Source organism: Megascapheus bottae, chromosome 2 (genome assembly GCF_031878675.1).
Source record: "Megascapheus bottae isolate mThoBot1 chromosome 2, mThoBot2.hap1, whole genome shotgun sequence".
Taxonomy (NCBI): Eukaryota; Metazoa; Chordata; class Mammalia; order Rodentia; family Geomyidae; genus Megascapheus; species Megascapheus bottae.
The window spans coordinates 57,574,111-57,846,412 of record NC_143510.1 but is presented as its reverse complement, the minus strand read 5'-3'; the positions used below and the strand labels follow the sequence as shown (position 1 = coordinate 57,846,412).

The window sequence follows — 272,302 nt, the reverse complement described above, 5'->3', positions numbered from 1 at the left end:
CTTTTTCTTTGTTTGAAACTTTTCAGTAGCTTTTCTCTTGGAAGTAGTTTGAAATCCTTGATGGGTACCACATATATTGCTGTTTGCACATACCTCACTTCATTCAAGTCACTCTTAGTCTTTTTTCAAGTTTCCCACCACTTTGGACTCTCTCTCAAGCATGCCAGCCTCTGCACATACTCTGATCCCTGCCTGCCTCATTCACCCCAAATTCACTACATATTTTTCCACTTGCACTCACTCAAAACCTCAAATGTCACTTTCTCAGTGAAACCATCTCTGATTTTACTATATTATACACTTCATTATTATACAATCATTTATACTATTTATTTGGTGAACGCTTCCTTCATTAGATCAAGAGGACCATGAAGCAGGATTATGCATTGTTAGATCTCAATAGATGTCTTGAAAAAGATCAACTGGATAAAACTAAGAAATTACCTTAAAAAGTCCTAATAAATATTATATTAATTCAAATAAAAATAATGATGAGGAATATAAGCTGAGTGGGAAGAAGGGTAGAGTGACAGAGACAGAGAAGGAATTACAAAATCTCAACTATCTTGCAAGAAGAGGATGAAGAAAAGAAAAATAAAGGGCTGGGAGCATACCCTAGTGGTAGAGTGCTCACTTAGCATGCCTGAGTTTGATTCCTTGGAACCATATACTCAGAAAAAAGGCAGAAGTGGCACTGTGGCACTAGCCTTGAGTAAAAAGTGTCCAAGGACAGTGAAGGCCCTGAGTTCAAGCCCCAGAACTAGGGGGGGAAAAAAAGGAGAGATGGTTAGTGTCCTCATTGTCAGGATGAGGGTATTTCTAGAAATATATGTTCACTGTTATGTAGAAAGCACAACCCCAGTGGCACAGACAGACCTTTATACCACACACAATGGGTAGATGAATGGAAATGTATTTTTAATAAGGCAGGAAAGAATGGCGAGGTGAATTTCAGAGATTGGGAATTTAATCATACATTCATACCTAAGAAAAACCTGCAGAATTAATTGGGAAGAAAAAACTGACAAGTTTGTTTCTAACCCATTTCTGGAATTTAAGTAATGACTACATTTAAGAATGACACTTAGACTTTAAAAAGGATGATAAAACCCTGAACATCATAACCAAAGTTATGATAAGGACACCTGCTCAGCTATGTTTATCTCTGTACTATTAACAATAGCCAGGCAATGGAAACAATCCAGATGCCCTACTGCAGATGAATGGATACAAAAAATGTAGTGTATATATACAATGGAATTCTACATAGTCAACAGACAAGATAAAATAATGGCATTTGCAGGGAAGTGGATGAATCTAGAGCGAATCATGTTGAGTGACGTCAAGACCAAAGGAACAAAAGGCGCACAGTATCCTTAATATGTGGCTATTAGATCCAAACAGTACAAGAGCGAGGACTCATTATTCATGTACCCAATGCTATGGACATGGCATTGGAAATATAAACACAACTACATAGACATAAAAACTTATGACTCTATAGACATAATGTTTTATTACATAGATTAATATGTATCTATGACATATAAACCCTCAGCCTAATTTTGATTATGTTCTAAAATCTTAAGTGCCAGTAATTATATATATAGATTCCCTTCTTGAATAGTTGTTAAATACATCATTTGAAATATGATGTAAAAATCAATGTTAATAAATTCTTTAATTTAAAAAAATTAAAAAGGATGATAAAAATGAGTGTATTTCACTAGAAATATGTGGAAATTTCCATATAATGAATAACAAGAGTACCTTAGACATTACTTTTAAATGTTTGAAGATAAATATTATTACTGAAATGATACCCTGTACTTTCTAATAAGTAAAATTAAAAGCCAATAGATCAGGAACTAAACACACTATAAATGTTATTCAAAATCTCTAGAAACAGAAAAAACAAACAACTTTTTTAAAGATGTTAATATCAGCACATTTCTTCCATTCTAATTTTTCTCTATTGCTAAATAGTTATTCTCTAGCAATTATTTGAAGAGTTTTTGTAAGAAACATGCTAGAATTGAGAATGCAATGCATTAATTATCTGTGTTTTTTCCTTTTTTTCTAAGCATAAGAATATTTTGCTCATATTTAAAAATAAGAAAATAAGACAGGTGTGGTAGCTCACACCTGTGATCCTAGCTACTCAGGAGACTGAGATCTGAGGATTGTGGTTCAAAGCCAACCAGGCACTAAAGTGGTGAGACTCTTTTTTATTTATTTTTTTCTGATCCAACTGTCTCTTTTTTTCCATATATTTTTATTGTAATTAATAGAAGGGTTACATTATATTCACCAGATAGAAGGTGCATTACTTCACATACATTGATACCCTTTCTCATGTGTTGGTCCCCATTTCCCTCCCCCTCCCCCCCCACCCCTTATGTTGTTTTCCCCCCTTCCCTATCCAATTTCAAATAACCAAATACAAATATATCCAATATATCAGATAACAAAGTGAGATACTGTAACAATATGAGATAACCAAGGGACAGCAAAAGAGATGAGAGCTAACATAGTACATTAAGGACAACAATCACTCATTATATGGCTTTTGTTTCTATATCCTAGAGGTTCTTTCATTTAGCGTCATCCTATATGGCCTTATGTATCTAGGTTTTGCTCTATTGCAAATTTCTGCTAGGAAAGCCCAAGGTTTCTTCTGATTATGACAAATGAGGGAAACCATTGAGCCTATGTTCCTTTGAGTCTGGCTTACTTCACTTAACATGATTTTTTCTAAGTCTTTCCATTTCCTAACAAATGGGGTGATGTCAGTCTTTCTGACAGCAGCATAGAATTCCATTGTGTACAAATACCACATCTTGTTGATCCATTCATCAATTGAGGGACATCTGGGTTGGTTCCATATCTTTGCTATGGTAAATGTGCTGCAATGAACATGGTTGTGCTAGTGGATTTGGTGTGTCCTTGTTTCTGGATAATTGGGTAAATGCCTACTAGTGGAATTGCTGGGTCATAGGGAAGCTCTATGTTTAGTCTTTTGAGGAACTGCCATACTGCTTTCCCTAGTGGTTGAACGAGTTTGCACTCCCACCTGGTGAGACTCTTATCTCCAATTAACCACCAGAAAACTGGAAGTGATGCTGTGGCTCAAGAGGTAGGGCAGTAGCCTTGAGCTGAAGAGCTTAGGGACAAAGTTTAGGACCAGAGTTCAAGTCCCACGACTGACAAAAAATAAGTTAAAAAAACCAAATTACTGAATGACATTTTAAAAAATGAGTGTATTTGCTGGGACTCAGCACTGGCAAAACAAGAATGCTGTAATTATTTCAATGGCCAATTATGGTACTGTGTGTTACAAACTATAAAGCTCAGTAAGCCTCAGTGTCTGTTTCAATAAGGTTACATTGTAGTCAGGGGAATAAGTTAATCACAAAATAACTATAACACTATAAGGTAGTTGCTGAAAAATTACAGATTCAAAGTTTCATGAGACTTGAGGCTTAGAACTTATTCAGAAAATCAGATACATTCTCTTCTTTTTAAAAAATTATTTTCTTGTCAGAGTGATGTACAGAGAGGGGTTAGTTACATATATAAGATAGCGAGCACATTTCTTGTGGAACATTGTTACTCCCTCCCCAGATACGTTTTTATAATGGAGGTAACATTAGAGTAACACATTCATAGTCTGGTAGATGAGAGGAAGCCTCAGGGTAGCCACAGCAAAGGCACAGAAGTGGGAAAGCTGGAGAGAATTGTAAAAAGCAAGTTATTTTGTCAGAGTGTAGATTATATGTGCTTTGGACAAAAGGCAGTAGGAGCCAAAAGTGGAATGGTAGGCCAGTGCCAGACTAGCTATTTATTAAAATAAAGTGTGTCTAAATTTAAGTGCTTTTAAAAAGAAATGTAAAGAGGGGTGCCAGGCTCACACCTGTAATTCTAGATACTCAGAAATCTGAGTTCTGAGGACCAAGGTTAGAGACCAGATGGGTAGAAAAGCCTCAAAATTCTATCTCCATTTAAAAGACTGGAGACCTGGCTCAATTACCAATGAGAATAGGAATCTCTCTCTCTCTCTCTCTCTCTCTCTCTCTCTCTCTCTCTCTCTCTCTCTCTCTCTCTCTCTCTCTCTCTCTCTCTCTCTCTCTCTTTCTCTCTCTCTCTCTCTCTCTCTCTCTCTCTCTCTCTCTCTCTCTCTCTTTCTCTCTCTCTCTCTCTCTCTTTCACACACACTCACACACACTCACACACACACACACTCATAGAAATGCAAAATAAAATGTAATGTAACTGGAATATAGAACAATTATATGGTCAACAACTGAAATGTAAGAATACATTAGGGAAAATAAGAATACATTAGGGAGAGGGAGAGGGAGAGCGAGAGGGAGAGAAGGAAATAAAAGAACTAGCTTAAGAACATGGCCTGCATGTCCTCCATGGTCCTACAAAGTTTGGGGGTTTCCTGCTGTCAAGGCACCAGGTTTTTGCCCTTCATGTTTATTTGTAAAATATGACATGATACACAACAACAACAACAACAACAAAAACTGGCTGTCTCTAGAAAAGTCCCTATGGAAGATATCTTCCATGTCTACCTACCAGCTCCCTTTTACAAGCTCTTGAAACCTCTCTGGGCATTCCGTTACAGGAATGGCACTGCCCTGCTTTAGTAATACAAATCTATCTGTGATGACAGCCACAGGTTATGAGTGCTGCTTTCTCTGCTGCATCCTTCATTATGTTTGAATGTTGTCCCCAGAGAAAGGTAACGTATGACAGTATGGTGGTTCACAGCACAGCTTCTCTCTCTCTCTGTTTCTTTTTTATTGTCAGTCATGGGGCTTGGACTCTGGGACTTGGTGCTGTCCCCGAGCTCTTCAGCTCAAGGTTACCGCCGTACCCCTTGAGCCTCAGTACCACTTCCTGTTTTCTAGTGGTTAATTGGAGATGAATCTTAGTTCTTTAGTGCCCAGGCTGACTTTGAACCACGATCCTCAGATCCCAGCCTCCTGAGTAGCTAGGATTATAGATGTGAGCCACTGAACCCAGCTGCTGCTTCTTTTTCTTTCCCCGAGCTGGCCAATTCTAGGGCTTGAACTCAGGGCCCGAGTTCTGTCTTTCGACTTTTTCAAGCACTACTAGTTGAGCCATAGCACCATTTTTTGGCCTTTTCAGTGTATGTGGAACTGAGGAATTGAACCCAGGTCTTCATGCATGCCAGGCAAGCATTCTACCACTAGACCAAACTCCTGGCCCCACAGCACAGCTTCTTATGAGGAAGGGTATGTCTTCTGGACAGATATCAACCTGTATTATTATAATTACATATTCATCTTTTTATAGATAACTATGTACTATACATAGCACAGGACTAAGTACTATGAAAATTGCAAGAAAGCTATAAGCAAAACCCAGATATGCTAGGAGCTTATAATTCGTTTATGGAGTGTTGAAATTTTACAATAATATTTTAAGCGTTGTTCTCTGTTTTACAGAGCAGAAATCTGAAGTGCATGGGGATTATAAGTTTATCTGAAGGGCCGGAAGCAGAGCCTAGTGGCAGAGTGCTTGCCTAACATGCACAAAGCCCTGGGTTTGATTCCTTGGTACTATATACACAGAAAAAGCTGAAAGTGGTGCAGTGGCTGAAGTGGTACGATGTTAGCCTGGAGAAAAATCAAGGACAGTGCCCAGCCCCTGAGTTCAAGCCCCAGGACTGGCAAAAAAAAAAAAAAAAAAAAATATATATATATATATATATATATATATATAATGTGAGGGGTAAGGAGTTTTGGCCTAGTGGAAGAGTGCTTGTCTAGCATGTACGAAGAACCAGGTTCAATGCCTCAGTATCACATACATAGAAAAAGCCAAAGTGGTGCTGTGGCTTAAGTGGTAGAACTCTAGCTTTGGGAAAGCCCAAGGACAGTGCTCAGGCCCTGAGCTTAATCCTCAGGACTGGCACACACACAAAAAATTATCTGAGATTGCTAATAAGTGAATTTGTAACAGAGTCTACATAGATCACAAGTACTAAGAGCTGAGACTAGTAATCCCAGCACTTAGGAGGCCAAGGCTCCTAACCAACCTGGACTACGTGAGAAAAACAAGCAAACCCAGGCCGCGAGTTTGGCCTAGTGCTAGAGTGCTTGCCTAGCATGCACAAAGAACTGGGTTCAATTCCTTGGTACCACATACTTAGAAAAAAGCCAAAAATGGTGCTGTGGCTCAACTGGTAGAATCCTAGCCTTGAGAAAGCCCAAAGGACAGTGCCCAGGCCCTGAGTTCAAGGCCCAAGACTGGGGGAAAAAAAAGAAAAAACAAAACAAAACTCAAGCAAGCCCCAAACTGTGTCTGTTACTTGTAAGCATCAGATTTTTTGTGTTGTTTTTTTTTTTTTTTTTGTGGGTCATGGGACTTGAACTCTGGGCCTGGATATTGTCCCTGAGCTCTTTAGCTCAAGGGTTGAGCCACAGCCCTATTTCCCCCTTTTTTAGTGATTAATTGGAGATAAGAGTCTCTTCATCAGTCAATCTTTAGTTCTTGGGCTGGCTTAGAACCTTGATCCTCAGATCTCAGCATCCTGAGTAGCCAGGATTAAATGCATGAGCCACCACACTTGGCTTTGTAAGAAAATAAAGAGCTAGAGACACACACGCAAGTACTTATCACATGTTTGGTATAATTACCACTACCATTATCATTATCATCATCATCATCATCATCATCATCACTATAATGATTAAAAGTACAGAATTTGGTGATAGCTCGTTTTGTTTTTTTGTAACTGAAGCTAGGTTGTTAACCTTCTCTAAGGCTTAGCTTCTCCATGTATAAAACACACAAATACCTATTTTTAGGATATGTGTATTAAATGTGATGTATTTAATATATGAGATAGCATACTGAAATTGTTTAAATGTTCTTTACCATAATATATATTAAATCTATAGTGGTATAGAGTTAAACAAAGACAGATACAAATAGAGTGCTAATATAACTTTTGCCTTGTGAAAAAGAAAATTAGACCTTTTAGTGTACATGGCTATCAGCATGCAATAGTATGAAAAGCTATTTGGCATTTTAAAATATGGGAACTATTTATTGGTCCCAGGAAATATACATTGATTACCTACACAACGATGAGTAAAATTGATGGTCTCTGCTTTCAAGAGCTAGTTCAGTGGAACAAGCTGCAGGAAACTAGATTATCATAGTAGGGATTAAGCATACTCAAGAGCTAAGGCTTAGAGCTATGGAAGCTCAACAAAGAGCATCCAATCTGTAAGGGCTGGAGGCAGGGAATGTCAGGGATGCTGTCTCAACTAAAAGAATAGGAAGTTGACCAAGATGTAGAGTTGAAGAGCACCTAAATCCATACACCAGATGTGCCAAGTACTCCCAACTGGCTCACAGCATCCATTCTAATCTCCTAGTGCGCTTTCTTACATTGCAGAGACTAAAAAGAAATCTATACTTCCCTCAGCTCCATTGGCTAGAGTTCTGCTCTGCCAATGAGATGCACATAGAAGGCAGACTAAAACTGCAGCCATCTGCTCAGTTTTGGCTCAAAGACTCAGTTGTGGACACACTGGGATTTTCTGAAGCATTATTTCAGAGTCTAGGTTCTAACTCTAAGGGTGTGGAAAGAGCAGCTGGGCATCACTGGCTCCCTTGAGTCACTGCTACAGTCTTATGTCCTTGAACTCAACATCTAGTTGGTGGATGCCCCTGATTTTCTGTCTAATTATTGCAGAAGTAGCAACTTACACAATGGACTATCCAGCAATCGTATTGTAGTTGTTCCCAGAGGCTTGCTAAAGACCATTTCTTTAGACTTTCCAATAATTTTGTAAGCTTCTGATACCTGCATTCAATCTATTTTTGCTTAAGATGGCTTGAGTGGTTCTTATTATACCTATTACACTAGCAGAATAAAAATTCAAAAACGTGTTATGAATAACACAATTTGCAGGTGTCAGAAAAATAGCATTGTGGGTTCCTATATAAAGTCTTCTCTTTTCTTCCTTTCTGCTTCTTTAGAAGAATTATTTAAAAAAAAACAAACAGAAAGCATTTTTGAACCCTGCAGAACATTGTTGACTCGATGTACAGAGTTGGAAGCATGAAGAAATGAAGAAATGCCATTTTTTTAAAAATATCAAAGGAAAACATCCATTTTCAAAGACTAAATGTAAGTGATGCGGGTGTTTTGTTTTTTGTGGATCATGGAGCTTGAACTTGGCCTGGGCACTGTCCCTGAGCTCCTCAGCTCAAGGCTACCACTCTACCCTTAAGCCAAGCCTCACTTCCCATTTTCTAGGAGTTAATTGGAGATAAGAGTCTCAAGTCCTTCTGTGTCGGGCTGGCTTTGAACCTTGATCCTCAAATCTCAGCCTCCAGAGTAGCTAGGATTACAGGCGTGAGCCACTGCACCTGGCTTAGTTTCTGTTTTTATGTAACTAGTTTACTCACTTAGCATAATATTCTCAGGTTTTAGCATGAGACTGGATTTCTTTTTTTTCCCCTTTTCTGCCAGTCTTGGGGCTTGAACTTAGGGTCTGGGCACTGTCCTTGAGCTTTCTCATGGCTAGCACTATACCACTTGAGCCATAGCACTACTTCTGGCTTTTTCTGTGTACATGGTATCGAGGAATTGAACAAAGAGCTTCATGCATTGCTAGGCAAGCACTCTATAGACCCACTCTTGGCCCCTTTCCTTCATTTTTTTTTAATTAAAAGATTTTATTTAACATTGATTTTTTACATCATATTTCAAATGTCAAGTTTAACATATAAGTATTCAAGAATGCAATCTCTATATGCAATTACTGGCACATAACTTTTAGAACAAAGTTAAAATTAAGCTGAGAGTTTGTCATAGATACATATCAATTTATAGACTGTCTATAAAATATATATCCCATCATATTTATATGACTATATAGTTATATCTCCAAGTTCATGTCAATGACCTTGAGTATGGAGTCATAGCTCTTCTACTGATTGGATCCAATATCTGCATATCAAGACCATGTGCCTTTTGTTCTTTTGGTTTTGGCTTATCTCACTCAACATGATTTAATCTAGTTTCACCCACTTCCCAGCAAATGCCATTATTTTATCTTCTCTGGTGGCCCTGTAGAATTCCATTGTGTGTGTATACATACATACATACATATATATATATATACACACACACACACATACCAACCAATTTTTTTGTATCCATTCATCTGTAGTGGAGCATCTGGGCTGTTTCCATTGCTTGGCTATTGTGAATAGTATAGAGATGAACATGGCTGAGCAGGTGTCCTTATTTCCTGGGTTATGATGCTCAGGGCAGATGTCTAGGAGTAGTAATGGCTAGGTCATAGGGAAGGTCTATTCTTAGTTTTTTTGGGAACCTTCAAACTGCTTTCCAGAGTAGCTGTACTAGTTTACATTCCCACCAGCAGTGCAGTAGGGTTCCTCTTTCTCTACATCCTCACCAGCATTTGTTGTTGTCTGAGTTCAGAATATTGGCCATTTTGATTGGGGTAAGGTGGTATCTTACTGTTGTTTTTCCTTCCCTTCATTTTTAAGGCTAAGTAATATTTCAATGCATGTACAGCTCACTTTCTTTATCTCTTGACACATTTTTGGGTTGCTACCATCTCTTGGATACTGAATAATGGTGTCATGAATATAATTATACAAACAGCTTTGGGAGATTTTGCTTTTAATTCTTCTGGATAGATATTCAGAATTGGAATTGCTAGCTTACGTGATAGTTTTTTTTTTTTTTTAACCATTTTGAGGTTAGACTGAAGGAATCTGTACTGTTTTCCTTAACACTTGTACCATTTAACATTCCCATTACTAGTGCACAAAGACTCCGATTTCTCTCCATAAAACACATTTTTAAAAACACGATGCTTTTAAAATAGCTATTTTAATAAATGAAATATGAGTGTAGTTTGAATTTGTAGTTATCTAACAATCAGTGATGTTGAGTATATTTTCATAGCTTTGGAAATTTGCATATATTCTTTAGAGACATTTCTATTCAAGTCCTTTACCCATTCATCAGGTGAATAGTATAATATCCTGATGCATCTTTACAAGATGATTTATATGTATTTTCGTCCACTTGCAGCTTGTCTCTTTCTCCCCACCCCCCCTTTTTTTTTCTGCCAGTTCTGGGGCTGGAACTCAGGGCCTGAGCACTGTCTTTGGTCACTTTTTGATCAAGCTAGCACTCTGCCAGTTAAGCCACATCACTTCTAGCCTTTTCCGAGTATGTGGTACCATGGAATCGAACCTGGGGCTTTGTGCATGCTAGGTGAACACTCTAGCACTAGGCTATGCTCTGGGCCCTCCTCCCCTTCTTCTTCTTTTTTTTGTTGTTGGTTGTGAGACTTGAACTCTGAGCCTAGAGCTGTCCCTGGGCTTTTCTGCTCAAGGCTAGCACTCTACTACTTTGAGCCACAGCTTCACTTCCAGTTTTCTGGTGATTAACTGGAGATGAGTCTTATAGACTTTCTTGCCCAGGCTGGCTTTGAGCTGCAATCCTAAACTAGTTTCCTGAGTAGCTGGGAGCCACCAGCACCCGATTCCCTTCCACTTTTTCTTCTCCTTCTCTTGGTGGTTCTGAAGATCACAGCCTTGTGCATGCCAGGCAGGTGCTCTACCACTGAGGTAAAACCCAGAACCCAGGCTACTTTTCCATTTGGGCCAGTCCAGTTTTAATCCGTGCCCATGAGTTGAAGTTCAAATACTTCCCAAATAACCATGATTTCCTACAACCCCCCAAATCATCCTCATGCATTTGTTTTGGGCCAGAATCAACTAATCCAACATTTTGAGGACTGAAACACTAAAATCAGCCTCAAGACTACATAAATGAGGTAGCCTTACTAGATTGATTTTGCATTGCCAAGTGACCACCCATACGAAGCTGAAATCAACACACGTTCAGCATGTTTTTTAGATATACTGCTTCTTTTTATTTAAATGATAGCTCAGTTCAGATTCCATGTTTACCCTAAGGAAATAAAATGTTGTAACTCTGGAGACCTTACTAATTCCCTGTTCTCTAGGATACATCCCTAATGATCTTTGCTTCCCAGCATCTGTGCTCTTCACTAGTCTCCTGCTCAAATTCAATTAAGGCTGACCTTGAATATGGCAAAGATGATCTATGAATTCTAAGAATAAATCATAAAAATGTGTTGCAGCTCCTCATTTGGCCTATTAGATTAAGCACTTGTCCTAGGATAAGCCAACTACCATGCTGTGAGGGCACTCAAGTAGCTCTGTGGCCAACAGTCTGTGCCAAGCCAACAAGCCTGTGAAAGTCACTTTGGAGATGGATTCTCCAGTTCCAGTCACCTTCACACGACTGCTGCTCTCACCAACATCTGATTGCAATCTGTAAGAGAACTACCTGACTGTGCCACAACTCAATTCTTGGCTCACTGAAATCCTGATTATCAGTGTTTTAATCACTAAGTTTTGAGGTGATTTGTTATGCAGCAATAGATATCTAACATATTACCAATAGTATAAACATATTGCTACTATACAAACTATCCTGTTTATGGCTGAAAGTGTGATCAAAGTAATTTCTTAACTTAAACTTTGATCTTACAGCTTAACATGTCAACTCTGTATCTTTTCCTAAAGAATTCTCACAAAACAGTGGGAGTTGGCTAGTGGTAAGTGTTTGCCCAGCAGGCATGAAGACCCAGGTTCAATTCCTTTGTACCACATACATAGTAAAAGCCTGAAGTGCTGCTGTGGCTCAAGTGGTAGAGCTCTCCTCTTGAGAAAGCACAAGGCTTAGGCCCTGAGTTCAAGTCCTGGGACTGGCAAAAAAAAAAAAAGAATTCTCACAAAACAAAAAGAATAAATTGAATATTTAATGAATATCCATTAAGTTGAAGGTCATCTTCTATCCCTTCCCTTACCCTCTTCTTTCTCTCACTCCTTTCCTTTTTTTCTTCCTTTCTTGAGACAGGTCTTTGCTATGTAGTAAAGGCTGACATTGAACTCAGTCCTTCTGACTTAGCCTTCTGAGTGCTGGTATCTAATTCTAATTCCTGGAAATATATAACTTTACAAGTCAGAATTTTGAAGAAATAGAAAATCTATGTAGACCATTAATAAGAAGATCGAAGAACTAACCATAAACCTCCCTACAAAGAAAAGCCCAGGACCAGATGCTTTCAAAGTTAATTCTATCGTGGATGCAAAGAATAGTTAACACAAATTCTCCTCATACGCTTTCAAAAAAAAAAATCTAAAGAGGGAGTGAACACATTTAATCTCATGTTATACAGTGAATATCAGAATACCAAAGATAGATGAAGATATTTAAGAAAATAAAATTTGAAGTAAATATCTGTGAACAAAGTCTGAATTTGACAAAACTTTGTATATTCTTCCATTACAAAACAAAAATCCTTCCAGAAATTAGGTATGCAAAGAACAATCCAGGAAAAAATAAAAAAAGTCCATATCAGCAAAGGAAGAAGTTAAATGTTCTTTACAAATAATGTCAAGTGTGCAGAAAACTCTACACATTCCCACGAAAAGCTATGAGAATAAACTGATCTGTAAAACGAATAAGTGAAGTCAGTAAAGGACAGAGGACCAGGGTGATGCTCAAGCCCAACAAGTGTTAAGGCCTACCGTTCAAATCTCAGTACCTCCTCCCTCTCCCCCCCAAAAAACACCCCACAAAAATCAACGTACAAAACTGGGCGGGGATTCTGAATAAGAAACGACTAACCATCTGGGAAAGACACAAAGCAAACTCCGGGGTGGGAGGGTGGGGCGCTGGTGGCTCTAGCTTCCAATCCAGATCCCCAGGACCGCAGCTGGTCTCCAGGCCCTAGGTTGACGCAACAATGACGTCACGTCACACGACGTCACCGGCCGCTGGCACAGGCTCGCCCGGCAGGGGCCCCCTCGGCTCACCTCCGGACGCCGACGGCTGCGGGCCTTGCGACTGACCCGCTCCGGTTCTAAGCCCAGGAGGCTTAGATGCGACCGCGGAAGGGCCCGTAGAGCTCGGGAGCGGCTGCCTCCCTCCTCCTTCCGCCCTTCCTCGGGAGGACTCCAGCAGTCCCTCGGGCCGCGCGCTCGCGAGGCCCGTCCGTCCTCCGCTGGCGACGACCACGCGCACGCACGTCGCCGCCGCCGCCGCCGCGCACGCCCGTTCCCCCCCCCCCCAGAACCCGGAAGTGCGAGGGAGCTGAACCACGTGGGTCGAGCTGGAGCGCGGCTCGAATGGGGGAGTCTATCCCGCTGGCTGCCCCGGTCCCCGTGGAACAGGCGGTGCTGGAGACGTTCTTCTCTCATCTGGGTATCTTCTCTTACGACAAGGCCAAGGACAATGTGGAGAAGGAACGAGAGGCCAACAAGAGCGCGGGGGGCAGCTGGCTGTCGCTGCTGGCGGCCTTGGCTCACCTGGCCGCGGCCGAGAAGGTCTATCACAGCCTCACCTACCTGGGGCAGAAACTAGGTACCTCCGCCCCGCCCCCCGGGCCCCCGGAGGAGGAAGGAAAGGGGGTGCGTTGCCCGTTCGTCAGTGCCTTGCGGTCCCCGTCTCGGTCCCTCGCAGCGCAGCGGCATTGCCGGGTCTCTTCCTCCCACGGTTCCTTCCCCCCCCCCCCCCCTCCCGGCTTCCGCAAGCCCCGCCCATCAGGCCCGCGTCGCCGCCTGATTGGCGGGCTGGGCGCAGGCTCCTTGCCTGGCCGAGTCTCCCACCCCGCGGGTTTCCCCGGTTTTAAGTCTCCTGCATGGATTGGTCCGTATGGGAAATTAACACATCTCCGTGTCCTCCCCGCTAACTAGTGACGCCACGCTTAGAGGAGGAAAGAGAACCCATAAAAAACAACCCCCAAACCGTGACAGTGCAACCTAATTGTCGTCTCCCCTGTTTGGGGAGAGGATCCGTGGTGAAAAGTATGCCAACTCAATGCCGATAGAGGATTTTTAATAGGTCGTCCAGCCCTCCCCTTTGATTCACTTCTGGAAGGTCTCCTTCCTCACGTTTGATTGCTCAAGTATGGCACCGCGGATCAAGCCAACCCAAGTGGCTCACGCCTGTAATTGTAGCTATTCAGGAGGCTGAGATCTAGAGGACTGTGGTTTGAAGCTAGCCGAGCGTTAAAAAAAAAAGCTGTGAGACTCCATCTCCAGAATAATGGCATGGCTCAGGGTGTGAGACCCTGAGTTCAAAAGTCTGGTACTGCAGAGAGAGCGAGCAAGAGAGAGAGGACTTGATTTTAAAAAAATTATTCATTAGCTATTATAGAGTAAAATGACACGTTTTACATTTTTTAAAAGTATGCTTAACATTTCATGATGTGAGAGAAACTGTTGAAATCTTGAAAAATAATGAGTGTAATTAGAACCTACGGGGAATAATTCAGACTAACAATTTTGTAAATTGAAATTATTGCAAAGACACATATGTGCGGTGTTTCTGATTTCTTGTTTCTAAGCATGAAGGAGAGCCAGTCCCTATGTGATATTCCAAGACAGGGTAATCAGCAGGTAGGACTGTGTTCCTGATGACTTTGAAAAAAAGAGACTTGTTTAAAAGAAATGTGTTGATCTCTTTGTTCTTTTGTGTAGTTTCATATGCTGATGTAAAAACAATTGTAGTGTTTCCATTCCCACACGGAAAGGTAATCTAAGAATTGGATTCCTTTTTTTTTTTGTCATGCTGCTTGAACTCTGAGCCTGGTCACTGTCCCTGAGCTCTTCATCTTGAGGCTATCTCTCTACCACTTTAGCCACAGCACCACTTGCAGGTTTTGGTGGTTGAGTGGAGGTAAGTGTCTCATGGACTTTCATGCCTGGGATGGCTTTGAACCACAATCCTCAAATCTCAGCCTTCTGACTAGCTAGGATAACAGGTGTGATTCACCAGTGCCCATCTGGATCCTTTTTTGATGTAAGGCTAAAGTTAAAATTTTTGATAAGACCACTTCCCCCCTTGGTTTTTGTTTTCTTCCAGGATGATTTTAGCCTGTGGAGAGGGGAGGTTCTGTGTATGGCAGGAGAGCATGGAGGAGTAAGCTGTTCACCTCATAGCAACTAGCAAGCATAAAAAGAGAGACACAGGAAGAAGGGACCAGGGTCCCAATATCCCCTTTAAGGAAAATCTACTCTTCTGTCTTTTTGTCAGTACTGAGAATTGAACTCAAGACCTCAAAGCAGCCATGCTCCCAGTTTTTTCAGTTTTCATGCTTTAAAATCAGACAATCTAGTGTTTTTGCTCAAGTGAACTCACAGGGAGACCCTCCTGTTTCTGTCTCTGGAATAACTGAGATTATAGGTGTGAATCACCACACTCAGCCAAAGGCCATCTTTCCAGTGGAAGGTGAGGTGGTCACCTAGTTACTGTCAGTAGATAGAAATTTTTCCATGAAATTTTATTGGGAGTTCTTATATTGTTTATAAAGGAAAGGGGGTAACTATTGAATTTAATTATTTGAATTTAATTTATTTAATTTTTAGTAATCTCATTAACTTCCTCACCTAGGAGATTTTGTCCTAGATAAAGAAGCCCCTTATTCTGTTCCATCACTGCAAAATTAGAGTGAATGTGGAAATGGGAGGAAGGCAGACTCTCCAGGGAACAGTCCTGCCTGAAATGCTGGCATCATAAGGGGCTACCCATACTTAGGGGTTTTGTATTAGTAAAAATATAATGTGGATGTGACTTTGTTTAGACAGTATATTGTAGCTTCTTAAATAGTGGTGGATTGCCAGTTAGTGTTTGGTAGGATGACTAGCCATTTAAGTTTGTCTTGCACCAAGAGTTTCTAGATCTGTAACTGGGATCAGCTGGGTTTGGGGAGTTTGATATAGTCCCAGTTTCTCAAACAGCTAAAGTAGGAGGATATTGTTTTGAGCCCACAGGTTCAAGACTAGGCTTGGTAACAGAGTGAGACCCGATCTCAAAAGAATAAATAAATAAAAAATAGAAAACAGGTCCAGGAGTTCGGCCTAATGGTAGAGTGCTTGCCTAGCATGCACGAAGGCCTGGGTTTGATTCCTTGGTACCAGGTATATAGAAAAAAGCCAGAAGTGGTGCTGAGGCTAAAGTGGTAGAGCTCTAGTCTTGAGAAAGTCCAAGGACAGTGCTCAGGCCTGAGCTCAAGCCCAGGACTGGCAAAAAAAAAAAAAAGGAAACAAAGCCAAAAAAATCTGGACTAAATGTTCCCACGAAAACAGTGTTAAGTGGGAAGTCTGTGGAAGCCAGGACAGATAGTTCCCCCAGTAGTAAGAGATGTAAATTTCATTTCTTTAAACCTCTTAAACTGCACATTTGAAAGAATATTTGTGTGTGTGTGTGTGTGTGTGTGTGTGTGTGTGTGTGTGTGTGTATGAATGAGTGACTTGGGCACCAGTGGCTTATGTACTTTAGATTCTGAAATCTGAGGATCATGGCTCAGAGCTAGTTGGGGCAGGAAATTCTGTGATCTGTGAGGCTCTTGTCTCTAATTTATCACCAAAAAGCTGAATTGGAGCTCAAGTGGTTGAATAAAAAGCTTAAAAAGTATAAAAAGCCTAAAAAGCAAAGGGATAGCACCCAAGGCCCTGATTTCAAGCCCATGTACCAGAACACACACACACACACACACACACACACACACACACACACACACACACACACACACACACAGAGTCTGTCTCTCTTTCTCTACAGTTCATTAGATGACTATTTTATAAATATATTGATAAGCAATTTCAACCCTAAGAAATATGTTTAGTAAGAGATACATTCAATAATGCATTTTGAATCTATCAATAGAAGAGTTAAAATTGCTACCCATCTCAGAGAATTTTGTATATTCCTGTAAATCAGTGATTTAACTGTCCTATTTCTTCATTCTTTTGATAAGTTATCCTTTGGTGGAATGTCTGATAGCTTTAGAAAAGATCAATGCAACTAGCTGTATAATGAGAAATAAGTTTGATCATGTTAAAACAAATAACTGAGTAAATGATAGCTTGCTATTCACTTTTGACTGTCCTAAAAAATGTATGTAATTCAAATTTTGATCATTTTCTTTGGAACCTCTGAAGTAGAGCAGAAGTTGCTTATAATTGGAGCCTGGTCTTAATAATTCATAATATGATGCTTATATTGTAACTTGTCAAGAATGCTACAATTTTCTTTTTTCTCTTGAAGTCTTATTATATGTTCATGCATAAAAGGTTTTTGTGTGTGTTCCATTTTGTGGTGTGACCTAGACACTATGATTCAAAGGAAAATGCCCTTCTAAAGCAGAAACAAAATATCCCGATTTACCAGGAACAAAAACATTTTGATTATGTGTTCTGTTTTTGTTAAGAATACATTTTAAACCCCATTTTGTTGTTGTTGGTGGTGGTTTTTAGTCCAGCTGGATGTTATTTGCTTGGCTAATAATACTCTAAGATAAATCTGAATGCTCATTGAAGTTCAGTGGGAGAAAATTGGTCCTTGAATAAGACAAATTCTGTGTAGGCCCATTGCTATACTAATGAATTGTAACAGGTATCTATTTGACATAGTCCTCTGTGAAATTAGCAACATAGTCATAGGCTCAGAGAATATGTTTGTTGCTAACTCAATGAGTTCCATGAGTTCTGGTTCTTTCCTTTGGGATGTTGGCAGGTATTTGGTTCTTCTGGTTTCTCTTGCTTACCTGTCATAATAGTTACTTCATTTGCCTACCAGGGGGCCAGTCTTTCTTCAGCCGGAAGGATTCCATCCGTACCATCTACAGCTCCCTGCATAATGAGCTGAAGAAGGTGGTGACTGGCCGAGGTACCCTGGATGGGACTGCACCTCACATGGAGGAGCTCCTTTCTCACCTGTCAGAGCAGCTCTGCTTCTTTGTTCAGGCTCGAATGGAGATTGCAGATTTCTATGAGAAGATGTATACCCTCAGCACCCAGAAGTTCATCAATGCTGAAGAGCTTGTTGGCATTTTGGAAACCATCCTCAAGAAATACAGCTCCAGGTCAGAACAGAGTGACAAGTTGGGTTTTCCCCTCACTTTTATGAAGCTCTGTGGTGAAAATAACTGATGGTAATGTCTATTCCATTTTATACATACGAATTCACCAACAGGTGAACCTTTGGGTTTAGTTAGTATTATGCTGAATGATTCTCCAAGCAATAGTGAAAGACAGAATGAATTAATCCTTCAAGGTGACTTTGTTTGTTTTGTTTTTAATTTTTTTTAATTTTTTTTTGCCAGTCCTGGGCTTGAGCTCAGGGCCTGAACACTGTCCTTGGACTTTCTCAAGGCTAGAGCTCTACCACTTGAGCCTCAGCACCACTTCTGGCTTTTTTTTCTATGTATGTGGTACCAAGGAATCGAACCTGGGTCTTCATGCATGCTAGGCAAGCACTTTAACCACTAGGCCAAACTCCCGGCCCTTGTTTTGTTTTTTAATGTCGGACCTGAGGGCTTGGGTACTGTTCCTGAGCTGTTTTGCTCAAGGCTAGCATTCTACCACTTAAGCACTTAAGCCACAGTTCTACCTCTGTTTTTTTTTTTTTGGCCTGTCCTGGGGCTTGAACTCAGAGCCTGAGCACTGTCCTTGGGCTTTCTCAAGGCTAGAACTCTACCGTGTGAGCCACAGTACCACTTCCGGCTTTTTCTATGTATATGCTACTGAAGAATCAAACTCGGGTCTTCATGTATGCTAGATACTCTAGCACTAGGCCAAACTCCCGCTCCCCCCACTTTTTTTTTTTTTTGATAGCGAATTGGAGATTACAGCGTCACAGACTTCCTGCCCTGGATGGCTTCAAACCACAATCCCAGCCTCTTGAGTAGCTAGAATTACAGGTATGAGCCACTAGCACCAGTTTTCAAGGTTGTATTTTAATGGGTTGTGCTTCTGCTTATGAAATAGTTCATTCAGCAAAATAATTGTATATAGAAGAATGTGACTTTTTCAAATCAGTGCCCCTTTTATTTTGGCTTTTTGGTGGTTAGTTGGAGATGTGTGTTATGGGTTTATCTGCTGCAGCTGGCATTGAACCTGGATCCTCAGATCTCAACCTGCTGTATAGTGAGGATTATAAGTATGGGACACCAGGCCTGGCTAGGCATCTGCTTTTGAGGAGAGTGTCTTTTAAGTTTTGTGGAATATCCAGAAAGTAAGTTGGAGGAGAATCTAACTTTTAATGATGATATTCGGGTAGAAATTTTTCATTTGAAGGAAGTTGCTACTTAGGAGGAAATGAGACTGCTGCCTCATATGTTGCTGCTGCCAGATCGCAAAAGCAATACCGAAAGAATTTCAGAAGCATTGTGGATATCATCAGGAGTTTTACTTTTGTTTCCTTGGAGCCTACCACAGTGTCTTGCCCATGGTAGATCCTTTATAGTTGGATGTTAAACTGGTTGGAAAGTAAAATCTTTGAAGGATACAACTGCATATGAATTTTGATTTTGTTTTAAAAAAGAAGTTATATTTAGTGGCCTGTACCTTAAGCCCTAGCCTTTTAGAAGGCAGGGTGACAACAGTTTGAAGTTATCTAGACAATTTAGTGAGACTTTTTGTCAAAATACATAAACAAAAAGGCTTTTAGACTGGTGGTAGAACATAAGCTGGGAACAATAACTACAAAAACCCCCAACCCTCTCCCCCCACCAAAAACAGAGAATTCCAGCTCTGACTACAAGCCTTAGTACCAACAAACACATCAGTAAATGAAGTGAAAGGATTCTGAATGTAGCTTAGTTCAGAGCACTGGCCTAACCTAGATGAGGCTCTGTGTTTGATTCTCAGTACTGTAAAGAGGAAATGGGGAGATAACATGTCTAAATGAAAGATTCTACCCATTTGATTAGTAGAATGATAGGGTGGGAGCAAAAGGAGGAAGCTAAAAGTGACTTTATAGAGGAGGTGGAATCTCAGATGAGCTTAAAGGGCAGGTAGGCTTTTGACAGCAAAGACAGAAGAGATGAGAAGGTAGTTGAAGAATATAATCCTTGAGTCTTGGGTACTTGTTCTCTCTTTTCCTGGGATGCTACTTCTGTCTTATCTTTAACTCTTGTTCACTGTCCAAGAAGCTTTCTTCTTGTGTCCTACTAAAGTTATCTTTCTTTTAGTCACCATCTTCTTCTGATGCTATGATTTATTATTTTGTTACTATTCTTATTTGCAAAACTAGAGTTTGAACTCAGGGTCTTATGCTTGCTAGGTAGTTATTCTACCACTTGAGTCATGCCCCTAGCCCTTTTTGCTTTAGTTATTTTTTATGCTTTGTGCTTGGGGCTGGCCTGGGAATTTGATCCTCGTACTATACCAATCATGTAGCTGAGAATAAAGATATACTTGGCTTGTTTTTAAAATAGAATCTTTTCCCCCAGGCTTAGTCTCAAAATACAGTCCTCCCAATCCTTGCCTCTTGAGTAGCTGGGATAACAGGCCTGTACCTTGGCTTCATTAGTGCTTCGGTTACAGATGTGAACCAGTATATCTGACTACAGATGTAATTGTGCTTTTGACTTCACAGGAGAATAGCACACTTTTGGAAGAACTGCATGAGGTAGATTATTGGTGGAGAAAGATTGTGTTTTTGAAGGAGTTTTGTATCTCATTAGACTATCACACAAAACATTTATTTTTTGTTTTATGTGATTCTGTGGAGCTTGCCTGCAGATCCTCTCTTTTTCCCTTTCTTCCTTTCTTTAGAGCAGATGTTCTCTGCAAATAGTTATCAGTGTATTTTGTGTGCAGACTCTTGCTGCCATAGCTTAGGTGTATATTTTTGGATTACAACTATTTAGCAGATCTCTCTACGATACAAGTTGTGAGTAACCATGAGGAACACAGCGGGGTGGAAAGAAAGAAATGATACAGCATAATGTGAATCTTTTTTTGTAAGCAGACTTAATATTAACAGATTTTTTCCATTCAACACATTCTTTTTTGATAAATGCTAAGCAGTTAGACATTTTTACTATGTCATAAAAGGCTTGTTCAGAATTCCTTCTGATGGTTTGTGCAGTTAATTCATGTCCTTTGTGTATAAATGCTGGTGTCCAATAGAAAGCAGTAGAAAATGAAGAGATGCCTCTAGTTATGTAGGTGCTCCCTGACTTATAGTGGTTTCATTTACTACTTTTAAAAGTGGTAAAATACACATTCTATAGAAACTATGTGGGGTTTGATGATTTTTCTGAGATAGCAATATATAGAGCAGTTACCCCCTCCACCCCCCAAGACCTATAAAGTTTATTATTAAAAACTAGGATTACAGGCATGAACCACCACGCCCGGCCTCAAAGATCCCTTGTTTTAATGATAATGTTGCTTATATACAATTCCCAAATAATAGTAGGAAGAATTATAGCTAATTTAATTTGTGTATTTGTTTGGTTTTGGTGGTATTTGTATTTTGAACTCCACCTCATGCTTGCTAGCCACTGGAGCCACATGCCCTGTTTTTCAGATAGGGTCTTATGCTTTTACCAAGATCCACCTCAGACTGTGATTCTGCTCTGTGCACCTCTTGTATAGTTGAGATCACAAATAGGAAGTATTGTACCTGGCTGGTTGGTGGAAATGGGCTAATTTTTTGTCATGGTGGCATTCAACCACAGTCCTGATTTCTGCCCTCTGACTAGCTGGGGTTACAGATATGAGCCATTTTTCCCTGTTCAGCTTTTCTCTCTCTCTCTCTCTCTCTCTCTCTCTCTCTCTCTCTCTCTCTCTCTCTCTCTCTCTCTCTCTCTCTCTCTCTCTCTCTCTCCCTCTCTCCCCTTTCTTTCTTTGTCTTTCTTTCTTTCTCTCTCTTTCTCTCATTCTTTTTTTTTTTGCCAGTCCTGGGACTTAAACTCAGAGCCTGGGCACTGTCCCTGAGCCTCTTTGTGCTCAAGGCTAGCGCTCTACCACTTGAACCACACTGCCCCTTCTGGCTTTTTCTGTGTATATGGTATTGGGGAGTCAAACCTAGGGCTTCATGAATGCGAGGTAAGCACTCTATTACTGAGCCACCTTCTCAGTCCCTTAGTTTTTCTGTATTTGAATAGAAAGTCATCATTATTCTGTTGTTTAATATGCCACACTATTTCCATAGGCAAATATGATATTGACAAAATTCTGAAATATTGAAATTATATCAGTGTTTTAAAATAACATTTTTTCTTCCACCTTCCCATTTCCTGCTCTCACATGTATAATTATTCTGGCCATATTTGACTCAGGTTAGAAATTGTTAACGTCAAATGACATTTCCATTCATTTTCTCCAATTTCCCGCCTCCATTTAGATTTCACCATCCAATCCTCAGTCCATTGGAAAGCAGTTTCCAGCTGGAAGTCGATGTCTTGAGTCACCTCCTGAAGGCCCAGGCCCAGATCTCAGAGTGGAAATTCCTCCCATCTCTGGTTAATTTGCACAGTGCTCACACCAAACTACAGACCTGGGGCCAGATCTTTGAAAAGCAGAGGGAAACCAAGAAACATCTGTTCGGAGGGCAGTCTCAGAAGGCTGTTCAGCCCCCACATCTTTTCCTTTGGCTAGTGAAACTCAAAAACATGCTCTTGGCCAAGTTTAGCTTTTACTTTCATGAGGCACTCAGCCGACAAACGACTGCTTCAGACATGAAAGCATTGACTGCGAAAGCTAATCCAGACCTTTTTGGAAAGATTTCCAGCTTCATCAGGAAATATGATGCTGCCAATGTGTCCTTAATCTTTGACAACCGAGGATCAGAGACCTTCCAGGGTCATGGCTACCACCACCCGCATTCCTATAGAGAAGCCCCTAAGGGTGTGGATCAGTATCCTGCTGTGGTGTCTCTGCCCAGTGACAGGCCGGTCATGCACTGGCCCAATGTCATCATGATCATGACCGACCGCACATCTGACCTGAACAGCTTGGAGAAGGTGGTACACTTCTACGATGACAAGGTCCAGAGCACTTACTTCCTGACACGCCCAGAACCCCACTTTACCATTGTTGTCATATTTGAGTCAAAAAAATCTGAGAGAGACTCCCATTTTATTTCCTTCCTCAATGAGCTCTCACTTGCTCTTAAGAATCCCAAAGTTTTTGCAAATCTGAAACCTGGATCCAAAGGTTAGCAGGTGATTTGAATGAAAGATTTTTCAAGACTGGAAATTGTGTTCTTAATTACTCTGGTGATCAACAGTGGAATTTACTTCTACTCACGCTTCTTGGAGAGCCGAAGACAGACCCTCCCTAATCGTGCTGGACACTTTATAAGCAATTAACGTCAATCAAATGAAATATCCAAAGAGTAATCTAGGAACGGATCTTGGGCGACTGTGTATCCATAGTACAGCGAAGTAATTTCAGTATTGTATTTTGTGTCTAATGAATATTTATTGCCCTTTGATTTTTCTTGCCATACTTATTATAAACATTGTATTCTAATGCACTTCTCCCTACCCTCTTTCCTATCCTTCTTTATGGAAAAATAATTGGGATAAACACTATAGATGGGTATTATAATATGGAACTTCTTGTTTTATAAATCTGGCCAGAAAATTCATATTTTTGTTGCCCAAGTGGGATTGGTAAGAGGTTTTAAGTGGAGGGTGAGTCATATTTGTAGCATAATATCAGCTTTACCAGTTCAGAAGACTTGCAGTAAGTGTAGTAACCTTGGTTCTTTCTGTGTTACATGAATGCCTATCTGACCTGATTTTTCCCTTCATAAAGTTTGAATTTTTCATTGGTCTAAAGTCAGCATAAGGTATCTTGCTCTTCAGCATATTCTGTACTTGACTTTTATCACTTTAATGCTGAAACATTCATATTTGACTCCATACTCCACTTTTTTTTTTTTCGTCATGGGGTTTGAACTCAGGGCCTAAACACAATACCACTTCTGGTTTTCTAGTGGTTGATTGGAGATAAGAGTCTCATGACTTCCCTGCCTGGGCTGACTTTGAACTCTGATCCTCAGATCTCAGCCTTCTTAGTAGCTAGGATTACAGGCACCCAGTTACAGTCATCTTTTTTTAGCCACAGATTCTCATCTAACATAAGCTATTTTCATAAAATGGAAATGAAAGTCTTATTAGCCTTATATGTCCTAAAAATCAGTTTTACTCAGTTACAAAGGGTTCATCATAGAATAATCAACTCAGTCCTGAAGTATACCTAAACTTGGCTGTCTTGCCTGCCTCCTACAAACTATGTTTAGAGGCAGTGCTGTATCCTACTATATGCTGGTTTATGGTATTTCTTCAGCAGAGGTGCATGGGCAAAGGGCACATCAGTGAAGCCATAGTGGGCAGTGGTAACCTTTATACTAGGTTATACATCCAGAGTAAAAAGATGCCACAAAGAGTATCTGAGCTGCTAGCACTTGATAGTTCCTTCAAAGTGTTGTAAAATATAATAGCAGTCTTGTTTCTCATAATTATGTGGAGTCACTGTTTTATTGGGTATTCACAGCAATCATACCAGCACCATCAGCTGAGTTGGTGGAGAGCCACTTTGAGTCTTCCTGGAAGGCCTGCTTTCTATTCTGCACTGCCCTCTTGAAGAACTAACTAGCCTGTTTTCTGGAGAGTACACATGTTTTCTTTACTTTTCTCTCTTCAGTCACCTCTTCTTCCAAACCCTCCATTATGATTTTCAAGATTTTAGTTTGATTTAAATAGAAAGCAATGATTTCACTTTGCATTTCATTCACTCAGGTTTTATTAAAATATGAACAGATTTTTACAATATCAGCCTACTCTAAGAAGGTGAAACAAAGTTGTATGTTGCCAAGCACTTGAAAAAATGGTCTGTGATATGCATGCATCTTTTTCCTAGATAAAACCACTATTAATGGTATGACCAGCCTTAATGACATGGTTCCCATGTATCTAAAAGAACAGATGTTTCAGTTGGTCACAGAGAGATGTAAATAAAACATATATAATACTTCAATAAGTGACCAAATATATATACACACAAAAATTATATGTATATGACTCATACTCAAAGTATATTTTTAAAGCATAAGCACATAAAGAATTTATGAAGAACAAAAAGCAGATTTTGTGAATATTAAGAAAATCTAAGACCAGTTCATAAATCACTGTATCTGCCATGGACTAGAGAAGAAATCTTTGAAGAGTAAATATTGATACTTCAATCATTTCTTAAAATTATCAATAAAGTTTTCTTCAGACATACACCAGCTGGTTGGCTCAAGGCAAGAAAAAATATTTTTATTCCTAAGATTTAAATCCCTAAGTACATTGATGAGATGATCTGCCATGTCTGTTTTGCTAACTAGAAGAGTAAAACTCTGTATTTCCTGTGGACTGTCTACTTTGAAATTTGTTTCTAAACCATGACCTTATTTTTTTAAGGGTAACTGGGAGTGTGGTCAACTTTTATAGCTTTGTGCTCTTTAGTCTGACCTGATATCTGACAATGTCATTTTGGGGAGTATACAAATAAAATCTAATTCTTAACCGAGAAGCCAGTGACCTTTTTAAATTACCTGCATGCTTGGACATACTGGGAAAGATTTGCCTTCCAGAAAAACTAGGCAGTGCTTTACTATTATCCCAGTGGGTTCACGTGAATGATACTTGACATATGTCCTACCCTTTTAATGTAGCCAACTTGAGGTGTACTGTTTCTTTGGTAAGTCAGCCTCTGCACTCATCTCTTCTGGATAATGGAAATGAAAATAAAGTAGATTGCCTTTTTCAGAAGATATTATAAGGCTATGCAAACTTCCTGGAGTTTGAAAGATGTGTAAATGAAAGATGAGCCACTCTTCCCTTAACTTGACACTTCTGTTCTTTCTCTTCAAGTCTGTGACAAATCTATGATTAGTCATTGGAGTTTGCAGAGTACTTAAAGAACTAGTTTAGGAGGGAGAGAAGGCAGATAAATGCCTAGCCAACATATCTACGCTTGCTATTTTAGGATTATTGTGGGTTTTTTCCCCCCATTTTCATGGAGCTTGAACTCAGGACATTGTTCTTGGATTTTTTTTATTTTTATTTTTTTTGTGGATCATGGGGCTTGAACTCAGCCTGGGCACTGTCCCTGGGCTCTTCAGCTCAAGGCTACCACCCAAACTCTGGGCCTGGGCATTGTCCCTGAGCTCTTTAGCTCAAGGCTACTACCCTACCCTTGAGCCAAGCCCACTTCCCTGTTTTCTAGAGGTTAATTGGAGATAAGAGTCTCAGGTCCTTTTGTGCCTGAGCTGGCTTTGAACCTTGATCCTCAGATCTCAGCTTCCTGAGTAGCTGGGGTTACAGGTGTGAGCCACCCTGCCCGCCCTTGAACACTTTTTTGCTCAAGGCTAGCATTTTGCCACTTGAGCTACAGTGCCACTTCCACCTTTGTGCATACGAGGCGAGCACTCTACCACTAGGCCAAACTCCTGACCCCTTTTTCCAAATGTTTATGGTTGTATGATAACATAATTTCAGTTTTTCTGTCACTGATTTTTTTTTTTGGTCAGATCGCTCTGTGAATAACAGGTGTGTAAAATAGCTATAACTTATAGCTATAGATATTACCTATAGATATTACCTAGACAGATTATATCAGAGATTACAGAATGGTGGTATCCTAATACATTTTTTTTCTATTTTTGACTGGGTCACTCTTGCTGACCACATGGTCTACTACTTGAACCATGCTTCTAGCCACTTCCTTTTTTTCTTTTATCTACTCTCTCTATCCATTTATGCATAGCTGAGGATTGCAGGTACCTGTCACTATGCCTAGCCATTGGTTAGGATGTTGCATGTACTTACTTTTGCCCAGGCTGACCTCAAGTCAAAAATTTCTCCATTTCTACGTACCAAGTAGCTAGGGTTACAAGCTTGAGCCAAAATACCTGGCTTCCTTTTTTTTTTTTTAATTAACATGTATCTATAAAGGGAAATATCACCTCCAACAATTTGATTACTGTGAAGTAGAATTTATATAGCACTGGTCAGATCTTTAAGTATTTTGCCTTTATATGCCAGATTTCTTCCTCCCCTCCTCCTATGCTGAAGACTGTACCCAGGGCCTCACACATTCCTAAAGAATGTTCTACCACCGAGTGAAATCTCCAAACCTTAAACCAATGAGTTCCTTAGCAGCTTTCACAGGCAGAGAACTGTTAAAAAAAATATACACGAATTTAAAAGGATTTGGGGTCCAGTGGTCTCTTAACTTTTGTGAAGTAACACACAGAATTGAGATTTGTTTTACAGTCAGTTAAGTTTTTGTTTTGTTTTTTTTTTTTTGTTTTTTTCTGAAAGGAATACATATAGGAGAACCATTTGACATAGAGGCTAATGAGGTGCAACCCATCTCTTTCTTGAACACACATGACTTTTAGCTAATTACAGCCAAGAGGAGGGTTTATATCAGATATTTGACAGAAATTACTGAAAACCAAAAATTTGGGGGGTTTGTTTTATTTTTTACTGTATGGAGTTCTCTTTGGTAAGTAAAATAATGGTTACTAGTTTATTTGTTCTAATTAGTGTGTAAAAGTATTCATCTCAGAATTTTTTCTCTAAAAGTTTCAGAAAGATTTTCCTGGGCATTTTTGGCTCATGCCTATGCCCCTAGCTACTCTGGAAGCTGCACTCTGAGTGAGGTTTGAAGCCAGCTGGGACAGGAAAGTCCTTGAGACTCCTATTTCTACCCAGAATTGTTGACAGTTGGCATAGTGGTAAAGTACTAGCCTTGAGCAAAAGGAAGCTCTGGGGCAACACCTGGGCCCTGTGTTCAGGCCCCAGTTCTGGCACTAAGGCAAAAAAGTAAAACTCCCTTCCTCTCACCCCCTTTCTAAATGAGAAAGGAAAAGAAAGCCATATGACTCTAAGAAAATCCTTTCGGTGGAGCTTAATTTAGCAAGTCCCTCTCCTGCTTTTCCATCAGATTCCTTTTACCAATGCAATTATTTCATGGCATTTTGCCTGAATTATTCTAAACAGCTTCTCCAGAGGAAATGAGTCAGAATAGGTTTGATATGCACTTCTACCTTTGAAGACTCCTCCTGGTATAGTGTAAATCCATAGGGCTTTATTAATGTATTTCTATGGATTGGAATATTTTCTCAATCTGATTTTGGTGGCAAGATCTGTTTATGAAGTACTTTAAAAACCATATGGTATGTGTAAAATATGAAGGCTAGAAAATGCACAAATGGCTACCCCTTTGTAGAGCCTCACATCAGAAGATTCCTCCCATTGGTATCTGGGGAGGGGGTCTGAGCAACAGGAGTTACTTGATAGCTTCCTAGGAGCAGGAGCTAATCATTGAGACTTGCTAATCTAATCTTTTCCCAAGTGTTTATTTTTTTTTTACTGGCCTGGAGACTATGGAATACAGTTAAATGTAAAAATCTGGTGTCTGATTCAATCTGAGATTTATAATGATTCAACGGATTGACTTTCCAGCTTTTTTTTTTTTTTTCTGTGTATGTGGTACCCAGGAATTGAACCCAAGGCTTCGCACATGCTAAGTAAGTACCATTAGGCCATACTCTCGGCCCCTCAGCGGACTGATTTTCTAGGTTAGATCTGTGCTCTTTTTAGTTTTGGTGGGACATCATACAACAGTGAAGGATACCCAAATTGAGGCACAAAGAAGATATGACTCTACTACTGAACATTCATTCATTTAAGCAGAAGCTATTCTAAGGATGGCGATCTGTGCTAACCAAGGCCTTGCTCAGTGCTGGTAGTAATATGAGCTTGCTCCAACCACCGAGGCAGGCAGGAGCTAAGAGGGCTGAAGGTAATAAACAGATTTTAAATTTATTATACTTGCATACAACTTTTGGCAAAAGCGATACTCTAATGTTGAAAACCTTAAATGTGGATAATGATTTTTTTCTTGACTATGTATCAGAATCACCTGGATGCCAAACATAATTCATTTCCAACATAGCAGGTCAATTCTAGAATTTGTGTTTCTAGTAAGGTTCTCTGCCGTGCAGATGGTATAGCCTGAGGATGTACTTTGAAAACCTTCTGATTTATATAATAGGTCATATTTCCTCATGCCATCTTTACCTGCCAACATAAAAAACCCCCAAAACTTTAGTGAACATCTGTAATATACTGTATTAGTTGATATTATAGTTTCCTAATAACATCACTGACACTTTAGTGTTATTTTATTTTGGTTTTAGATCTGGTGGGCTTCTGTTTTATTTTTATGCGACTCTGGGAGTTTGAAGGGAGGTTCTGTATCAAAAACCAGCTTTACAAACAAAAGGACAAATTGCAACACCTGGCAAGACTGGGAACAAAAGTACATTGGAAGTAGCCAGCAGAGGGCAATACAAAAACAACACAAAGCTCCTGCCTGGGCTGCGGCTTCCTTTCCAGGCAGTGTCACTTGGCTTCTTTGGCCAGTGCAAAGCTGAGCTGTTCAGGAACAATGAGGTAAAAAAAAAATAAAAAATAAAAAAAAGTGACCAATTTTAGTGTTTCTAGCTGAGGCTTTCTTAACTGCTCTTGTAAAGGCAGGTATTCAGGCTATTGATACAAGAAATGAGTGAGTAGCTGCGGTCATTCCACATGCTTTTCCTCATCTGGTGACTATACAGTGAATTTATTTTACTCAGAACCATCAGGAATCTGTAATCTGCCTGCCATCCTATTTCTGAGAGTTTATGGTATGTGATGAGATTCATGCTCATGTTTCCAGATGAGAGCTTATGTTATGGTTTAGATCTTAAATGTTTCCCCAAAGTCTGTATGTCAAATGCTCGGTTGCCAGACCATGATAGAAAGGTTATGAATAGAAGCCTAGTGGAAGGAAGTTATGTCCCTGGGGAACCCTGACTCCCTTCCTCTCTCCTTGCCTGGACTAAAAACTCAGACTCTGTAAAGAAATCCACAGTAAAACATTTTCCCTGGTGGTATTGGTTCCTCTGCTTTGAATCTTGTTTATTTGGCAGAAACTATACTTCCATGAAGTAACAACATGCTCTGAGGTTTTGGTTCAGGTGTTATGTCTCTATCTTGCTGTGCTCAGATCAATGATGAATTCTATAAACCTATTATGCCTATATAATGAATATAAGAGCAAAATAGTAATAGTAACTGTGATAATAATAAATATTCTCATGTCATACCTTTTATTTTCAAATGTTTTGGAGGATATCAATGACTATTATTCTGCCTATAGGATTCTTTGTCTTTCATGGCATTTTCTTTGGAGGAAAAGTTATTTCTACTGAAATGACTGCTATGTAAGTCTCCTATGTAAGAAAGACATAATCCTAACATTTCTATACATGTCTTGGATGCATCAGTTCTTTTTTTTCTTTGTCTTTTTTCCCATATTTTTTATTGTAATTAGTAGAAGGGTTACATTATATTCACCAGAAAGAAGGTGCATTACTTCACAAACATTGATACCCTTTCTCATGTCTTGGTCCCCATTTCCCTCCTCCTACCCCTGCCCCTCATCTTATTTTCTCTCTTCCCTATCTGATTTCAAATACCCAAATATGCATATATACAATATATCAGATAACCAGGAGAAAGACTGTAACAATATGAGATAACCAAGGGACAGCAAAAGAGATAAGAGATAACAATACATTAAGGACAACAATCACTCATTACAGTTCTTTTTTTCTTTATTATTATTATGTTTTTGGTCATTGGACTTGAATTCAGGGGCTGGGCACTGACCTGAACTCTTTTTGCTCAAGGCTAGAGCTCTACCACTTTGAGCCAGAGCACCACTTACTTTTATTTTATTTATTTATTTTTTGCGATGGTTTATTGGGGACAAGAATCTCATGGACTTTCCTACCTGGGCTGGCTTTGAGCCACAATCCTTAGATCTCAACCTCCTAAATAGCTAGGATTACAGGTGTGTGCCACTGGTGTCCGGGTGCATCAGTTCTTGTGATGATAGCTGTTCATCAGTTCTCATGATATACATTTAACTTGAGTCAATCCAGCTATTGCAGTTGTGTAAGAGACTACAATTATAAGCTTCTTTCTCAGGAGGGAGAACAGACCTGCCAATAAAATCCTTGATCTTGGGCCAGGAGTTTGGCCTAGTGGTTAGAGTGCTTGCCTAGCATGCACGAAGACCCAGGTTCGATTCCTTGGTACCACATATGTAGAAAAAAGCCGAAGTGGTGCTGAGGCTCAAGTGGTAGAGCTCTAGCCTTGAGAAAGTCCAAGGACAGTGTTCAGGCCCTGAGCTCAAGCCCAGGACTGGCAAAAAAAAAAAAATCCTTGATCTTCACAGTGGCACGGATTAGGTAATTTAGTAGCTACTTTGAAGCCTAATTCCTCAAGGCAGTGAACTAACAATAGTAGATAATATTTCTCTAGTAGCAGCTGCTCAGATAAAAGTTGGGTCATGTAATACCATTCTGTGATTATTGTACATGGATTTGTATATAGTTCTGTGTGTATGACTAGACCATCAGGTACTAGGTCTTACATAAGAATCAAATATTGGGTCTTATATCTCCTTTCTCCTATTAGATGACATATAATTGGTATTCAAGTATTACTTGTTGAGTGGCAATCCTCTTATTCTAATCCCAAACTACTCCTTTTAATATAATCTCAGCCAAAACCCAAAATTATTTTTCCACATAGAGATTTAAAGTAAGATGATATTTAATTAGGGATTATCATATGACTTAATGATCTAAGGTTGTATATTACAATAGACACTACAGTATCTTATTACAGGTCTGTGTTGCCCTATCCTGTCCCCCAGATTTCTCCAGTGCATTCTTCTCTGGCTCTCTCGGTTGGCATGGGTTGCTTCCCTGTTTTGAATACTTTTAATATTATATGACACATCCCTTATACTTGTATCCTTTATTCTTCATTGCAACAATCACTTCATTAAGAAGCCCCAACCCTCTACTGAGCAGCTTTCAGAGCCTTGACTATATTTGTAAGTGGATAGCCATCGACTCCTAAGCAATTCTCTCTTTCCCCGAGGCCAGTGCTGGAGCCTGGTTTTTTTCTTTTATCCATCAAAATTCCTGCGTTTAGCACAGGGTGGGGCGTAAGACACACCCGTGGCCATGCCAAAGAATACTATTAAAAGTTGGAGCTCCCCCATAATTTTCATTGTCTTATAAAAGATATGATCATTCTTAGATAAGATATGTGAATCGAATCTCCCTAACAGAAGGACTGTCATCAAAGCATTAGAAGAGTGCCTGCTATGTTGCAGGTACTATGAAATGTTTGCTGAATTCATAGAGGCATCTGGAAAAAAGCTTAATCATCATTGATCTGTAAGATGTCTTATAAACACACTATCAAGGCAAGTTCTCCCATTTTCTTTCTTTTTTTCTTTTGTTGTTGATCATGGGACTTGAACTCAGGGCGTGAGCACTGTCTCTGAGCTCTTTTGCTCAAGGCTAGTTCTCTATCACTTAGTGCCATAGCATCACTTCTGGTTTTCCTTCTCTCTTTCTCTTCCCCCCCCCCCACTCTCTCTCTCTTTCTTTCTCTTTCTTTTTGTTGGTTGTCAGGCTTGAACTCTGGGCCTGGGCCCTGTCTCTGAGCTCTTCAGCTCAAGGCTACCACCCTACCCCGGAGCCACAGCGCCACTCTGGTTTTCTAGTGGTTAATTGGAGATGAGAGTCTCTTGGGCTTTAGTGCCCAGGCTGGCTTTGAACCTTGATTCTCAGCTCTCAGCCTCCCGAGTAGCTAGGATTACAGGCGTGAACCTCCAGCGCCTGGCTCCCTCACTTCTTTTTCCCCCAACCCCTCACCTTCTTCCTGGATTGCACTTTCAAGCCCATGGTCTTGGCAATTCTCATGCTTTCACTGGTTAGTTCTCAATGTATATCTTATGAGATCCCACAGACAGAGAGACATTTTAAAGGAAATTTCCCAACTAGAGGAAGAAAGTAGGAAATATCTCCCAAGATATCCCTACTTTCAAGAGAAATTTAGGGATGTTTATGAACAATTCGTTTTGGACAAGCACCAACAAGACTATCAATTGTATATTTAATTAATTAATTAATTAATTAATTTTTTGTGCCAGTACTGGGCTTGAACTCAGAGTCATATATTCTCCCTTGGCTATTTTTCTCAAGGCTGATGCTCTATCACTCGGTCCTACATCTACTCCTAGCCTTTTGCTGACTAATTAGAGATGAGTCACCTGGACTTTCCTGCCCAGGCTGACTTTGAACTGCAATCCTCAGATCTCAGCCTTCTGAGTAACTAGGATTACATGTGCAAGTTGCTATTTTTTTTTGTAAATACTAGTTGTGTGTATGTACAAGAGTGTTGCCACATGCACGAATCCCACTTCCTCCCCATTATTTTTCTTTCTTTTTTTGCCAGTCCTGGGCTTGAGCTCAGGTCCTGAGCACTGTCCTTGGACTTTCTCAAGGATAGAGGTCTACCACTTGAGCCTCAGCACCACTTGTGACTTTTTTCTATGTATGTGGTACCAAGGAATCGAACCCGGGTCTTCGTGCATGCTAGACAAGCACTCTACCACTAGGCCAAACTCCTGGCCCCTACTCTCCATTATTTTTCAGTAATGTCGTTCCTGACCCTCAGAGTTTCTCTGCCATTCAGCGGTGAATGCCCCCAAAAGATAGCAGCTGTTGCCACTAGCAACCAACATCTGGTTGGTGATGTGGCTAGTGGGCCCTGGTTTGGCAGCAGATGTTAGAATGACATTGCAAGGCATGGTGGAGGGTGTGGCCCTCATACATCCCAACACTTCCAGGGTATTAGACAACAAGTTGGCATGAATGTCGTGGTGGATTGTTGGAGTAAAATTATATACTTTCATAGATCAATTGACTCCCCAAACATTTCATTTTAAGGAAGGAAACTGGAGAGTTGAAGTACCCTGGAAAGTAGAAATAGGTCAATGTGATTGCAGAACAGTCTTTTTCAGCACTGTTGTGCAGCTGCTAATGGTTTCTGTTGGTCACCCAATCAGAGAACTTGTCTTTAGGCTAATGTTATTCAGCTTGTTACTATGGCAATGATGGAGGACTAGTTGTCATGGTGATGAAATGGAAATTTTGGGGACCAGTCTTTATTTTATTTTATTTTTTTTAGAAGAGGTGGCTTCCTTAAAGCCTGTCTTTCTTTCCTTAAAATTTGACTGTGTTATATTATGTTTTTAAAGAGGATCCATTTTCATAGTATCTGCATACATCTCAGAATTTATAAACTCTTTTCCTAGTTTTTGGACCTTCTGGCTGGAGTCCTTTCAACTCTGTGATGTGAATAGGCACTCCCTACCCCTACTGTCTTTTATGGCTCATATTAAAGAATGACGCTGCAGTAACTAGATTTCTTTTTTATGCCCCTGAAATGTTTTCTGCTAAACTCTACTGGATTCCTCCCAAGTTATTCAGATGTGAAATAGAATAGCTCAGAATAAATACTATAAATATAAATTATATAGGAGACTTGCAATAGTGCTATACAATTGCCTATTCCTCGCTGAGGTGTTTTGGAATCATTCTCGGTGGCAGATTCTTTCAAGAAGCAGCAGAAGCTTACTTCCTTCTCAGGGCTAATGGAGCTATGTTTCCTCTTTGCTGAGGCTGGTCCATGGGGAATGCATGTGCTTCATGTGTTATGCAGCCCTGGTTGACCTTCTTGGCTGCTCCTGAGACATTCAACTGCTCATTTTGGGGTCTGGAGAAGGAATGTGTGATGATGTTAACAGTTGGACTAGATCTGAGCCTCATTAGAGAATGAAGAGAAAATACATTGGCACAAACTTGAATTCATGGACCTCTCGATTTTTCTGAAACTGCTTTTGGTGCATTGATAGCAGCATTTGTGGGGAAGATATTTTTGATGCAACTTCATGTTGAGAGTTGGTTACTATGAAATTTTTCTCTGATATTTTATGCCAGTAGTTTTTTTGGGGGGATGGGAAGAACTAGAAAATTCCCGGGGGATTTGGAAGAAACCTCCAAATGAGTCCCTGTCATTTGTAATTCCTATGATACAGGTACCCTACTTCCATGAGATCCACTAAAGAGTCTCCAAAGAGTCTTTCTGGATGAATTCCCGTCTACATCTCTGTGTGATGACCTTAAAGGTTGCCATCCTGCATAAAGCCGGGGCTGGGCTTTTTGTCTGAGAGTTTCCCCATGTCTAATTTTTATTGCTTTCTTTTCTTCCTTTTATGCAGGGCCTGTGCCTTCTTTTCAGTCTATTAGACTGTCACTGCAAGTTCCACAGACTGGGGTTTGCAACTACAGATATTTATTTTCTCTCAGTTCTGAGGCTTTAGAAGTCCAACATCAAGGTGTCAGCAGATATTCTTTGCCCCAGGGCTTTTCTCCTTGCCCTGCAAAAGGCTGCTATTTCTCTCTGTCCTCGAGAGGCTTTTTCTCTGTGCATGCTTATCCTGGGTAACTTGTGTGTTTCCAAATTTCTCCTTATGGGGATACGTGTCAGATTGGATTACAGCTCACCTTAATGGCCTCATTTTTAACTCAGTCACTTCTATAAAGACTCCATTTCAAGCAGTCATATTCTGAGGAGCTGGAGGTTAGGACTTGAACAGATGAATGGAGGGAGACATGTTTTGGGCCATAAAAGCTGGCCTCAATTTATTAGTTTCATCACTGGTCATTTCTAGTAACTTTCTGGACAAAACTTAAATTGTAACAATGACTCCATGAAATCAGACCAAAAGACCTACCAGAGAGCATACCAACAGTCAAGGAGGGTGGGAAGCAATATATGAATGTGTTTGAGTACCTAGATGGGTTTCTTTGGCCACCCAAGATAGATTTATGAATAGAATGTTGTTGAAGACATTGAGAGCAAATAGAAGGAAATAGACATTGAAGACCTTCTTTGTGGCATAAGAGTTCAGTGTGTAGGTTTGGAATAATTTGAAAATTTACATACGTGACTGGATTTCTAGTTCCTCTTAGAAGCTCTGACAACCAAGCTCATATACTTTTTTTTTTTTTTTGCCAGTCCTGGGCTTGAGCTCAGGGCCTGAGCACTGTCCTTGGACTTTCTCAAGGCTAGAGCTCTACCACTTGAGCCTCAGCACCACTTCCAGCTTTTTTCTATATATGTGGTACCAAGGAATCGAACCTGGGTCTTCGTGCATGCTAGGCAAGCACTTTAACCACTAGGCCAAAGTCTCGGCCCTAAGCTCATATTCTTGAACAAAACAAAACCCTTGCTAGTTTCCTTAGGCTTTCTTAAAATGGCTTTGTTGTTGTTTTCAAAGAAGCTATGTAGGACCGGGTTTTAGTCAAAGGAGGTGTCAGTGACCAGTGTATTACTCCATGCTACCAGGGCCTTGCAGGAAACAAAATTAATCCCATGAGTTAAAAACTACTCGTGTTGGTTATAGTAGTCTTGGTGGGTGCAGGGTTCCCAACATCCCAGAACCATAGATACATCAGAAAAACGTGCTGCTGCAAGAGCTGTGCTGGTGCACACATATAATTCTATCAGGAGGCTGAGGTTCAGATCCTCAGATGGATCTAAACCTGGATCTTCAAAATGATCCAGGTTTAAAGCCAGTGAGGGCCAGGAAATTCTGCATGACTCATTTCCACTTAGCAAAAAAGCAAGAAGTGGTAGATCACCAGTCTTGAGAGAAAAAGCTGAGAGACAGAGCCCACTCCCTGAGTTCAAGCCCTACTACTCTCACATAAAGGAGAGAGACAGAGGCTGGGAGTTTGGCCTAGTGATAGAGTGCTTGCCTAGCATGTGCAAAGACCTGGGTTCGATTCCTCCGTACCACATACATAGAAAAACGCCAGAAGTGGTGCTGAGGCTCAAGTGGTAGAGCTCTAACCTTGAGAAAGTCCAAGGACAGTGCTCAGGCCCTCAGCTCAATCAAGCCCCAGGACTGACTAAATAAATAAACAAACAAACAAACAAATAAATAAATAAATGGAGAGAAACAGAGACACAGAGATAGAGGAGAAAGGGGAGAGACAAGGAGAGGGGAGAGAGAGAGGGAAAGAGAGGAGGGGCTACAGGAAAGGGAAGAAAGCCGAGCTGGTTAGCATGTTCTTTTCCTCCCTTCCACGAAGCAATGCCAGGTGATGGCAAGTGTGGGAGCAGAAGAGAGAGCAGGGTCTTCTAACCATCTCTGTGGTTTAACTCTGAAGGAAGGAGCTCCTAGTTAGGAGAGCTGCATGTCCTTTTCTTCCACTTTCCTGGGGTTTTTCCAAGTAAGCTATTCGTCCACGAATACATTTACCTTTTTTTCCCATTATCCAAAGCTTATAATCTTGAACACTACTGGATACCGTTGGTACTCTGCTCTGCACAGAGCAAAGGGGAGAGTCACATGTACATCTTGCTGAAGAACAAGACATCATTTTGCAATGATTGTGTTCTTCAGAATTCGGGAGAATTCTTCCCAGCCAGTCTATATCTTGTTCTGACAAGGAGCTACTGCTTCAATATTCAGGGTTGTGTTTTATCCTTAAGGATAGTTCCTTTACCTTTATTAGGATGGGAATTTTGAGTGTTTGCATCAGGCTGGACTTCTGGTTGCCAGGAACAGAAATCCATCTGTCACAATAGGCAGAAAGGATTTTGTTAAAGGACAACATGAGGAGCTTTTATTTAAAGATGGTGATTTGAAAAACAGGCATTGCATTATCTTGGCTACCTCCTGACTTCTCTTTCAAATGCAATGAAAGATATTTCTTAAAAAAGGACAGAAAAAAAGTCTTGGACTGCAGGTGTGGCTCAAGGTTAGAAGAGTTTTTCACACACATGTATATACATACACACAGACATAAATGATACAGATTAAAGACAATAAGTGAACAACATTCACTAGGCCCTGGAAGCTAGTAGATATATAAAATATATTGGACATCAGCTGGGAGTTTGGCCTAGTGGTAAGAGTGCTTGCCTAGTATGCACGAAGACCTGGGTTTGATTCCTCTGTACCACATATATAGAAAAAGGCTGGAAAGGGTGCTGTGGCTCCAGTAGTAGAGCGCTATCCTTGAGAAAGTCCAAGGACAATGCTCAGGCCCTGAATTCAAGCCCAGGACTGGCAAAAAAAAAAATATATATATATATATATATATATTAGACATCAAGTATACATATGTGTATGTGATAACTTATGATTATATAAATCTGACATACCTGAGCTACTCAAAGTAACTGATTTACTATGTAGGAAAAAAAAACTAGTCATAAATTGGAAAACTAAGGAAGTATCCTAAAGGCTCAGAAATTAATTTCAATTGCTGTCCAATGATGTGAACTGAAATGTGAAGGTTTGGAGGTATAAAAAGCAATTAAGTTTCATTATTTTCTCTAACCTTACAAGGTTAAACAAATGTGTATTTCCTTGCTCTGGCAGAAAACTGGATATTTATTCTCTTCAGGGAGCAAATCAGAATATACAAGTAAGAGGAAAAATTTGGACTGATACTAAAAGAAAGCCTACAGCAATCTAGGGCTTCAAGTTTATTTCTTAAGTAGCAAGGTTTTTAATCAGAATTTTTTTGATATCAGCTTTAGTAACAATTTCCATATTATACCATTTGCTACTTTAATAGATACATTAAATGTTATTTAGTATATTCATACTCTGCAACCGCTCCACACATTTTTTTTGTTTTCAAGGTCATCCATGTTATAGCATGTGACAGAATTTCCTTCTTTAAGGGGTGAATAATTTTCTATTGTGTGTAGACATCACATATTCATCCACTGATAGAAAGTTTTGCATCTCATAGTTGTAATGAATACTCTCCTCTAGATCATGTAATGATATCTCCTCCATATCAGCTTAAAAAAAATCCAGAAGTGAGATAGTTAGATCATTGGGTTAACATTTTTAAAACAGTGGCTGTAGTATTTTATATTTCCACCAACAGTGTCCTAAATTTCCAATTTTTTCACATCCTTGCTCAAATTTTACTATTTTTTTTCAAGGTCTTATGCTTTTTGCTCAGTTTGCTTGGTCATGGCTAAATACTTTTGTCACTTGAGCCATGTCCCCAGCCTAGCTTTTAGCTTTTTTTTTTGTTTTTTTTTTTGAGCTCAGGGCCTGAGCACTGTCCTTGGGCATTCTCAAGGCTACAGCTCTACCACTTGAGCCAAGTAACACTTCCGGCTTTTTCTATGTATGTGGTACTGAATAATTGAACCTTGGTCTTTGTGCATGCTGGCAAGCACTTTACCACTAGGCTAAACTCCTTGCCTTCAAGCTTCTGTCCTCAGATCTCAGTCACTTAAGTAGCTAGATTACAGGTGTGAACCACCAGCACCCTGCACTTCAAACTTATGCTTTTCTAGGGTTGGTTTGTTCAAGAATGGCCATCCAAGAAGTTATGACATGATACTTATTTCTGATCTTGAAGAGTGACCTTTAAAACACACAGTTGGCGTCACATTCCTGTTTGGAATGATGTGACCCTTACTTAAGCCTGCAAGCCTGTGTGGTCTGTGTTTACGCCCTAGCCTTCCTCTTCACTTTGCCTTTAGTGTTTCTTAGCTGCTCCGATCTCATACTGTATTTAGACACACCGTACAGCAGTCTGGCTGAGCCTTTCTCTGATTTTTTTTCACATAATTGTTTCTTCTCATTATTCAGATCTTAGCTCAAATTCGGCCAAATCAGAAGCGACTCTTGGCTTGTCCCATCTAAAGTCCTCTTTCTAGACACTACATTGTATCGCCATGCGGTTTCACTTTTGCTTTTTCTAGCAGTGAGGGACATCTGAACTAGTCTGCCCATTAAGCTGCTGATTTGTTTAGTGCTGGCTTATTCAGTATTTCTTATCTAACTGTACAACACAGGAGATCGAGAACCCTGGGTCTTGTTTACAGCTATCTCCTCAGAGGAGAGGCTGACTACAAGAAACTGAGGCACAAAGGAACTGTGGAGGAGGGAGCAATTAAGGCCAGCTGTGAAAGGGGAGGATTCGTGGATGACAACATTTTAGTTGGGTTTTCAAGGCTAATTATTAGATCACTAGTCATAGCAGGGAGAGAAGAGGCATCTAAGACTGGGGAATAGGTATTTTGTGGCCCTAAATATTCAGTGCTTATAACCTGGAGGGCTGAAATGAAACATTTGAAAAGGTAGTGGTGAAGAAGGCCAACCTGGCAGGTAAAGGTGTGTGTATCATTTTGTCCCACTGTTTCATTACTTACTGCTGTGTTCACATTGAGGACAAAAAGATGAAGCCACAGTGCTTGTCCTGCCCCAGCAGTGTTCTGGATATGACTTTGAGCAGAGAAATGACAAGGGCACTTCACAGGGACAGAATGCAGCAATGATTTCAAGCACAGACTTTCAGAACTTGGCATCAAGTCCTGACTCAACCGCTGATGGGCTCCTTGATCACAGCAAATCTTGCCCCATAGGGAAAACTACTTATAGTTCTCGCTTGGCTTTCTTGTGAAGATGAAATCAATCAACATTTGTTCATGCTTCTGGCATGTTAACTGTAGTTAACATGGTTTTTTTTTTTTTTGTGGGTCCTGGGGCTTGAACTCCACCTGGGTGCTGTCCCTGAGCTCTTCAGCTCAAGGCTACTGCCCTACCCCTAGGCCTGGGCTTTGTCCCTGAGCTCTTCAGCTTAAGGCTACCCACCCTACCCTTGACCCAAGCCCGACTTCCCATTTTCTAGAGGTGAATTGGAGATAAGAGTCTCAAGTCCTTTTGTGCCTGGGCTGGCTTTGAACTTTGATCCTCAGATCTCAGCCTCTTGAGTAGCTAGGATTACAGGTGTGAGCCACTGCACCCGGCAGAAAGACCATATTTTTGAATGATACCATCTTTTCTGGGGGATAGAAGATAGTGATAAGAAAAATGAAAGGAACAAAGACACCACAGAGAATCACACCAAAGTATAAGCAGACGGAGGTGACCAGAACTATCTTATTTATTATAAAGATACACCATGAAGAACAAACCTGACTGTATACTGAAGCCTGTAATGATACATGCCAAAATGTACAGTACTATACATAAAAGTGCATTGTCACGACAGGTTAACGAAACATTTTTCCCCCCAGGACTGTAAAATCATCCCCCTTTCTCTTTGCCTCAGAGAGGAGGGATGGGATGGTCAGAGGCAGTGTAGCGCTTGGGGAACGTGATGGAGGTCAGCAGTGCCTAGTGGGGTGTGGATGGGTATGGGATGGGAGATTGAGGGGGAGCCACTGCCAGGTGAGAAAGGCACAGTCACGTCTACGAGGATAAAACGAGACAGTCTGATGATAACAGGCTAGGATGCAAGACACAGGAGACTGAGCACCAAGGCCCAGGAAGGCGGGAACAGAGAAGAGGCTGGGAGAATTGAAGACGTTTCAGAACACTCAGGTGGGCAACAGGAATGAGGAGAAAGAGGCCGTGGGTGGGGCATAGAGTGGGTAACAGTACAAGAGCAATACTAAACTCCTCTAAAATCGAAAGGCACTTTCACATGTACATACTACAGATGTACATTGACACTAGGTAACAGTCACAAGCGGGAAGCCACCAGTACTGCAACTGATCAAACGACAGGAAAGGACAATACTGATTTAATTATGTGGGCAAGGAGTTACCCTTAGGTACGCAGGTAAATATAGCGGTCTCTCCTGTTACAGTCACTTACTCTACTTAATATCTATAATAGCCATCACACTACACATTGAACTTGCGCGAATGCTCTAAGGCGGGCATTCACATATGCACGGTTTATATAGTTTTCTTTTACTAAACAGTTTCTAAGATAAGCATTATGGAACCCAGTACAATTATTTAAACATACAAAAATCCCTACATAATTTAAAGATATGGGTACCCATCTCAATTATACCACATAGACTATTGTGTTTTTCCAGGAAGTATACTAGGGTGAGTGAGAGCTCAAATTCAGGCTTATTTTTAATGTATTTGTGTCAAAGTCACCCCACAAGAAACCTTTGATGCTCCAGCCCAGCTGGAGCTTGGGGTATCGGCCCAGAGATGGCTTAGGGTTTCTATTTACACATGGATAGAGCCTTCAGTGCTAAGCTGCTCTGTGCCCCAGGGTCTCCGTGGTGGAGAACTGAAAGCAAGACGAGTCTATAATGCATTTTCTGCATAACTGGCTTCTTACTGCTGTGGTTAGGAAGAAGTATCAGCCCAAATGCCAAGTCTTCTAATGCCCCTCAATAGTCTCATAGGCTCTTCCCCTGCCCTTGCTAGTACTAGACTTTGACTTCAAGATCTTCAACTTGTGCTACAACCTCAGCCCTTTTAGCTTTAGTTTGCTTTTAGATCAGTCTCATGCTTTTGCCAGGGCCAACCTTGGACTATGATCCTCCTACTTCTACTCTCTAGAGTAGCTGAGATTACAGGCTTGAACTACCATGCCTGATCCAAACCATAAACTTTATAATTATAATTTCAGAGACTCTAGTGAATAGACTATGGTTTCTTCAGTTCATAGATTTAAGAAGGTATGTTGTTCCTAAATGCTAAGGATAGCACTACCAACCTATCACTTCTTTCTTATAATTACACATCCATTTTAGGAGTGGCAAAAAGTACACAGAAAACTCCTGAAGGATACAATTTGACCTCTGGGACTCTATATCCATGGATAGTTGTTTATTCTCTAGGGAAGGTTAAGTTGGACTCTGATAAATTTTTCTATGGATGTCTTCAGAGGCACAAACATTTCTCGAAGACATGTAAAGCTGTGGAACAGTGGTGTTGACACAGAAGAACATGGGGTTCTAAAAAGTGCCACTCCCTTGTAGAACTAGCAATATTAAATATATAACTTTAAAAAGTTCCCCTTCATAGTCAGAAAAAGTTATAAAACACTCCAGGAAATGTGCATTGATTACCTTTCTATCCTAACAATCCACTCCTCAAGCCCCTCAACCCAAACCAAAGGCTGATCTGGTAATCTATGTCAGCGATAGGGGTGATCATACATCTCCATCAGATATGAACACATACGCCAGTGGAGGGGGAGTCAGGGAATCTTTCTAGAACCACAGTTCAGCATCATTAAAATGGTCTCCCTAACCACCAAGAACACCGTACAGATCCTCGAATCAGGAAGGAGTAACATTTCCAGAGCTCGTTCTTTCTCCTCACTCTCTTCCCTGTTCTTTTCTTCTTCCTGCTGCACTTGTGGTCCTAAAAATGGTCATGTGCCAGACGGACCCAGCTTAGCTGCTGCAGCTTGGAGCAAGCTTAGCGGGTTGTCTAGATCATTGGTGAAGTGGCCACCTCACCTCTGTAAACTCAATGGATGTTGGCTAAACAATGCAAGAGTAGGTAGGGATTCACTTGAAGGTCTTAGCTTCCATTTGCAATTGAGAGGTGGGTGGGGAAAGGTTGGAGGTAATAATAGTACAGGGAGAAATAATGGAGACAGGTAGAAAATCCAGTAGGAGTTGCTTCCTGAAAGAAGACACAGCTGTGGAGGCTCCAGTAGCATATCCTCCATCATCCAAAGGTAGCAGAGCCCTGATGTATGGGGCAGAGAGGCACAGATAGACATACCAAAGAGGAGACACCCTGAGGATTGCCAGAGAAACGTCTGGTGGAATAAACTTGCCAACATAAGTGCTGAAAAAGTTAATGTGGAAGCGGGTGCAGTCATTCAAAAATAAATTCGAAACACCTTTGTTCTCCTTGGGCCTTCTCTTAACATCTGGTGTACCCATGAAAAAGGAATCCTCATTATTATCATTAGTATTACTTTTAACAACCTGGGGGATTATTTGGGAAAGTTTAAACTTCCATGGAACCTTGAAGAGGATTATTTAAAAGCCTCAGTGCTATTCAATGCTCAGTCCTGATGGAGTTTCCATGGCTTCTTTTTCACAAATACTCAAGAATGGGTCTGAAAACTTTACTATACGTGAATGGACATGGGGGAGGGAGTGAAATTGAAACCACTATTCAATCCAATTTTGAAATTAGGCTGACCAAGAAACCAGCAGTATGACTTTAGGATGAAATATTATTTCATTAATCTCTTTCTTCAGTAGACTGTCTAGACTGGCCAACTGAGGTAGAGACCAAAGTAAGAATCTTGATTGCAGTATATATCCTGGTTCTTTTCTGCATGGTGTATTCACCAATGGGCTGAAAACTTAAAGCCCACAGGGCACTAGCTCTTAGGTAGACTGCCGGTGTAAAGCCAGAAGGTAGCCACAGTGGTCAAAGGGATTTGTTCTGAGGCGTCCGTTTTTCTTCCACGGGAAGTTCAGTGATAGTGTAGCTGGACCACAGATCTACAGATATCAGATACACTGGTAGTTTGTACCTTAGTGAAAACAACTGCATTCAACTTAATTTTTGGAGAGGTGGGTGTACAGCTCAATGGTGGAGTGTGTGCTTAGCATACAAGAGGCCTACTTTTAATCCCCAGCACCAAAACAAAAAACAAAAGGAAACACAAAAAAAATCCACATTTTGTTTGCGGAGTAATAAATACAGCAAAAATATGGACTAAAAACCAAAAACCAAACTTGTCTATGTGCTAAGAGGGTAGAAAAAGAAGGTCCCTAACTGAATTCAACTGATTCTGTGAGATAAACAGAGACTACAGTAAAAAAGAAACACCAACAAACAACAGCAAAACAGCCAAAACAAAACCTAAAAACAAACAGGAAAAGATAAATGATGGTTCTGAGGTATGACACTGAGAGGGACTGCCTGGGACCACGAAGTTTTCTTCCCGTGATGGCCTGGCATGCTCTTATTCAAGTACCATAGCCAGGGTGGACTGGCTCAATGAGAGGAAAAGAGAGTTGGGATTTCAAATTTAGTATCATCAGGCCTTTGTGGCATATTTGAAGGGAGCAAGATAGTTTTGCTAGAGAAGAATACAGTGGTTCTAGGATTCATATCCTGTTTGTTTCCTCTAGTGCCATAGAGGAGTGCCCAGGGACTTAGGAATATTGGCCTCTCCCCACCTGTCAGCTTTCAAAGGCAATTTTTATTCACTATTTTGATGATTATAAATAAGTGTTTCCAGTATGGAAAATGAAGTTAGCACAGTACATGATGGGGGAAGGAATTTTCAGAAGTTATCTTCAATAGGGTAAAAAACTTAGGGGGAAAAACAAACACCGTGGATATTGTTTTTTTCTAGGCAGTTATTGAAGGCCAGATCTTCATAGGAGTTTGTGATGTAAGCAGAAGATCTTTGCGGTTGGACTATTCTAGTTCTTTGCAAATGCAATGGGTTTGGAAACAACAAGGGCCCAACTATCCTCATGAAGAGGGTAACATCGATAGCTTAGGAGACAGTGCCTTCCTCTTTGTTCCCAAGTTCATTCAAGCCACAGCTGTGAGTTTCTAACCCTTCCCGATGGGTTTAACCTGGACCCAGGGAAATGACTGCCAGGGAGGAGGTGGTCTTTCAATTCATCCAAACATTGGTCCCATTGGAATATCCCCTCTTTGCTAATGGCAAGTCTAGCAGGAGCTGGACCCTGGCTTGCGTGGAAGCAGGTACTCACTGTCAGCTATCAAAGGATGCAGCATCACCTTCCAGCTGTTTCCCCACAGGTTACCAATCCCGGAGCTTGGATTCTCCTGCTTTCAGGAGACTCACTTGGACTACACTAAACATGAAGCAGTGTAGAATGCAGGGAGCGAGCGGTGTTACCTTCATGACAAGTGGTGCAGCATTGGAGTTTTCAAGTAAGTCTAAGTGATTCTAGTTGTCTTTAAAATGACATATGTCCAGTTACTTAAAAAAAAATTACAAAATGCCCGTGTTAATTTTAGCTAATCTCAGACATTACATTCGACAACATAGAAAAGCCAAAAGATCTCCAGTTATTGTCAGCACAAAACTAAGGAAAGTTACGGATCACTGGCATTTGTCACTAATCCATTTTCTCTTTTAAGCCACCTCCCTTCTGACCTTGCTCATCAGGTGTTTACATGGTGCAAGACTTGTCTGTTGGAGCCTGGGAAGGTGGAGTCGGTCCTATGGTAGGGTTTGTTTTTGGAAGCACAGCAGGTTTCGGCCTAAGGGCTGGGGGCTTCAGCTGCACTCCCATTCTAGGTGCCACCATGGGCTTGAAAGTACTCATGGTGTCACTGGAGGAGCTGGTGCTACGGCGAATCTGAGGCTCTGAGCTCCTGAGGGCAACACTGTGCAAAGGGCTGAGAGATTCTGTGGAACTGGCAGGGGTGGGAGAGTTTTTCACTTGTTCCAAGGTATCCAGCACCACGTCAGGAGCATGCTTGGCTGTACTCTGTCTCTCTAGTTCACGGAGTTCATTCAAAGCAGTGTTCATCGTCTCTTCAATATCCTATTGAAGAATAATCAGAAAGTTGAGCAGACTGATAAGACCGGTGGATAGGAATCTATATATTTCATTTCAGAGCAAATAGGCCCACCAAGATATATGAATATTTTAACTTAATAGTCTATAGAGGTACAGAAAAACATAATGCCGGCTTGGGCAATTAGCTTGACTCCAAATGGTCTCGAGCTCAAGATGCCATGGCTCATAGAACCATAGAGAAATGTTAAGATACTAAGTCAACTTCTGGTAGCTTCTACTTGGTATGCTGATTTATTCATGTAAGATTCCATTTCAACCTATAGTAAAGGCTAACTTAAATTTAGATCCTTCAGTGCTGGGAGTGGTAGTGCCTTACTATAATTCCAGTACAAGGTAGGAGAATTTGAGCTACAACATAACTGGGCTATGTAGTGAGACCTTGTCTCAACAGGTCAAAATAAGTAAGCAAATAAAACTAACTTTAAAAATTAGAATAAGTAATATTTATTCAAATAACACATCCTAATAATAATGTATTTATTCAAGGAATAACTATAAATAGGAATGAAAAATGAGGCTTCATTTACTCAACAAATAATTTTAGAGTGCTAACTAGCATTTGAAGAAGTCTTAGGAGTTCTCTAAAGTTCCACTCTCAGGGAAATGACTGTATAGAAGAGGCAGTCATTCAATCTGTGAACGCATGATATGAACACATTCATTCTCATGGGAAAATCTGAAGAGCAGAGATGGAAAGATAAAGAAAGAACAAAGTACATTTTGTGAGGGTGACATCATTTTTCAACTGATTACTTTCATATGTGACTAAAAAATGAAAAAAAATGAAATTTTCAAGACGGTTCATCCCAGAATATGTAGAATAAGTTGAGATTTTCTTTTCTTTCCTTTTTTTTTTTTTGGCCAGTCCTGAGCTTGGGCTCAGGGCTTGAGCACTGTCCTTGGACTTTCTCAAGGCTAGAGCTCTACCACTTGAGCCTCAGTACCACTTCCAGCTTTTTTGTATGTATGTGGTACCAAGGAATCGAACCTGGGTCTTTGTGCATGCTAGGCAAGCACTTTAACCACTAGGCCAAACTCCTGGCCCTCTTCTTTTTTTTTTTTTTAAGTGCTAGTACTGTGATATTTAAACTCAGAGCCCTGTTTATGTTTGCTAGGCAAATACTCTACTTCTTGAGTCATGACAGTCCCAGCCTCTGGCTTTTAAGGTTATTTTTTTAGATAAGGTGTTAAAAATCTTTGCTCAGGGATGGCCTTGTACCATGATCCTTCTACTAAATATCTGAGATGAAAGGTGTGAGCTACCATACTTATTTGTTGAGATCAAGTCTTACTAACATTTTGCTTGGGCTAGAACCATGATCCTCTCAATCTCATCCTCTTGAGTAGCTAGGAGTACAGGAATACACTAACCATGCTTGGACTTTTATAAGAAAAAGATTAAACAAGGCTTTTTTTTTTTTTGGTCGATCATGGGACTGGAACTCTGGGCATGGGTGTTGTCCCTGAGCTCTTCAGCTCAAGGCTACTGCCTTACCTGTAGTGCCACTTCTGGTTTTCTGGTAGTGAATTGGAGATGAGTCTCACAGACTTTAGTAGTGCCTGGGCTGGCTTTGAACCTTGATCCTCAGATCTCAGCCTCCTGAGTAGCTAGGATTATAGGCGTGAGCCACCAAGCTTGGCTTCTTATGTCTTCTTACTCTGGTGCTCTTAATTTATGTTATGGATTCTTTCAATCATTAAATTTATCTATAATCAAATATCACTGGTTCTAAATATGTCTCAAAGGGCCTTGCATAGCACTTTGAATAGAAATAACTCAAAAGGTCAAAAGGCTTATTATTATTTTTTTACTTAGAAACTGTCCTACACTTAAAATTCATTTATTTCTTAAAAAAGACATCACAGAGTCTAATTTACCCTCAAAAAATTCTCTTTCATTAGAACACTCAAGATAGCTTGAAAAACTGTCATATCACAATAGATTTCCTTGGGTATTTTATTTATTTATTTATTTGTCATGGGGTTTGGACTCTGGGCCTGGGTGCTGCTCCTGAGATCTTCAGCTCAAGGCTACTGCCCTACCTCTTGAGCTACAGTGCTACTTCCCATTTTTTAGTGGTTAATTGGAGATAAGAGTCTCATGGTCTCTAGTAACCCTGGCTGGCTTTGAACCGAGATCCTCAGATCTTAGCCTCCTGAGTAGACAGGATTACAAGTATAGCCACTGTGCCCAGCATTCCTTGTTTTTATTTATTTTTTATTAAGAGGAATACAGATTTAATATTTTCCTTAATTTCTCATTCACTCTCTTTTTAAGTTTATTTAGGTAGTTTTTTAAGTTTCAGTGCTGAAAAATGGAAAAAAAAATTGTGTATTGGTATTGGATTTGAACTTAGCTCCTGGCTTTTTGGTAGCAATTTGGGATTAAAGTCTCATAAACTTTCCTGTCTGGATGGCTTCAAACTGCTATCCTCAGATCTCAGCCTCCTGAGTATTTAGGATTACAAGCATGAGTCACCAGCTCCTGGTGTGAAGGATATGTTAGATGATTGTCAAACCCTTAAATCTATATACTGCCTCTGTCACTATTTATTTATGTATTTTCTGATATTGTGTGCTATAAAAAAGGAAACCCATAAGGCAAACTGGTATCCACCACAGGCAAATTCATTCATAGTTTTAAATTACTTTGTCAATTTAAGTCATTAGAAACGAATGACATAGTCCTCTCTTCCAGCTTGTGGAAGATGCCTGTTTAGCTATAGGATCCAATTCTGCTCTTCTTCAAGTGGCTTACTTACTATTATTAATGGTCACATTATCTATTATTGATCATTGATCTTTTATTTCCTAAGTTGCAAGTGTCCTGTTAATCATATTGGGAAGTATTTCTGTTTCTGGGCTCTTCATCCTATACTATCCATTTGCCTACCTTGCTAACTTTAAAATATATTTAGGATCTACTAAGGTTAGTTTTCTCTTCTTTTCCAATATTTTCCTGCCTTTTCACCAGTGCCAGGTTTGCATATTATACCTGTTGTCTTTCTGCCATATTGCTGTTTAAATCAATATTGGCCTCTTCCATGAATAAACAGATGAGACAGCCAGGTCTTAAAGACTTAGTTATTTTTGAATTTGAGGCATGGCTCAAGTGGAAGTGAATCTGCATAGCAAGTACTCAACACTGACTTCAAGACCCAGTATCTCCAAAAAGAAACGAGCCATTTCTTCTCCATCTTCTTAGGTTGATTATATTAAAAGACATAGCTATGGAACAAACCTTCCACTTTTCCATCACCATATCCAGGTACTTAAATGCACTATTCCAATAAAAGCATGATACCTGAGCAATTGACTCGGGGTCCAAAGGCTTGTGGTCATTGAAGCCTGAGTACTGTCCTGATGAAGTGGACCTTCGGATGGGAGGGCTGTCAGTCTTCTTGAGGGAGTCATGGCGGCTGATGTTGGTCAGGCTGCCGTGGCCAGGCCGCCGCCTCCTCTCAGGGCTATCATTGTTGAGGCCACGGTTCTGCAGCAGGCCTCGGGGGTGACTGGCTAGGTTTGGGGACCCCAGATCAACTGAAGAGTTAGAGAGAGCATGTGGGGGATGCAGGGGACAATGACCGTCGCTGGTCCTGCCAGGACGCCTTCCTGGAGGGGGTGGTTCTCCTCTTTTTCTTTGTCTAGACATCCACAGGAAAGAGAAAACAGGAGAGCTTATCACCTGGGGTGACAGCACAAGGCTGAGGGTCTGGTGGCTTCTCAGAGTTCCTGGAAAAGAGCAGGAGGAGGCGCCTGATTGCAGACTTCACTTACCTGGCTAGATAACTATCGGAATGGCGATCTGTGGGGGAGTTCATGTCCTTTGATGAAGACTTGTCCTCAGTGACTGCCCCACTACTGGCCTCACTGTCAGCTTTTTGGCTCAGAGTGTCTGAAAATGTATCATCCCTAAAAAAAAAAAAAAAAAAAAAAAAGGTGACTAGAGCATCAAGGCCTATGTGCTGGGTGAGTAGAGACAGGAAATAAGGCATGTCATTTATGAATATAAGGCTTTCTATTATAAACACAATGCAGTTTTGGTGAGGGCAACTGAAAATGTCAGATATAAAAAAAGAGTGAAATAAGAATGACTTATTAAATATGCAGAGACTTTTAGGATTAGAGTCTTAGGAGGAAATATGTCTCTCTGTTGTCTCTTATTTCCATCTGTGAATGCATGCATCTGAATCTACATTATTTATGTCTCATAGATACCTACATGGTGACTTCTTTTTTTTTGCCAGTCCTGGGCTTGAGCTCAGGGCCTGAGCCCTGTCCTTGGTCTTTCTCAAGGCTAGAGCTCTACCACTTGAGCCTCAGCACCACTTCCGGCTTTTTTCTATGTATGTGGTACCGAGGAATTGAACCCGGGTCTTCGTGCATGCTAGGCAAGCACTCTACCACTAGGCCAAACTCCCGGCCCCATACTACATGGTGACTTTATGTATAGCTCTATGTCTACTCGTAGACACAGTAGTTTTTGGATATTCATCTATATAATTTTTAACATTTCTAAAATTATGCTAAATCATACTCATTTTATATATTTTATGTAGCATAGTCAATTCCCTCTGAAAAGCATTGCTTCCCCTGGTTTTGGCATATTATACTCAGAAAACAGGGATACTGACCATATTACTGACTATATTACTTTATAGCTATTTTAGTCACTTATTGCTCCCTTGCAGCAACCATCACCCAGAGGTGATTTCACTTAGACTGAAAGTCCCTTACTCTCTCTCTTGGGAATCTGGGATTGCAAAAAGTAGCAGACATCAAGAGACAGCACAGTGGTTTTGGGAATCACCAATGTCACTTCAGCTCTTTAGGTCCCTTCTCTGCAGAAGTTATTTTTCTAAGATCTGGAAAATTTCAAAACATGTCTTCCACTAATGGTGGCTCCGAGCCACTATGTCAAGGATGGGACATGAATGACTGTGGGCTGGGACCTGAAGTCCTGTTTTAGCAGAGTCACTAGGAAGGTGAATGGTTTTCTCTGTGTTCCTTCTTCTCTCTCTCTCTCTCTCTCTCTCTCTCTCTCTCTCTCTCTCTCTCTCTCTCTCTCTCTCTCTCTCTCCCTCCCTCCCTCCCTCCCTCCCTCCCTCTCTCTCTCTCTCTCTCTCTCTCTCTCTCTCTCTCTCTCTCTCTCTCTCTCTCTTTCTTCTCTAAAACCTAAGTCAGGATCACGAGCTGGCATTCTCAGGTAATGGAAGCAGGAACTACTCACATATCCTGTACTACTATGTACTGGTGAGGCACCAGCCCATCAATGCCGTTGTGCCTGCCTTCCCACCAGTCTTCTGATGCCCGGTGGTATAGCAGCAGTGAGGCTCCCTTCTTGAAGGACAGTTCTCTGGCAGACCGCCCGACATAGTCAAACTTGGCTATTGCTTCAATTGGCTCACACTCTACAAAGAACACACATGGACAAGAAGAGGGACAATGCTGTTAGGAAGACATCATACACTCTTGGAAAGGTTGACATGAGGCTTAAGAACTAAAATGGCCAGTTTATCTATTTATTTTTTGGTGCTAGTACTGGTGCTTGGACTTAGGACTGAGGAACACTGACCCTTAGCTTTTTCACCCAAGGCTATAGTGCTTTGTTGCTTAAGCTCTACTTCTGGCTTTTTGCTGGTTAATCAGGGATACATATCTCAGGGACTTTCCTATTTAGGAGCTATGATTTGAACAGTGATTCCCAGATCTCAGCATTCTGAGTAGCTAGGATTATAGGTATGAGTTACCAATTCCTGGCTTATATAGGCCATTTTCATATGTAGACTGGAGAGACAAAAAAAAAATCAAATATCAAAGCAAGAGGGAACAGAGGCTACTGAGAGAGATATGCGACAGTGATCTGTTTTCCAGAAACCAGGGAAGTCAGACATGGGATCTGTATTTCCACAACTCATTACTGGAGCAATATTCTGTCTAACAAAAAAAAAATGAATCATCTAATATAATGTTTAAAATCACTTCTCCACAGTTGCCCAATATTATTATGTTTACCTTGATGTAAACATTGTCTCCTTGCAACATATTATAGTCAAATTGTATGAAGAGTTTTAGGTTTTGATGCTTGAAATGTTGGTGATCAACCCCCCCGGGCCTTGTACATGCCAGGCTAGAACTCTATCACTGGGCTACATCTCCAGATCTTCTCATAACATGTTAATATCATTGCTGACATAGAAAAATCATCATTCTAAAAAACCCTAGGAAGGTTATGATATACGTGTGTGCACGCGCGTACACACACACACACACACACACACACACACACACACACATCCCCCCAGCCCTTATTTTGGGGCCTAAACTCAGGGATTGGGTGTTATTCTTGAGCGTTTTTGTTCAAGGCCAGAACTCTACCACTTAAGCCAAAGCGCCACTTCTGGTGCTGTATTGTTTTGGTTTGGTTTTGTTGTTAGTTAATTGGAGATAAGAGCATGATGAACTTTCCAGCTCAAGTTGGCTTTGAATTATGATTTTTAAATCTCATCTCTTGAATAGTTACATGTGAGCCATTAGGGCTCAACTATATTAAAGTCAAGTAAAGTCAGAACTATAAATATTATTTGACTACTTCTAATTTCCTCATAAGCTTTTGTGGTATTATCCGATCTTCAAACTACCAACAAAAGTAATAACTTTTTCTCTCACATCAGTAACAGTTTTAGATCTTCATGATTGACAGATGAGGTTCAAAAATTCTATTTTCTAGAGATGAAAGGATATTGCACTAACATGTTGAACTGAAAGTCCTTTGTACAACTACTTAAAGGTAATAAAAATAATGGAAAATAAACAGATAAAAATGTTAAAAGGAGAAAAGATATTGAGTGAAAAAAATGTCTTAAAAGGTTGCATGCTATATATAATTCCATCTACGTAGATGGCCTAATTAGAGACATGAGAATAGGTAAGTGATTATCAGTGGGGTGGATGGGAGGCAATGGAGGGAGTGGCTATAGCTACAAAGACAACACAGGGACCCTTGTATCGTGACTAGGATGGTGGTCACAGAAATCTCTCCACATGACAAAAGTGTAGAGAACAATACACACACACACACACACACACACACACACACACACACACACGAATGCATGTAAAACTGGTGAAATGTGAATATGGTAGATGGACTGTGTGAGCATCAATTTCCTGGTTGTGATACAGCACAGTGATTATGATTACCCACTGATAGAAAGAGGGAGAGAGAGTAGACAAGATCTCTGCATTCTTACAACTGCAAGTAAGTCTACCATGACCTTACAATAAAAACATAAAAAAAAAAAAAGACCCGGGTTCAATTCCTCTGTACCACATGCATAGAAAAAAGCCAGAAGTGGTGCTGTGGCTTAAGTGGTAGAGTTCTAGCCTTGAGAAAGCCCAAGGACAGTGCTCAGGCCCTGAGTTCAAGCCCCAGGACTGGCAAAAAAAAAAGCCCTGAACTCTTGACCTAAAACGGAATTGGGCTGATATGCAATCAAATATTGAAGGACAACAAGAGGAAAGGCTAAATCACTATGGGACTGACTTTTCATCATCCAGTTTGTTGCAAAAATATCCTTAGATCAGGGCTATGATCTTTCTTTTCTCTTTCTTTCTTTCTTTCTTTCTTTTTTTTTACCAGTCCTGGGCCTTGAACTCAGGGCCCAAGAGCTGTCCTTGGGAGTTCTCAAGACTAGAGCTCTACCACTTGAGCCACAGCACTATCTCCGCCTTTTTTTCTATACACATGGTGCCGAGGAATCGAACCCCCGTCTTCGTGCATGCTAGGCAAGCACTCTACCACTAGGCCAAACTCCTGGCCCAGGGTTATGATCTTTCATCTCATCTTTATCCCTGACATCAATACAGGGGAGTAAACTTCAAATCAGTAATGAACAGAAATAAAAAGAGCAATGGGAAAGCAGGCACCTGTGACTCATGACTAGAATCCTAATTACTTAGGAGGCTAAGATCTGAGGATTATGGTTCAAAGACCAGCCTGGGAGGAAAGTTGGTGAGGCCCTTATCTTCAATTAACCACTGAAAGAAAAAAATAAAAGCCAAAAGTGTGGCTATCATGATAGAGCAGTAGCCTTAAGCACAAAAAGCTCAGTGACAGGGGCTGAGAGGGTAGCCTAGTGGTAGAGTGTTTGATAATCTGAGAGGGTTGATATCAAAATTTGTACTTCAGTTTTCCCTGAAGGACAGAAGTAAATATCAACAGGGGCATGACATGCTAATTTATTAAAAATAAATCCATGATGTGTGATGTACAAATTCCTGTGTGCACATACCCACACATTTTTGGTTTTACTAAAAATCATAAAAGATCCTGGTACATACGAGGATCTACAGTCTCTATGTGTTATGCCAAGGAGAAATGAGATAACTGATGATGGTCTTTAGTAATATTCCATGATACATTGTGGATGCTGGTCAAGGTCTATTTAAGATTATTGAACAGACATATACCTCTTTCATCATGATTTCATAATCATGACCTCAGATCATCTCTTCTTTTCATGACTACTTTTCAAAACAATGAAGCAATAGGAGGGCCAGAGTCTCTTATTTTATGGAAATGTGGATAAGTTATGAAAAAACAACCAGATGAATCAGAAAACTATTTTATAGGTAATTCTATCATATCAATCAGTAATTCTGAGCAGTTTTATTAGTTTGACTCTTTTACTCCTCTGAGACCCATTTTGTAATCAAGTGTCAATCAATAAGCTATTTATACACATCCTAGTCTAGGCATTGCATGGCAAAACAATCCTAGGGCATGGTGAACAGAGCTCTTTCACAGACAGAGCCTCATGTTGTCCTTTAAGGTCCTACAGAGACTTCACAGAATGCTGTAACTGCAGGTATTTATTGCAGCAGAGGAAAGGTGATCACTTAGTTTCCCTACCTGGCTATTACAATTTTGTACAAAGGGGAACAAAAATTCATCAAAACTGATAACCAGGCTGCTTGGTACTATCAAGTCCTGTGGTTTTACTGTAATAGACTAACCTAATTCAATTCTTTTCTTCCTTCCTTCTTTTCTTTCTTGTCTATCTGTCATGGAACTTGAACTCTAGACCTGGGTGCTGTCCCTGAGCAATTCAGCTCAAGGCTACTGCCTTACCCCTTGAGCCACAGCACCACTTCTGGTTTTCTGGTAGTGAATTAGAGATAAGCGTCTCAAGGACTTTAGGGCCTGGGTTGGCTTTGAATCTTGATCCTCAGATCTCAGCCTCCTGAGTAGCTATGATTACAGGCATGAGCCACCATCCCCAGATCCAATTTTCTTTACAGAGAATGATGTTCTATGACAGTCTATCTTGAAGACAAAGGCCACTCTCAAGTGATAGTCTGTCAGAGGAAATGAAAATAAAACAAAAGAACTACTAGTCCCTATCTATCAAAATGTATTGAATATTCTAGTTAATTAGACTAGTTTAAATTCTAGTTAACCTAGGATTTGGGAGGTTGGCAATGGGTGAGAATATTTGTCCTTTTCTTCCTTGCAAAATCAGGTGAACATGGTCAAAATGATCACTAGGGCCCAGAGTTTGGCCTAGTGGAAGAGTGCTTGCCTCAGTCCCTTAGTACCACATACGTAGAAAACAAAAATCTGGAAGTGGTGCTGTGGCTCAAGCTTTAGCCTTGAGAAAAGTCCAAGTGCCTGGGCCGGCTTTGGACCACCATATTCAGCTCTCAGCCTCCTGAGTAGCTAGGATTACAGGCATGAGCCACTGCACTCGGCTCCATGAGACTTTCCAACTAGCCAGCAAATGGCCAGGAGTAGAAGTATGGTTCAAGTGGTACAGCATCAGCCTTGAGCACAAAAGTTAAGCCCATGTCTTGGGTTCAAGACCCACCTTCCCCTCCCCCCACAATAACAATCAAAAATAAAATAAGCAGAAAATCTAAGCTTCATTTGCAAACTGTATATCAAATAAAGGACCAAAGAATTCTTATAATGTGAATGTAGACTCACAAACAAATAAAAACAGAAAACTAAAACCAATCCAAACCCAACTAAGAAGCCCTAGGATCTTCATTGTTAAGGAAGAAATGATAGAAGACAGGGCTTCCAGCAGTACAGCTGAGGCCTTACCGTCCTCACTGGTGTGGGGTTCTGTGCCAGCATCCTGATCCACTTCTTCCAGTGTACCATGCTCGCTGTAAGGGCTGTCACTGTGAAACACAAATGGAAATTCAGATGAAACCGAAGCAGAAGAAGATCTCAGGATCCATTACTTGAGCCACACCTGAAATCTCATTTTCTTTTTTTAATGAATGAATAATTGCTACCGTGAGGAAAAAAAAAATACGAGACTTCAATGGTGAAAATACTATTTGTTAGACTGCCAATGGAATATATGTTAGAGCAACCATTGATTATATGGTTCCACAAAAATATCTTTCTTTTCCTTTCTTCTTTTAGTTTTATTCATTTACTTTTCCAGAGCCAACCTTCAATCAGGACCTTGCACATATTAAGTGCTCAAGTGTATATTTTACAATTGAGTATGATTTGTATATCTTCAGTTTATATGCATGTCTGTATGTATTTAAAAATGTCTACATATATGCATCTGTCTTTGACTAAGTTATTTTACAATTCTATGAAGACAAAAGTTAACAGAAAATGAATAGAATTATAAATAATTGTTATCCAAAGTAATGTAAATTTGTTGAACTCAGCTAGAAGATATGTGTTCATTGCCCTACAGAAAGACCAGTTTCTGCAAATGCTATTCGCTGTTCATGTTTTTGCATAGAAATAGGTGGTTCTTTGGCCTCTGAGAAGTGGTGGTAGCATCCTCTGATTCATTTCTTGACATGCACTCACTTTGTATCTGCAGAGGAATCCTTTTTTTTTTAAAAAAAGAACAGATCATTCACAGATACCATACCTCTCCTCAAACGTATGCTGACAAATAAATACAAACATGATATCACTGTTAAAGTCCATTTACATTTGCAGGGTCGGTGGGCCAGGACAGGGACAAAGACAGTTACTATTTTAGTGATTTTTCTGTTTAAAACAAGTGATTTCCATAGAAAACACTCTCCATGAGTAGATGGATAAACTCAACGTTCTATTATTGGCTGCAAGACTATTGCACAGGCTTTTACCTTGTTTGGAAAAAGCAGTAACCACAAAATGTCCCAGAATACAACATATCAACTAGACATCCACACACTTGATCTTTATTTTGGGTTGCGGGGCTTGGACTCTGGGCCTGGGTGCTGTCCCTGAGCCCTTCAGCTCAAGGCTACGGCCCTACTCCTTGAGCCAAAGTGCCACAGCCTGTTTTCTGGTGGTTAACTGGGGATGAGTCTCACAGTCTTTAGTGCCCGGGCTGGCTTTGGACCATGATCCTCAGATCGCAGCATTGGTGGCTTATAAGCAAATCAGTTTCCAAATCTTGCTGAAAGCTTCACTTCCATCGTATTTTTTTTGGCAAGGGGAGGACTCACCAGTAGTCATCTCCAGCCATACATTTCTCATAAACAGGACCATCCAGTTCTTTAGCATCTGGGAATATAGTCTCATGGTGGATGATGATGGTCTTGATAATTTCATTCACATGAGCCTGGCAAGACACTTGATCCTGGATTTCTGGGACAGGCATCAACGTTGGGCCAAAGCAAATGGCCAAGTTGTAAGGGTCCATCATGTTCTCATCGCTGTACTGTGAAAGACTAGGAAAGGAAACAAAGAAGTTGTACAAGAACCAGGGGAGAAAGAAAATAAGTGCTCAGTAATTATTGTGAAACATGGATCCAAAATATGTTATCTGACATTTAGTCTTACAACAAACTGATATTCCGTTCCATTTACAATTGACACCAGGCCAATGGAGGAAAAATAAACTTAGGACTTCAACTTTGTAGGAACTTCGTTTTATGAAATGTTATTTTCAAGAGAGTTTAATATAATATCCATGATGATGGAGACCCAGAACAAGAAGATGAATTCCATTTGTCAATATTATGGCAGGCTCGCAGTGATAGTCGTAATGTTGAAAGGAGCAATACAATTTCCATAAAGTTGTATGGATGGTTTTCAATTTCAAAAATATCTCCCGTTTCACTATTTTCCCCTGTAAATTTTGAGAAAACCTAGGAGAAAACAAAGCATCTTTTCTTTCTAACTACTGAAAGGAAGCAAATAACTGAAGGCTTTATCATCTGCTTTTAGGTAAGTCTGTCAACACTAGAAGGCAACTTGTGTTATCCAAGACATTCAAGGGCAAGAGAAGGAGAAGAGAATCTTTCAATTAAAAATTCCATTTAAGGAGAGAAAACCTTGTAGATGATTTCTGGTTGTCTCGTGCTAATTTTATACATGCAATGTAATAGATATTTGCAAAATATTTTCACAGGCAACATGGAAAGACCTGACTCTTTATTTGATGTCTCTAATATACATGAGCAAGTTTCTTTCATGGGAGAGTGGGGAGACGTTATCTCTGAAGTATATAGAATGTCAGTCTTGAAAGGAAATGTACAATCCAGGTGAACAGATGACAAGTGAAGGAGAAAAAGGAGACTTAGTGACAGTCACAAAGGAGATAATGAGACACAAAGGAACTGAGATACCCCTCAACATGATCTTTTATCCTTTTTGGTTCAGAAATAAGATATTCTAGAAAGTGGAAAGTGCAGAGCATCATTTCCACAGCTAGCATATGTGCTTCCCTTCTGCCGGGTCTCAGAGATGCAGTCTTATGAAAAGCAGTTACAGCAACGATCACATTACAGATTGCTTTGAAAATGGGAGCATCGGGGAGAAGAGTCAGAGTAAGAATGGTCTAATTGTCAAAAGACATGCTGGAGAAGTGAAGCTGTGGCTTAAGTGGTAGAGTGCAAAACAACAACAAAAAACAACAAAGAAACAAACAAACAAACAAGGCAGAGTGCCAAAGTCTTGAGTTCAAGCCTTGGTACCTGAACAAATAAATAAAAACAGACAGACCAACAAACTAATGATACACTCGAGAAGAATCACACTCTGTTTCCAGGGTTTTATTTTAATCCTGGCCAAAGCTTGATGTAAAATGTTATTTCCAAGGGGGAGAGGGGAAGAGGGAATATGTTATAGGAGTGATTATGATCAAGAAGCATTTTATACATAAACAGATTTGTTGCAGGAAAATTCCTTTGTATAACTAACTGATAGCAATAAAGGGAAAAATTAGTATTTTCAAGTTTTGAGTTTTACACTAGAAAAGAATAGTTAATCTTTTGTTGCCAACTCCTTTTAAGCATCCTGAGCTAAAGGCTGGTCCCTGATCTCTGGATGAAAGCAGATGCCTGGGCGGGGGGGGGGGGGGGGGGGGGCATCTCCGGCAGAACCATGAGAAGCAAAGCCAATTATCTGACTCATGGTGTATTTTCCATTCTCATGATGAGTTAGATTCAGGCCTTGAGAACTTCCTTAATTAACAGATGGTTTCCCTAGTCAGTTGTGGTTCATTTTGCTCAGATATGTCAGAAAAAATTATTTAGAAAGCAAGGAGAGGACCAGCAAGAACTGCTACTGGTTGGGTGGGGAGAAATATGCAGCTAAAAAAATGAAGCAAGACTTCAAAACCAATAGCTTCTATCCTTTGGGAATGTTTTAGGCATCACAGGGTAAGCAGATGAGTCCCAATTTGTTTGGGTCCCTGTCAGCATTTCCCTATTGCCCAATGTTTGGCTCCTGGAGCCATGCACCTGTAGTGGGTTTGATTTCAGGCATAGCCAACAGGTTATAATAAATCTTCATGGCTTTGATAATGCAAAACCTCAAGTGAAACAAGAGTTGAGAAAACAGCATAGGAAGGATATTTTACAAAGGGGAAATCATGCCAGACTGAGGAGAGCATTTCCCCAAGCTTACTCCACAGTTGACTCGTGTTCTTTTATTTCCAACCATTTAACTGAGCTGTTTGTATAACATGAGAACTTGGATATGACTTGGGCAAGATGTTCCTGTATACCAGGAGGTAATATGACTAAAAGGTTGCTTAAATTAAAAGAGTAAAGTTTCTATGAAAAGAATGTGAGGTTTTGTTTTGATTTTATTGGCCGTGTTGTCTCTTTTTTTGTTGTTTTTTTCTTATATTAGTTTTGGGGTTTGAACTCAGGATCTGGATGTTGTCCCTGAGTTTTTTTTTTTTTTTTTCCTCTAGAGTAGTGGTCTACCAGTTGAGTCACACACTACTTTCAACTTTCTGGTGGTTAATTAGAGATAAGAGTCTCATGGTCTTTCCTGCCTAGGCTGGCTTTGAACCATGATCTCAAGCCTCCTGAATATCCAGGATTATAGGCATGAGCTACCAGCAGCTAGCTAATGTGATACCTTATTGATAGTTCTGTGACATGGGTTTAGAAATATTTCCTTCTTGACAAGGTCTCACTTTGGGGGCTATGCAGCCATTCATTTTTTGAATCTTTACATGTTACACCTCCAATTTCACTTCATCTCTATGACATTAAAATGTACAGAAATTTTTCTGCCATGAGCAGGTGTTTTTCATCACGTTGACAAAAGATTTATGACATTAGCTTTGGATGGAAGTTGAAAAAAAGTCACACATTTCACTGGAAAGCATTATTTTTAGTAACATTGGATCTACCTCCCCCCACCCCCCACTTCCCAACCAGTCACAGTTTTTGCATGTGGGACACAGATTTCACATACCAGGTCAGGGCCCTTATCTGGGGGGAAGCAATGTACCTTCAGACTATTGTCACCATCCCTTTCTCTCTGATTCTGCTGCTAAATATTTTATAGGATCCAAGCACACAGGCAGCACACAGGCAGACATTTCGGCAGAGCATGAGGGCACATTAGGGTACTTACTGATTGAGGAACGCGAACAGGTACCTCATCACAATCAGGACTGACCGAGGCAGGGTGAGGAGGAGTTTGTGGATGTGAAGCGCCCTCTCATAGAGATTATCTATTCCTAAAGAGAGCACATTTATCACATGTCTATTTCGTCACAATAATTAAAAAAAAAAGAAAGAATTGAAGAGCCTGTGGGAAGTCAATAAAAGACAGAGGAGTGAAAAGCAACAGAGATATCAAAGAATGACTTAACTATAAGGAAGTCCAAGAGGGAGGCACAGAGTCTCTCGAGTTATGCTAAATATAAATCAATGTCAAACAGCACCGCTGGCACCCCTGGGGCAGAGGCACGTCTATGTGTCCCGAAGGCCTCACTCATGGGAGCAAAAGGAGCCTTTTACCTGGCTGGCTGCTAGGCAGGCTTGCAGCTGGCATACTACACATGCCTTTTCTCTGGTACAATTGACTCATTTACTTTCCAGAGTCCGGTGAGCAGTTCAAAATTTATAGTTGCTTACTGACACTCTGATTAATGTGAATTTCTTGCTGGCAGTTAATTCATGGACCTTCAATTTCATGTTGGATGGAAAGATGGATCTTTTCTTTCCCTCATCAGCATTATCAGGAAAATCAGTACTGTATTTCGTTTTCTTTTAAGCTGGTCTTTGTTCCCACAATTCAGGATCTCATGTAATTAAGTAAAAGTGGCATTCAGCCAATCTTGGTAAAATGCCCAAAACTCCCAAGGCTAATTTATGTTCATTTCCCAGCAAGACAAGGTTCTTCCTATCTGCATAACACTGGGCTGTGACAGTGTTATGAAAATATGTGTGCAGAATTCACCACAAATCTCATGTTAGAAGTGGGTCCTGGCAGCTCATTTCTGTAATTCTGGCTAGTTAGGAGGCTGAGATCTGAGGATTACAGTTCAAAGTCAGTCAGGGCAGAAAAGTCTGTGAAATTTTTATCTTCAATGAACCACACAGAAAGTCAGAAGTGAAGCTGTGGCTCAAGTAGTAGAGAACTAGTTTTAGGAGAAAAAGTTGACAGTGCCCAGGTCCTGAGAACAAGCTTCAGTATTGTCACAAAACAAAATTTGTAAGTTGTTCAGAAAACAACATCTCCAGTGCCAGTTTTCCTGTGGCATTAGTTGTATTCATGTGCCAGAAAATATGAAAATGTATCCCTATATATTAAAAAAGTATTTCTCCTCACCCTCCACCCTGCCACCCGTGTCCTGGGGCTTGAACTTGGCTTGGGTGCTGTCCCTGAGCCTCTTTCTGCTCAAGGCTAGTGCTTTACCATGTGACCCACTGCACCATTTCTGGCTTTTTCTAAGTAGTTTATTGGAGATGAGTCTCATGGACTTTACTACCCAGGCTGGCTTTGAACTGCAATCTTCAGACCTCAGCCTCCTGAGTAGCTAGGATTATAGATGTGAACCATGAGTACTTAGCTGAAGAAAGTCTTTGATACTCACCAAGACAATCTCTTTATTTAACAGGTACATAAATGTTTCTGATTTCTGTAGCCCAAATATGAGCATTCAAGGCAAAGTGACCAGTCCCAGGGAATGTTTAGATGTTAAAGGAGAGTGATCGATGTATGCAAATAAAAGAGAAAAGAGATAACAGGGATATTCTAGTACTTTTGGTTGGACTATATCCTTGCTTTGATAAGGAGTTACCAGTTGTTCTCTTAGGTATGAAAAAAATACTTGGAAATCTTTGTATTAACTGTGAACAGATTAATTGCTGTGAACTAAACTGTTCTGTGAGAGAAACAAATGTGTAAATGTTATGTCCTGTTCTGCTGAATTATCTTGAGGTCAGTAGAGAAATCTTAGCACAGAGAGCTTTACTTATCCAGATACTCAACTGGTTAGAAATAATTTTTAGGAATAACGTAAAGTCAGGGGTAGTGACCGAAGCCTGTAATTCTAGCTACTTGAGGAGATTGGGGATCATCATTTGAGCCTAGTTTGGGGAAAAAAATTGGTTAAGGCTCCATCCTGACTAGTGGTTGAGTGTGGTGGCTTGTATCTATTGTTCTAGTGACACAGGGAAGCATAAAATGGGCCATCAAAGTCCTTATTTTGAAAAGAAAAAATAAAAAGAACCAACCCTGAAGGGGAATGGTGGAGTGACTGATAGGGAACAGTCTGCCTAGTAAATTCAAGGGCCTAATTTAAATCCCAGTACTGTCAGAAAAAAAATTATAGATAGAAAGATAAAAAGAAAAAAATCCTAAAAACAGTTTTATGTGAAATCAAACAGAAATTTAGAATTCATAGAGAAAGCCAAAGTGGACACACCTCTTAACATAATAATACATAGTACCAGGAAAAGAGCTTACTCTTTCTTTCTCTCTTTCTTTCACTTTCCCTCTTTCTTTCTTTCACTTTCCCTCTTTCTTTCTTTCACTTTCCCTCTTTCTTTCTTTCACTTTCCCTCTTTCTTTCTTTCTTTCTTTCTTTCTTTCTTTCTTTCTTTCTTTCTTTCTTTCTTTCCTTCTTTCTTGTGAAACCACCAGATATGAGCAAATAGAAACATATGTAGTGAGAGGCATGTCAGAATATCTGGTATGATCAAATCTCTAAAACAATGTGAATGTCTAAAATTAGGGGATTTGTTCTAGTATGGCTTGTATAATCTTATTTAAAACAGCTTTATTCAAATATGATCCACATACCATACAAGTTGTCTATTTATGTTATATAGTGTATTTGTTTTTAATATACTCAAAGTTATATAATATCACCTCAATCCATTTTAGAATATTTTCATTACCTCAGAAAGAAACCCCAGTGGAGGCTCTGTGTGATGCAAATAGCTTGTGGTTCCAGCTACTCTGGAGAAGAGGTAGGAGGATTATGATCTGAAACCAGCTAGGGCTAAAACAGGACACCTGATTGGCAAAACAAGTAAAAAAGGGACTAGAGGTATAGCTCAAGTATAACAATGAGTGCAAAGCAGAAACAAAGGCCACAGACTATAGGTTTCCATTTGTATGAAATTGCCAGACTGCACAAACCCACAAAGACAGTAAAGAATCAGTGGCTGGGCTGGTGGGACTAGCAGTTATAGCTAAATGGAAAGTGATTGCTCAGGTCTGATAATTGGGTTTCTTTTGGGATAATGAAAATGCTCTAAAATTGATTATGGTAATGGCTGCACAATCCTGTGAGTAGACAAAAACCTTTGAGTTACACACTTCAATGGATAGATTATATAGTATGAGAATCACATCTCATGAAAGCTGCTTTTGAAAGCATAGGTATTATACACAGATACTAAAATGGTAATATTATCTCTGGATAAAGGATGATTTATTCTTTATTGTATAATTTCTGCATTGATCACATATGAATTGTATAATAGTACAATATTTTTTAAAAGCATTGCTTATTTGATGATTTTAGGAAACTGAATTTTCTAGAGTATAATAGGGGTATTAAGGTTGTGTTATATACTAATATATAACTTAATAGGTTTTATAGTTTATGTGTTTGCATGCACACATACATGTGACAATATCAGGACTTGAACTCAGGGTTTTGTGCTCTTCCTTAGCTCCTTCACTCAAGCCTGGAACACTATACCCCTTGAGCCAGACCCCCACTCTGTTTTGCTGATTAATTGGAAGTAAGAGTCTTACATACTTTCTTCCTGGACTGAACCTTGATCTTCAGATCTCAGCCTCCTGAGCAGCGAGGATTATAGGCATGAACCCCTGGGTCTGATATTGTTTTGTGATAAGAAACATAATAGGAAAGAAGGAAGCATCTCTCATTTTCCAGAGATACACACTCAGATAGTTGATATGCTATCACAGAGGTCCTGCTAGTGCCTCAAGTTTTGTGAAAGCTGGTGAACTCTGTTGGAGTTAGTTCTATTTTATACTTTCCTTTTGAAGATGTGTAAAATGTTCGATAATATAAAACTTCAAAGAAATAGATGACATGTTATAATCTATTTAGCTCCAAAAAGTGCTGGGGTGAGGAGACCTGACCTAAGTGACAGAGTGCCTGCTTAGCAAGTGGGGGTCCCTGAGTTCAAACACTAGTACTACCAAAAAATAAATAAATAACTAAAATGTATTCTGTACACATGAATATAAAAAAAAATCCTAGAAGGAAATGTAGCAAAGTTTGAGCATATCACTGGTTCTCTTTAGAGTAGCATTATGGAGAGTAGTATTTGCCCTACATGTTTCTGTGGAGGTTTCAAGTACACTGCCATAGCTAACTGGAGAACACTGTTGGTTCTGTAATAGTAAAAAAAAAAAAAAAAAAAAAAAAAAAAAACAGACACACACACACACATTTTTTTCATGTCCAAGTAGTCACCTACATAAGAACACATTATCCAGAATGAAGTGCAAATGTTTCATCTGGGCTCGGAGCTCTAAGGAAGCCAGGAAAAACTATGAATTACTTGAGTAATGACTTGGATGAGTGCCCCAGGATTCCGGAGCCCTGCTCCACAGACGGGTGTGCTGGAAGCGGCCCAGACTCTGTGGCTATGACCTGGAACACTCACAAAACCATTCAGAAAGTCAATGGTTTCAAAAGTGAAAAGCAAAAACCAAAACAACCTTTGGGTGCAAAACTGAGAAACTATGAAATTTATCATTTCCAGTTTACATTGCATTTGATTTTTAGGATGCCTTTTTTTAGATAAGTAATTTCTTTTTTCTTTTATTTGTGGGTCATAGGGCTTGGACTCTGGGCCTGGGTGCTGTCCCTGAGCTCTTCAGCTCAAGGCTACTGACCTACCCTAGAGCCAAGCCCCACTTCCTGTTTTCTAGAGGTTAACTGGAGATAAGAGTCTCAAGTCCTTTTGTGCCCGGGCTGGCTTTGAACCTTGATCCTCAGATCTCAGGCTCTTGAGTAGCTAAGATTACAGGCATGAGCCACTGTGCTCAGTTTAGATAAGTAATTTCTTTTTGTGTATGCTAGTACTGAGGCTTGCACCTGGAGACTCAAGCTTGATTGGTTGTTTTGCTCATGGCCCAGTGCTCTACTACTTGAGCCATACTTCCAGTTCTGACTTTTTGCTAACTAGCTCAAGATAATAATCTCACATATAGATTATTTCCTTTATTCTTCATAAAGACTATGCAGTTATTTAACAAGAATATGAAATATTTGTCTCCTTGCAAGTTCACAAAACTGGTAAAGCTAGATTTGGACCTAGATCTTATTGCACATGTGGTCTCAGTTATGAATAACCACAGTGAAACAGTATTGTAGACATAAAAGTGGAAAACAATTCTACAATGTTAACTTACAACACAGCCTCACACCTTTTGTCCAACCTGGTACAACTAAACATTAAGAGTGGGCAAGATCTATGTACACTGACAAGTATTTGCTATTGTTCCTGACATATCTTTCTTGTTAGACACCAGAGAAATCTGTCAATACGGCTAAAGAATTCCTGCTAATTGCAGACACTGCATCGAGTACACTCTGCACTGAATATTTTTGGGGGTATTTTGACTTTTGTTAAAGCGTAATGTTCTCACATCGTTATGACGTGGGGGCTAATGTTGTGCCTGGTTTATGGTCAGAAAACTGAGGGTTCAAGCTTAAGAAAGAAACTTGTGTATGGCCACACAGTTGGTAAGTAAGTGGTAGGCTATGATTCAAAACAAAGATGTTTGGAGTCCAGACTGTGAATGCTGGATCTCAGTAGTTTCTCTCATGGAAGGTGAGAGAGAATCAAGACATTATAATGTGGGACAAAAGGAAAATTATATGTATATTTAGTAGAATATTAGTCAAGGGTCTAGGTGATGACTTCCTTTTAGTGTTGTGGGGAGGATGGTCTACTGGAAGGAGGTTAGTTCAGCAAAGCAGATATGCATTATCTAGCAGGAAGAACACAGGAAACAGCCTGGGTGAAGGCAAGGAGGGAAGGGCCTCCCTCCCTCCCTTCTTTCCTCCTCCCCTACCTTCCTTTATTTTTCAGTTATTGGGACAGAATCTCACTACGCAGTCAGGCTAGCCTTGAACTGGCTATGTAGCTCAGCGTTCCTTCAACTTGTGATCCTTCTGTCTCCATCTCCATTGTGCTGGGCTTATAGACATGTACAAACACATCTGGCTCTAAAGCTTATAAAAGCTTGGCAGATAAAGTCAGATTTAGACTCCTGAGAATTTATAGCATTCTTAGAGGCACAGACATAATTAATACCTAAAAGTCTTGATGACTTTCTTGTCCAGGTATTGAATTGACTTTCTTACTTTATTAGCTTATTTGTCTGAATACTCTTTAAAGTCATTTTAAAAATTAGACTTGTGAATTCTTTGGCAAGCATTTCCACCATTTGAGTGTCTTTGGATTCCATTATTGAGCTGGGATTTTTTTTTTTTTTTGCCATACTCCCCAGTTGTTCTTGTTGTTTTCCCTTCCCCTTCCCCTTTTCTTTTTCTTTAGCTTAGATTCAGGTCTTTGTTTTTGTTTTTTTTTTGCTCAGGTTTTCTTGCTCATGGTTGGTGCTCTACCATTTAAGCCATGCCTTTAGTCTGACATCTTGTTGATTAATTGGAAATGGAGCTTCTCTGACCTTTTTTTCCCTGGCTGGCTTCAAACCTTCATCCTCCAGGCCCCTTAAACTGTGAGTAGCTAGGATTACATGTACAAACATGCAGGTGTCCAGCTTTGGTTAGCATCATGCTTTATTCCCAGGCTGGCCTGGACTTTGATTTTCCTCAATGTGCCTCTTAGTGGCACTGTGATGGCACATTTATGCCACTGTGCCCCAGTCACTGTACTTCCCCTGGAGCTGTGATAATAGACATGCAGCATTATTCGCAGTCATTAATTGAGAATGCAGTCTTGTGAACTCCCCCACCTCCCCTGGCTGGCCTGGAACTGCAGTCTTTTAGTCTTTGCCTCCTAAGTAGCTAGGATTACAGTTTGAGCCACTGAGAGTGGCTTATCTTAAACTTCTTTTCTACAATACCTTCATTATTTTCACTTTCCTTGGAGTAGTTTCAAAAGCTCCCACTGAAGAAAATAATCATAATTTACCTTGTTGAAAATTACCAGTTCTGTTACATATACAGTCCCAGAGCAACTTTGTCTATGAGCTTGGGATACCAATGATAGATTACTACCTGGTATTCTTGAACTGTAGTAATACCTTATCTCATCTCGTTCTATTTATTGAGGAACTATTCAAAGATAGGTAATTTTTCCCACTCCCCAAATTGGTGGAAAAATCCAAGAACCAAAAGCAGCCGAAATGGTTCCATTTCCATGCTTACAACTTCCTTCTCTCCCTCCAGGAGCCAGAACCCACTTTTCTCCTTTATTCTAGCAACGAAATGGCCAGTTCCTGGTTCTGTGGAACTTGGGATGGGCAGTAGGAAAGCCCACTCAGCTAAGGGTGAGGCCACAGCTGGGAATATGACTCATGAGAGACCAAGAAAGGAAAGGAAAGGAATGGCTTTAGAAAGCTGGTGATCCCGGGATTACAGGAGGTCTGCAGGGGAAGGTGGATTGGGAAATAATTCTTGGTGAGTGAAATGATTCTATGAGAGTGAGATAATTCTTTTGGAAAAGACTTGTGCACTTACTGATACAAGAAATCAGATCATTAAATCTTTCCTTAGGAAAGAGGGGATTTTCCAGCCCACGGAAATAGAGCTTCAGAACACCAGCCACTGAATTAATGTCGTGGTTACTCTGATCATCAGACAAAGGGTTTTCACCTAGAAAGAAAAAAATTCATCTCATTCACAGTCCTTTTTTTTCTTCTCTCACCAAGAACATTTCTGTACACACATGTGCACACAACATTGCTATATATACAAGGATCTTTTAATTATGCTTTATGAGAGATTATATGGTACTAAAATTAAAATAATTGGTTGAGATATGCTACCCCATGATTAACCCAAAAATAGCGGACTAAAACAAAGTTTTTAAAAAAAATCCTGTGCTGCCAAACACTCCCTTACAAGTTACCCAAATCTTAAAATAAAATATTGTGGTATTTTTATAATTTTACCCAACATTCTTTAAAGCTAAATTCAGTAATCTTGGTTAGACATCAATTCTGAGACTACATTCTGGGTTTGTTTGAAAGTTGGAAAAAGTATCAGGTGGAGGTCTTTCTGGCTATGGTCAGCAAATTTTATCAGAAAAATCAAATAGTAGCTGAGAATACCTCAAATTAAATAAACCAATAGTTTGCAAAGTGTCACAATGGTGTTTTTCAGTACATGTAAAAGTCGCCAAGGACAGGAAGGGATTCTGAATTCAGGCAAAGTAATTGGAACGTGTACCCTTAAGACTACGTAGGAGTTTGCATGGAAAATAAGTTGATTAAAAAACCCCATACAAAAAGAAAATTACAGTTTTTATTATGATAAACAATTTTGAGATGTTAGGTAACTGACATGGCTAATCTCACTGAGAATAAAACAGAGATAAAAATCCTTAAGAAGGTTAATACAACGTCCAGTCTTAAAATCAAATTTCATTACTTTTTTTTGGTGACAGTCCTGTGGCTTGAACTCAAACTGGGCACTGTCCCTTAGCTTTCTTGCTCAATGCTAGTGCTCTACTACTTGAGCCACAGCTTTACTTTTGGGGTTTTGGTAGTTAATTGGAGATAAGATTTTCCTCCCTGGGCTGGCTTTGAACTTGATCCTCAGATCTCAGCCTCTTATACAGTTAGGACTACAGGCATGAGCCACTAGCACCTGGATAAACTATACTCTTTTCACAGGTATACTCTGTTGCTTTCAAAAGTTCACAGCCGGGATTTGGCCTAATGGTAGAGTGCTTGCCTACCATGCATGAAGACCTGGGTTTCATTCTTTGGTACCACATACATAGAAAAAAGCCAGAAGCAGTGTTGTGGCTCAAGTGGTAGAGCTCTAGCCTTGAGAAAGTCCAAGGACAGTGCTCAGGCCCTGAGCTCAAGCCCAGGACTGGCAAAAAAAGATAAGCAGGGGGAGGGTGGGAGGGAAATGGGACCATGTCATAAGAAAGGGTATCAATGTTTGTGAAGTTATGCACCTTCTATCTGGTGAATATAATGTAACCCTTCTATTAATCACAATAAAAAAAAGTTCACAAAAAGTGTTCATTGTTTCTACAACAGGGGTTTGAACTCAGGTTTTCAAGTTCTTGTGCTCAACTTTTTCACTTGTAGCTAGTGCTCTACCATATTAGCACATCCCCAGTTCTGGCTTTGTGCTGATTAATTGGAGATAAAGAGTCCAGAGAATTTGTCTATGCCTTCTTCACTACCTCTCCCCGCCAGGCAAGGGGTAATTTATTTTCAGGATCTCTGTCCCCATTTCTCAAGGCAGGAAATCCCTAAATGTGGACTTGCTAATAATATTATTATATTTCCTCATTATGATAAAAACTTTCCCTAAACAAATCACAAACAAGTTAAAAATTGAGAAAACTTTCAAAAAATAAAGATAGCAGAGTGTTGGTAGTATAGAGTGTTGGCGAGTATAGATCCACATTCCCATCTGTCCTCCTGAAAGGGACTAGAGTCAGAGACACCCTTAGTTGCTGCTCTGCTCTACATATCATTTTGGACAGGGAATTTAGAATAGGATTAAAACAATGTGGTCTCCGTGTTTTACAAAGAAGGATTCAAACTAAAGGCTCTATACCAAATCTGGGCCAGATGGATAGAAAGAAAGAGAGGAGTGGGAGAGGACAGAGGGAGAGAGGAAAGGGGGGGAGGGGTAGGTTCTTCTCCTTGCCACAATCATTCTGCATCTACGCTTTGATCAAGAAGTAGGAGAAGGCACAGGTGTATTGAGAAGTAGATACAATAGACCACTAAAAGTGGAGAGCATTAATAATGAACAGCAAGCAATAAAGGGTTAGTGTTTTCACAGATTATAATCTCATAATTTTGTGGATGAAGATATGGGTTACAGGAGTGATCCAAATTCTGTGGCTAGTAAATCAAAGTCTGATTTGATTCTAAGGTGTGGTATTGCTAACTGTAATGTGTTAATTAATAGTACTGTAGAATTTATATGACCGCCAATATGAACATGAGGTATTAACTAATGTCACAGAAAAGGAGCTTGGGATGGTAACAAGAAGGAAAGAGTTCCTGACAAAGGAAACACCACCATCGATATATGTCATCCTAAAGTAGGATGGGAGTGTGTGTTTTTCTACTTAAAGCTTATGATTTGGGCCTCATTTCTCAGCTGTTCTGAATACATTCTTATCTCAGCATCCTCAATGAAGTAAAAGCAAAGATTTAGGGTTTTACAGAATGAGTATGCTAGCAGAAAATGATAATATTTTAACATGTTTTGTTCATAGGTAGACACACCAAATTACCTCTCTCAAATGAATTTTTAATATCGTTGACTTCCACCTGGGAACCAGATACTCTGAAAATCCCCTGGTGCTGAAGACCTAAAAGAAATAACAGGGGAAAAGTGTGAGCAACCCCGTCATATTATTTTTGTGATTACAAGTTTTATTAGCATACATTAGTTCCAACACTTTCATGCTTGCAGATGATACCCATCAACCTCACTTCCTTCTCTCCTTAACAGAATCTCATTGTTGTACTTGTATATAAAGTACTGCAATTAAATTTTCCCTCATTGGCCCTCTTTATTTACTGTCCCCTGCTGACACTTGCCTTCAGTAGATCCAGTTTAACCTCCTATCATCCATTTTTAAAAGCGTATGTATTGATTATATTGAAGATGAAAACTTACTAAATTCTTTGTCTTTTTTTGCAATAGTTAAATGTTAAATAATGAAGATATATTTATATAACACTCTTGGTGAATTTGTGTGTGTGTGTGTGTGTGTGTGTGTGTGTCTGTGTGTGTGTGTGTGTGTGCGCGCTTGCTAGTCCTGGGGATTGAACTCAGGGCCTGGGTGCTGTTTCCGAGCTTTCATGCTCAAGACCAGTGCTCTACCACTTCAGTTACAACTTTCCTTTGGAGATAAGAGTCTCATAGACTTCCCAGCCTGGGCTGGCTTTGAATGGTGATCTTGAGATCTCAGCCTCCTGAATTGCTAGCCACAGCAATGGGTGTGATGAATATTTTATAGAAGAATTCTATAGCTGATGGCTTACCATAGAGATTAATAAACCGAATACAGCTTTCCACAATGAGGGGTATAATCTGTCCTGAATCCTGAGGAAAGAGGTGGAAATCAGTTAAATTCCAAGGAGAGCTGTGAAATACTTACAGTAACAGAGGCACTTAGTTCAGTAGTGATTACAATGTTTTTCGCTCTTTTAGATAATTATTTTGAAATCAACTTCCCAAATCCAAAATCTTCTACAAGGCCAAAAAATGATCACACAATTTATAGTTAAACAAAGATATAGTTTAGTTCTGGAGCAAACCAAATTAAATATATTTCACACAAGGAAGCAATGCTGTTTTGACTTACCCTGCGCCCAGTGATGTTAAAATCTCTTCTCTCCCCTGTCCCTTTTTTCTTTGGTCCCCTCCTCCCTCCCCACTTCCTCTTTTTTTGTTTCAAGACTTGAACTCAGTGTCTGCACATTGTCCAAGAACTTCTTTGCTCAAGGCTGACCCTTTACCACTTAAGCTATAGCTTCACTTCCAGCTTTTTGGTAGTTAATTGGAGATGAGTCTCATAGACTTTCCCTTCTGGGTTGATTTTGAACTATGATCCCCAGATCTCAGCCTCTTGAGTAGCTAGGATTACAGGCCTCAGCCACTGGCTCCTGGCTCAAAATCTTTTACTTAATATTTAGGTAACCAAACAACAATACCTCAATCTTTGATATAAAAATAACATTTATGAATTATAGCCATAATACGTTAGGACTGAGAAGTCATTTAAGACAACCTTCCAGCAGTCTTGGGATCCTCCAACCACAGCCTGAGAGGTGTGACATCATGTAATGGTTATAGATGTGTGACATGAGAATTGCTTCAAAGGTAATGAAAACGTGTCATATATTTACTTGGTTTGTACCAGATTGTTCATGCTTCGAGGACTGAGAAAGAATCACTCAGATATGCATCCTATTATAATTCATTTTCTTAGGCAAGAAGATTTTTTTTTGGCCTTCTTTCTCCACATCGTTTAAAATAGTGACTGCTCTTTACAGAACCAATGTAAATTGTGGGAATGCTTTAAACACATGTCTAGGATGACAGATGAAGTTGCTGCTGCAGCCAGTTTAATAATATGAATGCCATGCATTACACTGAGGTAAAGGGAGTTACTGCGAATTGAGTTGTTTTTCATGTGCTTTTAAGACTCTTATCTTTCAGGAATTAGATCTTTGAAGGGAACATGAGATTCAAAATGATTAGGCTAACATCAGTTATATATTCATGATGAATTTTATTTTGAAACACAAGAACTTGTTTGTCTTAATATATTAGGACATCCAGAATCCACTAACCTTTCCAATTAAGCTCTACAGGAAAGGCTGGGAATAAGGCAGTTGAATAATTTGTTTTTTCTATTTCTATAGTAGGTAACCACTTCTTAAGAAATATTTTCAGTTTTAAAACAATATATAAACCAGCCCATGGTTCTGTTACTTCTGAAGTCTATATTGTTTCTCTAATTAGTCAATTTAGGAACATACATTTTCTTAATTCCTTAAAGATGAGCCATAAGAGTAAAAAAAACAAACAAACACATTTTGGTATGAAATAGTTCACTTACAAACAGTTACATTAAAGTTTACTGAATGTGTGGAGGAATCTTCTTTAAGACACAAGAATGTTCAGTAATTATTATATGAAAAAATTCATGTAACACTGAAATTTAAAGAGTGACAAGTACTTAAATGTAGCTGGTGAAAGGAGAAGATTAGTTTATGCCTTGATTTTGCTTAGTATTAAAACAAAAACAAAGAATGAAAGATTTATTAAAAGAAAAATGTTTGCATGAAGAAATTCCTAAAAAGTTTAAGCTTTCATACTATTTACATTTTTTTGTCTTTATGTTCACTCACATGAGTGTTTATCTTTTAGCTGTGATTGGTGTTCCAGATATAAATGTAATGAATGTGTGTATGTGTCTGTGTATGTGCGTGCATGTATATGTATGTGTTTTAATTTAATTTCATGGATGCCAGGTGCTTGGATAGACAATATTTTACCGGGAGTGAAACAATGGGCTCCAGCTGCCATTCAAACAAATCTCAGTTCCCCTAAAGAAAATTGTGATATGCAATTACAGGCTCACAGTGGCAGAAGGCAGATTTCAAAAGCCCTTTGGAGATGCAGAGACAGTGAGAGATGTCTGCACTTCCCGTGTGTTACTGCTGCTATAAACATTCTCCTTGCCATCTAGGATGGGGAAGAATGCAGGGGAGTGGGCTGCTCTAACTGTTCTTAAAGATGATCTTTAAAAATAAACATGCTCTTCTTCAGCAGCCATTCTCAAACTTCGTGAGCAAATAGAATGGGATCATTTCTGTGCCTTCTTGTATTTGCTTTCTTTCCAAGCCATTGGCTGCATTTCTCTTTGCTTTTGTTTATTGTTTTCCTTTCTTTTTTCCTCTTCCTTATCCTCCCTGCTTCTCGGCTCTTCCTGTCTTTCCTTTCCCCTTCCCCCTCTTCCTTCTTCTCCTCTCCTATCTCCATCTCTTCTTCTCTCCACTCCCTCCCCACCCCCAACTCATTTGCCCCTGCTTATAATAGGCCAGGAATTGGAAACTAGGTAATCAAATTTGACAATAATTTTACATTGAATTAGAGCCAACAAAGCTCTTCTGTTTTAAAGCTCAAGGCAATGGATGTGTGATCACCATGTAGACTGCTCACTTAATTCCAGGGGTAAGGCTCATTTTTAAGGCTGGTAAAGGTTTCTGATCTCTCATCCTCATTATTCATGTATGTAGGTATGCATATGTGCTTGTGTATTTTGTATTTTATGTGTGTTTGTCAATCTGTTCCTATACATGTATATATATATATATATGTGTGTGTGTGTGTGTGGATTTTAAAAATAATTAGGGTGAGTGTTCAATAAATGCACCTATCTTTAAAAGAGTTGGGATGTCTATAACACATCAATGAAGGTTTCACACGTAAATTTAGTCTTTTTAAAAACACTGTAGCTGCTACATTAAATAACTGTGAAGGAGAAAGAAAGCACCTTTCCTTTGTGTTTAATTTACATCAGATGCCAAAATCCAGTACTAACTATGCACTTGATGTTTAACACTGATGATCCATAACCAAAGCTACTAACTAAAAGTTCCTATCTTTTCCCAAAATCTGTCATGTAACAGCCGAGTTTAATCTATCTACATTCACTAGAGAGGACTATTTCCCTGAAGTCAGTGTCTGATTCCTATGGATCTTTTCTAAGTAAAGCCTATTATATAAGCCTGTCTGATTCCAACTGCAAACGCTTTTCTTTTAAAGATGTTAGACACAATTGAATCAAAGCCAGGCACAAGAATGAGCAGAAGAAGAGGCCAGCCATGCGCTCACTTCCCTTCTGAGTGATACCTGATGTCTTGCGTGCGAGTTCCTTCGTCCCCGGCTAGAAGCATTATCAGAAATACAGGATGAAAAAGAAGACAGACAGTAAACACAGCAGAGATAAGATAAAGGCTACAGGGCCTTACAATTTATCCAATATAATGAATTCCTCAAGTCAAGGGAAATCAAGACTTGCTATGCTTCTGAGTGAGTCTAATGAATGGATTTAACAGTGTATATTTTGTGTTATCGCATTTGCACAAGCAAACCCCAAATCTTTTATCTCTTCTTCTTTTTTTTTTTTTATAGATTATGGCTTTAAAAAAATAAAAGAAGAAGGATTTTTCTTATGCCCACACCATAACATACATCTTCATCTGTTTCCTCTTTTGAAGACACTCAACCCAAATATTCTTTCTTCTCTGACTTCAGGAAATATTATATTGATTATCTGGGAAAGCAAAGCGCCCCAGGACAGACTTGGACAATAATGGCCTGCCTCCTTTTATGAGAGGCTAAGGCCATTATAGTGAGAAGTGTAGAGGTCAACCACCTAGGTGGCTGGTGCCAGTACCTTGATGAATGTTGCCAAATCCCCATTAAACAACTTAGCATTATATTGTGAGCGGGGTCTGGACTTCCTGTGTTTCTGGGGCTTAGGGGGAACATTTGGAGGCCTAAGGGAAGGGAATATAATTACTGAGCATGGTAGAAATCAAACAATAAATGAAACACACATAGGTCACATCAAGATGACAAAAATCTGGGGTCTTGTGTTCAATACCAATTAAGTCTCCATGGGAGAATAGAACCCCACCTCTCCTCATATATTAATTTTTACTTATATTTTACAACCCATACAAGCTGCTTATTTCGACTGCTGTTGTCTTCGATGTTGCAGCTGTTGTCTTCTATGTTGTAGCTGGCACTTGTTTGTTGGCTAGCTTGTTTGAAAGTGATTAAGTATTACCAACTGCAAATGTGAGCCAGCTGGCCCAATGTCAAAGGCAGGGTTCTTGTTATTGGATTTATAAGTCACACAGTTAAGACACAATTAGTAAAAACAGAAACAAAAACAAAACTGGGGCTTTATCAGATCCTCAAATGGGAAGCTAAATAGTATGTTTTAATTATAATTCTTTAGTGTAAGTAACATCAGCTCCATCTCGTAGCCCTTAGGTATTAGTGTGCTTTCATTTTTAAGCAAAAGTAACCACTGGTGGGTCACAAATGGGGCAAAAAATAGTATCTAGAGTAAATGGTCTTTCTGATTAGACAGCATGGTCTCTGGTGAAATATTCCTGTACAGAAAACTATGCTGCTGCCTACATACTTGGGTGTTAGAATGCTCTCATTTATGCTGTTCTGGACAGTTTCCATGGCCAATCTGTTTGCTTTGGGGATAAGCCAGTCTCTCTGACCTATGCAACACCTCATGCAGGAAACCCTGCATCATCTTGCATTATAGTTGAAGTCTGTGTCCCTTACCAGAAGGAGGGCTGGGATGGCTAGACTCAGCTTTCTACATCTGTACTAGGGGAATTCATGGAAGGGGAGCCTGAGACCTGTCTCCAGATGTTCCACTTTAAACTCCTGAACTGTAAGGCCCAAAGGAGAATGCACACCACATGTGGAAATTAAGGAAAGCCTTTTGTTAAGCTGTAAGACTCTCTAGCAAGAAAAAAAAAATAATACTCCCGTGCTCATTTTGATCAAGTTCCTGAAGCCCTGGTTTGGGGCTAATAGAAAGATGTCTTTGGGAACTTGTATCAAAGTCCTGAAAATTTCCTGTATCAAAGGTTGTAAAGTGTGAGGTGAATATAAAGAAACTACAGTTTCGAGAGGGATTTGGGATTTCAATGCGCTGCTGGGAATATTTATTAAACTTGCTTTCGTGGTGGATCTGGGTGTGAGTTTGTGTCCCCTGGTGTTCTGCTTGTCATGGAAATTGTCTTCCATGTTCATTCAGAAAATTTTTGAAGTATTTAAATACGCTGTCAGTATGAAAAGATAGAGCACCTTACCTTGTAGTCATATATTCAGCTCTATGACCTGCAAGAGGAAAAAAAATGAAAGTAAATTGAATGGAATTGAGGGATGTTTTTGGAATGCTTTTGTATCACTATTTTCACTCATTCATTTATTTGCTTGTTTGTTTTTGTGTGGGTAATGGAACTTTAACTCAGGGCTCTAGTGCTATTCTTTAGTGATATCCTTTAGCGTCTCCTACTCAAAGAAGGCTCTCTACCACTTGAGCCAGACCTTTACTTCTGGCTTTTGTGTGTGTGGGTGTGTGGTTAATTGCAGATAAAAGTTCCATTGACTGTTCCTTCTTTTTGTTGGTCATGGGGCTTGAACTCTGGGTCTGGGCATTGTCCCTGAGCTCTTCAGCTCTAGGCTTGGTACTCTCCCACTTGATTTCACCGCAACACTTCTGGTTTGTTGGTTGTTAATTGGAGATAAGAGTCTCACAGACATTTTGTGCCTGGGCTGGCTTTGAACCATGATCCTCAGATCCCAGCCTCCAGAGTAGCTAGGATTACAGGTGTGAGTCATTGGCGCCAAGTCTCCAATTGACCTTTCTGCCTAGGCTAACTTCAGTGATGTTTGGATCTTCAGCCCTCTTTGCAGCCAAAATTACAGATGAAAGCCTTTGGCTTTGCCTCTTATTATAAGATGCTGAGTTTATAATAACTTACACAATCCATAATGGAAAAGATGAGAAAAGCAGATAATGTCAGACCAGCAATGCAAAGTTAATATTTCATAAAATCTATGCATAAATTTAATATGCTCTATAGATTAGAGAAATATGTTTCATTTGGTAGTTCAAAGTAGGGTTCATTTATTTTTTCAGGCTAATAAGTAATAATTTCTTGGTCATAACTGTTAAGTTCAAATCCAAACTATAATGTTATTTGCTCTGCTTTTTTATTAAAGAATTTATTAACATTGATTTTTACATCATATTTCTAATGACATGTTTAACAAATGAGTGTTCAAGAAGGGAATCTATATACAATCGCTGGCACTTAGTTTTTAGAACATAATCAAAATTAGGCTAAGGGTTAGTATATCACAGATACATATTAATTTATGAAATAAAATGTCATAGGTTTTTATGTCTATGTAGTTATGTTTATTTGCTCTGTTTGATTGATAGTTGGGGAAAAGAAGTAGGAAATAAAATAGGGTCAGGAGGACTCATTTTCCCTTAGACTAACCTGGTATTCCTTCTGTGACATGAAATCAGGGGACTGAGTGAAGAATTGTATTCTACAATAAGAAATGATTCTTGTAGATAATAAGGTACAAGGACATGGAATTATACTACACTGTACCAATTTGTAAGCTAAAACAAAAAAGCCCCTTCAGAGTTCTATCATTGTAAACATGAGCTGCTTTTATACTTTGATCTTCTTGACTTGTTTTAAATGACAGGGCTAAATTTTTCTAACATTCTCAGAACCCACATCCATCTCTTGCTTAGCTTCAGGGTGAAGCCATGATAAGAGACCCATTCATCTGGCTGATTGCAGCATGATGGGATGGTCCTGAAACAGACTGGAAATATAGGTGCTAGAGAAAGGATATGCTGCTTCAGACAGGCGAGTCCGGCTCTCTGTATCATAATACAGAGATTCAGACTTCACAGGGACAAAGCTGTCGTACCAACTGTGAAGAAAATTTGGTGGTGGGCACAGTGAATGATCAGTCAGTGCTAGGCAGAAACAGAGCTTTGTATTCAATTAGTAATTCTCTGTTCTTGAATGACAAGTTGGCTTGGCAGGAAAGGGCTAGGTCCTGACTTCAAACCTCAGCAACACTCTGTGTGTGTGTGTGTGTGTGTGTGTGTGTGTGTGTGTGTGTGTGTGTGTGTGATCCCAGAGGCAATGGATAGTACCAGAGAGAATAGCTTTCTCAACATAGATTCAGACATTGCAAGTGATGGCAGAATCAATTGTTGGCCAGACTTGGAGTGGAGAGAAGAAAAAGAATCTGATGCTCTTACCTGTTACCCAGTTTTAATTCTCTTCTCTTACTTTTTTTTTTTAAGAGAGTGCAAGTTTATTGGATAGAGAAAGGACTGCAGCAAAACAGACACTCCATAGAGAGAGGCCCCAGGCCTGGCAATGGGAGGGCAAACAATATAATATTGAGGTTCGTCCCCTATTTGCTCCCCTGGCTTTGTGTAGATGCCTGATTGCTCCAGCTCTTCTCAGTAGCTGATTCAAGGCATTATGGGAAGAAAAGGTGTCATGATGGGCCCCAAGTTATCTGTTATATATCATGTCCACCACTTTAAATCTCTATCTAACTATAATCAAATAAGCTTAATTCATTCTCCCTTATTCCCCGATCCTGGTTGATAACCCTTCACTTCCATTAGGGGATGAAGGCAACAATCACTCTTTGCTGATTCTTACTAAGAGTGGGGTGGTTCTCTTCCACTTACTTCACTATAAGTCTATTCTTTTGGCCAGTGGTCATCAACTCTAAAGAAAACTAAGGGAAGTTGTATATAGAATTCTAGGAAAAAAATGTGTGTTTTTTTTATGAATGAAGCGAATGTGTATTGGAAGGTAAGCAGAAAACTGAGTTGAGGGTAGGTGTTAGGGGGGAATCCTGGTAGAAATGTGCACAGGAAGCTGGCTAGACAGGCTTCAGGCATGAAGAGGACAGGGCAGAAGGCCACTATTGCTTAGTATGTGCTGGCTGACATAGATAGCCCTGGGCGTGTTTCAGGCTCTATTCTGACATGAAAGTATGATATAATATGATTGTAGCAATGCTTTAAACAGCAACAATGTCTAATATCTATTTGATACCACTTTAACAAATTCTAAACATCAATGAAGCAACAGATTTTCTGAAGTTTGCTGTTTCTCCTCCCTCCTTTCCTTCCTTCTCCATTCCATTCTTTTCTTCTTCAACATGTTTACTTTCTACCTTCCTGCCTTAGCCTCCAGAGGGCTGGGATTATAGGTACATGTCATCACATCACATATTTTAAACTCACAACATTTACAAAGACTTTCATGAGGTAGCTTGCATTCTATTTCTTATTTTCCAAGGGAGACTGACAAATAGGAAAACAGCATGACCCAGGCCATGCAATTAATATGGAGTAGAGCTGGCACTGGAGCCCAGGTATGTTTTGATTCTAGACATGAGACCCCAAGAACTAGCCTGTACTGTTTTGAAAACTGAAAATCTTGGCCTGCTTAGTTTAGTGGTAAAAGTGCTTGTTTAGCATGCACAAGGCACTAGGTTCAATCCTTAGCACCACATTTCCTGGAAAACACTTAGAATAATCATGGAAGAGAGGCAGGAATCATGGTTTATATTGTTTTTTACTCCCCCCACTGGAGTTTGAATTCAGGGACTCTCATATGATAGGCTGGTGCTTTACCACATGAATCAGTCTCCTGCCCTAAATTCTTCCTAATTATTATTATTTTTTAAACTTCTTTTTTTGGGGGGGGCAGTCTTGGGCTTGAGCTTAGGGCCTGAGCACTGTCTTTGAGTTTTTTCAAGGCTAGAACCCTACCACTTGAGTCACAGCACCACATCTGGCTTTTTCTACGTATGTGGAACTGAGGACTCAAACCCAGGTCTTCATGCATGCTAGGCAGGCACTCTACCATAAGGCAAAACTCCTGGCCCTTCCTGATTATTTTGAAGATAGAATCTAGTAACTCTTTTCCCCAGGCTGGTCTTTAATTGCCAATATCCAGATCTTAGCTCCTGAATACCTAGGATTGCAGGCCTGAGCCACTGGTGCCTGGGATAGCTTATACTTCTGTCTGTCCCATATAGCTAAAACCAAATACAAATGGTGAGGAATTCAATGCAAATTTAAAATCATATAACTATGTAAGTTAGTAAATATATACTTAAATTGAGTAACATAGTATAATGACTTTCATGTGGTTGAGTGCTAAGATGCTGAAAATAACTCTTAGAAATAAAATGTTTTATAACTTGAAAGTTTTTTGCTATTTTTAAAAAAGCTATCCCAACCAATTATTTCCTAGATTTAGGAAAAGATGATAGAGAAAGCAGCTTGTATCATTTTGCTCTATTCATCTATGGTTAATTGTATGTGATAAAAAATTAAAAACCTATAAAAGATACACTTTGAATAATGAGCCAAGAGCAAGCTTCGCAAGAACCATCGTTCTCAACACAACCAAACCACTGCATCCATCGTTTATGCAGCTAATAGTCCTGAGTGTGTCTCCACTGATGAATGAGGCTTTATTTTTTAATCAGTATCATCATTAATAGATCAATAAGACACAAATGCAGAAGCCCATTCCCAGAGAAACGCAAAAGCTTCCAGTAGTCTGAAAATGAGCTTTCAAATGTTGCCTTTGGAGGTTTGTTTAATTATTAAAAACAACAGACCATCCCTGCCCCATACAAGCCATTTGGAGGAAAGAAACTGAACTGGGATGAACTTATTTGTGGCACAAACACCTCCTCTGACTGCTCTTACATTCACTTGGGAACTGTAAGGGAATTATTTTTCACACCTAAATGCATTGTATCTCTATATAGTAAAAGGGAAAACCAAAATGTAATTAGGTGGCAAAAAAAAGTTTGGAGAAAAATACTTGAAATATGCATAGCTTTAACTGGTCAGAGACACCCTAGATTTGTTCTCTAATGAATGATCAATGGAGTCTCAGGATATTACTTTCCAGCTCCCCTTTTCCCCTTAAGAATAGCAGCTACAGTGGTGCTTTTCTAAAAGATGTAATCATTCACAATCAGCTTTTCTCTCTCTCTTTTTTATTGTCAGGATAATGTATAGAGGGGTTACAGTTACATTTGTAAGGCATAGGTGCATTTACTTTCAGCTTCTCTTTTGCAAGTACATTTGTACTCTCCTCAAAGACAGGCAATGGTTTAAGGGAAGAGAATACATTGAATTCCTTTGTCAGAACCCTTATGCTCAGGGCAAGAAATAATATTATGTAGAATTAGCTCCCACTTTCAGGTTTTCTCTTTTGTCAAAGTGCATTTATACTTTTGTAGCTCCAATATGTAGTCAATATGAATATCAGACTCATTACTGGAACAGAAAAAAAATATCACAGTGCCCACGTTTTTTTTTAATAGATGTATATTTGTGTGCTGTGGTCAATCTAACTTTGATTTTAAAAAAGAAGTGACATGATGAAAGGGTCGGCACTGAGCAAGATGTATTGTACTCGTACTCGTACTCATAAGGTGATTGACTTGAAACCCTTTGGTACAGCTATTTAAAGATATTTTTTAAAAATCAAGGCATGGCACTGGTGGCTTACATCTGTAATCCTACCTACAGAGGAGGCTGAGATCTGAGGATTGCTGTTTGAAGCCAGCCTGGGCAGGAAAGTCCCTGAGTCTGTTATCTCCAATAAACTACTTAGAAAAAGCCAGAAGTGATGCTGTGGCTTAAGTGGTTGAATGCTAGCCTTGAGCACCATGAGGATTAGGGTCAGGCCTTGAGTTCAAGACCCAGGGTTAAGTAAAGAAATCACATCACAGAAAGATACAATACTGATGGGGCAGTTTATAAACCCTGTTACCCAAGAGGCAGAGATTGGAGGTTTAAGGTCAGCCAAGGCAAAAAAGCTAGTGAGACCCAATCTCATTCAACAAGTCAGGTATTGTGGTCCCCTGGGTAAAACCACCAGTCCATGTCTGAAAAATGACTGTAGCAAAAAGAAAAAGGATGGCAGTGTGGCTAAAGGGGTGGAATGGCTGGAAAGGCCTTGGGTGCAAATCACAGCACTGCTAAAACAATTAAAAAGATATAGTAGTGTTGCTAAAAGATGAAAAAGTCAAGGAGCATGACAGCCATCCTTCTGGGTGTGTTTATTGCTATTTTAATATTTTTAAGTGGTCAGAATTCTGAATTTTGACAGTGCCACTTTAAGAGCTCAATCTAGTTGCTTCACAGTGTTGTAAATCAAAGAACTGACTGGGCCCCCTGATAGTCTGCCAGAATGGAGCAGTGGGACAGGCCAACCACATGTCTGTAGTTACAGTTTCCGCTGTGTACAATCAATGGCTAACTCCCTGGGTTAGGCTCTATTTGTTTTGTTATGAAGACCGTTTTTCTAGTAGCAAACCTAGTACAATTCAGCGATGATTTCTATGTAAAAAGTTAAGACTGTCCCCAAACACACCCCATCCCTTAATCCTAAACTACTAGCCTTACTAACCAAATCAGGACTTTGATTCTTTTCTAAGAGGTCACCACTGGATTGCTTCACCCTGGGACAGGTGCCATAATGTCTCCAAGTGTCCTTTGCTCAGAGTTTATTAACAGGAATGTCTTGCTCAAAAGCCTACAGTTTCACGGTGATTGAATCAAAAGATGCGTGTGGAGGTATGTTTCTCATACACAGCCTTTTTTTTCTGGGTGTCCATCTCAAGCAATAACCTGCAACTAGTGAGGTGTCCAGTCTGCATGAGGGGCTGTGTGGGGGAGGAGGGAAGTGTGTCTCCAGTTCCTTCTGCAGAATAAGTTGAGCCCAGTGAAGCTCTTATACACCTGAATGCTGCTGTACCACTGGAACGCGGATACCCAATGGAAGAAAGCCAGAGATAAAGAAATTGTAAACTTAAGAGTTTACCAGTAGTCAGGTGTCAATGGCTCAGATGCTAACATCTGAGGATTGTGGTTCAAACCTAACCAAAGCAGAGGAATCACCAAGTAACTAGCAGAAAGCCCCAAGTGGAGCTATAGCTCAAATGGTAATCAACCTTGTGCAAACAAAGCTAAGTGATAGTATGAGGCCCTGAGTTCAAGACTTAGTACCACCACAAGAAGAAAATAAAATGAAGAAGAAAAATAATATAGCTTTATCCAGCGTGCCAGCTAAATACAGAATCTGGCATTTGGAGCCAGCAAGTTGGCCCAAATATACCCTGATCTAATAATGACATACAGAGTAACCTAAACCTCTGGGGTTTTCGTTCAGAGAGTTTATGTTGAATGAGTACTATAAAACTTTCAAGCCACATGAACACATGTCCGTATGTTGTGCCAGAACCAAGGCGCCTCTTCTTCTATCTCCAAGCTCATATTTTCAAAAGCAGCAGCCAGTCTTGGAAGGAAGGACTCTGTACGTCAGCTACACTAAGACCATTTGTGCTCTGGGACTGGCAGCTTACCTTCACGGCATGATGTGAAGTATTAGGCATTTATGGAAAATGGGAGAAAAGTGAATTCATGTATTATGAGGAGAAAAAGGAAAAATAGAGCATAATTATTCTAGCAAGAAAGCTACTAAATGATTTTAAAAAGCTTCTTAAAAATTTTAAACCTAGGGCCAGGAGTTTGGCCTACTGATAGAGTGCTTGCCTAGCATGCACGAAGACTGGGTTCAATTCCTCAGTACCACATACATAGAAAAAGCTGGAAGTGGTGCTGTGGCTCAAGTGGTAGAGTGCTAGCACTGTCCAAGGGCCATGCTCAGGCCCAGAGTTCAAGCCCCAGGACTGGCAAAATGAAAAAGTTTAAACCTACAGAAGAGTTCAGAGAATAATGCAAGGAATGTTCAATACTTTTTGTTTAGATTTATCAACTTCTAACACCTACCAAATTGGCTTTATCTTCACTTTCTGTATTTCACCGTATATATGCATATACTTGTATGTATGCATGTATGCATACACGCATGCAATATGCATATGTACATGTATACATATAGGAATATACATGCACATATCCAAAAATACATATACACATATACCCACACAAATATGTGGACTAATTTTATTTTCAGAGCTATTTGAAAGTAAGCTGTAGACATTATTTTACTTAAGCAAATATTTTTAAGAATAAGGATATACTTTATAAGAATTTTCTTTTTATAACCTTAGTATCAGTAATATACACAGAAAAATTAACATTAGCCGGGAGTTTGGTCTAGTGGTTAAAGTGCTTGCCTAGCATGCATGAGGACCCAGGTTCAATTCCTTGGTACCACATACATAGAAAAAAGCCGGAAGTGGTGCTGAGGCTCAAGTGGTAGAGCTCTAGCCTTGAGAAAGTCCAAGGACAGTGCTCAGGCCCTGAGCTCAAATCCAGGACTGGCAAAAAAAAAAAAAAAATAACATTAAATGAGGTAACTTAATATGTAGTGTATTTTCCCATTGTGCTTAAACTTTCCATAACTTTTGGATTTTGATCAGCATTTAGTGAATGTTTACACACTACATTTGGTTATTTGGTTATTCTTTTTGTTAGACTTTTCAGTAATTATGAGTGTGTGTGTGTGTGTGTGTGTGTGTGTGTGTGTGTACACATGCCCATGCGTGCATGCATGCGTGCACCAGTCCTCAAGCTTGAACTTAAGGCCTGGACTCTGTCTCTGAGCTTTTTGGCTCAAGAACAGAACTCTACCACATGAGCCACAGCTCCATTCTGACTTCTTGATGGTTAATTGGAAGTAAGAGTCTCATGGACCTTCCTGCCTGGGCTGGCAATCCTCAGATGTCAGCCTCTTAAGTGGTTAAGATTACAGATGTGGAATCTCAGAGTTGTTTTGATTTGCATTGCTTTTATGGCCAGAGATGTGGAGCATTTCTTCATGAGTCTATAGGTCATTCTTATTTCTTCAGAGAAGTCTCTCTTTAAGTCTTTGGCCCATCTTTTAATGGGATGGTTGTTTCTTTGGAGATGGCCATGATGAAGAAATCCAACAACAACAGATGCTGGCAGGGATGTGGCCAGGAGGGATGGCTACTACACTGTTGGTGGGAGTGTAAACTCATTTAAGTACTATGCAAAGCAGTATGGCAGTTCCTCAAAAGACTAAACATAGAGCTCCCCTATGACCCAGAAATTCCACTACTGGGCATTTAACCATTGGTCCAGAAACAAGGACACAGAATCCACTAGCACAACAATGTCCATTGCAGTACTATTTACCATAGTGAAGATATGGAACCAACCCAGATGCCCCTCAGTTGATGAGTGGATCAACAAAATGTATATTTATGCACAATGGAATTCTATGCTGCCATCGGAAAGAACAACATCACACCATTTGTGAGGAAATGGAAAGACTTGGAAAAAATCATATTAAGTGAAGTAATCCAGACCCAAAGGAACATAGGCTCAATGGTTTCCCTCATCTGTAATAATTAGTACACATCCAAAACTCTCCTAGCAGAGGATTACAATAGCTCAAACCCTAGATACATAAGGCCATATAGGATGAGGCCAAATTAATGGACCTCCAGGACATGGAAACAAGAGCTTAATTATAAGTGACTGTTACTCTTTATGTATTATGTTTTTCTCCCTTGTCTTGCCCTTTGGTTAATCTCATATTGTTACTGTATCCCACTTTATTATCTGGTATATTATATAGATGCTTACCTTTTTATTTGAAATAGAGGAAAAATGAGGGGAGAGAGTGGGGGAAGGGAAATGGGAACAAAAACATAAGAAGGGATATCAATGTGTGAGAAGTAATGTACCCTCTATCTGGTGAATATAACTGTAACTCCTCTGAACATTGAAATAAAAAAAATACATTTAAAAAAAGATTATAGATGTGAACTACTGGCATTCAACTCCTGCCCCTCTCCCCCTTTTTTTCAAAATCCAGGCACTAGGAAGTGGCACTATTCAAAGTTAGTAGAAGACCAGGCTTAAGTGAAAAAGTTCAGGGACAGCGTCCTGGTTCTGAGATGCCGCCACCACCACAGCTACTACCACTGAAAACAAAATAAAACAAAATCCAGGCATTGGTGACTCATGCCTATAAATCCCCAGGACACTGAGATCTGAGGATTGTAGTTCAAAGTCAGTCTGGGTAGAACAATCCAAGAGATTCTGTCTCCAGTTAACCAGCAGAATTGTGGATTAAGTGGTAGACCACCAACTGTGAACAAGAAAGTCTAGTGAGAGTGTAAGGTCCTGAGTTCCATGAATAAACCAAATCCTTTTTTCCCACTTCCGAACCATGTAATACATCCTCATTGTAGTCAGGATCATGTCAAGGGGTTAGGGTTGGCCCTCATCCCACACATCACTCCATCCTCTCCCTCCTGTATTTGTTTTCAGTTTGTACAATGTCTACAGTGTGAATAAAACATAATTGAAGTTACAAACTTTAAGTCTCACAGGACCATGGCTTTGCTTGCGTTTCTTTTTAAATTTCATGAAATCAAAAAGAGAAACAATTCCGTTTACATAGTTATGCCTCTGCTGCATCTTGGTGCATTTCCTCCATTTCCTTGTTTGTAAATATGAGGAAATCAATAGTACCCCGTTAAGAATATAGCTCAGAACAATGGTTGGCCCAGAAAAGCCTTATATAAACACTAGCTCTTGATGTTGTTTTTGTTATTAAGCATAGTAATCTATTTATACCATTGGGTATTTCACAACTACCAACAGTGCCTAATGAAAGAAGAAAGAAATCAGGCAAACTGGTTTAACTGGTTTCTAGAGTTTGAAAATTAGATAGAACCACAAATACCAGCCCATGAAACAAACAAGGGTGGGGTAGAGAAAGCCCAGAAGTGAAAGAAGTAACAGTTGGTCAGCAGGTAGATAACTTTCCCCTGGGTTTATTATTCTTCCCCAAGTATACTATCTCAAGTTTAAAAAGGAAGTAAGCAGGTGCCACTGGCTTACATCTGTAATCCTAGCTATGCAGAAGGCTGAGATCTGAAGACTGAGATTTGAAGCTGGCAGAAGCCCATGAGACTTATATCTCCAACCAATCAGCAAAAAGTCGGAAGTGGAATTGGGCAAGCATCCAGGCTCTGAGTTCAAACCCCAGTACTGGTACAATTACCCCAAACAAACAAGAGTTGTTGGGAGACCATATGACAGGCAGAGTTCAACCCAAATGTAAGCCTACAGTGCTATCTGTTTGTTCAGTTATAAATACACAATTTACATTCTTCATGGGATATATACTGAGGACCCAACACATAACTCAGGTTCCCATTCCATTTATTCCAAAGAACCTACCTTCTCCAAGAGTCCTCTGCAGCAAGTCATGCTTGGCTTGGAGTTTTGTGATGAGATTACTGCCTTCTAAATACTCTCTGAGTTTCTGTAAAAGGCAAGGTTAATAATTAAAAAAAAAATCTATACAAATGTCAAGGAACTTCTAGATAATTAAAACCCAGCCCTATTTATCTTCTAGGTCCCAGAATTTGGCTACTCAAACTGTGATTGCCAGGCCAGTTTCAAGCAACACTTAGAAACCTAGCCAAAAAAAAGAGACTTAGCTGGGTGTGAGTGGTTCACTCCTATAACCCTAGCTACTCAGAAGGCTGAGATTTGAGAACTGAGGTTTGAAGCTAGCCCAGGCAGGAAAGTCTGTGATGCTACTATCATCAGTTAACTACCCCAAAGCTGGAAGTGAAGCTGTTGCTCAAGTGGTAGAGTGCTAGCCTGGAGCAAATAAAATAAAATAAAATAAAAGACCAGGGTCAGCACCCAGGTTCTGAGTTCAAGCATCAGGACCAGCTTGCGAGTATGCCTACACACACACACACACACACACACACACACACACACACACACACACACACACACACACAGCCTGCATTTTTAACAATCTCTCCTGGGTGACATGTTAAAAATTTAAATGTGTTATTCTAAAGCAATCCTGACAATTCCTAAACTCTACCCACACTGCCTGGACCAGAACCCCTGAGGGTAGACTGGAATCTATATTTTATTCAAGATCCTTCCTCTCCCTCCTGTCCCCCAGCTGGGAAACCCTGCATTTAGGCTCTGTTCAGAGCAGTTTGGGACTGAGGATGGGCACACCATGAAGTAGAACTGCTCTGTCTCTTGCTGGTTTGCTCTTCTCTTGGCGATGCTGGGCTTGCTTAGGTAAGTTTCAGAGACAGTGGATTTCACAGATTCTGTAGAGCGGCTGTGCTGGAAGCATTCTGACACATCGTAGTCCTCGATGGTGACCATATCCTGGATGGTCTGTAAAGTGGCTTCTGTCGTTTTCTTGACCTGTAATGAAACACATTGCTCATGTGAGGACACACTTTTATGAATTGTATACAAACTCTATGAAAGCCCATTCTGCCACGTAGAGATGAGGACAGGATCCTTCTGGCCCTGTGGATTGCAAAACTTACTAGAGAAGACAATGTCACCAACACAAGAAGGATACTGCTATCAATTTCCTTTAAAACAAAAAAGCGTTTGTCTTATTCATTTATGTTTTGTGCCCATATCGGGCCGCAAACCCAGGGTCTGGTTGTTGTCTTTAAGCTTTTCTGCTGGCATTGTACCATTTGAGCCATAACTCCATTTCTGGCTTTTTGAGTAATTGGAGATAAGAATCTCATGAATCTTCTTGCCATCGAAGAATAATCCTCAGATTTTAGCCTTGTGAGGAGTAGCTAGGCTCACAGGCAAGAGCCATCGGCTCCCAGCCTTAAAACCTATAAATGAAGTCTCAGGTGTTTTGCGCCCGCGCTGGCTTTGAACTTTGATCTTCAGATCTCAGCCTCCTGAATGGCTAGGATTACAGGTATAAGCCACTGTGCCAGGCTCCCCTATAGTTTTTTTTTAATCTTGTTTGTTTGGCTCAATAAATGGGAATCATACATTTCCTTTCGAAAGGAGTATTTCATTGTTGGGTCTTCCCAGCAGTGGTCTTCCATGACGGTTTCAACATGCATGTCCTTGATGTTTAAGACTGCACATGTTTCGATGTTTAAGGCAACTTGGATTTCCTTTCTCGAGAACGTTCTATTGAAATAACCCAGTAGAAAACTGGGTTATAAGTCTTTTCTTACTAATTTGTAGACATGCATATGAATCTTCCGTGAGTTACATATTACAAATTCTTTTCCCATTATGTTAGGATGGTGATTCAGGGCCTTGTGCTTGGCAAGCAGGTGCACTATCATTTGAACCGTATCTCTAGTCCTGTAAGAATATTGCTTTTTGTGTCCTTTTAAAGAATGATTTCCCTTTTGCATGATCACAAAGACATTATTCCATGTTATCTTCTAAAAGATTTTAATTCCATTTGTCTCCTAGAAGCATTATTTATTTATGTTTCTTTACATATCAAAAGTTATGTCCTCAAGCCAGGTTTGGTGGTTCACGCCTGTAATCCTAGCTACTCAGGACTGAGATCTGAGGATCGAGGTTCAAAGCCAGCCTGGGCCCTATGCTAAAGTCCAAGAGACTCTTATCTCCAATTAACTACTAGAAAACCATAAGTGGTGTTGTGGCTCCAGGGGTAAGGGCGGTAGCCTTGAGCTGAAGAGCTCAGGGACAACACACAGGCCCAGTAATAGGGTGGTAGCCTTGAGTTGAAGAGCTCAGGGACAGCGCCCAGACCCAGAATTCAAGTTCCATGACTGAAAAAAAAAAGTTATATTCCACTTTTGCTTCTCAAAGTAAAAAATAAATTGATAGTCATATCCTTTTTCCACACAATGTAAAGCATTCTAGTTGCTTTTATCCCTATTGTTTGATATTGTCCTTCCTTCCTTCCTTCCTTCCTTCCTTCCTTCCTTCCTTCCTTCCTCCCTCCCTCCCTCCCTCCCTTCCCTCCCTCCCTCCCTCCCCCCCTCCCTCCCTCTCTCCCTCCGTTTTTCTTTCTTTTTGTACTAGTCTTGGAGCTTGAACTCAGGACCTGGGTGTTATCCCTTAGCTTTTCTTGCTCAAGGCAGGCATTCTACCACTTGAGCCACAGCTCCACATTTGACTTTTTGGTGGTTAATGGGAGATGAGTCTCATGGGCTCTTCTGCCTGGACTGGCTTTGAATTATGAATCTCAGATTTCAGCCTTCTAAGAAGCTAGGATTATAGGCATGAGACACCAGCTCTTGGCTTGGCTCTACTTTTTTGGAACTGGTGCTGTCAGTTTCATTTCTGCAAGTAAGCATAATGGATAGTAGAAGATAAATAACTGCACATGGACATAATTAAACAGCACAGTGAGAACAAAGGAAGATATTTGTAGGAGAGGATCACAAGGTCTCAATAGCTATGTGCATATGATCGAATAAAATGATGATTATCAAAATGAACTTCAAGAAATGGAAGCAGGAATTTTTTTTATTGTACTGTTTGTGTTTGTTTGTGTGTGTGTGTGTGTTTATCTTTTCCCCATCTTTCACTGTTGTTGATTGCTGCACCCTTTGTCTTGTCTGTAAGTTTATCTGACAAAGGGTGAACCGATTCAGCAGAGAAACCCACTAGTCACTATGTTGGAAATGAACTATACAACTTTGATGGGAGGGAAGTCAAGAGGGGAAAAATGGAGAGAATGAGGGAGGGGGTGACACTGTACAAAAGGAAATGTACTCATTGCCTGACTTATGTAACTGTAATTCCTCTGTTCGTCACCTTTACAATTAAAAATTTAAAACAATCTAAAAAAAGAAATTGTCAGGACAAATAAAGGATGTGACTGTAGCCACCAGATATTAGAGTGGAGAGTCTGTTCTCTCCCTTGGGATACTGTCTGCGAAGACAACACCAACTTCTCATGCACACAGCCATGTTAACAAGGTACAAGGGACACAATAATGCAAATACAGCTAACATGACGAGTGTGATGATTTTCCAGCAGCAGCACAAAACACAGGTATGATGCCAAGCAAAAGGCTTGACAAGAAATTCATGCAGGGGGACATACCCAGACAGCCTGAACTCTAAGCTGTGGATAAAAACACATGATGAGGTAAGCAGCAACTTCAGTGACTTTTTGTTTTATTCTGTGTTTGTGCTAGTACTGGGGAAGGGGGTTTGAACTCAGGGCCCAGGATCTGTCCTTTACATTTATTTTTGTTCAAGGATAGTGGTCTGCCACTTGGGATACCACTCCAAATTCCAGCTTTTTGATGGTAATGGTTAATTGGAGATAAGTGTCTCACACACTTCAAACTGTGATCTTCAGATCTCAGACTTGTGAAGAAGCTGGGATTTCAGGCGTGAGCCACTGGCATTTAGCCTTCAGTAGTGTAGACTGATTTCTTTTGTCTTTTTTCCGTCCTTTGGGGAAAACAAGAAACTCATTTGATGATCTCATTTCCCAAGCTCATTGCTTTAGTTTGCTAAGGCAAATATGAACTCAGGTATTTTCAACAACAAACTTTATCACATCTAATTCTAGGAGAGAGATGTCTAAGATCAAAGTGTAGGCCTGCCAGGTGGTCCCTTCTAAGGGAAGGATCAGTCTGAGCCCTTTTTGCTATAACATCCATCTTCTCTTCAGGTCTTCCCACATTATCTTTTTGATTTTTTTTTCCCCCCGAGTCTCTGTGTCCAAATCCCCTCCACACTTTTTTCTTGTTCATCTCTGCAGAGACCCTTTCTTGGTCACGTTCTGAGCCACTAAGGGGTTAGCACTTTCAACATATGAATTTAGGATGAGCACAATTCGTGCCATAATCTACCTTGTGCTGTTTTACGGCCTTGCCCCCCGTCTTGACACCAGGAATATTTGTCCTTCGGGACTCGTTACTCTTTGTGAATGTGAGCCCCATCTTTCAATCCCTCCCCTACTTAGCTACTGCCTCCTTGTTACTACTGACCTCATATGTATTTTAATTATAGCATAAGATCATTTTGGATGTATTGAAAATTAGCAGAAAGGGACCGTGCACACAGGCAGGCACACACACACACACACACACACACACACACACACACACACACAGAGTTTGGATTAATACCATAGTTAATTAGCTTAGAGTACAGAGACTTATTGCCAAGGCAGGTTGCAGATGGGGAGTGGCAAAGCAGAGCATCTTGCCATGTTCATTCTCCCCTCTTCATCCCCACAATGGGATGCAGGTGCTCCTGATCCGGTGTTGGAGAAGGTGTTGCCAGGTCTGAAAACAAAATAGCTTAACCTTTGCTGCCTTACAAGGTTTTATTGACATCATCGTCACAGAGGCATTCATATGATTCATCTGTGCGCCTACACCAAAGGGGATCTTGACAAATACTGAGGTCTCCTGATGTTTGAACAAAATTTGTTCTTGGCAATCATATCACAGAATCCAATACCCTTGGGGCCCTTGGGACACAACTCTACTATCAGTAATGTCCCAGAAAACCTGTTCCCTGCAGTCTACTCTGGCTCTGATTTAGTGGATTTCCCCTGTCCACATGGGTGGATCTGCTAGTGTCTGTGGTCTGGGAAGTATGATCCTAAATCCATTTCTATGAGCACTGGCCACACAAATATATTCACAGGTTTGTTTCCACTTCTTGTGGGGCAACTTGAAGTCAGGAAGTGGCAATCTTACTCATCTTTCTGTTTCCAGTGACTAGCACCCTTCCCAGACCACAGCAGGAAACGTTTGTTGAATGAAAGATGGAAGTTGAAGTCATCTGGAATGGATATTTAGCACACATTTGCATTGATTTGCAAGCTCAAAGCACTGCGTTCAAACACCAAGTACCATCAACAAAACAACACCGCCTCCTACCCGCCTGCCCTGCCAGTCCATCCAGTTTTCAGTTTTGGCTAGCATGATGATATCACTTTGGTGTAGGTAGTTATCTTTTATTTGGTCTTTCTCTTGTACCTCATCTGTGGAAGAATGCTGACAAGGTGAGGATACTTTATTAAGATGGAGTTTCTGGTCAGAGAAAATCTGATATAACAATTACAATTGAGTAGTTACGAAGCACTGTATCTTATACTAAGTCTTAAAGGAATCTGAAAACTCCCCCTGAAGGCTTGCTCGCGGATTCCTGTAAGCCAGCCTTCTGTTGCCGTCACTGGTTTTATGGGAAATTTTAGAGAAACATGACGTTTCTGTCTTGGGGAAATAAAATTTCTCTTTCCTCACTGCCCATGCCACAAAAATGGTCTCAATCTGCCTGAAGTCTGGTTCATTATTGTTGAAAATATCTTGTGTAAGGAATATTTTTTTGAAACAGTATAAAATTCTCCTTAATGACCTGCAGATGGAAGAGTTTAAGCACTAGGAAAAGATTTTAAATGCTAGCTTTTCCGCACTCAGGGCTATGGGTTTATTAAGAACTGTTGGCAAGCTGACTGGAGTCACAGGCTGCTTTTCCTTTTCCCCTTAGTCTTCACAGTCCCGTGGCTTCATATTTGTTTTGTGTTTTGTTTTTAAACTTTTTGATGCTAGTTCTGGGGCTTGAATTCAGCCTGGACACTGTCCCTGAGCTACTTGGGCTCAAGGCTCAGATCTCTTACTTTCTAGGTGAGTTTCCTGTCCTAGCCCTTGTGAACTTTATAGCAAAGAAATAATGTGCCAGTGAGATCTCTACTTTCTGGACCAAGGATTGGGACAAATGGTCTGAAAATGGTATCTAGTACTTAAAATCAACATTATCCTAAAATTATAGAAGCATAGAGATTTAACTTAACATAATTTATTTTTCTGGGTTTTTATTTTTATTGTTTTGAGCCTCTTGGAGCTAATAAAGAGAGGAGGGACTGCAAGCAAAGGGGACAGTAACCTACTGAGATTCAACCAGAGGCTTCCACTGAAACAAAGTAGTAACAGGAGTGGCCCTGCGGCAGAAGTTTTAGGGCAAAAATGTAAAGTCTACTGTGAAGGAGCCGGAGGGAGAAGTCCCAACTTTAGTTTGGAAAAGTCCAGTAAATGATAAGAATAGAGAAAGGTATCAAGGATGAGGTGTAGTTTACTTTTAAAGTGTTGACTTTAAGAATAATGCTTACTCAGTTTTGATGTTACCCTCTAAATTATTAAAAGAAAACAGAAGATAAGTAATAAAGCTAGGTGATAGCTGGTCCCTCTCTAATTCACCAAAGCAATGCCCGGTACTAGGTGTTCTTTAAAACTCCCAACTGGGAGTTTCACCACAACACTGAGGTCCTCCAGATGCAAACATGCAGCATAATTCAAGTGAGGACTCATGATAAGAACTTCAACAGGTAAACATAGAAGTTATAAAATGACCATAAGTGTCACAACCCATTGTGACATGAAGCCCTTCCCAAACCTTTTATGATGTGTAAGTTCCTGGGGCCATTTCACAATTGCATATTGCTCTTCTTTCTTTTTTCCTTTTTCGTCTTCTTCCTTCCTTTCTTTTTTCTTTTTTTTTTGGTCCCAGTCCTGGGGCTTGAACTCAGGGCCTGGACACTGTCCCTGAACTGCTTTAGCTCAAGGCTTGTACACTATCACCTGAGCCACAGCACCACTTCCTGCATTTTCTGAACAGTTTACTGGAGATAAGAATTGCATGGACTTTGCCACCCAGGCTGGCTTTGAACCATGATCCTCAGATTTCAGCCTCCTGACTAGCTAGAATTACAAGCATGAGTCACTTGCACCAGCTCTCTCTCTCTTTCCCTCCCTCTCCCTCTCCCTCTCCTTGTCCTTCCCCTCACTTTAGGGCAGCTATTGTTAACTCAAATATCTTCAAGGGCCAAATAAGTCTGACAAAGAGCTAAGTGGGGAGACTGGAAAGTATGGCAATCAAGAAGAATGTAGTGTATATCTGAGGATAGTTGTCTACTGCTCAGCTATAGCTTATTATCCTCCAGCAGAAATACAGGCCCTGAAGGACCAGATTTATTTCCTTCCTTCCTACCTTTTCTCTGCTTTTTTTTAGAGCAGGATATTGATATTTTCATATAAAACCTACAATTTTTTCCCCAGTCCTGGGACTTGAACTCAGGGCGTGGGCCTGTAGGTTAGCACTCTATCCCTTGAGCCCCAGCACCACTTCTGCCCTTTTCTGTTTATGTGGTACTAAGGAATTGAACCCAGGGCTTCATGCATGCTAGGCAAGTACTCTACCACTAAACTATCTTCCCAGACCAAAACCTACAATTTTTAAATAGCAGCAACTAACTTTTAAAAATGAAGCACTGTAGAGTAAAGGATAATTGTCCATGTTCCAAAAATGGTGGGCAGGATGTGTGTGTGTATGAGTGTGTATGTGTGTGTGTGTGTGTGTACACTGGTCCTGGGGCTTGAACATATTGGATGCTGTCAGTGGAAATTTTTTCTCAAGGCTGTTTTTTTTTTTTTTTTTTTTTTTTTTAACTTGAGCCACAGCTCCACTTCTGCTATTTGGTGGTTAAGTAGAGATAAAAAATCTCATGGACTTTCCTGCTTGAGATCAAAGTTGAAGCTTGGTCCTCAGATCTCAGCTTCCTGAATAACTAGGATTACAGGTGTGAGCCACCAATGCCTGGCTGGTGAGCAGAATTTTAGCACAGAAATTCCCTTCTAAGGGGACCTTAAGTGGAGAAGATTCATGGCCCTTTAGCTGGACTGTCTATACTTTTATAAACTTGGATGAAATTGTCCCTTGATCTGGACATTCATAACAATTTTTAGCCATTTGAAGTCTTTCTACTTAACGCTCGACATAAAATTTGTACACAGGCAGAGAACTGCTTATTGTTTCTTGTATATTTCATACAAAACATGTCAATTTTCTGCCTTTGCTCTCATCAGTGAGAGAAGAAAATGTATTCTTTCTGGAAGAGAAAGCGCCACATAGTGGATTCCAGTCTCAGCAGGGACAGCTTAGCTGTCCCCAGGCACACCCCTTGTGCAATCTGCCCTCGTGTGAGTCACAGGCTCACTGAGACCTTGTCAATCTTATATTCCTCACAACTCACAAAACACCAGTGATGTCAAAGATACACAACAAATGTTTATTACACAGGAAAGAATAGAGTCATAGTAACAAAGCTCCTTAACTTGTCTCCTAAAGCCTCTTGTCATATGACTTCAGCTTTGCCATCAGCTCATCCCCGAGGAGAACTAAGATGACAACTATTCTGTTCTCTCAGGATGCCTTTGTAAGTATTGAAACATCATTTCCTCCCTCTGTTTTTCATTTTTTTCTTTTTTGAAATACCCATTTCATTGCAGTGGGTATGTAGAAGTGTGTGTGTGTGTGTGTGTGTGTGTGTGTACCCACACTTCTGTGCACAGAAACAGTGAGGTTTGAACTCAGGGCCTGGGGTGGTGTCCTTTAGCCTTTTAACTTGAAGCTGGCACTCATTTGCACAGCATCCCAATTTCTGGCTTTTAGGGTGATTAATTAGAGAAAAGATTCATGGCTTTTCTTGCCCAGGGTGGCTTTGAACTCATCTCAGCCTTCTGAGTAGCTAGGATTATAGGTGTGAGCTACTGTTACCCAACTATGAATCCATTTCTTCTTCTTCTTTTTTTTTTTTTTTCTTTTTGCCAGTGCTGGACTTGAGCTCAGGGCCTGAGCTCTGTCTTTGGGCTTTCTCAAGGTTAGAGCTCTACTACTTGAGCACAGCAACACTTCTGGCTCTTTCTACGTATGTGGTACCGAGGAATCTTTGTGCATGCTAGGCAAGCACTCTACCACTAGGTCCTATGAATCCAGGCCCTATGAATCCATTTTTATGGACAGTAAATCATAAATCACAAGTTATGTTTGCAAAAATCACCAGGCCAATTTATCTGTCTTGAGAACTAATGCTCATGATTATTTAGTTCTCTGAAAGCACCATCTGCCTCCATGAATTGAAAAGGACCTTGTGCTTGCCATGTGTCTATACTGGTTTATATTAGGATCCACAAGTCAGAGGCCTGTACAGGCCAGAGAGTTAACAGGAACAATAGTCCAACCTAAGAAGACTAGGATTTGAACGACTAGGACAAAGTAGAACTGTGACATCCCAGCTCTTTACTTCAGCTGGCAACAAGACCAGAGTTACCAGACTTTCTGGTTTTGTTTCTTCAAGCCAAAACTTTAGAAGCCAAACAAAATAAGTCTGTGGGCTGCCAGGTTTGACCCTATGAAGAACACACTATTTTCCTAGAGTTTAGAAAATGTTTTCCAAATAAAACAGCAGGAGGATATGAAAAGGTTGGAAGCCACTAGATGTGCAAACAGTGGATCTAGCAGGGGCCAATAAACGGCACTAGGTGGGTATTTTGTGGTGTCTGGCCAACAAGCTTTCCTTTGGAAAGGCTCATTTGTGGACTTTATGCAAGATCACACCAGTTGTATCTTGAATAAGGGCTGGTTTTCTTCCTCCAGTAAGACTGGAAGCCAGAAAGCAACAAAAGGTTTGGGTGAAATTATGTTGGATTTAGAAACATACCACTATTTTTTAACAATACAAAGTTCAAAACATCACATTGTAGACTTCAAAGAAAACAAGGTACTTGATGAATTTTGACAATTAACTTGATCAACTAGAAAGTATTTCTTTCTGTTCCACATTCTGTTGTTTCTGGAATTGTGTGTGTCTAGCATACATTATTTCCATATGGAAGCTGTCAATCACAGGACTTTAAGTAGCATCATTTTCTGATTTGGCCAATTAGATAATCCCATCTCCTGTATGTAACTGGCACATCACACTAGGCATAACAAGCCAGCCAATGGAAAGTCAGTTTTATTTCAGAGATGGCAAGTTATAACAAACCATGTGGTTGACACAAAATCCTACCAATACACAGAAAAAAAAAATCACTTCCAAGGGCTAGAAAGAGGCAGGGGAGGAAAATTATTCATGATAATCATATGGCACAAATCTAATACTGTCAGAGGCTGCTGCTAACCTTGACCAATATGTCAGTTCTTTAACCTAGGAAGTTTTATTCAGCTTTGTATAAATTATAACTGAGGTCCTTGGCTAATATAAGAATCAGTTGTATTTCATGTTTTTATGAGAATGTGGATCCAATTGAATACATTTCACCAACAAGTGTATGAGTCACATAATTGTTTCCTGGCTCAACATGTAATTCATATTTCATATTTTATCCCCTTAAATATATGTCAGCAAATAGATATTTTTTCCTAACCTTATTCAATGATTGAAAATGTTTCAAAATATGATGCATTCTTATAAGTAATGCCAACATTCCGTATCAAAAAATTAATGCAGCAAGGTACTGGTGGTTCATGCCTGTAATTCTAGCTAGAAGGCTGAAATCTGAGGATTGTGGTTCAAAGCCAGCCTGGGTGGGAAAGTTTGTGAGACCCTTAACTTCATTTAATCATAGAAAAAAGCTAGAAGTAGAGCTGTGGCCCAGATGGTAGCACACTAGCCTGGCGCAAAAGGAGCTCAGTCACAGCATCCAGGCCCAGAGTTCAAGCTCCAGAACTGATAAAAAGGAAAGAAAGAACAAAAAAACATAAATAAAGGCACAGGAAAGACAAAGACAAGTACGGATCGACTCTCTGGTAGGAATGATTAAGTTATTATCTGTGGAAGAACGTGCGTCTTGGCATTTCCTGTCTTGCAAGCATTGCGGGCCCCTTGTGTGAAGCACATGGTGTAAGGACTGCACAGAGAACAGCAGACATGCTTAACCACGCCTTCCACTGGGTCCACAAGGGCATTAGTTACTGGGCAGAGCAGGAAGCACTTACCTCCTCATTCTCAATTTTGAGTGTAGCCAGTCTGGACTGTAGCTGTTGGTACCTGAGCATGAGCTCTGCCTGGACTGGCTGCTGGGCACTGACTTGACAAACCTGATGGAGAAGCAGAAGCTGCAGTTACAACAGGGCTTCTGAGGCATAGGTCTCCTCGTGAGATGCCACATGAGTTGCATCAATATTCTGAAGATTCCAAATATATCTGACTTTTTTTTTGCCAGTCCCGAGGCTTGAACTCGGGAAGTCGGGGCCTGGGCACTGTCCCTGAACTGTTTTGCTCAAGACTAGCACTCTACCACTTCAGCCACTGCGCCACTTCTGGCTTTTTCTGTTTGGTACTGAAGAATGGAACCCAGGGCTTCACACATGCTAATCAAACACTCTACCACCAAGCCACATCCCCAGATCCAAGCCCCCACACCCCCTTTTCTGAGCCAGGTCTCACTATGCAGTCCTGGCACTCCTTAAACTTACAATCCTCTTGCCTTTGCTGGGATCACAGGCATGTGCTTCTGTATTATATCTTTATATAAACTATGTCTTTACATATACTTTATATATAGTATCTCTATATATTCTTACATATAGGTACATATATGCATATATGCATATAATATATATGTAGTATTTACTTTTTAAAAAAGATTTTATTAACAGATTTTTACATCATATTTCAAATATCATGTTTAACAAACAAGTATTCAAGAAGGGAATCTCTATATGCAATCGCTGGCACATAGATTTTAGAACACAATTAAAATTAAGCTGAGGGTTTGTACATCAGAGATACATATTAATCTATATGATAAAACATTATGTCTATAGAGTACATATTCCATCATATATTTTTATGTCTATGTAGTTATGTTTATAGCTCCAAGACCATGTCCATAACCTTGGGAACCCAAATATTGAGTCATGGCTTTTGTAGTTTGGATCTAATATCCACATATCAAGAAGACCATGCACCTTTTGTTCCTTTGGTCTTGACTTATCTCACTCAACATGATTCACTCTAATTTCATCCACCTCCTAGTGAATGCCATTATTTTATCTTGTCTGATGGCTATGTAGAATTTATATATATATATATATATATATATATATATATATATATATATATATATATCCATTCATTTGCAGTAGGGCAAATGAATGACCCTGGGACTCTGTTCAGGAAGTTTTTGCCTGTGCCTATGAGTTCCAGTGTCTCTCCTACTCTATCATCGAGCAGTTTCAGGGTTTCAGGTTTGATATTGAGGTCTTTGATCTTTTTGAGTTAATGCTTGTGCATGGCGATAGGCTGGGATCCATTTTTAGTTTTCTGCATGGGGCTGCTAGTTTTCTCAACAATAATTGAATAGGCTGTGTTTGTTCCACTGTATATCTCTTTGTCGAATATAAGTTGACTATAGGTATGTGGTTTTATTTCTGGATCTTCTATTCTGTTCCATTGATCTCTGGTCTATTTTTGTGCTAATACCATGCTGTTTTTGTTATTATGGCTCCATAGTAGAGTTTGAAGTCTGTTTTGTTATACCACCTGCATTGCTCTTTTTTTTTTTTTTTTCTAGTCCTGGGCTTGAGCTCAGGGCCTGAGCCCTGTCTTTGTACTTTCTCAAGGCTAGAGCTCTACCACTTGAGTCTCAGCACCATTTCCAGCATTTTTCTATGTATGTGGTACTGAGGAATCGAATCTGGGTCTTCATGCATGCTATCAAGCACTCTACCACTAGGCCAAACTCCCAGCCCTGCATTGCTCTTTTTGCCTAGAATTGCTTTGGCTATTCTAGGTCTTTTGTTGTTCCATATGAACCTTTGGATTATACCTTCTATTTCAATAAAGAATGTCTTTGGGATTTTGATGAGGATTGCATTGAAATTGTGTATCAATTGTCTATGGCCATACCACCCTGAACATGCCCGATCTGGTCTGAAATTGTATATCAATTTTGGCAGTATGGCCATGTTTCTCCCTATCCATGAGCATGGGATGTCCTCTTTATTTCATTAGGTTTTTATAGTTGGTTTTTTTTTTTTTTTTTTTGCCAGTCCTGTGCCTTGAACTCAGGGCCTAAGCACTGTCCTTGGGCTTTCTCAAGGCTAGAGCTCTACCACTTGATCCACAGCACCATTTCTGTTTTTTTTTTTTTCTATATATGTGATACCAAGGAATCAAATGCGGGTCTTCGTGCATGCTAGGCAAGCACGCTTCCACTGTGGTCCCTACAGTTTTCATTAAATAATTCCTTTACGTCTTTGGTTAAGTTAATTCCTAAATATTTTATTCTTTTGGGGGCTATTCCAAATGGGATTATTTTCTTGATTTCTCCTTCTGTTTGTATATTATTGGCTTACAGACAAGTTACTGACTTTTGAAGGCTGATTTTGTATCCTGCCACTTTGCTAAAGTGGTTTATTAGTTCTAGGAGTTTGGGAGTGGAGTTTATTGGGTCATTCAGGTATAGGATCATGTCATCTGCGAATACGAATAGTTTAATTTCTTCTTTCCCTTTGTGGATCCCTTTGATGTCCTTCTCTTGCTTTATTGCTCTGGCTAAGGGTTCCAGCACTATATTGAAGAGAAGTGGAGAGAGTGGGCATCCCTGTCTTGTTCCTGATTTTAAGGTAAATGGTCCTAATAGTATCTACTTTTTTTTTTTTTTGCCAGTCGTGGGGTTGAACTCAAGGCCTGAGCACTGTCCTTGGACTTTACTCAAGGCTAGAGCTATACCACTTGAGCCACAGCACAATTTCCAGGTTTTTTTCTACGTATGTGGTACTGAGGAATCGAACCCAGGCCTTCGTGCATGCTAGGCAAGCACTCTATCACTAGGCTAAACTCCTGGTCTAGTATCTACTACTGGCCTAGTGTCCTGGCCTGATAGTATCTACTTTTAATAGCCATCTCAAGCTTCAGTTTCAAATTGAGAGATGACCTACGTGGCACATGAAGAATATAGTTGTTCAGCCTGGCTACAATCCTGAGGATAGAGCTCTAAATCCACATTCCCAGAATCATGTGTATGAGTGTGAGTGAGTGAGTGTGTGTGTGTGTGTGTGTGTGTGTGTGTGTGTGTGTGTGTTAAACTCAAAGACTGGAAACTTCCTTTTGGCTTTGTATCACAAGGCTGGCATTCTTTCATTTGAGCCATAACTCTACTTCTGGCTTTTTTCTAGTTAACTGGAGATACGGACTTTCTCATGGACTTTCCTCTAGGCTGGCTTGAACTTTGATCCTCAAATGTCTACCTCCTGAGTAGTTAGGACTATAGGATGAACCACTACTACCAGGCTTCTTGTTTCTTTATTTATTTACTTATTGTGTTGGTACCAAAGTTTGAACTCGTGTTACTGTTTCACTTTTCACCCCCTCAGTTTTTCATTTTACACAGATGGATTACCAAGTGTTCTATAATGTACACTGTTAGTTGTATTTTTTTCCTCTGTGCATAGACGATAATAAAAGCAATTATAAATTCATAATTAGTTTGAGTTGCATTAGTTTTGGTACCATTGAATAGAATACTAAATTCATATATAAAGAAGATAAGATCAAATACATAATTTTTGTTGATCATTTTACCATGATGGAGCCCAATATAAATACTTTTTATATTTTTTCTCCATGTAATTTTGTTTGTTGTTGCTTTATGGAAGAGGGGTAGATGGAAATCTTTAGATCAGTAATACACAGAATCTTCAGAGAGACATTCCACTGTACCAGAAAGCCTTCCCCCCCCCCCAGTCCTGGGGCTTGAATTGGCCTGGGCACTGTTCTTGAGCACTTTGCTCAAGGCTAGCACTCGGCCACTTGAGCTCTGGCACCACTTCTGGCTTTTTCTGTGTATGTGGTACCAAGGACTCAAACCCAGGACTTCATCTATGCTAGCAACCATTCTACCACTAGGCTACACTCCTGGCCTGTTTTGTTTTTGATCCAAATGTGAACATAATGGAGTATCATTCAGCCACGAAAAGGCACAAAGTACTGATATATGCTGTAAATCTGAAGTACTCTGAATTATTCTGGGTTGGTTGAGTAGTTACAACACCCGGGCAAGCTGTATATGTATTTGTATAAACCTTGCTTTATAAGGAGATGGTGGATGATCTTGGCAAAATCATGCTGATCTCTTATACAAGGGCAGGAAAGACAAAACAACTGAGAATGCTTACATCTATTGGGTTATAGCATATAAGGAGAGGTATAAGGGAAGAGACAACTCACTGATGTTAAAAACTGTGTGCTACTGACCTCATCACCCATGTGAGACTGAAACTCAAATTTCATGGGTGGACAGAATGCGGTAGGAAACATCTCCATAAATCTCTGTTTATCACTCCTTGGCTCTAAGTTGTCAACTGCATTCTCAATAATGTCCAAGCCTTCATGTCTGGAGGTCTCAAGGTTATATTCTGCGGAGAGATATGTCCTCAGGACTCTGTTCAGACTTGCATGGTAGCCAAGATCACAGCACTTAAAAAGAGAAGAGAGAGAGAACACAATATACAAACATTAACTCAAAATTAAGGACTTAGTTGTGACACAATTATCAGACTCTTAAAGCACAGAGAAAACTTTTTTGTGTGTGTGTGTGTTAAAGTACATTATGAAGAAAGTGAAAAGACAAGCCACAGATCAGAAAAAGTGACTTGTAAATCATGTATCTGATAAGGAATTTGTATCTGGAATACATAAAGACTACTTTTACAACTCAATAATACTCACAACAGACCACATACTGGGTGAAATAATTTACATGGAATATATAGAATTGGTATAGAGATAGAGACCGAAAGATTAGTAGTTTCCTTGGGATGGGAGATGGTAAGACCTGGTTTGTGGTGGTGGTTGAGGTGTAAACCATTTCTTTTTTGGGGGGTATGGATGTGTCCTAAAATTGACTGTGGTGGTGATACACAATTATGAATATAGTGAAAGTGAATTGTAGACTTTTATGTATGAACTTTATAGTCTGTGTGGTAAAACTGTTAATTTTGCATGGTGACAGAGGCTCACACCTGTAATCTTAGCTACTTAGGAAGCTGAAAGCCGAGGATCCTGGTTTTAATCATCATGGACAGAAGAGTCTCTTGGACTTTCCTGCTCAGGCTGGTTTTGAACCATAATCCTCAGAGAGCCTCAGATCTCCTAGTAACTAGGATTTTAGGTGTGAGCCACTGGCACCCAGCTAATTTTAAGCAAAATCAATTTCTGAAAGGAAACAATGATAAATACCTTTTAAATTTCATTCATGAAATACTGTGGCACAATAATGTATTCAAATCCTCTAAACTGCAAATATACCAAGTGAATATTGTTGTTGTTGTTGCCAGTTCTGGGTCTTAAACTCAGGGCTTGGGCATTGTCCCTGACTCTCCTTGTGCTCAAGGCTAATGCTCTACCTCTTGAGCCACAGCACCACTTCTGGCTTTTTTGGATAGTTTATTGGAGATAAGAGTCTCACAAACATTCTTGCCTGTGATGTGCAGCATAAAAATGTCAGAGATAGACAGAAACAATCAAGGGGAAGAGCCCTGGTACCCTGGCCTGGAGGGGCAGGCAAGAGGACTTGGGGGTGACTTGGTTTATAAAATCAGAAAGTAGCTATGACATCACAATGACAAATACAAGTACAAAACAAATGTGAAACTCAGTGACCATCTCACCATTACTTTGCAGTGAAATCAGCTGCACTCAAATAGAGAGACTGATTCATTTTTGGCTAATTTGGAAATTCTAGTCTCAAATAAACAAAGTCTTCTTTTATTTCCTCTTGCTCCTCCCTATATTTATGCAGTAGAATGCTGTACACATCAGAGGAGCTGAAAATTATCCTTTCTTTCAACACCTTATTTTATGGAAGCATAAATTTGTGAACAGTCTCACTTCTTTGAGATGGATTGGTGCTAAAAAAAATGCTCACCATTTCCAAAGGAAGAAAGATTCTACTTGATTATAAGAAAGCAGATGAGACTGGCAATTTAATTTTCTTGAATATTGATTGTAATAAGACAATGTAATGCTGAAATGGAGAGAAACAACTCAGAGAAGAGCCATTTCTCCTTACACAATGTGCAACTTAAAATGTGCTTACAACTTAAAAGAAAAAGGGAGACAGAAGAAAAAAGAAAAAAGGAGAGAGGGAAATGGGGGAAAGGAAGGATGGGTGGAAGAAAGAAAGCGAATGGAGGAAAGGGACAGAGGGAGTGAGGAAGAGAGGGAAGGAAGGAAGGAAGGAAGGAATCTAATCCTCACTACCTAGTTGCCTTGGAGTTTGAAAAAGAACTACGAAATTTTCACGACCCCAGCCTTAGTTCACTGTACAAGATTACAAAAACAAGGCTGTGAGTTTCCATGCCCAGGGTAGCCAAGGGGGCAGTGTTGTGTCTTACCCTGTGATTTCTGAGCAGGCTGAGAAGCACACCCATGGCTTGGTAACCATCTATGAGACTCACCAGGTACCTTTTGGCCCTGCATGTCTGTATTTTGGCAGCTTCTGTGGTGGGCTTTGCACATCGTTATGGTACCTGTCTGTCTCTAGGTCAGGTGCCTCAACTGACATTCTATTACATTTGATATGCAGTATTTCTATACTCTAAAAATTTCAAGCATCTTATACTTAAAAAGAAGCAAGAAACAGGAATAAACATTTTTAAGGTCCCCTGAGAAAGCCACCTTAGTTACAGAATATACTCCGCCCCTTCCCCCCTTCAAACTAGAAGCTGAAATGACATTGGGCATATTAAAATTCAAGATATTTGGTTAAAAAGGTCTACAGTAATTCTCTGGAACTCATGAATTATTAATTACAAGATGAAATGCCAGCTTCTACACAAAGAGTTGAGTTATAACCCAACTATACATAATGATGAAATACATAAGAAACACATAAAATATTTCATGCAAACAAAGCAGTGTTATTCTGATGGATGAAAAACTCTGGATGCATATGCAAAATTATGGATCAGAACTCAGGCAGGAAATACTGTTGGGACAGAGGGGTGTATTTAAAAGACCATAGTAATAATGTGCCAAGACATATCTCACTACTGAATTAGTATAATAAATAATCATTAGTCTAAATTGTCTAATTTCCTTAGGCAAAAGTCTAACAAATAGTATCAAAATGAAGACAAAGACGAAATAGTGAGGATGGTGACAAATACTTCATCTTATCCCAAACATAGAGTTGCTGAGGGTTACGTGGTAGATACAAGTGGCTCACAGCTCTTCCAAAAGTAAGGCTTTTCCTTTTCCTTTTCCTTTTCCCTTCCATTCCCTTTTCTTTCCTTCATTGCCTTTCCCTTTCCTCCCCTGCCCTTCACTCTTTTTCCTTCTTTCTTTCCTTTCTTCCTTTCCTCTTCTCCTTTTCCATAAACTCCATGAAAAGTAACTCCATGAAAACTATCAAGACGGGAATTAACACAATGGAACTGCACAGAAAATGAGTCCAATATTCCTCTTTCCAGAACAGTCATACAAGATGATAAAGGATGATGAGAGAAATCTAGGAGCTATCAGATGGTATTAAGCCAAGCAACAAAGCTAAAGACAGATAGCTAAGTATCATCATATAGACTTTCGACACCCAAGGGGCTAGCCACGAAGGACAAGCAAGCACTGAAGACTGGAACAAGAAAGAGCAGCCATGCTACATGAGGAAAACAGAAAGGACAGGTGCCTTCAAGCAAAGGTCTACAGCAACAGCCACTGGAAGGAACTTTAAATGTCAACTATTTCATCCAAATTCATTTAAAGTTTGGAATATATTTCCCTTTATCACAATGGATTAAACATGCTTAAATCAGTTTACATGATTGCCATAATATCATAACCTACTTAACATGATCTCTCTATAATCTTTCTAATAAGAGTTCAAGTCTAATGGGGAATATAGTATTAAAATTTGGCAGGTTTTCATAGATAGATCTTAATATGATTGTATATAGGGAAAACGCAAGCTAATTATGAAAATTCTGGACCCTGACTAAGTTGCTTTTTAATTAAATGCATGTCCCCAGTGATGAAGAAGATAAGGCTAAAAGCTTTATCATAACTGATTGTTCAGAAATAACAAAGATGACATGGGTTAGCTATATGGTACAAGCTAATTTCAATCTCGTTCTGCATAAATAGCCAATCAATCTTGTGTGACAGATCTCCCGAGGAAGAAAAATGCTTAGAGTAAGGAACTGCTCTCTGGAAATATTCTGTAAAGCACCAAAGTTACCTGCCATCTGCAGAAGTTACATTACCAGTAACACAACCTTTCTATTTTATTTTATTTTTATTGTTGGGATAATGTATAGAGGGGTTATGGTTACATTCGCCAGGTAGTAGGTACATTACTTCTCACACACTGATACACCTTCTTACGTTTTTGTCCCCATTTCCCTCCCTACCCCTCCCAATCATCTTGTTTCCCCCCCTTACCTTCCCTATTTCAAATATATGTAGATACAATATACCAAGTAACAAAGTCAGATATGGTAACAATATGAGATTAACCAAAGGAGGAAAGAAATAACATAGTACATTAAGAACAACAACCACAAAGATAAACCTCTTGTTTCCATATCCTAGAGTTCATTTTGTTTAGTCTCATCCTATATGACCACATGTGCACAGCATGTGAGCTATTGTGATCTTCTCCTAGGAGAGGTCTAGGTGTGTACTAATTATTACAAATGAGGGAAACCATTGAGCTTACGTTCCTTTGGGTCTGTCTTACTTCACTTTGGCCCATCTTTTAATAGGATGTTGTTTCTTTGAAGATATGTTTTGGAGAGATTCAATTTTTTTTAGCTGCAGATATAGTTTAGATATGAGGCCTTGTCTGTTGTATGGTTAGTGAAGATCTTCTCCCACTCTGTGGGCTTTCTATTTAACTTGCTAGCTATGTTCTTTGCCATACAGAAGCTCTGCAGTTTAATGCAGTTCTATTTGTCCAAACTTTCTTTAATTTGTTGTGTTTCTGGGTCTTTACCAAGAAAGTTTCAACTTGTGCCAAGGAAACCTAGTATATCTCCTATTCCTTCTTGTAAAGTTTTCAGGGCATCTGCTTTTACCTCATGGTCTTTGATCCATTTGGAATTAATCCTGGTGCAGGGTGACATAGAAGGACCCAACTTTAGTTTTCTTTAGGTGCTTAACTAATTCTGCCAGCTCTATTTGTTGAAGAGGCTGTTTTTCTTCTATCCTATTTTTTTTTTGGCTCCCTTATCAAAGATTAGGTAGCCGTAGTCTGTGGGTTGATTTCTAGGTCTTCAGTTCTATTCCTCTGGTCCTCAGGCCTGTTCTTGTGCCAGTACCAAGTTGTTTTGGTTATTATAGCTCTGTAATAGAGTCAAAGTTTGGTATTGATATTCCTACAGAGCTGTTCTTTCTGCTAAGGATTGTTTTTGGTATATGGGGTCTTTTATTATTCCATATGAAATTTTGGATTGCTTCTTCTATTTCCTTAAAGAATGAACTTGGGATATTGATGGGTATTGCATTGAATTTATAGATAGCCCTTCGCAGGATTGCCATTTTCACGATGTTAATTCTTCTAATCCAGGAGCATGGGAGGTTTTTCTACTTCCTCAGTTCTGCTTTAATTTCCTTTTTCAGGTTTTTAAAGTTTTCATCATAAAGGTCCTTTACATTCTTAGTTAATTTTAAATACTTTATTTGGATCCCATTTATGCTTGCTTCTTGCCTTATTGCTCTGGCTAGGAATTCTAATACTATATTAAAGAGTAGTGGAGAGAGTGAGCATCCTTGTCTCGTTCCTGATTTTAGAGGGAATGGCTTTAGCTTTTCCCCATTAAGTATAGGTAGGTTTGTTATTCACAGCCTTTATTACATGGTGAGGAACGTTCCATGGATTCTTAATTTCCCCAGAGCTTTTAACATATACAGGTGTTGGATCTGTAACACGATCTTAAATATTGTTTTTTTCTTTAGAAGAATTTCAAATTTTTAAAGTGGTAAAATTGGATTACTCTTAGGGAATTCTAGAATTCAGACGTTTTCTCTTTCTATTTTTTTTTTTTTTAGCAAAACAGATGACTGGAAATGGTCAGCATTTAATTGCAAAGATTTATTTTTCATCTATCTTTTCTTTTCTGGTTATAACACATCCCAATTTTTATAGTGTAAGATTACTTTTGCCCTTCATATTCAGGATGACAATGGTCACAGATATGAAACTTATTCTTTGTGAAACAATGGTCTACTTTCCTACCAAACCAATTAAATTTTCTTTGGCTAATACTTGCAATATATCTCTTATATAATTTATATTTATTCTTTAAAATGACATGAAATCCTTAGTAAATCAATTCTCCATTCTATTACCCATTTATATTAAAAGTTACTAATATACAAACTATAATTTAAATTTACTTTCCTTAGAGACTGAGGGGAAACTCAGAGTGTACTTATTAATACTTGGCTCGTTTTATAAAGCAAGCCCTTGAGCTGAATTCATCCCATGGTTTGATTTGATAAAACTCTGGCTATAATACTTGCTCATTTTCTAATTTACGGTCTATGCTGCTTTTGCACTAGAGCTGAATAGTTATGACAGAGACCATATGGTTCACAGTCTCTCAAATATTTATTTTCTGGATTCTTCCAAAAAAATGTTTATCAACCCTCGCTTTAGAGTACTAGTTACCAATGTCAATAGCTCTGTGAATGCACACAGCTGTGGTATATCTCATACAAACTCCACTCCAACAATTAGGCTGTAACCTCCAACAATTGGTAATATTTGTGCCACTCATATTTTTAACACAGCTAATTTAACCAAGTATTAACAGAAATGACCAAAGAGTTGTGAAAGGAATTGTAGGAAAGACATAAAGTATAAACTAAAATTGCTATCAAAGAAGGTAGAGACTGAAAACATTTTAAATATCCAAAATATCCTGTCTTAGGTTCCATATGCAAGAATTTAAAACTAGAAATTATATAAATTAGTGACTTAGGTAAAGGGACAGAAATAATAACACACATTGGATGTGACTTAGGTATAGGAAGATTACTCAGAATCTACAGAAAAAGATACATCAAGTCAAACCCTGTTACCTAACATCTGTAATCCTAGCTACTCAAGAAGCTGAGATTTGAGGTTCTTGGTTCAAAGCTCTCCTCAGCAGTGAAGATTATCTCCAACCAGCCACCAAAACATCAGAAAATGGAGTTGTGGCTCAAGTGGTAGAGTACCATCCTTGAGCAAAATAGCAAAAGGGACAATGCTTGGGCCCTGAATTCAAGTCGTGGTACCAGTACTCCCTAATTCTCAAATCCCCTACCTTCTACAGAAAATGTATAGAACTTTTGTAACATCAGTGTTTATGATAGTTTATCATAGTACATTTGCTAGAAAAGTGGCAGATATTGACACAAGCAGAAGCTGGGGGACACTGGAGGTTTATATATAAAAACATCTTTATGAAGCCAGGAGCTGGAGGCTGAGATCTGAGGATCAAGGTTTGAAGCCAGCCCAGGCACAAAAGGACTGAAACTCGTCTTTCCAATTAACCTCCAGAAAAAGGGAAGTGGGGCTTGGCTCAAGGGTAGGGCGGAAGCCTTGAGTTGAAGAGCTCAGGGACAGTGCCTGGACTGAGTTCAAACTCCATGACCCACAAAAAAACAAAAACAAAACAAAACAAAAGATCTCAATGAATGTTCTGACTCTGTAATACTTTAAATCCATCAAGCCGAATTTGCTGCCTTTGTGTCACTTCTCATACAAAATGCAGTGCACTAGAGATATTGTCTTGACTTTTCCCATTTTTTCTCATTATTATTACATAGCCCAATGTAAGATGTATTTCGTTAAATAAACTCACAAAGCATAAAGGATTCCAGGTACCTTTGCATAATAACCAACCTGCTTCTTTCTCACTAAGAAGGGTCAAGTTGAATGGTTTCTAGGATCACCACTATATATGCAAATTGGATTCCTACGAAATAAGCAGGGCTTTTTAGAGTGTATATATGCACACTCATTATCTTAAAAGTGAATCAGGGAACAGAAAAATATTTTCACTGTGAGACTTTGCATTTCAATTGACAGCAAACCAGTTTCATGTCACTTCTTTCAGAATGCATGTTGAAGTTCTATATAATTTGAGAACTGTTCATATTTTAAATTTAGAGACAATCTCTTAAAAGTGTAACTTAAAAAAAAAAACATGAAAATCACTCAGCCTGTAATTTAACCATTACCTATTGAGGTCAAAGTTAATTAGACCTGGAGGTAAAAATCATCTGAATTTGAATTTACAACATATTAGTATTATAATGACAGGCTAGCTATTACTGTCATTGAGAAAGTCTCAGGATTTTTTATTGTTTTATTTTTGTTATTTTTTTTATCTAGGAAGGAAAAAAGAAAGTATTTACCTTAGGGGATATAAGGACAGGATGATATTAACTTGGAAATTTGCATACATGGGAAGAGCTCCTGAACCAATTCTGGGTAATGATGACAGACCTCGTGTTAGAGTTTCCTCTCTGCTGTCCTTTCTAAGAACTCAGGCGGCTCCTTTATGTCTCCCTACAGATTCCCAGTAGATAGCTCAATCTCACTATACCCAACAGTATAAAAACAAATCTATAACATATTGTGTAATTAAAATGACACCTATGATAAGGCCATAGAATAATTTAGTAGTATCTATTTAACAGTAACAATATCTATTTAACAGTAACTATTGGGTACAATCTATACAAAGCAGCTTATAGTGTAGCAGTAGGTGTAACCTCAATCAATTCATCTGTGCTTTCCTTAGGGTGCTTGCCATTTCTTACTGTTTATATACAGGTTTTGGCATCTCTGGGGCAAGGCTTTGTCTTGGTCATCTTAGCAGGACAGCAAGTGGATTATTTTCTGAATGAGAGAGGGTGAGAGCTGGAGAGTAATGGCAGCAAACCCTCTGTAAATGTAACAGTGAACGCATATTTGGAGAGTTCTAAATACTACTTTTACAGATGGTATCCTAGAGGAAAAAACTAGAGACTAAAAGGTGGTTTATATGCACTCTATTTTGCTTCACTGTACTTGAAACTGTAGTAAAGTAATCATTTGTGCTTTTCCTTAATATCTGTGGGCTCCACTTCAGTTTCTATAGTGTAAGGACAATATGTGGCCTTTTATGGGCTTAGCATCTCACAAAAGTAGAGAACACACGTGGGTGCACATGCATACATGCACCAGTAATTGTTTATGTATATGTACATATGTATGTGTATGTATAGAGACATGTAAAAGTTTTGGCATTGCTGCGATTCAGATTCCAGGCCTCATGAATTCTAGGGTAAGAGCTCTACCACTAAATTCCACTCCCAGCCCCAATACAAACATTTTGAATCAGTGAACAAAATCAGGATTGTGCAACTATTTACCATAGCGAAGATATGGAACCAACCAGATGCCCCTCAGTAGATGACTGGATCAACAAGATGTGGTACTTATACATAAAGGGATTCTATGCTGCCATCAGAAAGAATGACATCACCCCATTCGTATAGATTTGTAAGGAAATGGAAAGCCTTGGAAAAAAATCATATTAAGTGAAGTAAGCCAGACCCAAAGGAACATAAACTCAATGGTTTCCCTCATTTGTATTAATTAGTACACACCAAGGACTCTCCTAGCAGAGGATTACAATAGCTCAAACCTAAGATACATAAGGCCATATAGGATGAAGCTAAATGAAAGGATGTGGAAACAAGAGCTTTATATTGTGTGACTGTTGTTCTTAGTATACTATATTATTTCTCTTCTGTTGCCCTTTGGTTAATCTCATATTGCTACCGCATCTGACTTTGTAACCTGGTAATTGTATATACATATATTGGAACTAGGGAAGGTAAGGAGGGGGAAACAAAATGATTGGGAGGGTGGAGAGGGAAACAGGGACAAAAACATGAGGAGGGAAACAGGGACAAAAACTGTGTGAGAAGTAAAATACCCACTACCTGATGAATGTAACTGTAACCCTTCTATACATTACCCTGACAATAAAATAAAATTTTTAAGTAAGTGGACTTGAATTCAAGCTCCAGTGCGAGTACAAAAAACCCCAAAAAACCAAAACAAAAAAAAATAAAAAAAAAAACACCCAAACAGTTCATAAGTAAATGATGGCATTTCCAGTTAACAGCTACAATTGAAGTTAATTACAGCTATGTATGGAAACTATGAAAATGTCAAGTACTTACATCTATCAAATCGGACAGGTCATGGATATAATACTTGAACACTGAGGCATTGGTTGCTTCCAGAGTTAGGAGATATTCATTGCGGGCTTTAATTGATTTTAGCTTATTTTCTGAATATTTTGCTTGCCTCTAGGAAAAAATAAGCAAGACCATTTTAAAAATAAGCCAGAGAAACCTATAGTCATTTTTATTAATCCAAGCAATTTCACATACACAAGTGACCCTCAAAATCCATTAGGCAGAGTATATTTTCAATGTAACTTAAATAATAGAGTAAAATAACTGAGCTATGAGGAGTAATAATTAATTGGGGCTGGGGCCTATGTACAGTGAAATCTCACAGTAAATATCCAAGCTCTTATGTTAATACTGGATTTGGTCCTCTCCCCTTCCTTCCCCACCAGTAACATTCAGCTATTACTACATGATCCTCACATACCCTTGTACCAGGGGATACCAATTCATGGTAATGGATATCAGCGAGGGCACAGTGGTTTTTTGTTTATTTGTTTATTTATTTTTGCCAATGCTGAGGCTTGAATCACACATCTTAGCTGTTGTCCTTGAGCTTCTATTCCGCTCAAGGCTAGCACTCTACTACTTGAGCCACTTCAATTCCCACTCATTATTATTATTATTATTGTTATTATTATTATTATTTGGTGGTTACTTGAAGATACTCATGGATTTTCCTGGCTTTAAACCTCAGCCTCCATAATACCTAAGATTGCCGTGGTGTGCCATGGGTGTCTGATGGCACGAGTGTTTTTAGTGTTTTTTTTTTTTTTTTGGCAATCCGGGGCTTGAGATCAAGGCCTGAGCACTGTCCATGGACTTTCTCAAGGCTTTCTCTACCACTTGAACCTCACCACCACTTCTGGCTTTTTTCTATGTATGTGGTACTGAGGAATCGAACCCGGGTCTTCGTGCATGCTAGGCAAGCACTCTATCACTAGGCCAAACTCCCAGCCCTGTTTTAGTGTTTTATGTCAGAAGGGCTACTTACCTTTTCTTTCATTTTCTCAATTTTCTTTACAGAGCTTCGTCGCTGATGTCTCTCTTCTAGTCGGATATGGAAGACCGGATCCCCGGATCTTCCAATCTGCTTTTCCTCTTGTTTCTCAGCCTCCTTCAGTTTGCTCTCTGCACTCATGCTTTCTGCATGGTACATGTGGTATGTTTTCATCACCTGAGCACGAAGGATGCATATTGTTAAAAGATGTCTGCCCATGACTGAACAGACTGAATGAGGACCACTGACTGACGTGTCAAAAACATCACCTTGCACCTGTCTGGTAAAGTCAGATGATTAGTAAAATAGATGAATTATGGCATATTGCTTTTACCTAAACCAAACAACTATGCAAATTCACCTGCCAGGGAGAGGCACTTTGGGGATAGGTTTTGAGGGAAGTCTGATGCAAACGTTTCAAAGTACTTGAAAAGTTCCCTTCAGCTTAAATGTATTCCTTTTTGTGTGTGTGTGTGTGTGTGTGTGTGGATCATGGGGCTTGAACTCAGCCTGGCACTGTCCCTGAACTCTTCAGCTCAAGGTTACCACCCTACCCTGAGCCAAGCTCCACTTCCTGTGTTCTAGAGGGTAATTGGAGATAAGAGCCTCAGGTCCTTTTGTGCCTGGGCTGGCTTTGAACCTTGATCCTCAGATCTCAGCCTCTAGAGTAGCTAGGATTACAGGTGTGAACCACCGCACCCGCCGGCTCAGCTTAAAAGTATTTCTGTGAAATCTCCACTGCATTAGTAATTGGCAGAATACACCACTTATTCATGAATATGTTTTAACCCAACCAAAACTTCAAATGAATCTAGTCCTTACTGAGGGAACTTTATTGCTCAAAATCTACTGTCAAAATAGCAATGTTTTAGTTTTTTAAAATATTATTTTTGACTACAAATACTGTAGGTTTAGTTTAGAAAATATAGGATAAAAAAAGGAAATAACTAAATACTTTTGGTTTATAACCTTCTAGTCTTTCTATGAAAACACACACACACACACACACACACACACACACACAATTATACACTTCCTACTTGTGTTTGCCCTGTGTCACTGGAAATGAAAGGCAGGTATCATCACACCCAGCCATCCTGTAAAGACTCCCTAGAACCTCTTTTTTTTTAGGGGTCTGTCCTGCCTTGAGCCCAAATACCCACCTCATCTCAGCCTCCCAAGTAGTTAGAATTATAGCTTGGAACACAGTTATTTTTTTTAGCAACTCTTATAAAGTAGATGTCCTTTTTTCCCTCTTGTCAACCTTTTGACCCGTTTTCTAAGGGTGAAGCCCTGATTTTCCACTGGTTATTTTTAGGAGAGGATCTCATTTTCCACCCTGGTGTGAACCTGAGCACAATCTGTCTACCTTTTAGGCTATTTTCTCTGGGATAATAAGTAAGAGCCACCAAGCCCAGTATCACTTCCCTGAATGAAGGCTCAGGAATTGTTCCGCCTAGGATGGCAGAATAATGCCTACGAACTGCAATCCTCACAATCTCAGTCTCTCATGTCACTATACCAGCTATGGATTTGAAAGGTGTCTTGTGATTTTTTTTTCTACCCTGGCTAGCCTCAAACCGTATCCTTGTATTGTCAGACTCCTAAGTAGCTAGGCATGTAAAATGTGAACCAAAGCTGTCTGGCTACCAACACTCCTTTTTTAAGATGATGGGACCAAACTATAAAGGCGTGTGTGTTGGGGGTGGAATGTGGTCATAAAATTAAATGCATATTCTACAAAATTAAGAAAATTGAGGAAAAGGGTAAGGTCGGAAGGGAGGGAAAGGAGTGACAAAAATGGTGACAAGTGCTCAAGAATCATTGAATTTATATACTACTTTATTGAATGTTAAGTCCTTTGTACAACTACTTAACAATAAGAATAAAATTTAAAAAAACATGCAATTAGTGAAGATCCTTATTTTCATAAAATCTGATATGTTTTCTGAAAAATACAAAGCACAAGAACAAAGTGAGAGCTGAGCTGAGAAGCAGAGGCAGTCTTTCTTGAGCTAGGTGCCTTTGGAAAGTCATCTGTTTTGAGTAATTATTGAACCTGGGGGAGGTTGAGTTGTCCACGAGGAAGCAGCTGGGAAGCTAGGGAATGAAGAGGGAGTCACCCTGCAGCTGGCCAAACAGCGAGGTCAGTGAATCCTCTGCACACCTTGCATTTTTAGGCTCTACTCTGTTTATATTCCCTGCCTGAAGCAAACCCACATACACATCTCTTAGGTCCTGATGCCAGCTGCATCTTAAAGCAACTAGTGAAGAAAAAAACCCCCAGACCAAACCCCCACACAGTCATGTCCTGCCCTACTCCTGGAACTGCTTAGGCGATCTGTTTTCTTACAAACAACTCTAATCATACATGGACAAAAGGCAGCCAGAGAGCCCCGGGTATCTGAGAAATAATAACCAATCCATCCTCCTGACTCTTCTATAGTGTGGATACTAAGGGCTAATAGGAGCAGTCAATCTGCATAAACTAGGCCCACATGTGAGAGAAAGCAAACTGAGGTGAATATAATGAGCCTTGTACAGGAAGTATTCGGAGGTATTTCTTCCTAATTAGTCTGGCTTGGAAGGAAACTATTTGAGCCCTATCCTAACACTATGCCTGAAAGATAGAAATATCTTTCCATAATGGTGTTCAGCAGGAGAGCTGAGGGTTCTTTGTCTGATTCAATGGTAATTTCCAGAGAACATATCTTCATTCACGTTTCCAATTTGACTTATGACTGGCTAAGAGGTTAACAGTTGTGACGAATGAATTTTAGAAGTTAGAGAGAAAAATTGTTAAAAGCTTTTGCTGAATTCTAATTGCAGATAATGAATGCAAGTATGAATTGATTTAAAAAAAAAGCTGTTGACAGAAATCAAATGTGCTTTGTATTTAAAATAAAATGACAGCTTTCTTCCCAGAGTAGAGAGAAAAAGCTTTTATTTTTTTTAAAGGTACAATTTTAATATATACTTCAAGGAAACAACAGCTCTGACTTTAGTTAATGCAAACACAGTCTTTGCATAGCAAATGGTGTGATAGGCCATTTGCCTGGCATTTAGTTGCCTACTTTTCTATTTGAATTCTTTTCTATTACAACTTTTCTCAGTATTCTCCATTCAATGCACATGATTTACCTTTCCTCATCTGCAGGAAAAATACAGTCATGGAGAAAGTGACCTACAACATAATTTCCTCATGGTACTAGAGGATCTTGTATAATCTTCACATCAAAGCTGTTGGGTTTATACTTTACCTTATCGAAAGGCCCATATTGTATATAAGACACTTCTTTAGTATTTTAAATGAAAACAATTAAAACATTTATAGTAACAATATTTAACTGTTAAAAATCATTATGAATCTGAAAAGCGTATGTGTTAGAGAAAATGAGTGGATTAAAGCTATAACTACTTATTTCTAATTTCTGTCTTAGAAGTTAGAAGACACACACTACTGCAGGGATGATTATCTAACACCTCTGCTCACCCTACAAGGGCCTTGAGAATGACAAATTGTGTGTCTGTCCATAATTGTTTCACTTCTTTACTAAGTGTATAATTCTATATGTGTATATCTATCTATGCAATTGTATACATTACCAACACAGGTAGGTATACATCTTTGCCTGTGTATTAATTTAGCAAGTATTACTTAATACTTACAATGTGATAGACTGTAGGAATAACTTGTCAATTTTTGTTTTTTCAGTATCAGAGATTGAACTCAGGACCCTAAACTTGCTAGGCAGATATTCTACCACATAAGCAAAACCTCCTACCCCTTTTCTGCCTAGATTACTTCAGAGGTAACATATCACTTTATGCCCAGGCTGGACTGGGCTGTGATCTTCCTACTTGTGTTTTCCCTGTGTCACTGGAAATGAAAGGCAGGTACCATCACACCCAGCCATCCTGTAAAGACTCTCTAGAACCTCTTTTTTTAGGGGTCGTCCTGTTTGAGCCCCAATACCCACCTCATCTCAGCCTCCCAAGTAGTTAGAATTATAGCTTGGAACACAGTACCCAGTTGGTTTTTTTTAAAGCAACTCTTATAAAGTAGATGTAGAAAATTCAAGGAAGGCTGTCTAGATGCTCCTTTGTCCATGATATACAGAGTTTAACAAGAGAGAGCATGGTGGCTTTCTCTCTCCTTATTACTGTATCAGCCAAGGAAGATGAACTCAAATCCCAGAAGGCACTGAAGTCAAACCCCTCACTCACAGCTCTGACTCAGGCCATTATCTAGTCTTCAGAATCATTTATCTCTCTTAAAAATTCTTTATCCTTCTCTATAATTGTCCCTCCCCCCAATAACGCCCCCCCCAGCCTACTTTCCCTTATGAACAGGTATTTGGTCCCACTTGGAGTTTGTGTGATTCCTTCTTGCATAGTAATAAGCTTGTATGCATCCTTTCCCGTTAAGTAGTCTATTGCCATTTGAAATCAATTATTAAACTTCAGGGAGATGGGAAGAAAGGCTTTTTTTTTTGCTTCCATATAATTTAACCAGTAACTCAATTTCCCCCAAATCACAATACTGCTCACTGTGCAAGGCAGTTGTTAGGAATCTAAAGAACACAGAAGAGGTTGACCTCGATTAATTGAACATAGTAAATGCCAATTGCTGGTATTTGACGAAAATATCAAAAGATAATTCGTTTTACTACTAGGTAATGAGTTTTCTCTAATGGGAAGGATTATCATTTCTGATGAGATAGAGTGAAAGAATGAGCAATAGTTCTGTTTATGAATATGTTATGAATTTTAGTGATTTCAGTTTTTAGAACGAGCAAGGAAGGTCAAATGTACTAAGAATAAGAGGTTTTAACAGTTTATCATGGAGAAGTTTAAAGGTACATGGTGGCTCCATTAAAGTGAAATCAACATGACAGTTGAAATTTATTATCAAATTATATCTACAGTTCCTACAAATGCTTTGAACTAAAGCATTGTCCGGTATTCTGGAGCCTGCTGGGCTAGGGAGTGACTGCCAAGCAAATGACAGAGCTGTTGGGGGGGAGGAGGGAGGAGAGACAGAGAATAAAGGAAACAAAGGGAAAGGTAGACAGCATGGGCAAAGGGAGAAAATAAAAGCTAATAGGAAAATTAAAATGTCATGAAAACAATGACATTCTGTCCAGTGTAGTTTTAAGAATTTTCTCTCAGGAGAAATGATATGGAGTAGCAATTTTAGTGGGAAGTACTTCCACCTATGAAACAACAGCTCTGTGTTTGGTGCTAGCTAGGCTGGAAAAGAGCTGTGTGACCTCAGCCTTTCTCTGACCCTCAGTGGGGTGTTGTCTAGCAGAGAGGACGTGACAAAATAGTTCTCCCTCCTTGCCAGACTAAAATTCAGCAGAGCACCTACTCAAATGACACATTCAGAGCCTTTGGAAAGAATGGACTTGAAGTACAGAATCTACAAAACTTAACGGGAGCAGAAGTTTCTTTCAAGAGAATTTTAATACATCCTCAGAGAGAAAGAGGTGGGGGGAGAGACACAGCTAGAAAGAGAGAGAGAGACAGAGAGAGACACACAGAGAGAGAGAGAGACAGAGAGAGAGAGAGAGAGAGAGAGAGAGAGAGACAGACAGACAGACAGACAGACAGAGAGACAGAGACAGACAGAGAGAGACAGAGACAGACAGAGAGAGACAGAGAAAGACAGAGACAGAGACAGAGACAGAGAGAGAAAGAGAGAGAACATTCAATAAAGCTCAAGGAAAATAGAGCTTGATGAAAGTTAGAGGTAACATCTCTAGACTTCTTGCAAGCCAAGACATTGCTGCTCAGCTTTATGAGAGAAGATATATTGCATAGTTCTAGCCTTGGAAAACATAAAAACAACAAACAAACAAGGTTTGGTTCCAACTGAATGCTTACTGTTCCTCAACCATCCACTATAAAGTGGAAACAATCCCTAACAGAACTAGTGTAATTCAAGGGCGGTCTACTTATGAAAATAGCGTTTCCATTGCTTGTGTTTTCTGCTGGAGGCAGACTGCTTTCTTCCCCATCCTCAGGGCTTTGTGCTCTTGTCTTAGCTATTTGAGGAGTGAGGTCAGGTTTGCCTGAGCTCGGCTGGCTCACAGTCATTTTACAAAGGACATGGGTAGCCCACATGATCTCTTAGGCTTTTCTCAACCCTAAAATCTTATGAAGTTCAGGTTTTCAGATACTAATCTGAGTGAGAGCAACTAAATAGAGTAGGAAAGAAAGCAATATACTTCTCGGTGGCTAAAGCGGTTGACTTTTCTCGGTGTCAGTGTAAATGGCAAACATGTTTTAACCTAAAAAAAAAAACAAAACCTCATCATGGAAGTTGAGGTGTGGCTCAAGGGGTAGAGCACCAGCCTTGAGCAAAAAAGCCAAGCTAAATAATTGGAGGGCCTGAGTTAGAGCCCTAGTACAGGTGCCCAAATCAAGCAAACAAACAACAAAGCCCCAGTAAAACGAATGAATTATACTGATAATTTCCTTCTGCTTCTGTGGACTTGAGACAGATGATGCTGGACATGGAAGAGTCTCCTGGAATTCTCCAGAGATTTTCATCTACTCTGCCTCACAGGAGACAACCAGAAATAAACTATGCCTCTTGTCATCTGGCTGGCTGGCTCACTGCTATATTGATGAACTTGATTCAAGGGTATCTATCACTGCAGAAACTTTAATTAGCTCCCCAACTGATTATTGATCAACCATCAAGAGCTTATTAGGGAGGAAAACCCAGAAGTCCTTGGCAGGTATGAGACTGACACACAGATATGGAATGTGCTTCTATTTTCAATGGCTACACTGAAGCTAAACTAGGACATTGACATTTTGAAAATGCTAAACTGAACAATATTTTTAAGCATTAATATAAATTACAATTAGCTTCGTAAGATATCATATCACTCATAAAAATAAATGAAAACAATTCATGTAGCCTAAAGAGGATGATTTTTATTTTACCTCATTAAAAAGAAAATGTTTCTATTTGTAAAGGAGTAAGAATTGTATTTACTAATCAGTCTGAGCTTGCTCGATTTCCAGCAGTTACTAGAGGCAGTTTCTAATTTTAGATTTTGAGTCATGGACAAGACTGCTGGTTTCTTTTTATCACTAAGAAACCTCTGACAAACATTCACACTCAGCAAAAATATCTACAGTCCTCTGTTCAACACATAAGTCTTACCTTCTTTGTCTTCAGAATATTACTAGAAATCTAATTACGTTTTATTCTTTACTGAGTATGCTAGTTCATTAGATCATAAGATAATTTTTCATAACCATAACCAGCAATTTAATGTTAACACCACAATATATACCTCCTTTTCATTATCAAAGAATCTAACATAGAGTATCATCTTTCCTTTGTTTGCCAAAGATTATTGTGCTTTCATTGTTTAGAAAATAGAGAGGCGAGGGCAGGGATTGCAGAAAGCTGAGCTCAAAACCAGGCACTGGTGGCTCACACCTGTAATCCTAGCTACTCGGGAGGCTGAGATCTTAAGATCCTGGTTCAAAGCCAGCTGAGGAGACAATTCAGAGAGACTCGTTTTTAAAAAAAAATTATTTGTAATTTTACTCTTATGCAAAAGGACCATTAAAACTGAATCTAAATAGGATGACAAATCAGAGACTCCTCTCTCCAACTAGCCAGGAAAAAGATGGAAGTGGAGGTTTGGCTCAAGTGACAGAGTGACAGTCTCAAGCAAAAAAGCTCAGCAAGAGTCTGAGACCTCAAGTTCAAGACTTAGTACTAGTGTTAACACAGGTGTGTGCGTGTGTACGCATGTGCGCGCGCATGCGCACACACACACACACACACACACACACACAATTACTAAATTCAGTACTCCACTTTGTTTTTTAAATTACTGATTGGCTAACACTTTGAAAATAGCAAAGGACTTTGAGCTCTCTACCTAAGCAATGTAGTTTACCAGACTCCTCTATTTGGTATGCTCTTACCACCAGCCTATATCATGAAACACAGGCCCCTGCTTCAGGAAGCCTCTGGAGTACAGGCCTCTATCTGGCCCAGCATTCAGCCCTGTAGCTCACCGATTTGGCTCACTGATGACAGGCCTGGGTGCTGTTCCTGGATGATACTGCCTCCTTTTCAGCCCCCCTCCCATCAACCATTTGGTGTAACTGACCTGGGTCCAAGAGAGTTAATCCTATAACCATTTTAGAACAGACATCAGAATACTTTCAGAATTTGCCATTTTACTGACTTAGACACAGAGCACAAATTCAGATATTTAGGCCAAATGCCAAGTAACCACATGCCATAAATCCCAGAACCTTCCAAGTTGAGACCCCCTCTCACATACTTGCCAGGCAGCCACTTTCCAGAAAAGATGACTGCCTTAAAAAAGAGAATTCATTCTATTTCTGAGCAACTCTAATAATTAAACCCATAATTCAGGCTGCCTGAGTTTAAATCCAACTCTTGACTTTTTACCATGTTTCTTAGTTTGCTCGCATCTAAATTAGGAGTAAGAATAGTAAGAATAAGATTGCGGTGAAGATACAATGAATTCATACATATCAGGCTTTTGCAATGTAACAGGCACACAACGAATGCTTAATAAATTCTTTTACAATTAAGAACATAGCATACCCTTCCTATGATATTTGCTATGGTCTGAGAGTTCATGTCTCCCACATTTATACTCTGGGATCTTAATTCCTAAGATGATTGGGTTAAGGGAATACAACTAGGTAATTGGGTCAGAGGGAGGAAAGCCCTCATAAATAGAATTAGTGCCAATACAAAACAGACCTAGACAGCCTGCTCTCTACTGGCTAATGTCTTTATCTTAGACTTCTTACTCTTTAGAATTATATGCAATAAATGTCCGTTGCATAAAATCTACCTGATATGGGCAAGGAATGTGATCTAGTTAGTGGTAGAGTGCTTGCCCACCAGGAACAAGGCTCTGAGTTAAATTCCTTGGTATCACATACACAGAAAAAGCTGAAGTGGTGCTGTGACTCAAGTTGTAGAGGGCTAGCTTTGACAAAGCCCTGAATTTAAGCTCCAAGACTGGTTAAAAAGAATTCACCTGGTATATAGTGTTTTGTTATAACAGCTCAAGCACACTAAGGCAGTAGTTTTTAGGCCTAAAAGAATCCTAGCCCCAGCAAGGCTTACTTGTATATTTCTATATATTCAAAAGGGCTAGGGAGCAAAGGAGTGGTCTTAGTTTTATGAAATGGCCCACAAAGAGACTTAACACTTGCCCAACAAGTCAATAAACTCAGTAAGAGAAAGATTACCCAGAAAGTTCCTTATAGTTCTTTCCTGTGAAGTCTTCAGAGGCACTGAAATAAAAGTTCAATCTACTGAAAAAGAAAATAGCCACAAGTTGTGCATGGAATACACATTAGCTCAGGTCACAGTGAAGCAATAGCTTTGAATTACAAAGAAGTTCTGAGCAGTTGGCATTGCTGAAGAGGAAAGCTCATACATAATGAAAGAGCATTAAAACACCAGCATTTCAAAGTCACCTGTGACTTTAAATATTTAGTTCTTTTCAGGAAAGTGTTTCACACATCTTCAATGTTGCAAGTGTTTGCCAAGCAGCTAAGTTACAAAGTTCAGCATATAAAATATTTACGGAGAGGACACAAGACATCTGGAATCTAAAAAGTCATAAAAGACTCAGGCTTAGAATTACAGCTTTAACTAAAATAGAAACTCAGGTGCAGAACCCTTTTCTTTCGATGAACAATAGTTTGGAATTTCACACATACCTCCTGTCCCTCAAATTAAATACTTCTCACTCCATTAAAAAGAAGAAAGTGAGAAGCTTTGTTAATCTGTGTAAAAGAGTCTTTTGAATTTTGTAACAGCTTTTGCGTGTGTAGACTCTTTGTTGTTGCCAATGTGATTCTTTAAAAAAAAATCTCATTTTTAGTAATTATCTGGAAACCATTCAACTTCTAATTTCTCCCTATATAATAGCCCTAGAAGGAAATTCTATGAATGTACCTTGTGCTTTTCCTAACTCTGTGACTTGGTTCATGCTGCTCCTTTTGCTTCCTCCCTCCCCCTTTGCTTATTATTGCAAGCCTGACTATGCTTGTAAATCCATTCTCAGACCTTTTCCTTTCTGCAGTTTTTCTCAGTCCTCAGTGTTGGATCTCCAAGGTCCTCTGAGCCTGTGTGTTGGTACATAATGACTGTTAATCAGAGTCTGCAGGGGATTGGCTCTAAGATCCTTCAACAATCTCAAGATCTGTGTGGGGATGCTCAAGACCCATATAAAAAGGCCATGACCAATGCCTATTTGCCTACATTTCTTCAATCGTGTCTACATAATTTCAAATACTCAATGCTGTGTAAATAAATGGGTGTTATGTGTGAAGAATGACAAACTGTATGTATTCCAGAGGGACATCACCAGAGCTTGAGTTCAGGGCCTACTGCTCTCACTCAGCTTTTTCACCCAGAGCTAGTGCTCTAACATGTGCACCAAGTTTCCAGTCTGGCATTTTGCTGGTTAATTGGAGAAAACTTGTCTTCTGGGCTACCTCCATACTGGGATCCTCAGATCTCAGCCTCCTGAGTATCCAGGATTATAAATGTGAGCTTCAGGCACCAGGCTTAAATTTGATTTTTGTTTGGTGTTTCGTTGGTACTGGTGCTTGAATGCAGGGCCTTAAACTCTTTGTTAGCTTTTTCCAGTCTCAGTGGTACTTTACCACTTGAGCCATGCCTCCAGTTCCAGGATCTTATTAAAAAAATAGTTTCCAACTACAGATGGAAACTTTCCATTCACAGATGGAAAGTCCCCGGGTTAGGGGGAACTATAATGGTCCACTTTTTATTATAATCTCCAATTAAAAAGTGAGCCAAGTGTGTAGCTAAACATACACCCTCAGCCCGATCTAGACTTCCCTGCTGTATGGTATTGGGCGAGGTGCTTCATGTGTCTGTGCTTGACTGTCTCATAGGGCTGTTGCAACAATCTAAAGTGCTAATGGGAAACACAGAATAATGTCTGGTACAAAGATGAACTGTAAGGTAATCTTCCTGTCACATGTTAACTACACTAAAGCCCCTGAGAAGGCTGAGTCATACTTGAGGCTTCTGGCATGCACCCCCCACCCCACACACACAACCTCATCCGAATCTACTTGCTCTTCTGAACTCATGAGTTTCTTTTAAAAAATTATCTATTTTACTGGAGCTGGGAATTTGGCCTAGTGGTAGAGTGTTTGCCTAGCATGCACAAAGACCCAGGTTTGATTCCTTGGTACCACATACATAGAAAAAGCCAGAAGTAGTGCCGTGGCTCAAGTGGTAGAGCTCTAGCCTTGAGAAAGCCAAGGACAGTGCTCAGGCCCTGAGTTCAAGCCCCAAGAGTGGCACAAAAATTTTCTACTTTTTGTTATTGCAGAGGTGATATACAGAGGGGTTATAGTTATGTAAATCAGGTAATGTGTACATTTCTTTTTGAACCATGTCACCCCTTCATCTGCTGTCTGTTTTTCCTCTTCCGTCCCCACTCACAGGTTGTAGAGTTCATTTTCCATATAGTGTCTAGTGAGTATCATTGCTGCATTCATTAGTTCACCCTTTGTCTCACCTTTCCTGGGCCCCTTTCCCTCCCAAAGACAAATAAATTAACAAAGAAAACAAAAGGAAAAGACAACCAAAACAGCAACAGCACCACCAACAAAAATCACTAAACAAAAGCACGAGTTTTAGTTCCACATTGGCTTTACACTCTGGGTTTTGTGATATTCTAAAAGAGGAGGACTTTCTGCCTTTTTCTTCCTTCCTTCCTTCATGGAAGGGACTCAGAATGTCATTTGTACTAGGCAAGTGCTCTACCACTTCAGCCACGCATTCAAGCCCTACTTTGGCCCCCCCCTCACTTTTTTTTTTCCAGTCCTGGCACTTGAACTCAGGGCCTGGGCACTGTCCTTGGGCTTTCTCAAGGCAAGTGTTCTACCTCTCGAGGCATAGCATCACTTCTGGTTTTTTCTGTGTATGAACCCAGGACTTCATGCATGCTAGCCAAGCACTCTACCACTAAGCTAAACTCCCAGCCCACTTTGTTCATTTTTTCAGGCCTATTTACTGCTAAAATTCTATCAGGATATGACAGTATTTAGTTCATATAATCTTGTGAGTTAAAAATTAGAAAGTAAATTGAATTAGATCATCTAATTCAACTGATTAGATCTTTATTTCCATGATCTCTTGTTTCTCCAATGGTCAGATAAGACAGGAAACTCAAGGAAAATGCTTATAATTTACCTTGCTTTGGAAAAGTATCCTATGTAATTAACACTAAATTTATATTATGCAGCTGGGTGCCACTTGTAACCCTAGCTACTCAGGAGGCTGAGATTTGAGGATCATGGTTCAAGGCCAGCCCAGGCAGAAAGGTCCATGAGATTCTTATTTCCAATAGACTACCAGAAAAAGCTGGAAGTGGTGATGTGTCTCAGTGGTAGCATGCTAGCCTTGAGTACAGGGAGGCTCAAAGACAGAGGCCAGGCCCTGAGTTCAAGCCCCAGGATCAGAAAAAAAAAAATCCATGTATATTATATACATATATATGCTTGATGAATAAGAGTGTGTGTGTGTGTGTGTGTGTGTGTGTGTGTGTGTGTGTGTGTGTGTACATTCATGCTGGTCTTGGGGTGTGAACTCAGGGCATGGGTAATATCCCTGAGAATTTTTTCTCAAGCTTAGCACTGGAGGAACAGGTCCACTTTGGCATTGTGTGTGCGTGTGTGTGTGTGTGTGTGTGTGTGTGTGTGTGTGTGTGCGATTAATTGGAAATAACAGTCTCACTGACTCTTCAATGCCAGCCCTGGCTGGCTTTGAACCTCAATCTTCAGACGTTAGCTGCCTAAATTGCTAGGATTACAGGCATGAGCCACTGGTGTATGGATAAAACTAAACATCTTAATTACCCAATAAAAGCCCTTTTATTAAAGTGTCTGTTATCAAAGCACCCAAACCATTTTAAAGTCATAAAAGAATAGTTTAGAATGCAGTAGTTTAGATGAACTACTTTTGACATATTATTAATATGAAACCTTTTTAGACATCTTTTCTTTTTTTGGATTATAGTGAAGTATACAAATACTTTCATTCTCATTTTTTTTTTTTTTTTGCCGGTTCTGGGGCTTGAACTCAGGGCCTGGGCGCTGCCCGTGGGGTTCTTTTGCAAGTGTTCTACTACTTGAGCCATAATACCAATTTGGGCTTTGAGTAGTTTATTGGAGATAAGAGTCTTACAGACATTCCTGCCTGGGTTGGCTTTGAACCTCAATCCTTAGATCTCAACCTCCTTAGTAGCCAGGATTTCAGATGTGATACACCTGCCTTGCTCTTTCCCATTTTTTTTTAAATTCTTTTTTTAACTTTTTTTTTTTTTGCCAGTCCTGGGGCTTGAACTCAGGGCCAAAGTGTTGTCCTAGGGCTTTCTCAAGGCTGGAGCTTTACCACTTAAACCAAAGCACCATTTCCAGCTTTTCTTTTCTGTGTATGTGGTACAAAGGAATCAAACTCCGGTCTTTGTACATGCCAGACAAGCGCTCTACCACTAGTTCCAACTCCCGGCCTAAATAATTTTTTTTCTTTTGATCAGTCATAGGACTTGAACTCTAGGTCTGGGCATTGCCCCTGAGCTCTTCAGTTCAAAGCTACCACCCTATCACTTGAGCCACAGTGCCACTTACTCTTTCTCATTTTTTTTTTCTTTGCTAGTCCTGGGGCTTGGACTCAAGGCCTGAGCACTGTTCTTAGGCTTTCTGAAGGCTAGGGCTCTACCACTTGAGTCACAACAACATTTCTGGCTTTTTCTGTGTATGTGGTACCATGAAATGGAACCCTGGTCTTCATGCATGCTAGGCAAGCACTTTACCACTAGGCCAAACTCCCAGCCTTAAGTGAAATAATTCTGAAGGCCAGAGAGGAGTTCCTACTGCATTAAAAAAAAAAATTGTCAGTCTTGGGGCTTGAACTCAGGGCCTAGACACTAGCTAGCACTTTTTTTTTTTTTTTTACTCAAAGCTAGCACTCTGCACTTGAGCCACAGCACCATTATGGCTTTTCTGTGTATGTGGTACAAAGGAATCGAAACCAGTGCCACAAAAGCACTCTGCCACTAGGCCACATTCCTGATCATCTACTGCTTTTTTGTTGTTTTTGGTTGGTTATGGGGCTTGAATTTGGTTTGGGCGCTGTCCCTGAGCTCTTCAGCTCAAGGCTACCAGCCCTTAAACCACAGCCCCACTTCCCCGTTTTCTAGTGGTTAATTGGAGATAAGAGTCTCATGTTCTTTAGTGCCCAGGCTGGCTTTGAACCACAATCCTCACATCTCAGCCTCCTGAGTAGCTAGAATTACAGGTGTGAGCCATTGCACCCAGCTAATTTTAAAGACACCTATATTTGTGGTTTAAAAGCACCAGATATAGCTTATTCTCAAATTTCATTGAAAAAAACTAGAACTCTAAGCAGGAGCGGGAGAACAATTAATATTAGCAGCATATCCTATCCAATTTCTGCATATAAAGTTCTTATCAAGCAATGGCTGTCAAGGATTCCTAACGTGGTAACCTTACAAATCCCAAGCATTTGCACAAAGGAAGTGAAGCAAGTTAAATTCCTAGCCTAGTTTTCCAAAACCAGGATTAGAAAATGTGTATGAAAGTTGAATTCAGAGTCACATGGCCTATCCAGTGTGTTAGCAGTCAAAGCCAGGAAGGGTATATGCCAAAAGTTTGTTGTCCTCAATCTCTAAATAGGCCAAATTAAAACAAAACCAAATCATCACCACCATCATCACCACCACCAACAAAACCCCCAAATTTCCCTGGGGGCATGATGAAGAATGTATTCTGTGAATGAGACTTTCAGTGTAGGAGAGTGCCTGTGGTTTTTTCTTCCTTTCTCCTTCTGTTTTGTATTTTGTTCTGAGACTCAGGCCTTTTCTTAATCCACCTCAAAGGAGTAAATTTTCATTTTCACTACAGATATATGTATTTCAAATTCTCAAAATGTCCTTCAGCTAAAATATATATACTTATCCAAAAGTTTTTAAGGTTTTTTTCCCCCCAGACCTTTGAGGCTAACTCAGAGAAAAATCTGTTAGAAGGTAGCAGGTGTCTTGGGCTCTCTAAGAATGACTCTTCCACCTTGCCTTGGTCAAGCTTCCTGGGAGAGGGGAGTCAGCTCTTCCCTCCCTGTGGGAGAAACCAGAGTTCTGAGAGAAGAGCCATCACATACTGTTTTTGCAAGAAAAGACTTGAAATAACAAATAGCATCTCATTCCTTAAAAAAAAAAAATGAGCTCTCTCTTTTTTAAAAAATAAAATGTTTTAAGGGGGAAAACAACATGAGCAGCGAAGGGTGGAGGGTGGGAAATGGGGACCATGACATGAGAAAGGGTATCAATGTATGTGAAGTAATGCACCTTCTATGTGGTGAATATAATGTAACCCGTTTATTAATTACAATGAAAATATATGAAAAATGTTTTAAACCTAAGGGTTTTCAAGATATATAAAGACAACTTGTGCTTACTGACAACTCTATTTCCCAAGTTGCTAAGCCTTTGGGTATAAACTTGAAAGAGTTTCTATTACTTATTTACCGTGGTTAGTCAAATTGGAATTCACCTCAGACAGAAGGAAGAAAACAACATAAATGGAACAAGATAATATATTTGTTGTTGCTGTTCATTTGGTTGATCTGGGTTTTTGAGAGAACCTCACTAGAAAGCTCAGGCCGTACTCAGACTGTGATCCTCTTGCTATAACCCTAAATGTTGGGATTAAAGATGGATAATCAACATGTCCATCTTAAATCATAGCTGTAATCATTGTGCATACACCCCCTCTGCAGAGCTGACATATATCACATTAAAGATAAATGAAAGTTTGTGTTTTTAAGAGGCGTCCTAGATGAACATATCCTAATATATTTTTAAAATGAATTATCTTTCAGTGATAGTACAAAGGGGTTTCAGTTCAACATGTCAATTTCTGAGTACAGTGCATGTTGAGCAATGTCGCCTCTTATATGGTTCTTCCTTATCTCTCCAACATATCCTAATATGAAAGCTTAACAGATAAAGTCACTTGACTTTGCCCATTTCATTATCCATACAGTAGTCTGGAAACTTTCAGACTTTTCCAAGGGAAAAGTGCTTTGCCTGTGAATTTCATCGAGTCTTTGGTTCAGGTTCTGTCTTCCCCACTTCCACTTCCCCTGTACATCCTTCCCTAAGGAGCTGAGCAGTGAAGAATTGATGGGCTGTGAGAACAGAACTGGGCTTAGACTTTAGATGAGTTATTGACCCCACTGTGCCATCTTGAGCTAATTACTCACTCTAATTCCTATTTGTGAAACTGCAATTAGGGCTACCTGCCTCATAGGACTTCTAGTGGAAATGAAGAGGCTAATAAGCCTGCCTAACAGTATAGCTGGGATAAACACAGATGAGTTCAGTCTTCTTCCTTATGATTGCCTGAAACTGGAGGATGAATGGCCTCTGAAGGGTGGCCATCACTGAGTGTTGTTGATGCCACGGTGTGGTAATCAATTACACATAATGAACCATCAATTTCCTGTGTATTTATCATTGTGTCTGTGTTAATCTCTATTAGAAATAGTTTACCCAGGACAGTAGACTCTTCGTTTTGTAAAATGACAGACTACTATGTACAGTAAAGAAGTATTAACACAGGGCAAATAATTGTGAAAATACATCATAACCTTTTGAGAGTTTGCTATTAAGACAATCTGAACACTGGTGATTAGTTTTGTGATGAGCCTTTACTGAGCTGACTGAAGGTAAATTTTGTGTTGATTGTTGCCTCATTTCCTAACCTTTTGTGCCATCATTTCTCTCTGTTTCTGCCTTTTGTTTTCCCCAACACAGCTCTATTAACATTTACTATAGATTCCATTTTCTTTCTTTCTTTCTTTCTTTTTCTTTTTTGCCAGTCCTGGGGCTTAAACTCAGGGCCTGGGTACTGTCTCAAGGCTAGTTGCTCTGCCACTTGAGCTACAGTGCCAAGTCTGGCTTTTGATTAGTATGTGGTACCCAGGGCTTTGTGCATGCTAGCCAAGCACTCTTACCACTGGGCTATGTTCCTGGACCCATTTTCTTTCTTAAATAGCATATATTAATACTACAAAGTGTGTGTGTAGATCATTGTGACATGCTTACACATGAATATAATGGTTTGATCAAATTTATCCCTCTCCTACTATTTATTTCTTCTCTTTCTTTCTTTATTGTAATTAACAGAAGGATTACATTATATTTACCAGATAGAAGGTACATTACTTCAGAAACATTACTACCCTTTCTCATGTTTTTGTCCCCATTTCCCTGCCTCATCCCTTCCCCTCATCTTGTTTTCCCCCTTCCCTATCCTATTTCAAATAAATAAACATATATATAATATATCAGATAACAAGGTAAAATATTGTAACAATATAAGATAACCAAGGGACAACACAAGAGATGAGAAATAACATAGTACATTAAGAACAATAATCACATTATATGACTCTTGTTTCTATAGCCTTGAGGTCCTTTCATTTAGCCTCATCCTATATGGCAGAATTTTCATTTAGGGGAAAAAAAAGTTGGCAATGAACTGGCCAGCTAAAAGACTCCAACTCCCAGAACTCCTTGCAGCCTGGTGGGACTCTTCTAAATCCTGGTCAATAAGATATATGTGAAAGATAATGTAAGACTTTCATTAAGTCCCCTTAATAGACTAGGGGCCTTCTTTTCTTCCCTTCATTCTGTTTCCAAGAAGCAGAGGTAATGGCTGGACTGTAGCAACTACAGTATCTTGTATTACAAGAACAAACACTGAAATTGGATTTCTCTGAATCCTGCATTAGGAGAAGCCTGCTTGCTCAATGTAACTTCTGCATCAGCCCCAAGCTGTCAATCATTGGATATCTCTCATGAGTGGGAGGATATGAACTTCTGTCTTGATGGTGCTATTATTTTGAGTACTTCTATTACTTAAGCTCAAATTACCCTGTGGTAGCGAAAAAGTCCAAGTGACGTTTTGAACCTATTTTGAGGCCTTGTGTTTGCAAATAAATAACAAAATTGGACATAGATATAGAAAAGGAGCTGCAAGGTCTTCAAAGCCATTTACCTTGTTGGAGAAGTGCCTAGGAGTTTAAGAAAGCACACCTCTGGGTGCATCCAACCAAGGAGACAACGAGAGGATTTACAAAGAATAGATGTCCCACCCTGAATGGGGGTAGCTCAATCCCAGGGGCTAGAGACCCAATTGAAAAAAAAAAACAAAAAACCAAAACCAAAACCCAAAAATACATGAAAGAAGAGAAAGTCCACAGGGCCAGGAGTTTGGCCTAGTGGTAGAGGGCTCGCCTAGCATGCACAAAGACCCAGGTTTGATTCCTTGGTACTGATACCTAGAAAATCCGGAAGTGGTGCTGCGGCTCAAGTGATAGAGCTCTAGCCTTGAGGAAAGCCCAAGGACAGTGCTCAGGCCCTGAGTTCAGTCCCCAGAACTAGGAAGAGAGAGGGGTGGGGGAGGAAGGAAGGAAGAAAGAAGAGGAAGTCCATCAGTGTTGGCATTCTCTCAGCTTCCTGGCCACCATGAAATGAGCTGCTCTACTCTACTACAATCTTTTCATGAGGTTTTCCTCACCACAGGTTCCACCCTTGGGGCAAAAGAACCATGGACAGAAGCCTCTGAATCCATGAGTCAAAATAAATCTTCCATCCATTTAAATTGCTTCTTGAGGTATCTGTTACAGCAACGAAAATTTTAACTACCACATCTCCCTTTCAGAGGTCACTCTGATGCCACTGTCTCATCCTGCTGACAAGCCCAAGGTCTCCTGCTCTATTATTATATATTCTGTGCTCTGCCATTACATCATTAAGCATCACTGCATATTGGAGCTGATTCAACTAAGTTCATATTAAAGTATAAGTGATCTTGGGCCGGGAGTTTGACCTAGTGGTTAAAGTGCTTGCCTAGCATGCATGAAGACCCGGGTTTGATTCCTTGGTACCACATATATAGAAAAAGCCGGAAGTGGTGCTGAGGCTCAAGTGGTAGAGCTCTAGCCTTGAGAAAGTCCAAGGACAGTGCTCAGGCCCTGAGTTCAAGCCCAGGACTGGAAAAAAAAATAAAGTATAAGTGATCATAAGGCATCTCTCTTTGCTTTTCCAAGCACTTGCATTTTATTGCGACAGTCTTCTGATGCAATGTTTTGAGTCATGGACCTTTGCTTTGGGAGGGATATTTTGGAGTAAGGAAGACCCCAGATAAGACTGTCAGCTACCACTAATGGTGACTGTAACTTAAAATTCTTCACCGGTATGGGGTTCATATACTTTATCTCAACTCCCACAGAGTTTGGAGTGAATGAGAAATGCCTATTAATTTGCCTAGGCAGTTAAGTAGAACTTTCAGTTCCCTTGGGGTATATATACCCTATATATATAATTATATATAACATAACATATTATATAATTTATAATTATATATATATATATAAATACCTTGGCAGTCATTATTCTATGCTTTGTGCAATCAGAAGGTCATGTTTCCATGACCAAAATAACAGTCAGTGGCTGAATAGGACACCTAAATTATATTCTTTCAACTCAAGGTCCACTGTTTATTTGAACATTCTTCCTTTACTCCTTCCTAGTGTAAAATAATCATGTACACAGATTTCATCCGAACAAAGTTAGAACGTGTATATCTAAACATAAAGTATAAGAAGAGACCAAACAGAAGAGGGATATGAAGTTTTCTCCCCATGGAAGGTGATGGCTGGTGACAGCTGAGCATGCTATCTGGTTAATGTCATTGCCCCCATCCCCCAGGAGCCCTGAGTGATCTACAAACAGCACAATTAAAACCTGCCTCCTCTGTTTTTTAATTCCTTCACTGATCTGAGAGGTGAAATCACTGACAGGGTTACTCAGACTCCAAGAACCTTTTCCAGAACCCATCCAGCTTCTAAGGGCTTTTGTGGGGATGGTGATTAGAGTTTTGAGGTTGGCAGCTGTTTTGATCCAAATCTACAGTCTAAATGTAGTTGGTAAAAATAGACCTAAGGGAATTTTTGCTCAAATACATTTCACTCACTTCTCTTTTATTGAGACAATAGTTCTGCTGTCCTTTGGACTTTCCTAAGAATGTTCAGGCAACTTTGACCAAGACAACTGATTTTAGACCAAAATCAACAGGTCTTGTCTACCATACTGTAAAACCTTCAGATTTATTCTGCAAAGTACTAGGGATGGATTTATATTTCTAGGTAAAGCAAAGCCCAAGCCAAGAGAGCTACATGGAAAGTACTATAAAGCCCTTAGCTTAAAAATAGTTCAGTGAAGGACAACACAGAAATTCTTCTTATTCTGCTTGAGAAGGGTCAGAAGGCACAATGCTCATTGAATATTTAAATTATAACATTGCTACAACTGTTTGGTATCTTTAGTTATCAGAAATTAACAATTCACATAAAGCATAGACAGGTTATTGACCTTTATCATCTACAACTCAATTTATTGGGTATTTGGCGTATGAATATGTCTAGGGATCATGCACATTGCATGTAAATCAAAAGTTTCTAAAAGAGGAATCAACTCACAGAAATAATCAATTCCTAAGTACCGATATAGTAAATATGTTATATTAAAATACAAACATACACACATTTCAAAAAACCTTGTAAACGTTATAGAATGGAGCTGGGAGTTTGGCCTAGTGGTAGAGTGCTTGCCTAGCATGTAGAAAGACCCAGTTTCAATTCCTCAGTATCACATACATAGAAAAAGCTGGAAGTGGTGTTGTGACTAAAGTGGTAGAGCATTGGCCTTGAGAAAGCCCAAGGATAGTGCTCAGGCCCTGATTTCAAGCCCGAGGACTGGCAAAAACAAACAAACAAACAAACAATAACAACAACCAAAAAAAAAACCCAACACAAGAAAACCTTATAGATCATATTTTATAAAGCCATCATTTATCTCATAAGTCTAATTTACAGTTTTCTTAGTAAGTATCAATTGAGCATGAAATGTAATTTGTGAAATTATATTTTATACCCATGGATTTTCAAGAATAAATGGAATTTATAAAAAAAAAAAACAAGAAAAATACTGTAATAATAAAATTCAGTTTTAATTTGCCTAAAGAGAAAAATTCAAATCATCTTGTGCCATGAAAATGTAAACACTATCATTGGTACAAAGTAATATTACTCATTTTTCATTGCATTTTATTCTCTTGAAAAATAAAACTGCTGAAAAAATTCCCCAAAGCAAATTTAAAAGTATCAATATATAAACTAAATATAAATATAAACTAAAATTTATGTCACTAAATTCAACATGCAGCATTTCTAGTATTAGATTATTCTGATAAAATATTTTAAATGATTTAACTTGTTAAATAAATAAAATGTTCAGTCAAAGTGGGCATGGTGGCTCATACCTGTAATCCTAGCTACTCAGGAGATTTGAGATCTGAGGATTACAGTTCAAAGCCAGTCCAGGCACTAAAGACAATGAGACTTTTATCTCCAATTAACCAATAGGAAACCAGGAAGTGGCGCTATGGCTCAAGGAGAAGGGTGGTAGCCTTGAGCTGAAGAGCTTAGGGACAGGGCCCAGACTGAGAATTCAAGCCCCACAACAACAAAATCAACCAAAATTATGAGTCAAATAAGCCATATTATTGCATAAAATGTAATGCAAATACTTACACAAAATAATTTTATATATTGTCATTAATGAAGCAATTAATTGAAAAAAAAATAAAGCAACACTAGTATGCTCAAGTCTAAGAATTACAATCTTAAGCAAAATATTCTAGAACTGGATATATGCACAGATCCCATATAATTCAACCAGTTAAAGTCATTTCTATAACTTGGGAGGCTGAGAGCTGAAGATTGTGGTTTGAAGTTATCCTGGGTAGGAAAGCCTGTGAAATTCTTATCTCAAAATTAACTACCAAGAAAGTCAGAAGTGGAGCTGTGGCTCAGGTGGTAGAGTGTGAGCTTGAGCACAAAAGCTCTGGGACAGTGTCCAGGTCCTGAGTTCAAGCCCATAGAGAAGTATGCATGCATGTGTGTGGGGGTACATACACCCACACCCACACCCACACAAAATACCATTTATGATTAAGGCATTTTCTTAAAGTATGTTAACTGCATATGTGTATGCTTAATACCACACACACACACACACACACACACACTCACTCCCTCTCTCTTTCTCTCTCACACACCTACATACACACACACAAAATTTGGCCTCATTATTTAAACCAGATGAGCATCCAGCATCCCTACAACTCTAGCCAAGAGCAAGTTCTCAAATGAACGGTGCTTATACATACCATAAATCCAAACCAAGAACCCTTAGAAAGAAGAAAGACCATGTGCTTACCGTGTAAAGCTCATTAAGAACCTTCATTAAATCCTCATGAAGTTGGAATGCAATCTCTTTGCTCTGTAATTAAGAAGAAATTAAGGAAGAACATTGAAAAACACAATAGAAACTTATCACTAATATTTGTATCTTAAAAGTCTACTGAGGGAAAATAAAAGGATATCCAGAATATAAAAGAAAGCCAGGCCAGAAGTGGCCCTATGGCTAAAGTGGTAGAGCGCTTGTCTTGAGCATAAAGATGGGACAGTGTCCAGACCCTGAGTTCATGCTCCAGGACCAGCACTGCCCCCCCTCCCTCCGCCCCCCCATTACCCCTCTCCCTGTGGGGTCCCCCCACCCCCAAGGAAAGAAAACAAGCCAGAAAGTCCCTGATGTCACTAAACATTATCACATGAATGGAAGTTTCAAACACAAAGTGTTGTGCTCCCATGGTCTCTTAAGAATGGACATAAACAAATCTGTAGACAGTCTGGCTGGCTCCCATGGAGCCACATTAGACTTGAAAAAGGGAACATAGTATCATGCTTGCAGAGAAGTTGTGCTATGGGACTAGGTAGCTTGAACTCTAAGTTCAAGCTCACAAGTATTCTTTCCTAGGCTCATTCTGAGAGTTTGCTAGAAGAATATTCAAATATTGTGTTCAGAAAGATCTATCAGGAAATCACATCTAAACAACTTTACATTTCTGTCTCCCTAATACTGGCCTTGCTTGGGTACATAGGAAACTTCAAACAACTGCTTGCTTAGTGACTTCAACAGCAAACTGAAGTGTGGCTTTGTCACAGAAGAAGCGATCCCTGTATTTGCTGAAGTCACTCTATCTGCTACCCACTATTGGACTGTGAAGAGACTGTAGCCAAATGCTGGTGGCTCATGCCTGTCTGTCATCTAACTACTCAAAAGACAGAAATCTGAGGAGCAGAGTTCAAAGCCAGCCCAAGTAAGAAAGTCTGTGAGACTCTTTATCTCCAGTGAACCACCAAAAAGCTAGAAGTGGAGGTTTGACATAAGTGGTAGAATGTCAGCTTCAGAGAAAAAAAAAAAAATCTAAGGTTAGTGCCATGGCCCTGAGTTTAAGACTTAGTAATGACAAAACAAAGCAAAACAATAATAAAAAGATGAATAAAAAGAAAACACTGCAATTCTGAAGAACCTGAGTATATTAGCCACCATGAAATTATTAGGCCGAGCCTCATAGAAGGCCAAATTAATGACAATTGATGGAAGATGACATCAAAGCAACTTTGAGAAATGCAAATTGTGTTAGCAGCATGTCACTGAGTTTTCTCAGAGTTCTGAGGATAGCATTGCATTTCCCAATCTCTGACAGTTTCTCAAATAGCTGAATCAGAGCTGATGCTGAAGACGTGGATTTCCTGTCACTCTGGAGTAAAAGGAAAATCACAAGTGGGCAAGGGAGATCAACTGAAACTCATTTCATTTTCCACAGGTCTTGGCCATTCTGAATGTACACAATGCACTACAGTCTTTTAGGACGTCAGCTTGATCGTATTTGAATATCGGATTTCATTCATGCATCCTTGTCACCCATTCAGAGCTTCTTCATGGGACCAAAGGTCACCAAGGAATCCTGCACAAGAAAGTGCTACTGCCTAAGATTCCAGAACAACAAACCCCTGGGGTTCAATTAGCCTTAAAGTGAATAATATTTAGGATTAGATTCAAGACTTAGGTTTGGAGTTTTAAGAGGATTGTTCTTTATGGAGTCCCTATTTTATAAGCCTTCAGGTAATGAGATAGAACTCATAAACAGGCTAGGTTAGGCCAACCACTCGCTTATATTTTTCTCTTACATTTGTTTCCCTGGAGCTTTAAAACACAGAATGCTTGGCTAGAAGGCAGTATCAACAGAATGCTCAGAAGTAAGGATTTGGGAGTTGGCCTCGTTTGAAGTCCCAAAGACTAAATCTGCTTGGATCTCAATGTCCTGAGCTCTAAAACAAATACAGCCCATGAGCCTACCTCATATAGGGTTGAGGGAAGTATTAATGAAACAGTAAGCCACTTAGAGGCTACCCAACACACAGAAAGTATTCTGTCAATGTCATTAATTGTCTTAGACACTGTTTGCCAATGTACATCTTCCTTGAGTGAAGAGGCCAGGTCCTATTTTCCTATCTTTAGGTTTCATATTCCATGGACTTCCATGTAGGAAGTGCCTGGATGATGTCCCGTGGTTAGAAGCCAGCCTGGGAAGACACATCAAAAAGCTAGAATTGGAGGTATGGCTTAAGTACTAGAGTGCCAGCATTGAATGAAAAAGACAAGCAAGAGGGCAAGGCTCTAAAGTGAGCCTTGGTGTCTCATGCCTCTGTGTGTGTGTGTGTGTGTGTGTGTGTGTGTGTGTGTCTATGATGTATATGTATGCAAATATCCAAAGTTGATTTACAAACCTACTTCCAATTATTTATGACTTATTGTGTCATTGGCAGGTACTTTAATTATCAAAATGGATACTTTCATAGTGTTTAACTGTTTCTATTTTGAAAATGAATTAAGTACATTGGAGAATTTTGGGAAAATTGACAACAGAGGGACAAAGTCACCATCATTAGAACAATGCATTTCTCTCCAGTTTGTCATCAGCTGTCCACCATCCTTTTCAGGGCTCCCATCCCTTACTGCTCCAGACACGCTTTACTATGTGGATTCTCTCCCTCTTCCACCCAATGTGTGTTAGTCTGGTAAGAGGCTCTTGTAGGTTCTTCACGTCCCTATGGGAAAAATTATATCCTTTGTTCATTGTAATTTTTATTATTCATTCATTTATCACCATTCTAGGGCATATCATTTATGATTAAGAGTTCCAAAGTCTACAATCAAACTGCCTATGTTCAAACTACCTTGTTTCAATCTCTAGGCAAGGTAAATCATTTTGCGAAGCGTTAATTTTACTTCGAGCCCAAAACCAGAATCTAAAAGTCTCTCTATCACAAGGTTCAACTGGGACAGTCTTTATTCAGCAGCTCATACAAAATACTACTAGTATTAATATATCACAATCTTTTCTTTTCCTCAACAGAGAGCTTCCTTAAGAACAAAGATCAAATTCTGATTCTCCTTCAGGTCTCAGGTGCTTGGCGGCGTCCGATGGGTGCAGGATGAATCCCTGGGGAATGCCTGGGATCTGTACCTGATTAGCCTGGTTTCTGCCCTCCACAGTTAGGGGTCTTACAGAAGAGCTAGACAAGATATATCAGCCCATTGCTTCTGGTTGCTGCAATTGTATGAAAACAAACACCCAAGGCTAAAGAACTTTAAAAAGATAAGAAGATCAGTTTAGTTCATGTTTCTGGAGATTCAAGCAACTCCAGCAACTGCAGGACTCCAGAGGACCGGATGCTGGTAGGATACATGTGGAGGAAAGAACCATGCAGCCAAACAAGAAGCCAGAAGTCTGCTGAGTGGTGTGATACACCCTCTCTCCCCAGAGCTCAGGAGTTCCACTGGAACTCCCTTAATCCCTTCCCAGAGCAGCTTTCCCAATCTCCTCCTCACCCCCTGCCCCCACTAGGCCCTGCTTCTTAAAGGAATCCTCTCTTTTCACTTAGCTACACTAAGGATCAATCCTCCAACACCTGAAGCCTCAATCTGCAGCACATACCAGAACAGCTTTCTCCCAGGAGTGCTATAGAAAGTGCCCCACTTGGCAGTCCCTGCAACTAGAGGCCTGCAGACTCAGGCCTGGGGACATGCCAGAAAAGAGAAGAGAGAAAGGAATAAAAAGCATAATAAATACAAGCACACGTGGGTACACACAGCAATCCATCAAGGAGCAATGCAATTCGATTTAATGACCATCTAAAAGGCCTCTGTCCTCATACCAAGTTAGCTTTAAAGTAAATCTGTTGAGATGACCAGGGGAGCAGTCTGACTCTATGCTGAGTCAGAGTGGGAGTAAGAGAGAAAGAGGAAAAGCAGGTTCAATATTTAATGAATGTTTCGAATGAGTTTAACATCTCACGCCCGGTCAGGTAGGGATTTAAAGTCTGTGAAAGAGGTCAGCCCATACTTTCATAGTGGGTGAACTCTTCAGTTTCTACCACACATGTTCATGTGGCTTCCGAATACATTCCTTTATTTTGCATAAACAAGACAGAGGCAACCATTTTTTTTCTTTTGTCTAATGGTCAAAATTGGGTTGGGCAGGGTTTCTGCAGTGTTTCTGTACATTTCCTTGCTTCTCATCAAGAGAGATGGCTTCATACTTGCTAAAATCAAAATGAAATAGCTAAGCGTGGTATTTGCCTCACAATTTGCTGTATCCCAAAGGGAAAAAATGGGTAGTATTCATTTAGACAAACTCCACACCACTAGAAAATGTGGGAAAACGAAAACAGGAGACTCAAGGAAACCAGAGGTTTGTTTCTGAAAGTAATCAAAACTTAATCCTTCCAGGTGCTGGTGGCTCATGCCTGTAATCCTAGATACTCAGGAGACTGAGAGCTGAGTATCGAAGTTCGAAGCCAGCCTGAGCAGGAAAGTCCATAAGACTCTTGTCTCCAATTAATCACCTGAAAACCAGAGGTGGCATTGTGGCTCAAAGTGGTAATATGCCAGACGTGGCCTGGGCGGGGGGAGGGGGGAGTGCGGGGTGGGGGGAAGTCAATCCTCCCCCCCCCCCCGCAAAAAAAACTACAGAAGAATGCCCAGGCCCTTAGTTCAAGCCTAGTACCTGTACAAAAAACCAAAACAACAATAGCAAAATGACAAAAAACAAACAACCCAAAACAAAACAAAAATCCCTTAATCCTACAGGGAAAGAAGTTACCATGGGTGTTGCCACTAAAGCCCAGAAGAACCATTACACCTTGTGGAATAATAAAAGTTGATTCTTTTAGTGGGTTCTATAACCTCCCTTGTTAAAGCTTCAAGTGATAAAAAGTTCCTGGACATGTTCGTTTAAGCCAGTAACCAATTATAAACTGTGCTCATTAAAACTACCCACTCTTAAAAAGTAAAAATGGCACATTGTAACTATGTACGTGTGTGTGTGTGTGTGTGTGTGTGTGTGTGTGTGCCAGTATTAAGGCTTGAACTTGGGCTCAACTCTCACTTGGGTTTTTCACTCAAGGCTGGTGGTACTCTGCCTCTTGAAACACACCTCACTTCTGGCTTTTGATAGTTACTATTGATCATTGAATATGACTTTTTCTCAATCTAAAGAGTTCACATATACAGTGCCACAATGCTTTCTTTTTATAGGCTTCTAGGCTATACTATCAAAGAAATTTACTATTTTGATTTCACTTGGTAGTGATGAGGATTGAAGCCAGGCCCTCATGCATGCTTGACCTCTAGTACTGAGGTTCATCTACAGTCCCAAATTTCTCACCTCTATTTGACTGTTCTAATCATGAGGAATTTGGTTTCCCTTTGATTGAGATCTAAAACTAAAATAAATCTGGCAGTCATATTCAGTATCTGTCCTATTTTTGAGTTGCTCTAATCCAAGGTATCACAAGTGTTTCCTGATTCAAATATTTGCTATATGTGCAGACTATATTTGCTGTAGGTGGTATTTCTTGCAGCTGCTGGAGATCTTTCAGAATCCTATCCTGTAGACTTAAACATGATCTTCAACTGCTAAGAAATGTTGGCTTGTAACCAGAATACTGTTCTTAGGTTGCTTTAGAATGTGTTGATCTCAGCTACAGGCACCTCAGCATATGGTTGGAATGTTCTCTCCTTATCAGTTTCCTTTCCAAAGGCAGCAACTTCCTTTTTCTCCTCCTCCCCCCCCTCCTACTCCTTCTTTTTTGGCCAGTACTGGGGCTTGACTCAAGGCTTCTTAGTTGCTGCCCCTGCCTCAAGGCTCTTGTTCCACCACTTGAGTCACACCATTTGGACCACACCTCTACTTCCAGCTTTTTGCTAGTTAATTGCAGATAAGAGTCGTTTTTTTTTTTCCCCCCATCAGGGGGCTTGGACTCTGGGCCTGGGCACAGTCTTTGAGCATTTCAGCTCAAGGCTACCGACCAACCCCTGGAGCCACATCGCTACTTCCGGCTTTTCTAGTGGTTAACTGGAGATAAGAGTCTTAGGGTCTTTAGTGCCTGGGCTGGCTTTGAACCGCAATCCTCAGAACTCAGCCTCCTAAGTAGCTAGGATTACAGGCATGAACCACCTTGCCCGGCTCAGATAAGACTCTTCAGGATTTTTCTGCCTAGGCTGGGTCTAAACCAAGATTCTCAGAGCTCAGCTTCCGGAGTAGCTGGGATTATGAGTCACTAGCATTCTGGAACCACAGAACCTCAGAGCACAAGGACTGAAACAATGGTCAATTAGATCATACCTGACCAATTCTCTGAATAATGTGCTGTTGGCCACCTGCTTCCACCTCTGACCACAAGGACATTGCTATGACTGGAACTATTTAATAATTACACCTACTTTCCCCCAGACCCAGTTCTTTGTCTATTTAAAACTAAACCTCATGTCTATATTTCCATGATAGCTAAAGATAAACTGAGTGTGGTGGCTCACACTTATAATCCCAGGTACTCAGCAAGCAGAGAGCAGGAAGGGTGTAGTTTGCCGCTAGCCCAAGAAAAAAGTTAGCAAGACCTCACTTCAACCAATAGATTGACGGTGGTGGCTCATGTCTGTGATTCCAGCTACATGGAGGCATAGATAGGAAGATTGTGGTGTGAAGCTGGACCATAAGCAAAAATGCAAGACCCTATCTGAAACATACTAAACCAAGAAGAGCTAGGGAGTATGGTACAAGTGGCAGAGTGTCTGCCTAACAAGTGGAAAGCCTTGAATTAAAATCAGATTATTACCAGAAAAAGGAGGAGGAGGAGGAGAAGAAGAAGTAACAGTGGTGTATACTTCCTATTATTCTTCAATTGCTATAAAAATAAATGAATGACCTGGTTGTACACAAAATGTTAGGGTTGTGGCTGTCCTTCATTACTTTTGTAGGTTTTGCTCTGCTGTCTTCTGACATGAGGCCTAATGTGTGTTTCTTTGTAGGGATAGGGATGTGTTTATGGGATGTTTATAGAGCCATTCAAGCTTGAAAGTACTACTAAGATGTATTTATAAAACTCATCCTCTTTCAGACTGTGATATTTTTTCAAGTGGGATATTTTTTTTTATATTACAGTTCTTCACTTTTAATTCTGAGACTTCCCCAGGGCATGTTCAGAATTTTCTCTACTTGGCAAGCCTCATACTCCCACTCTTCTCTTGCTCATTGGTTGGTATTGCTTCCAAGGTGCAGAGAGACCACATGAAAAAATCCCACAACATCCAGCTACATATCTACTAACCTGGCTACAGTCACACCAGTGTTCTGCTTTTCTCATCTAACAGCCTGTGGCCAAAGACAAAGTACTCTGCCTGCCCTCTGTATCCTTGAGCCACAGCCCCACTTCTCATCTTGTAATGGTTAATTAGAGATACGAGACTTTAGTGCCTGTGAATCCTCAAATCTCAGCCTCCTGAGTAGCTAGGATTACAGGTGTGAGCCCCGATGCCCAGCTTGAGCTCTCCATTTTTCCTCTTTTCTTCCTTTCTTTCTTTCTTCCTTTCTTTCTTTCTTTCTTTCTTTCTTTCTTTCTTTCTTTCTTTCTTTCTTTCTTTCTCACCATTTAAAACTAGATCTGTATTTACTTTTATTTTTCTTTTTTGCCAGTCCTGCAGCTTGAACTCAGGGCCTGAGCACTGTCCTTGTGCTTTCTCAAGGCTAAAGCTCTACCACTTGAGCCATAGCACCATCTCTGGCTTTTTCTATGTATGTAGTACTGAGGAATCGAATCCAGGTCTTCATGCATGCTAGGCAAGCACTCTACTACTAGGCCAACCTTCCAGCTGAGATCTGTACTTACTTGTAAATCAAACAAAAATCTATAAAAATCCTTCTCTTGATCCTAAATTCTTCTTCAAATACCTTTCTTTTCCTTTTCCCCAAGCACATTTCTAGACAAGAACATAGACATTTTCTATTGTGAACTTGCTTGTTCTGTGAACTTGTGCTCCTCACTCGGTATCTACTATTTATTGCACACAGACTCCTCATTTCAAAGCTACCAGTGATGCCCTGTGGGTTAGATGCAGTGGACTAGGAGTCTGTGCTCCCACCCCCACCGCTTCCTGCTCAGCTTCCCACATCCAGCATCCTCCTGGGTTTCTTTCCACTCTTGTCACTGACCCTTTTCAGTCACTATAACTTACAGGATGATTTTGTTTTTTCTTTACATCCTTGAATTCTGGACTTTGCTGAGAATCTTTCCAACATGACCTTCCTTTCTTACCCTTCATGCTCTCCTTGGTTTACTCCATGTCCTTCTAAATATAAAGTTATTTGGCATAAATTGCAATTTCCTGACTCTCCCAGTTTGATTGGTCTCCTGAAGTTCTCAGTCTATTTACCCTGTTAGTCCCAAGTAACTCCAAAACCAACTGACCAACTTTTCCACTCTCCATGTTCCTATCTCCTCCTTCCACACTCCGCTACTTGATTTCTCTATGTCCCCTTTGCTCTGGCCCCGTGCCAATCATTCACCAAGGCCTACAGATCCTATCTGTGCAACATACCGTTTAAATGTCCACAGTACTCTCTACTACCACATCCAGGAAGAAGCCTCTCACCTCTCATCTTGGCTCATCTGACAACTTCACCATTATTACCTCTGACTCTAGCCTCTTGTAATCCACTCTCTACCATCCAGGTACATTAAAATGCAGTGTTATTACTGCATTTATTGCATATATCTCAATGAATGAATAAAAAGGAATGTGAATTATCCCAACACTAACTGAGATTTTAAGGAGGCAGGTGGGCACTTGGTTCTGCTAGAATCTTAAATTTATGTTGCTTAAGAATGCTAAGAACAATTGCCCCATTTGTAAGGAAATGGAAAGACTTAGAAAAAAATCATATTAAGTGAAGTAAGCCAGACTCAAAGGAACATAGGCTCAATGGTTTCCCTCATTTGTCATAATCAGTAGAAACCTTGGGCTCTCCTAGCAGAGATTTACAATAGAGCAAAACCTAGATACATAAGGCCGTATAGTATGATGCTAAATGAAAGGACCTCTAGGATATAGAAACAAAAGTCATATAATGAGTGATCGTTGTCCTTAATGTACTATGTTATCTCTCATCTCTTTTGCTGTCCCTTGGTTATCTCATATTGTTACAATATTTCGCCTGGTTATCTGATATATTGGATATCTGCGTATTTGGTTATTTGAAGTTGGATGGGGAAGGGAGGAAACAAGATGAGGGGCTGGGGTTGGGGGGAGGGAAATGGGCCAAGACCTGAGAAAGGGTATCAATGTATGTGAAGTAATGCTCCTTCTATCTGGTGAATATAATGTAATCCTTCTATTAATTACAATGGAAAATATACGAGAAAGAAAAGAATGCTAAGAACAAACTAGAGTGCTTCTTTTTTACTTTTTTGGTCGTGTTATGGTTTGAATTTAGTGCTAGTGCTGTTGTACTAGAGACATACCTCCAGTCTTGCTTTTTTGCTAATTATTTCAGAGATGATGTCTCGAGGACTTTTATTTGCCTCAAATTCCAATATTCTAGACTATGCTTTTTTCTTTAACTTTTTTGTTTATAATATTTGTTCATCTATAAAAATCAGAAGTTCAGGAAAGCAGTTAAGGCAAGAAGTTAAGGTAGCTTAAAGTATTATTATTATTATCATCATCATCATTATTGTCAGTCATGGGGCTTGAACTCTGGGCCAGTGCAATGTCCCTGAGCTCTTCCTTTCAAGGCTAGTGCTCTACCATTTTAAGCCACAGCTCCACTTTAGTTTTTCTGGTGATTAGTTTTGAAGATAAGAGTCTCACGAACTTTGATACCGGGGTTGGCTTTAAATTTCGATCCACACATCTTAGCCTCCTGAGTAGATAGGATTATGGGCATGAGCCACTAGCATCAAGCTGCCTGCCTAAATTATTTTATTTTATTATTATTATTATTATTATTTTTTTGCCAGTCCTGGGCTTGAGCTCAGGGCCTGAGCACTGTCCTTGGACTTTCTCAAGATTAGGGCTCTACCACTTGAGCCTCAGCACCACTTCTGGCTTTTTTCTATGTATGTGGTACCGAGGAATCGAACCCGGGTCTTCGTGCATGCTAGGCAAGCACTTTAACCAGTAGGCCAAACTCCCGGCCGTGCCTAAATTATTTTAAATGGGTATCTCTATTATGTTGAATAACCCCTCAAAAGTCTTCGGGTATCTTTTTTTTTTTTTTTTTTTTTTGCCAGTCCTGGGCTTGAGCTCAAGGCCTGAGCACTGTCCTTTTCTATGTATGTGGTACTGAGGAATTGAACCCCAGTCTTCCTGCATGCTAGGCAAGCACTCTACCACTAGGCCACACTCCTGGCCCCAGTTTTTTTTTTTTTTAATTTTTGAATTGTTATTATAAAAGTGATGTACAGAGGGGTTACAGTTAACTGCGTCAGGGAATGAGCACTGTCTTTGGACTTTCTCAAGGCTAGAGCTCTACCACTTGAGCCTCAGCACCACTTCCGGCTTTTTTCTATGTATGTGGTACCAAGGAATCAAACCCAGGTCTTCATGCATGCTAGGCAAGCACTCTACTACTAGGCCAAACTCCCAGCCCCAGTCTTTGGGTATCTTATGACAATCATTCTCACTTAAACTACGAGTTCAACTACTAATATTTATGGCAAAATATTTAACTTACATGATATCAGTTGGTTTATTAGTGTTAACATTTTTCAAGGAGACACATATCATCTCCTGGTATCCGTTTTACAAGATTCTGATAAAGCTTTTGAACCAATGGTAAAGGTTCTCATGAAATAGTTCACTTGTCAAATTATAGCAATGCCAATCACATATGCCCTGTTGTAACCAAGCAAAAAGGGCAACAACTTAAATCTAAGAACAGAAGCACCAACCATGACCAGAGAGCACTTCCTGCAGCATGCTATCCTCACATGCAGTGTAATAAAGCAAATCTCAGCCAGTTGCTGGTAGCTTACATCTATAATATACTAACTACTCCTGAAGCTGAGATCTGGGGATCATGGTTTGAAGTCAAACCAGGCAGAAAAGCCCAGGAGACACCTATCTCCCACGAACTAGCAAAAAGCTTGAGGTGCAGGTATGGCTCAAGTGGTAGAGTACCAGCCCTGAGTGAAAAATCCAAGTGAAAGTGCAAGGTTTTGTGTCCAAGCCCCAGTACTGGTGTCTGGTATATATGTGTATGCTAATATCTTTTAGTAACTTTTCCTATGCAACACTCTAGAAAATAGTATAAGAAATGCTAGTTTAAGAGGAAGATAAAAAAAAAAAGAGAAATAGAAGCGATGAATATGACCAAAATTGGGCATGGTACGTACAGAAATATGACAACTAAATTTTTACATTCACTTTTGCAATTAATATTTGTTAATAAGAATGATGTAAAAATAAATTTCATGAGCAAAGGAACAGCTTGATCTCAATTTATTTCTAGAGAAAGAAGCTAGCCATAGGTGGGTAAAATTTTAGCAACACAGCATGTAGTCTTAGCTGAAAGTCTTCTTACTTATTTATCCAGGCTCTATCAATAATTAAGCTGTCCTAGAGGCCACCAGAATTCCATTTGATTCTTCTGCTACACTGCACTAAAATGCTTTGAAAAACTCCCTCTTGTTATATTATTTACAAGAGTTGCCTAAGCATACTGCATCATGTCTAGTTTCTCTTGGAATAACATGGCCACTTATCTTTCAGGGAATAGATCACTTGTTATAGCTATCACCATTGGTATTCCAGAAAGGCAAAAATCAAGACTTTTACCCAAAATATGAAGTGCCATCGAAGCCACCCTGTGATCCAACGATTCTTCAAAGGATGCAACATAAAAAAAATGCATAGATGTAAGAAAGATTTCAATGCCCCAAATAGGGACATACAAGGGTCCATGCAATGAACGAAGTACTATACAGGTTTAATGCATCCTGCTCTAATAAGTTATTTCTAGACTGAGAAATGCTAAGAATATTCTTCATGAAAAAGGAGGGTTCCAGGGGCAGGGAGTATGGCCTAGTGGTAGAGTGCTGGCTTTGTGCCCAAGGACAGTGTAGAGGCCCTGAGTTCAAGGACCTGGACTGGCCAAAAAAACCAAACAAACAAACAAAGGGAGAGTTCCCAAAATATGCACCATGTTCGATCAAGCTTGTAAAACATACGCGTCCGTATGACTATATATTGTATATATAGTGTACATATTTGTGTATCATCAAAATATTGAACGAGATGAATCTAAAATACTAACACTAGATAATGGTAACATGGAGAATCACTACCTTTCTTTTTTGGGGGGGGGAGGGGTCTTGGTGCTTGAACTTGGCCTGGGCACTGTCCCTGAGCTCTTCAGCTCGAGGCTACCACCCTACTCTTGAGCCAAGCCCCACTTCTTGTTTTCTAGAGGTTAATTGAAGATAAGAATCTCAGGTCCTTTTGTGCCTGGGCTGGCTTTGAACCTTGATCCTTAGATCTCAGCCTCCTGAGTAGTTAGGATTACAGACGTGAGCCACAGCACCTGGGTGTACTATCTCTTTGTATATTTTCAATATTTTGTAAATTTCTACAATGAATATAAATATATTCAGAAAGAAATAGATTCTATGCATATACAGGTTGGTAGTTTCAAATATTTTAAAATTTAGGGATAGTCTATTCAGATCCTAGGATCTTTTAGTAACTTTTAGTAATTTTTCCTAAGATTTAGTTGAATATTAAGATACTTTGAAAGAGCCTATTTGAAAGCATAAGTTTTTTTTTGTAGGTCATGGGTTTTGAACTCAGCCTGGACGCTCTCACTGAGCTCTTCAGCTCAAGGCTATCGCCCTACCCCTGGGCCTGGGCATTGTCCCTGAGCTCTTCAGCTCAAGGCTACTGCCCTACTGATTGAGCCAAGCCCCACTTCCCGTTTTCTAGAGGTTAATTGGAGATAAGTCTCAGGTCCTTTTGTACCTGGTCTGGCTTTGAACCTTGATCCTCAGATCTCAGCCTCCTGAGTAGCTAGGATTACAGGCGTGAGCCACCACATCAGCAAAAAGCATAGCTTTTTACCTTAATAAAAATCTTTTCTTTTTTTTCACATTGAAGTATTTAAACATACCACAGCTTCCTGAGATAAAATTTTTTTAAAAATGGCTGTGACTCTTCTTAGTGATCTTTCCATCCTTTCAGATTAGACCCCACAATCAGTGATTCCCACAGTTGATTAATTTAATTCCTATGTATGTGTCTGAAGCTAATAATCTATGCATCCATCCCCACATGGCCTCAGGCCAGTCTCGGCTCTTTTGAGACACTGTGGATAATGTGGATGATTGGCAGATTCCGTTCTCTCTCTCTCTCTCGTTCTCTCTGTCTCTCCCCTTCCCTAGGGGAATCCATCTCTTCTGGACCAAGAACCATCATGTCCTATTTCTCAGAAAATGTCTGACTCTATGGCCTTTGCGTGGCATCTCCAAGTGTCACCAAAATTTAGCCACAGAGTCCACATTAGTGACAAACTCTCTAAAAATTGTGGCAAAGAGAAGACAGCTTCCTGCGCCCGAGTATTTCTTCCTCATCCCACAGATATGGACTGTAGGGCCTTTGCAGGGGGGTGGGGGGAAGAAGAGGGATGGGCAGGGGGGAGTGGGATAAGCCTGTGCAGGAAGCACAGTTGAAATCAGCAAGGGGTGCTATACATATGTAATTATGGTCAGTGAGAAACAGAATAAACTACCCTTGTACACCTATTCATGCAGAGCAGGGAAAGACAGAAGTAGATTAATAATTTGAGAATCATTGAATGACACAACATTTGAAGCCCTAGGATGATTTAGCATATTCAAATGCCACCCGTGTCTGATGCTTCCTCTGCCCCGCATACTTCTATTACCATTCCCCAAAATAGGTACAAGCTTGTGGGTAGGTGCCCTGGCTGCAGCTGCCCTGCAGCTGTGACTGCTGACATCAGTTAGAGCTTTCGGCCTGGCACAGAATCTGCACATTTTCTGGCTGCAGCCCTGAGCCTGTTGAGGCCCCCTCTTTCAGCATGAGAGATGGGGGAGACACAGCAAAACCTCCTGACTGGAAGGCAGGCTGCTGGACAGGGCTGGAGGCCATCGGCACACCTGCTGCTCGGAGAAAAGTGAGACAGAAAGTGGAACCAATTCTTAGCCTATGAAGAGTCCCCGAATTTTGATTTTCTCCAAAGATAGGAAGGCAGAACTCAAGAGAGCATCAGTCATGCCCTCTCCTGTCCAGGGTAGCACAAGCCATCTTGAATGGAGGCTCTGGGGGAGTAGGGAGGCACAACTCATTTTGTTGAATCAGTGAAGCAATCCGTCAAGCTTCCCAGGAATCGTTTTCTATGGAAAATGATTGTTAGAGATGTGAGGGATGCGTGTGTGTGTGTGTGTGTGTGTGTGTGTGTGTGTGTGTGTATCCATGTGTGTCGTCCATCAGCTTACCGCTTACTTCTTATTCACGAATTGTTGAAATTGGAAGACAAAAATTCCTACCCAGCTACAAGCAATGATATTTTCACAAGCCTCTCATAGGCAGCTTATAAAGAGCTGGAACTTCATAGGAAATGATAAATACCTAAAACATGATCTGAATGTGTTCGTCACCAACTAGTGCCATATGTTCTCCTTAGAGTAAGAACACATTTGTTTACTGTGAAATTAGCTCACAATGTTATATTACAGAATATCTGCAGATCTATGGACTAAAGGATCTCAATACAGAGGATCTCAATATAGCTAGCCAGGTGTTGAGCTCATACTTGTAATCCTACCTGCTCAGCAGGCTGAGTTTAGGAGGATTGAGGTTCGAAGACAGTGTGGACAGAGAAGTCCTTGAGACCCAATTTAACCAGAAAAAAGCTGGTCTGGAGGCATGACTCAAGTGGTAGAGGAGTGCCACAAGCTAAATAAGTACAAGGCCATGAGTTTAATCCTTATAAGAAAAAGGATGGAGGTGAGGAAGGAAGAAGAATAGGAAAAGAAGAAGGAGGAAGAGGAAGAGGAGGAAGGTTGTTTTCCACTACTGGGATTAGGTTTTCCTACAAGTATCTTTTCCTTTCTTTTTTAAAACTGGCAGTACTAGAATGAGAGCTCAGGTCACTGGGCTTGCTAGGAAAGCACTGCCTAGCCCTCTTTGCTTTAGATTATTTTTTAGATACAGTCTTGGGTTCTTGCCTTTGTTGGCCTAGTATAGCGATGCTTTCACTTATATCTTATGGATAGCAGAGATTACAGGATTGAATCACTATGTCCAGGTTTTGTTTTGTTTTTTAGGCAGAGGTCATATTAATTGTGCCTGAAGAGAAAAAAGACTGTCCAAGAGGTACAGAGTATTCCTCACTAATAATACCAAATTGTGAGGAATACAATGGACACACTTTCAGTCTAAGAAAATCTGAAGAGCAGAATGAAAACAAGCAGGAGTGTTTGTCTTTATGTGCTATGCACTCCCAGATTCCTCTTCAAGAGCCAGGAACTCATTCTTGAAGTAACTCCCTGGAATGCTGGCTGCTGAACTTTGAAAGTCATGGTGGAGCCTTCTCTGTGAAACAACCCCACCTTAGGCGCTTCCTCTCTCACGATCACCTAGCTCCTTCTCAAGAGCAGTTCAAATCCAAAGACTGTACAAGACAGCTCAGGCCTCCATGCCTGGATGCCTGAAAATAGCAAAGGCTCTCTCAGGCCCCTAGCTCCCACAGGTTCAGTTTCTCTCTTTTGGTTGTTATTATATATTATCTGATTATTATTGTAAGTAGTAATAAAAAAGAAGCTACTGTTCAATAAACCAGTTGATAAGCATAATGCTTCTTGATTGACCTCCGCCTTTCCTCATTCTCCCTAGCCCTTCAAGCCCAACCCTTCCCCTCAATTTTCTCAGTTTCAAAGGATATGCTCTGAATAGTGTTATGATTGCATTCTCCCTGCTTCCTCTCTTCATTTTTCTATATATTTTTTCTCTCTCTTCATTTTTCTAATCTTAGCTCCTTCCCTCCCTGGAAGGATAGAAAACATTCTCTTGCACATCTAAAATTGTCTCCCTGGATCACAAAACAAAGAAACAGAAGAGCAGGAATTCAAGTCCAAACATGTTTGAATCTCAGTTCTCAGTGGGCTTTGACAAAAACAAAAACAATCCCACCTGCAATCCGTTACTTGTGAGGCAAAGATAAGAAGGACCTAGATTTGAGGCCAGCTTGGACAAAAAACAGTTAGTGAGACCTTATCTCAAAAGAACACGGCAAGCATAGTAATACACACGTGCAATTCTAGCTACCTGGTAGGTGTAGATAGGAGGATTTCTGGCTGAGGCTAGCCCAAGAAAAAAAGTACAAGACCCTGTCTGAAAAGTAGCTAAAGCAAAACAGGGGTGAGGGGCGGGGAGGTGGGGGGAGGAAAGAGCTAGAGGAGTGGTTCAAGTGGTAGAGCATTTGTCTAGCTGGTTTAAGGACAAGTTCAAATTCTAACACTGCCCCAAATAATGTAAAACCAAACACAAATCGTTGCATCAGAGCGAAGACTAGATTGACCAATCTAACCGCCTTTTCTAAGCTCACATCCTATCACACCCCTAGTGCTGGGACACCGGACTTTCCTTGTCCTTGAACACAGCTTTTGAGTTTCCCAGAGGAGTTTGTCATTCATCGCTCCCCAAAAGTCTCTTATTTCCTCCTCTCCCCACCTCCCAACCCCAAGCCTCACTTCAAGTGTTCCCCCTCCAGAGAAATACTTCAGGCTCCTCTAGTCACAGTGAAGTTTTAGCCTCCAGGCTCCCCATGAGGCTCTGTACCTCTTGAGCCTGGTGATCCTTAATTACTATAATGAGCTCCTTGCAGGCAGAGACATGTCTTTAAACTCTGCTTTGCCAGCGCAGACGGTTCATTAATGGGTGAAAACATGACCTCTCTGGAGGTGCTAGTCCTCTCCAGGCCCTGGCTGAATGGTGGTTAGATCCATACGGCTGGGATTCGATGATCTACAACTTTCTTGAGCACAAGAGCCAGTTCTTCTCCAAGTCTAGTCTTACTGTCAACCACACCTCATCACCTCCTGCCCACAGGAGGTGTTCACACACACCATCTCAACCAAATGAGCTCTTATGTACAAGAACACTGGTTTGCTTTCACAGCTTAACTTCTGCGTAAAGTTCTCCTATGGAAAATGCTAGCACATTTCTCTGCTGATTCTCTTCTCCCCCCCCCTTCACTAATATACTCCTTAGTTCCTATTTACAAAAAGAAAGTTCTCCTTTGTTTGAGGTGCTATTTTTTTTTTTTTTGGTCACTTCATAGAGTACAAGATGACTAGAGCATTTGCTAAACTTTTTCTCCAGGTCAGAAATCATATCTAATGCGGATACATGAAACAACAGCAGTAAAGTTTTCCAGCTGGCCTGCTTAACACTGTGTCTTTGTTTTAAGGGATCTCTTTGAAACATAAATCTATCATTAATCTACACGGTGCCGCTCTACCCTCTCCTCTTTGAAACTAATAACTATTTACTAAGGAATAGAACAGGTATAAATGCAAGTGCTAAAAATTATCAGCACAAAGTAGAGAGTTCTTATGTCTCACTGACCAAAGAACTGGGAGAAGAGCCCTCCAGTCTTACAGGCTTACAGGGCTAGGGGCTGCCTTTTCTGCACAGGAAATGGCCTGATTTTGTTATTGTTCTCAGCAAAAGGATGTCCAAATAACAACAACAACAAAAATTGCTGACAGTTGGTGAGGCTAGGAATGATGACAAAAAGCCTTTAAAGCAGCGCACATGCACTCGAGTGTGTGAGTGTGAGTGTGTGAGTGTGAATGTGTGTGTGTGTGTGTGTGTGTGTGTGTGTGTGTGTGTGTGTGTTGGATCTGGGAAGGAGGAAGCTCTGCCATGTGTCTGCACTGGGTTTTCTGGGCTCTGTGGAATATTGTTCACATCTTGTTGCTCTGGCAGAAGAGAGAAGAACTTGTGATAACATGTTTCCCCTGAGCTGCCCACATGGGCAGCTGTGTTCTTTGTAAGTCTGCCCATGTGTGAGCCCAAAGGATAGACTCTCAGGCTCTTGCCTGACTTTTCCTAACTATGACCATCTTTTGCTAAGGGTGGGTATGTGATCTGCAGACACACATTGCTCAAGCCCCACGTGCAGCACCGACTGACCAGAGAGAAGTGTATTTAACATATGTGTACTATCTTCATGCTATATATACTATGTATATATAATATTATATACGTATACATACATTTTATTAGTTTCTCACTCACTCATGTTTGAAACATTTTTGTGTGTGTGCCAGTAGTGGGGCACTTACACTCTCTTGGCTGTCTTTTTCAAGGCTAGTGGTTTGCTTTACCTCCACTCTCATATTTTTGCTAATTTTTGTTATTTGGAGATAAGATTCTCCTGGATTTGTTTGCCCTACAGTGGCTTTGAACCAGGATCCTCATATCTTAACCTCCTGAATAGCTAGGGTTACAGGGCTGAACCATCAGCGTCTAGTTACTTTAACTTTTTTTTTTCTCTATGTATGTGGTACTGAGGAATCGAATCTGGGTGTTTGTGCATGCTAGGCAAGCACTCTACCACTAGGCCAAACTCCCGGCCCTTTAACGTTTTATTCTGTGGTCTTTAAAACATTGGTCCCTTAGTCTATCCCCCCTACCGCCTCCCCCCCGCCCCCCCCCCTGTTCCCCGCCTTCTGATATTTAGACACTATTCCCTGTCCAGGTTAAGGCCTAGCAGTGGTGAGGAAGCAACCCACCAGAAGGATGGCAGGGTTTCAGAGGTACCTTTTTAAACATCCTGGTGGAATCCTCGCTTATCTGCATAAAGCGCATAATGACGTTGTTCAGATAGATGTCACTCAGTGTGGCATGGTCTTTGCTTTCCCTCCTCACTTGGTTCAGGAGCAAATACCAGCAGTTCACAGGAGACAGCAGGTTCTGGTCTTTCCTGAGAAGTAAAGAAGAACAGGGTCACCATCAATGTTAAAACTGTCCTAACCAGTGAAGCCCCATGGCTCCAAGCCCCTCTGGATGGAGGTTTTCCCTTTCTCTCCAAGCATGTCTTGGATTAGGCTTTGACAGCCCATAGAATGACCTTCCTACCTGTTTATAGCATAGAGCTAGCATGCAAAGCTTGCAAGGAAAACGCAGCTCAAGAGCCTCTGTGAAAACGCTCATTCTGGACAAGGGACTTGGGACTGTACCGTACACAGTGCTAGGCAGCCCTCAGCTTCACTACTCCCCCACCACTGTGGAAGAAATGGATGTTTACATAAGAATCTATAGACCACTGTCCTGTAGGCAGACTGTGGTTTATCACTACACAAAGTCTGCTTTGAGTACTCAGCCTGCCACTGGAAAAGACATTTGGCTAGTTGTGTTCTGCATAGATCACAAATTCGAGGTTTATTTATGAATCCCCTAACATAGAACTTTCAGCTTCCAAAATGGGGAATTTTGAACTCTCTGGCATTGTCTCAAGACTCATGACCAGAACTAAGTATTTTGCTGGATCTGACTTGTCACATGTCCTGGTCAAACCCATTGGACTATTTTCAGATTTCGAACTGTTCCAACTTTGATCCTAGCTAGTAACGTGCCACATGACTACGAGTCCCAGAAGGAGACAGTTTTACAGAATCTTGAAGAAAAACTTGAAGACAGTGAACAATTAAAATGTCACTGTGTTAAAAAAAATTAAGTGCAATTTTTTTGTTTTTACTTTAGAAAGGAACAGAAAAATGAAAAAATTATCTGAAGTGTTCTAATTAAGGGACATAAGTACCATTTAAATTACATGCATTATTCCGTTATTCGTGATCACTTAAAACTGACTATTCAAGAAAAACAATTATTAAGTAAGGGTTTTCTGTCATCAAATCTCTTAGATTCTAGATTTAATACTTCCTAGTAGCTTGGATGGAGTTTAAGCTTAGCCTGGGCTACATGAAGAGAGCATGTGTTAGGTTTTCAAGTGCAGCCTGCTACTCTTCCCATAGCACAGACTATCTCCTTTACCTAGGGAGCACCCTTTCTGATTCTTTTTATTATTATTATTATTATTATTATTATTATTATTATTGTATTATAAAGGTAATATACAGAAGGGTGACAGTTATGTAACGAGTACATTTCTTTTTGAACAGTGTCATCCCCTCCCTCCTTTTCTCCCACTCCCCTCTACCCCCATCTCCCCTGAATGTAAAGTTCATTTTCCATAGTGTCTAGCAAGTAACACTATTTCATTGGTTCACCCATTGTCCTGCCATTTCTGTGATTCTCGTTAACATACCCAAATCCAATAAACTTACATACAAGACAGAGAGTACACAAATCAAAAACAATGACAAGAGGGCATAATCCAAAGAGGGAAAAAGAAAGGAAGAAAGAAAAAAGGAGCATCAAACAGTACACTATGAAAACCTATTGTTTCCATTTCTTGGCGTTCTTTTGATATTCACTGCACCATTATTTACTATAGCTAAGATATGGGACCAACCCAAATGCCCCTCAGTAAATAAATGGATCAAGAAGGATGTGGTATTTTTATCCCAACAAAAGAAATTTTGCTGGGCGGCAGGCAGACGCAGTTGTTCATGCCTGTAATCCTAGCTACTCAAGCGGCGGGCGGCGGAGATCTGAGGATCAAGGTTTGAAGCCAGCCTGGGCACAAAAGGACCTGAGACTCTTATCTCCAATTATCCTCTAGAAAATGGGAAGTGGGGCTTGGCTCAAGAATAGGGCAGTAGACTTGAGCTGAAGAGCTCAGGGACAATGCCCAGGCCCAGGGGTAGGATGGTAGCCTTGAGCTGAAGAGCTCAGGCACAGCACCCAGACCAAGTTCAAGCCCCATGACCCACCTAAATAAATAAAATAAAAATTATGAAAAATAAGTTTTAAAGTAAAAAATAATGTAGTATTTATATAAATGGAATTCTGTGCTGCCATCAGAAAGATGAAATTGTCCCATTTGCAAGGAAATGGAAATACTTGGAAAAAAATTATGGTAAGCAAACCAAACCAGACCCAAAGAAACAGGATGCAGGGTTTCCCCCATTTGTAATAACTAGACTATGTCTATGATACTCATAGCAGAGGAACACAATAGCTCAATAGCTAGATGCATATGACCCTTTTCTTAAAACCATAAAGCAAGAAGCAGTGGTTTTATGGCCAGTAATTAGAGCTTTTCTATTGACATTCTCTACCCACCAACTCTTCAGGTAAGCAACCTTGAGGCCAGCTTCTTTATAGCCACATTTATGTGTATCTTTTATCTTGAAGTAGCTCATAAATTCTCTGAGAATATTTCACACTTCTTTGTATCCCCAGTACCTGCTCCTTTGTAAGCATTAAATAAATGTGATTTCACTGACTGAATGAACATATATATACGTATCTATATTATATATTTTACTGCTTTGTTACTAGGAGTGGCAGTAGTCATAATAAATGTCAACAACAAAGCAAAAAGAGTAGCTATTTCTCACTGAGTGAGAAATAGTCCTCTAGTCAAAAAATGGTGTACCCTAGAACTACCACTTATTAGGAATATCGTCCTGGAAAAGTGGCTTTAATCTTTCAGTGCCCTGGACATTTTGTACAATGAGTCAAATAATAACATGCATCACATAGGATTATTATGAGGAATGCTTTGAGTTCATATATACATATTTGCAATGCTTACAATAATGTGTTGGGCACACGCCCAGTAAGTGCTAGGTAAAGTTGGCTACTTTTGACCAGGAACTGCTCTGTAGATTTGACATTAATTCTACTTAATCCTTAACACAACCACATGTGGCAGAGGCGCTCAGTGTCCTTCCTATTAATGAAAGAAACTGATGCCTAGCAAGGTGGAAACAGAAACTAGTCACAGTGAATCCTTGTGTCTAAGGAGGCTGATTCAAGGCTCACTCCTTTTTTTTAATTTAATTTTTCTTTTGTTCCAGCTTGAGCTTAGCCTCCTGAGCAGCTAGAATTACAGTTATGAGGCACCAATGTCAGGCTCAAAGCTTGCAATTTCTATCACCCAGTAGCAACAGTAGGCCAAGGACCCTTGGGCAGAATAAGCATCCCAAACAGAAGAAGAGCAGAGCCCAGAGGTCGTCATCATTGACTGAGACCATTACTGTGCCAAAGATGCAGCATGTGTCTGGCAAAAGGAGAAGGAATACTGCGCGCCTGTTCCAAACAAGCTGTGGGTCACATCAAGGATTCTGTCACATTTATCACATCATTTGACCTTATTTAGCATGAAGGAGCCAAAGCTCAGGGCAGGTCAGTAACTTGCCCAGAGTTACACATTGGGCTGGTTGGCTATTAAATAAAGCTAGTCTTAGATATTTTCCAAATCCTGGTTTATCTTTCCCATATACTTATTATCATTCCTACCCTTGATAACATGCTCACTCAAGTCTGAGACCATTTCAAGCTCCTTATCTTTTGAAGAAGAGCATTAAATGAATTTGGAGAAACAAACAAAAAAAAGTGGCACCTGATCACTAAGAGCTCAAATCCAAGATCATGGTCTATTCCTACTTACAGTTCATAGCCACGTACTGAGGCAAACTCAGGCTGTGACATTTCCAGCCAAATGGACTGTCTTATTTGAAATTGCGAAAGTGAGTTAGTAGAAAAACGTGGGAAGGGGTAACAATGTTCAAGAAGCAAGGTACTCACTACCTTACGAATGTAACTGTAACCTCCCTGTACATCACCCTCATAAACAAAATAAAAAAAAATTTAAAAAGCGAGTTACTATGGCAGGTGCACATGACTTACATTTATTTTTTATTTATTTTTTTTGTCGGTCTGGGCCTGGGCACTGTCCCTAAGCTTTTCAGCTCAAGGCTACCACCTTACCCTTTAAGCCATGGCACCACTTCCAGTTTTCTGGTGGTTAACTGGAGATAAGAGTCTCACAGACTTTAGTGCCCTGACTGGCTTTGAACTGTGATCCTGAGTAGCTAGGATTACAGGTGTGAGCCACACCGGCATGGCTTACATTTACAATCATGCTATTCGAGGCTGAGATCTGAGGATTACGATTGAAGCCAGCCTCAGCAGCAAAGTCCATCAGACTTTTATTTCGATTAAACCACCAAAAAGTCAGAAGTAGAGTTCGGCTCAACTAGGAGATCACTAGACTTGAGTGAAAAAGCCAAACGAGAGCACAAGGCCCTGAGTTCAAGTCCTGATACCATGACATATATGGACACATATCTACACACACACACACACACACACACACACACACACACACACACACACACACACAGAGTAGGATTGCTATAGGTGTGTAAGTGTGAATGGAATACTTGCTCCTGGCTTCCTCAGCCTCAGAAAGTACCCTTGAAATTGGGTCTACCCTGGGAGAATCATCATTAAGGTGTATTTCTTTTTTTTTCATATATTTTTATTGTAATTAAAAGAAGGGTTACATTATATTTGCCAGATAGGACTTGCATTAATTCACATACATTGATACCCTTTCTCATGTCTTGGTCCCCATTTCCCTCCCCTCACCCCACCGCTCATCTTGTTTTCCTCCTTCCCTATCCAATTTCAAATAACCAAATACAAATATATCCAATATATCAGATGACAAAGTGAGATACTGTAACAATATGAGATAACCAAGGGACAACAAAAGAGATGAGAGATAACATAGTACATTAAGGACAACAATCACTCATTATATGGCTTTTGTTTCTATATCCTAAAGGTCCTTTCATTTAGCGTCCTACTATATGGCCTTATGTATCTAGGTTTTGCTCTATGTGTACTTCTAACACAGGCCTCAAAATGGGAGGTAAAAGTCATCCAAAGAAGAAGAAAGGGAAGAAGAGAGAAAAAATGAATTCCTTTCCTAGAAGAGTTCTGCCCTTTTTTTGCAAATCTTATTTTTCGTGTGAGCTCCAAGGTCATGGTGGGGGAGAAAGTAGAAAGAGGAAGTGAGTGGTGAGAAAAGGTCAGTGCTCTCAGCACCTGCCCCTGAACAGGTGTGATTTTACACAGAAGGCTGGGTAGTGGGGAGGCCCTCTGTTCCCATCTTTAGCTTGCACAGACCTCTCCTTCTGTGCCATGTGGGTGGGGCCTTCAGGGTGGCTACTGCTTCCATTTAGATCTTTCCTTCCCTCTTTCTTTGTTGGTCCTTGGAAATATCCTGGACTTCCCTGAGTTTAATTGCACATGTACAGCAAGGTCTATTATATCTGAACCAACTAGGAGCTAGGTACACAGCCACCACACCCCCATATTTCCAGAAATAAAAGTCTGTGCTGCCTTTAAAGTATTTTCCAGAAAGGTTTATCCACTCTGGCTCCTGATTGGCTAGGTCACCATCACGGTGGGAATCACTGTGTGTCCTTCCTCTAGCAATACCTTCTTCCAGTCCCCAATGCTACTGCTAGCCCTTGTCATTATTTTAAAACCATGTGTGGGAAGGTTATCCGTCTATATGAAACTTCGCAAAGGATTGTCCTGTCTACAGGGAAATGGCAGAACTCTCCCAGGAAGATGGGTTAGGGAACTCACAATCTGCTCTAATTCATGCCAGCAGCCCCATAGCTCTCAGCCTCACAGCCTAGCCCACAGACTATTTCCTGTTCTGCAGGTCTGACTCAATATTCCCTTTCTTCTTCTCTCCTGACCCATGAAGCTCTTCTCACCTGGAGCACACATCTTCAACTCCTTCACTGCCTAATAGTCCTTCAGGTCTCGGCTTAGATATCACTTCTTTCATTCTCTTCCCCATCTGTACTGGAATCCTGTGCTCATCCCTAACAGAATGCTTGTATAGATGAATGGATTGGCTACCTACTTCTCACTCATTTGCAAGACTTAAATGTTAAACCAAATTTCACTAAAAGACTAATCTGTATGTAGTTCTTAAAAAATGAAGTAGAATTAATATTGAACTTTAAGACTAGAAGCCAGAAGCTCACACCTGTAATTCTACCTACTCAGGAAGACCAAGTTTCTAAGTCAACCAGCAAAAAGTAGAGCTGGAGGTGGTAGGAGTACTGGTTTAGCAAATGTGAGCATGTAGTCATTTCTATTGAGTACATACATTTCTCATTTGTAAAATACATAGCTTCAAGGTTTAGAGGAGCACTGGGCCTAAAAATAGCATTTTTTCTATATTCAAATAATCCATAACCCAGCAGCCTTCAATTCTACCTAATTATGTTCTTCACAGCATCAAGGTCTGTTCACTTGGCCTTGACTTTGTACACATTGTTCAAATTCCCACCCTTATCGGCATGCAGAATCCTGAAAGAATCCTTTGACGATTTTAATACATTAGAAATAAGACTAGTCATTTACCCATTTAGCAAAAAGCACAAAGCAAAATGCAGCATGCCAAAATTTCTGCAAATGACTATTATAATGAAACATGTGTGTTTTGGAAAATAGGATTCAATAGCTACTAGTTACTGACTTGCTTTTGTTTAAAGATTTGGAATGACTGTCCAAAGACAAGAGCATCACAATAGAAAACTTGTTTATTTCATCTTTCCCAGTGCGGAGGCAGTTTCCCTCAGTGGGGGCACTGGATCTAATTCGGTGGAGATAAAATAGTTTCTTCTTATTATCTGATCTTGCTACAGGACTGAGCTAACAACACATGTGCATGCATTCGGATCTGTGTGACCCAGCTCACATAGTAGCACACTGGTCAAATGCTGAGTGAAGGAAATTTGCTGAATTTAATTACTAATTATAATACAGTGTTTGCTATTCTGCATCACAAAGAACAAACTGAAGTTTACACAGAGTACATACTGCACAGATGAACTTCTGTATAAACATTTCTGTACTGGAAGCAGAAGAATCTCAAGAGAATATAATTAGCTTAAAATATAACAAATTGATAGCGTACACTGTAAGTTCGGAAGGGAAGTATGTTTCTTTATGGAGCTGTCCCCTCCCTCCCAGGACCTTCTCAGACACTAGCATAAATGACGGTTGTCATTTGGATGGGTGAGTTTGAGTGACACTTTTCTTACTTGTACTGCTGGTGATCCTTAGTGCTTCTGGTTTTAGCCATGAACCTCTCTGCCAACTTCTCCAGGTTCCGAGAGTATTCAGTCTCAATTTCGGCTTTTTTCCGGAAGAAATCTTGCAGGTCCTGGAGGAGCTGAACTCGCATCTCTGTTTGTTGCTCAAGGCATTTTTGTTGCTCTACCAGTTGGGCTCGGATTTCTGAAGAAGAAAGGGAACACAGATGATGAGCTCATCACAGTCATCCAGATGTGCTGCTATGTCCGAGACACAAGGAATGAACCCCAATACATATTTCACTCTTGTGTTTGACCTTCATGAGAGTGCTGGGTGTCCAGCTGTTCATCTGGCTAAAGAAACTCATCTGACTCTCCTGCTATATATCAAGCATTTTTGGCGGCCTATATGAGAACACTGGCTATGAGAACACTGATCTCCCCCTGGCTAAGGTTATGTTACAGGAAATGCTGTTTCTAGGGGGTGCTGGGAAGAGATAAGGAAGCATTTCCTAGGGCCTCTTGGGTTCCCTACCTCTAGACTGAAGGATCCTCTCCGTACACTCACAGAAGTGTGCTGAACATCAGAGCTGGCACATTAACATGGGCTTTGATCTATGAACAGCATCTGGATTTTAGTCATTCAAAATAACGTTCTCCAATATAGTACTCTAATCAGCACGTCTGCCAAACTCTTTCAAAACTGCAGAGCTATTTTTATTTCATAAAGAAAAAAATAATCAAGGGTACGGGTATTTCTCATTCAGAAATTCCAGGAAGTCTATTGAGATGAAGTAATTTTTAGTACATCTTGTAGTGCGAACAAAAAAATAAATCAGTCATCTTAGGCTATCAACTACTTTTCTCTGTGTGATTGTGCCTTAGCTTCAAACAGAAAATCAATATGGCCAAGTGTACAAATCTCAAATTTCAGTAAAATGTCTATGGGATTTTTTTAAAGTATTTTTTTCTATTTGTTTCTACTGGGATTTTTTAAGCTAAGAACGAAGGAGTGCTGAGAAGAACTGTGTTGAAACAACTTAAATATTGAGAAAAATCATGAAGATGCATGACCTTATTCAAGATGGTACATTCCTTGGGTTCTCTGACAGTCTATTAAAGCCCTTCCTGTTAGTTCTTTTCTTTTGTCTGTTGGGGGGCTCAAACTCAGGCTCATGGCTAGCACTCTACCCCTTGAGCCACAACACCACTTCCAGCTTTTTCTGTGTCTGTGGTACTGAGGAGTCAAACCCAGGGATTCCTGCCTGCTAGGAAAGCACTCCACCACCAGGTTACACTCCCCCACACCAGTAGTTTTTTAGATCATTATAAATCTGGATGTTTTACCCCATACTCAAGGCTCATTTTCATTAAGTTGAACAATATTGCACTCTCATGTTGCATTATTCTGGGTCTCAAGCTCTGGAAATAAAATGCTTGGTCAGACATAGCTCCCAAGGGCAGATAAACCTGGATCTGCTAATACACTGTGCAAAAGAGGGTATGGAAAGAAGAGGAGAAACTTGCCCAGGTTCAGAGAATTTGTAAGAACATCCCAAACAATAAGAAGGTTACAAAATACACAAGTGTAACCAAGAGAATGAAAAGGTACCCCACAGAGGGGGAGATAACACTTGCAAATCATTCATCTGATAAGGGATGGGTATGTATATTATGCAATGAATTCTTACAATTGAATAATCCAAGTATTTTTTTAAAAGTGAACCAAGGATCTCAATAGATATTTCTTCCAACAAGAAATGGCCAGCAGATTATGAGAAGGTACTCAACATCATTAGCTGTTGAGAGGAATGAATGGAAAGCACAGAGAGACAGCACTTACCACTCACTGGGATAGCTACAATAACAATGGTAATAAATAGGTACTGGGAAAAGAGGGAAGAGATTGATAGAAAATAAAAGAGGTTCAGTCCCACTGGAAAATACAGTGACACTTCCTCAAGAGGGTAAACATGGAGGTAGCAGATGATCCAACAATTCTACTCCTAACCATGAAAACTAGGAGAAATGAACATGTATTTTCATACAAAAACTCATAGATTCTTCATAATACTTGACGTAGAAACAGTCCAATATTTACCAATGAATGAACAAGTAAACAAAGGTTGATTCAGGCATGCAATGAAATATTTTTTTAGCCATAAAGAAGAATCACTGCAGGTGAATTTTTGAAGCATAATCTCCATGCCTGAACTCTTCTCAAAAGACTGTGTAATCTGAATCCATATACTTGAGTGTCCAGAGTACAGAAACTCATAGAGACAGAAAATTGATTTGTATTGCCTAGGATTAGGGGACTTGGAGGGCAGAGAAAGTAAGGTTGGAGTAGGTTTTCTTGTGGGCCTGATGAAAATGATCTAAAATTGACGACGACAGCCAGGCACTGGTGACTCATGCCTGTAATTCTAGCTACTTAAGAGCCTGAGATTTTGAGGATTCGGGTTCAAAATCAGCTAGGCCTGGAAAGTCCATGACACTCATATCTCTGACAAACAGTCATAAAGCCAGAAATGAAGGTGTGGCTCAAGTGGTAGAGCGCCAGCCTTAAGTGTAAAAACCAAGTAAGAACAGAAGGCCCCGAGTTCAAGCCTTGATATTGACACACCCACACATGCGTGCACACATGCATGTGTGTGCATGCACCCCCCCACACACACGAGGATCAAGACAATGAAAAACACTGAATATTCTAAGAATCATTTGGTTTGCAAATGATATCTAAAAATAGCTATTATGTATGTTCTAAGAAATTTTAATTGTTGATAGGGCTGATATTAGTGATGATCATAAGCTCATATTTCCGGGCTAAGTTTTTTTTGTCAAATTGTAATTAGAATATTTCAATAAGCTCTGTAAAATGACCTATATAAAATAACTTGCCCCAGCCTCTTTATGTTGTTCGGAATTTATCTACACAGCAGATTGTGAATTTACTTACTGGCTGGCACCAGTGAACTGCTACAGTTCCAAATGGCACAAAACAACTCTACCAAACAGAATATTAGATAGGGCTTATCTTTTTATATTATTATTATTTGTATTTTATTGTCAGGATAATGTATAGAGGGGTTACAGTTACATTCATGAGGTAGTAGGTATATTATTTTTCCAACACTGATACCCCTTCTCGTGTTTTGTCCCCCTTTCCCTCCTCCCACTGCCTCCTGATCATCTTGTTTTTTTCCCTTTCCTTTCCTATTTCAAACAAACATATGTACAATATACCAGGCAATGAAGTCAGATACAGTAACAATATGAGATAAACCATAGGGGAAAAAAGAGAAAAGAAATAACTTCATAATACATTGAGAACAACAATCATCAAGATAAACCTCTTGTTTCCATGTCCTAGAGTTCATTTTGATTAGTCTCATCCACTATGACCTTATGTACATAGCTTTTGAGCTATTGGGATTCTCTGCTAGGAGAATCCTAGATGTGTCCTAATCATTACAAATGAGGGAAACCATGGAGCCTATGTTCTTTGGGCCTGGCTTACTTCACTTAAAAAGGTTTTTTCCAAGTCTTTCCATTTCCTTAGGAATGGGGCAATGCCATTCTTTCTGACGGCAGCATAGAATTCTATTGTGTAAATACCACATCTTCTTGATCCATTCATCTACTGAGGGGTATCTGAGTTGGTTCCATATCTTAGTAATGGTAAATAATGCTGCAATGAGCACTGTTGTGCTAGTAGCTTTAGTATGTAGGACTTATCTTTATGACTGCATAAAATAAACCTTTAGGCAGAAAAATATGATTTCCAAGCAGGCTCTTGGCAGTCATTATTTAAATCTGGGTCAGAATCTACTAAATAACTGTAATGATTTTTTTTTTTGGTCAGTTGTGGGGCTTGAACTCTGATCCTGGGCGCTGTCCCTGCGTTCTTCAGCTCTACCCTAGAGCCCTCTACTACTAGAATCACAGTGCCATTCCGGTTTTCTAGTGGATAAGAGTCTCATGGACTTTCATGCCCAGGCTGGCTTTGAACTGCAATCCTCAGATTTCAGCTTTCTGAGTGATTAGGATTACAGGCATGAGTCAACAGTGCCAGGCTGTCATGATTATTTTAATAGGGGCTAAAATTCACTATTTTCAAAAAATCAACTCACTTCTGTTTTCCCAGAGGATAACAAATGAAATGAATCAACATCAATAATCAAACAAGAACAGCATACAAGAACAGTGTGCTTTCAAATGACTGCAATTAATTTGTGAAAAAACTAAAATGGTTCATCTAAGCTACAAAAATCCAACTGATGGGGACCAGTAGTTTGGCCTGGTGGTAGAGTGCTTGCCTAGCATGCACAAAGACCTGGGTTTGATTCCTCAGTACCACATACATAGAAAAAAGGCAGAAGTGGTTGTGAGAAAACCCAAGGACAGTGGTCAGGCCCTGAGCCTAAGCCCAGGACTGGCCCCCCCCCCAAAAAAAATCCAGCTGATGTATACCAAATAAAAACTGTCCAGAAATGGACAATTCTTAAAATAAATGTAAACAAGACTATAGATTGCCTACACACACACACACACATATGACATATATACAAATGTATATATGATATACATATTATATATATATATATATATATACACATATACACATTTAATGGAAAGGTTGATCCAGACTGGGTATTGTTTTTCCTCTGTTACTAAATGATTAGAACGAGGGTACAAAGGTAATGAACTAGTATGATACTGATGGTCACTTAAAAAATAATAACACTAGCTCTAAAGCATCACAGATTAGCTCTGCTGTTTTTCATATTCTCACTTGGTCACATTTCCTTATGTTATAAGAGTTGACAGGGGCTGGGAGCGTAGCCTAGTTGTAGAGTGCTTGCCTAGCATGCACAAAGCCCTTGGGTTCGATTCTTCAGTACTATCTATGAAGAAAAAGCCAGAAGTGGTATTGTGGCTCAAGTAGTAGAGTGCTAGCCTTGAGAAAGTTCAAGAACAGTACTCAGGCCCTGAGTTCAAACCTCAGGGCTGGCAAAAAAAAAAAAAAGAGTTCACCTTGTTTAAGGTGCGTAATGTTTAGTATCTTATTCTCAAAGGAGATAAGGGATTTTTCCTTCAACAATCCTTAAAAGTCACTGGAATGCCTTCTGGAGAATAACACAGCCAGATAAGTGGCAGATTTTAAGTCAGTTTGTCGTAAACAGATTGAACTTATTATTACTATACCTCATAATGATAGTAAAATAAATATGTAATCCTAACTAGTTTCAGATTAGCTCAGAATTTTTTTTTTAATCATAAGACTTTATTTCAACCATTGGCTGGGCATGGGGCCTGTAATCCCAGCTAAAATTTTTCCCAGAGAAAAATAGGAGGATTGAAGTTCAGGACAATCTGGATACAAAAATGAGATCCTATCTCACAAATAACTGAAACAGAAGGGGCTTGTGAAGTGGCTCAGGTGTTAGAATTACTGTCTGGCAAGTGTAAGAGGACTTGAGTCCAAATGATAGCACCACAAAACAATAACAACAACAAAAAACCCAACCCAGTGAGACTGACTGGTTCCACTGATTATTCATATACTCATTTGTCATGTCAATATTTATACAACCAGGTGACTGCTAGTAAGCTAAACACCAGGTGCAAATTTTGTGAAATAAGCTCTTTGGGTTAAAGAAGCAGAGCAGAAAAAAAAATCCATAAAAGCCAGCTTTCATTTTTTTTTTAGGTGAACAAACTGAATAAGCAAATACTCTGCCTCTACTTCACCAGAAGTCTGAAAGATTTATGCTTCTCTTACATTCTGCACAGAAATTATGTAAAAGCAGGAGGCAGTCAGGTTGAGGTCACAGGGTCCCTAATGTGAGTCCCATGACATAGGATAAGTCACATAACCTCTCAAAGTTTTCTCATGTGAAATAATATCCCTATTCCACCATATTATGGTGAAAATTACATTTGACAGTATGAGGCTAGATGTGGTGGCACACACCTATTATCCCAGCTACTCAGGAAGTGGAGGTGGAATGATCTCAAGTTCAAAATCAGTCCCAGCAAAGGTAACGAGTCCTTATTTCAAAAACAAAAACCCAAAAGGGCTTGACTCAAGTGTGTGACTCAAGTAGGAGAACATTTGCCTAAGAACAAGCAATAAAACATCAAAAAATAAAATAAAGCTGGGTGCCAGTGACTCATGGCCATATCCTAGCTATTCAGGAGGCTAAAACCAGAAGGTTCTCAGTTTGAAATCAACCCAAGCAGAAAAGCCTAAGAGACTTCATCTCTAATTAACCAGTAAAATACCAGATTGGAGTAATGGCTCAAGTGATAGGACCTGAGAGGAAAGAAAGAAGGGAGGAAAGAAGAAAACAAAGAAGAGAAGCCCTACCAAGAAATCACTCAATTTGATGATATCATTTGATGACCTAAACACAGCACCCTGCATCTGTACAGCGATGAGACAGATGGCTATATTGTTAGTAGTACCAACAGGCTGTCATTAGAAAAACATTCTGATTGTTTCCTTGAGCCCTACCCTCACTGAGGAGCCCAGGCAGCCCAGATAGCTAATGAGAGCCTGTGGGGAGGAATATGAAAGTGATGGGGAGTGTGGAGAGGAAGTATCCACCCTTGGCAGAAGGGCAGGCAACTAAGATAGTGATCCTGACCTTGACTTCTCAGAACTTTGCTGCCATGCTTGAGGGAGAAAGGTTAGCACTTTAGACTGGAGTTGGGCAGCTGCTGGTAGGTCCATCGCTGTTGCTGAGATCTACCTCTGGGTAGAGGTGTACTCTCGAGTTCAGTCAGAAAAGACTGAAGGCAGAAGGATCAAATACTTCATAAGGAGCTCACGGAGGGTTTTTTTTTTTAATCATTAAACTAGTTGTTTGGGGGAAATGATGGATCACATCAAATCTCATTCATTCCCATGCTATATGGGGTCTTTTCTTCCTTATTTCAATGATGAATTACTGGGTGAAATAGATTATCACCAATCAAAAAAAAAAAACGCCACCAATTCTCACAGTAATAAATAAGACCCCTGTTTTCCTCTCAGTCTCCTATTATTTTAATTATTTATGAATCATTTGCTTCTGCCTTCTGGTGTGGAACTAATGATTACTGTTTTTCCATTTACTTTTTCATGGGAGGGAAGGGTAGAAGCTGATTTTCAACTATAGGGAAATCTTTCCCACATCTAGCCACCAATCGAACCGAACACTTGAAATGTGGCTAGAAACAGAGACGGGGGATGTGTAACTGTAAAATGCACAGAAAATTCTAAAATCTTAGTATAATTAAAAGAAAATTATACAATACCTCGATGATTTTGATATTAGTGCTGAAACTATAGAATATACTGTATTGTGCAAAATACAGTGAATTTCATCTGACACATTTCTTTTTATTTTAAAAATGCAATCACTGGAAACTCTAATATTACCTGTCTTATTGGACAGTGCTTCTGTAGATCATAAGAGAATTAGCAGGTAAAGTGAAATCTGGAATTCGGAGTCCCTATCAGAATAGGTCTTTGAAGAATTTAGCACAGAACACAAAGGGTTCTAGTTAGGAGTGGTATGCCACTGAAAGAGGAACTATGCCTGTAAAATTTGTATTTCTCCAAATGTAAAATAATCAAGGATAGCTGTTGGTCCTATTCCAAATGCAATGGGAGACTTTGGTGAAATAATAACAAGATACTTCCCTTTCACCTAAAGTACTGTGTTACCTTCTCCATCACTGACAAAGTACATGAGAAAAGCAACCTACAGGGGAAAGGCATATTTCATATGTCATTTCAGAGGTTTCAGGTCAGTCTCCTGACCCCATTGTTATGGGCTTGTGTTGAGGCAAAACATCGTAAGCTGGTAGCACAGGGTGAGGTGATGCTGCCCACCTCAAGAAGACAAGAGACACAACTTCAAAGATATGTTCCAGAGACTGACTCCTTCCAGTAGGCCTTATAGCTTATTCAACTATGAAGTCACCAATGGACCCCATCCAATAATGAAGTTATAGCCATTACTACTCAACAGTACTACTAGCTAGGGCCCAAGTCTATAACTCATGAGCCTTTTCAGGTTACACTTCTCAACCAAATCAGTATGTAGGCCAGTTGTCATCAAAAAGAGTCACGAGGCCAGGAGTTTGGCCTAGTAGTAGAGTGCTTGCTTAGCATGCACAAAGACCCAGGTTTGATTCCTCAACACCACATACATAGGAAAAAAGCTAGAAGTGGTGCTGTGGCTCAAGTGGTAGAGCTCTAGCCTCGAGAAAAGTCCAAGGACAGTGCTCAGACCCTGAGCTCAAGCCTCACGACTGGCAAAAAAAAAAAAAAAAAAAAAAAAAAAAAAAAAAGGTCATGAGAAAAAGGGAAATATACGTTTTAAGTTGGATGATAAGGACTACAGCAGAATACAGATCTTTCAGAGAAGAAAGGATCACTGTCATTATAGGTTATCACCAGGGTTAACTTCAAAGAGGCTGAATCTGCACTCACAGGCAAGAATATGAAGTTTACAAATTTGGGAAACCAAAATAAAGTTCCTTAGTGGTGCTGTAGTGGTAGAATTCTAGTCTTGAGGATAAAAGCTCAGTGACAGCACCCAGGCCAACTTCAAGCCTCACGACCAACAAAAAAGAAATATAGTTCTTTAAATAAATTCAAATATATACAATTAATAGCCTGGCCCAGAGATTTAGAATCTAGGATAGGAAGACCAAAATGGCTGGACTAACTTTCCTGATCACGACGTCAGGGAAAGTTTGCTTCTCTGAGGTCCTTTTTTATTTTTGATTATGGTATCACCAACAATTTAGATGTATATGAAAGTAAGATGCTTCCACCCAAGCCCAAAGCTACAGGCTCACTGTAGAACTCTAGAGATAACTAGTATGTTTGGGAAGTTGGGGGAAAGAAAAATCCTCTTTGTTATTAAAGAAGGTAAGATGTTGTCCTCTTGATATAGATACTTCTCAATGTAAGTACATTTCACAAAACATCTGATACTTAGAGATGGGCTACATCCCTTTTTCTATCCAAGTCTTCATTCGAACACTTTTACTTGGAATTATATTAACGTGGTATATATTAACATGGCTTTTGAAATTGAATCATATATTTTGGCTGGTTTTCACTTTCCAATAATATATGGAAAATAAACTTACATTATTTATTTATTTCTTGTCTGACACTGGTGGCTCACACTTGTAATCCCAGCTACCCGAGAAACTGAGATTTGAGGGCTACATTTCAAAGCCAGTGTGAGCAGGAAAATCCATGAGACTTTTATCTCCAATTAAGCACCAAAAAGACACAAGTGGAACTATGGGTCAAGTGATGGAATGGCCAAAATTGAGTGAGAAAGCTAAGTATAGTGCCCATAGTTTCAGTTCAAGCTCCAGTATCAACACAAAAATAAATAAATGGCGGGCCCGGGAGTTTGGCCTAGCGGTTAAAGTGCTTGACTAGCATGCACAAAGACCCGGGTTCGATTCCTCGGTATCCCACATACACAACCAAGCCGGAAGTGGCAGAGACGAGACACAACCAAACCGGAAAAGTGGCAGAGACGAGACTGCGACGGCGACAGAGAGCGAAAGAAGCGAGCTGAGCTGAAGTGAACAGAGCCCAACCGAGTGGTGGCCGGAGCGAGCAGGACCGGAGCGTGCGGGAGCGAACCGAGCCAGAGCCAGCGAGGCCGGAGCGAGCGGGGCCGGAACGAGCGGGGCCTGAGCTGGAGGGGGAGCCTAGCCGGGCCGGAGCGAGCGGAGCCGGAGCAAGCGGGGCCAGAAAGAGAAGGGGGCCAAAATAAATAAATAAATAAATAAATAAATAAATAAATAAATAAATGGCAATTAATTACGATGACAATAATCATACTTTAACTAGAAAGGTTGGCCTCAGGAAGTGCAGAACTGAATGACCCACTTTGCTGCTGTTACTTGAAATGCACTAGAGGTAGAATTTCATTAACTTCCCCAAACTAAGCAAGGACATTTAAGACCTGATTAGCAGATTGATTTTCACTAAGAGAAAAAGAAAATGTGTGGAAATCATTGATCTCTACAGGAAGGCAAAGATTTACATTTCAGAATGACCTCATTGCTATTCTCTAAACATTGACTTTCTTGATGTAATTCCACAGAAAGTCTCATGGAACACAGGTTCTTAGAATGGCAAACACCAAAACTGCTTTGAATCTTTTGTCCTGAATTAATTGCAAACTGAGTTTTATCCACTTAGAGCTACTTTCTGTATTCCACTGATTACCACTGTAAAGCGTCTTATAAAAAGCAGCTGAGATCCTGGCGCAGTTCCTGTAATTCTAGCTACTTAGGAGGCTGAGATCTGAGTCCAGGCACCAAAAAGTTGGTGAGACCCTTATCTCCAGTCAATCACCAGGGGTAGGGCAGTATCCCTGAGGGTGAAGAGCTCAGGGACAGCACCCAGGCCCGGAGTTCAAATCCTTTGATTGAGAAAAAAAATAAATAAAAATAAACAAATAAATAAAAAGCAGTTGAGATTCCCAAGCAATTTGCCATTAGAATCTAATAAGAGAATTTTTATTTAGCTCCTCGTATGTTCTAGGCCTATCTCATTTTATTCTGACAGCAATCCTGTCATGTGGCACCTCTCTTACAGACAGGATGACATGGAAACAGACAGGCCAACTACTGATCAAAAACATAATGGTAAGTAGTGGAGTCTGGATTCCAATCTCAGCTTGTCTGACTCTGAAGTTCACAACATAAAATTATAATGGCCAACAATTACACCTAGTGTGTAGCTACACCAAGCAAGCTGAAGTAGATATGTTTCCATGAGACTCTTTTATTCAACTAACCACTAAAAAGCTGCAAGTAGAGGTGTGGCTCATGTGGTAGAGTACCAGCCTTGAGTTGAAAAAAACCAAGGCCATAAATTCAAGCCCCAGTACTGGTACAAAATAAAAAAAAAAAAAACCATTAAAATCAATGAAAATTAGATTCCTAACTGTCAATTAAAGAACATATGCATCAAATAAGAATTTAAGTGTTGAGGAAGCATAAGTAGCAGACTACGTCCACCCATCTGACAAGCATTATTGAGTATCTTCCAGGTTCTAGGTTCTAAAGAGACATAGATTTGCCTCCATCCCTCCCCCACTTCCAAAAAAAAATCTACCCTCCAAGACTTCCAGACTGGCCTTTGATCTACAGTGACAAAAACATGTGACTATTTTTTCATAACTTTTGTAATTTGTAATGCGACATAGTATAGAGCCTTATATGAGCACAAGGGAAAAGTACTGAAAATACATAGGAGAGAAACAAATTTTGCTTGTGTGTAACACACAAGGCTCTCAAATGACATTTGAGCCAGCAGCTAAATAAGAAAGTTTAGCCACTTAGGGTTGGTTTGGAAATGAAAGAGAGAAAGGAAACAGCTGTGCAAAGACCCAGACTCACTGTCTGGATTGCTCTCAGTGTTACAAAGATGGCAATTTGGTCTTGATTGTAGGATAGGAAGGTGAGCAGACTAGGCAGACTATCAAGAGATTGAAAGTAAATATTCTAAACCAGGTACCAGTGGAGTGGCTCTCACCTGAGGTTCTAGCTACTCCAAAAGCTGAGGCCTGATGTTCAAGGTTCAAAGCCAGCTGAGGCAGGACAGTTCCTTAGCCTCTTATCTCCACTTAACCAGCAAAAAGTCAGAAGGGAAGCCGTGGTTCAAGGGGGAGAATAACAGCCTTGAACAGAAAAGCTATGGGACAGTACCTGGGGTCTGAGTCCAAGTTCCAGTTCTGGTAAGAAATACTATCTTGATTTAACTCTTTATCTACTTATAGGGGAATCTCTTTATTTAACAAGTTAGAAACAAATGCAGATTATTCACATTTAGAGAAGATAGCTGGATAAATATATTCTAATAGAATTGTCAGGAAATAATATTTCCTGTCAAATTTTAGACAATAGATTCTTATCATTGTTTTATGCTGATTTAGAGAAGGAAAGACAGTGTCAGCTATACTTAGTACAATACTGAAGATAGGGAATGTTGGGATTTATAAATATCATAATATGATCAAAACTGCCTTTTACTTCAATATAATTGGGTTTAAATTTTGAATTAAAATGGCTTAAAATTACAAATGACTTTGAACACTTATCCTCTACTTTTCCCTTTACTTCACAGTTTATTCAATTTGTGATTTATTTTGTTGTTGTTGTTGAACAGAGTCTTTCTCTGTAGCCACAGGACTTGAAATAACAGAAATTCTCTAGCCTCTGTCTCCTATCTGCTGTATTAGAGGTTTGTGTTACCCCATCTAGTTTGGTAAGAGATACTTAGACAGGGTGCCCTTGCTGAAATTCACAAAGCCCACTGTATCACAAAACTTTCTAAACAAAAAAAACCCCACGAAATTGAAAGTACTAGCATTTCCTAACTGTATACCTCTGCTTCTTTGTATTCTTTGAGAAATTCTTAATACAATATTAGCATGATTACTTCTGCTATATTATCATTTTAGATAGCTGCATACAAAGGGGAAAGACCCATCTTCTAAATATGATCAGCTGTGTCAACTATTGGGAGAAATAATGCCTTCCTTCATCTATCTAAACCCGCAGCACAAGACAGCTCTTCTCCCTTCCCCATAATCATGTATCTACAGTGTAAACACTGTTTGTGCATTTAATCTCTCCTCCCTATCCCTCTGCACACACGGTATACATTCCCCTTGCTAGATTCCTTTGTGACTTGAGGAAGAGACAGAATAGGAAAAAGGAGAAAAGAACACAATAAGCCCCTGAGGGAAGAGCGGGCAGATGATAATGGGAAAGGATAAAGGAGAACTAGCTGCTGGTGGCTGATGCTAGTAATCCCAGCTATTCAGGGGGCTGAGATCTGAAGATTATGATTGGAAACCAGCCTGAGCAGAAAAGTGTGAGACTTTTACTTCTAATTAATCAGAAAAAAAAATTAAAAACACAAAAAAGCCAGATGTAGAGCTTTGGTAGTGCTCCAACCTTTAGTGAAAAAGTTAAATGGCAGCTCCAAGATCTGTAATTCAAGCAGAGAGAGAGGGGGGGGGAGAGAGAAAAGAATTCATGAGAACGAGAAAAATTAGGAAGAACACATCAGAAGAACTCCGTATGGAAAGCAGACAGGTTCAGAAAATGAGAGAAATATAGACGAAGGGAGCGAGGTATTAGAAAGTCACAAAATTGGTGGCTACTCCAGGGGATTTTTGGAGAGCTTTGGTTTAGCCAAGCTCTTTGATATTTAAGAGTACTGTTCTCTTTTAACCAATTCAAAGTATCAGGTTTTAGGCTTGGACCACTGTGAGAATAAAATTGTGAGGTCAAACATAAAGTACAATTTCTTTTCTCTTAGAACCAGAGTATTATATTGCTTGGTTGTTAATCACCTTACCACACTCTGAACTCTTTAGAAATCTAGAGACACTAAATATCCATCCTGAACATAGGACTTCAATTTTTTTTTAAGGTGTCTGCCCTAAGATTCTTCAGAACCCTCATTCTGAAGTAGCTCTCAGACAGAAATGCTTTGTGTTCTTCTTTCATGCTTGGTTTGGAAATGGAGCTATCCTGGCTTCTTAGTTATCTTGGCACCTAAAGGGCAGAAGGAGAGGCCATTAAACACCAGCCCAGCCCAACAGAACGCCTCTTTTCCTCACTCTTCCTTCTCCAGGACCAATTCAGTAATGCCAAAAGCCTTCCACATGAGCCCCCAGAACAGTTGAATCCCTTTGAAGTTTCGATGTTTCTAGCAGGAAGCCACACAACGCACAGGCACAGCTGATGTTCTCTTGGCTGCTGGCATTGAGAAAGCTGTCTGAATGGACGGCACAGAGCCTGCTGCCCCTTCATTGGATGCTTCTCCAGACTCAGGTGCCAAGTAACCAGGAGCCTGGGCAAGCCCAGAAGTCTGCAGGGCACATCAGGCCCAATTTCCTAGGCCAGGCCTCTCCCAATGCCAGCCGTGCGGCACTGGATGAATGCATTTTTCTTCTTAGCTCTGGTTACATAGTTGGCTGGCTGGGACTGTCCCAAAGACAGAACATTGTCTACATTTATGCTGTTTGGTAGTCTCTTGTGGGAGGGTCTCACAAGTATTAGGTAAGGGGCTTGATGTGCTTATACCAACATTGATATGTCTATTTTTAAATAGATAGTGAAAAGCCAGGACTCATAATTTTTAAGGAAAGTATCCCCAAATTTTAAATATCAAGCAACTAACAATCCTAGTTACTCAGAGGCCTGAGGTTTAAAGTCAATCCTGGCAGAAAAATCTGTGATACTCTTATCTCCAAACAGCCAGCAAAAAAAAAAAAAAAAAAAAAAAAAAAAGCCAGAAATAAAGTATGGCTCAAGTGACAGAACACCAGCAAAAAAACTAAGGGATTCTTTGTTGAAAATTAATATTTTATTGCTATCAAAGAGACACATCCGTTATAAATAGAAGCTACAGCAGAAGGTGCATGCAGTTCTTCAACACCACCATTCTCATATATCTTTCTGGAGATTCTCCTAGGTTCAACCATGTGAGGTGTGCAAGCTAAGATGTCACATGTGTTTGAGTCATAGCTATCACTGGTCCCTCCTACGGGCCGGCGCTCCTCATCAAGTCACCTCTAATCCTTACAACATACAGTTCAGAAGCGGAGCTATGGCACCGTAGGACCAGTACACACACACGCGCGCGCGCACACACACACACACACACACACGCACACACACACACACGCACACACACACACGCACACACACACACGCACACACACACGCACACACACACGCACACACACACACGCACACACACACACGCACACACACACACGCACACACACACACACGCACACTTCCAGGAGAATACAGTCACTATATTCAACAAATAATCACCACTGAGCTATTTGGGAGGCATTAACTTAAAGAGGAAAACCCACTTTAAGCCACGGTATATTACTTCAGGGGTTTTACAAGTCTTGCTTCTCAGGCTACTAGAAATCAAAAGGCTTTTGAAAACCCAGGCTAGTGGGAGTCACAGGACACTGGAAATCTATAGTTGTGCCTGGATATGATTTGTTCTAGATTTATTTCAGAATGCCTAAGTGACTTAGGGCAGGTTACTGATCCTCTTCAGACCTCAAAAGCAGATACCAATATTCATCCTGTGAACTCACATGAAAGTATTAATGTATGAACAATTCATATGAAGGAAAGGAAGGGAAGGAAAAAAGACAGGATAGGGGAGGGGAGGAAAAGGAGGGAAGAGAGAAGAGGGGACTGGAAGGGAAAAAAAGGAGTTAACCAGCAAAGAGCTGTCAGAAATGGAGGTGAAAAAAGAAGGAAGGAAGGAAGGAATGAAGGAAAGAAGAAAGGAAGCAAGGAAGGGGAGGTATTGGTCCTTAGAAAATTAATTTTTTCCCATTGAAATGTAAGCTACTTAATAACTAATGACAACTATCAAACCATCACTATAGCTAAATTGGTGTAGTATAAGTTAAATCTGACACTATTTAGTTTTATATGAATTACATCATCCAATCTCTCATATCAATCCTAGTAGAGAAAAGTTATCACTATTTCAATTTTATATATTAGTAAATAGGGCAAAAAAAGAGGTACAGACTTGCCAGGCAAGTATTTTCCCTAAATTAAAAAGATTCTAGAATCCTTTCCTTTGTCTTTTCTCACTGCCAGCAGCACGAGCTCTGACCCACCAGGGGAAAAATTAAGCCCCAAATACATTCTTTAACTTCAGCAACTTTTCTAGTTTCTAATTATATAATTTTCTTTGTGACATGAATCAATGTAGAAAATAATGTTGAAGCTATTCTCAACTGTTGCTTAGGAGAAAAACACGATTTTGTATATTTTAGCAATGCTATACTTATGCAATACCAGGTGATTTTGTAAGAGAATTTTACAAGGGTTTACAATTCTTTCAAATGCTGAACATAAGTCTTTGAAAGAAAGTTCTCATTAAAATATGTTCCTACCCTCCCTCACCCTCAATCCCCCATTAGAGGTCCTGAAACATCTCTCTTCTTTAAAAAGTGACAGTTTCTAATGGAAGATTTCAGTTCTAAGAATAATTATGCCATAGAGATAAAATTCTAAAGTACAACACACTCACAGAAGTGAGGACAGAGGAATAGAGAGGAAGGGTGAGAGAATGCAGTTGTACTATTCCATGTACATATGGACCAGGTAAGCAGAGGGGATAGATGGAGTTGGGAGAGATGAGGAAGAATAATGGAGCTGGATCAAGATGTATTTTACTCATAACTTGATGAGTTGAGTTGAAATCCCCTTGGACAACTATTTAAATAACAAACTTAAAAAAAATAAATTGTTGAGTAGTGTGTTCTCTCATGGTTCCTCCCTCAGCCAGCTAATTCTGTGGAGTTAAATGGTACATGCCATAGACACTGGTCTGTTGGTAAATATATTCCTCGCATAAGGTTTTATTTTTCTTCCAAAGCATCACAAAGGATTGGAGATGTAATTAGTTCATAGAGCGCTAGCCAATGAGTAGAAAGTGTTAGGCATGGAGTTCAAGTCCCAGTAAGACCAAAACAAAGAAACACACACAAAAAAAGAAATAACCAAAGCTTCACATCCAAATGACAAAATATGCCCTGACGGCAGTCATATAAACTCAGAAGGTTGCACAAGAAAATAGAATAAGGGCTATAAATTTAAATATAGAACTTACAATGCCCTAGTAGCCACATTAAACAAAGTAACAGATGAAATATACTATAGTTTTGACATGCAACCAATATTAAACATGAATAATGAGAGACTTTATAATCAGTTCTTGTAACAACCCTTGAAATTCTGCTGTGCTTTTTTACCCTGAAAGTAAGTCTCAGTTTTTAAGTCTAGGACAGCCATACATACTGGTAGATGGCATATTGGTTCTATGGAGTACTTTTAGAGTATAGTGAGGATTAGAAAATCACCTAGTTAATTGTGTCCAGACACTAAAGCATTAATTACAACTTCTTGTTAATTCTACATTATTTAAAAGGTAGACAGTCTCTAAATATGGAATTTTCTCTTGATTAGAATTTAAATAACAGATAAGATCATAAACAAAAATTATTTTCACTAGGAAATGCAAGATATCTACCAGATATCATGCTACCAGCAGCATGTAGTTTGAACAGGAGTATTAAGGCTTTGGAGGCATGGCTCAGGCGGTACAGTGCCAACTAATAAGCAAAGGCTTCAAGACATTGAATTCTAGTCCTGGTCTCAGATTAAATGAATATTAAATATTACTATGTGATTCTGTAATTGGAAAAAAAGGATCACATAGATAGCATTAAATGCTTTCCAATACCTAAATAACAATCACTTCAACCTCGACATACATGGATGTCCAGCCAGGTCTCACTGGGAGAAAAGGAAAGAATATAGGAAGAGCATGACAAGCAGACTTGAACTTCTGAACTGCTATGACGAAAACTGAAGTTCATGTTACTTCATTTCCTTCTGTCCTCTTCCTCCCACCTCTCATCTCACTTGGTTGAGACCCCTCTTTCTCTGAAAGATCTCATCCAACCACATATCTAAAATTATTCCCACTCCACAAGATGTAATTCAGAGAATCTCCTTAGCATGCATGAGGCCCTGGCTTCAATTATCAGCACTAAAAAAAAGAAAGAAAGAAAGAAACCCACTACATCACAATCATCATCTACTACACCACTATGGGTATTTTTTCACTCTTTGACATTAGTGATTGGCTATTTATTAGCTAACTAGCTGTTTATCCTCTTGGAATGGAAGCTCTGTTGCTTGTTTATTGCAACTCTAAGGGAAGAATGCATTGTTTGCCTCTCCCATTTACTCAAATGTGTTGATGTTCCTTATCATAGATTGAAGAGTTCTCCAGTCTCTGCACTGACACATCAATTCCTCTTTCATTTGCCCTTCTGTAGCCCTTGTAAGGATGGCACTGATATAATCACTAGAAGCACCCAGGTAACTCATATAATCTGTTTATTTCAAGATGCTTAATCACATCGGCATGTGAGTCATTCTGGAGATGATATAGACATTGAGGGGACATTCAATTTAGCACAGGTTATTGAATACAATGGAGAAAAGAAAACAGAATGAGTCATAAGAGGATTTCTATCTGAAAAAATGACATGGGAAAGATCATTCTGGTGGCAGAATGAGTGAAGGGAAATCGGACTGGAGGCAGGGAGACTGGAAATAAAGAAGAAAAGTAAGTGAAGGACAAGAAAGCCTAGTACTAGGTAGGTAGCAGTGAGAAGAAAGGATGAAGAGAGACAGTACAAAGTAAGTCGAGGTCATGGAACCTCCAAGGGGGTGGGGGAAGGCCTCTGCCTGGAAGGATATGGGCAGGAAGAATAGCGATAGTGTGTGTGTGTGTGTGTGTGTGTGTGTGTGTGTGTGTGTGTGTCCCCTGAGGCTTGAAGTCAGAACCTGGTATTGTCCTTTAGCTTCCTCTGCTGAAGGCAGAGTTTATGCTCTACTACTAGAGCCATATCTCCACTTCCTGTTTCTCTGGCTAGTTGTAGAGTAATAGATTAAGTCCCATGGACTTTCCTGCCCAGGCTAGCCTCAAACTGTGATCCTCAGATCACAGCCACTTGAGAAGCTAGGGTTATAGGTGTGAGTCACCCATGCCTGGCAAGAGTTAATGTTGATGCTTACTTCTACAAATTTAATTTTCTTTCTGTGCTAACTTAAATTGATTCTACTTTTGAATCCAAAGAAGAGTGTTTTCCACCATGTGACTATAACAACAACAACAATAAGTGGCCCTTCCAGGACTGTATAGAATTTCCATCAGATGCTCCAAGATATGGAGGCATACATGAAGAAGAAGACAAGAGGCTCTGCCTGGTCTCTGAAGGCTTTATGGGCATTACTGAAATGCCAATACATGTTCACTTGGGTGTGTGTGTGCGTGTGTGTGTGTGTGTGTGTGTGTGTGTGTGTGTGGTTGTGAGTTTTATGAACTATAACGGAGTAGGGCTTGGACGTTCCAAAGGCAAAAGATAAGTCTGATGAACACATCTCAATATCATAGTGTCCATAAAGCCTATGGACTCTGATATCTCAAAGACCTGGGTTCAAATACTAAATTTGTCTTTTTTTTTTTTTTTTTTTTTTTTTTTTTTTTTTTGCTTAGGAACCTACTGAACACTAGTTTCTTCCCCTTTAAGGGGAGAATGAATAGTAAAGGGTATCAATAAGGGTTAAGTAGTGCTATTTAGATATCATTTTTCCTCTTGGGGCATGAATCCCATATAGTATAACCAATATAAAAATTACTATTACTAACTAAAAGCCCTGTTTGGAAGAGTCATAAATTGAAAAATGTGTTTCTTGCTCATAAATCAAATAAGGCTTCAATAAGTAGTTGGAAACCTTACACAAGTAGTGGTTTCAAGTCTGGAAAGAAACAGAATAGTAAATCCTCACACAATAACTATGGATAATCTAATGACATGGGTTTTTAAATCTTCAGGATAAATGCCAGCTTCACTGAAATTCTTTAGTTTCTTTGGAGCTTTAAATGTTCCACTGGGCATCCTTGCCGTTTAAAGGAAGATAGTAAAATTTGTTCCAAGCTTTGAAAGCACAAAGCCATGAGTTCAAGCCCTAGTACTAAAAAAAAAAAAGAAAAAAGAAAAAAAAAAGAGGTGGGGTGAGGTATTGCTAGGATCATGTTGTAACTGCAGTAGCAAAGTAGTCTTGATAATTTAGTAGCAGTAGTAACAACAACAACAATAATAATAATACCCTGCCCTATGGTTGGCAAACTGGAAGATAGGCTATCTCTAGTAAACTGTGTTAATTCATACCTTCCTGGGTTGAGACATTCCACTTAATAAAAGTCAACCATTATCCAGCTTCATTAAATGCTTTGGGTAAATAGGACAACTTTATGAATCGTCAAATACCATTCATCAAACACAGGAGAAGAGAAGGCTAGGAGGAAAACTGGAGCTTAAACTTCAGCTTAAACCACTAATCATCAGCATTCTGCTGATAAGCCTTCTACTGAGATGTGATACGGATATATATAGGATCAAATTCAGACCTGTAGTTGTCATTGTTAAGTTCACACTTAGTAGGAGCAGGTAAACATCATGCTGAAAGTAAACCAGTTGGGCCAATTGGCCTCCTATTTGCAAGCTCTGATTGCCAAAGGGCAGCAAATTAAATGCTACTGGTCAAGATCCACAGCAGTATTTTACAAATATCTCCTGGCTGCTGTTTTTACCTAATTAAGCACTCTGTGAGATGACTCTTAAAGTCCAGCCATTTAATGGCGATTGGTAAAAAAATCATCCTGCAAAGCCTAAAGGGCGATTTTGTAATTAGGAGGCTCAGATTCCCAAGGCTGGGAAGTGAGAAGCCAGGACCCACACCAGACAGCTAAGTGAGTGTATATGGAGGGAGGAGGCAAAGAGGAGCCACTCATCACTTCCTGGGGTATGGGGAGGACCCCAAACCTCTAAAAGGAATGTAAGGGCCATGATATATGCCACTGGGGGTTGGTGCTGCCTCTCATCCTGCCCCAAGAGAACATTTTAGTAACCTGTTGGGAAAGACTCAGGCCCCCTTAGCCTACTCTGTTCTGGTGGAAACTGGGAACCAGACCAACAGCTCTGTCTCACATCCCAAAGGTGTTCAGAGATTCTACGTTGATTCTACATTCCGTCTGTGAGGATACACGGCCCCCCACACTCCTGCCCCACCTTGTTGGGGATGCTTGGATCTATCCTATCCCAGTGGCACGTGATGTTTGGCCCCGTGGGGCTTCACACTGGCCACTGTGCTTCTGAATCAGAACCCAACAAGACATTCGAGAATAAAGGTGCAAGTCTAGTAAAAAAAATCATGTCTGGAGATCTTTTGATTTCTACTTCAGATTAAAACATGCAGAGGCACAACACACACACACATACACACACACACATACACACACACACACACACACACACACACACACACACACACACACACACACACACAGAGCAAATCTTCCAAGAAGAAAATTGATGAAAGGAAAAAGAACACACCGAAGAAGCAAGGGGACAAGTGACAAAGACAAGCAGACTGGCACTGCAGCCCCAGTTCTAGCCACCCAGACTTTTTTTTTTTAAATCACACCCGTATGTTCACTCTCAGTTCCCATATGGGTTTACTTGCTCTATAGGAGATGGGGATGGGGGAAGGGCAGTAAAGGGCATGCACTTACTTTGTACAAATTGCTGTAGATGTGGTAATAGGAAGGCAGAGTTAAATATTTAGGAGCCACTACCAAGGCTGTGGCAGGCCCCGAATCACAGTCCTTCTTTCTTGTCTTCTCTGCAGGAACTTCAGGATATTTTATTAGATACATGACTGAGGGTTCTTTGGTCCAGCTGTAAACATGTGTTCCTGTTTATGGTAGCCAGCATGTGGTAATATTGAGAGGTGGTGGAAATTTAGGTATGCACTCATGGAGCTTTTGCGATTAACTCTGGCTCCTTCTTCTGCCATAAGCAGTTTCCTCTGCTTAACATATTGGGCCCACATACTCCGGAGGTAATAAGGTCTAGTGATCATGCATTGGAATCCCTGAAATCTGGAGCCAAAAATAAACCTTTCTTCCTTATGAGATGATTATTTTAGGCCTTTTTGTCATGGTGACAGAAAGCTAAGATAGAACTGCACACTGAATATGGTAAAGTATATGGTACACGGATCATATCACAATAAAGAATGTTAGAAAAAATGCTTTGTCTACTGATGCTCAAAAGGTATATACTAATAAATATGGTAGGGTCCCCATAACCTGGGGACAGATGGTGATAATTTTATATTTTTGTTGCTTTAAGAAATAACATTTTAGATAAAGAAAAGAAGCCCATCTAGTTGGGAAGTTTAAATTAGAAGAATCATTGTTTGAAGCTAACCTGGGCAAGAAGTCTATAAGAAGCCATCTCAACCAATGAAAGCTGGGTGTAGCCGGCCTACACCAACAGCCTGAACTGAAGTTGCCACGGGCTGCAATTCAAGCACATATGTGCTCCCTTTACACTCTGAGCTTCTAGAAGACAAGAGCTACCCTCCAGTCATCTGTTATGTCTTCTATATCAGGCAAACAGTCAGACATAGTGAAAAATTCATACGATGCTTGCAAGAGTGGTGTGGCTGTGCCACAGCCTCTCATGAATGATGTACAACTAGTAACCAATGAACTGTTCAGGTCTACAAATACACCGTGGAGTTTTGACTGACTAAACCTTATGAACCTAGATAGACTTCTATGTCAATTCAGTTCCTCCTCCTCCTCCTCCTCCTCCTCTTCTTTCTTTCTTTCTTTCTTTCTTTCTTTCTTTCTTTCTTTCTTTCTTTCTATCTTTCTTTCTTTCTTTCTTGATGAACTCAGGGGCTTATATGCTGCTTCTTAGTTTTCACTCAAGGCTTGCATTGTACCTCTTAAGCCACACATCTACATCTGGCTTCTGGGTAGTTAAGATAAGAAGACATATACTTTTCTGCCTGGGCTGACTTGGAACCATGATTCTCAAATCTCAGCCTCCTGAGTAGACAAGATTTTAGGTTTCTGGCTTCACTTCATTTTTTTCCTCTTGAACTCTTTTAGAAATGGTAACTAGGAATTACAAGGGTTGGTAGAAACTTAGTTGAAACAAACTTCTAGACAGGATAGTCTGGTAGCTTGGTAAAACTCCCTCCCACCTCTCTCTCTCTGCCAACTGGGCCATAGCTTCACTTCCAGCTAGCTCATGAACTTTTCTGACTAGGATGACTACAAAATGGCAGCCTCAGATCTCAGCCTCCTCAGTAGCTAGGATTTCAGAAGTGAGCCACCAGCACTCTGAAGTCAAACTCATTTTGATCTGATGCCCTGCCTGCATCTCAACAAGAACTTCCTGAGTAAACAAATACATAAAGAAAACAGAGTATCTGAGTGACCAGTGTACAAAGTTATCTTTCAGATACTCCATTGAAGGAGCAATTTGAATTATATTTGGTGAAGCAGGAAAGGGTTCTGTCTCCAATCCTAGCTCCTGAATAGTCTATTTTTAACACACAAGCCAAAAAAGTAATCAAAGACAACACAAGGCCATATCTTTTCTTTACTCCAATGGCTTCTATACCATTCATCTTGACCTTCCTCTTCTCCCCATCTTCTTCCCTACATATCAACATGGCAGGCATGCTCTGACCTCTGGCCCTTTGAACTGGTTGTCGTCAAGACATTCCAGTGACATGTTGCTTCTCTTCCTTGACATTTTTAGCAGAAGCTTTACCTTCTAAGTGAGGCCTTTAAAGTGCATGTCACTCCTGAAAATGCATCCCTATCCTCAGGAAGTCCCCTCTCCCTGCTCCCTGCCCGATTTGGCTCTCTAGTTCTCATTACCAACTAACACACATTATACATATGTAGAGTCCATTGCCTTTCTTACCACATGCAGGACGTAACTCATGAGGACTATTTGTCCTCAGAGTCTAGAACAATGTCTGCCACAATAGTAGGCACTCATTAAATATTTGCTCAATAGATTTATCCATTTTGTGAACAATTTCAACCACTGATGTAGTCTGGTATCCAAGAGAGATTTCTGGCTAATCCCTTGGTCTATAATTAAGCACTATTATTCAAATGTACACAGCTTAATACACTTTTGCACAATATCATACCATTTTTAGTGGTTTCCATTTCTTAAGGAGGACCAAAGTTGCCTAAGAGTATAAATTACTGTTCCGTGATGTAAATAGGATGAATAGCCATCAGCAACTTTTCAAATTCCTGTTGCACAATCCTGGGGCTCATTCATAACAATCCCAAAGCACATGTGTACTTGGGGAGGGGCATTTATGAAGAGACCCATGGCTCTGCCTTCTTTAGAAAGGACACATAGTTCCTTTAGAAACATGATTTATATTCAGAGCTGTGTGTCTTCAAGTGGTTTGTAATAAATGGGTACAGGCAAGCTATAAGTCACCAGAAGAAAAGAATGTACTAATATTTTCAGGTCCCTCCCCCCCAACTAAAGTGTATATAAGCAGTTTATTACTTTGCTTTCCTGCTCAAGACTGAATCTCTATAAGTTGACCTATAGCTCTCTACTTCTAGCTTTTTGCTGCTTAATTGGAAATAAGAATGTCACAGACTTTGCTGCCTGGGCTGGCTTTAAACCTTGATTTTCAGATCTCAGCCTTCTGAGTAGTCAGGATCACAGATATAAGCCTCCGGCACCAAGCTTTAGTTACTATTTTTGTGGCTAGTCCTGAGGCTCAAACTCAGGGGTCTGTGTGCTACCTCTAGCTCTCCACCACTTGACCTATAGCATCACTTCTGGATATTTCTGAGCAGTTTATTGGAGATAAGAGTATCACAGATTTTTCTGCCTGTTTTGGCTTCAAACTGGCCCAGCTTTTCTACTCACATCTAGTACTTTACCACATAAATCACACCTCTACTTCTGGCTTTTTGCTCATTATCTGATTTGTCTGTCTCAGCTGGCTTCAAGTAGCTAGATTACCTGGGTAGCTAAATTATAGACAGGAGCCATGGATGGCCAGCTTCAATAAATTTCTCTTAAGGTTTAGTCTTGTCATAGTCAACCGGGAAAGCATTTTTGATGCCTCTAAAAAGAGCTTGGAATTAGATATTGAGTCAAATGCTGTTTGTTTTATAAACAAGACGTATGATTCTTTAAAAAAATTCTGCCAAAGTTTGGGCAAATGCATTTGGCTTCTGTGTGTTTTCTTAACTCAGCACACAATACAAATATAAGAATCCAACTAGACCTAAGTTACATACATGGGCACACTTGAAAATATGAAATCATAAACATGGCTTATGTGTCCATACACTTGGGAAAAAATAAGAAGAAGATGAGTGGTTCCTAATTCTAGGAGCCCATATCACTGAAATCTCCTAGACAGCTATGGTAACTTAGAAAGTAAGTACCAGAAAACAAGTAAACACTGATGTGGGGTACCTAAAGAAGGGGGAGATGGAAGATGCTGGACAAATAGGCAGGTCCTTTTGAGAAGGCAAAACTAGGAAAGGAACCTTCTGGAGTGGGTTGACTGAAATGATTCATCCTAATCAAGGCTTACAGCAGATCTCCAAGGTTTCTGCCATAGAGATGGAACCTCAAGAATTCTGTGGAGCGCAAACTTTTACACAGCCTTTTATCACTTTCTTAACTTGAAAATCCTTACCTTTGATTAAGGTAGTGAGTTCTAGGGTGAAGGCAATAAGAGATAAGAAAAGAAGCCAACCTTTGTAGACACTGATAAGATGGGAACCATCTTTCCATTGTGGGAGGAACCCAGGGGCATGGGATGTGCAGGTGGCACGAGGCCACCCATGTACCATTAGCATGCCCGGAAACAAAGATGGAACCCAGTGAAAACCAAAGAGAAAAGATAATGCACAATTCCTGAAAGAGGGAGAAGCTAGAATGAAAAAGACACTTGATATGAGGATTTCACAAAGAATGAATCTGCTGGAATAAAGGTGACAATATCTAGTTTCTTTTGAGTATCTGTACATTAAAAAATGATCTCTGTGACACCTGAAGGTAGGTGGAGGTTGGAGACAGGCAAAAAAAAAAGGTTACTAGGTTGAGAGTTTTATTTCTCTTCTTCTTTGAGAGTATGTGTCTCTCTTTCAATAAGAAGTTTATTCACATTCTAGCCAGCTGCAAGACAGGGTTGAGCGCCAAGTTCCTATTGCCAGAGTTCACTCTTCAAACTGGCGGCCTGAGGTCTGATAACCAGCTAAAATGCTAACACAATCACTGCCTTTGGGTGGAAAACAGAGGCTCCATTGTTCAGAGATACATTTTTAAGTTTAACTCTTCTAGAATTATGAAATTCAAAACAAGAGCTATTAGGTTCAATCAGTATCAGAATGAAGGGAATTTGTGTGTGTGTGTGTGTGTGTGTGTGTGTGTGTGTGTGTGTGTGTGTGTGTGTGTGTGAGAGAGAGAGAGAGAGAGAGAGAGAGAAGAGAGAGAGAGAGAGAGAGAGAGAGTTCCTTTCTTCTTTTCCTGCAAAGAATAACTGGATTCCTTGAGTAATGGACAGAAAAGTAAATTGTCAAAAACTATGAGTACTCAGAAGTAGAAAATATCTACAAAACCTTAACATTCCATGAATGTGCTCTATATTTACAGAATGTTGTATGCTTTAGAATCTTCTGATCCATAGTCAGATGTGTTATCCATTGCACCATTTCATACCTCATAGAGTGTTATGTTTTGTAAAACAAAATATCAGAGCCAAGACCTTAGGTTTCTTGTAAACCAGTGGCAAAATCCAATTAAATAATTGATACAGTAGCTATCACAGAATTAAAGGGACTTACAAAAGTAGAGTTGAGAAATAATTCTCCACTTGTAACAAATTTTTCTCCATCTGTATGCTCCTATTTAATATCAAATATATTTGTGAAAACTGTACAAGCAATGCTCATCTATTCATTAAACATATAAAATATGCTTGCTACACACAATGTTTTGTATGGGTATGCAAAACATGTACAACATGGCTTTTATCTTCAGAGGTTGGAAACTATAAAGTGATAAAGAAAACTAAAATGTAAGTATCCTAATATATAAGAACATAGTTAGGTAGTGGGGCCAGGCATGGTGGCATGTGCCTGTATTTTCAGCTACTCAGGACATTGAGATTCAGAAGATTGTAGTTCAAAGGCAAGCATGGGCAAAATATTAAGAATACCTCCATCTCAACCAATGAGCTGGGCATGGTAATTTATATCATTAACGGTAACTGCACTGGGGAAACAGGCAGGAGGATCACAATCAAGAGATCAACACTGTGAAAAACAAGAAAAAAAATACAGTGCATTATGAAAACCTGTTGGTTCCATTTTCTGGAGTTCATTTTGATGTTCACTGCAGCATTATTTACCATAGCTAAGATACAGGACCAATCCAGATGTCCCTCAGTAGATGAACGGATCAACAAGATGTGGTCCTTATATACAATGGAATTCTATGCTGCCATCAGAAAGAATGGCATCACCCCATTTGTAAGGAAATGGGAAGACTTGGAAAAAATCATATTAAGTGAAGAAAGCCAGACCCAAAGGAACATAGGCTCCATGGTTTCCCTCATTTGTAATAGTTACTACACATCTAGGACTCACCTAGCAGAGGATCCCAATAGCTCAAAAGCTATGTACGTAAGGTCATATAGGATGAGACTAAATGAAAGGATCTGATATGGAAACAAGAGGTTTATCTTTGTGATTGTTATTTCTTTTGTCTTTTATGCCCCTTGGTTAATCTCATATTGTTACCATATCTGACTTTTTTTTAACCTGGTATATTGTATATACATTTATTTGTTTATTTGAAATAGGAAAGGGAAAACAAGATGATTGGGAGGGATTTGGGGAGGGAAATGGGGACAAAAACATAAGAAGGGGTATCAATGTATGGGAAGTAATGCACCCACTACCTGATTAATGTAACTGTGACCCCTCTATACATTACCCCAACAACAAACTAAAATAAAAAATAAAAATAAAAGGTACTGAGTCCCCCTTCTTTCTGCTGTCTGTGTGGGAGAGGGTGTGTGTGTGGAGAGGTGAGCAGAAAGAGGATATGGGGATAGGGGGATAGGAAGCGCTATATTTGTTTTATTTCCTGGGGTTGGAGGGATGCTTCCTGAGCGCTCTGTCAGGAAGTTGTCTTTTCTGCTTGAACAGCTGGATTTCATGAGAAGTGGATGTGGACAGATCTCTGGACAGATCCCTGGCTCAGCCATGTCACAACAGAGTCAGAGAAGATGGAAGGGCAGACGTGGCTCTGAGGGTGCTGATCAGTGACAGTAGATCAGAGCAGGGGAAGGCGCCTGTGTACCCGGTCCCTGACTAGCTGTGCTCTTAGGTGCCTCCACCAGAGTTGAGGGGATGTTGGTTACCATTGCTCCTCAACTCTTTCAGACTAGCTTCCTTCTTTTGTGTACTCTCAAAGGCAACTCCAGGTCTTCAGTGCTTGTCTGGTTGTTTGCTGGCCAGTTCCAAACTAAAGCCACTGTTCTTTCTGGACCTAACTCTGAAGCAAAAGGAGAAAGAAGCTCCGAGCCGACACAACTCTGGCTGATCATGAGCGATACACAATGCACTGTGCTTCTCAAAACACACAGTTACATTTGGACTTTATTTGTAGTATTTAAACTTAGCCTGGATTTTCTGCAACTCCTTTAAGTAAAAAAAATTCAATGCTTGTATTAGAAACTGAGTGTTTCTGCTCATTTAAAAAAAAAAAAAAAAGTGTTGGCCAGGAGTTTAGCCTAGTGGTAGAGTGCTTGCCTAGCATGCACGAAGACCCGGGTTCGATACACATACATTAAAAAAAAAAAAGCCAGGAATAGTGCTGTGGCTCAAATGGAAGAGCTCTAGCCTTGAGAAAGCCCAAGGACAGTGCTCAGGTCATGAGTTCAAGGCCCAGGACTGGCAAAAAAAAAAAACCCCAAACCTGTCTATATTCCCTCTCTCTCTCTCTCTCTCTCTCTCTCTCTCTCTCTCTCTCTCTCTCTCTCTCTCTCTCTCTCTCTCTCTATGTGTTTTAGTACTGGAGTTTGAATTTAGAGCCTTGTGACCTCACTTGGCTTCCTCACTCAAGGGTGGACTCTGCCACTAAAACCACAGCTCCACTTCTGGCTTTTTGCTGATTAAGTGGAGGTAAGAGTCTCATGGAGTTTTCTACCTGGACTGGCTTTGAACTAAGGTCCTTAGATCTTAATCTTCTGAGCAGCTAGAATTATAGCTATAAGCCACCAGGGCCTGGATACAGTGCACAATTTATTAGATCAGCATAATGGTAAGAATGAGGACAAATGGGTAAGGGACTGGAAGACTGTGCTGGTGCTATCTGGAAAAGAATCGGATGGAAAGGAAAGTGGAGGACAGGTTGGGGAGTGCTTTTTGAAACGGGAATAGACATTATGAAATATCTTGGGGAGGGGATCCACCCCTAAATATGAAATTCATTCCTCTACATCTTCTCCACTTGGCCTGAAAGCAGTTTAAACAATGCTGTAGTGTGTCTCTGCTTTGACTGTGGTCCTTCATATGATTCACAACTTGTAGAAATTACAACTAGTGGTTCCACATCAATACTCAAAGCGATTTGGGATGAGGGATGCCCAATCTCAGAGGGGAAAAACAAAAGAGCAGACAGAAAGTGTTCTCCCAAAGCCTGGTGGCAAGCTTCAGGGATGGGTGTTGTGACTCATGTAGTTTGCTGGGGCAGCCAGAGAACAAAGATGACAAAGTAGACAGCACACTTCCGGAGAGCCGCAGAATCACTCTGGCTGGCTAGAACCAAAGGAGAGCCACAGCGTGTCACCAGGGATCAGAAAGCTGAGCACAAAGGAGGATGTGCTTGCATTACTCAACTCTTACCAAGTCTTCCAAACAATCGTAGGTGGCTTATACTAAAAGTAGATAAATGATAATTCAGTTCACAATGACATACTTTATTTAGACATAGATGTCATAGGATGCATATGGTTGAATTGAATGCTTGGAAAGTCCACACATAAGCCAGATTGCCTGGAGTTATTATGCCCCATATGCCTTTTTTTGCTTCGTTAAAGAATGACAACAATGTATTTTTTTTTGTAACCACATATGTGATGGTACCCTGAGCTGCTAGAATTACATTGATGCTGGTAGGGAATTATTTTCTACTAGGTTACTTTTATAAGGAAGTTAAGGGGGAGGGGGAGATTTACACACTGATGGAATAGTTATTAACTCATACATGAATGCCAGGTTCTTTATTCAAATAAGTTCCCCTCAGGTCATTATTATCATGTGTTTCCAACCTTATTGTAAATTCTAATGTACTCAGTTTGCCGATCCTCAAAGCTATATTGAGCACAAGTTAAATGTAGCAAAAGTCAGGAAATGGTAACAAGGAAGGATAAAAAAGAGAGAAATTTAAAATAATAATAATTAGTCAAACAAAAGCATAGTGAGATCTCATTACCTAAGATAAGAAACAGTTATATTATTTTCAGCAAATTAATTTATTTTAAATTAAATTGAAATAGTGAAGGAATGCTAGATTTATGCTAGAAAGACTTTCAGTCAAAACATCTACTTCTAGTCTAAATATGCTGCTGCATACCTGTAACCCCAATTTCTCTGAGGGTGTTGTCTGAAGCTGGCCCCCAGGCAAAGAACACAAGACTTTTTATCTCAAGTGGTAGAGAACATAAGATCCAAAACAAAAATATACACAAACACAACAAAACAAAAACTCATACCTAGCATATTGAAGGTTATAAAGGTTTCACTATTAATATACTATTTTATACCGAAGTGTTTTGTTTAAGAATACCCACATTTTACTATTAAAGGGACAGCTCTGGTGAAATCATCCTTGGGGAAAGAGAGACAGTCCTAGGACTTGAACTCATCTTGTGTGCCATTCCTTAGCTTTTTTGCACAAAGCCAGTGCTCTACCACTTGAGTCAGGGACAGCTCTGCTTAACTGGAGATAAGAGTCTCAGAGACTTTCCCTGTCTCGATTGAGTTCTAACTGCTATCCTCAGATCTCAGCCTCCTGAGTAGCTAGGATTATAGGTGTGAGCAGCTAGCTCCCTGCTGTATTTAACTCATTGATTAGCCATGGATCAATGGACTTGACTCATCTTTCTCATGAAAGTTGTATCCTGTTGAACAGCTTTCCATTTTAAAAAGTTAAGTTTGTTTTTTGGCATGGTGACAAGAAGAGCTATTCCTAGATAATATATAATTATTGTTATTATTATACACAATATACTACATATAATGTATGTTATATATTATATCACATATATGTGTTATATCATATAATAATTATTAGTCAAGCAAGAGGATGAGGGAATACAGTTAATCTTAGTAGATGTACTAAATGGCACAAGTAAGGGAAAGCAAATTGCCTAATTTAATGTGGATCTACCAGGCATTAGCAGCACCTCAAATACCTTAATTTCCACAGTGGACTTTCTCTCACAGAGCAGCAACACTGAATGACTAAAGTGTTATTTCCTTTTAAAAGCCATGTAATGTCTGGCCCTCATCTCTAGAAACCGCACAGAAGCAAAACTGCAGTGTCGGTCCAGGGTCCAGTGCCTTTGAGGGGGTCACAGGAGGGCCGTGTCCACCTACTGCGATGAGAGGTTGGTCTAGTCTCACCATGCTCCAGTCAACAATACATAATGTACAGGGACACTGCGTGCCACTGAAAGCCAGTGCCTTTGTGAGCCTTATGGGCTCCACTCAAGCATGAAGCCAGCAGTCATGATAACACCGGAATGTGAGAACCCAAAGGAGACACAAACAATTTCCCTAAACACTGTTTTTAAGCTGATGCTATAGTTAGTGGTCTGTGGAACTCAAAATACAATTAAGAACAATTAGCCATTCAAGTGGCTCGACCACAGACAGTTCTGCTGGTGGCCTATATTTTAAACAAAAAGCCAAGCTTCCAAGCGGAATCCCCATCCATCCTGCCTTGTGAAGGAAATATAAAAGTGGGCTTCCTCTTTCCTGGCTGACCTCCACCCCTCCCCGGCTCCACACAAACACGTCTTGGCCAGAGCCCTTCCATTCAGCTGTTTTGTCTTCTTCGTGAGCAGGAAAGGAGATAAGCAGCCATCAGAGAAAGATAAACTTGAGTGGAGGATGAAGGAGGAATAACAATTCCACTGAACTCACCCAGTGTTCCTAATCTGAAAATCCCAAATGCTCCCAAGTCCAAAATTGAATACATATAGAATGCCCCAAAGTGGAAAATACCACACCTGGCCTCAGGTGAGGGCTTTACAATCATGATGCAGAAAGTTATCTATTGACATGGGGTGCTTTCAGACTAAATGTGTTATGCACATATGAACCATAAATGAATTTCTGCCCTTAGACTTGAGTCCCATCTCTAAGATACTTCATTATGTATATTAGAGATACCAAACTCTGAAAAAAAAATATGTGAAATCTGAAAGAAATCCAGCTGCAAGCATTTGGGATAAGAGCCACTCTGTGGGAGGAAATGGGAGTTAAAAGAAAATGCTTTGTTTGTTAGAGAAGAAAATGATTAAGAGACAAAAGTACAGGCTCCTGGGAGCCTGAGAGTTGCAAGCATTCTGTAGGTATTTTGGTTCGACTCTCTCTACTTTATAGGAAGGCAATAAAAGTTTGTAGTTATTAAGCTGCCTTCCCAGGGTCAAAATGCCAGGCAGTTATTGTAATTAAATCTCTCACCACGAGCACCCTTGGGAGAAAATAATTATTCTCCTCCCAAGGAACAACTTGTTTTTTTTACTTCATGGTTGCCGTGAAGTATTTAGCAGACCAGCTTTCCCTTTCACTGGAGGAAAACCAGAGAACTTCACAAGAAGTTTCCACAGGGCCCACGCATTCACCTGTGCTCCAGGCAGTGTGGGGGAGGGGTGGCATGGCTCTTAGTGGCTCATTTCTTGCTCTCTCGTGCCTTTCTTAGTTCCTTTCTTTCCTGTCTTCTTTTAACCTTCTTGTTATCTTACATTTTATGGATTTTTGAAAGCTTCTTTGGGAACTGTATGTGGTGGTACTTGGTGTACACCAATAAATGGGAGACTGAGGCAAGAGAATCACAAAATCTAGGTGAGCTTGGGCTATATGGAGACTATGTCTCAATACATACATACACATATAATATATATGCATACATGTATTATATATGTATGTGTATATGTGTGTATGTATGTATATGTATGTGTATGTGTATATGTATATATATATCCCTCTCTATATATATCTATCTATCTCTATATATCAGCAACAATATAAGCCTGATGAGGACTGGTGACTTATCTCTTCAATCCTAGTTACTCAGAAGGTTGATATCTGAGGATTGTGATGTGAAGCCAATCCACTCAGAGAATTCCATGAAATTCCTAACCTCCAATGAACCAGCAAAAAAAGATTGGAATAGCTGTTGTTCACGTGGTAGAGTGCCAGCCTTGAATGAAAAAATCTAAAAGACAGTGCCTGGGCCCTGAGTTTAAGCCTCCCCTCCACCCCCAAAACATGCAGAAAATAACAACAACAAAACCTAACCAACCAACTAACAAATAAAGCACCACCACAGTAGCAACACACATAAAACCTCATGGAACCAAAACACTATGATAGAACATTTACCAAAGAACTTGGCATCACGTGTCACCCTGCATTGAGAAGAAGGCATGGAGTCTTCGCAATTACTTCTGTACATGGTCTCACAGGGAGTCTCAGGACTGGCACTCATCCCTGTCCTCCTTTAATATACTTCCTCCTAGAGAAGAATTGCTGCTGTACTAATGGACCTCTTAGTTCAGAGTTGTTTTTTAATATCAAAAAAGCAGATCACATTCCATTCAGATAAAATGGACAAGTATATTGGCAAGCCTTATGCCATTAAGGTATATTTTCACTCAAATTAAAGAAACTTCAAGATAAAAAAGAAAACATACACACACACATAATCTCAAACATATTTCTCAAGGAATTTCACAAATGGAAGGTGCCAACACATTGAAAATTATTGTTTCATTCTATTTCCATATGTGCACAGATAGCATACTAACTTATATCGCCTGCTAGCTATTCAGCTGCTGCACACATCATTTTTCTAGACAGGAATAGAGAAAGGGTGAAAGGTATGAATTGGGAAAGCAATTGAGTCTTTCTTTCTACTCAATTTCCTGTGAGGATTTGATTGGCTTTGGGTTGAGAGATCTTTCAAAGTTTGGGGACATAAGCAACTGGAACCTAAGCCAGACCATGACTCAATAAAAAATGGGTGACAAGTGAGCATAACCAGACCCTCTTAAAGCCTGGGCAATTCCAGCCCAAACCATGCTTGCATCTGCTCTGTCACATCTACCAGACTCTAAGGTCCTTATGTAAGTGATATGTCTCCAGGAGAATTGAAATGTACACTGGACAAAATGTAAGCATCCAAACAGAAAACAGAAAAAGATGAAGTTCAGCTTAAACATACATGCACTTATTGAATGACAGAAGCTCATTAAATAAGATAGCCCCTGAAGCTCCACCCCTAATCTCCAACTGAATCTCTGTTGTTTTGAGCCCTTAAAAAAAGGTTCTGATATGTTTTCTATCCCTATCAAGACAAATCGTGCCGATATGCTTTTAGTTAAGCTGCTTATTAATATATGGTTTGTCTCGGAAAAAAAAAAGGCTCTTAGGTCAGGGCCCAGACCCAGTACCAAAAATCAACAATCAAAACAAAGAAAAAGGTGGTCTCTTCCTGGGCACTGGTGGCTTATGCCTATAGTTCTAGTTAGTCAGGAGGCTGAGATCTGAAGATCAAAGGTCAAACCCAGCGCAGGCAGGAATGTCCACAATACTCTCATCTCCAATTAAGCAACAAAAAGTAGAAGTAGAGCAGTGGCTCAAGTGGTAAAGTACCAGTCTTGAACACAAAAGCTCAGGGATATATCTAGGCCTGAGTTCAAGCCTTAGGATCAGCAGAAAGAAAGAAAAAAAAGTGGTCTTAGGCCAAATATTCTGGTGAACATTTCCCTGCAGACAGTATTGAAGCTGCCTCTCTAGTCCACGTATGTGGTGTGCTAATACATAAAACACTCAACTTGCTTGCTGGCTGACCTGGTTCATGCTGGCTGGCTGCTACGTAGAGGACCACGGGAGATTCCAAGCTTAGGGTGCTGTTCTACACTGTGTGAGGGAGGATGCCATGCCAGGAAAACAAGGTTCCTGGTGTGTGTGAGCAAGGAGAAAGAAAAGAAAGTGTGGAGTCTTTGCCTTTAGACTGCAATAATTTTCTTAGTTATTAGTGAAGTAGACTAGTTTTAGGCAAGCTCCAGGGTGTTAACATTCTACATATCTCATTAAGGAACTACAAAAGGCTCTGTATTGTTCTCATGTAAAAGATCCCTGTACACAGAGAAATCAAAATGTCTGGGTTTTCCAGTCCGAGTCTTAAGGGAGTTCAGACTTTGAAGAAAATACCAAACTATCCAGATCCAGCATTGCTTCTTTACTTAATCAACCATATGTTGCCCAGATGTCATAAACATGTTTTACTTCAATGATGTAATTTATAAAACAATACAGTACTATTATTTGAGGTATAGATAATGCTGTTATCCTTTTGTAAAATGAACTATTCTGGATGCTTTCTGGATTTTCTTTTATTTTGGGTTATATGGCTAACTCTCTCTCTCTCTCTCTCTCTCTCTATATATATATATATATATATGTATATATGTATATATGTGTGTGTGTATTTGTATATATATATATGTATAATAAAGACAGACAATAGAGACAGATACAGAATTGGCCAATAAGATAAAAGGATTTACTTTTTTAAAAAAATTCTCTTTTCACTAGGTGCAGTGGCTTATGCCTGTAATCCTAGCTACTCAGGGGGCTGAGATCTGAGATCAAGCTTCAAAACCACTCCGGGCACAAAATGACTTGAGACTCTAATCTCCAATTAACCTTTAGAAAATGGGAAGTGGGGCTTGGCTCAAGAGTAGGGTGGTAGCCTTGAGCTGAAGAACTCAGGGACAGCATCCAGGCTAAGTTCAAGCCCCATGACCCCTCCCACCACAAAAATATCTTTTCTCTTTGTCTTATCTGATTATAGAATGTTGCTATCATGTCCACAGCTTTCTGCACTCTATAAAGAATCAACTCCCAGCTCGAATCTTTAGGTCTCCACATCTGGCCCCAAACTTCACAGTGACCCTGTTAGCAAGCAATGTCCACTAAAACCAACACAAGGTTCATATGCCAAATATTAAACATATTTTCACTCTTTACTAGTTGCCTTCATCCCCCACCACTTTGTTTTCAACTCCCATATGAGTGCTTCATATACAGCGGATACCTTCATCCCAGACTAATTTGCTATATGCAGTCTCTCCATTTGTATTGAACCACCCATTTGAAAAAGCATCAAAAAGGTAACAAAGAATGATTTCAAGGTCTCTAGTACATATAACATAATTCAGTATCTGTAAAGCTGGATTTAAGCATGTTATGTCTTTTAACTTTAGTTTCATCTTCAGTATATGGGATTAATTACATGCATCTCATCTGCTTCACAGAATTGTTAGATCAAAGTCAATACTGGATATTGGAGAATTGTCATAGCAATGAGATTGCTTTCATCCCACTTCAAACTAGGAAACTGGCTATTGAATTTACTTCTTAGTAGAGAAGAAGCTAGTTCACTCAGGGCACAATGGCTAATGAAGGCATACATTGAGTGCCATTGATGACTGATTCATGCTAAGTCTATAGTAATCAGACCAGACTAGATAAAGTCCACAGGCAACAGAGAACCATCTGTTTCAGGTGGAAAGACACTCCCTGAAGCACCTGAGCATATACTACCTGGATGTCTCAACGGCCAACATTTGGTTATATATCCAACATTATAACGAATTCTTGGTTACTGGAAAGAAGCCACTGTCACTGAGCAACACCAGGATTCTTTTGAATGACAAAAGGCAGAATGTTTACTGAAGAAACTGTTAGTTTTTGATGAGATAATAAGCTAAAAACAACACCACAGTGTCTCCTAACCTCCAATCCCATCCTCACAGCACAAGCTGTGAGTGAACAAGAATTCCCTCTGGATTCTCATAACCCTGGCTATGCATACATCCCATTTGTTACTCCCTGAATACCACCAAGTACTTTTCTTCTGTAAATAATGTGACTGATTGATTAATTGATAGACTGTGTTTATACAAGGGGCTTGAACTCAGGGCCAGGGCACCACTGTCCCATAATTTCTTTGATCAAGGCTGACACTCTACCACTTGAGCCACAGCTCAATTTCCAGCTTTTTGGTGGTCAATTGAAGATATGTCTCTAATTTATCTGGACTAGTTTTGAATGAGCCACCAGCACCCAACAAGTTATTTTATTGTACTAATATAGGTTCACAGAAGCAAAATATGAAGCAACTAAAAACCACTCTATCTCATGATGAAAGATTACCTGCATTAATACTTGGGAATATTATATTCTAACCTCTTATTCATTTGTGTATTTTATATATGAGAGAAGTCTCCTTGTTTTTTCAACTAAAGTTTGAATTCAGGAGCTAGATTTTCCGCGTTTCTTTCCAATCCCCAGGGCAGTAATGGTTCTCAAAAGGTACTTGCTGATTCATAGTTCTGTAGATCACAGAAGAAAAACTCTTTTACCTTGGGGAATTAAGAAGGAAAATTTAGAGCCAAGAGTCTGACCTAGTGGTAGAATGCTTACCAAGCATGCATGAGAACCTGGGTACAATTCCTTGGTACCACATACATAGAAAAAGCTGGAAGTGGTTCTGTGGCTGAAGTGGTAGGGTCTAGCCCTGAGGAAAGCACATGCAAGGACAGTTCTCAGGCCCTGAGTTCAAGCCACAGGACTGGCAAAAAAATAAATAAATAAAGGAAGGAAGGAAGAAGGAAGGAAAATTTAATAAACACAACATCCCCAAACATGTTTACTAATTTGTCACATAGTCCTTTTAACAAACACTTATAAGAAAGTCAAGTAAGGGGCTGGAAGTTTGGCCTAGCGGTAGAGTGCTTGCCTAGCATGCACAAAGATATGAGTTCACTTTCTCAGGACCACATACATAGAAAAAAGCCGGAAGTGGTGCTGAGGCTCAAGTGGTAGAGCTCTAACCTTAAGGAAAGCCCAAGGACAGTGCTCAGGCCTTGAACTCACCCACCTGTGAACATGAAAGGAAAATGCTGGGAGGGTTGGGGGGATTTTAAGATTTTTTTTTGGAGGGGGGGTACAACAACCAAGTATCTGGTTCTTATCCATTATCCTTTTGCCTGTCTAGTTGCCATCTTCCCTAATTAATCAATAGCAAACTAGCCTAAAAAGAAACACAAAGCGTTGATGGCATTGAGTTTCTTCAGGGCATCGTGAGAGTCTGCTGGTGTGCAGATATTTGTTGAGCACATGCATTAGATTATGCTCCGATTTCATAAGAATCAGAGATTAGGAGGCCATTAAGGAAAACAATGCATGGGAGTAGGTAAAATTGAGAGTTGCTACAAAGTGGAATGTGCACATGGAAAAGATGGGTGAGTAAAGGGCTCTGTGAATGTGGGGGAGAACAAGCAGTGTGTGCATACCCAAGGATTCAGCACAGGTGGAAAGTGGTCAGACAGCTGCTGGTCTCTTGGGATGGATACAATGGAGGCAATTAGAGAGATAAGAAAACTGCTTGTGACAGGTGTTTGGGAGACTAGTGCAATGGAGCCAAGCCAGATTTCCTGACTTGAGGGCTCCGGACAAAGACAGGCTAGTCTCTCCAAGCACAGAGCTTATACCTGGGCAAATGACATAGTACAAAACTGCTCCTCCTGTCTTTTCAGGTTAAAAAAAAATCTCTGCACATGAAGATTCTATGTCAGGATAAAAAGCCAATATACCTAAGGGCAGTGGTTTGGTGTAAAAAAATTATTTTATAGTGACAACATTGGCTTCTTCCTGGAGTGCTTTCCTGTCTATGTTATAATTATACACACACACGGCGTGTGTGTGTGTGTGTGTGTGTGTGTGTGTGTGTGTTCAGTATGTACAGTAGGTGACTAGTCGTCATTTTTATTAACATTGCTGTCATGCTGTTGATTTCAATTTTATTCTATGCAACATTTCTATGAATGACCATCGGTTCAATGTAAACTTTAACACAGTTTAATTGAATCCAGGATGTCATTAAAGTGTTGTAACTTCCACAGGTTTCCTCACATTTGATTTAAGCTCTAATGACTCAAGATTTTTGTCCTAAATAGTTTGCCTGCTGTGTACTTATGAATTCTATTTTTACAAAAATAATGAAGGAGGGGCTGGGAGTTTGACCTAGTGGTAGAGTGCTTGTCTAGCATCCACGAAGATCCAGGTTCAATTCCCTGGTACCACGCACATAGGAAAACCAGAAGTGGTGCTGTGGCTCAAATGGTAGAGCTCTAGCCTTGAGGAAAAACCCAACAACAGTGCTCAGGCCCTGAGTTCAAGGCCCGGGATTGGCAAAAAAAAAAAAAAAAAGAAAGAAAGAAAGATAAATAGTCCTTAAATGTGGCAGAACATTATCTTTTCTATACCTCCTATAGAGGAATGAACAAATAAGGTGTTTTTTGTTTGTTTGTTTGTTTGTTTTTATGTGCTAGGCTGGGGGCTTGGGTGCTGTCCCTGAGCTTTTGTGCCCCAAGTAAATGCCCTTCCACTTCTGCTTTTTGGGTGCTTAATTGGAGATACAAGTCTCACAGACCTTCCTGTGCAGGCTGGCTTGGAATTGTTATCCTCAGATTGTAATCTCCTGAGTAGCTAGAATTACAGGTGTGAGCCATCAGTGCCTGGTGGAAATAAGATGTCCTTACACTGATTAACAGACTTAAAATAATTTCATGCATCTAATCTTAGCTATGTATCTGTGTTAGTAGACATTGCTATGTTTGAATGTCCCCAATTTAATTAAGAAGAAGTGTTTTTCTTTCCTTCAGCCCTTGTGCGTACCACTTGTAACCTTGGCATTCGCTTATTATGCCACTACTTGTACCCTATTTTGGTACCTAAATATGGATCCCTCTTGCAAGGTAAGACTTTCTGAGATTGACAAGTCTATCATTCTTGTTAGCAAGTAAGCATTGTTCTTTCTAGCAATAGCATAGGAACACAGTTGGCTGCTAAACCATTATCTGCTTCAGCCAGGCTCCTATCAGAATGGAGAAGAAACAAAAGAAAACAATTGTGCAAGGGCAAAGAATGCAGACATTTTTCTCCCTGGTGTACTCAAGACAGAATAATACAAGTATAAACTTAGGGCCAATGGTAAAGCCAGGCTCCTGGGGTCTTTTGCTGACTTGTGCATTATTAAAATGTGTTAGTCTGTAAAATTTCCTTTCAAAGACTGTGGAACACAAGAGTCTCTAAAACCAATTTTTAATGTTTATTTAATATTTTTATTTAATTTACTAGAAAAACTAGCCATGAATAGTTGCCTTGCCTATAACTCAAATCAGCTAAAGACTAAAATTTAATTTCCATTTATATAAAGTCTGTTGGTCAGGACTCCTATGTGCAGCCGTATTTCTTTTTGTCCATCTAAAATAAGTTTAGAAGATCTAAAGATAAATCCCCCAATGACATTTGGCTAGAAGAGATCAAATGTCTGATTTGACCCACTCAACTATTTTCAAACTCAGAATCTAAGGAGCACGTTACTTACCATTTGCTAAGACCTATTCCAGTGCCTTGAGTTAAACCACACATGAATAGATATGTATCAAAGTTTTTGAATGAACAACATGCAAGGCATTTTTCTCAACACGGTATGTGAGCATACAGTCCAAGCACTAATAAGAGTGAGGCGGAAGGATCATGAGTTTGAGGCCAGCCTGGGCTACATGAGACAATTAAAAAAAAATCCCAAAATAAATACATTTGATAATCTGGCCTCCCCTTGTGGTTATCTTAAAACGTCCAAATATAGGCCAGTCTTGTGCACATATCTAAAATCCTGATCAATGCCTTTCTTGCCATTGATACTCTCCATATGCACCTGTTAAAAGAAAACTTAGTTGCTTTATGCTAAGGTATACATAACTTAAAGGGCTTCTGTTCTAGCCAGGCACCAATGGCTTAAGCATGTAATCCTACCTACTGGAGTGGCTGAGATTTGGAGGCTCTTAGTTTGATGCTAGCTCAGGAAGAAAAGTTTGCTAGACTCATCTCCAAATTAAGCAGAGAAAAGCAGGGCTGGAGGCATAGCTCAAATGATAGAGCACCAGTCCAGCAAATACCAGGCCTTGAGTTCAAACCTTAGCATTCCTCCTATAAAGTCTTCTGTTCTGTAAAATAGTCTTTGATTTGAGTCTTTTCTAATAAAGAGTGATCTCTATTTTCCTAAGGATAAATAGCATCATATTCATTCAAATAAGACCCAGAGTACCTGGTATCATGTTTTGCCCCCAGAAGGCACGATAATACCCACTGAACAAAGAAAATAATCCTGGTGATTCAAGCAGAAAATCTCTCAACTGATACCTTCTCCTCTTTGTCAGTATATACTGGTGGGTATTCAGTTAACATTCATTAAAAAAGAGAATAAACTAACCTCTCTCTCTCTCTCTCTCTCTCTCTCTCTCTCTCTCTCTCTCTCTCTCTCGTGTGTGTGTGTGTGTGTGTGTGTGTAAATAACAGGTAATGGGGCTTGAACTGAAGACCTGTGCACTGTCTCTGAGCTGTTTGTTTGTTTGTTTGTTTGTTTGTTTTACTGGTTAACTGAAAACAAGTCTCATGGATTTTTCTGCCCAGGTTGCAAGAGCCTCAGATCCCAACCTCCTGAATAACCAAGGATTATGGCATGAGCCACCAGCAGTTTAAATCCATTTTAGATGCATAAACTCAAGCCCAGAGAAAAATTAATGAGGGATCATTGGCCTTTTTTCATCACTTCTAGCTAATTAGTAATAGAATTTTGAATCCACCAAGACACAGCACAAAAGAGAATCCTTTGCCAATATCTGAAAATTACCCATATGAACACACTGTGAGAAAGTGGGAGATTTCCTTTCAAAGGCTGGGCTCTTCTCACTTAAAAACAAAGGCATAGGTTGGGAATAGTCTGGCTACAGAAATAAATGGGGGTGGGGGGTGTTAAGTTGTCAGAACCAAAAATCAGATCACTAGCCAACTCATTATCAATAAGAAGCATACAAGTATAAATAAAAATAGTTTCATAAAAGAAACAAATCACGCACTTCTGTAAAAGCTCATCTGGCCATATTCATCTTCTAATATAAAAATAGCATGATAATAACAGCCCAAGTGTCTGTTTGTCTAGTGCCATATGTAGCTTTTTCATTATTGACACCCGTGACACTTTTTAAATTTTTCCCTTATGATCCCAGTGATTCAGATCATCTTTTCCATTAATTCAAGCCCAAACAATTCACTGAGTCATTCTCTACAAGAATGAGGTCCATTTGGTTCCTTTTCTCAGAGACAGAGTTGATGTAACCACTTCTAACCATTAATCAGAGATCCTTATTCTTCCAGCATTGCCTGAATTCACAACTAAGCAGAGAAAACGGACAAGCAACACTAATAGTGCCCTGAACAGCCGGCCGAGGTACCTGGGAATTGCAACTGAGTGTATTATTGCTTAATCTATGCTTCATCATCCAAGCTTTGAATTCAACTTTCCCTCTACCATCACTTCAGTATTTCTCTCTGATAAAAGAAAAATCAAAAGATTTGAATTAGAGTTGATCTCTGGGCTCCCTCGTGAATGTCAGAATTTCCTGTTATTTCTGGGAAACTAAAATAAATTAAACAATCAGAATCCTAATGGAATTCATTTACCTAATTGCTCTTTAAATTTTTTTTCCTGAGATAGGCTTATAAGTATTATTGGAAATGGAACAAAATCAATCGACCTCTGTTCCACAGGGCCATAATCACTGGAAACTGGAAATTGAGGAGAGAATGGTGATGCCACACAATGTTATTCATCAAAGAATAGGGTTGTTTTTCTTTTTAAATAAAAAGCCAGACAAAGCAAAGAACAAATTATAGGAGTTTTAAAAATACCATTAAGTCCAGGCATTGTCCCAGGTCGATTATATCAGAACAATAGAGAGGTGGGAAATAGTCGATAAATAACATGTAGAACCTAATCTGTGTCATCCAGGAACCACACAGGACACCAAGCATGCCCTGGCAGCCTGGCAGATGCAGTGTCTCCTCTTGTGAAACTCGCGGTGCAGCAGAGGTATGCAGGTGCTTATTTAAAAAGTAAGTTCCAGCATTTAGGAATAGGAATAGCTAGCTATTCAAATCCCCAGTTATGGGAACCATGTCTTCACAATTCAAGAAATGTAGAGAATATTATTATAGAGGTATAGCAGTGGAACCTGGGTATATTTGTTAACCCCTCATTTCACATATATGGGAGATGGAGTAGGGTGGAGTGCCCTGAGATGAAGAATTTGAAGTGTGTAAAAATATCTTGGTAGATGTGGTAGGGAAACAGAATGAAGCTCTGACTTTAGGGTTTATGAATCTGCAATATGACAAATGGAATAATTTCCAAATTATTGAAATTTAATGTTTTTATTTAAGTCATAAAAAACCAGGATGATGGTAGATCCTGTATACAGAAAGAAACCTAAGCTCTAAGCAGAGTTCAGAGCCAGGAGGTGGATGAAACTGAATTAAATTCACAGGACCACTTGCAACCTTAGCCAGTGAAATAACACTCTGATCCTCACTTTCCTCTCTTTAGTGTGGAGTGGCTATATTTCTATTCCCAATGGAAGTGCCAGAAATAGTGAATGATCGGGGCTGGGAGTTTGGCCTAGTGGTAGAGTGCTTGCCTAGCATGCACGAAGACCCAGGTTCGATTCCTCAGTACCACATACATGGAAAAAAGCTGGAAGTGGTGCTTTGGCTCAAGTGGTAGAGCTCTAGCCTTGAGAGAAAGTTCAAGGACAGTGCTCAGGCCCTGAGTTCAATCCCCATGACTGGCAAATATATAAATAAATAAAAGAAATAATGAATGACACAGAATAGCAAAGTGTCTAGTATATAGCACTGGTTCGGGAACTCATATCTACTATTTACTTTCAAAACAAAAATCTACATTTCCTTTCTATAAAGATATTAAATTAAAAGGGAGATTTGGGAGCATATAAGAAAATCTATATAACTGAATGAGTGTGGAAGAGAGAATCAAATCCTGGAATAATGCCAGAATACTTTAAATGTTCATTTCCCAATGATTTTTAGAATATGAAATAAAATTATAAACTTGAGAAAAGTATGTAAAGGAAATCCTTCAGAAAATTCAACCATATTATGGCCCTTCTTGGTTTAAATTCATTTTTACTTGCAACAAAGAACTGTGTTATGATTCTTAGAGTATTTATACACAAAAACTTATTCTGGTGCAAGATGACTGAATAGAATTTTCTGTTGCTCCTCTCCACACACAAAGGAACTACAACAAAGAAAAAGAAACAACTCTATTCCAACAAGAGCAATTGAGGAAGTACCCTGGAGAGGATCAGGGAAGTGGTGAGAGCCCTGAGGATGCAGAGAGCACACAATGGCACCACAGAGATAAGAAAGACAAATCAAAGTGCAAATGGCCCCCTGCCTCACTCACAGTCTTCAGTACCCAAACTCAGCTCAAGCTGGAGGAAAGGTAGGCTGGAGACTCCTCACTACTGCTTCAGAGATACTTGCGGTCTTTGCCACAGGAGACCCCCACAGTGTTCAAATGCTCCCAATTCAGTTTAGAGTTTCCTAGGTATACTCACAGAGTGCTATATTACCCTGTATGGGAGCCCATATCAACCTAGCTAGCCATGACCTAAGCTGCAGTGATTTGGTGCCATTTTGGAAATTGGACTCCCTTAAGAAATGGGTCCCGCCCACACACCAGGCCCAATATCCAAATCATATCTCCATTCTTAAAATTCTGTTGGCATATACCATGCTCACATATACCTTGACCCCATCTGCTCAGATCCAAGACTCAGAAAAAGGCAAAAACACATATGCTTCTAAGCATATGTGTTGCCTTATCTCCAAGGGAACATTGCATATATACAGAATAACTTAGAGCAGTGGGTGGAGTCGCTTGTATCTGCTCCCATCCGACAGCACTGTATAGCTACCTCACCTGCAGTATACCTGGACATACATGAATGGAGTACATGAATGGCTGGCAGTAACCCTCAACCTGGTGAACCTGTCATATGTGTCATGTATCTTTTGCAATTATTATGGGATAGAAGGAAGAACCAACCAGAAGAAGAAATGAAACAAATATGTGGCTATTAGGCAGCCCATCATTGACTGCTAATCTTATAGATTTAGTGGTGCTCTGCAGGGTTAAGATGTGACACTTTCCTGCATTTGGTTCTTTCACATATTATCTTGATGGTATGTTTCTTCCCCTTTGCTTCTGAATGTGGGGTCCCTTTAAATATTTCTTACAAGACTAGTAGTGATGAATTTCCTTCACTTTTGCTTCTGTGAGAAAGATTTTCTGTCTCCACTTTTGAAGGATGGCTTTAATAAGACATTCTTGGATAGCAGACTTTCCCCCCCAACCCCTTTCAGTATTTTAAGTATAGCATCCTGTTCTCTCCTGGCCTGCAAGATTTCTGCTAAGAATCTGCTACTGTATTAATAGGGATTTTTCTTCTCTTACTACGTTTATAATTCTTTGTCTTTGAAGGTTTTGTGGTCATTGTTGCTTTTCAGATTTTTTTTCTTGTTGCTCTTTTTGATTCCTTGTGGTACTAGGGATCCAATCCAGAGCCTGGTACGTGCTAGGTAAATGCTCTACCATTTGAGCTGTGCCCCTTTATCTCTGAGTTTTGACGGTTCAATTATGATGGGCCTCTGACAGGAATCTCATGTTTCATGTGTCAAGGTGCAGATTTCTTCTAAAACTTGGGGTATTATTAGGGAAAATGCTTTGTCCTTTCTGTGTTCTGTGGCTCTCACAATGCAAAGCTTGCCTAGCTTTATGGAATTCTATGGCTTCTATAGGATTTCTTCCCTCTGTTAAATTTTTTACCTCTCACTGGGTTACTAAAAAAAAAAAAAAGAAGAAGAAGAAGAAGAGGAGAAGAAAGAGGACAGAAGGAAGAGAGGAGCAGAGAGAATGAGAGAAGGAATGGATTTTATCTTCCTTGAAGTTCTCTTAAAATCCTTACCAAAATTAAAGTACCATACATATCTCTTGTATTTTTCCCAATGGTCATAAAATTCAGAGTTAGTTGAGCATGGTAGTTCAAGTCTATAAGTCTCAGGACTTAGGAGGTGAAAGCAGGAAGACTAAAAGTTCAAGGTCAGCTTGGGTTATAAGGCAAGTATAAGGCCAGTTTAGATGAATGTAATGAGATTCTATCTAAAAAGTGAATAAACAAATACGTAAATATTGAAATAAAGGCATAGAATGTGCCTGCCATGTTAAGAGACTGTCATTGGTGTTCTAAATAAATAATCTGTAATTCAAGAAACTATAGATAGATTCCCATTGAATATGAATGCTAGTACTATTTCATAGGGCACAGCCTATTTTAGATTCTAAGTAAGGAATGGTAGAAGATTCTAAAAGACCATTGCTGGGGCTGGGAGTTTGGCCTGGTGGTAGAGTGCTTGCCTAGCATGCATGAAGACCTGGGTTTGATTCCTCGGTACCACATGCATAGAAAAAAAGCTGGAAGTGGTGCTGAGGCTCAAGTGGTAGAGTTCTATCCTTGAGAAAGTCCACGGACAGGGCTCAGGCCCTGAGCTCAAGGCCAGGACTGGCAAAAACAAAAACAAAAACAAAAACCATTGCTAAGTTGGGACTCTCTCCAACTGCTCTGTTTTGTTGAGTATTACAGACATGCAGGAGACATCAGAGGCAGTGACAGTTACCCCTCCTATACTATGGCAAAAATCACACCACTTGCGAGCTATAAGAAGCACTCAACCATATGGCCTGGCTTGGCTCAAGTTGTGATCTTTTTTTTTTTTTTTTAATTCAGTCATTCATTTGGCAACTACATATTACCTCAATACTGTGTGGCAGCCATGGAGAAGACAGTCCCTGTAGATGGGAAATCTCTTGGAGACCTTCACATACTTTCTTAGTTTCACATTCTCAAAGAGGACCTGCCTGCTTATGCTGCAATCACAAGTGTGCACCACTATATCTGACTTATTTGTTGAAATAGGGTTAATGGGGGGACTCATTCATTCTTTTCCTGAACGCACCTTGAACTGAAAGAGCTCCAGAGTAGCTGCTATTGTAGACATGAACTTGGCCTCCAAATATTCCATTTGAAAAATTATTACAAAATAAAGCCTGGTAACACATGCCTACAATCCCATTTATTTAGGAGGCAAGGCAGAGGCAAGAGGATCCAGAGTTTAAAATCATTCCAAGAAAGCCTTGTCTCAAAAGCAATATAAAACTCAAAAGGGCTTGTGGGTAGGGGGTAGCTTAAGAGTTTTTGTCTAGCATGTATGAGACCTTAGGTTCATTCTCGAGTACAGGAAGGAGAGAAGGAGGGAAGGAGGGGGGAGAAATAAAAATAAGATCATGCAATCAATCAGGTATTGGTGACTTTAGAAATCATAGTGTTCCTATAAAATTTTCTTATAATGTCTAAATTATCTACGAAAATACTGACTCAGCGAATACCTGAATCACAAATAGTTTATGGAGAATGTGTGATCTGCTTAATCCCTGGTCACATAAATAAAGTGTTGGTTGGGGGAGGGGCAACTAAAATGATCAACTTCTCTCTAACTCAACCCAAAAGCTGTTAAGAACTGCTTTCTCTCAAGCTCAACCGAAGAATCCAATAAACTGAAAGAACTCAGAAGTAAATTGAACGTTGCCACAAAAATCTAAAGACAAAGGCTTTATACCTTTTATACCTATTTGTATGTGTCACAAGTGGCATAAATGTCTTGTACAGTTCAAGGCACCTATTAGTTAATCCAGTTCCTCAGGAGCCAATGACCTTTTCCCAAATGACCTCCTGCTGGAATTGACAACTTTTTGACAGCCACCATGTTCTTGACTAAAACTACAAAACTCAGTAGAGACTGCTACCAAACGTCTCACCTAGCCTAGTGGGAGAGGAAGTTACCTTGATTATAAAACCAAGGAATTTTTTAAATTTTTATTTATTTATTTGAATTCTGAGCCTGGGCACTGTGTCTGAGCTCTTCGGCTCAAGGTTACTGCCCTATCCCTTGAGCCACAGCTCCACTTCTATGGTTAATTGGAGATACCAGTCTCACTGTCTTTAGTGCCTGGGCTGGCTTTGAACCAGATCTCAGCCTCCTGAGTAGCTCCAAGGAATTTTTAAGTGGGCATTTAGAGGTAAAAAAATTTTGATTAGTGAGACAGAATAAGGTTGTCTATTAAATACCATCTTAATTATGTACTTAAATAGCTATAATCTCCAGCATTTTTTCATCTTGTAAAATCATGTGAAATTTCCTGGTTATGACTGGTTAATAAAATGTAGAGAACTTAAAATAAAAAAAATGTAGAGAACTATTCCTCATCCTAATTACCCCTTGCATTAAAAGATGTGCCCAATTAAAATCCTAACACATAAATAACATATAAACCTTTATATGATGATGCCATAGGAATGGAAGAATGTAAAGTAACATGGATAAGATTGCCTATATGTTTGTTTTACCTATTATCATCCTTGCTCTGTGTGTGTGTGTGTGAGAGAGAGAGAGAGAGAGAGAGAGAGAGAGAGAGAGAGAGAGAGAGAGAGAGAGAAGAGAGAGAGAGAACATTTATTTTGCCAAAGAGAGTGGCTTGGTGTGATCCTTTATTAGGACAATAATTCATACAGGTAAAAATTAAAGTATGTAAGGAATTACAAAATATTAATGCCATTTACTTCTGTTAGAATTTGTAAATTAGTATAGATTGCTAGCATATATTATAAGCTGTGAGAAGATACAGCAGAAAGAGAACTGATTTCTCTTGTACCACCAGTGAGACCTCCAGGAAAGTGCAGATGTGGAAGCTGAGGTCTCACCAAATCCTCATCTGTGGCTTCTCCTGGCTGAGGAGACTAGATCTCAGTAAGGCCTAGCTGCACATCACAGAGTAGAGGTTATCCTCAGGGGCATACGTGAGGGGAGTAGGTATAGATAGACTAGAATACATAGTTGCTCTTTCACTGCCTTATGTCTTTCATGAAATGTGAAGTCAGTGGCAAGTCTTCAGGTGTGCCCCCACCCCGATAGACCATATATTCTGAGCAAACAGAGCTACTCATTCAATCATCAAGCACGAATTGAGCCAGTGATTTTATGCTGCTGCGACAGAAGGAGAGGAGGGGGGACAAGGAATATAACTCTGACTTATAGCACATGCTTAGAATGCACATTGCCCTTGTCCTAAGCCCCAACACCACACACACACACACACACACACACACACACACACACACACACACACACACACACACCTCCTCAGAAGCTCCTAGTTCATTGGAGAGTTCATCAGGACACACCTCATATAAATATACATCCAAGGTGGTTCAACAATGGTGTACATGAATATTTGAATGGATTTGCATTTAAGAAGTAACATGTTGTGTAAAGAGAAACCTTCACACCAGGGTATGCCTAATGTAAAAGGAATTTTTAGTGCAATGCTATTCTTCCTTCAAAACTGGATATTTGCTGTGAAATTGTAAACAGTTAGTTAAAGTTCTTGTCCACAAATTCCTTAGACTACATGAGATTAGAAATCACATTCTTGGGGCCAGGAGTTTGGCCTAGTGGTAGAGAGCTTGCCTAGCATGCATAAAGTCCCGGTTCAATTCCTCAGTACCATATACATAGAAAAAGATAGAACCGTGCTGTGGCTCAAGTGGTAGAGTATGAACCTTGAGGAAAGCCCAAGGACAATGTTCAGGCCCTGAATTCAAGCCCCAGGACTGGCAAAAAAAAAAAAAAAGAAAAGAAAGAAAGAAAGAAAGAAAGAAAAGAAAGAGTAATAGAACCTGATTTTACCACAGTAAACAGTGGGGATATAGCTATCACTGCTAAGGAAATCTAAAATGAAACTAGGATAATTTCAGGCAAGTTTGAAAAAAATCTATCATAATTTTTAAAGTGGGATACAGGTAAGACTCCAATTATAAATGCCTGTATAGCAATGGAATGACTCTGAGTTCAAACTCCAGTACTATCAATAAATAAATAATCCAAAAAGTGTGCATTAAGAATGCCTATTCAGTTCTTATATTTTAGCAAGACTTTTCAATGAACAAGTAAATATCCATTAAGTATTTCCTGTCTATGAAGCACTGTGCTAGACCCTGAAGATACAATCGTGCACAACAAAAATTTTATGTACCTCATGAAATTTACATTCTAGGGAAAGAGAAACATATTAGTAACTATGAAAACATGCAAACATATACTAAACACAAAAAAAATCATGAGTCTCTGGTTATGTACCAGGGAATTTTTTTGACATTTTATTCATATTTATTTCTCACTTTTAGTGTGCTCATAGAAAATTAGAACACCTTAAGCAGGAGTTTAATAGAAATTTTTGTAAGCAAAGTTACATTTCATCTCTAAGTCAAATTGGTCAAAGCTTCTCCAGTATTTACAAAACATAAGACTAGATGCTACACAAACCATTGCATCTGAAGATTTTTTTCCTCCTTTATTCTCAAAGACAATTGGAAAAGAATGCATTGTCTGCTATAATCAAAAACATACCACAGTATAAACAGTAACCATTCCACTTATCACAACTTTTTGAGTTTAAAATTTGTGTTTAGCCAGCAGCTCGGTGGCTCACGGTCATTCATACCTGTAATCCTAGCTACTCAGGAGGCTGAGATCTGAGGATCAAGGTTGAAAGCCAGCTCAGGCACAAAAGGACTTGAGACTTTTATCTCCAATTAACCTCTAGAAAATGGGAAGTGGGGCTTGGTTCGAGGATAGGGTGGTAGCCTTGATCGGAAGAGCTCAGGGACAGCACCCAGGTCAAGTTTGAGCCCCATGACCCACAAATAATAATTGTGTGTGTGTGTGTGTGTGTGTGTGTGTGTGTGTGTTGTGTGTGCGTTTTCAAAGGTCCAAGATAACTGCAGTTTTATAAAAATGGGCAGGGTGGAAAGTTGAAAACTTCATGTGCTTCTGGATATCAAGATTTTTTTTTATATACAATAGTCACAGTTTCTAACCTAGTAGTAGCAGGTATTGGTATTTTGGAAGTGTGTGTGTGTGTGTGTGTGTGTGTGTGTGTTGTACAAGGGCTTCTCCAAGGAAGTATCATTTGAACTCAGATCTAAAGGCTGATGTTACTTAAAATTGTAGTCCAAGAAAATCCTTTGCAAAGGATGAGGAAGAGATGGGAACTTCAAGAAGAGAAGTCACAGAGATGAGACCAGAGATGAGGAAGGGGCTGCCTCACTCAGAGCCTTTGAAGGATACCTCTTGAGGTGGCTGCAGAGTGAAAATCAAAAAGGGTGAAAGCTGTTAGGAGGCTATTCCAGAACTGCTGGGCCAAGGGGAGGTAGCTAGACCTCAGGTGCACTGTGGTAGGGAAAGGGAAACACTGAATAGATATTTATATATCAGAGGTGATCCTTGCAGGCTGGAGCAACTTAGTGTAACAGTGATAAGCCTGAGGCATGGTGGTATCTAAGATGATTCCTACATGCCTGACTTGTCCAACTCATTGAATGACCTGCCATTTATTGGGACCATGGAAACGTTCAAGGGTGGGGTAAAATACATCTGTTCAGTGTGTACATGTTTAATTGGAGATATCTGTCATTGGCAGGGGACAGTGAAGTAGTAGCTATATATGTAATAAACATATGTTCTTCACAATAGAGAAACTTATTATCTCTCCAGTGCCACTCTTCTCCCTTCATGAATCACTTAATGAATCTACCTTCTCTGTTATGTACTACCAAACTATTGTTCTCCGCTTCAGTCCTCCATCCAAGACATCTATCAGTGCTTTCAGGAATTACCTTACACTGTGCCCTGAATCCAACTTGCCACCACCTCTCTCAACACTGACAGACGCCTGAGGGATCTCCTGCCTCCACTTCTACATGTTTACCTGGTCTCCACGGCACTGTGCTCACTGTTCCCTCGAGTCCTCAAAGCCACTATCATTGTTTTAAACTCTCAATAAAATCATGTTTCCCTCTTCAAATACTCTTCCCAGTGCCTTTCGAAGAAAGTCCTGGGTGTTTTCACCACAAGCTACCAGGTTACAGGAGAACTAGCCTCTACTTTCCTCTTCAGCATCATCTCCCCAACCCATCTCTGTCTAGTCACAATGGCTTTCCTCTACACAGTGGACAGCTCAGGAGAGTTTGGGCCTCTGAAAGTGCCTTGGGACAGTCCCTCAGCCACCAGGTGTAGTAGGCTCTTGTATTTCATTTAGGCTTCTGTCCAAAAGTCACCTCCTCAGAGGCTCAGGCTTATGAGTAATCATGAAAATGTCAGTAAGGATAATGAAACATGATTCGCTACCTAGTAGCCTGGAAAAAATTAAATGTGTTCTAATGCCAAGAACTACCACTACTACTACTACTACTACTACTACTACTAATAATAATAATAATAATAATAATAAAAGGTCAACTGGAACTCTTAGTCACTTGTGATGCAAAGATGAACTGGTTCTACCCCTTTGGGAAATAATATGGTAATCTCAGGAGAAATTAAACATTGGTGTACACAATGAGCCAGCCACTTCTCCCCAGCCACAAGACAAGGAGATCCTTCTGTACACAGGCATCAAGAGGCACACATGCAAGCCTAACAGCCTGTGCTCTAACAGCTGAAATGCAGAACAATGATCCAACTACCCATTCACTAGGTGATGAAGCCATTGACTTTGCACACTCACCCCATGGTACATAATTCAGCTGTGAAAATGAATAAACTCTACTTATATGCAACAATGTGGGGACAATATAGGACTCTTACAAATCAAAGAAAGCAAGTGAAATTAAATGATACATTTAATTTAATTTACATTTGTGTAACCCGACTTTTTAAATTAGAGGCCGAGAAAATAATAAAAAAAATTATCATGATGAAAGCGTGGTATAGTGGTAGAGTGCTTGCCTAGCACGTACGAAGCCCTGAGTTCAATTCTTGGTACCATATACACAGAAAAAGCCAGAAGTGATGCTATGGCTCAAGTGGTAGAGTGCTAGCCTTGAGAAAGGCCAAGGACAGTGCTCAGGTCCTCAGTTCAAGCCCCAGGACTGGGAAAAAAAAAAAAAGTTAGGGAATAGTTGGATCAAAAACAAAGCATTAAGTTTCTATCTCCTGATCTGTAAGACTGGGAAGTAGTGTGAGTGGCTCAGGTCTGTAATCCTACCTACTTGAGCAACTGAAGTAAAAACGATCATGAGATCCCTCTCAACTAAGAGCTGGGCATGGTGATGGGTGCCTATTTGTCTACCTAACACGGAAAACATAAAATAGGTGAATTATAACCCAGACATACACCTGAGCAGCAAGTACGACTCATGTAAAAATTAACCAGTGAGGGGGCCGGGAGTTTGGCCTAGTGGTTAAAGTGCTTGCCTAGCATGCATGAAGACCCGGGTTCGATTCCTCGGTACCACACATACATAGCAAAAAGCCAGAAGTGGTGCTGAGGCTCAAGTGGTAGAGCTCTAGCCTTGACAAAGTCCAAGGACAGTGCTCAGGCCCTGAGTTCAAGCCCCAGGACTGGAAAAAAAAAAAAGAAAAATTAACCAGTGAGACACTGGCTCAGCACTAACAGTACTGAAGCTTGAGGCCCTGAGTTCAAATCTTAGTAACATCAATTGACAAATAAGAGTGCTGGTGGTTCATACTTATAATCATAGCTAGTCAGGAGGCTGTGATCTAAAGATTGCAGTTCAAAGCCAGCCTGGACAGAAAAGTCCATGAGATTCTTACCTCCAATGAACTACTCAGCAAAATCCAGCAGTAACTTCAATAGTGCTGGCCTTAAGAGAATATATATACATACATACATATATATATATACACACATATATATATATAAATCTTGGTGATGGGGTTGTTTACGATGATTAAAAGTAAAAAAACTGAGCACAGGAAGGGGTAACAGGATTGGTAATACTTCTTACATTAGGTAATAGGCATATAGGTATTATGCTATTATGTGCGTATTGTAGCATACATGTGTTATGATATCATATATATCCACACATACTGCTAATAAGAAAAGTTAGAATCAAATAAACAGCTGAATCAAGATGAAGGAAAAGTTACTATTGTAGATAACTATTTAATTATTTTCCCCCTTTCTCTGGGGCTCATATTTTAGGGAGGAGGGGAGAACATTCATCACTTCCACATATACATATGAAAAAATCCTCAAATGGGTGTGTGTGTGTGTGTGTGTATGTTTTCCCTTTCTGTCTTCCTTTTCCCTCTAATATTCATTTTCTGGCTCAGAAATATAAATTCTTTTGACATTCCCATCTACCTGAAAGATACCTGAGTACCATTGCTCACACATGTACAATAAATAGAAAATAAATGAATACCCAGTGAACAAAAGCACAAGCAAGCAACAGAGGACAGCACATTTAGTGCATGAATTCTAAGTCAGACCCCTCTGTATTCACATAAAAGCTCTAATCAGCCTTTGTATGTGGGCAATCTTTATTAAGTTCCACTTGGTCTGTCCATCTCTAAGACTGGGTAGTGGGGGATAGTTATGGTGATAAAAGGGTAATTTAGCAGTTTGTTAAGAAATAACAATATAGTTTCCTTACAGAAGACATCCATTTTCCTTACAGAAGACATCCATTTTCTTGTTTCCTTTAAGATATTTGAATCCTCAGGCAGTTTTACTATGACCAATTTCTTCCACACCCAATTTGAAAACATAGACCAACTTGGAATACTCGAGTTATTTCTGTAATTTGGTCAGAATAAAAAGCTGTGCCAGGGAAATCTTGTAACCACCAAACCTTGAGAATGGTACAATATCATGTGGCATCTGCCCTAGCCACCAACTTTAAGAGAATAACAAAATGAGAATAGAAAAATAGCACCTGCCCCTTACTGAGACACTCTTCCTAGCCAATGGTATAAACATAGCTTTTTGTATAGTTCTCTCGGCTAGCATGGGAAGTTGGTAGATATAGGGATTCTAGAAAACATTACAGTGTAAACTATTTTCAACATTAGGCCTGAGTAGATTCTAGTTTGGAAGCCAGAGTCAAAGAGCAATCAGCAATTCTTGAGAATAGTCTTGTACTATCTTCCTAAGATAAAACATAAACACAAAAAGCTAAATCTCTTCTGAAAAGCATGAATGATGCCTTATTTAATAGTAGAAAAACACAGGCTCTTTAGTGCTGTGACTTCTCTAAGAATTACAACAGCAGCACCTGTCTCTAAGAGGACTAAACCTTCCAGTACTCTTGACTCCCACAGATGTCTGTCTGCAGGCTCACAATAAAAACGAACCTCTCCGTGGGTGGATCAGCTCATCTCTGCTCCAATTCAGGTCCACAGAACAGTACAAAGGTTTGATAAATATGGATGATGATGATGATGATAGTATCAATCATTTACAAAGTGCTTACTATGTATCAGGCAAAGTTTTGTGTGCATTTTGCTGATTTAATGTGCACGACTACTCCATGAGGCAGGTGTCAATCAAGTTTGCTATAGGACTATTCTTAAATGATTCACCTTTCTCATCCCAGCTACTCAGTAGGTTGAGATCTGAGGCTCATGCCATAGTTCAAAGCCAGCTCAGGCAGAAATGCCTATGAAGACTTATCTCCAACAAACTACCAAAAAAACTAGAAGTGAGCTGAGGCTCAAGTCATAGAGCACCAGCCTGGGGTAGAAAAGATATGGGAAAGACCGTAGGGCCCTGAATGCACACTCCAGGACCAGCGCACACACACACACACACACACACACACACACACACACACACCTCCGTTCTACACATATTACTCCCGATGGTGAGCAGGTGGCACCTACATATGAAGGTAAGACTAGAGCAGAAATCAATAGTCTATCCTAACTTGTAACTATTGGATTTGCTTATTGTCATTATTATTATATTTTGTCCCTCTTCCTTTACATTGTCAGTTTCTAAGTTAGTAAGTCTGGTAAAGTGCTGCCTGGGCTCCTGCACACAACTGATTTGATGAAAAAAAAATTCAAAGAAGAAGGGTCACTGGAAGGGGTCTGCTTGATTCTTAATGAAAGAATTCTAAGAGAATCCTTTGAGAAAGATTTGCTTCTAGTCCAAAAACTTAAGCTTGCATCATTTTTAATACTATAATACCCATCACTACCACCTTTGACCACAACTTGCATTTAATCTTGGCAACTCCTCACTTCATTAATAACCAAGTTTGTTGAATAGCTTGTGAGGATGGGGGAAAGGCTGTCCACAGGGCTTTGAACAGCTTCTGTTCTGATAGTTATTTATTTTTCGCTTCAGGTCAAACCCCTGTTTGGTTCTTTTTTTTTTTTTTAAATCTTTCTCACAAATGATGTTTAAAAGGTTTTGAGGCATTGGAGGTAAAGAGAGAAAGATGTATCTCAAAGTTGTTCATCAATACGGAATTGCTCTAGGCGGCTGAGTGACCTTGGCATTTTTCACATTTCCATGGGTCTCCTTGGAGATGGTTGCTATGATCCCGGGGTGTCCCTAGCTAAAAATCTTCACAACGTGAACTGCTGCTTTTCTTCTCTTGTCTCTTCTTTATTAGTCAGTGTGGCCTCACACAGTCTATTTCTCTATGAATGCAATCTGCCTGTAACATTTTTAAAAATCACATTATGGTATATACCAACAGAATGCCCCCATTCTTTTCGTTCCTGTAGAAATAGTTTTATTTGAATTATAACACTGGGCAAGTTAGTCCATTAGGAATACCATTTATGTTTTGATGTTTCATACTTGTGTGAAAATAAATTATTCCTATGGCAGTTGGCCCTGTCACCATTTTCTTTGAAACTCCAGTGGGACTTAGAAACAACTGAATGTTGAAAAATAAAGACACCCAATCTGGATGGTTCTTTTCACATTGTGTATTTAGCAAGCTCTTGGATTAGTCTATCTCAAGATTAAGTCTTAAATGTGAGTCAATTCTTCATTTCACCTCTTTCCTGAGGCAAATATAAATGGACTTTTCACTGATTCTACTCTCGTTATTCACATTTTCTATATCTCGATAATTTCATAATGAAGGTTGCTTACAAATGCCTGGGAAGAAAAGTATTTACAATGTTGACTACATAAAATCAAAATTGGAATGTGGGGCTCGTGATAACCAGAAAATATGCCCAAACAACCTTGGTACCTTCCACATAAGGTTGAACTTTCCAATTCAAACCTAACTTACAAAGCAAATCTCTCATGGGAGTTTATTATGTAGTTCTCCTAAACAGAAAATATATTTTCAAGGAAAAAGCAGTAATATGTTAGGCACTGGTAGCTTGCACTTGTAATCCTAGCTACTCAAGAGGCTGAGATCTGAAGATCAAAGATTGAAGCTCACCTGTGTAGGAAAGTCTATGGGACTCTTATTCTCCAATTAAGTAGCAAAAAGCCATAGTGGAGCTGTGGCTCAAGTGATAGAGCACTAACCTAATGCAAAAAAGCTATGTCCAGAACGTTGGTTCAAGCCCTACTACAGGCACACACACACACACACACACACACACACACATATACACACGTGCACGCTTAAGCAGGATCAAGTTGACACCGAATTTCTAATGCTGTATAATGCTGTACATCACCCACTGTTTCTCCAACATTATCTTAAACCTAAGCATGCATTACAGATGAAGAAAATAGAGGTAATTACAGGTCTTTGAAGTAAAATGACTCAAGCAAATCAATAGAGAAGAGCTTATTTTCTGTCTCCATTCTACCTTGGTTATCCCTAAAATTAGAAGCCAGTAGTTTTGGGTGATTGAAAGACACTTCCTTCATGAGAAGAAACCAGAATAAGACATGCTGGTTTAGGCAGGTTTTATTTGAAACACTCAGCACCTCTTAGAAATGTGAAGTAAGCATAGAGATACTTAAATAGTTTATGTTTTGGAAGGTTGTGGAAAACTCACTAGAATTGACAACTGCACACCAGGCAGGAAGCAGCCTGTCCAGACACATCCACATAGCCCCTGCAGTAGTCAGGACAAATGGAAGTATATTTCAATCTGGTGGTGGCTCCCCTTGCCCTCCATGCCAGTACTTGGGCCCAAGAACAGCACCCAGACTCTGAGTTCAGGACACACAACCAATCAATCAACTAACCAACATACATACATACATACATACATACATACATACATACATACATACATACATGCATGCATACAACATACACACATATCAGAAGAGAAAATAATAACATAACCATGACAAATAAGCCCCTCTGTCCATATATACTTCCATTGTGCTGACAATCTCTTAATTTTGCTTTTTGTACATGTCTTGTAGATATTACTAAACACTAATGTAAGGTGTAGGCCTTTTTCACTAACAACATATTATGACCTCAGTGTTTCAAAAAACTCAATACTTGTTACTGATCCTGGAGACACACACACATACACAGAGGCAGAGGCAGAGAAAACTCAGTATTTGAAAGTTCAAAATGGAGCAGGAGAAGATGCATAGGAAGCCAGACTACATGGTGGCAGTCTTCACCACCCATAATACCCACTCACTTATGAGTCATACTGAGTTGGAAGGCAAGTCAACTAAAGAAAACAGTAGTTTATATACCGATGGCATATGTAGGATTAAGTCCAGGTCAGAGACATGGCATATTTAGTTGAAATAATTGAGCTGCCAGAGAGATTGAGGAAAACAATTTCCTGCTAATAATATCTAACAATTTCTTTAAAAAAAAAAAAACACCTGCTAAACAGAAAAAATTGTGCCAAAATTATAGCTCTCAAGTTGTCAAGTTGGAGTTTGGGCTTAACCTTGCTCAAGTTATTCAATCATTCAGTAAAGCACTTATAAAATCTCTGCTGATTATGCAGCAATCTATTTGACTGCTGGAGTACACAAAAGAAACACAGAACACACACACCCTTTCCTACAGAAATTCATACTCTGATGGCTAATTTTCTATATCATCTAGGATATAGCATTTTATTTATACACTGTCGTAGGTGTCACCATGATATCATATTATGTAGCAAAAAGAACAAAGTACCTAGTAAATATCTGTACAGAAATATTCTACTTACACATAAAAAATTAACAACAACTCATGAACAATATTAATTGATAGCAATCAAGCTGTATGGGAGTCAGAGGGCAGGAGATCATGGTTGGGGGGCCAGGTCAGTCCCAGTTAGTTAGTAATACATTATCTTGAAAGGAGAGGGGGTTAGCGGGATGGAGGAAAGAAGGAAGGGAAGAAGGGAGAAAGGAAGGAAGGAAAAGGAGGCAGGGAAGAAACAGAAAAGAAAAGAGAAGAAAGAGCTGGATGTGGTGGTGCAGTTAGAATCCCAGATAGGCAGAGGTTGAGGGAGAAAGATCCTGGTGTGACACCAGTACAGGAAAAAAAAGTGAAAATGGTATGACACTTGCCTAACAAATACAAGGTCTGAAGATCAAATCCTAGTACCATAAATTAATTGAGGACACATAGATGCTCCACAGTTGTAGATGAGGCAACATTAACAATGCAATGAGTCAAACTGAATAGTGTATTTCTATCAAAACCTCAGCTCAGATTTATACAAAAATTGACAAGTTAATCACAGAATTCATGTTGAAATGCAAGTAATCCAGGATGGCTAATAATAATAACAATAATAAGTATAAGAACAACAATTCAATGATAAACACAGGAACACATATTCATAACTGTAAAAAGAATGGGGAAGAAACCCAGAAGATACCTATCCATCGATCAGTGCATAAACAAAATGTAATATGGTTATCCAGAAAAATACTATTCAGCCATAAAAAGGAGTGAAGGAAGCATTGATTCATACTTTAAGATGAGTAGGTCAGGAAATGTATGTATAAGGATGAAGTCAATCACAAGAGACCACCTATTGTATTATTCTATACGAGGAATAACCAGAAGGTCTAACCCATAGACAGAGATTAGACAAGTGATTGCTTTAGACTATAGTGGAAGTGAGGGAGTAGAGGGCAGGAATTGAAGGAATCACTAAGGAGCAAGAAGTTCCTTTGGGAAGTAAAGAAAATACTATACAATTAGATTTGGTGACTGCTGCACAATTCTGTGAACAGACTAAAAACCACCGTGCCATTTTAAGTGGGTGGATTTTTTTAGCACATGAACTATATGTCAAGCAAGCTATAAATAGATGGGGGGAATAATCTGCATGGATTAAATAGGAAATCTTTTCAAAATAGAGAATATGTGATAAGTTAAGGTGCTGCTGCCAAAAGCGAGGCATCCTGTGAGAGCTTGATGTCATCTCAGTGCAGTCTCTTGAAGACCCTTCAGAGAAAACCAGGAGACCCAGATTCCAAGAATCTGACTTTAGGTAATCAGGTGAGAAAAGAAGGCATTTGGAGCCGAGTTATTTAAGGGTGAGCACCCAAGAGGTTCCATCCTTGAATTCTCTGCCCAGAGCTACTCTGGATCCTCTTTGTTCTACTCCTTTTTTATTCTGTCTTCATTATAAAACCCTACAACTTCAGCCGGGTGCCAGTGGCTCATGTGTGTAATCCCAGCTATTTAAGAAGGCTGGGAGCTGAGGATCACAGTTCAAAGCCAGCCCAGGTAGAAACATCTATGAAACTCTTTTCTCTAGTTAACTCCTGTGTCTGCCCCACTAAAAAGTGGAGGTGTGGATCAAGTGGTATAGAGTGCCAGATCTGAGGGAAAAGTCCAAGTGAGAGTGTAAGGTGCTGAATTCAAGCCCCAGTATGGGTATACGTTCACAAAACGAATCCTACAATTTCAATAAATTCCCTTCCTCTTACTTTTTCTCATGTCAGTTTCTATTGGAAGGAGATTCTTCTAGACATTTGGCGAAGATCAAAGGACAGTTACTCATACCAGGACTTTTAGTACAGCCAAGTGCAAGTGCAGTCTCTCTTTAAAAACTTCTGATAGAGAATACATTTTTAAATAAAAATGATATTAATAGACTGTGGAAAAAAACTGTTGTCCTGACTTTATTAGGACAAAAGATTTTTTTTCATCAAAAGAGTGTTCATTATACCTCTAAAATAAGCTGTATTAATTTAAACAGACAAATGTTGTCTATCACATTACAAAGTGAATAAGTTCTCTGGAATACTACAGATAAGGGTAACATACTTAAATGGTGTTTCTTAAATTTAAACAATAGAGGGGACTCTTTCCATTTCAAAGAGTCTTGTGGTGACACATATGGTTAGGAGGCTATAAGGATGAGGCTCAAGAAATGCCCAGGTTACACCCTGGGGAATATGATGACACATCTGTAACCCCAGCATATGGGAAGATGAGGCAAGAAGAGTGTGAGTTCAAGATAAGCTTGGGCTATAAAATAAAATCTTGCCTTAAGACAAGGAAACACACACAGAAAAAGTCTGGATAATTGAGAAATATGGTGTCATGAAATGACAGAAATATGTGCCATGTCATGTCAAATTCATGTTTTCACTCGGTACCAATTTCATTTGAAACACAGATTTAAATGTGATTGAAGACAATCCAATATCTAATTCATGGATGAATGACTATGCTCATGCTGCAATGTAATGAGCGTTTAATACAACACCACAAGTTACCGACATCATTGAAATGTACACTTACAGTGAGGGAGTTCTGATATGTTCTCCGTGTGTGTGTGTGTGTGTGTGTGTGTGTGTGTGTGTGTGTGTGTGCACGCGCTTGAGCTCCGAGATTCACATTCTTTCTTGACTTTTCTGCTCAAGGCTGGTGCTGTACCACTTGAGACATACTTCCACTTCTATGGGTAATTTTTATGAAATGTAAATTAGAGCTCGAAGCAAATATGTGGCAATAAACTGTCAGGAAGTTGTCATCAAATTTCAAAATATGCCTTAAGGCCACAGAGAAAACTTTTACTTCCTTTTGAACTGAATTTTACTTCAAGAGTCTATGGAATTCAGAGACCTCGCAGATTCCTCTATGGCTCCTGAGAAGAATTGTCCTTCTGAGACCATCATCTCAAGCCATGTTTTCTGATGATCTCAATGTTCTCAACCCTTGTGCCAATGCTCACAAAAAACAAAGCAATCATTACAATTTTTTTTCCAGTTCTGGGACTTGAGCTCAGGGCCTGGGCATTGTCCTCAGATACGTTTTGCTCAGGCTAGCTCTCTGCCACTTGAGCCACAATACCACTTCTGGTGGCGTTTTCTGTGTACGTGGTATCGAGGAATTGAATGCAGGACTTTGCGCATGCTGGGCAATCACTCTACTACAATTAGGCCACAATCCCAGCCCTATATGGAATTTTGTTGTTGCTGTTGTTTTTTCTTGACAGTCCTGGGGCTTGAACTCAGGGCCTGAACACTGTCCTTAGGTGGTCTCAAGGCTAGCACTAAGGAATTGAACCGGGGTCTTCATGCATGTTAGGCAAGCACTCCACTACTAGGCCAAACTCCCAGCCCCTATATGTTTGCTTTTTTTGTTGTTGTTTTTTTTTTTAGAGAGACCTTATGCAACATCCTGAATCTTCTCCACTCTCCCCTCCCCCCTAGCCCCTTGACAAATCAGATACAAACTTCCATTCCTCTACTGGTCTGAGAGATGCTAACCTTATAAAATGCAGTGCACCGAGAATAAGGTCTTATGACTTGGGATCCTGTCTGTAAACACTAATTACTGCATATTGCTGTGCAGGACTCTAGCTTCAGCCTAGCAGAGGTGCTGACTGAGGTAGCATGAAATAGCTCTAGGCCTCTATGGCTTAAGATCTTCCTGTGTGTTTCCATCTACAGGCTTGCTTATAGCACACATCCTATGTTCCTTTCCGATGCACTCTAGGGTTTTGTGAATTAGGGACCTAACTAATTAAACTCACTTGTTTACAGCTGAATACTACAGCAAAACTAATGAGGCTGCAGGTAGAGCCTCCTTTAAACTCCAGGGTAGGTAAAGTACACAAGGCACATGCAAGTAGCTTCTTCCAGGGGTGCTGTATGTTTTAGGTACCTGGACATCACATGGAGGAAACTTCCCCACCCAGTTCTCACCAACTAAGTGCTCAAAAAAGCTTAAAGACAATGACAACTTTGTGTGGACACAAGTAACTCAAAGCAGACTTTGACAGATGACAATATAGTGTTTTCAATTAAAAAAAAAATGTGCTGACAACTGGGCTTTGAATTCAGGGCCAGGGTGTTCTCTTTTAGCTTTATCTCACCCAAAGCTGACACTGTACCAAATGAGCCACACCTCCATCTATGGCTTTTTGATGGTTAATTGGAGATAAGATGTCTCAAGGACTTTTTGGCCCAGGCTGGCTTTGAGCTGCAATCCTCAGATCTCAGCCTCATGAGTGGCTAGGATTACAGGCATGAGCCACCAGTATCCTATAGTGCTTTACTGATTTATTTATTTTTAAATGGAACACAGCATGCCTTGGAACTCCTTGTGGTATTAAGACACTAATCATATCAGAATTGTCACTTAGAATCAAACATACAACAATGGTCAAAGCATGATGCTCAAAAATTTTCTGCTTAAGGAACTACAACTATTCCCCAATTTCAATAATCTAGTTAGATTGAAAATGCTTATATAAGCAGGTATTGCCCTAAATATGATGTTACAACATACATACTTGAACGATCCTAGACTATGCCATAATTCAAGTGTTTAAAATCAAACTGAGAGATCAAGGCTAAAAGGAAACAGGAATGATGGAGTGAGCAAATGAAAACTTGTGACAGAATGTGGATCTGTTCCGTTCAGGGGTGGGGGTGGGGAAGGAAGTTGCCATGGTCTCAGGAAATGAGCAAATGTGACAAAAATAGTAAGCAGTTAATCAAAATAATAATAAACATGCAAACTAATTGTAAGCAATTCGATTTGTGCAGGCTTCATCTTCATGCAGCTGTGCATTTGTTTCCAAGTTTAAAACCAAGTGACATGCAAAACTGGAGAAATACAAAGGAAAATAAGAGGCTGTTCCACTTTTGCACATGGAAATAGATTTAGTTACTTTATAACCCAATCTGGACCCTCACCGAGGGCAAGCTTTGGAACACAGCCCTCAATCCATGAAAGAGACAGCAAAGCATCCTGATTGTGATTATGGGTGGTTGCAAGCTGTGCTGCCCTGAACCAACCTGCTTTACCTCCCTGTGCTTCCAAGTTTCCTCATCTCTCTAAAACATGCATAACAATAGCATCTACTTCGCCCCATTTGTAAGGAAATGGAAAGACTTGGAAAAAATCATATTAAGTGAAGTAAGCCAGACCCAAAGGAACATAGGCTCCATGGTTTCCCTCAGTAATAATTAGTACACATCTAGTACTCTCCTAGCAGAGGATTACAATAGTGCAAAACCTAGATACATAAGGTGATATAGGATGAGGCTAAATGAAAGGACCTCCAGGATAGGGAAACAAGAGCTATATAATGTATGATTGTTGTCTTAATGTACTGTGTTATTTCTCATCTCTTTTGTTGTCCCTTGGTTATTCTCATATTGTTACAGTATCTTACCTTGTTATCTGATATATTGTATATATGTTTATTTGTTTATTTGAAATAGGAAAGGGAAGGTGGGGTAACAAGATGAGGGAAGGGGTTCCGGGGAAGGAAATGGGAACAAAAACATGAAAAGGGGTATCAATGTGTGTGAAGTAATGCACCTTCTATCTGGCGAATATAACTATAATCTGTCTATTAATTACAATTTTTAAAAAAGAATAGTATCTACCTCCATGCTATGCCATTACAGTGGAGCCTGGAGTGAAGAAGTACTCAGCACTCCTTGTTATCTGCCTTTTCCATGGCTCTTAGATTATTTCCCTCTAGAGTTCATGGGCGGTGGGAATGGCATACCAGAAATCTGAACTTTTGCTCAGTTCTTGACTTTTTACACACTGTAAAAGCCAGCTGAGGCAGGACCACAAGTGAAGCTCAAATTTTATGAAGAAGGTAGGTGGCTTACTGCACAACCTTTGCTATATTATAATAATTTTCAAGAAATGAACAGTTGCTTTCATGTAAGTCTGATTATTTTGCATAGGGGTTATATTCTTGGCTGGTCATACATGGTTTGGAACTCCCGGGCTCTTTTGTGCCACCTGGTAAAAGCTAGAGATTTGCCAATGCTGGTGGTTCAAGCCTAGAATTCTATTTACTCTGGTGGCTGAGATCTGAAGATCATGGATCAAAGCCAGATTGGGCAGAAAAGTCTGGGCATGGTGGTGAACGCTTGTAATCCTAGCTATTCAGGAGGCTGAGATCTGAGGATGACAGTTCAAAGCCAGCCGGAGTACTAAAAAGTCCATGAGACTCTAATCTCCAATTAATCACTAGAAAACTGGAAGTGACACTATGGTTCAAGGACTTGGGCAGTAGCCCTGAGCTGAAGAGCTCAGATACAATGCTCAGGCCAAGGGGTAGGGTAGTAGCCCTGAGGTGAAGAGCTCAGGGACAGAGCCTAGGCCCAGAGTTCTAGTCCCAAGACTGACAAAAAATAAATGAATAAAAGCCAGAAGAGGAAGTATGATTCAAGTAATAGAACACCAGCCTTGAATAGAGAAGCGAAGTAACAGTCCCAGGCCCAAAGATCAAACATAATACTGGTCAAAACAAAAATAACAACCTAGAGTCCTTCTTCCTTCCTGGAAGAGTTGGACATCCAAGTTGTACAAAACCAACTGACTATGTAAAATATTAGGTGATTAAGTGCTAAACTGTGTCATACTAAATATGGACAGGCCAGGACTGTAGATAGCTTGAGCAACTGTAATAACATGGAGGCAAGTACAAAGAGATTTTGCTCAGCTCCCAGGCAAGAGTAAAACCCAGAATGAGAAAAGAGGAATTTAAGAGAAACTTCGTGGACCATAATCACACTTATTATACCACGCAACAAGAAGAGTTAACATTTTGCAGAACTGGGGAAAGTAAACATGTACACTGAAACTAAAAACCAAACTATGAATGGCACTTTGATTGCTGAGGATACATCCACTATTGGAAGTGTTCATTCTCGGGTTCTTGATCGCATGGGAGATCGGATGGGAGAGCCATCCATAAAAAGAGTGATGCATCTGTGAGACTTCTGCAGGCCAAGGATCTTATTTGTACTCACCTTTGAACTGTTAGCACCTAGGACAGTAACTAGTCTAGGATGTTCTCAAAATGACTGGCAAATAAATAATGGGACAGCCCCAAACAACGGACCATTATTGTTCCCTATTGTTTTAAAAAGAAGCATTTTGCAGTAGAGGGTTCACAGTTAAGAAATATCTGTAAGTGGTGTGTCTCATGATGTCATTTCTGGGACCTTTAAGAATCTTTTTTTTTAGGGTGTGCAAATTCTTGTTTAGTTTTGACAGTACAAACTTCTAAATAATAACTTCTTTTTGATTAGGAGAACAAAGCAAGTGGTGATATAAAGCATAGCATAGTTGATGTCTACAAGAATCCTATCGTTTATTTGCCAACAAAATAGAAATGGTTTAATTGGAGCTACCAAGCAATTATTTGGATATAATTTTTTATGTGTGTAGGTGTGGGTGTGTGTGTACACACCAGTGTTGAGGCTTGAACTCAGGGCCTCATGTTTTTATCTGACTTCTTCCACTCAATGTTGGCGCTCACTGTACCACTTGAAACACACCTCCACTTCCTACATTTTGCTAGTAAAATGGAGAAAAGAGTCTCCAGGATTTTTATGTCCTTGCTGTCTTTCAACCGAGATCCTCAAATCACAGACTCTTGAGTAGTGAGGATTACAAGTGTGAGACACTGGAGTCTGGCTGGATAGCATTTTAGATCACCATTTATAACATAGTTTTGTCCCAACCTGCTTCTTACCCCTCCAAGTAAAAATATGGGGGAAAAAAATCTTGTAAGGAGCAGTCTTGAGACTTTAAAAGTCCTCTGACACTGACTTTTTCTGCATTGAATTCAGTGACTCACACTTATTAATGACTTTTTAAAAGTCTGACATGATTGAAGACATATTTTAAATGCATTATATAAGAAGTCACTTCATAATTCCTTATTTAGAATCAGAAGCCAACAGAATACAGACCTTAAAAGAAATCATCTGCATACAGCAATATAAATGCAATTTGTAATATTATATATAAAGTCCAGTTCTATCTTTGAAAAGGATATACTCCTGTCTTAAGGTTTATTTATTTTTTTTATTTTTTTGCTGGTCATGGGGCTTGGACTCTGAGCCTGGGCACTGTCCTTGGGCTTTCTCAAGGCTAGAGACCTACCACTTGAGCCACAGCACCACTTCCAGCTTTTTCTATAGATGTGGTACGTAGGAATCAAACCCTGGTCTTTGTGCATGCTAGGCAAGCACTCTACCTCTAGGCCAAATTCCCAGCCCCCTGTCTTAAGTTTTAAAGTATAGCACACTATACTTTAGTTACAGGAAATGAGAAGCTTCTGAATAAGGTGACAAAAGCATGGTAAGATTTCAACAGTGATATGTGGTCAGATAAGATGGAGATGAAACATCTTAAATTTCTTCCAACAACCACCAAACTAGTCCAATTTAAAGCAAGAGTCAAGGAAGTAAATAGTTTATACTCCTTTTGCCAGAAAGTATATAGAGCTTCAAACTTATTTCTTCTCCTCCTCCTCCTCTTCCTCTTATCTTCCTTTTCTCTTCTTCCTCTTCTCCTTCTCATCCTCCTGTTGCTTCTCCTCCTCCTTCTTCTTTTCCTTCTTTCTTGATTTTGTGATATTGAAGTTTAAACTCAGAATTTGCATTTGCTAGATAGATAGACACTCTACTGCTTAAGTATCTATACTTCCAACCATATATTCATATATACTGTGTGTGTATATATGTACATATATGTTTGAAAAGGTATATAAAGGAATTTTAATTCAACATGTCAGTTTATGAATATACTGTATCTTGATCAATGTCACCCTTTTATAATTCTCCCCATCTCTTCCAATCCCACCTTTTCCTTCAATTTTACTAGTCCATTTTCACATACATATCTAGACTATATTCTCCCTGCTATCTCTCTCCATTTGTCTACCCCTTTCCTTTTGACCTAATTCCCTTTCCTCTACCTCATTCCTCTCTCCACATGCAGTGCAAGTTCCAGTCTCCTGGTATTCACTTTATTAAGCTGTAAGATAGTTGTTGAAGGGAGTTATACCATTGGAACCCTCTCCTGCATGCATGTTTTCCTCCTTTTAAAAAAGAAAAATTAGGGCCGGGAGTTTGGCCTAGTGATAGAGTGCTTGCCTAGCATGCACAAAGACCAGAGTTCTATTCCTCAGTACCACATACATAGAAAAGCCGGAAGTGGTGCTGTGGCTCAAGTGGTAGAGTTCTAGCCTTGGGAAAGTCCAAGGATAGTGTCAAGCCCTGAGCTCAAGCCCAGGACTAGCAAAAAAAAAAAAAAAAGAAAAGAAAAATTAGGGCTGAGAGTTTGGCCTAGTGGTTGAGTGCTTGCCTAGCATGCACAAAGACCTGGGTTTAATTCCTTGGTACCACATATACAGGAAAAAGCTGGAAGTGGTGCAGTGGCTCAAGTGGTAGAGTGCTAGCTTTGAGAAAGCCCAAGGACAATGCTCAGGCCATGAGCTCAAGCCCCAGGACTGGCGAAGAGGGGGGGCAGGGCGAGAGAAATAATACTAACAGCAAAAAAAAATTTTTAAGCTACAGCTAACAGTAGCAAATAAGGATTAACCAAAATGACATTAGTAGATATTCAACAGCATTTAACATTTATACTTTTTTCACAACTGATTCTAGTCTATTATTCTGGATTGTTTTGGGCATCTCTTATTAGATATTATTTATATTTAGCAAATATCACAACAGTTTCTGCAAAACATGTGGTTTAAAATTCAGTGTGATTTAAGTTTTAGGAAAACTCACATTAAAACTGAGAGTAGAGGGGCCGAGAGCATAGCCTAGTGGTAGAGTGCTCATCTAGCATGCATAAAGCCCTGGGCTCAACTCCTTGGTACCACACACAGAGAAAAAGGCAGATGTGACACTGTGGCTCAAGTGGCAGGGTGCTAGCCTTGAGCAAAAAGTGTTAAATGGCAGTGTTCAGGCCCTGAGTTCAAACTCCAGGACTGGGAAAAAAATACTCAACGAACATCCATTTTTGACAGAATTTTGTGAAGTTATCAGAAGAGAAAACATTAAATGCCTAAGAACAGTATTCTCATTTGAGATAAACATTATGATTTTAGATTAAGTACAGATAAATAACTTTTCTTAGAAATGGTTGCAGCACACACAAAAGCTTATACCTGTAATCGTAACTTCTCAAAAAGCTAGGATTAAACAACAGCAGCGTGACACTGATCAGGGCAGAAAGATGCTTGACATTTCATCTCCAATTAAAATGCTGGAACTAGTGTGAGAGTGACAGCCATGAGCAAAAAAGTTGAGCAAGAGCATGAGTCCTGAGTTCATGATCCACTACCACGAAGGAAAAAGGCAGAGAAGGAGGAGACAGGGAAGAGGGGGAGAGAGAAGAGAGGGAGAGGAGAGAGGGAGATTCATGAGTTTGTTGTATCATATCATTATACAATGCTAAATCCCAAAACCACAAAAACAAGTTTTTACCCGTCTTGGGCCTCCCTATTTCTGAAAGAATTAAAAAGCTTCCAACAGTGTCTTTCCCAGCACAGGAAATCCTGTTGAAGTCCTAAAGAGGTATATGTCATCCTCACAGCTTTTTACTTTGCATCCTTTCAAAGGCCAATGGCAGCTGTGTTTCACAGGAAGTTCTTCCTTTTTCTCCTTAATAGTTAAGAGCATAAACTTTGGTTGAATGCAGCTAGACTATATAGAGTTCTGCTTTCTTATCGTGGTGAAGCAGCTGTGCCAAGGTTGTGACACCGAGCCCTCCACACAGCCAACCCTTCCTTTCCCAAGTGTTTAAAAGAATTCAGCTTCAAGCGAGTAGCCATTTGAGCTTCTTGTTCTCTAATTTCTGTATTAATACCTAGCCATACCTTTGAAAATGATCAGGGAAAAGTAATCAATTTTCCTTCCCCCTAATCCAAAACACGAACCCAAGCCAATGAAAATTTGTAAGGAAGATCTCTATCCGTTAACTGGGTTCTTAAATTGAATTTGACCCCCTGAATAAAGACATGTGAAAATGCAATTAAATGAAATCAAAGGCAGAACCAGTTGACTAGGTAGTGAAGTACCAGGATTTCAATAGAACTATGGGAAATCATGCTATTTTAAGTTACATCTAAAATAGCACACAAGGTAAATTAAGGTTGTTACCAAAGGAACTCTTGAGAGTATTATTTTAAAAGTTACTACCTGGATAGAAGGCTTACTAAATTCCTTTTAGAGGAAAAGACATGTTTTGTTTTGTTTTTGACTGTCGCAGGCAGATTTCATTGAAGAGAATGAAAATATCCCTCTGCTTCAAACAACCAAGCAGTTAAGATAATGTAGGAGTAAAAAAGGCCAAAGTACCATTGGCATATCCAAACAGTGATCTCCCAAGCTCCCCAGTGCTGGTCTTGTCTCCATACCATTATCTACCCGATTCTTCAGCTAGCACAATAGTCTAATTCTCAAACAAAAGTCAATGTCTTGATATTTATTGCTATAGAAACCACACCAAACAGCACTATGTTCCAGCCATAGACTTTACAGTGATAAGAGCTTTTTTTTTTTTTAATATAATAGAATGAGTACCACTGGTGCCAGTGCTCACATCTGTAATCCTAGCTACTTAGGAAGTTGAAATCTAAGGATTGTGGTTTGAAACCAGTGCAGACAACAAGTCTACAAGACTCTTATCTTCAACAAAGCAGCAAAAAGCTGGAAGTGGAGGCATGGTTTGAGCAGTAGAGTACCAGCAGAAAATCCAAGCAAGAAGGAAAAGCTCTGAGTTTAAGCTCCAGTACTGGTACACACACACACACATGCACACACCTGTGCATGCAAACATGGGTGTGTGCATGGGTGCACCCACACACACACAATATCTAACCCTGTCAACATAAACAATACCTACGTAATAACTTATAGATTTCATGCCAACTAAGATTCTATTTCTGTCCTTAGTACAAAAAGAAAATCTACCATATCAGTCTAACCTCCAGAATACTAACACCCACAAGCCGCTTCTATGAAGGGATTGGCTATATGTTCTTCAGGCACAGGATTCTTTTGTGTGTGGGGGGGCGGGGTCATGGGGCTTGAACTCGGTCTGGCACTGTCCCTGAGCTCTTCAGCTCAAGGCCACTGCCCTACCCCTGAGCCAAGCCCTACTTGCTGTTTTCTAGAGGTTAATTGGAGATAAGAATCTCAGGTCCTTTCTGTACCTTCGATGGCTTTGAACCTTGATCCTCAGATCTCAGTTTCCTGAGTAGCTAGGATTACAGGTGTGAGCCACCCTACCCAGCAAGGCACACAATTCTTTGATTAAAATAAAACCAGGGAATTGAATCTAGTGGAAACTCTTTTCTAAATGAATTTGATCAAAGATTCAAGTGCATTGGAAAATGGAAGCTTCTTATAGTTCATGTAATTCCAGATGATCCCTAAAGTTTGCACTGTTGGAGAAGACATTAAAGACTTGCTACTTTAAGAAAAGAGCATCATGTGATGACCCATGCACGGGTCACATACCCAGTCACAGACACAGTCTGTCTGGTATGTGCAAGTGGTAAACAATACTGGGCATTTGGAGGTTTCATGTAAACATCTAGATTTATTCACGAGCTGTTCCCATATGGTCATCTCTTAGCAGTAGACTTAGCCCACTTTGGGTATGTACTGTCCAGTGTGATGAAGTCCTTTCCATCCTCTTACCTTCTGCTTTATGCATGGGTCTTCTTACCTACCTGCTTCTCCCAGTATTTTGTGTAGAGGATAGCCTAGCATGGAAAAGACATCACATACCTGTTCCCCATACAGATATGGAAGAAATCCCATCTATACAAACTTCAAAGCTTTTCATCTCACCCCTCACACCTTTCAGTGCTCATGATCTGAGCTCCTATCAGTCAATTCAACTAGAGTATTCTGCATTGTGTTTCTTGTTCTCTCCCCCCCCACCCCCCCACCCCCCGCTTTTCCTCTTTTGACCTCAGGGCCTGAGCACTGTCCTTGGGCTTTCTCAAGACTAGCTAGTGCTCTACCACTTGAGCCCCAGTGCCACTTCCTACTTTTTCTATGTATGTGGTACTGAGGAATCAAACCTGGGTCTTCGTGCATGGTAGGAAAGCACTCTACCACTAGGCCAAATTCCAGGCCCCTCTGTGCTTATTCTCAATAGGCTTTCTCAATGGGTATTATCAGCATTATCAACAAGCCATCATCCTATTATTATTATTATTATTATTACTATTGCTATCAGAGTAGCCCAAGGATGATTTAGTAAGTAGTTACTAAGTTCTGGACACTTAATGCATAGTAATAGATCATTAACCTCTCCTACAGCAACTCTATGGATTATTTTCTTTTATTGACCTTCTCCATTCATGGATGAGAAAACAAAATCATATAATGAGTGTAGGGGAGAGTGTGTTATATCTCCAGACCCCACTCCCCTCGCTGTCACACTACACTGAACTTGGTGAGAAACCTGGACTGAGTTACACTCATGGGTGACTCACAACCTGTAGTTCTAGCTACTCAGGATGCTGAGATATGAGGATCATAATTTGAAGCAGAAAAGTCTGTGAGAATCCAATCTGGAATTAACCATCCAAAATCCATAAGTGAAGGCAGAGCTGAAGTGGGGGTGTGCCAGTCTTGAGCAGAAAAAGCCAAGGGAAAGCACCCAGGTTCTAAGTTCAAGCTGCAGTACTAGCAGAAAAAAAGGAAGAAAGGAAGGAAGGGAGGGAGGGAGGTAAGAAGAGAGGGAGGGAAGGAGGGAGACTGAGCCAAGTGAAAAGCAGATGTGAGGAGGTTTGGCAGGTCATGTCTTATACCTTGACATATCAGCTCCCTGCCACTGCTGTGTGCAGAATTCTCCTAGGGAGCTGATGAATTTGAGACATCAGACTTTGAATTCCTAAAAGCATCCATTTGTTTCCCAGAGCAAGAATTTGTCAGACATGGAACTACTTTTCAGCTTCTAACTAAGTGAACAATAAACCCAACTTCTATCTTTGCTGATGTAAACACTTAGGTACTACATGAAACATCTCCTGGCATGACAGGATATGTAACCTCATTTTACCTAAAAGAACTCAGCTTCTTCTACATTAAAGGACCTGCTGATCGCTTGCAGCTTATAAAAGCAGATGAGTGGTGAATGCAGGGTTCAAATGTGGGTTTCTGGATTCGAGGTCTAGACGTAGCCTAAGCGACGGGCAAGTGGTAATAACAGGGAATGCTGTCTAGCAGAGCTCTCTAGAATGGGAGGGGTCGGGATTGAGTCTGTCTATTGCATATCCACATTTGCTTGTATGGCTTGAGTAGCTGAGTTTTTTTTTTTTCTTTCTTTCATTTTTTTATTTATTTATTTTAGCCAGTCCTGAGGCTTGACCCCTGAGCCTGAGGGCTGTCCTGAGCTTTTGTCCTCAAGGCTAATGATCTACCACTTGAGCCACAGCTCTACTTCCAGCTTGTTGTGGTTAACTGGAGATAAGATTCTCATGGACTTTCCTGTCTGGAATGGCTTTGAACCACAATCCTCAGACCTCAGCTTCCTGAGTAGTTAAGATTACAGGCCTGAGCCACTGGCAACTTTAAGTCTAACCTAAATATTCAAATCTGGCTAGGTGATTCTATGTTGGCTGGGCAGCAAAAGATTAAAAGCTCCATAAACCTTTCCAATCATACTTTCTATCAAGAAATATATTTTCTATGAAAATTTGGTGGTTTCCATATAGTATATGTTATAAACTAGAAAGTTTTGAACACTACTTAAAAAAAAATCAACCTCGCAAGCCATATCTTTAAAAATGATAGAGGCCTTACAACAATGTCAGTACACAATAAATGTTTATTTCAGTAAATAAAAGGTCTTTTGTTTCCTAGAGTGTGAAAGAACTCAGTAATATCAGAGGTAGCCACAGCAGCAAAGCTCTAAAGAATAGTGATTATTAAAATGCAGCAAGCTGGCTCACACTTGTAATCCTAACTACTCAGGAGACTAACACATGAAGATCAAGGTTTGAAGCCAGGCTGGACAAATTTGAGACTTATTCCCAATTTAATCAAAAGAAGCCAGAAATAGAGGTATGGCTCAAGTGGTAGAGTGCCAACCTTGAGTGATAAAAACCAATCCCAGAGGGTAAGGCCTAAAGTTCAAGACCCAGTACTGGCACATTCATACACACACACACACACACACACACACACACACACACACACACACACACACACACACACGGAGGGGCGGGAAAGGCAGTTTACACATTTGTATAAATGTGGCAGACTTAATGATGACGGGGTTTTAGTCAGGTCACATAAATGAGGAGCTTTGGTTAAGTCCCTTAGCCTCTCTAGCATGAGTTTTCTGTCCTAAAAAATGAAGGATTAGGCCCCTGATTCAAGGCCATTTCAGCTGTCAAATGATAGTTGTTGGAGATGTCATTGCCACTCAGGAAACCTTGGTGCCTTGTAGCTGAGAAGAACTCAAAACTACAAAACCAGAGCCACAATCCCTGCTGCCAGCCATACATGCAGGTATCACATGATCACTCTTCTCAAGTCCTGTTTGCTTCTTTAGTCACTTAATTCACCTTCAAAGAAAAGCTGTGTCCATTAAAACCTAAAACTGATATCTTGTTTTCAGTTGATATCTATAATATGCTTTTTCTAATAAACTACACAAGGTCTGACTAGGGGTCTGAGAAATCACCATCATCATCATCATCATGGTCTGAATAATGTCTGCAGTAAACAATTGGATTCCCTTACCCATGGTTTAGAGGGATAGCTCAGAATTCCAAAGATCCTAATTTCACACACAGATTTACTGTGTTGCTCTTCTTCAAAATACCTACCTAACTGAACCAAGTTCCAACCCAGAGAGCATGCAATCAAGGAAAATAATGAGATGCAGCCAACAACTTCAAAGCCTCAGCAGCACTTATGTTAATAATATATAATTGCTGCAATTTCTTGTAGTACAGTACTTTTAATTAAATGCGCTAAAGTCTCTTACCTACCAACGTATTTTCTACCAGAGGAAGCCATTTTACACACTGAAATAAAACATCTGGATTGTATTCCTCCCCCTTACCTCAAAAAAAAAAAAAAAAAAAAAAAAGCAAGCTTGTCCTCATTCCCATATCCTCTAAGTCTGGGTTGGGGTGGGAACACAGCTACATTTTGAGCTCACCTTCAGAGAAGGGGTTCAAAGACAGGGTAGAAAGAAGCTACCGTGAATTGCATGATGTGCTTAGTGTGGCCTTGTAAGTCAAGTGTTGTAAATGTTCCACTCTGTATCCCTGCAAAAGGCTTAGATCACAGGGGAAAGATGGGGGGAGGGGGCAGGAGAAACTGCCACTATTAAATATACAAGCATCTCAAAAGATATTTTTATGTAATATTGAAAGATAAAGAGGTAAAGATTTTGATTCAACAGTATAGAGACTAAAGCCAGCTGCCAGTGGCTCACACCTGTAATCCTAGCTACTCAAGAGACTGGGATCTGAGGATGATCAAGGCTGAAATCCATCAGCGTAGGCAGACAACCCCAAGACACTGGAATCTTCAAATGACCAGCAAAAAGCCAGAAATGAAGCTCAAGTGATAGAGCACCAGCTTTGTACAAAAATGCTAAGAGACAGTGCCCAGCCCCTGAGTTCAAACCGTAGTATCAGCAACCCTTCTCTCCTGCAAAAAAAAATCATAACTTCATTTTTCATAACAAAGTTGTTAAAAATGAGTCAATGTGAAAAGTGATTCTACGTCACCCAGCTCAGGAATCTTCACCTTTTTAGAGTCTCATTTTCACTAACCCTGTTTTGAAATGAAATCTAGGAATATACAGAGATCAGGTCTACACTGCCAGATAGCTGAAGAACCTTTATGAACCCCTGGCACTCAGGTTTGAGACCGGAGGCAGGAGAGCTGCTTTTTATTTACATGCTTGTTTATTTTATTGCTAGAGGGTAGAAATATTAATTTGACATTAACTTTTTGGTTGATATATGGCTTGAAGAATGGCTATCTGAAGCCAGAAAAAAAGAAACCCAGAAGGACAGGCAATGACAGGAAGGGTGTCCTGTGCTCAGTCAGCAGTGGACAGTTTGCTCCAATAATAGCTCATGGGGTGGAGGTGAAGGCCACTGGATCTGCCAGTGAACACGGGCATCTCTGAGAGGTGTCAAAGGCCTCCATAAGCATGGAGGAGTGAACCAGAGTGTAAGGAAAGTTATATGGAACCAGAGAGCTCAGGGCCCAGGCAGGCCTGCTTCCAGAGGAGGCTTCTGTGGAGGAGTGAAAGGAAGGTGTGTAAACCAGTGCAGTGGAGCTAGGAAGGGCCATTGCCCGCTCCATTGCAGGAGAGATCAGAGCCTCCCTCAGAAAAGGGAACTGGTCCTAGCATATGGACTCAAGCTTCAGCACAGGAGGAAGGAAGGAAAGAAGGAAGGAAGGAAGGAAGGAAGGAAGGAAGGAAGGAAGGAAGGAAGGAGGCAAGCAGAGAAAAGGGGAGAGGAAGGAGGGAAGGAGAGAAAAGGGGAAGGAAGAGAAGGAGAGAGGGAAAAAAGGAAGAGAGAAGTAAAAGAAAAAAATTGGGGAGGGGAGAAGAAAAGAGGAGGGGAGCATAAGTATTACCATTGCAGTGTGGAAGAGGAGGGATGGGAGTAAGAGAAAGGTAGTTGAGGAGAGGGAGGGGAGTGGAGGGAAAACAAGAGAAGGAAAAAAAAGGTTGGCTGTAGGAGAGTATTACCCTCAGAGTCTGAGAGTTGGGAGCACAAGGTGGAAACAAAGTTCTGAAGGAGCAATCTTCCCTGGCTTCCTACAATTAAAAAAATCCTTTAAATTAGCATGGGAGTTTTGTTCTACTCTGAATCCAAACTCAAACTTGTGCTAGTGGCTATTGTAGCTGGTGGCATCACAGAGGGAAATACTGTCCACTTACCCCCATCTACCCTGCCCCCTCACCTTCTCCTGCCCGTTGATGTCTCTGTCAACATTTGTAAAGTATAACCATACCTCTTCAAAAACAAACTGACTCATTCTTTTATGCTAAAAACAGTACTGATTTGCAAGATTGCAGCTTGCTGCCAGAGTAGGCAAAAAGTTAGTGAGATTCCTATCTCAACAAACCAGCCTACTCTGATCGTTCACCTTAGAAATCCCAGCTATGTAAGTGAGTGGGAGAAATAGGAGGATCAAGGTTGTCGGTCTGCCTGTGGGAAAGTAACTAACACCAAAGAAGGAGGAACATAGCTTGAAGGGTAAGAAAAGCCAGCTAGCAATGTGAAGTCCTGAGTTCAAACCCCAATATTGCCTTAAGAAAATGTGTGTGGGGGAGCATCATTGGTTTCTAGAGGTTGAGATGGTGAGAGATGGTGAAAGGGAAATGCTGAGTTACCTTTCCCTGCTATCAAGGCCTGGAAGCCACCAAAAGAAGGACCAGCAATGATGAAAAGCATAATAAATGGGAGCCTAGAGATACTGTAAAGAAAGGACTGAAGAGGGAATGTATAGGCCAACTAGGTCACAGAAAATCAACTAAAGTGCATGAATGAACTACTCCTAATCAGTAGTCAATGAAAGTGTGACTTTTTTGGGGGGGGGGGGGCAGTCCTGGGCTTGAGCTCAGGGCCTGAGCACTGTCCTTGGACTTTCTCAAGGCTAGAGCTCTACCACTTGAGCCTCAGCACCACTTCCAGCTTTTTCTTTTCCTCTGTATGTGGTACCAAGGAATCGAACCTGGATCTTTGTGCATGCTAGGCAAGCACTCTACCACTAGGCCAAACTCCCGGCCCAAGTGTGACCTTCTTATATTTTTAATATCACTTATCTAGGACTACAAACTCTAGTACTTACCCTATTTGTTCATTCAGAAAATTCATATTTGATGTCTACTCTGTACCAGGCACAAGTTAGATGTGTACACTGGATACAATTTTTTGACATGATATAAGCTTGATAGTAGTCTATCTTGTGTTTTCAGGGAAAACCCGGGCTGATTATAGGCTACATCGTTTTCCATACATGGTCAACTAACAAAGTCCCATGTAAAACTATTGCTATTCCGTCTAGTCTCTGCATTCTGTCCTTTCCAATACAACAAATGTCTCCAAAGTTGTATGGCATTGGGGTATCTCACAGTAGCAGCAGGGCCCCTGTGACTTATGACTTACACAAGGGAGTTCACACAAGATAATGCTGCTTCACAATCTACTTGAGGAGCAGGGTGGAGATCGGGCTTCCCACAGGCACTGCAGTGAGTCAGCAGGGAACAGCAAGAAGCTTTATCCTTCTACCATTCACGCTTTAGTTCCTTCTATAAAGATGATCAGCCGCTATGCACCTGGCCCTGCCCTGTGCTTTGGGACCAAAGGGAAGAGGAGACTATACAATGTGCATACTGGAGGGAGGGACTTTCCAAGATGTGCAGAGTGTATTAAGTAGTTCTGGGATATGTCATCATATAGATGAGTTTGTTGGTTTTAGGCCAAATATTTCCATTGGTGAAAAAAGGTCTTCTTACACAGAAAGACAAAAACAAAACAACAATAAAAACCACCATGACCATCAGCAATGGTTTTAGAAAGATGTTTTTGTCAAGTTCTACCCTATGATGGAAGGAGGAAGAAAAAAAATCCAGAATATGAAGATACCTTGGGTCATGTCCAGCCTTGTTATCTGGCCCATCTCACAATATAGCAAGCCAATAGCAAACCAATCTACAAAAAAAATCCAGTATCATTATGACGTGAATATGAATTATTGCTACCAGCTCATGACTTGAAAGCTTGATCCCCAGCTGGTAGAGCTATTTGGAGGAAGTTCAAGAAATTAGAAGGTGAGGCCTAGCACAACCACAGGGTGGGTCCTTGACCATATCCAGCCTCTTTCTGTCTCACTCTCGGCTTCCTGTCCACCAAAAAGTGAAAAAGAGCTCTTCCCCTACTCCCACACCTTTTGCCACGATGTGTCTAATCAAGCACATGGGGCCAAGGATTGTAAGCAAAAATAAAGCTTTCCTCCTTAAATGGTTTCTGTTACAGAAACAGAAGTAACTAATATAGAAAACTGGCACCAGAAAATTGGGATCACTGAAGTAAAGTAAGCTTAATCACATGGTTTGTCAACTTTTGGAACTGGTAGGAAAAGACTGGAGACACAGGTTAGAGACACCTTAGAATGTGGTAAGCTTGGGGGGAGGGAAATGGGAACCAAAGCATGAGAAAGGGTATCAATGTTTGTGAAATAATGCACCTTCTATCTGCTGAATATAATATAACCCTTCTATTAATTACAATAAAAATATATAAAAAGAGAATGTGGTAAGCTTAAAGGGTGATTCTGTTGGGAACTAAAATGACCACAACACCTCCAAGATGTTGGACAGAAAAGGCAGGCTCATGAGATTTCAGATAGAGGCAAAGGCTCTATTATTTATATCACATTCTAACACAAAAATTTATCTATATTTTGTCTGGGTCCTGAGACTTTGTGGGAAGCTGAGTTTAAAGGTGATGACAGCACAATATTCAGGTTGTAGCATAGTTATTGCTGGCTGCTTTTAGTCACATTTACAGTGAGAATCAGGGCAAAACACTAAGCAGGGTTTTTAAACTCTTTCCAGTAAGGAAAGATATAGGAGGATGTGGTTGTTAAAGAGATGGGAGGCCACCAAAGAAAATCAAGTACAGAGCAGGAGACAACAGGGAAGATGTCTTGAGGTTATTTCAGAAAGTGGCCAGGCCTCAGCCAGGAATACAGTGTCCCCAGGCAATTAAGAGTAAAAATGCAAATGCACTTAGAAGACAGCCTGGGGGCACGTAGGCTACCTAAGAAAGTGGTTTAGCTCCCAGTTAGTGACCCAGGCTCTTCAAAGTGAAGGATGATTCCAGACTTGGTTACTGCTCTAGCTAGTGGCAGATGGTGGTGTTGCTGTTTGTGCAGGTATACAGAACCTAAGATAACTGAGTCATGGAAGATTTCTGCTAAGGAAGAGAGAGGCCAGGTGATGTGTGATAGGCTCAGGATCCCTGTCTGCAGCCCCAGGGATGGTGAACATGACAGAAACATCGACCAGGAAGGAGGGCAGCCAGCTCAGAAGACAGACCCAAAGGCATGAAGCAGGGCTGCCAAAGCCCTTTGAAGCTCTAATTACACTCTGTCCCCCAGATGCCAGACAGAGAGCTATTGGGGTCTGCTCTCACTTTGTTCACATCCTTCCTTTTATTTTCTCATTACCCCTTTGTGGAATGGATGTGTTTACACTGCATCGCTGTTCACTGGAAGCATACCATCTTTTATTGTACCTCCCAGCTAAGAGTTAGCTTTGAGACTCAGCCAAGACTCTGGATTCAGACTTCTGAAAAATGCAGGAATTGTTAAGATTTGGGGGGCTTCTGGAGATGGACTATGAATTTTTCATTATGAAGTGAACGTGAGCCTTGGACTGACAGGAGGGATGATGGTCTTACTGTGAAATACCCTCATGGGAAATGACAAATCACACAGGATTCTAGATTCTCATATACAGTGAGACCAAAACCGGATACTATTAGGAAAGAATCACAAAGGCACCATGCCTAGGCACTTCTTCCTATTTATATAAAATAATATACACATTGAAATGAAAGCCAAGATATGAACACGAAATACTATGTTGGCAGGTTTTTAAAAATTAGTTTTTGATTATTCTGTCTTCCTTACCTAATATACGGTACATTCATCTATATCTTCAGGAGTTGTGGGGAGGGCACAGAACTCAAGGAAAAGAGGGTGAAAAGTGCCACACTAGAGGTGGGAAGCATGGCCTAGTGGTAGAGTACTCCCCTAGCGTGCATGAAGCCCTGGGTTCTATTCCTTGGTACAACATACACAGAAAAAGCCAGAAGTAGCACTGTGGCAGAGCACTAGCCTTGAGCAAAAAGTGTCCAAGGACAGAGCCCAGGCCCTGAGTTCAAGCCCCAGGACTGGAAAAAAACAAAGTGCTGCAGTAGAGCTCACTAGACATTGATGAAAGTGAACTAAACAACTCACGGGTGGAGGCAGGAGGAAGGGAACTGGGAGAGAAAGAGGGCACGGGTGACACTGTAAGAAAGGACAGTGAAAGAAATGTCCAGATGGGTTCACTTTTGAAGTCTTGGTCACCAGCTAATAGGGCTACTTAGGTGAAGTAGAAACTGCAGAAGATGGGGACAGGTTGGGAGGAGGTCGTGAAGGGTGGGTTCACTTGGGGACAATATGGTCCAGGTCTCTCCATGACTCACTCTCTGCTTCTTGCCCACCAAGTGGAAAAACATGCTCTGGCTGCCATGCCGTTCCATGCAAGCACATGGGGTCAAGCACCCATGCACTGAACCTTCGGAAATTATAAGTCAAAATAAAATCATCCCATGAAGTAGTTTCTGTCAGAAATTTCATCATAAAAGAGAGAAAAAAGTAACTAATATAAGCATATTGAGATTAAGATGACCCATTGTGTGACACTGTAAGAAACAGCTGCTTTCTGTGAGCAGAAATTAAATCCATAAAGATATAAATAGGAAAAAGCCATGGGCTGGGAGTTTAGCCTAGTGGTAGAGTGCTTGTCTAGCATGCACCAAGACACAGGTTCAATTCTTTGGTACCACATATATAGAAAAAGCCAGAAGTGGGGCTGTAGCTTACAGGGTAGAGTACTAGCCTTGAGAAAAACACAAGGACCAGTGTTCAGACCCTGAGTTTGAGCCCCAGGACTGCTATTAATTAACTAATTAATTAAAATAAAATAGGAAAAGCCACCAAAGCTTAATAAACTCAAAAACAAAACAAAACTCAGAATCTCCATAGAGAGCTCTAGAGTCTCTGGAAAGCCAGTTCAAAATCTGAAGGGTCAGATGCTCTTAGTTCACACCTAAATCCTAGCTTCTCAGGAGGCTGAGATCTGAGGACTGACATTTAAAGCCAGACTGCACAAGACTGTGAGACTCTTATCTCCAAAAAAGTAGTGGAGGTATGAAATTGGTAGAGCACCAGCTGTGACAGAAAAACCCAAGTGAGAGCACATGGCTCTGAGTTTAAGCTCCAATATGAACATGTACATGTATACATATGCATGCATGCATTCATGTGCGCACATGGGCACACACACACAATAATGAAAGAAATCCTAGCTACTCAGGAGGCTGAGATCTGAGTATCATGAATGAAGCTAGCACAATAGAAAAGTCCATAGACTATCACCAATTAACCAAAAAGAAAGAAGCCTGACTCAAGTAATAGAATACTACCCATGAATGAGCAAGCTAAGCAAGAACACAAGGCCTTGAGTTCAAGCCCTGGTACTGACCCATGTACACACAAAGACCTGGAGGGATATGTGTGAGAAGTTGGATATTCATAACACCCCCTATCCCCCCCACAAAGAACATGTTTGATCATTTGAAAACAGGATGAAGACTATGTGGATGACAAGAGAGGAGAAGCCAGGAAGAAACTGAGTAATGGTACAAAATTCAGTGTGCATCTCAACACCCTGAACTGAGAGAAGAAAAAGCAATTATACAGCACATTTCAAAAGAAGAGTGTGTAGAAGTTGACCTGACAGGTCATCCTAAAAGTTTAAAGATTGAGCAAGCTTCAAATGAAAATGTAGTTCAAAACCTTTAGGTGGGGAGAAAAAAAATGAGGAAATCCTGAAGAAATAGAGCCTCCCTGGGTTTTATCTGTCAAAGAAAATCAGAGCGCACAGCAAGAGTGGGGCAGTTCAGAAGCAAATGATAAGATCAGCCATAGGAATAAAGAGCTAGAAATCTTAAAAAGCAATTCAAAGGTTTGTTCCTGAACTAGAAACTCAGGATCACTGAGAGAATGTGTAGAAAGCCGACCAAAACCTCAGCTCAAGATAAGAGGCAAAAAGGATGTAGAATGGCTTAAGTAGTAGAGCTCCTGCCTGGTAATTGCAAGGTCCTAGGTTCAAGACCCAGTTATACAAAAAAAAAAAAGGATGAAGAAGAACCAGACTAGAAGCCGTGCACTTAAGAAACCTCAAGTAGCAGGGTCAGGAGTATGGCCTAGTGGTAGAGTGCTTGCCTAGCATGCACAAAGTCCTTGGTTCAATTCCTCATGTCTAGCACTCTAGCACTCTACCCCTTGAGTCAGAGCTCCACTTTTGTTTTTTTGGTGATTAACTGGAGATAAGAGTCTCATAGATTTTCTTATCTGGGCTGTCCTCCAACTGTGATCCTCAGAGCTCAGCCTCCTAAGTAGTAGAATTACAGGTATGAGCTACTAGGGCTTGGCAATAAAAATACTTTTAAATTCCTGTTTTACTTTTCCTCTAACTGCATCTTGCGGGCTGGAGGTTTGGCCTATGGGGTAAAGTAGCTGCCTTGCAACTATAAGGCCCCGAGTTCAAGCTCTAGTACTGCCAAGCAAAAAATAAAATTGCATTAAATTTTTGACAGCTTTCAGAAAAAAAATCATTTAAGCTATTCTCATTATAGATAATAAAAAACAGAGTTATCAAACCTTAATTTGATGAATCAGGACTCTAGGATGCTCATTTCTTAAGCAATATTTTATCTCTGAGCAGTTCAGGTACTGTGTCACATGGCATTTCTGCCCAATTCTGCTATGTGCACAGCCCTGGGAGAAAGCTGAAAGAAAGCTCCTTATTGGTGTCCATCAGCTTCAGTTGATCTAAAAGATCTGCTGGAAAAATGCAGGCATGAAAATCAACAACGCTATTCCAATGTGGCATGTAAAGATCTCAATGATTGATGCCCATGCTTTGCCGTATGCATTCCCTTTACAGGAAGTGTCAAAATACAGCTTTGTTTGCTGAATGCTAAGCAAGCCCTCAGTTAGGACTGTTGGTGGATAGACATATGTTGATGCCGCAGGCATTGTTATATGTCTAATGATTTTGTATATACAAAATGTCATCTATTTCTTTGGTTCTGAATATTTACAATTTTTTGATTTAAGAAAACATTTGGTTGCCAGACCCAAGAACATTTCCTATATGTTTCAAAGTCTACCTGACAGAACTCTTTAAACAAATAAACTGGACACTGGTGACCTGAAAATCCCAGCTACTCAAGGTGGCTGACATCTGAAGAGCAAGGTTCAAAGCCAGCCCAGGCAGAAAAATCTATGAGACTTTGAGCTCCAATTAACTAGCAGCAAAAAGCCAGAAGTGGAGCTGTGGCACAAGTGGCAGAGCACCAGCTGTGCACAAAAAACAAACAAACAAACAAAGAAACAAGCAGTGCTCAGACCCTGAGTTCAAGCCCCAGAACTAGTACAAAAATAAATAAAATTTTAAAATTAAAAACTACGTTTTGGGTTTTTTTCTGCACTTATTGTTGAAAAAGACTTTAATCTTGGTAAATTACCTTTGCTTTTATACAAATGTGTTTTATTTCCACAGAAGCTTTTTCTGGTGGTGAGTGGAGAAGAGTTGTCCAGGGGTAGACAGAGGACAGGCCCTTCTGTTTTGCGGACAAGCCTTCACAGTAGCACATAGATAATAAGTGCTTTCCCCATCTCTGTGTGTCCTACTACATCCTCCTTATGCTTTGCAAGCTTCAGGGGGAAAAAAAAATGCAACCGCTCAGGTTCAGTGAGCAAGGTCTCTGTTGGCCTGACTCTAGATGGGAAGGATGGGGGCAGGCAGATAGGCTTGGTAAATGTGCACATAGCAGGTCCTCACACATGCTTCAGGAACCAGCTGTGAACCCTTAGGGATCCCCAGGGTAGAGCACAAAAGAAGTGTGTGTGTGGGGGGGTGTTACTCACTTCTCCCTGGCCTTGAATAGTTCCTCTACAAAATATATACAAAGTATCACAGTGAGCATTTCAAGAGAACAGTATTTTTGCTCCCTCGGTAGATAATGCAGGTTTGGGTACACAGTGGTCCTGCGTAGGGATCCTGTTTTCAGTCATTCAGGAAGTGATTTAACGATTTTAACCAATATCTTGGTTAAAGTCAATACAGTTATTTATGATAAAAATATACATACATTCAGTATAAAAAGTTTTGATGTCTATCATTTGGGCAATTAAGTTAAATAAGTCATATCTGGTTTTTTACATGGTTTTAAATTTTTGCCAAGTGCCTGTGGTTGAAACTTATTCTAACTATTCAGGAGACTGAGATGTGAAGATTGAGGTTCAAAGCCAGCCAGGGCTGAGTCTATCCAAGTCAATCTCCAATTGACCAGCAAAAGTCTGAAAGAACAGATGTGGCTCAAGCGGTAGAGCACCAGCCTCGAGCACAAAAAATAAAATAAAACAAGGAACAATGCCGAAGTCCTGACATCAGGCTGCATTACTTCATTACACACACACACACACACACACACACACAATTCAAATTGTGAAATCTCATGTAACATTATAAACATTGGAAACTAGAAGGAAGAAGGAGCCATCCTTAATCAGAACACTATAATACAACTTATTTATCTATTGATCTTAAAATGCATATATTTACTTAATATTCATGTTCTATACATCTCTATATTTTAGTAATTTTTTTCTTTTTTGCTTGTCCTGAGGCTTGAATTCAGGGCCTGGGCACTGTCTGAGCATTTTTCTCTTTAAAGTTAGTATTCTACCACTTAGACCACAGCTCCCTTTTGGCTTTTCTTGGTAGTTTATCAGTGATAAGTCTCGTGGACTTTCTTGCCTGGCTGTCTGTGGACCATGACCCTCAAATCTCAGCCTGCTGAGTAGTTAGGATTATAGGCGTGAGCCACTGGCGCCAAGCTAGTAATTTATTTTTAGTAAACTAAACCACCTCTCGATTTTAAGGATTTAAAAATTATAAATTTGTATTTCAAAAAGAAACCTCAGAATAGCAAATGTATATAAATAGATAAGAAAATAAAAATGTGTTAAAACTCTACATGTACAAGTAGTTTGCAAATAAAATTGCTGTTGATATTCAATTGCGGACCAATAACCCAATTCACATTCACCAAATGATAGTAATAGAACAGAAGAAACACTGGTGCCATTGAACAACTTCAAAAGATTTTAATCTTCACAAGTTTTGCCACAGTATCACTATTACCCCCATTGTACAGAAAAGACCACAGGCACCCAAAGAGGTTTAATAACCTGAACAAGGTCACATAGAGTCAGGTCAAGTCTTGAAGACCAGCGTTTAGTCAATAAGCTATTCACTTTTTTGATCCCCTTCAACAAAACCTAACCAGAAACCTTAGCACAGTCTATTAACTGAGCTCCCTAAGATCTTTGTCCTTGCAAATGAATGTGATTATGCAAACGAAATACTGCTACTATTTTCCTTTTTTTAATTTTATTTTATTGTTGGGGTGATATACAGAGGGGTTGCAGTTACATTCATCAGGTAGTGGGTACATTACTTCTTGAACATTGTTATACCTATCTATTTTTTCTCCCACTATTCCTCCCCCTACCCCCTCACACTCATCTTGTTTTTCCCTTACCTTCCCTGCTACTATTTTCTATCTTCATCAGAGTGGCATGATTCTGTGTGTGTATCATTACAATATCCATACATGGTTTACTACAATGTATCCGTGAGCAGTAATATTCCACAAAAGAACTTTGACATCTTCCAGCCAAGTCAGATGTTCACACAGTATTCTGTGTACTCCAGAAAAGAACTGCCATCTCAAGAGCTCAATGCCATTGACTTTCAACTAGTACAAGGTGTGGCCTTGACAATTTCCAGAAAGCCCATGTGACAGCTTTGAAGGTGGCAGCCCTGTGGGCTGTTTTCCTATAACAGTATATTATACAATCTGCGACAAAATAAGGATGAGAAAAATAGTTTGACATCCCAAAATATCCAATACTTGTTTGGGTTATAAGTATTTGAAAGAGTGTTGACAGCAATGTACTCTCCTGGAGTGACTCCCTTTCCTCTCCCCACCCACTCCCATCCCAGTCTGGTTTGTTTCTGAGAGGGACCAGGCAGAGTGCAGAATATGCAGATAAGTAATGGTGGGCTGATGAGAGGCCTGGAAACCATCAGCCACCATTCATTCACACATGGATGTTTTTTCTTCCTTCTTTCCTTTCTTCTTCTTCTTCTTCTTCTTCTTCTTCTTCTTCTTCTTCTTCTTCTTCTTTTTTTTTTTTTTTTTTTTTTTGCTAAACTTTGGCCCTCAACATTAACACTTCTACCTTTTTTGCTGGTCAATAAGACTTAGAGTCTTGGGGCTGGGAGTTTGGCCTAGTGGTAGAGTGCTTGACTGGCATGCACAAAGACCTGGATTTGACTCCTTGGTATCACATGCATAGAAAAAGCTGGAAGTGGTGCTGTGGCTTAAGTGGTAGAGCTCTAGCCTTGAGAAAGCTCAAGACAGTGCTCAGGCCCCAAGTTCAAGCCCCAGGACTGGCAAAAGAAAAATAAACCCTTTTCAAAGTCACAGTTCTATGGAGTAGTCAGAGAAAGGAAGACCAATACAATATAGATAATGGGAAGGGTGATCAGAGAGAAGGATGGAAATCAGTAAGAGTTCCCCCAAATGAGTGTAGTTATGCAAATGAAATACTGCCACTCTTTTCTATCTTCATCAAAGTGACATGATTCTCTGTGTATATCATTAAAATATCTAGTTTATGACCAGTTTCCCAAGAAATAAGCAGAAAAAAATCTTGGGCTTTGGGGATCTCATTTAAAAGTCAAGGACAGTGTATACATTTTATATATCTTTATTTTTTGTAATAATTTGTGTACCTTTATGGTTGTAATAATTTCTTTCACTATATTTTATAAATATCATTGACTCCTAATAGATTAGAAGACAGAAAAAAAAGACAAAAAGCAGAAAAATTAAAAAAAAAAAAACAACAGGCATCAGTGGTTCATACCTGCAACCCTAGCTACCTGGCTAATCTGAAGATTGTGGTTATAAGCTAGCCTGAACAGAAATGTTCCTGAGACTCTTATTTCCAATTAAACAGTCAAATTCAGAAGTGAAAGTATGGCTCAGCCTCGAAGAAAAAAGACAAGTGAGCACAGAAAGCTCTGAGTTTCAAAACCTATTGCCCTATTCTGGGAGGCATAGGTCCAAATAATTTTTAATATATAAATACATCAAGATGAATTTCTTCCCTCACCAAAAAACACAAAAAATGTAAAATAACTATTGATAAATTTTCTAAAAAGAGAAATATTTTAACCTCCAAGATGTGATTCTAACTCAAGTTTTTAAGAACTAAGGTTTGTTAGTGTGTGTGTTTCAGGAACTGAGCTCCATACTTCAAATGCATGCATTCATTCATAGCAACTCAACAAGGAAGAATTGTATCTATTTTTTCCAAGAAGAAAAGGGATCTCTACTGATATTTCATTGGAAGTCCATGATTTTGTATCCAAGAGCTGGGCAGTGTAGGAGATGAAGTTCTCTTGATGCAAAGCCAGAAACTTAACACTGTCCAGAAGAACTTAATATCTACTCAGTTATAAATCAAAAAGGAGTACCCATTCTAATCATCTCCAACCTATTCCTACAGATGAACAGAAAAACCAAATAATTATAACTATTGTAACTGTGACAAGTATTTGTCTCTCTTTTTTTATGTCATGGGACATGAACTCTGGGCCTGGGCATTGTCCATGAGCTCTTCAGCTCAAGGCTACTGCCCTACCCCTTGAGCCACAGCACCACTTCTGGTTTTCTGGTGGTTAACTGGATATAAGAGTCTTTTGGACTTAAGGACTTAGGTGCCTGGGCTGGCTTTGAACCACCATCCTCAGATCTGAGCCTCCAGAATAGATAGGATTACAGGCGTGAACCAAAATCACTACCCCCCTCTCTAATTTTTAAAAGGGAGATTCCAACATAATCTCAAATTATCTGTACTGGAAGTCAACAAACTACTACTATCTGTGTTTACAAAACAGTATTACTAGGAACTAGGACTGGCCTTGGCTCCAGTGATGGCATTGAGAGAGACTGTATAGACTGCAGAGCTGAAGAGCAAGTTACTCCCTCACTCTTTAGAGAAACAAAGGTTGTTGACTTCTACTCTAGACTAGTAAGGCAACAGCAGCAGAGACAATGATGTCCATAAACCGGTGCCTAGTCTTATTGGAGGCCTTAGAATCAAGCATTTGATGGAACCAACCTTCTCTACATTGGACAGGAAGCAAGTCAGGCTCCCTTTGTTGATCTGATCACAACTGAGAGATTTACTTGATTAGAGCAAGTTGTCAACTTTTTTAAAGGAGGATGTACTGACCAGCTAATTCAACAAGTGGATGGTAAGAAGCAAAGCGTTTCAATAGCACATGGAGGCTCTTTTTTCAACTGTGTCATGGTGAACACAAACTATCACTGACTCCAGGTATCAGTCTAGGCACTGTCCACACATTGAGTGTGGCCTCGTGGTAGAGTGCTTACCTAGCATGCATGAAGCCTTGGGCTCCATTCCTCAGTACCATATACACAGAAAACGATGAAAGTGGTGCTATGGTTCAAGTGGTAGAGTGCAAACCTTGAGAAAGCCCAAGGACAGTGCTCAGGTCCTGAGTTCAAACCCCAGGATTGGCAAAAAATAAAATAAAATAAAAAAATCTCACTAATCTGAATTATCATACAGATCTAAAAAAAAAAAACCCTAGCAGATTAGAGAAGTGAGTTTACTTTACACACATACACATAAAAATGTATTTACAAATCCAAAAAACAAAGTGAGGCCACAGAGGTGAGGCCATGTAGGTAAATCACAGAGGTACCAGATCTGTGAATGTGAACAGAAGCAAAGTGAAGACTAGATACAGAACTTATCCTCACCCTCATCCACTCTTGTATCAGAGGACACAGCCACACATCTAACTATCCTTGTGTGTGTGTGTGTGTGTGTGTGTGTGTGTGTGTGTGTGTGTGTGATGTGTGTGTGTGTTTTGGTCGGTCGTGGGGCTTGAACTCTGGGCCTAGGGGCTGTCCCTGAGCTCTTCAGCTCAAGGCTACCCCCTACCCCTTGAGCCACAGCCCCAATTCCCCTTTTCTAGTGATCAATTGGAGATAAGAGTCTCACAGTCTTTAGTGCCCGGGCTGGCTTTGAACCGTGATCCTCAGATCTCAGCCTCCCAAGTAGCTAGGATTACAGGCATGAGCCACTGCCTCTGGCTAAGAGTTTAAAAAAAAAGAATACTTAAAAACAATTACACCCAAATTTTATAAAATATCATTTGCAAATATACTGGAGACTCTAGCAAGGCAGTACTGGTTTGTACCTCTAATCCTAACTACTTAGAAGGTAAGATCAGAGAACTGAGATTCAAAGGCAGCCCAGGTAGAGAACACTTCCAAAAACTGCAAAATGCTGGAATAGAAGTGTGGCTCAAGTAGTAGAGCACCAGCTATTTGCAAGTAAGCTTAATGAGAGTGAATTTTTTTTCAATTAGCGAATTCAAATGAAGTAACCAGGTAGGTAATAAAGGTGACTGATAGCTACAGATTGTGTTTTGAGGGAGGAAGTTCCGCTGTGAACTATGTATATACTATTAGATTATATCTTTCAGAAAACAAATGTATTTCAAAGGAATCATGTGTCTCTGAGGTCACACCTCAGTATTGCTATCATCAATGAATCAATCAACCCTTTCAAAGAAGAAAATTACCTTTGCCTAGATTTATGTTTACGAGAAAAAAAAAGCAGAGTCAAGTTTCTCCCACAACACATACACATACACTCCCATGATGAATTTTCCTTAAGGGGAGTTGGTAAATTCCAAAGTCCAATTTCTACAAATACTTTTTGTGTTTATGGCAGAACGGGGGCTCAGGTATTGTCCCTTAGCTTTTTTGGCTACACCTCTGCTTCCTGCTTTTTGGTAGTTAAAGATAAGAGCCTCATGGACTTTCCTGCCTGGTCTGGCTTCAAACCACAATCCTTAGATCTCAGCTTCCTGAGTAGCTAGGATTATAGGTGTGAGCCACGGGTACTTAACATGAATGAATCTTTTTACAAAATGACTTGTAGGTTCAAAGCCAGCTGAAGCAGAAAAGTTTATGAGACTTTTATCTCCAATAAACTACAAAGAAAAAAAAAAAGCTAGAAGTGGAACTGTGACTCAAGTGGTAGAATGTTAGCCTTGGGCAAAAGAAGGGAAAATGCCCAGGCCCTGAGTGCAAGCCCCAGGATTAGGACACAAACTCATAAAAAGTTCATTGGTAATATCCAGGCAAGTAAGGGTTCAGTCAGTCCCTAACAATCTAAACTATATTGAACTTAAAAAATTATATATTTATCCCCCCAAAAGTAAAAATGCTATAGCATAAATATGCATAAATAATAGATTCCTTAAGTCAGGTTTGTCTTGGAAGACAATTTTTGCATTTATCATCCTGATTGTCACTGTATTCTTGAAAAGATACTACCACACAGGACAGAAACTACTGCTAAATGGCAGAAGCATCTTGAATTTTGTGGTATTTAAACATAATTCTTCTCCATCAAAGGGTTGCATGTTTTTTTGGAATTTGAGTTCCATACACTGTAGTTTTACCATTAAACATATTTACAGGGTCATAAATATTCAAATTATGCAATAAAGACAGTACCAGCAGCTGATAAAACGCGATTAATATTCATTTGCAGTTGCTTAGCAGACTTTGCCAAATGTGATTTTTCTTGTCACAGGCTCTGTGGTTCTGATTGCATTAAGCTTCCTGATTATTCTTTTCTAGCCTATGGTATTTCACCACTATTTCCGAGGTCCCCAAAATCACCATCAAGTGGAGACTAAGGTGTTTCGAAATTACAGGGTCTCAGCTTCATGGTGGTAACATGAGAGTATTTTCTTAGTTTGTACTTCTGATATCTGTTTCCAAAAGTGAAAACTTTCCCTCTCTCCCATCTTTCCATTAAATTCTATGAAACTGAGAACTGTGATTAAAAAAAAAAATCTTTGAAGTTTTTTTTAATGTTGGCTTCATGTAAATAAACATATACTACTCTTTAAAAGTGTATTATTTCATTCACTTCAGACGGTTTTGTGGAGTCATTTCAGATATACAGTAAGCATGATTATTATGTTTTAAACCACAAATGCTACTGTCAGGACATTACTGTCATGAAGGAATTTTATCATTTGGTTTAGATAAACAGCAGCTGGGAATTCTTGCTCAGATCCTCACTTCCTCATGGTGCTCAACAAACCTCAGGAAGTGGCTGCCTACGGTAAAGACTGCACTACATACATTACAATGTACATGGCAGAAGTCTTTCAACTTATAATTAAGCACATATTCAAATTATGTCCTTTATACATTATGGATCCTTCTGTAACAAATATTGTCCCACTTTCTGGGCTGTTGGAAATATGAATGACCCTCCCTTTCTCCTTTTTTTTTTCTTATCTCTTTTTTGTCAGTACCAGACATTGGACTCAGGGCATCACCCTTTTAGTTTGCTTGATTGCTTGTTTTGTTCTGCTGGTGCTCTATCCCTTGAGTCACACTTCCAGTCATTATTTATGCTAGTTATTTTGGAAATAGAGTCTCAAGGACTCTTGCATTCACGTTGACTTTGAAGCAAAATCCTACTGTGTCGACCTTCTAAGTAGCTAGAATTACGGAAGTGAACCACTGACATCTGCTATGCTACCTTCGTATGTTGATAGTATTGGGGTTTAAACTTGGACTCATGCTTACGTTTACTTGTTCCAAGTCCAGAGGATATTTGAGATGATTATGACTTTGTTGTTGTTGTTGCTGTTGTTATTTGTTGTTGTTGAGCTGTTCTTGTTCAAAAACTTAAAAGTATTGAGGAAGAGTCAGAAAAACCAAGGCAGTTAAGGAGAGACAGAAGCTGGCAGAGACAACATCTCTTCTTCTTCCTAAAGGTTCTGAAAGACAGAGACAGGACCCCTACCATAGACAACAACCTTGGAGTAGATTTGTGCAAGAGCCAGATACCCCTCTCCTTGGGGGAGATGGACAGAGTTCCAGCCAGATGCCTGAACAGCTGTGACTTTCCTAAAAGGGATATAGAAAGTGGACCCCATGAACACTTCAAGCGGGCTTCCAGTTTCCAGTTCCCCTCCTTTCCCTCCGTCTCTGAGAAACCTGTACTCTCCTCCATCTTACTGTCCTCCTTCTTGCCAGGGAGGCAGATGGACACAACCTTTTAAGCACAGGATGCCCCCACCAGCCAGAAGTCCTCCTTGGAAGTCTTATGCCAACATGCCAATAGCCAAGAAGCTATGCTCACCTTCTCAGGTGCCTTTTTTTCTCTCTCTCAGTCAATTAAACTTTACCTCTGCTCCCACTTTTCCTGCCATTTAATTCTTTATTTGCTGGAGAGAAGAAAGAACACACAAGACCCCTAGATAGGATCATTATAAATTCAGTGGCATGGGACATACAAAGTATCAGTGAATATGCTTTGGGCTCAACAACATACCACTTAATATTACATAATTTCTTCATTTATTTTACATTCCAACACTGATAAGAACACTGAAATTCTCAATTGGGAACAGTTAACACTATCAGTTTCCCATTGGTGGCCCGCCCATTAACAAAATGAAACATGAGAATATAGGAGAAATCTGATCTTGGTGGGTTCCAACCAATATTGACAGAGCACTTACTGTTTTCCAAGTACCATGCTCAATACTGGAGCATGACAGATATGACAGATATGATCTTCAAGAACTATAGTCTGTGGAGGAAAGAGATTAAACAAGTGGCCACACAAATAATTATAACTAGAGTGTTATAAAAATAAAAATCAAACTATTCTTATTTAAAAGTAATATTATAGCAACAAGCAGAGCACATATTTGAGCGTTCACTATGGAACTGCATATTACTCTAATGCTTTATACATGCTCATTTTTTAAAGCATCAATGCAATTCATAATTAGAAAACAATTCAGAAATATAGTAATGTACAACTAAAACATCATAAAATTGCCCATCCCATTTTTGCAGAAATAAGGATCTAAATATTTTGGTGTAGCATATCTTATTTTATTAATTGCATCTGTTTTCCTCATATAATGGGAAATCCTAAATAGGTTCCTTGTCTGTAAATACTCTTCAAAGTCATAATTGTGTGTGTGTGTGTGTGTGTGTGTGTGTGTGTGTGTGTGTCCGTGCATGCCAGTACTGGGGCTTGAACTCAGGGCCTCAGTGCTGTCCTTGAGGTTTTTCTGCTCAAGCTTAATATTCTACCACTTGAACCTCAGCTCCACTTCTGGCTTTATTATTATTATTATTATTATTATTATTATTATCATCATTAGTAGTAGTTAAGTGGAGATAAGAGTGTCACAGACTTTCCTGCTTAGCCGGCTTCGAACCACAAGCTTCAGATCTCAACCATCTGAGTAGCTAGGATTACTGGTGTGAGCCACGAGTATCTGGTCAAAGTCATGCTTTAATAGTCACAACTGTAATAGAAAATTCAGTAGATACTCAAGATTTCCATTTCAAAGGTCAAAGATGGAAATCAGGCTTTTAACATGCTAAGGAACAAGACAGAGACTTTTAAATGAAATCCCCTCTGCTCAAGGCTCACCCCCAATGGTTCTTTGTCTGCACCACTTCTGTGATACTTAAGCAGGGCATCTATTAGATAATGGCTGCAAATAAAACCCTTCTCCAGTTACTTTCTAATTTGGAAAATGGAGTTAGCTGTGTCTTCCTCATGTGCTTCTTGTGAGATTTAAACAATGTGTGTGAAAGTGCTCCAGCACTGCCTTTGTGGACACACCTCAGCTCAGAGCATTTAGGACTCTATCACTTCTTCCTTTAAAGGAAGTATATTAGTGAAGGCGGAGCCTCTTCGTTACCTCGAATGCTCTTCTTTGCTTCAAGCACTCCTACTCATCCATCAAAGTCTCCCCACATGTCTCTCCAATGAGTTTTCATCACATTCCTTTAGGGCAGAATTAATATTTTCCTCCACAGTGTACTTATTGTTAAAAAGTTGGGGCCGGTAACCCTCAAGTAAGTCCTTCAATCATCTTAAAAATATGGTGGAACTTGTTTGTTAAATGCATCATTTGAAATGATATAAAAATCAAGGTTAATAAATTCTTTAATAAAAAATACGGTGGAAGCATCGGGGAGTCAGGGGTGCTGGTGGTGATGGTATTTATTTGTGCTTTGGATTTGGGGGGATCCCTTCAGGGGAGGCAAGGGGGGCACAGAAATGGAGGGAGGAAGAGTGAACACATACAGTCATAGGGTTTAGTGTACAATCTGTGCAAAATGAACTATGCGACTGTAGGTCAGAATGGGAGAGGGAAATGGGAGGAAAGTGAAAGGAAGGAGTGACAGTGTCCAAAAAGTAGTACACACATTGCCTTACTTATGAAATGGGAGTCCCTCCACACAACATCTTGCCAGACACTGGTAACACATGCCTGTAATCCTAACTACTTAGAAGGCTGAGGTCTGAGGATTGCAGTTCAAAGCTAGCCTTGGCTGGAACATCTATGAGATTCTTACCTCCAATAAAGTACTCAGAAAAAGCTGAGTGGTGCTGTGGTTTGAGTAGGAGCGCTCTGTCTAGCTTTGAACAGACCCTGAGTTCAAACCCCAGAACCCCTGTGTGTATCTCTCTCTCGCTCTCCCTCTCTCTCTCTCACTCTCACACACACACACACACACACACACACACACACACACACACACACACACACACACTTGTTCTTGAGGTATTCTCAGATCAAGTGCAAAGGCAGCTTCCTGTCTTCAGAGCTGGTTAAGACAGACAGCCAACACACACTGAAGGAACTCACGAAGGACCTGTGGCCCTAGGTTTCGTCCCTTTCTTCCGTTCCACATTTGCAAAGGAACTAAAGCTTCATTCCTCAAGGGCTCACACATCATGACCCTACTTTACTTTCTAATTTAGCCCTGCTGTGAAAGGCCCTTTATTAATTTCAGAAAGTAACAGAATTTGAAACTGGAGGAGAAAAAGCAAAGCCAGAGAGAAGATGCATTCATTATCTATCATCGTCAATTGCCAAGATTGAATGTCCATTTATAGGAACGGAGAGTAATTATAAGAGAAGTAAAGATCTTAGGGAAATTGGGAGGAAAATTAGCATCTAAATTGGCTAACTTGAGGAAATTACAAAATTGCTTTGATTTTTACTGTAATGATTCCTAAAATGTGGTCCCTGACCCACAGAGACAACACCTGGGAAAAGCAAATGTTTGGGCTTGGGTGAGGCCCTAAAAAGCTGCTTAAACAAACTCTCCGGTGGATTTGGCCTGGGTTGCATAGCTCTACCTGAAACTTAACATCATACAAAGACCAACAACAGAAAGGGAAGGGAAGACTCGGATTAAATAAAAAAAAGAGCTTCCTCCAGGATGGGAGCTTTCTCACTGGCAACCACCAGTCTATTGGAGCAACAAAGGGGCTATGGCAGCAACTTTTATTATTCACAGGGGCAGAATGCAAGAGTAATAAAGAGTATTTGTTCCAGTATAGGATGTTTCTACTACTTTTCCACAAATTGCATCTTTCTCCCTTCCCTTCCCTTTCCTTCCCTTCTCTTCCCTCTCTTCCCCTCCCCTTTCCTTCCCTGTTCTTTCTTCCTCCCTCTTCCCTTCTCTCTTTACTCTCCTGCACTGAGATGAGGAAACATGAAGGCCCTCATCAGATGCCAGCCCTCTCATCTTTGATTTTGTATCCTTTATAACCATGAGCCAATAAATTCGTTTATTATCCATTACCTAGTCTGTGGAATTCTATCTTAGCAACACAAAACAACTAGAGCATCATACATGTATGTTCTCTCTGGAAGCAAAGGAACAGATTATGCCTCTGACAGACAGATCCAATAGGGAAGGTTCTCTTCATTTGTGTGGCAGATGATTTATTTTTGGCAACCCTTAATGAACAACTACAGCAGGGCAATTCATACCTGTAGCTTCAATCATACACACATAGAAAATGGAATGCATTAGCCCTGGAGACACTAACAATCATGATGCAAGGAGGTATAACAAATTATCCCCTTTGTAAATAAAAGTTTTAGAAAGACCACTAAGATATCTTTCCAAGACTGGACTTGGCTTACTTTCTGATGACTGGCTACATGCTTTTCTAAAGAACTACTAAAATCTACAATCTTTAGTGATGGTTTAGCTTTGTCAGGATTAAGTCTATTACATACACACTGATCTAACTGGGATTTTTTTTTCAAGTGATGAATGAGATTAGAAAATGGGATGTGTCGTTATAAGTAAATCAGAAATATCTCCCAGATGTGAGGGCAATCTGGCTGCCACATTGTCACCCCACTGATGGCCAGGGTTGATTCAGCTGATCTGGCTGGCTAGGTGGGTGTCCCCTTCCTCTCTCTCCGCTCCATGCGCTCCATGTGTGTCCCTCCTGAAGCTGCGTGCTTGGTGGAAGAGGACAACCATCTCCAATAGAGGTGGATGGGTCTTTAGTCAAGGGTACATGGTTATACAGACAGCTACGCTCCCCTGCTAGAACCTCCAAAGAAGCTCTCAAGAAAATCAGAAAAATCTAAAAGAGGAATGGCCATGAAGACAATACAAGTAATTTTTACTGTGCTTAATGGTACACATCATTTTGTGTACATTACTGTACATGGTTTAATTCCAAGCCTATACTTTTGGTCTAAGTGTGGGAGAGCAGATCTCCCAGCTTCAAAGGAAGGTATTTACTTGTAGATTATGCATTTGCAGGATGCAGATAAATGTGTATAATTAAAATGTTAAATTGGAGAAAAACATAGTCTGGAAATTTTCCAGATATAAACTTTTGGTAATGCATTGCAGAGTTCCCATAAACACTCTCTATGTAAGTCTAACAGATGCTCAATGCCCAATGCAGTGACAATCTGGAAGTGTATTTATTAATTTTCTCCTTTCTGAAACCAGGAAACTTTTCTAAGGTACACAAAAGCTAACATATTCCCTTCATGAAATCCTCAAAACACACCACCTTTCAGAGCTACATTATTAGCAAGGGATGCATCCACCATCTGTCTTGTAGAAGATAAAAGTGAAAACCGTAAATAGTAAAGCAGCCACAAAATAGGCAAGCCACAGAGTCTGCCAATAAAAATCCAGTTTGTGTCACTTCTAGTGCCTTCTAGAAAGGGAAGCACTCTAACCCAGTTCTTTCTATTTTTTTATCAACCTCTCCTCTAAAAACAAACAAACAAAAACACACAAAACAGAATGAGTAGAACTCGGTCTTCCAGCAGTGGTGAATCCATTGCTTCAGTAACGTGGATTCAGTCTGGCTTAACTGCCACTATCTTGAGTTATAACCACTATCATTGTCATAACCCTAATGACTTTTCCTGGCATACTTTCCCAACAAACTATAAACAGAAAAAACAATCAGAGTGCTGGGGCCGGGAGTTTGGCCTAGTGGTTAAAGTGCTTGCCTAGCATGCATGAAGACCCGGGTTCGATTCCTCGGTACCACATATATAGAAAAAAGCCAGAAGTGGTGCTGAGGCTCAAGTGGTAGAGCTCTAGCCTTGAGAAAGTCCAAGGACAGTGTTCAGGCCCTGAGCTCAAGCCCAGGACTGGCAAAAAAAAAAAAAAAATCAGAATGCTATGTGGAGCTTTACAGTCAGACTCTGGCCCCAAGAATATGTCTGCCTGTTGATAATATCTTAAGATTAACCTGGTAACTTCTTTCTGACCTGAATTGTATGGAATCCTACTGTAATTTTCTGTCAGAAAGTCCTTCAATAAATTGTGCTCCATGCAACTCTACATGGTCTCAAGGATACTTACGGATCCGTCCTCATAGACTAGACTGATCTGCTCTGAAGCAACTAACTTCTTGGACTTTCATTTTGTTTGGTAGTTTTTTGGGGTTTTTTTTTGTTGTTGTTGTTTTTGTTTTTGTCAGTCCTGGACCATGATCTCGAGGCCTTAGCATTGTTCTTGGGCTTTCTGAAGGCTAGAACTGTACCACGGGAGCCATAGCTCCATTTCCAGCTTTCTTTTTTTACATATGTGGTACCGAGAAATTGAACCTGGATCTTCGTGCATGCTAGGCAAGCACTCTTACCAATAGGCCAAACTCCCAGCCCCACTTCTTGGGACTTTCTCTCTAGGAGGTTGGAGATTATAATCTGACTGCATTGTCCCTGTACTGGAGCTGTCATTGATCCTGGCAGAAGAAAATTTTTTTGGCTGGCACAAATTATCTAGAGACAAATGCAGGCAACCATTACATATGTGAAAGAAAATTGACTTCCTCCTACTCCTTCCCCTGCGTAAATACCATTTAAAGGTTTAATTCCATTCTGAAAACACACGAAATTTCACAGGCAGACATCCAAAGTGAAGATAGTCCAATTTCAGATCATTAGACACCTATAGTTCTATGGTAATTGCCAGAGAAGATGGGAGGAAGATGTTTGGGTAAGCCATACTTTCAGAATAAGAAAAGCTAAGGGTGGAAGTCCAGTGCCCTTCCCACAGACCAGTTGTGGAGGAAGTTAGAAATGCCATTCCAGGAACTGGCACCTTAAGCATGATCCCAAGAAGATGGGAGGATGCCACCTCCATGTAGGGCCTGGGGTTAAAGTAACTCTTTATGCCAGGCTTGGAGAAGGAGCAGATTACTAGGGATAGAGAGACAGAAGTACCTCCTCAAGGAAAAGATAGTTGTCCCCAGCAAGTGTTGATGGTGAAGGTGGCAATGTCAAGTCCTCAGAGAATTCCCCACAGCAACCTGATCATTCAGAAAAGTTTGGATGTGCTACATCACTTCTCTTCATTATGCATTTCTATTCCCCAAATCCTTACACCTTGAGCTTCTCACACCACACAAATCTATAAAGAATCACAGCATGGGCCGGGTGCAGTGTCACGCCTGTAATCCTAGCTACACAGGAGGCTGAGATCTGAGGATCAACAGTCAAAGCCAACTCAGGCACAAAAGGACCTGAGACTCTTATCTCCAATTAACCTCTAGAAAATGGGAATTGGGGCTAATATAATGTAACCCTTCCATTAATTACAATTTTAAAAAATACCAAAAAAAGAAAAAAAAGAAAATGGGAAGTGGGGCTTGGCTCAAAGGTAGGGTGGTAGCCTTGAGCTGAAGAGCTCAGGGACAATGAGACAATGCCCAGGCCCAGGGGTAGAGTGATAGCCTTGAGCTGAAGAGCCCAGGGAGAGCACCCAAGCCAAGTTCATGCCCCACAAAAAAAAAAGAATCACATCATGGAAGGATCCCTAGTGAAGATCTCCTGGTATCCTGTGTTGCATACCTCTAATAGTGCAAACTGAATAGGGAAGAAACATCTAACTTTTGTTATTTTTAATGATAAATTTTATTGTAAAGGTGATGTACAGAAGGGTTATGGTTATATAAATAAGGGAATGAGTACATTTCTTTTTGGACAGTGTTACCCTCTAACATCTAGATTTTTAAGGCACTTTTTTTTCTTTTTCTTTTTTTACAATAGATTGGGCTCTACCCTCACAAATACATTGGTTCATTCTGGGTGCTATTATTCTGTACTGGTAAGAATATATGTTCCAGCCATTGGGGGAAGAAGCTTGACATTACCAAGTAAAGTGAGCACACACATTCTCCATGACCTGGCAAGTATACAAAGAGCTCCTCCTGTCTATGGACACCAGGGGACATTATGGTTTCAGTAGTGTCCACCCATAGGTACACATATTGGGGTCTAGCTGTGAGCTGATGGGCTTTGGGAAGTAACTGAGGGCTCAGACTGGATCAATAGATCAATCCCTTGATGGTTTTATAAGATGATAACATGGTTGGGAGCTTTAGATTAAAAAGTAGAAGCCAGGACCTCATTGAAGGAAGTCAGCTGGGAGAGGCTATCGTCGAAAGATGTACTAACTAATGAATTTCAAGCAATCAAGAAGCAGGTAATTGTCCTGGACGAACCTGATTACCAAAGGATCAGCCCAGATCAACCTAGATGAGATAGAGAAAAAACAGAACATCTAAGCTTTGCTTGAATTTCCTTTTGCTCACTTCCATCCTGAAGTTGGATCAGGCGGAAAGCTAGCTTCCTACACTGAGTCTGCAAATTTACCAATAGGTGATTATACTGTACTGTAGTCCAAAAATACAAAAAAGTATTAGATACACCAAGCAAGGCAGCTAGGCAGACAAGTCTCCTGTTTAGGCATTATAGGTCCACAGGTACCGGTAAAGCTTAGTATTTCCATTGAAAGCAGTAATAATTGTTGACTGGTCCGTTGCCAGTGCCCAATAATTTGAGCTGTGGTATGATTATCTTTCATTTGAATATTTACACAATCATTTTATAGGCTTTTTTTCTGCTTAGCTAGTCTAACATAATTCACTATATCATAAAATTTTTTCTTCAAAAACCATTGTTAAGGACTGGCTAACATTCTGTGTGTAGCCATTCATTGGTTCTCTGGTAGAACTTAGTTAACTATGGAACACATATGATTGTTTCCAGCTCTGTGACTTTCTAAAGAAGTTGTAAATGTTGAGGCAATACAGGGTGGCATGCTCTAGATAATTCTGAATGAGCACCATATTAATTGATACTAGAACAAATTGTGTTCCCCAAACCTTAATTTAGTCATTCAACAAATGTTTAGTGAAGCCTTGAACTACCTTGTATTGGAGACATATTGATTTCTCCTACCCAAATATTTTCTATTTTCTAGTGAAGTGAAAGTAAATTAGCAAGGCTAAGTGTTTTTGTTTTCATTGTTACATTAATCTTAAAACATTTTCTTTTCAAAAAAGATTATGAAATGAGCTGGGCACTGGTGGCTCATGTCTCTAATCCTAGCTACCGAGGAAGCTGAGATCTGAAGGATCACAGGTCAAAGCCAGCCCTGGCACAAAAAGTCCATGAGACTTTTGTCTTCAATTAACCACCAGAACACTGGAAGTAGCACTGTGGCTCAAAGTGGTAGAGCACTAGAGCTGAGCTGAAGAGCTTAGGGACAGGTCCCAGGCCCAGAGTTCAAGCCCCACAACTGAAGTGTATTATTATTTGGGGGAGTAGAACTGGTGTTTGAAATCAGGCTCTGCACTTGCCTAAGCAGGCATTCTATCCTTTGAGCCCAATCATTTTCCTTTTCATTATTTTTTTAAATAGTGTATTGCTTCCCCCCGCCCCCCCCCCCCCCGGGCCAGCCTGGACACTGATTGACACTTCTTATGGACACTTCTTGTGTAGCTAGCGTGACAGACATACACTGTTGTACCTGGCTTTTTATTGGATGGGAAGATGTTTCAGCAACTTTTCCATAAGGATAGCCTTGAACTATGATGCTCCTGATCTTAGCTTTTTGGGTCTACAAAGTAATGGACATCTTCAATCAGATTCAAAGACCATAGGATAAGAAAACTCATTTTTCAGGAGAAATGAATGTGCCCTAATTGTGTTCTTTTACTAATGCCTGTGTTCCTTCATGAATAAATGATGATGAGGAGGAGGAGGTTGCCCAAACCTTAGCAAAGTAACTACATAGTGGTAAAAATCCCATATCAGGAATCATTCCTTAAGATCAAGATATTATCTCAGAAATCCTGAGATAAACACAGTTGTTGTCAGGGCTCTAGGACAATACTCCAATTCTAAGCTGGAAGATGAAATGATCACATGGAATCAAAATGGTTTTTGTAAACATCCATCCACCTAGATTCTACCCAATGGGAAGACATGACCCTGCCCGTGGGGAAGAGATTTCTGTGTGAAGTCTAACACTGCCAAGGTATCCTTCAGCAAATAAATACATCAGTTACTTTTGTTTATCATCAGAGGAAGTGGTTAGCTAAAATAGGCTGTTCCAAACACAAACACCAAAAGTCTAGATCTTTCCAATTGGGGCAGGTACTCACAAGTTAAAATGTTCACACTTCAAGGGGCACCCCAGCAACAGAAAACAGAAAATAGGAGTCTGGCCTCCCATGCTATCTTTCTGGAGGGCTCCAAGGCATTACTCACCCACTTTCCCCTCTACTTAGTCTAGGAGCCAAGGTAAATTGGTCCCCAGGGATTCCTCCACCTCCTATCTCCCATTACCAAGTTTGCACATGAATGAATTATCTTCAGACTCTAGCAGTGAGTGAAAGGATTACTAGGGAAGATAAAGTGTAGCCACAGGGCAGGGAAGGGCAGGTACAGGGAAGTCCTGCAGCCAAGACTCCAGGGTGTGTAAGGGAAGAGCACTGGAGGAAAAGAAGGCAAAGGTCACTTTTTGTAAAAGAGAATTCCTTTTCAAAACATTCCTTTCCTGGTGTTCATAATTTTCCCTCGGATTGGCTTTGGAAAACACCTTGTATCATATTTCATCATTTCATTGAGTTAATTTCTTTTTCTTTCTTTCTTTCTTTCTTTCTTTCTTTCTTTCTTTCTTTCTTTCTTTCCTTCTTTCCTTCTTTCTTTCTTCCTTTCTTTTTTGCCAGTCCTGGGGCTTGAACTCAAGGACTGAGCACTGTCATTGGCCTTTCTCAAAGCTAGGCCACTCTACCACTTGAGCCACAGCACTATATCTGGCTTTTTCTATGTATGTGGTATCAAGGGATTGAGTCCAGGTCTTTGTGCATGCTAGGCAAGCACTCTACACTAGGCCAAATTCCTGCCCAGAATTAATTTCTTAGGCAATCCTGGGGTTTGAACTCAGGCTCTCTGGTACTCTTGCCACTTGAATCCTTTTTCTTTAGTCATTTTTTAAAAAAAATAATGGTTGCATTTTTGGGAGGGAGAGGCTGGGAGTAGAGAAGTAAGAGTGGCCTCAGACTGACTGTGATCATTCTACCAGTGTTCCCCGAGTAGCAGCGTTTACAAGTGTGTGACAATACACAGGGCCTTATTGATTTTTAATAAATACTATAAATCCCAAGCATACAAGTAACCACAAAACAACAGAACTTACACACTAGAAAAAATAAAAACAAAACAAGAAACTTCTTTTTCTTTTTTTTCTAAGTGAGTTGATCGTAAACCTGAAAGCGGAGATAACTAAACCAGAATACGTGTGTGGAAATAAAAACTACCATTCAAAGTCGGATGTAGTGGCTCATGCCAGTACTCAGTACTCAGGAAGCTGAGATCTGAGAATCAAGGTTTAGAGCCAGCCGCAGCACAAAAGAACCTAAGACTTATCTCCAGTTAACCTCTAGAAAATGGGAAATGGGGCCTGGCTCAAGGGTAGGATGGTAGCCTTGAGCTGTAGAGTTGAGTTCAGGGACAGCACCCAGGCCAAATTCAAGCCCTAAGACCCATTAAAAAAAAAAAAAAAAAAGCTACCAGTCAATGCTTCAAGCAGCAGGAAAGCAGGGGTTGCTGAAGATCTGACATCCAGCTGAGAGACAGGTACAGGGGGCATAGTGGTTTTGACCAAGAGAATACTGCCTTAGAATGAAAGGCTTTCAGCCATTTGTAGACTTCTTATGTATGAAAAGAAAGGTAATCCTCATTACAAAGTTTCCCTAGCTCTAAGAAAATCATTGCTTCTCTACCTGACACAGCTTCCAAAACACAGCGACAAGTCCTTATGAGTATAAATTATCTTAATTCTAGGCAGAAATTTAAAAGAAAAAAAAAACAACAACAATCCTGTGTCCTGAACGTTTAGCTTCACTTCACTCTAGGGGGCAGCGCAAAGGAATCTCCCGTGGGCCATCTCAGGTGTGGCTGCTGTGGCCGTGGGAGTGGGCTCCCCATTGGCTTTCATACTTGGAAAACGCCCCTCCCCACCCTCAACCCCACCGCCACCTCCACAGGCCGTCTCATAACTCCCAGCAGTCTCAAAACTTGATCCCACAATAGAACGCTCCATCTCCACCACTTCCCTGAAGCAAGTAGAATGATGTGTTCTCTCTGATCTTTCCCAAGAGGGTATACCCACAAACACAGGTGTGTCGACAATGTAGCAGTTCTTTTCAACTTCGCCTTGTATACATAAGGAGCCACCAAGATCTCAACACTCTTCCCATTGTCTAAACCAGAGAGCTCACATATAAACACATAAAAGCCAGCCAGCACACACATATATGTTTAGCGAACACCTTAGTGGCAAACCAAAATACTTAATAGAAGAGAAAAAATATAGATGTGTATATATTTAGCCACAATATACAGAAAGTAAAAATGCTTAATAGATCTTAATTCAGTTTCCCTCCTTGGCCGGCACAGTCCTAGGATCGAAGCCTCTGATCAAATGTCCAAACATGCATTTTACACGCAGGTGCCTCTCCCCTGTCCATGATAAAGCAAGGTTCTTGGCGCGTGTGAAAGATGGCCCTGGATTCCAGCCAGTGATAAAGGAGGAGTCAGATCCATCAAGTCACTGCTGTATTTAACTGCCAGGCTCTCTCTGGGAGCTATCTCATTAAAAAAAAAAATGGGGAGGGGGGTGCTGACTTGCCCTAATAAAGAGACAAGTGTGAATATCTGAAATAGGGTTCACTGGGCGATGCTCTAACACCCCAGGCTGTCCAGTCCGAGCACTGGAAAGGGGTGTGTGTGTGGGGGGGGGAATCACTAAACAAAACCCCTGCCTTGACAATGATTTCATGTAAGAAGAATGATGACTGCGATCCCCGAGCTGGAACACCCCCGTTCCCCCCCCCCCCACGGCGCTCCTGGCCTTCCCCTGGTCAATTGTCAGCTCAAGGTGGTTAAGTTCAAGCCCGGCTGTCTCCCAATGGGAGATGCGAGCCGGCACCCAGGGGAAAACCACCGCCAGGGCTACAGTTCCCGGTGGGTTTGATGGGACTGGGATTGGAGCTTGGAGTGGAGGATTGGTGACCAGCCCCACCCACGGGGGAGAAGGGGTGTGTGCCTGTGTGTGTGTATGTGTGTGTGTGTGTGTGTGTGTGTGTGTGTGAAGGGTTCAGCCACAGCTCCATCTGATCCCCCCACACACCCCACCCCTCCATCACCTTCCTCCCACGCCGACCCCAAGTTCCTTCCACAGGCAAACTCCAAGAGCACAATGACAAGAAACCACACAAAAGGAGCCGGGCCAGCCGCTCCCATCCTTACCTTTGACTTGACTTTCATACTCGGCGATGATCTCTTTGTCCTTTTTGAATCGGCTCGGGGTGGACATTCTCCGGCTTGTTCCGGGTTTCTGTCCAGTGGTCACCAGCCGGTCTCCTCGGAGAGGCAGAGTTTTTGCGCTCGCTCCCACACGCCAGGGGAACCCAGAGGCAGCCGGGGCGGGAGGGGAAAGAGGAGGGAGGGGGAGGAGGAGAAGGAGGAGGAGATGCAGGGGGAGGAGAAGGGAGAGGAGCAGGAGGAGGAAGAAGGAGTGAATCGAGAACTAGATTAACCCGGGCGCTGGCACCATACTCTCGGGATCGAGCCGCCGTCGATGATCCGGTGGAGGAACCCGAGGCCGGCGAGGCCAAGACGCGCAAACTCCGGCGAGCGAATGGCTGGGGAGCGGGGGGCGTCTCCCGGTCCACCCCACCCCGAGCGCTGCCACTTCCTCTACGGCCGCTGGGCGGACGCGGGGCTCGCGCCGGCGATCCGCACCATTGTTAAGAGACGCGCACCGGGGACCCCGGGGAGGACCAGATAAACGCGCCCGCCTGGGACACCGGGACCGTCCCTTCCTGCCTCCTCCAGACGCCGGCACTCTGTGGTCCCACCCAGGCTGGGAGGTTGGAGACGGGTGGATGCAGCTGGGGCTGACCCTCTGGCGATCGTCCCCGCCAGGCCTTAGGGCCCGCGATCCCGGAGCTCTCGTCCTCGCGTTGGATTCGGGAGGTGGCGGCTGGATCGCGCCCTGGGCGCAGCCCACAGCAGAGTTGAGGTCTCGGCAGTCGCCGGCGCCTCGAGGCTCCACGGCTTCTTCTGGCCGCGGGCGCGCTGGAGCTGTCGCCTCGTCCCCTTTTCCGCTGCTGCCCCCCGGAGGCAGCAGGTGACTAACACACGCGCCGCCCGCCGGAGCCGCGCCCCCTGCGGCCGCCAAGTTGCCGGCCGGTGGCCCGGCTCTCCGCCCCGCGCCGAGCGAAGCGCCCGGGTGGCGCTGACTCCCGCGGCCCCTCGCCGCTCCCGCTGGCCGGGGCAGGGGTCTCGGGAGAGGATCGCGCTCTTGGCGGTGCCCCGCTCCGCCCTCACTCAGTCCCTGCAAGCGAGGCGAGGGAACGCCAAGGCTCGTCCCGGAAGATGGATGCCTCTGGTGGCCAACCGCAAGCCGGCCTCGGACGCCACTGGACAGCTGTGGGCGGAGCCCCCCGCCCCGGCCCCGCCCCGCCCAGCCACCCTAAGTGGGGGTCCAGCGGCTGGACAGGCCTTTCTTTCTCTCCTGCCGAGTGACGAGGAGCTGGGGGGGGGGGTTCTTCCCAGTCCAGTTGTGGGGGGGGGGGAGGAGATTCCCTCCACCAGGAGGAAATTTGAAATTGTGGACAACCAGGTTGTGAAAAATCGAAGGAGGGAGAAGCTCTTCAGTCAAGGCAGAGACAGGACTCAGCACTCAGCACTCAGCACTCAGCACTCCTCTGTCCTGGAGCTGGGAGGGCGGGGAACCAGCCGCACTTAGGGCGCCCCTAGTTTTCTACAGTTTGACCGCTTCAGACCTTTCCAGACTCCTGGAATCACTTGGTGAATGGAATGGTCTTGATTTGTCAAAGCCATGTCTCCAAGAGCATGTCCAGGCCCAAGATGTCTTCCCTACAGAGACCTGAAGGAAGCAAACAAGTTTATGCTTTGACCATTCCTTCCTGTATGAACTTTACCACCGGCCAAGTCCAAGCTCTGAGCTGGGGGAGACAGGAATGAGGAGCCTGCCCTGAGAGATCTCACAAGCCAGTGCTGTATTAATACCTGCGGTGCAATAATGCTGAAAGAAAGAAAGCACGCTTGTACACTAATACTGGATATCCCGAGAGTGGGAAACGTGGGAAGTGTGAGGGTTTTGGAGAGTAGGAGTGGTACCTGAACAAGGGGAAAGAGGAGAGGGAGGCCTCCAGTGCCAGGCTGAGCTCCAGTTCACAGTTCTGCAGTTAAATGGAGGGGTGTGGAGGGGTGATTTGTGTAGTATGAAGATGACTGTTGGCGGTGAGGAAGGATGGAATAGTTAATGGGGAGCAGGTGAGGCAGCCACTCACAGGGGGAAGAGTCACAGTCAGCATGGGGTTTGCTCAACTCCAAATGTGACGCCTGTCATCCATACCTGGGGAGTGTAATGTGACAGAGGTGACAGTCCCTACATGGAGGTGATGCCTGGCTTGAGCTTAGACCCAAATGAATGAATGGTGGGGTCACCACGCTCTGCAGATGGATGCCCTGGAGGTGATTCTTTTAAACTGATGTAGCATGCTCATGCACAGAAAATGAGTGTGACTGGCCAAGGCCTTCTTTTTTTTTTTTTTTTTTTGCCAGTCCTGGGCTTGGGCTCAGGGCCTGAGCACTGTCCTTGGACTTTCTCAAGGCTAGAGCTCTACCACTTGAGCCTCAGCACCACTTCCGGCTTTTGCTATGTATGTGGTACCGAGGAATCGAACCTGGGTCTTCATGCATGCTAGGCAAGCACTCTACCACTAGGCCAAACTCCCGGCCCCAAGGCCTTCTTTTTTTGTGCCCCTACTGGGGTTTGAACTCAGGACTTTTAACTTTTTGGCTTGAGGCTGCACCTTGAGCCACACCTCCAGTTCCAGCTTTTGTGGTGGTTAAGGAAAGATAAGAGTCTCACAGAGTTTCTGGCTCTGGCTGGCTTCAAACTGAGAGCCAGCCTCATATTATCAGCTTCCCCAGGAGCTAGGATCACAGCACACACCTTGGTAAGAGTTTTCAAATCAGAAAACCTG

The 272,302-nt window shown here is 40.2% G+C and overlaps 2 protein-coding genes across 4 annotated transcripts; one reads left to right on the top strand and one right to left on the bottom strand.

Annotated features, from left to right (window-relative positions):
- The first annotated feature begins 13,206 nt into the window (after window positions 1-13,206).
- Kics2 (KICSTOR subunit 2) lies at window positions 13,207-25,455 on the top strand. Of its 2 annotated transcripts, none has more exons than XM_090327946.1 (3): window positions 13,207-13,495; window positions 17,714-17,999; window positions 22,274-25,455. In XM_090327946.1, exons 1-3 carry the CDS (start codon window positions 13,261-13,263, stop codon window positions 23,088-23,090), a joined length of 1,338 nt encoding a protein of 445 aa, XP_090184072.1. In that variant the 5' UTR covers window positions 13,207-13,260; the 3' UTR covers window positions 23,091-25,455. The 2 variants fall into 2 exon arrangements, with proteins under 2 accessions (XP_090184072.1, XP_090184078.1); XM_090327952.1 differs by lacking the exon at window positions 13,207-13,495 and adding an exon at window positions 14,103-14,532.
- A 15,330-nt stretch (window positions 25,456-40,785) lies between these two features.
- On the bottom strand, window positions 40,786-269,859 carry Srgap1 (SLIT-ROBO Rho GTPase activating protein 1). 2 transcript variants are annotated; one of them, XM_090327941.1, is made up of 22 exons: window positions 269,532-269,859; window positions 163,641-163,836; window positions 156,412-156,574; window positions 137,596-137,658; window positions 115,148-115,330; window positions 114,142-114,270; window positions 104,173-104,394; window positions 99,909-100,010; window positions 89,361-89,558; window positions 88,551-88,635; window positions 77,578-77,605; window positions 76,128-76,230; window positions 72,199-72,259; window positions 71,442-71,519; window positions 68,687-68,821; window positions 61,111-61,216; window positions 57,738-57,962; window positions 56,368-56,447; window positions 51,490-51,670; window positions 50,037-50,171; window positions 49,564-49,903; window positions 40,786-46,223 (listed from the first exon to the last, which is right to left on the bottom strand). In XM_090327941.1, the coding sequence occupies exons 1-22, from the start codon at window positions 269,596-269,598 to the stop codon at window positions 45,846-45,848; spliced, it is 3,258 nt and encodes a 1,085-aa protein (XP_090184067.1). In that variant the 5' UTR covers window positions 269,599-269,859; the 3' UTR covers window positions 40,786-45,845. The 2 variants fall into 2 exon arrangements, with proteins under 2 accessions (XP_090184067.1, XP_090184063.1); XM_090327937.1 differs by lacking the exon at window positions 76,128-76,230 and adding an exon at window positions 75,581-75,614.
- Between the last annotated feature and the right edge of the window lie 2,443 nt (window positions 269,860-272,302).

Bases quoted from the DNA above. Each gene is read 5' to 3' on its own strand.
- Srgap1 (XM_090327941.1), bottom strand. From the start codon at position 269,598: ATGTCCACCCCGAGCCGATTCAAAAAGGACAAAGAGATCATCGCCGAG. The intron at 104,395-114,141 runs GTAAGTACTTGA...TCTCTTTTTAAG, and splicing joins ACCTGTCCGATTTGATAGAT to TGCTGTGATCTTGGCTACCA. The intron at 88,636-89,360 runs GTGTGCCCATCC...TGCCTTTTACAG, and splicing joins CAGAGCAGTTCTACTTCATG to AAACTCAGAGAGTATTTAGA.
- Kics2 (XM_090327946.1), top strand. From the start codon at position 13,261: ATGGGGGAGTCTATCCCGCTGGCTGCCCCGGTCCCCGTGGAACAGGCG. The intron at 13,496-17,713 runs GTACCTCCGCCC...TTTGCCTACCAG, and splicing joins CTACCTGGGGCAGAAACTAG to GGGGCCAGTCTTTCTTCAGC. The intron at 18,000-22,273 runs GTCAGAACAGAG...GCCTCCATTTAG, and splicing joins CTCAAGAAATACAGCTCCAG to ATTTCACCATCCAATCCTCA.